Source organism: Chiloscyllium plagiosum, unplaced genomic scaffold, assembly GCF_037043375.1.
Source record: "Chiloscyllium plagiosum isolate Xiang-an unplaced genomic scaffold, Cpla_swu_hap1 HiC_scaffold_4, whole genome shotgun sequence".
NCBI classification, from domain to species: domain Eukaryota; kingdom Metazoa; phylum Chordata; class Chondrichthyes; order Orectolobiformes; family Hemiscylliidae; genus Chiloscyllium; species Chiloscyllium plagiosum.
Window position 1 is genome coordinate 93330174 of NW_028270142.1, and position 288358 is coordinate 93618531.

A 288358-nucleotide genomic window follows, 5' to 3' on the forward strand; every position below is an offset into this window, starting at 1 on the left:
AGTGGTGTGATCTGGTATAAATTACATCGATAACAGACTCAATATATTTGAGGGTCCAGAAGTCTGAAGTATGGCTGATATGCTTCTCAAATCGATTCTCCCAGTTTCTCCCTGTAACCATGGATTCCCTTATCAATCAAGAACCTATCCATCTCTACAGTAAATATATTTAAGACTTGGCGTTTACAGCCTTCTGTGGTAATGAATTCCACAGGTTCACCATCCTCTGACTGAAGAAATTTCTCCTCACCTCAGTCCTAAAGGGTTGTCCGTTCACTCTGGGCTGTGCCCTTGGGTCTTGGTATCTCCCACTAGGGGAAACATCTTCTCCATGTCCACTCCATCCAACCCTTGAGAGAGGGTTGTGCAAGTCCCATGCAGATGACATAGTGAATAGCCAATTGCCTGAATGATAGGAAACAGAGAGTAATGGTCAGTAAATATTTTCAAGGCTGGAGGAAGATTTATAGTGGAATTCCCAGGGACCCTTGGATTCTTGCTTTTCCTAATATGTATTAATTATCTTGATCTTGGTGTTCATACTGTAGTTAGAATTCAGCTGGAGTATTGTGTACAGTTGTGGGTGCCACATGAGAACAAAAGTGGGACTGCATTGGAGAGAGAACAGAAGCAATTTATAAAGATGAGAAACTTCAGGTCTGAGGATAGATTGATGAAGGTGGGACTGTTCTCCTTGGAGAGAAGAAGACTGATAGGAAATTTGATGGAGGTTTTCAAAATCATGAGCAATGAAGCTATTGCTGACAGTAAAAGAGAAAAAACGAGGACGTAAGTTTAAAATGATGTGCAAACAAAGTAAGGGTAATGTGAAAGAAAAATTCACGCAGCGAGTAGTTAGGATATGGAATGCCCTGCCTGAAAATATGATGGAGACAAGTTCAACTGAAGCATTCAAGAGGGATTGGATGGTTATCTGGATAGAAATGTTATGCAAGGGCATGGAGAAAGGCATGAGATGGCACTAAATAATAGAACCAGCTGCAGGCACGATGGGCCATATAGCCTCCTCTGCACTGTATCAATTCTGAGTGTCCCAGGACATTCTCAGTCTGTGATGACACTACATCTCTCTCATCTGGAGGAAATGACATTGAGGACAATAAACTCAGGACCATCTCTGCATCCTGAGGGGACCTTCAGCTGCAATGGACAAGGTTCAGCTGCCACTAGAGGTTGCTGCTGGTTATAGGTTTGCTGACACGCCTGTTCCTCGTTGATTCTGTGCGCCTTCATTGCACTATAGCGACAGCAACTTAAACTGTAAGGGGAATACAAGAATCAGAACAGATCCTCAGTAATGTGAGCAGTACAGGAATTACTATGGTTATGGTGAGGGGGCAGATAAATGGAGATATGTTCATGAAAAGATCAGCCATGGTCTCATTAAATGGTGGAGTAGGCTTGAGAGGTCAGACAGCCTACTCCTGTTCCTATTGCTTGTGCTCCTATGTTCTTATGAGCAGTTGGCATATGCATCAAACACAAATGGCAGTTTAGTGTAATCTTTGATGCAGTGGAACATGAACCATTCTGACAAGGAGGAACTTAGAATGGTTTTACATGGACTTTTGACATAAGACCATAAGACATAGGAGTGGAAGTAAGGCCATTCAGCCCATCGAGTCCACTCCACCATTCAATCATGCCTGATGGGTATTTCAGCCCCACTTACCTGCACTCACCCCATATCCCTTAATTCCTTGTGAGATTAAGAATTTATTAATCTCTGCCTTAAAAACATTTAAAGTTCCGGCCTCCACTATGCTCTGTGGCAATGAATTCCACAAGCCCACCACTCTCTGGCTGAAGAAATGTCTCCTCATTTCTGTCTTAAATTGACCTCCTCTAATTCTAAGGCTGTGGCCATGGTTCCTAGTATCCTCACCTGACGGGAACAAACAAGGACATTATTCCAATAAGTGCAGCAAAAGCCATGTTATGAAAATGTAGTAGGAGATTGTTAGTGCTGTATACCCACCACTCAAACCCCCATATCACTCAAGAAAGCAGCATTGCAATGCAAACATCTTGCTGAATGATTACGCTTTAGAGTGAGAGGAAATCAGCTCTGTGGCCTTTGGCTTTAGAGGGATGACTATCTTCAATCTGCAATGAACAATGATATGGTCAAATTGCATATGAACACAATTTGTAGCCCATCCAGTTGGCACTGCATGCAGTTCAAGAGTAGGGTGCTATGATTAAAGATAGCTTCAGCCTGAACTGTGAGTGTGTCTGATTAATGCAATTGTGCCTCACATTGCTCACAATTATAGTCCATATGCTCAGGCTGAAAAAAAATACATTGTCCACCCAATCCAAGAGTGTAGTTGCAGTCATTAACATTTTCATTGTGCATTTATGATTCGCACAAGTATGGAAGGTAACACTGCGCTTGGCACAGTGAGTCACAAAGTCAGCCTGGTAATCAAAACGCCCCCAACCCACCTGAGTCTCCATGTTCCTTTCTAGCTGGCACTCTATGTTGAACCTATTAGTAACCCATGTCTTCCATTGCATTATTGTCTTTCCACCTCATACGTTGAGTTTCCCCCCCTTCACAATTATTGTCTCCTCTTCATCCCTGCATGCTACCTCTAATCCCCAGAAGGGAGTTCCCCACTTCCTGGATAGATCACCAGAAATAACAATGACAATCACAGCCCTGTCAACCCTGCTAATTATTCATTACTAACATTTCTTTTTGTTGATTCATTTTGTGGGATATGGGCATCACTGGCAGGCCAGCATTTATTGCCTGTCCCTAGGTACCCTTGAGAAGGTGGTGGTGAGCTGCCTTCTTGAACTGCTGCAGTCCACCTGCTGTTTGTTTACCCACAATACCATTGGGGAGGGAATTTCAGGGTTTTCACCCAGCCACAGTGAAGGAACGGCGATATATTTCCAAGTCAGGATGGTGCGTAGCTTGGAGGGCAACTTGTAGGTGGTGGTATTCCCATGCATCTGCTGCCCTTGTCCTTCCAGATGGAAGTGATCATGGATTTGGATGGTGCTGTCTGAGGATCTTTGCTGATTTTTTTTGCTGTGCACCTTGTAGATGGTCACTATCATCAATGTGTGCACTATCAGTGGTGAAGGGAGTGGATGCTCGTGGATGCAGTCCCAATCAAGTGGGCTGATTTGTCCTGGATGGTGTTGGGGCTGCACTCATCCACGCAAGTGGGGAGTATTCCATCACAGTCCTGACTTGATAGTGGACAGCCTTAGGACGTACACAGTATTCTTAGCCTATGACCTGGTCTTGTAGCCACTGTATTTATGTGGTGAGTACAGTTGAGTTTCTGGTCAATGGTAATGCCTAGGATGTTGATAGTGCGGCAGTGATGGCAATGCCATTGAATGTCAAGGGGCAGTGGTTAGATTGTCTCTTATTGGTGATGGTCATAGCCTGGCATTTGTGTGTGGCAAATGTTATTGCTAATTGTCAGCCCATATCTTGTTGCATTTGGACACGGACTGCTTCAGTGTCTGAGGAGTTGCGAATGGTGCAAACATTGTGCAATTATCGGTGAACATCCCGACTTCAACATTATGATAGAGGGAAGGTCATTGATGAAGCAGCTGAAGATGGTTGGGCCTAGGGCACTATCCTGAGGAACTCCTGCAGAGACATCCTGGAGCTGAGATGACTGACCTCAAACAACCACAACCATCTTCCTATGTGTCAGGTATGACTCTAACTGCCGGAGAATTCGCCCCCTGGTACCCATTGATTCCAGTTTTGTGAGGGCTCCTTGATGCCACACTGCAGCTTTGACGTCAAGGACTGTCACTCTCAACTCCCCTTTGGAATTCAGCTTTTTTGTCCATGTTTGAACCAAGGCTGTAATGAGGTCAGGAGCTGAGTAGCCTTAGCAGAATCCAAACTTGGCACCACTGAGCAGGTTATTGTTGAGCAGGTGCTGCTTGATAGCACTGTTGATGACACCTTCCAGCACTTTACTGATGATTGACAGGAGACTGAAGGGGTGGTGATTGGTTGGATTGGCTTTGCCCTGCTTTTTGTGTACTGGACATACTTGGGCAATTTTCTACATTGTCAGGTAGATGCCAATGTTGTAACTGTACTGGAACAGCTTGGCCAGGAGAGCAGCAAGTTCTGGAGCACAAGTCTTCAGTACTATTGTCAGAATGTGGTCAGGGCCCATAGCCTTTGCACTACCCAATGCCTCCAACCTTTTCTTAATATCACGTGGAATGAATTGAATTGGCTGAAGCCTGGTATCTCTAATGCTGTGGACCACTGCAGGAGGCCGAGGTGGTCAACACTTCTGGCTGAAGATTCCTGGAAAAGCTTCAGCCTTATCTTTTGCATTGATGTACTGGGCTCTTCCATCATTGATCTTGGAGATATTTGTGGAGCCTCCTCCTCCAGTGACTTGTTTAATCATTCACCACCATTCAGAATGTTTGTGGCAGGACTGCAGAGTTTAGATCTTGCCGTTGGTTGTGGGATCGCTTAGCCCTGTCAATCATCTTACTGCTTATGCTGTTTGGCACGCAAGTAGTCCTGTTTGATGGCTTCACCTTCAGATCTGCTTGGTACTGCTCCTGGCATGCTTTCCTGCACTCTCCATTGAACTAGGGTTGATCCCCTGTCTTGATGATAATGGTTGAGTGGGGAATATGTCAGGCTCTGGCGTTACAGGTTGTGCTGCAGTACAATTGGAGGCTAGTGCCCAAATTGGGACAGCTATCTGACAAACTAGTCAAGAAATAGCTTGTTATAATCATATTCGCAGAATCATACCTTACAGACAATGTACCAGACAATACCACCATCATTGGATATGTCCTGGTAGGACAGACCCAGCAGCAGTGGCAGAACAATGGTATATGTTTAGGAAGGAGGTGTCCTAGGACCTCTCAGCATGGACTCCAGACACCATGAAGTCTCATAGCATTAAGTTGAACATGGCCAAGGAAATCTCCTTGTTTTTCACGACTGCATCACCCTCATCTGATGAACCAGAGCTCCTCCACGTTAAACACTACTTGAACAGCAGCAGAATTGTATTCCACACCATCTGCAACCTCATGGCCCAGCATATTCCCCCACTGCTAATATCATCAAGCCAGAGGATCAACCATCATTCAATGAAGAATACAAGAGGTCACACCAGGAACAGGTAAATATTTATTTGGGATCTCACCCATCTCCTGTGGTTCCACATATAGACAGCCTCGTTGATCTTTAAGATGTCTTATTCTCTACCTAGTTATTCTTTTGCCCTTAATATATTTGTAGAATCTCTTTGGATTCTCCTTAATCTTATCTGCCAAAGCTATCACATGTTCCCTTTTTGCCCTCCTGATTTCTCTCTAAATCTACTCCTACTTCCCCTCCTTCTTTCTCTGGAATCGAGCCTCAATATCTCTAGTCATCCAGTGTTCCCTACTCCTTTCAGCCTTGCCCTTCCCACTTAAGAGGAACATACTGGCCTGAACATTTATTATCTCACTTTTGAAAGCCTCCTACTTGCCCACTTCCCCACTTGTCCCTTCCTCAGAAGGCAGTAGATGCAGAATATTTAAATATTTTTAAGCCAGAGATTGATAGATTCTTGACCACAAAGAGGATGAAAGATTAATGGGGATATGCAAGAATGTAGAGTGATATTAAAAGCAGAACAATAATAATCTAATTGAATAACAGAACAGGCTCAAAGGCCCAAGAGGCCTACTCTGGATCATACGCGCCAACTACATGTGACTGATGTCTAGAACAAACTGTCCATGTTGTTAGATCCATAGAATTCCTACAGTGCATGAGTACAGAGAGTCTGCAACAACCTTCTGAAGGGCATCACACCCATACCCAGCCCATCTCCACATAGGATTTTTACCATACCCTCTAACCTGCATGCAATGGTGTAATTTTCTTTTAGCATGGCCAATCCACCTAACCTGCACATCTTTGGTCTGTTGGAGGAAACCGGAGCACCTGGAGGAAACTCCACGCAGACACAGGGAGAATGTGCAAACTCCACACAGCCAGTCGCCCAAGGTTGGAATTAGACCTAGGTCCCTGGTGCTGTGAGGCATTAGTGCTAACCACTGTACCACTGTGTCTCACTTCCTCCTGTGTCAGTGCATTTCCAACTCCATTTTTTTATTTAGTTCACTTTCGGGATACAATATCACTGGTGAGTAAAAATTTATTGCCCATCCCTAGATACCCTTGGGAAGGTGGTAGTGAGCTGCTGTCATGAACTGCAGTCCATTTGGTTCAGGTAGACCCATAGTAGCATTAGGGATGGAGCTCCAAGGTTTTGACCCCGCAACAATGAAGGAACAGCGATATATTTCCAAATCTGGATGGGAAACAGTGTGAAGGGTTAAACTAGTTTTTTTTTGGAATTGTAGGCAAAAATTCCAATTTACTTCAGCTGCATTTCAGTTTGAGAACTATTCATCAAATGATCATCAGTATTGCACGCTCACCAAATTACATTTAAAATGCCTTCCAAGCCCAAGTGATACCATAAAAGTTGACTTTTCTGATTAAGGCACTAATTTTCTTTAAAAACTGTGATTGTTGACTGCTTCTGTTAAAATCCATACACCCCATTTTAGAGGAAAGCAGGCCCTGCAGAAAAAGAAATTCAGGCAATCATCTTGACTGGTAATGGCAGCACCTTACTTGCCCTGGAGCATGGCTGCAAACTCTTTGAATCATTTCCTGGGAAAATCAAACTCTTCACAGTCACAGCTTCACTGCCAGGTCTGGAAAATGCCTCTTGAGCCAATAATTGCATCAGTCTTGGCAATGTAAAGTAGATTCCCTCTTCCTTGATGATAAATCATTGCCTTGGCAATTAAAATAACCTCCTGTTCATCCTGCTCCTTTCCTCCAAATAGATCAGAGGAGTCAATCAGCCCCCCAGGGTACACAATGTAAAGGTGGAAATAACACATTCTTTAGGCATTTTGAAGGTTGAATGTAGTCCCAGTTCAACAAAATCAGTAAATATACACAAATACCAAATCAAAGCTTCCTCAAAGTTTTGCAATCTGTTCCTTTCAATGGGACAACAATTGCAGGAACCTTGAGTTTAAATGGGTAAATTGGCCACTGATCTATGCCCTTTGATGACGAAAGGGAGTTGATTGCAGCTATTTGTGCTGGAGCACAGCTGAGTTATCCTTTCAGCAAGCCGAAATACACCCTGACCAAAACTTTAAAGATTGCTGAGGTGTAGCCCAATTGGGCAGAAACTCAACATAATGGATCTCTGCCTGCTTTTCTTTCTGAGAAAAAGGATTGTACAACAGAATAAGGGAGGTAGAGTGTTATGGTGCTTCATATTCAAACTAATGGGAACAGAAGCTTGTCAATGATTGTGCAGAATTAGTTTGAAATGACTAATATACACATTTAAAACAACTGATAGCAAATTAAATCATGGAAGAGAATGTTAATTGAAATTATTCAAATCTACCTATCAAGCAATTAGAAATGAAAAGAAAATGACCTTCAGAAATAATCTGCCTTAGTCCTCAGTTCACTGCGGGCAGAAAATGGAAACCCAAGAGCAGATTTTCTGGATAAACAATCCACTGTGAATGTGGTCGGATATATTCCACGAGATTTCATCAAATGTCAAAAGAATCTTTATTAATGTCAACTCTAGCAAAATACTTTATAACTACTTTAAACAGATGAGAATGTCCAAGGTCTGTGCTACCTTTGCTGCATTAACTCAATTATTCTTGATGTTCCAAGGGAGGAAGAGGGAATAAGAATCAGTTCTGAGCACCATTCAGTGAACTCTGTTAGAAAATGTCTCTATGCAGTCATTGATTGAAGTGACGATCAATTTTAGCTATGATAGCCTACAAGATCAGATATAGTAATCATCAGTATTTAAAATAAACAGGTTCAATTTTTTTAAAATACCAAGCAATGAAATCCCACATAAATACAGTAAATTTGTTGTTAGACGGTACCTATGGGACTAGAAATGTGCTGGTTGATCAAATATTCTGGATAATCAAGAGATATGCATAGCCACAGTAAACCCTGATCAAGTAAGGCCTCAAGACATCAACAACCCTCAAAAATTAATATGAAATCTATATCAATCAATGTAAAAACATACAGTAGGTTATAGAAACCTAATGCAGGGGTATACACATCACTGTTGTACTTACAACATAAATATTTGTTAGGTCATAATCATAGAGTCATAGAGATGTACAGCATGAAAACAGACCCTTTAGCTCAACATGTCCATGCTGACCAGATATCCCAACCTAATCTAGTCCCACCTATCAACACCCAGCCCATATCCCTCCAAACCCTTCCTATTCATTTACCCATCTAGATGCCTTTTAAATGTTGCAATTGTACTAGCCTCCTCCAATTTCTCTGGCAGCTCATTCCATACATGTACCACCCTCTGTGTGAAAAGGTTGGCCCTTAGGTCTCTTTTATATCTTTCCCCTCTCACCCTAAACCTATGCTCTCTAGTTCTGAACTCCTCCACCCCAGGGATAGACATAGTCTATTTATCCTATCCATGCCCTTCATGATTTTATAAATCTCTATGAGGTCACCCCTCAGCCTCCGATGCCCCAGGAAAAAGAACCCCAGCCTGTTCAACCTCTCCCTATAGCTTAAGTCGCAGAGTGTAAGATATATAATTTTTGTCAGTTTATCAAGAGTGCTGGTTGATTAAGGTGCCAGTTAAAATAAAGTTTGTTATATACCATTCACACCGTGTTCAGTTGAGGTAATATCTTCATCATTCATGAATTATTCCAGGTTTTTTTTATCATCTTGGATTTTATTGAAGCTTAATTTGTAGATAATGTCTTTGCACCTTCTTGCAGCCTTTTCATCAGGTTATACTTTACACCACTTGTCCTGCCCAAACCCATCATGGCAGTGATGTTTGAGAAATACCCTAAGATTTGTCTTTAGTATCTTCTCAACTTGAATTCAGTGGTCAGATTAAATTCTGGAAAAGGGAAGTCAAATGTTCATTAATCACTGCTGACTATTTGCATAATAAATACCTGTTGTTACTTGTTTAACTTCTTAAAAGAAAGGTTAATTAATTTACTCAATAACTTGTAAAGACTTTAAAATTCTTTAGATCCAGATTACACTCCCTCAAGGCCAAATATTGAGTGGATCTGGTGTATTACTAATTTACCTGTCCACCATCAGATCTGGCTGGCTATCTGCTTATACCAGGTTGATCCTGTGTTTCATTCTCCATAGCTGGCTGTTTCTTCAAAACTCTCTAAACTCACTCTTCCCCAAGATCAGTTTAACTCATGCACCTCTTTCTTACTAAAATTGTTTTGTTGATATGCTTCTGCTCCACCTTTCCCTTTAAAATAATACCATCATTCTCTAGGTATCCCTCATCCTAGTACAAAATCATTTTATCTCTTTTTCATTTCTCATTAATACCTCATTTCGTGCTCAGTCCAAGGACATCTCATCTGTGAAACCCATTTTCTACTTAATTCACTGCATTCCCCCAACCACTCAACTGCTCTTCCTGACCCCTACATTAGCTTACATTGGATACTCCACTCAACTTGTTCAAAACTGCTAACATTAATCCCATTTGAAAGGTTTTACCTATCTTCCATCTTTGTAAATCATCATTGTCTAACCTCCAATCTTCATTTTCTCTTCAGAGTCCTTGTCTATGATCATGCCTCCCAAATCCATACTTATCTTTTGCACAAATGTTTGTAGTTCTCAATTAGGTTTCCGCTTTGCTGCAACACTGAAGTAGTCCTGACAAAAAAAAATTGCAAGTTACTTCCTACAGAAGAGTTACAATGGTGCATTGGTGCTTTCTTCAAAACTGATTGCAACCTTTAACACAGTCCACTATATGACTCATTGTCATTGTTACAACACGGAGGTTAAATTCCACTGCTAATTAAAATTAAAACACCCAGAAAAGCTCGCCTTGCCTTGTAATGTTAACATGTGAGTGAAAGAAAACCCCTGATTCCACTGTTTGCAGAAAAAAAAACAAAATTATTTTTCTGACAGTGAACACTAAACAAAAATTATTAATTAACCCGAGCCCTCTTTTCTCTTAACTAATCACAATTTGACTCCAACTCTATAAAAATGCTGCTCCAATATCACAATTGTTAAACTTTAAATTAACTTAATCTCTAAAAGTCCATAGTCTCTTATGCTGTCTTCCTTCCAGTCTTCTGAATCTGCTATTTCCTTCTATACTTCTGAATCCCTGGGCCTTAAACTTTTTAGTGTTTTACTGGAAAAAGTACCTTTGATAGATAAGGTCTTCTGAGAGGTTTCTTTGAGAACCCTTTCAGATGACATGTGCTCTCATGTTTGATGGCAGTTGCTCTGATTAATTTTCAAAATGCCCTTCCTTTTTAAATCCCCATTAAATCCTTTTTAAATTGGTTAAATTCAAATCTGGTTGCCTTAACATCAAAACACAACCGCGAGCTGATTGTTACATATTATCAATTTTTAGTATTCTCTGCACCTGTCAGCTAGTCACAGATACAAATGCTGTCAAAATCTCTCAGCTCAGAAAAGGCACCTCTTTCTTAAAGTGACCAAATACTCTTTCGACTTTATAACAGTCATCATCTCTTTTTTCCATAATGAAGCTTAGTAGATCTGCTCCTGTTTAGCTTATTCTCAATCATAACCAAAACATCTCTAGAATGGATTGCCTTTCTGCACCACTTCTTTATCACCTTAGTCCCTCAAGGACATATCTTTTCCCCAATTTTTCTCACCATGTTTTAAAGTCAAGTATTTGCATTTGTAGTAGTTGAAATTATTAGAAAATAATCTGATGCCTATATTGCATTTGCATTTATATTTACCTACAAAGTGTATATTCAAAATAGTGTGAAATGATTATTGTACATATTTTTGTGCAACCACAACACTTACATGGAGAAATTACCATTTTGTTAGAAATGACACTTATATGACAAGTATCATTATTACCACATGATACACAAGCATTCATCATGAATTAGGAGTAGTCCATTTAAGTGAAATATTCTGACAGATATCAAAAACACAACTTTAATCAATTGTCTTTACTGTAATATAGTAAATTAACATTTGATATTGTTGGAGGGAGAGAGATGTCAAAGAGGAGTCTCCAGTCCTGTGCCTAGCTCAGCATGCACAAATCAATCTTTATTCGGAGCTCTTTACCATGCAACATGGGAGAGGTTCCTGGGACAGTGCCCACTGAACACTCCCCCTGCCAGTCAAGTACAGCATTTCTATACATTTTCTGTCATGATAATAACATGCAACATGGATTTTATTGTTCTTATGTCCCCACAATCAATATATCCAATCCTATAAACACACAATCAATGATGGACATCTCTATGGGCAGCCCTAGGTGTTCCCATGATCTTATGATCTTACCATACATCTTTATCACTCATCCTTGGGTTTTACAATGGATGCTGTATTTATCCACATTCCGAAGTACTGATAAACACACTCCTTCTCAGACACTTGCCAGCTGCATCACATTAACTAACGATAAGTTATCATTTGAGATTTTTAAAAAATTATGTTATGCAATTTATTTGTCTTACTGCTCTCATTATAACGTACAAAAGGATGCTAACTTTTGCCAATTATTCTGAAATATGAATTATCAGTTCCAATATAAAGTTTGTTAAATGTGTAAAGTTACATAGTTACACTTAATGTTACAGTACCAAACTGAGGAGATCAAATAAACAGTCTTTCCATTTTGCATCTGTGAGTTGTTTCAAGACAAAAGTTTGATTCTCAGGTGGGCTACCCACCCCAGTTCCCCCCCACACCCACCCCCACCCCCGTTCCCCACCCCACAACCCAATGTCTTTACTTCAAGTTCCTTTCAGTCTAGTTTTCCGACCAGATAGCGCATACTCAAACTCCATTGATAAGGATGAAATTCAATCACTTTCACAGCTTTCTGCATGCTGAGCTGTGAAGCTACAATTGTTTATTTTCTGTGTTTTACAATCTTGTTTGCTCTTTAGAGGTTGTCTGATAACACCATTTATTGCTTCATCTTCCCGGCTAATGATGGGGCCTCTTTTTACTGTCCACTGTTGGCTACTCATAAGAACTCCACTAAGTGCCTGCATGGAAGCTTATAGGTTTATATTTTTAATGTAACAACAATTATCCAAATAGACTAGATTATTGTGAGATCATAATTGTCTTTTAGTTCTTGCTAAACTGCAAACTTTCGACAGATTGTTACTAGACATCTCTTATCTCGGTTTTTCAGGGATGCTTTCTTATCAGGGATGCTTTCTTATCTGAAATGCTTGTGTGTTTAAAGTTGCCTATCCACAGAAATCTAAATTCTTCAATGTCTGATGTATTAAAACCACCACTATCATTGTACAATTACATAATAACATGTATATAGATATGTGTGTGTGTACACTTGTTTATACATTTTACAACTATCTGAAATGTTTTAACTAAGTGGGTCCAGTTTCTCCTTCTATTAGTTGGAACTTTTAGATTAGTTTGCTAAAAACCTTTTCAACTGTGCCTCCCTTATCAGGGATGCCTCACTGACTACACTCACCTGTCTTGTCTCACTGAGACCTTTCATTATCTTATCCAGTGACCCTGCATGGAGGCCATAAGTCTAGCTGTGAGCATCTGCTATATATAAGTGTCAACCTCTTTCGGCCATCTTGCTAAAAAGCCCCAGGTGGCCATCTTGTCAATTTTAGTCAAGGGCAACTGCAACAATATGATAAGATCTTCTGTCAGTAAATTCAACAAATTCTTGCTTCCATCAAGCTGCCTTGCTGACAGAACTGCAGATTGGTGAATTGGGCCTACAATGTTGTAAATGTTTATGACTTTAAAATCATAGTTAATTGATCCCACCCAGACACTTATTTTATGACCATGTTAACTTACATTTAAATTTGTTGGAGGCTAGTGTTAATTTGCATGAAAACAAGTCAAGTGAAGCCTTGCACTTACTAAGCAAATTTGCACAGGGGTTGGTATTTTGGATAATTGTTCAAATAAAATAGCACAAACCTCTCCTATAAATATATAAATTTTGCAATGCTTTCCAATGGCAAGAACACACAGGGGTAAAATATTCATTCACAGCCTTGGATTTCTAATTTTTTAATTAAACATGGGATTAACAAGTGATCAGTGACACACAATTTAATGCCAGAACAATGGGGCTCTAAAAGGATTTAAGGTGTTGATTTACACTGTGATTTAATGGGGTTAGAAAATGGGTAGAATAAGGATTAAGAGATTTTTTGTCTCCACAGATGCTGTCAGACCTGTTGGGTTTCTCCAGCATTTTCTGTGTTTATTGATGACATGTGAAGAAAGATGCTCACACAAAATTTTGAGCATATATAGGCTCAATTCTTATGAACTGTATACGGACTTATTACATGTTACTTAATCGCCAGTTATATTACTTCTGAGATACATGATTGTCTCATCAGGCTCAATCTAAGTGCAATTTAAATAAGTACGACTGAAACATTCTCACACAGCTTTGGTAACAAATAGAGAGCTGGCTGGTTCCTCCTAAGTACAGTCCTTAATACAATGAAGGGCAGTGTTTATCTTGGGATATCTGTTAATGTGATGGTTTATTGTGAGGCAAAGTGAATGCAATGACAGGGATGTTATGCTTCAGTTTTACAGGGCATTTGTGAGACTAGATCTGGAGTACCATGACAGTACCAGTCCTGTGCTTACAGAAAAATGTTAATGCATTGAAATCAGTTCAGAGAGGGTTTACTAGGCTAATACCTGGAATGAGTAGATTGCCTTATGAGTGAGGGCCACACAAGCTCATGGGCGGCATGGTGGCACAGTGGTTAGCATTGCTGCCTCACAGCGCCAGAGACCTGGGTTCAATTCCCATCTCAGGCAACTGACTGTGTGGAGTTTACACATTCTCTCCATGTCTGAGTGGGTTTCCTCCCACAGTCCAAAAATGTACAGGTTAGGTGAATTGGCCATGCCAAATTGCCCATAGCGTTAGGAGAATGGGTCTGGGTGGGTTGTGCTTCGGCGGGTCGGTGTGGACTTGTTGGGCCGAAGGGCCTGTTTCCACACTGTAAAGTAATCTAATCTGTAAGTAGGCTAGACCAGTATCTCTTTTAAAAGTTATCCCCCTCACATTTTGAACCTGTGTCCCCTAGTAATTGACCCCTCTACCCTGGGAAAAAGCCTCAATTTCCATTCCATTCACCATCTTATAAACTTCTACCAGGTCACCCCTCAACCTCCTGCATTCCAGTCAAAACAAACCCAGTCTGTCCAACATTTCCTCAACCTAAAATCCTCCAAATCAGGCAACATCCCTGTAAACCTTTTCTGTAACCTCTCCAAAGCATCCATTTGCTTTCAGTAGTGTAGTAACCAGAACTGTATTCCAAGATTGGCTTAACTGAAGTTCTAGAAAGCTACAGCATAATTTGCCTATCTTTATATTAATGCCGTTTCCAGTGAAGGTAAATATGGCCTAGGCTTTTTTTACTACCTTATCTATCTGCGCTGCCATTTCAGTGATCTGTGGACCTGCACACCCAGATCTCTCCGTATATCAAAAATTCCAAAGGTACTGCCATTCACTGTATAATTTCTACCTGTACGTGACCTTCCAAAATGCATCACTTCACATTTGTCCAGATTAAACCCTAACGCCATTTTTCTCCCCATGCCTCCTACTGATGTGTATCCTGCTGTATCCTCTGACAATCGTCAAGATCCACAATTCCACCAATCTTTATATTGTCTATAAACTTAATAATTAGACTAGCTACATTTCATTTATGTAGATCAAGAACAACAGAAGACCTAGCACTGATTGCTGTGGAACACCATTACTCACAACCCTCCATTCCAAAAAGCATCCTTCCACCACTACCCTCTGTCTCCTCTGACTAGGCCAGTTCTGTATCCATCTTGCCAGCAATGTCCCTACCACCGGCATGAAACTCACAGGCCTGTAATTTCTAGATTATCCCTATTATCCTTCTTAAAAATTGGGACAATATTGGCTATTCTTCGGTCCTCTGGGATCTCATCTGTGGCCAAAGAGAACATAAAGGTGTCTGTCAATGTGCCAGCAATTTGTTCTCTTACCTCCCCCAATATTCTGGGATAGGTCCCATCAGGGCGCGGGGTCTTATCTACCTTAATGCTTTTTAAGAAGCACAACACCTTCGCTTAGAAACTCAACATTTCCTTCCCTGAGATCAACCTCCCGCAATTCATTCTCTTTGGTGAATATCAACACAAAGTATTCATTGAGGACCTCATCTATCTCTTCTGGCTCCACATATACATTCCCTCCTTTGTCCTTGAGTGGGCCAACCCTTTCCCTGGCTACCCTCTTGCTTTTTATGTATGTATAAAACACCTTGGGATTCTCCTTAATTTTGTTTGCTCACTACTTTTCATGACCCTTTTTAGCCTTTCTAATTGCTTGTTTAAGTTTTTACCTACTTAGATACTTCAAGGGCTTCATCAGTTCCCATCTGCTTAGGCCTTAAGTATGCTTCCTTTCTCTTTTTGACCAAGGTCATAAAATCCCTGGTCATCCAAGGTTCACGTACTTTGCCATACTTATCGCACCTGAACTCCTGTCAGCTGCCGTTTGAAAAACTCCCGCATGTCCGATGTAGATTTACCATCAAACAGCTGCCTCCAAACAACATTCTCCAGTTCCTGCCTAACTATTCCTCGCCTTCCCCCAGTTTAACACCTTCACTTGAGGACTGCTGTTACCTTTATCCAGGAGCATCTTAAAACTCATAGTATTAATGGTCAAAATGCTCTCCCACTGAAACTTCACTCACCTAGCCAGGCTAATTTCACAAAACCAGGTCCAGTAGAACCCCATCCCTAGTTGGACTGTTTACATATTATGTCAATAAACCCTTTTGAATGGTTCTTACAAATTCTGTCTCATCTAAGCTTCTGGCATGTAGAGAGTCCCAGTCAATATAGGAGAAGTTAAAATCATTCACCACAATAACCCTGTTTTTACATCTTTCCAAAATCTGTCTCCATATTCTCTCCTCTATCTCCCACTGGCTTTTTGGAGGCCTGTAGTATACCCCCAGCTTTGAGATTTCACCTTTCCTAATTCTTGAGTTCTACCCATGTTGCCTCGCTGAATGAGTCCTCTGTTGTATCCTCCCTAAGTACAACTGTGAGATACTCCTTCACCAGTAATGCTACTCCCCCACTCCTTTTCTATCACACCTGAAATATCTAAATCCTGGGACATTCAGCTTCCAGTCTTGTCCCTCTTTCAGCCAAGTCTCCGTAATCACAATCATGTCATCGTTCCAAGTACTAACCCACCCTCTAAGTTCATCTACCTTGTTTAACAGCAGGTTCTTTCACAATTCCCTTCACACCCATGCTGACTGTGAAGTCCACTCCCAGAATGCAAATCTTCTGATTTGTTATTAGTTTTCATGGAAAATTTTGTTTTTCTTTCAATTTTACTTTTTAGTCAGCCACACATAATGCACCCTTCTCTACGATTTCACATTAGCCAGTTCCAACTTCACAATTAAGTTTAAACTCTATCCTCAGACCAACACTCATCATTATAACCATACCTATCTCACAAGTCCCATTATTTCTTCTTGTAAATGCCATTCTACTGTACAGTTCTGTTATGGGGCCGAGAAACTATTCACAAGTGACTTTTTATCTTTCCTAATTCTTATCTCAACTGAAATTGGTTTTACATCTTGGCCTTTAGAAGTAAGGTTATTTCTCACAACTGCACTAATGTCATCCTTCATTAACAGAGCTACCTCAACATTTTATCCTAGTTTCCTATCCTTGTGAAATGTCTTGAAAATTGAGTCTTTGTCTCTGAAATGACTAACAAATTTCAAGATTATTTCTATCTGACCTAACAACTCATCCCTATAAAATGTGACTAATATAGTTCTTGGTAGGTAACTGAGGGGGTACAGTGCATTGAGCAGTTTGTTAAGCCAATGTGGCAAAGGACAGAAAATAACATTTGTTAATGTGTTTGCTGACACTGATGACTCCTGGGAGAGCATTGACTTTCTTGTGGCACTATATCAGGATCCTTTTGAGTGGATTTCCAGCATTGGCTCAACACCTAACTGACTGCATTGCCTTCTGTGGGTTTACCTGCAGAGCAAATGGTTAGATAGGATATCTCCTTCTCTGCACCTCCTTGACCAAGGATTCCAGCACAGTACTGAAAAATCTTGAAAGCCAATCTTTGCTATGTTGACATCATGCTCCCTGCACTCACATTGAGGTCTTTTCTGATTTTATGGCCTGTGGCTCTTAAACCTTATAGCAGAGATGTAAGTTTAGAACTGTGTGTGACTAAACTTTCAAGAAGAATCATAATATGTAAGCCATTCAAATGTAGCCCTTAGTGTGAGTGAAAATCTTAGAAATAAGAAGTTTGGATTTATCAATGAGTAATCATAGAAACAAAATGCAACTGATACTCATAGAGACTATTATATGTATTTTTCAGGATGCAAAATGAAGCACTCACAAAATATTCTACCATAGGTTCACTGTGTTCCACCATGGGGAACATTAAAAACATTAAAGAGATGATGAATATCGTATATTTGGTAATGACGGTAAATCAGAAAATCCATAGCCGTCTGTAAGGATAAAACTACCCATTCGATACAGGCAATCAAATAATCAATCATAATAATTTCAGAATTTTCATATTAAGCAGAAAAATACTCAACAAGATCAAAATAAATTATTGTCTGGCACAGAGGAGCATTTTTGCCAAAGGGGGCCTAACTTCTGAGTGTTTGATTGCAACACTTTTCTCATAAAGCAGGCAAGGCTCCCCCCGCTCAGAATGAATGCTCAGAAAATTAGTCCTAGCAATTTTTTTTCCACCATATGTCAGTGCGACTTCCAAGCAGTAAATCTGAAAAATGTTTTACATATCGATTCAGTGAAATGTTGTAGCAAAAGCATAATATATTCTCTGCATCACAATGGCTTTCTTGCATCCAAAGATGTGGAAGCAAGTTGTTGATTAACAATTGAATAATGTTCAGTTCAATTAACAACTCTGTACATTATGAACCAGTCCTTGTCAGGGTGCAGCAAGACTTGGACAACATCCATATTTGGACTGACAATTTGCAAATGATTTTGACTGGATTGATGTACAGAGAGGTGGCATGGACTCAGTGACCGTAAGGGCCTCCATTGTGCCAGTATGAGTCTGTTGCATAAATGATAAGCTGTGACTGTCTCCTTCTAGAAAAGGCCCATCACCTCCCTCTCACCTTCACCATACGTTTTGCAGCAAATCATACCATCAATATTTTGAGGGTGACTACAGACCAGCACCTTAATTGAAAGAACGACATTAACAAAATGGACAGAAGGTCAGACCAAAGGCTAGATGCTGTTTGAAGGAATGATTCTTCAAAGTTTCTTCTCCATGTTGAATCCTCAAATCAAAATCATGTTAGAATAATCAGTATTTAGCCGGGCAAGCACAGTTACAATAGAATTCAAGTAGCAATGACACCACCAAACACAAGGCATTCTACTGAACCAGAGGGTGGCATTTTCCCACCTGCAGATGGAGAGTGGAAGTTGGTTAAAAAAGGCAAATACTTTGTTGGGTTGGCACTACAGAAATAGATGTCCCCTTCTAGCCAACTCAGCAATTAAGTTTGGGGTGAAATGTCTTTGACTGATCTTCGTGATCTAGTCAACTAACAACCTCAATCTATCAATAACCTCATTATCTACCTTGCCAGCAACAGAAAAAATGACTGCTCTCCTGATTAAATAAACAGAGTGGCTGCATTAGGAGAGGTCTTCCATTTGCCCCAAATCTGGACCATTTATGAATGGAAGGAAAGGCAGCTGAAAATCACACACCCCTGCCCCTGCCTCTGACCCCTCCAACTCCTCTTTTCCTGTGAGTCCCACACATTATAACTCCCAAAACAATCACTTACCTTTTTGCTGGTTCTGGTCTTCAGTGTTGTTGTGCAGCTAACAGCTTAGGCCTACAATGAGTTGCTGCTGAACACAATGGCTGCCAGCCTTTGATTGGCAAAAGAGTCTATTTGGTCAAGATGCTCGGCAGTATACTTTTAATTGCCCGACTGGCATTTTATCCAGGGAGATTTCCCACTGTTGGGGGCAGGGGACTCATTCCTAAAGTTACCTGCCCCTACATATGGCCTGCAAAATGGAAAATCCTGGTCAGTGGCTCAACTATTGAACTAAATTTCCTTCCCACTTACCACAGGTAATCAGAGCTACAATATGTATCACCTACAGACTATATTGCAACAATACATCAACTGTCCTGTTTGCACCTCAGAGTCCCATAATACTCATGAATGAAAAAGACAAGAGAAAGCAATACTTGCATTACTGCAACACCCTTCACAACCTCTGGATATTCCAATGAAATTTGGAGACAATTAAGTAATTTTGAAGTGTAGGCCACACAAGCAGCAATTTGCTAACAGCAAGGCCACATAAGTATCAATGTAATATAAGCCAGCCAATCTGGTTTTAGTCATGTTGGTTGAAGGATAATGATTAGTTAGATCACTGGGAATGAATCCACTGCTCTTTAAAATAGTCACTAAGTTTAAATTTACATGCATTGAGAGGAAAGTTTCAGGCAAAAGATAATGCAGCTCTCCCTTTATACAGCACTGCAGTTTAAAATAAGTTTTGAGTTCATGTCTCAGATTTTGCAGTCAAATTCATTACCATCTCCCTGACATGGAGTAAAGGGTTAAATATACCTTTGTTCTAAGAATAGCTCCTGAGCATGCACATAAGGAACTATGTCATTGTGATGTCAGACCTCATGGAATTAGAAATAAACACAGAGAGAATGCCAGAGAACCTCAGCAGCTCTGGCAGCATTCAGGGAGACAGAAACAGTTTATGTTTCAAGTCCAATGTGACTGTTTGTTCTGAAAAAGTCATGCCAATCCTGAAACAGTAGCCCTATTTCTCTATCCACAGATACTGCCAGATCTGCTGAGTTTCACAAGATGGACTTTGCTTGTTTCAGATATCCCTCATCCACATTATTTTGTTTTTATTCAGATGAAATCACAACTTGACTAGAATTCCAAAAGACGGTCCTCCCTGAACTTGCCTTGCATCTAATTATGTTCAATAAAGCCTGTTAATGTTTATTCATCTGAATGTAAGCCTGATCTCATGGCATCTTATAGACAAGACTTGTAAGAGAGCCAAAGTGAATACCAGGGCATAAATACCGATTGACTCCAAATCAGAGACCACATTGACAGAAGCATAAAACTTTATTCCTTCATACTAGGTCAAAATCCTGGAATTTCTTACATCACACAATAATTAAGCAGCATTAGCTCAAGAACAACAGCTGTTTAAATGTTACAATACACACAACATTTTTGAAGCCACTGCGGGATAAGAACAAACACATTAATCATGTCCTATGAATAAATAAATTTAATTAATTGGAGATTAGAGGTCAAACCAAGGAATTTGTTGGTCTACTCACCTGAGGCTCTTATTGACTAAACTATGAAGTAATCTGTACCATTTCATTTCAATTTTTCATCCTCAATTTCTTTCAAATTATTTTCACTCAGATTTTTGTAAAATTAACATTCAGTAACATTGCAATACACCATTGCTATAAAGTTGCCCTTTTTTAAGTTGACCAATCAGCAATTCCCCATGCAGGAAATCATATTTAAAACATAGCACAAGGGAGTCACGGGAGACGGACAGCACTTCTGACCGAAGGCCCAAAGCTGCTTGAAGTCATCCAACAAGGTAACATGCAATCTCCTCAACTGAAAGTCAACAGCTTTCCATCAGCCATACTGCAGACACTAATCACCAGAAAAGGTGAAGGCACCCACAAAACAAGTAAAAATGGTGAAATAAAAGCAAAATATTGTGGATACTGGAAATCTGAAACAGGCACAGGGAATGCTGGTGAAACTCAGCAGGTTAAGCAGCATATGTGGAGAAAGAAACAAAGTTAATGTTTTGAGTGTGGTATGACTATTGGCCAGTGCACTGAGTATAGGAGTTGGGAGGTCATGTTGCGGCTATGCAGGACATTGGTTCGGCCACTTTTGGAATATTGCATGCATTCTTGTTCTCCCTCCTATCAGAAGCATGTTGTGAAACTTGAAAGGGTTCAGGAAAGATTTACAAGGATGTCGCCAGGGTTGGAGAGTTTGAGCTATTGGGAGAGACTGAATAGGCTGGAGCTATTTTCCCTGGAGTGTTGGAGGCTGAGGGGTAACCTTATAGAGATTTACAAAATCACGAGGGGCCTGAATAGGGTAAATAGACGAGATCTTTTCCCTGGTGTAGTGGAGTCCAGAACTAGAGGGCATAGGTTTAAGCTTAGAGGGCAATTATTTAAAAGGGGCCTAAGGGTGACTTTTTCACGCAGAGGGTGGTGCGTTATGGCATGAATTGCCAGAGAACGTGATGGAGGCTGGTACAAATACAACATTTAAAAGACATCTGAATGGGTATGTGAATAGGAAGGAGATTGTGAGGACTGCAGATGCTGGAGATCAGAATCAAGAGAACAGAGATAAATTTGTCTCTCTACCCCCTTGGCTCACATTCCTGATGAAGGGCTTATGCCAAAAACGTCGATTCTCCTGCTCCTCAGATGCTGCCTGACCTGCTGTACTTTTCCAGCACCACACTCTTGAATATGAATAGCAAGGGTTTAGAGGGATAGGAGCCAAATGCTGGCAAATATGACTAGATTTATTTAGGAGATCGTGTCAGTATGGATGAGTTGGATTGAAGGGTCTGTTTCCATGCTGTACATCTCTCTGACTCTATGACTCCCCCTCCTCCTGCTCCTCGGATGCTGCCTGACCTGCTGTGCTTTTCCAGCACCACTCTAATCTTGTCTATGATTCCAGTCCCCACCTGGACGAAGCCAGCAGTTGACGGTTGACAGGGTTCTCTTGGTCTTGGTGTGAGGCTCCAGGTTGTAAGAGGTGGCACAGTTCAATGACCCTCTCTGTTTTGAAACTGAGTCAACTGAGGTATTTCACCTAAATAAAGTGAATATAGAATAACTTCTGTCTGAAAAGAAGTCATCCTGCAAGGTAATATGCAGTCTCCTGCATATATAAAAGTCAACAGCTTTCCATTAGCCATACTGCTGACACTAATCACCAGAAAAGGAAAAAGCACCCAGAAAACAAGTAAAACCCATCGTAGGGAAGCTAGAGAAGTGATTGCTGGGCCTCTTGCTGAGATACTTGTATCATCGATAGTCACAGGTGAGGTACCGGAAGACTGGAGGTTGGCTAACGTTGTGCCACTGCTTAAGAAAGGTGGTAAGGACAAGCCAGGGAACTATAGACCAGTGAGCCTGACGTCGGTGGCGGGTAAGTTGTTGGAGGGAATCCTGAAGGACAGGATGTACATGTATTTGGAAAGGCAAAGACTGATTAGGCATAGTCAACATGGCTTTGTGCATGAGAAATCATGTCTCACAAACCTGATTGAGTTTTTTGAGGAAGTAACAAAGAGGATTGATGAGGGCAGAATGGTAGATGTGATCTATATGGACTTCAGTAAGGTGTTTGATAAGGTTCCCCGTGGGAGACTGATTAGCAAGGTTAGATCTCACGGAATACAGGGAGAACTAGTCATTTGGATACAGAACTGGCTCACAGGTAGAAGACAGAGGGTGGTGGTGGAGGGTTGTTTTTCAAATTGGAGGCCTGTGACCAGTGGAGTGCCACAAGGATCGGTGCTTGGTCCTCTATTTTTTGTCATTTACATAAATGATTTGGATCCGAGCCGAAGAGGTACAGTTAGTAAGTTTGCAGATGACACCAAAATTGGAGGTGTAGTGGACAGCGAAGAGGGTTACCTTCGATTACAACAGGATCTTGGCCAGATGAGCCAATGGGCTGAGAAGTGGCAGATGGAGTTTAATTCCGATAAATGTGAGGTGCTGCATTTTGGCAAAACAAATCTTAGCAGGACTTTTACGCTTAATGGTAAGGTCCTAGGGAGTGTTGCTGAACAAAGAGACCTTGGAGTGCAGGTTCATAGCTCCTTGAATGTGGAGACACAGGTAGGTAGGATAGTGAAGAAGGCATTTGGTATGCTTTCCTTTATTGGTCAGAGTATTGAATACAGGAATTGGAAGATCATGTTGCTGCTGTTCAGGACATTGGTTAGGCCACTGTTGGAATATTGTGTGCAATTCTGGTCTCCTTCATATCGGAAAGATGTTGTGAAACATGAAAGGGTTCAGAAAAGATTTACAAGGATGTTGCCAGGGTTGGAGGATTTGAGCTATCAGGAGAGGCTGAACAGGCTGGAGCTGTTTTCCCTGGAGCATTGGAGGCTGACGGGTGACCTTATAGAGGTTTACAAAATTATGAGGGGCATGGATAGGTAAATAGGCAAAGCCTTTTCCCTGGGGTCGGGGGAGTCCAGAAGTAGAGCGCATAGGTTTAGGGTGAGAGGGGAAAGATATAAAAGAGACCTACAGGGCAAGCTTTTCATTCAGAGGGTGGTACGTGTATTGAATGAGCTGCCAGAGGAAGTGGTGAAGGCTGATACAATTGCAACATTTAAGAGGCATTTGGGTGGGTATATGAATAGGAAGGGTTCGGAGGGATATGGGCTGGGTGCTGGCAGGTGGGACTAGATTGGGTTGGAATATCTGGTCGGCATGGATGGGTTGGATCGAAGGGTCTGTTTCTCTGCTGTACATCTCTATGACTCTAGTGAGTTGAACTTTTGTATGGAAAGCCTTCCTTCTCCACTGTCCATCACCTTAAATATTCACTCCATCCACCAAGATGGCTGCAGCACCCACATCTAAATCATCAAAGCTTCTTTGACAGCATATTGAAATTTATTACCTCTGTCACTTTGAAGGGCAAAAACAGAATGCCTATGGGAACACTACTGCCTCCGAGTTCTTCCCTAACCCACATTATCCTGACTTCGAAATATATTGCCCTTTCTCTGTAGATAGTACAAATTTTGGAACTTCCTATCTAATCATATTGCAGGAGTATTTCCACCTGACAGACATCATGAAAGCAGCTCAGCACAACTATTTTAGGGGCAACCAAAGGTGGATAATAAATGCTAACCTTATCAATAATACGCACATTATATGAGTGAATAAATAAAACTATTTTTTCGAAAAGTGCGCAATCAACTTACCTCCTTTTTATTTTGTTAGTTTTAACAGTCAAGGAATACCAACACTTAGATTTAGGATTGAGTTCAGCTAATTTTTAAAAAAAAATCACAATATCTAACGCGGATATTAATTGCTGTGATAATGACCTACCCACCTGCAGTAACTAACATCCCAAATCTGGTGAATTGTATTCACATAAGCATCCAAATATTGCCTGGTTAAATGTAGAAGTGGGTGCTTTGGAACAGAGTTGCAGTTATTCTTGTTAAATCAATTATTTTAATTACCCACCCACCTATCTGTTCTTTGGGATTAAAATTTGCTCCTCTGTGTTTACCATATCAAATCTTTTCTGTAAAAGCATCGATTATATCGACCTCTTGAATTTAAGGAAATACAAAATCAAGTATTTGGAATACTTTAGCATAGGAATCTTGGTATTATTCAGTTGAAAACCTGTGCAGCAAGAACTTTTTTGTATTCCTTGCAATAAATACCAACATCCCATTAGTCGTCTTGATTACTTTTTGAGCTTTTGTACTATCATTGAGTGATTTATGTTGAAGGACAGCTGAGTCCCTTTGATCATCCACCATTCTTAATTACTCATCAAATGTTCTGATTTGTCTTTCTTGGAACCAATGTGAGTGATCTCACAATCGCCCACACTGAACTCCATCTGCCACTGTTTCACCCACTCATTTAATCTGTTTATCTCACTTTGTAAATTCCTGCTTGCATCGACACAACTTACTTTGCCTCCTAACTTTATGTCATCTGCAAACTTAAATATGTAAGTCTCTACTCCTTTATCTGAATCATTAATAAATATAAATCAATAAATGGATTCAAAACTAAAGATGGAAAATTAGCTAAAAAAACACATTCACGAATCTGTGTTTGATTTGCTTTGCACTGTTGCACACAAAAGTCTAGAATTGGAACATTTACAGCACAAAATTAAATTGTCCAAAAAAATCTATCCAGACTAACCCCACTTTCCAGCTTTTGGTCCATAGCCATGTACAATTCACTATTTTGCATATTCCAGTATATCCAATCTTGCCTGCTAGTTAAAATGCTTCATTCCTGACAACATCCCCACACATCCCCTTATAGATCTTATCTACCCATCCTGATACCTTTGAGGATCAGTGGTAATGATCTTCCTGTCCCATCATAGTTCTCGGTATTGTTTCAGTTGCCCTTCCTCTTCACAGTACTCTCAATTCCCAACATTCCTCCAACATCTCACCAAATGCATTACCTCACATTTTTCTGAAACAAATTCAATTCGTCATTTTTCATCCCTCAGTTTATTTGTGAGGAACAACTGGAACACAAATCTTTTCAGGGCATTACCAGTCACGTTCTGTCAAGTTTGAATGCTTAATGACAACTTCCAGAGTCACACCTGCATGAACGTCTTCTTATGTTGCACACTAGCTGTACAGTGACTGAGGCACATTCTCGCTGATGATAATAAACCTTGTTGCTGTGGTGTGGTGCTGTATCCAATTCAATTGTTCCTCGGAGCTAAAATGTAGGACAGAACATGGAAAATGGAGTTATGTACAGCCTGTGACTGCTCAAGTGAAATCAAAATCATTAAGAAGGGAGGCCAGCAGGCACAACAATTGAAATAAACAGGACATCAAAATTGGCCAAAAAGCAAAATATGCCTAAGCCAAGACAGACACAAGAGACAATTCTGATTCGAGGCAAGTCTTTGCAAGATCCAAGTCCAGACAACTGAAACCAAAGAGGCACCAGAAGACATCAGGAAGTGTGAAGAGGACAAACAAACCAACACTGAATGCATGGGGCAGACATGCCTCAGTAAGACAAAGGACCAGGTATATATTCTGGGATAAAACCAAACTTCCAGCTCCCAAGAGCAGACATATCAAAGATGTTGCTGTTAAACAAGCCATCAAAAGCCATTAGCAGCATTTCAAAGTGATAATGTCAATTAATTCAATAACTCTGATTGGTCAAGTCCTTGGAAAGTTCCAAAAGGTAACCAGGAGGATATAAGAACCCAGCTAGCAGGACTCAGGGTACCCACCACTCTACAGCCTACCTGGAGACACATTAGGATACAGCAGTAACCAGAGCAGCTTACCTTCTGACCAGAGGCAGAATCAACCCATGAAGAGAGGAAAAGACCAAACAATTCAAAAGACCAGCAAAAGCTCCAAATATCTGGGAAGTATTTCAAGTTTCTAAAGAATTAGATAGTTAGCAACAGAGTTGTTGAAAGTGTAAAATTTAACTTTTAACCTTTGTTGTCTTCAAATAAAGTTGCAACCTGGTTCACTGACAGACTCGTGCTGTCCTGATACATGTTAAGGTGCCTGAGTAAATTAATACTATGTACAGTTGTTCAGGAGTCTGCAGGGTTATAGAGTCATCCTGTTCCAGACAAAAGTTTATTAATACCAAAAGTATGAAGGGTTTTCGTAAAAGATGGAGTTAGGTCATAGATTAGCCATAGTCTCATTAAATGTCAAAACAGGATCAAGGTGAGTCTACTTTATGGCAATACAACATTGCAGATCCATTGGTTCCAAAAGCAGACTTAAGAATCACTCAAACAACAAAAGGAGTATCCCCTTCAACTTGAAACATGAAATCTGTAAATAACGTCCTCAGTGAAGAATAGGAGAACTGCAATGAGGGCAACATGACCACCAGGTGTAATAGATGGAACAAACTAATGGGATGTTGAAGAGAGTTTGGGTGGGAGGTTAGAAGAGCAGGCAAGGAAATGGAATGCACAATTAATGATGCAATACTGATGATTTTGGAGATTTGTCCACAGATTCCTGAAGGTAAGAGGTGGATATGTTATTTAAAGAAATATGCAGGATATTGTCCTTTCTCAGCCAAGATGTAGAACATTAGATCTACAAATGACCCTACAGCAGGAAGAAATGCATTTGCAGTTGCATTTACAAACTTTATACTAAATTTTGTATAAAGAGAACATTGAATAGCAGAGGAATGAATAATATAAAGGTAAGTTAAAGCCTTGTTTTTTGTAATGATATGCTGGGTTTCCCCATTGTTGAAGATGGGGATATTTGTGGAATCTTTCCTCCTCCAATTCATTGATTAACTGACCACCATCACTCACCGCTGGACATGATCAGACTACAGTCCTTTGACTAAATCCACAGCTAGCGTAACTTTATCTGTCACACGTTGCTTACCTTGATTGGTATGCAATCAATTCTGTTCTGAAGCGTCACAAGCATGATGTCTCATTTTAGTTTTTCCTGGCATGTTCTGCTGCACTCCTGCAGAGAATTTCATCTCCACAGGATCGTGTGGTGGTCAGTCCTTCCAATACTCTCATGGACAGATATATCGGCAACAGGTGGGTTGGTGGTAGTGTTGATGTGGAAGTTTTTCTGTCTTATTGGTTCCCTCAGCACAAACTGCAGGTCAAGTCTAGCTGCTGTATTTGTTAAGATTTGGCCAATTCAGTTAGTTATGGTGCCACTAAAGCAGTGTGAAAGCCATTGATGTCCCTTATCCAGAGTACATTCTGTGCCCTTGGCATCCTCCATGCTTCTTACAATTTATGTTCAAAATGAAAGAGTGCAGATTCATCAGCTCAAACAAACACAGAAAATGTTAGAGTGTATTTGTGGAGAGAGGTTTGAGTCTGAAAATTCTTTGAAATTTTGAAGAGAGTCATAACACATTCAAAACGTTAATTCTGTTTTTCTCTCTCCTCAATAAAAATATAAGAAACAGTAGTAGGGTAGTCATTCAGCCCTTCAAGCCTGCTTCACCATTTAATATAATAATGGCTGGTCATCCAATTCAATGCCCTATTCCCAGTTTGTCCCCATGCCCTTTGATTCCTTTAGCTCTAAAAACTATAGATAACTCCTTCTTGAAAACATTCAGTGTTTGGTTTCAATCTATTTCTGTGGCAAAGAATTCCACAGGTTCATCACTTTCTAAGTGAAGAAATTTCTCCTCCACTCATACCTATCCTTAGACTGTGATCCCCGATTCTGGATGCCATCAGACCAACTAAATTTCTGCAGCATTCTCTGAGATTGTTATATGTTTCCAACATTCTCAATAGTTTGCTTTTTTTTTTGGACTGATTCAACAACTCTTGTTTTAGAATCCCTACAGTGTGTAAGGAGGCCATTCAGCCCATTGAGTTGATTCCGATCTTTCGAAGGGCATTCCACCCAGACCTACCCCCCTATCCTATCCCTGTTACCTGACAAATACCATGGGTAATCCACACAGCCTGCACATCACTGGACACCATGGGACAATTTAGCATGGCCAATCCATCCTGCACATCTTTGGACTATGGGAGGAAACTGAAGCACTCGAAGGAAACCCACACAGACACGGGGAGAACGTGCAAACTCCACACTGACAGTCACCCGAGGGTGGAATCGAACCCAGGTCCCTGGTGCTGTGAGGCAGCAGCGCTAATCAGCAATGCTAGATAATCTAATCTAGTCTAATCTAACCACTGAGCCACCATGCTGCTCGTACCATAGGGGTTGGGGACTGACCAATGTGTGTGAAGTAGGTGGTCATCAACAGAAGGTTTTTTTTGTCCACATTTAACCTAAGGCCATGAGACTTCATGGTATCCAGTGTCCATGTTGTGGCCTGAAACTCCTCCCTGACAGTATACTACTGTGTTCCCACTTTTAGTGGCTCTCTCCTGTTGGTGGGGCAGAATACACTCAAGAATGATGAAAGTGATTTCTAGGACATTGTCTGTAAAGACTAATTGAATACAATTTAGACTATTGCTCGGCTGGTAATTGGAACCACTCTCCTCTTTGTCCCAAGCCCCTGAATGTTAATAAGGATCAAAATGGCCAAGTTTGCTCTTGTCTTTGTTGTCAATGTTGTGTCAGTCCAGTTTCATTCAATCTTCATTTTGTAATGGATTGATTCCAATGGCTTAGTAGGCCAGTTAAGAGAGAAAGTGAGGCCAGTTAAGAGGCAACCACATTGCTGTGGATCTGGATTCACATAAAATCATAGATTCCCTGTGGAAGCAGGCAATTCAGCCCATCAAGTCCACACCAACCCTCCACCTAGACCCATCCCTTACCCTATCCATGTAACCCTGCATATCCCATAGCTAATCCACCTAACCTACACACCCCTGGATGCTATGGCCAATTTAGCATGGTCAATCCACCCAACTGGTCCATATTTGGATTATGGGAGGAAACCGGAACACCCAGAGGAAACCCATGCAGATATTGGAAGAATGTGCAAATTCCACACGCCAGTCACCCAAGGCTGGAATTAAACCTGAGTCCCTGACACTGTGAGGCAGCAATGCTAACCACTGAGATACTATTGCCACCCAATGTAGACCACAGCAGGTAAGGATGGCAGATTACCTTCCCTACTGGACATTAGTGAACAAGCTTAGTTTTTACTACAATTGACAATATTTTAATAATTACTGTTCCTGGAATGAGCTTCTAATTTAGATTTTATTGATTAAATTTAAATTTCATTGGCTCTCATTCTGGGATTGGAACTCTTATCCCCACAGCATCCACCTAGACTTCAGAAGTATAAGTCCAGTGACATTTTCATTATGCTGCCACAGCAGATCATTTCATCAGAGGATCATTTTGACACATTGGGTGCTTTGCAAACGCTTTCTCTCCAGCTTTCATGTCATTGCATCTCTTTTGACTTCATAAAAGGTAGAAGCAAACTACCCACATTCCTACTCTGACATGCTGGGATGTTTTTTGTCCTGTGCACCTGTGGTTTGGAAAACCTGAGAATCCTGTAAAGTTGTTTCACCTGACATTAAGTGAGAGCTAAGGCAGTATATAGAATTTGGTGAGAGTAGGACAATAGGTGGGAAGTTTACACTTCTATGTTACCTTTGGCCATAGATACTCACCACACCAGTCCTATCAGTTTGTTGCAGACCAGCTTGGTGATGATCAGAGACATGTTCCATAGCCATAGTAAGCTGCACTATCCTCTCTAATGCAGCAGAAATGCTAGTAACCAAATACTGCATAGTTTCTAGTGCAGCAGTCAAATGTTGGTGGCTTCTATCTCTGCAATAACAGAGACAGAGACATTGGCCATTAAACACTACATCATTACTGGGTCTGCAGATGTTCTCATGGAGTAGTCTATGACATCTACACAAGTTGAGGTCCAAATTCTATATGAAACTCTGTCAATCTGGAGGCCCTGACAGTGACAAGAGGTTCTAGGCCAGGAGTGATGCACCAAATATTTCTGTGAATAATCCCATCAGCTTTCTTTCTGTTTTTGCCTCATCAGAGAATTACAACCTATCTGCAACTTCGCCATCCATTGAGCAAATGCTACTCTTTTGTGCAAACATATCTGCAGCTAACTAGGGTCCAGTGACACCACTGTCCTACCCTTTAAAGTTCGTGCAGTGCCAGTGTCTGATCTGTCAGATCAAATGGCTTCATTTCTTCATCAAGGGGTCTGCTGTCTCTTTCCAACCCTTAGTCTCAGTTGCCATTGGATGACCAAGTGGCTTGTTGACTACCTGAAAGCATAAAAGCACAAGGGGGGAGGTGGGTAAGGGAAAGTGGGTGATAGTAGATGTAAAATGTAGGGGCATGGTTACAATATCTTCAACTTGTAAATAATGTCAAATTGTGTGGATGAAGATGAAGCAAGATTTTGCAACAATCATTATGCAGGAACGTACTACCATCCTTAATGGCTTCTGTGATGTCACTGGTCACAGCATCAGTGACAGCAAATCCACCTCACCACAGCACTATTTGTCTCATGGGGATCTGTGCTTGATGTCTATGCCTATCCCTCACTAGTTTGCTGCTGCTCTATCCAAACTTCAGGGAAGTGTGTTAGTAAGTATGCTGCATGGTGTATGGGTGATATACCATTCACTGCTGAACAGTTGACAATATATAGAAGCAATAAAATGTAAATATGCAGCTTCCATCAGTGCCAAATGTGTGAGGGTGTGAAGAAACTTATAAAACTGAAAATAGAAATATGACTTTTCCTTGGTAGGCAAGTGAAAAAGGACAGTTATTGAAGCAGTGTGCAAGCAGTGGTGAAGTTGATAGGAATTGGTATATAAAAATGCATTCACTGACATTAACAATCTATATGAGGTCATTGAGCTTCTTGTGGCACTATGCCCATGTCCTTGGCAACAGACTGTTGACATTGGTCACCACAGTCAACTGATCTCATTGCCTTTTGAACACTCAGGATATTGAGTAAATTTAAGGATGACATAGATTCTTGGTATCTGAAAGAAGAGACTTCCTCTTCTCCAACCCTTCAACAACAATGACTTCAGTATAATGTTGGAAAAGCGGAAGATACACTCTCTGCCTGTCCCTGTTGTGCATTTTTGGGTCCTTCCTGAAGATTTTCCGAAGATGTCCAAATAATGTCAGCCCTTGTTTCAACCAGAATTCACACCATCTTAAGGAGGTGCAGCAAGCTTGCTATAATTGGCAATAGCATCTCATGACGTAGTGTCCTCTGCTGAGGCACGGAGTCACTCAGCAGCACATTCAGTACTAGGCTAAAAGCCCCAGTCAGGGAAATGAGCACACAGCACCAGGTTTGTGTACAGCCTCCATCATTTTAATCAGATACAGGGTACTCACATATCACAATCCCCAGGCCTAAAATCAGGATTATCCAATTCAATACCATAAATGTTTAGCTATATTTTGATATTAAATTGATTCCAGAACAAATTAATTGCATCAAAGTACCTTTTAAATTGTAAACAATAAGAATATAAAAGATTAGTAAAGATTGTGTAAAGATGAAATGGATGAACAGTCACAAGTGTAGTTGGTCAAATCATTACATTTGGCCTCCTTGAGTGTACCCAATATTTTATAACATGGTACAAAGGACCGTAAAGATGTGAACATTTTTCTGTCAATGTTATCGAAGCCTTTGACATGATAATTTGGCCCATTATGTTCTTGTGCTAAATTTTATAGAGGTATCTGAATTGTAATTTTCTGAACAGAACTTTTAATTATCCTTTCAGTATAGAATAAAACGATCTTCACCTGCAAATCTAAGAGTAATAAGGGTCTTTGGACTATATATTCTGTCTCAGCTGTATTTAATAAAGCTGCAAGGTGCAATCAAACAAGCTGTCACCATTAAATGTGATTTTTTTTCCAAAACCTTAGCATAAAAGCACAGTTTGAGCATACAGTTGATCAATCATCACTTATCATTTGAATGTCCAATAAATGTTTTTTTCATTAAAAGTAGAAAGCTAATTTTAAGCATTACCTCTCAAATTTCTATACAGTCAGAAATCATTGACAGTCTGTGCCCTTGAGATTTCTTAGAAAGAAATATACAATTGGAGTAGTTTGTTGGAGGAATTTTCATTAAGGGACAGAGTAAAAGGATTTCATCACCCACACTCCTGACATTTCAGATATATTTTTTTCATTTCCCTCCCACTCTTTGAGTTCTCACTTTATTTTTTTTAAACAAAATGCTTCTACTGCCTTCTTCTTTCACGTCTTTATGGCTTTTAAAAAGACAAAATAATGTCTCCCTGGCAATTGTGAAAGGAAAACACTTTATTTTCAAGGTAAATAATTTAAACTATTGTATTAAATTACACTTTTAAAGAGATTGGGTTGTTTTTAACAAGCATTGGTCAATCTGAATGGAGCTAGAGTAATCAGTCACTGGGGATGGTATGTGTGGCTAGTTACTCTGTTTGGTGAAAGTGAGGACTGCAGATGCTGGAGATCAGAGCTGAAAAATGTGTTGCTGGAAAAGCATAGCAGGTCAGGCAGCATCCAAGGAGCAGGAGAATCGAGGTTTCGGGCATAAGCCCTTCTTCAGGAATGAGGAGGGTGTGCCAAGCAGGCTAAGATAAAAGGTAGGGAGGATGGACTTGGGGGAAGAGCGTTGGGAATGCAATAGTTGGAAGGAGGTTAAGGTGAGGGTGATAGGCCGGAGAGGGGGTGGGGGCGGAGAGGTTTTGAAGAAGATTGCAGGTCAAGAAGGCGGTGCTGAGTCCGAGGTTTGGGACGGAGATAAGGTGGGGGGAGGGGAAATGGCGGAGTGGGAGGGGGAGTTAAAGTGTTTAGCCACAGGGCAGTTGGGTTGGTTGGTGGGGGTGTCCCAGAGGTGTTCTCTGAAACATTCCGCAAATAGGCGGCCTGTCTCCCCAATGTAGAGGAGGCCACATCGGGTGCAGCGGATGCAGTAAATGATGTGTGTGGAGGTGCAGGTGAATTTGTGACGGATATGGAAGGATCCCTTGGGGCCTTGGAGGGAAGTGAGGGGGGAGGTGTGGGCGCAAGTTTTACATTTCTTGCGGTTGCAAGGTAAGGTGCCGGGAGTGGAAGTTGGGTTCACCGACCCTGACTTTCAGTTGTTTACTGGTGGACATGGTGGTAGAGAGGAGGACCATCCCCTTTTTTTTATTGACCATCAAAGGAGGCCTTGCCACTAGACTCAGCTAGCCTGGTTTGAGATAGTGGTCCAGGTTAGTGTAGAGGCCCAGATTAAAAGAAATGCCTAGCCATGCAGGATGGTCAATGATCTTCTGCCTCTTGTGAGTGTAAGTGCCACTATTAGAGGTAGAATCACTACAATATGGAAACAGGCCCTTTGGCCCAAGAGGTCCACACTGACCAGTAAACCATCCAGAACCATATCCCTTCATTTATCCCCAACTAATGCACTTAACCTACACATCCCTGAACATTATGGGACAAGCTCCACACAGACAGTCACCCGAGGCTGGAATCAAACCCTCGTCCTTGGTGCTGTGAGGCAGCAGTGCTAACCACTGAGCCACTATGCCGCCCTACTATCTTCTCTCTGCTACTTTACACTCACATATCTAGTTTTCCCTCTACCTCTGCCACTGTGTATGCTTCTCCAAAGACTCATGGAATCCAACTTTCTTTATTGCATCCAGCACTTCCACTTAATGGCTTTCACCAGCCTCATCCTCCCAAACTACTAACTCTCCCTGCACTCTCCCTGCACTTTCTACACATTAATTGAGGACATCTCACCACCTCTCCTGCTTCTGCATCCTCCTAATCATCACCACTGTTCTTCAATCTTGTCTATCACAACCACCCTAATGCAGGCACTAGCAGCATTCAATAAAATAGAGGCCAGCAGCAGAGGCATTCAGCTTCATATCCACTTCTGAGGAGGAAGCTCTCAAACCTCAGGGAATGCAGCAGCAAGACTTTCACCTCCATCTCCACCAGCTCAGAGACTTTCACCTCAGTGGCTTCTCTATGAGATTAGATCTGGGAGCAAAGTCTAAAGGGGATATCACTGATGCGTCTCTCACAGTTGGCCAAGCAAGAAAGGCCAAGGTTTCTGACACTCCGAGGACTGCCGGAGTCCAGACACCTACTCAACTCCAGGCAAAGGTCTCAGCCATTAATAACTTTGTGAAAATGCACAGACAGGCACAAGAACAGCAGGCAGATTTGCAGTCAGTATACTGGATGGAGCAGCTCACCAACATTATTAGTACGATTCTAGTTTCAGCATACATGCTTCTGATAGCCTCCATGAACAGAATGGCTACCGAAATAGAGACCCAGATCCAGGACACTCACTGTTTGTTGGATATACACACAGACCTCCACTCCATAGCCATAGGTGCTCAGCATCAATGGCGAGGCAAGAGAGGAGGGGGCATGAGCGAGAGACCCTGTCCTCTCTTTAGTTGTTCATTCCTATCGAGGAGACAGGGTGCTGTCAGTTGGAACTCAAAGGGGGATGGAGACACAAATGGGACCCCCAGAAGCTTCTGCTCAGGATACTCCAGAGGTGTTGGCCCTTCCATCCCACTCCCATGTCTGTGATATTAAATCTTGCACAAATCCAAGATGATATGGGTGTGTTTGCATTTGGGCAGCACACTCGCAGCAGGTCTGGGCCCTCTAGGTCTAATCAGCTATGTCTTTCAGGCCAACAGCACCAATTATAGAGCAGGTGTCCTCCACCCTATCTATGGACATTGGGACTGTGTCTAGATGTAGCAGGAGGGAAAGAAAGGAATAAAAGAAACCTCATGAAGGCACGTAGTTGGCACAAGTGACGCCACTTCATTGTAAATAATCCTGTACTTCTTTAAATATGTGTTCATCAATATTCTTATGATGTTTGCTCTCGTGTCTGGGTCAGAGCTGATGAAGTCCATTTGACAGATGAGCAATCTCTTCAGACAACCGAAGGATGAAAGAACTTGTAATGGACAAATGTTGCTCATCTCTCAAATGCCACCAACTCATTGACTGCATACAGCTTCAGACGTCAGAGATCCTTCAAAAGGAAAATTGTTGACTGCAGCCAAGGTGCTGCATTTTAATGTGTACCACACTGAGGCTCCAAGCAATTTGCAGGAATTGTGTTTGGGTTTGGCCTGCACAAATTGTTCACCCTTACACCCACCATGGGAGTGAGAGTATGGAATCGGTGATAGTTCCACATTTCTCTGGAGGCAGAGGTTCAATCTAACTACCAGCTTTTGAAGAGAATTTATTCGAGGCTACAATTCACATCAGGCTGCTCATTTCTCAAATAGGTATAATGTCACCAGGTCCAGCACAGGGAATAAAACTGCACAAAGCACTATCTTTCTCAAGTTAAATACTGTTCTACAGAATGTTAAAACATTCAGGGCAGCTTAGCAATCTACACAAATTTGAAGCCCAATTGTTTTTTATTTATTTGTTCACAAACTGAGGTGTTGAAGGTGTGATGATGCTGTCCCTTTAACAAGGTTATGTTGTCCTTGGTTTTTGTCTGGAATTGGTTACTTTGAACAATGGCAGGGGAGTGGCCAGTTCTCCTAGTTCAGGTGTTTTTCTAGTTTGGTTTTGTTTTACAAGCAGTCGAAAACAGCTGGGGACCTAGAGAAGCAGCTACAGTGAAAAGATTCAACAGAGGTCTAGTCTGAACTTTCTCTTTGGAAACTCTCTGCCTGTAAGAACCTGTGTTTGAATTCACCTTTTGCCAAGGGGTGTGTTTATGGGATGTTGCAGGGATTGAAACAGCTCCTTCGTAAGTTGCAATATCATATTGGTTGGGCTTTCAATAAGTTGTTATTTTAAATTCTGTTTCCTTTTATTCATGTTTCATCCGTAATGTTTAAATAAATTCTGTTTTGTTTAAAGCCAAGTGGTTTGACCAGCTGCATAACTCCTACAATATCCACTTCACATCTGCATTTAAAAAATAAAAGTTAGGGTCCGGGCTACCTTCTTAAAATATTTTGAAGGGTTCTGGCCTGGTTTATAACAAAGGCTAGGCCAACATTTATTTCCCAACCCTAATTGCCCAGTGGGTAGCTGAAGAGGCAACCACATTGCTGTCAATTGTAGGCCAGGCCTCATTCCTGATGAAGGGCTTTTGCCTGAAATGTTGACTCTCCTGCTCCTCGGATGTGCCTGACCTGCTGTGCTCTTCCAGCACCACACTCTTGACTCTGATCTCCAGCCCTCACTTTCACCATGGAGAGGATGGAGCTTTCCATCCCTAAAGGACATTAGTGAACCAGATGGGGTTTTCCAACAATCAACAATGGATTCATGGTCATCATTAGACTTTTAATTCCAGATTTTTATTGAAGTTAAATAACTGCCATGGGGGGGAAGATTCATAGAATTACAGAATCCCTACAGTGTGGAAGCAGGCCATTCAGGTCCACACTTACCCCCCCCCCCCCCCCCCCCAAACAACATCCCACCCTATCCCTATAACCTTACATTTCCCATGGCTAATCCACCTGACTTGCACATCATGGACAATTTAGTACAACCAATCCACTTAATCTGCACATCTTTGGACTCTGGGAGGTAACCGGAAAACCCAGAGGCAATGCACGCAGACATGGGATTATGTGCAACCTCCACACAGACAGTTTCCTGAGGGTGGAATCGAACATAGGTTCCTGGTGCTGTGAGGTAGCAGTGCTAACCACTATTCTGCCCCTGAGCCACAGTGCCACCTGATCCAGGTCTCCAGGTCACTACCAATATCTCTGGATTAGGAGTCCAGTGATAATACCACTAGGCCAACACCTCCCCACAAATGATAAAAGCTCCCAAACTGCTGGCTATCCTGAAAGATTTCACTGTACAACACTTTGAAATCAAATGCTGACTGAAGCCTTGAAAGCAACCTAGCCTTTGTGCCATGCCATCTGAGTGACCTGTCTCTGTGACTGCTTTTTCTTAAAGGTCAGGAGGACCTGTAAAGCAAAGATACTTGAAATATAGGACCCCATGAAGATATCAAGTGTACAATCAAATGAACAGTTACTCAGCAACAGAAAAGTTCAAGGTCTGCAAAAATAACCAGGTCAACCTGTAATTTTGACAGTAGAGGCTGATTGCCAAACAACCAACAGAATATTTCATAATGAAAGAAAGCCCAGAACCAGCTCATTCATCCTCAATGCAGGTTTCAATTAAATTTTCTCTGGCTTCTTGCGCCACCTCTCTACCTTACTTTGTTTCTTAAAGAGACACTCCTTAAAAGCAATCCTTAAAATCTTGATTATCTGGGCTAATAGTTCCTTTAATAACTCTGTGTTATACTTTCTTTTATAGTGCTCTTGCTGGCCTCAGGATATTTAATTAGAGGTGCTATATATTTAAAAGTTATTGTTGTTCAGACTCACGTTAAAGCCCAGTTCCTTGGCCATGGTTTGGTCAGTTCTCTTAATATGTCCTTCTTTGATTTGAAAACCTTTTTCATCATTATGATGCCTTTGGGAGGTTTACCTACTTTAAAAGTGCTATATAAATGTGGATTATTGTAGTTAACAGCACTACATATCGATTCTTGCCACTTGAACTAAATATCCTTCAAAGATTCTGGTCATAGTGGATCCTTTTGATATTCTTACCATGTATCTAACAATCTTCTTTAAAATAGAAAACCTAAAAAAAACTTTCACACTTGCTGCAGTTCTTATGACGTAGAAGTAAATTTTAATGCCCTGCAATGTTGTTGAAAATTCATTATTGTATAGTGTGGTTATGCTGCCCTCTTCTGTACAACTGCATGTAGCCGTATAATGGCAAAACCAGATTTCTGACAGAAAGTCTACTTGAATTAGCATGAATGTTGATACTAAAATACCCTTTCCTGTATTTAATTTGTTTTAAGTGTAATTGTAAAAAGCTTTCATAATTTATCATCTTATGGAAACATACAACAAATTCAACACTCACTTCAGGATAAAGTTCCTTCCCAAGGAGTCTTCCTCCCCACGTCTGGCTAGAAACGTTTGTACATTATACACTTCTGTTTGAAATATGTCCACTAATACATTTCTGCAAGACAGTCTAAGCTTAATTGTCTACTCTAAACTGTTTATTTGGACAACCTTTCAATATCCACACATGCACCCCCACCCCCAACAACCCACCCTCCCCTCCTGGCACCTTCCCCTGGCACTGCAGGAATTGCAAAACCTGCGCCCACACTCTCCCCTCACCTCCATCCAAGGCCCCAAAGGAGCCTTCCACATCCATCAAAGTTTCACCTACACTTCCACACATGTCATTTACTGTAGCCGTTGTTTCCGATTAGTCTCCCCCGCATTGGGGAGACAGGATGCCTACTCGCAGAGTGCTCTAGAGAACATCTCTGACAGACTTGCACCAATCAACCCAACCGCCCCGTAGCCAAACACTTCAACTCCCCTCTCACTCCACCGAGAACATGCAGGTCCTGAGCCTCTTCTATCACCACTCCCTTACCACCCGATGCCTGGAGGAAGAACACCTCATCTTCCGCCTCAGGACACTCCAACCCCATGGCATCAACGTGGATTTCACCAGTTTCCTCATTTCCCTTCCCTCACCTTATTCCAGTTCCAAACTTCCAGCTCAGCACCGCCCTCATAATTGTCACACCTGTCCATCCTCCTTCCCACCTGTCCGCTTCACCCTCTCCTCCGACCTATCACCTTTACCCCCACCTCCATCCACCTATTGCACTCTCAGCTACCTTCCCCCCAGCCACAACCCCCTCCCACTTACCTCTCCAACGCCTAGGCTCCCAGCCTCATTCCTGATGACAATCTTTTGTCCGAAACATTGATATTCCTGCTCCTTGGATGCTGCCTGACCTGCTGTGCTTTTCCAGCACCACACTCTCAACCTTTCAATATGCAGATTGGAGAAATGTGTATGTCTATCCTAGGGCTAATTGGTTTCTATATAAACAAATATTAACTCAACATTTTTAGCCTAACCAAGGCCAACAAGTAATTCCATCCAAAGGACATAGAATTCTTTTTTTACACGTGACTAAATTGACAATATTTTACAGAAAGAAGTTCATCAAAGAGAACAAATGCAGATTTTACTCAATGTTGTAATCTCAATGTTCAGGATCATAGTTCATTATTTGTATCCCTTTCTAGAATAACAGATTGAATAGAATGGCATAGTATTTGCATTATAAGCTCAAGTTCCATTCCAGGGCTTGAGATCATAAAAAAACAAGGTTGACACTCCAATGCATTACTGAAGAGGTTCTGCACCGTCAGTGGTGCATCTTCCATATAAACTATTAAACCAAAGATTTATCTGCTTTCTGGGTCAATAGAAAAGATCTCATGTCACTATTTCAGGGGACAGGGAGTTATCCTCGATGAATTGACCAATATCTACCCATCAATCAACATCACAGTAACAGATTATCTGTTTTTTATCATTCCATCAACCAATATCATTAACAAAAAGCAGAAGCAAGCTTTGCATCAAAAAGTTTATGAAAATCTCTCCTCCCAATGTCTTGTTGGCTACTGAATTGGGTAAGAAAATCTCTGGATGTAGGTTTGCTCGCTGAGCTGGAAGGTTTGTTTTCAGACATTTCATCACCATACTAGGCAACCTCATCCGTGATGAAGCCGAATGAAAATCTCTGTAAGTATATTTTAGCAAGTTACAGATTGATTTTATCATTTTTTACCTTCTAGCTGTTAGTAGTATAACTGCTACACTGCAGTTTTTCTGCACCATAAGATCATGAGAAATAAGAACAAGAGTAGGCCATTCATCCTCTTGAGCTTACTCTGCCATTCAGTCGGATCCTGATTGATCCAACATTCCTCACATCCACCTTTCTGCATTTGCCCTGTAATCTTGACTCTCCTATGGATCAAGGATTTATCTATCTCAACCTTTAGTATACACAAGGACTCTGCTCTCTCTGCTATCATTAAATTAAGCTTGTATGTAATGTTTTTGCTTGTGAGGGAGTCTCCAACTTGTGGACATAAATAAAAGACAGCCAAAATCCAACAGGAGTCCTTCAGAAATCTCTGCTCAGAGAGGTTGAAAGATAGAACTTATATTCATTCAGATTGTGGGTGTTCCTGGTAAGACCAATATTAATTGTTAATCTCTAGTTGTCTTTGATGACAAGATATTGAACTGCTGTCTTGAATTATTGCAATTCATCTAATGCCTATTATGCTTTGTTGTAGTGTTTGGTTCAGCTGAGTGGCTTTCTAGGTCATTTCAGAGGATGATTAAGAATCAACTGCATTGCTGAGAGTCGGAAATCAAATACAGGCCAAACTACGTATGGATAGGAGCACTCTAGAAACAGATGGGCTTTAGAATTTTACTGTTTGGAGAGAGGACGTTCAGCCATTATGTAATCCATTTGTTTCATGTACATCATTATTAACTCAAGCCTAGAGAATTATTAACCGGGGTGACGAATAGATTATGACACTCCAATCACAACAATCTCTTGATGTGATTCGTGCAGATGGCATGGTTTGGAAGAATATGGTGATGGGGTGAGGGAGTAATTTGGGAAGTCACTCATGTGGATCATAACTACCAGCAAAGACCTAAAGGACTGTTTCCCTGCCACAAAATTCAATGTAATTCTTTGATATTGTGGCATTTGTCCATCACTCTGGACAAAAGAATACTGTGGGTATTCCATATGCTGTATGGTTAGCTTTCTGCTCAGAGTTCCTATGCAGGGAGTACATTTTGGTACACAGGGTACATGGTCTTCTAATCCAGTTCATAATTCTTCCATGAACACAAGTGTTGAGAAAGCTGAAAAAAAATCATGACACAAGCTATTTCCCATTATGGATCAATATTATCCCAAATCAGTTGAGTTTTTTGAAAACATTGATACAGCAGCCGGAATATGAATTCTGGCCACAAATCTCCCATAAGTGAGAGAGTCAGTTTACTTCAGGGGCCAAATTTTGGTGTCAAAGCCACGGAAATGGTCCTGCATTGGGAAGCGAAGTCGACGCGAGGTCAAGTCCTGTGACATACAAAGTTCGGGTAGGCGAGACAGTCCTGAGCAAACATTTGGATCACCGCAAAGCTGCTACTTTGCAAATGGGACAGGAGCAAAACCCATCTGGTCCCTCATAACAGCCAGAAAGCTGTCAGAAACCATGAGTTCTTCCCCCTCCATCCAGAGTCTGGGATGGATGCAGCCTCAATACCGTTACCGCCTGAAGAAGAGGAGGAAACTCTCCCAAGATGCTCCGAGTGCAAGAGACAGGCTACAGTCTGGTTACACACCATCATTGTCTACGTCAGAGTTGGAAGGACCGGAATTGGGGTGAAAACATCCCAAGAAAAGCGTCAAGTTAAAGAACAGGCCTACATCTCCAGATTTAAGGGGGGCAGGAATAGGGGACATGTAGTGATTGGAATGAGGGCCAAGTGCCATTCAGTCATAACCCCAAATCACATGCTTCCGCCAGTCACATAATCTTGTCAAAAATCCTGATACGGATTCCACTGGTTCTTGAACTGCTGAATAAATTTGATAGTGTCCCAGAATTAGGGGATGCTTGGGGTCGTAATATTCCTTAGCTAAATCTGTCACCTCTTGAAAGGCTTTAGTATACGGTGCCTCAGGGAAAGTTAGGCTCCTAATAACCTAAATACTGCAAGTCCGCAAGCAGTCAGAAAAGTTACTTATTGCTTTTCATCTGTCCCAATGTCATTTATCCAGGAAAAATAATGCATTATTTTTCACACGCTGATCCCAGTCTTGTTGCCACTGAAATAACCACACAGAGGCCAATAAAGGTCACTCTTTATTTATATATGCTCGGTACATGGCTTACCAGCCAGCTCAGAGCCAGTCCCTCGATTGAGGAGACTCGCTGAATCTCCTGTTTATATCTGTCAGCCAAAGTTAACAACGCAAATCAGGCAACTCATGGTCAACAAAATTCACCTGGCCCTCGTTCCAATCACTGTAGTCATTTTGATGTTTTATCATCTTTAATGGGATCACAGCTTAAGTATATTTCAATTCTTGAAAACAAAAAGTTCTGGAGATGCCTGAACTATGTGTAGGACAGCTCTGCACCTAGTCCTGTCGGATAAGGCTTACTTTCAACATTAAACCACCACTATGAAAGTCATCAAATGTTTAATAAAAATATTATTTCAGTAGAACATATCTCTCATTGGAGCTGAACTCATGATTATAAGAGAGCTCCTTACTAGGCCTAGAAGTAGAAGGGGAGACAACAGCAAATGAGTATTAAAACTTCAGGGACTTGTGGTCTTTGTAAGAAGCTAACATCACGAAGAGTTCATGTTGAAGCTCACCACCATTTTCTAGTAAGCAACTAGGGGTGAGCACTAAGTGCTGGCCCAGCCAGCTACATACAAATCCCATGAATAAATGAAAAATAAGTGGAATTGCAGCATTGCAAGATCTATCTCCAACTCACATTCCCTCTGAACACAAATTCCAAGTTGTGAACATGTGTTTCTCTAAATGAGTTGTTGTCACAGAGAAAGATTAATAGGTTCACTAACCAGTGATTTCATTTTTTAAGGGGTGGCATGGTGGCTCACTGCTGTTTCACAATGCCAGGGACCCAGGTTTAATTCCTGCCTCAGGTGACTGTCTGTATGGAGTTTGCAGATTCTCCTCGTGTCTGCATGGGTTTCCTCCGGGTGCTCCGGTTTCCTCCCACGATCCAAAGATGTGCAGGCCAGGTGAATTGGCCATGCTAAATTACACATAGTGTCAGGTGCATCAGTCAGAGGTATATATAATGTAGAGATATGGGTCTGGCTAGGTTATCCTTCAGAGGGTCGGTGTGGACTTGTTAGGCTGAAGGGCCTGTATCCATACTATAGGGAATCTAATCTAAAAGTTGGAAGTAATGAATTTTGGTTGATAATATGTAAAATCATTTTTACGACGTAGTGAAAATGCTTAAAATACTCAAACAAATTATGGGGATGGTATTGGTAAGATAGACATACATAATGAACACAAGTGTAAGTGCAGAAAATAAGGGAAATGATAGGCAAATACAAGGCAAAAGCTGGTCCTCCAAAAATCAACACGACAAAACTGTTCGCCAGATAATGTCCTACCATCTCCACTTCCCACCTACCAACCAAAGATATTATTACAGTATTGATGGATTGACTGTGTAGTTTAATCAGTTTCTGTTTCTATATGTGTTCTAGCATTTGTTGTTTTTTTAAAATTTCATTATCATTGCCAGGAGAGTATTGCAATATGCCTCACAGCTTAACCAGGGTCAATGTCAGTCCAATAAAAGAGGCTGTCAGCCTGTGATTTGTCAATTCCCTGTAGTAACACCTTAACTTCTTTAAAGCATAAATATTTTTCATTTAAATTAGTCATTTGTGATAAATAACAATTCATTTTGGGAGACAATTCAATCATACTTGATGACAAAAGAACTTCTCTTTCTTATTCCCAAACTTTAGACATGACAGTAATTCAGCTCAAAGGGTGAAAATACATCACACTCACAGATTATTGAAGCAGAAAACCATCTTTCAAAGTCACTACTTTATTTTAAATGTAACTACAGGACCCTCAACTATCCGAATGACATGGGCGGAGAGTATTTTGTTCAGATAATCAAATGTTCGGATAATCAAGGTTTCTCTGTATTTAGTTCTATCTTGAAACATAGAGTTTTGCTTTTGTTTCTCAAATACTTCAATGCAATGAACTTTATAGTTGATTAAAATTATTCAAAATAGAATCACTATGAAAAATTGCTTTAATTTGTGGGGGTGAGTAGGTGGACAATGTTTTGTTCGTCAGAGCCAGAAATGTCATTGTTGGAGATTGCAATACTTGCTACTTTTACATTGGTGTCAATATTGAGTATACCCAAGAGTAACAAGTGTATTAGAAACCTGTTTTCAAGATTGGACCTTAATTAAACCAGAGACTTCATATGCACAAAACCAAATAATTAATGCTGTTGAAAAGGAATGTAGTGGCGAAGTAAGCATCCTTTGATTTTACTGGCAAACTGCAAAAAAGTGCATGTCGTTTTTCTTTTCAGAATGCAAAATGCAGAGATTCAAGTCAAGAAGTACTCCCAGGTAAATAATGCAATACATATTGAAAGGAAAGTACTTTATGGTTCATGCCATCTTTTGGTAATGTATGATTCCTAGAAGCTTTCCCATGTACATTTATAGGTACTATGAATATTGTGAAAAAAATGTTCCAAAGCTTTTTGTCTTGCACTCATCTGGATAAAAACAGTAAAATGCCAAATTTCAAATCATAGAATCCCTACAGTGTGAAAGCAGGCCATTTGGCCCATCAAGTCCACGTTGATCCTCCAAACAGCATCCAACTCCCCTATCCTACCCCCATAATCCTGCATTTCCCTAACATACGCATCCCTGGACACTAAGGGCAATTTAACATGGCCAATCCAACCTGCACTCTTTGAACTGTGGGAGGAAACCAGAGCACCCAGAGGAAACCCACGCAGACACGGGGAGAATGTGCAAATTCTACACAGACAGTCGACCAAGGATGGAATCGAACCCAGGTCTTTGACGCTGTGAGGCAGCAGTGCTAACCACTGAGTCACTGTGCAAATTATCAGAACTATTTACATAACTGGAGAAAAGACTTCTATTTGTTTCGTAAGTCAATTCTTATTGATTGAGAGATTGCTATGGAGAAAGCAATGGTAAGTAAAATTAAAGGATGCTTACTTTGCAACCACATTCCTTTTCAACAACAATTAATCATCTGACTTTGTGCATGTGAAGTCACTGGTATAATTAAGATCCAATCTTGAAAACAAGTTTCTAATACAGTTATTATTCTTGGGTATGCCAAATGTAGAAAACAGGTCCATGCATATGAATGTATTATAGTATGAATGAAGTTTAGCAGATTTAAATGATCCAGATTGCAAGCTGGACTGATTATTTTAAATGCTCATTAGTGGACAGGGTGTAAGTGAGGACTGCAGATGCTGGAGATTAGAGTTGAGAGTATGGTGCTGGAAAAGCACAGCAGGTCAGGCAGCATCCGAGGAGCAGAAGAATCGATGTTTCCGGCAAAAACCCTTCATCAGGAATGAGGCTGTGAGCGAAGGGGATGGTGAGATAAATGGAGGGGGGGGGGCTATGGGAAAGGTAGCTGAGAGTGCATAGATGGATGGAGGTGGGGGTAATAGTGATAGGTTGAAGAGGAGGGTGGTGCGGGTAGATGAGAGGAAAATGGAGAGATAGGACGGGTCATGAGGGCAGTGTCAAGCGGAAGGTTGGAACTGGGATAAGGTGGGGGGAGGGGAAATGAGGAAATTGGTGAAATCCACATTGAAGCCGAGGGGTTGGAGGGTCCTGTGGCAGAAGGATGAGGCATTCTTCCTCCAGGCATCAGCTGGTTAGGGAATGGTGATGGAGAAGGCCCAGGACCTGCATGCCCTTAGCGGAGACAGAGGGGGTATTGAAGTGTTCGGCCACTGGGCAGTGGGGTTAGTTGGCGTGGGTGTCCCAGAGATGTTCTCTGAAGCACTCTGCAAGTAGGCATCCAGTCTCCCTAATGTAGAGGAAATCACATTGGGAGCAACAGATACAGCAAATGACATGTGTGGAACTGCAGGTAAAACTCTGATGGATGTGGAAGACTCATTTGGGGCCTTTGAAGGAGGTGAGGCGGGAGGTGTGGGCGCAGCTTTCGCAATTCCTGCAGTGGCAGGGGAAGGTGTCGGAAGTGGGGTGGGGGTGGGGGTTGGTGGGTGGTGGGGGCCATGGACCTGACAAGGGAGTCACAGAGGGAATGGTCTTAGCCGATAGGGGAGGGGAGGGGAGGGAAATATATTTATGGAGGTGGGGTCCGTTCGTAATTGATGGAAATGGTGAAGGATGACAGGGGTTGGTGGGGTGGAAGGTGAGGACTGGGGGATGGGGTTCTGTCGTTTTTATGGTTGAAGGGATGGGGTTCAAGGACGGAGGTGCTGGAGGTGGATGAGATGCTCTGGAGGGCATCATCAACCAGATGGAAGGAGAAATTGTGGTCTTTAAAGAAGGAGGCCATTTGGTGTGTTTTGTGGTGGAACTGATCCTCCTGAGAGCAGATGCGGTGGAGACAGAGGAATTGGGAATAAGGGATGGCATTTTTACAGGAGACAGGGTGGGAGGAGGTGTAATCCAGGTAGCTGTGGGAGCTGGTGGGTTTATCCAAGATGTCAGTGTTGTTTCAGTCACTGCTGATAGAGGTGGAGAGGTCCAGGAAGGGAGGGAGATGTCTGAGATGATCCAGGTGAACTTAAGGTCATGGTGGAATGTGTTGGTGAAGTTGATGAACTGTTAACCTCCTCATGGGAGCACAAAGTGGCAACAATCCTCACCTTTTCCTCCGCTACATTGATGACTGTATCGGTACCACATCGTGCTTCCATGAGAAGATTGAATAGTTCATCAACTCCACCAACACATTCTCCCTTGACCTTAGGTTCGCCTGGACCATCTCAGACACCTCCCTTCCCTTCCTGGACCCTCCATCTCCATCAACAGTGACCGACTCAACACTGACATCTTCTACAAACCCACCCAACTCCCACAGCTACCTGGACTACAACTCCTCCCACCCTGCCTCCTGTAAAAACGCCACCCCTTAGACCCAATTCCTCTGCCTCTGCCACATCTGCTCCCAGGAGGACAAGCTCCACCACAGAACACAGCAGATGGCTTCCTTCTTTAAAGACCACAATTTTCCCTTGCACATGGTTGATAATGCCCTCCAGCACATCTTATCCACTTCCCACACCTCCGCCCTTGAACCCCACCCCTCCAACACGGACAGAACGCTCCGGTCCTCACCTTCCACCCAACCACCGTATACATTGCATCATCCTCCGCCATTTCTGCCACCTACAAACGGACCCCACTACCAGACATATATTTCTCTCCCCACCCCTATCCACTTTCTGTAAAGACCATTCCCTTCCCGACTCCCTCGTCAGGTCCATGCTCCCAACAACCCACACTCCCCTCCCCTCCCAGCACCTTCCTCGCCACTACAGGAACTGCAAAACCTGCACCCACACCTCCCTCCTCACCTCCATCTAAGGCCCCAAAGGAGCCTTCCACATCCATCAGAGTTTTACTTGCACTTCCACACATGTTATTTACAGTATCCGTTGCTCCCAATGTGGTCTCCTTTACATTGGGGAGACAGGACGCCTACTCGCAGAGCGCTTCAGAAAACATTCCAGGACACCCGCATCAACCAACCCCAGCACCCTGTGGTTGAACACTTCAACTCCCCTCTCTCTTCGCCAAGGACATGCACGTCCTGGACCTCCTCCATCGTATTCCCTAACCACCCAACGCCTGGAGGAAGAATGCCTCATCTTCCGCTTTGTGACCCTCTAATCCCACAACATCAATGTGGATTTCACTAGTTTCCTCATTTCCCCTCCCTCCACCTTATCCCAGTTCCAACCGTCCACTTGGCACTGCCCTCATGACCTGTCCATCTTCCTCCCCACTACCCGCTCCACCCTCCTCTCTGACCTATCACCATTACCCCCACATCCATCCGCCTATCACATTCTCAGCTACCTCCCCCCGGCCCCACCCCCCTCCCATTTATCTCACCATCCCTTCGGCTCACACCCTCATTCCTGATGAAAAGCTTTTGCCAGAAACACCGATTCTCCTGCTCCTCAGATGCTGCCTGACCTGCTGTGCTTTACCAGCACCACACTCTCGACTCATTAGTGAACAGGTTTGTTCAGCAGGTACTAACAATTGTGGAATCACATCTAACAATAGATGTTCTGAATTTGATACTGATGTTCCATTCAAAGTTAAAATTGGTAAATACTGTCATATAGAAATGTTAAAGATGGTGTATTAAATAAGAATGGAAGGCTTTAATCCAGACCTTATTTCATTCAAATTTCTCAATACACCAGTGTGATAATTTTATTTCTAAGTAAATATATTTTATTTTAGATAATATTAAATCTGAATCACATAATCTCTATGTTAACATAACAACTTCCAGTATTATATTACATTTGTAATAAAGCCAATGGACAGGATTTCCAAGCAAATTGAAAAATAATATATTGGTGTTTAGGGAGTGGAGAAAGGTCACAGGCATCCTGGTACAACTCAAAACTCCATTGCCTCCGTCTGAAATTGTAGAAGAAAAAGTGTACATATATTTCTTAAATGGTACATTCTAATCTCAGTCATTCTGCCACTGGGAGACACTGATCAGCTGTCACTATTTTGCATAAATCTGTATCATATTGGACAGAACCTATCACCACAACACTCTTGGGCAATGCATTCCAGATCTCTACCACTCAACGCAAGAAAATGTTTCTTCTCATAACATTTTTGCTTCTTTTACTATTTACTTTAACTCTGTGCCTGCTCTTTCTCAATTATTTCACAAGTGAAAACATTTGCTTCCTGTTTCTGCTATCTAGATCTCTCTCAGAACATTTCAATCAGATCTCCTTTGGGACTTCTCCTCTCTAAGCAAAGCAACCTCACTTCTCCCACTTGATTACAGTCACATTTGGTGAGAATCTGACCCTCAATGTGCATGGGGCACCCAGTTGACACCCACAAATAACTTAATTTATATTGATAGATCAAAGGATGTACTTTGTCTTTCTCTGCCCTGGTACTAGTTTGCTGTGTTTTCAGCAAAAAGCAGAATTAGGACTACCATTAGTCTAATATCAGTGACCCTTCAACAATACTCTGCCATATAACTCCATATGTCAGGCTTCTGAAGCATGTTGCACTCCCCCACAGTTCTTTCAGTGAAACCAAAGTTTATGCCAACTCTGCCACATTCTGGAACAAAACTCAAGTGACTGTTGAACCCAGTAACAATATCAATGTCAGTATCACATGTATCCGGTTTTTGTACAAGCAAACAGCAATTTATGACTACATTTCAGCTATAAAAATTTTAAAAGCAGACAGACTGAATTGTCTAAAATAATGTAGCTTTTTCAGTTTCATTCATCTTGTATTAACAACACCTCCATTTCAATTTCTGTTAAAATCTAGATAAGCGTTCATTGCACAATTAGCAGAATTAACTACCAACATAAAAGTAGACTTCACACAGGAAATGTCTGACCAGAGGAAGTTGCAGCTATGACTGGATCAATGTGATATTATTATTCAATTCTGCACCAGTTGACAGTAACATGACAAAATCAGTTTAAAACCTCTTCAGCTGCAACTTCGACTATCACCAACTTCTCATTTTCCTTCACCACTTATCTTGCCACAGCTTCTTTAACACCTGCATGGAGCTTAACCGACTTGCAACCATTAAATACTGTAATAAGCATATTCTTTCTCACCATCATCAGCTTCCCTCAAATTAAAATGACAGAAAAAAGTTAGTAAAATGAGGAAATAAAAGATAGTGTTCATTTCATTAAAAAGATGTGATAACTTCAAATTATACCACATAAAAGTGTCATGATAATCATAAAGTTAATAGCACCCAGTGACAGCAAGACAACTGGCACTCAAGGTGAAGGGCTTGCCTCACCGTACATAGAGATCACAATGATATATAATGTTTGTTCAGGATTAATTGTGAGAAGTTTATAGAATATTGAATGGTTGGGACTGTCTAAGACTGAGTTTGTCTTTATTCATTGAAGGGATGCAGACTTCCTGGCTGGCCAAATGTTTACTACCTATCCTTATTTGTTCAAGAGGTGATGGTGAGCTTCCTTCTTGAACCACTGTAGTCTGTTTGGTGTAGGTACACAAGCAATGCTGCTCGGAAAGGACTTCCAGGACTTTGACTCAACAACAGTAGAGAACTGCAATATAGTTCCAAAACAGAAATAGCTGGAGAAACTCAGCAATTTTGTGTATTTTTCACTGTTTGACATGGGAGTGGTCATGTGTTGTAACTTTACCAGGTTGACACCTCACCTTAAGTATGATTGGTCCTGTTCCAGGCTTGCCCTCCTGCATTCCTCACTGAATGAGGAATCAGTGCACCCTCCAAACTTGGTTCTAACAAAGATAAAAATAGTGTAAGGCATATACATTTTTATTGGTTCCATTACCACACACCATACACCCAAACTAACAGCTACTTATTTGGCAAGCTATGTCAAAAGTTAACTTTGGAAATGTCAACAAGCTATTGAGAATGCACTCAATTTTTAAATTAATCAAAAATCTGTCCTACAATGCTCTTTCATGAAATTTTCCAAAATTATAATAAATGGGCAATGTTTTCAAAGCCACGATAATTTCTACATGTCCTCACTGCACAATTGTTCTTTTTGTTTCTAATCATTTTTCTTTGTTACTAATAATTTCCAGCAATCCCCAGTGACTTCCACCATAGTGTTGTTCACAGATACACAAGTTTTCTGACAACAGCCTGTTGTTTCGCTGAGCAGATACAAGCTAATTCTTGAGCATTTCATACATCTTGGGATTTGCTTCTTTTCCCTCACACAAAGTCTGGTTTTACAGCTGGACTCTCATTATTCATTAGCAGACAAAAACATCTTGTGCCACTCTACTTGTGCACTCAAAGATGCTCAGTAATTGATGTTCCCTCCTATTCACATAATAGTACCTGTTTATGCAGCCATATTTGATCAACACCAGGATGTATAAATAGCTTTATCCACTAAGACCAGATTTTAAGCCTCTTAGCAGAAGGAAAGCCTCACAAGTTCTCTGCTGGTTTACTGGAATTTTTCCTGATCAAATTTGTTTGGCTAGAGTATCTGTAATCCACTTCTCGTTGCCAGATTGTGATATCTGCTGGTCACAGGTGGAGGATAATCCTACCAGAAATCAGCTTAGTATTATTTTCATCAAGATTCTTTTCATTTTACTCTCTGCAAGACAGTGTGTTTTCTCACGCAATCAACCCAAACTGGTCTCATTAACCCTGCACAATGCCCTTAAGCACCACACGTGTCTGATTTTCCAGAGGTGGAAGTTGAGACCTTCTGCCAATCCTGGCATCAGTGCCTTATTTAAAAGACTAGTGTGCGCCCAGTCAAGTGCTGGCAGTCTGGACCAGTATAGAATTTGTGAATATCATTGCCTCAGACATGACTGCTAAAGGGAATTTTGTGCCCCATCTTGTGTACAATGACATGAAGGTCCTGATAGATGGGATGGCATATGAGAGGGCTGCCCTCTTTCCCCACCACCAGCAGAGGAGACTATAACATCAGACTCTGCCAGGCTGGTCTGATGTTGCCTCCCAGATCAATGGGGACCCAGCTGTTACAATAATACCGAGCAGGGTAAGAAGAAGACACTTTTCGCCACTACCTCACACTCCGTCTATTTCTGCTACTGCACCAAGGCTCACAGTCAACCCTCGAGAGTGTAGTGCTGGAAAACAACAACAGGTTAGGCAGCATCTGAGGAGCAGAAGAATCGACATTTCGGTCATAAGCCCTTCACCAGGAACAAGGCTTGTGGGCCGGGGGCTGAGAGATAAATGGGAAGGAGGGTGGGGCTGAACGGAAGGTAGCTGGGAATGCAATAAATAGCTGAAGGTGGAGGAGAAGGTGATAGGTTGGAGAGGATGGATGGGAAAGACGATGGACAGGTCAAGAGGTCAGTGCTGAGTTGGAGATTTGGGACTGGGCTCGCTCCACCTTATCTCCGTCCCAAGTCTCCAACTCAGCATCACCCTCTTGACCTGTCCATTATCTTTCCCATCTATTTGCTCCATCCTACTCTCAGACCTATAACCTATTCCTCCACTTTCCTCTACCTATTGCATTCCCAGCTACCTTCCCCCAAGCCCCATCTCCCTCCCATTAATCTCTCAGCTCCCCCCGGCACACAAGCCTCATTCCTGATGAAAGGTTTATGCCCGAAATGTCAATTATCCTGCTCCTCAGATGCTGCCTGACCTGCTATGCTTTTCCAGCACCACATTCTCGACTCTGATCTCCAGCATCTGCAGTTCCCACTCTCTCCTCACAGTCAACCCTCTCACTATGATAATCAACATACTACTTCACCAAGAAAGAGAATATGGATGCCTCAGTGGACTTTTTTCATTTGTTCAATGGATGTGAACATCGCTGGCAATGCCAACATTTATTGTCCATTCCTAATAATTCAGAGAGCAGTTAGAAGTCAACCACATTCTATGGATTTGGAGTCACATGTTGACCAGAATGGGTGAAGCCAAGATATTTCTTTCCCTAAAGGACATTAATGAACCAGATGGATTCTTATGGCAATCATTGAACGGTTGCCATTGAGCTGGTATTTTATTCTAGGTTTCTCATTAAATTCAAATTTCAGCAGCTGCCATGGTCGAATGGAGCTATGTCCCCAGAATATTAACCTGAGATTCTGGATTACTAGTCCATTGACATTACCGTCTGCCACTGCCTCCTCCAATGCACAAGCAAGGTTGTCTCCTGCATTCCCACCAGATCAGATACTGACACCTCAGTGTCTATGTTAACTAGATTGGTCAGGAGTCTATAGATGTGCATCAGTGCCACATCTCTGCAGTTGGGTAAGGAAGAAATGCTCCAGTTTGATGGCACTCAGAGGCCTGACAGAGATCAGGCACTTACTCAGTCCGGACAGGATAGGACCCCTTAGTTGACAATTCTTTGCTTTATTGACATGCTGAAGTAGGCACAGGAAGAGCAGGCGGGTTTGTCTACAGAGAGCACTGGGCAACCTGACACAAATTTTGCAGCAATGTCTTTGGGACCCTGCTGCTTCTGGCATGCAAGCATCTAGCAGTGTTCACGGAAAGGCTAGTGACTGCCATGGAGAGCCAGTACTGTACTCTCAGAATCTGCTGGGTATGTGCTCCGAATTGGAGAGAAGGTGGGACTGTTAGGCACCCAGCAGGAGGAAGGACCTCTGAGATGTTGATGCAAGTCTGGAAGAACAACAGTAAGCTGGAGTCAACAGACAATGATTCTTTCATTTTGGAATTCTTGATGTCCAGTTTCTACCCAGTAGGTGAGAGAATGGAAAAATGCATATTAATAAGGTGTATTAAGTAATGATGAAATGCTCATGAGCGCTAATACATGCAAAGCCCTCTCACTACTCCCTAGTAAGAATCACATCTCACTAGTGAACTCTTGGTTGGAAAATATGATTTTTTTTTGTTCTTGACATTTCAGATGGTCTATACTGGACATCTCACCCATTTTTTCCAACTTTTTTGCAACAGCTTATATAGTTCAGGAGCTGGGAAGATTCCACCCATGAAATTCCAATACTGGTTTATTCCAGTTTTCTATAAATGGACACAAGAGGGTACTATTACACCAGACCTGGATTTTAGACTGGAGGCAATTTCTGTGCAGTGTCGGTGAAGCAGTGATTGTAGGGTTGGTGCTAATCTGAGACTTTAAGAAATTTAAGAACCAGTGTTGCAAACAATGTTGCAGATTGGCAGGCCTTAGAGGGTGTCTGCTTCACTAGATCGCAGCCTATGAAGGTGCTTTGAGGAAGGGGTAGTGTTGGGCTTAAAAATATCTTCAAATCAAATAATTAAGGCTTAATCATTAAGGGTTAATTGGACATGAGAGTGAGCAATTGAATTAAATTGGAAAAGTACATGAAAAACAGACCTGATGCAAAAACAGGGGAATTGGGGAAAAATACCTGACTTTGAGGGGCAGTGGGAACTGTCCTCTTCTGCAGTCTACTTGAAGCCACCTGGACATGTTTTTCCATTTATTTTTTGAGGGCTGGAAAAAAAGTGAACTTATTATAAAATGTAATCTGAGCATAACCTTAGCATGTAAACTTAGATTCAGAGTAGTATGAATATGAGATTTTGCCCTGCTCATTGGACTTCACACCATTTGGTTGAGTTTGTGCAACCAGTGCCTTGGAATCTGAGATAGAGCTCTGAATGCTGCTAAAGGCGAATAGAAAGGCACTGTGAGACTCACTTGTTCATGTCACTTATTAAACTTATCTATATTATAAAGTTACATAATTATCTAAGTAGTATAAACTAACAATTATTAATTCATATATGTACAGTGTTCAGTTTTTTTAAACCAATAAATGAGCTATATATTGAAGAGCACATGTTTTGGAACCATTTTCATCAAACCTTAAAGAAACCGTTAAGTTTTTTTAATTTCAAAACTTTTACTTTATTCACATAAAATCTCTTTGCATATATACATTATCACTTTTGCACTTCTATTCTGTACAGTAGCATAACAGGGAAAAAATTTCTTTCAGCTTAACAATACAGTAAGTGAAGGCAGTTTTTCCTGCATTGCTTGTTGTACATGGAGAAGGCACTTCTGCATCTTCTGTTCCATAAGTAAAGCTGTAAAGACACCTACCTTTTGAAATCAGTTCTTCTCACATTTCAGCTCTCAAGTCTTTCCAACAGCTACAAATCCAGCCAAAATGAGTTAAAAATAGAATGATTGCCGAAATTAAAGCAGGTAGCCTTGCAATTTTTAAATGACCATGTTCACTTTCCCAAGCAGACTGTTGTTGTCTCTTCATCCTTCCTCTCTCCAAATGAGAGTGTGATGGATTCCTGTATCATATTTGTTACACTTCAACCTTTGAGGTGACCTTCAACCCATACATTTTTGGAATTAAGTTTTAAACCCAAGTCAATCAGTCCGTCTGTCTCCTGGTCAACTACAGAAGCCAGATGAAAGTAATGCATTCTTTATAAAATCTTATCACCAGCAACAGGACCCTAAATGTGTGAGTACAATTCCTTCTACCAAATGTACTTTTCTTGTCTGTGTCAGCTTGACATAATTACTATTATGAAAACACTGATAAATGTACTGAAATAATATAAATTAGATTCATCTGAATTTTTAAGAACAGAAAATGCCATTAAATTTAATAGTTCAGTTTTGAACAAACTTTTTTAAAAAGTTGAAAAAAAATTTAACACCAGTGCTTCACTGTGAACAAGCAGTGGTCCAAAATTTGAACATCTGCAGGAGGCACAATACAATAAAGTCAGTTTATCATTTAAATATATCCAAACTAAACAGTGTATTTAACATCAAGACCTAGATTTCTTATAGTGTACTCCAAATATTAGATTAGATTAGATTACATTAGATTATCTGCAGTTTAATTTCCCCTATTTTTAATGTTTTCTTTTCTGCAGGTGGTGATTTATAATATGTCTTATATTAGATTCCAATGGTGCTGACCATACACTGAGAGCTTATTCATGTATCCATTCTTAATCTGGGAACCTATGGAGTGAGTATTGACATTTTGTTTAAATCTCCAGGCATCTCTATCAATAGTAATATTACTCGCAGCTATTCAGTGGTCACATACCACAAAAGGTAATAGAGAAATTTAGGAGTGGAAATCTGGTTGAATTTTCCTCAATAAAAACTGAAAGAATTGCAGATGTTATAAATCAGAAACCAAAGCAGAAATTGCTGGAAAAGCTCAGCAGATCTGTCAGCATCTCTGGAGAGAAATCAGAGTTAATGTTTCAGGTCAAATGACCCTTCCTCAGAGCTCTGACATCAGAATCCCCTGCTCCCACCACCACCTCGAATCCTGCATCGGGCCCACCGTCATGTTCCAAAGCCATCTGTTAGCACTGGGCCCACACTTGTTGCCTTCAACGATGCTGCAGATCCTGCTGGTGCTGAGCTCATCAAGGGGAAAAGGTAAGATAGGAAAGAAAAGTAGAAAGAAAAGAAGAAAACATAGAAAAGAGAAATGGATGTAAGAAAGCAGGGAGGAGCAGGAGCCTGAATGCTGCTATTCCGACTGACATGAATCCAAATTGACAATGGGCACCAAAGAATGGTTGCATGAAGGTGAATGTTGGAAACTATGTGCTCTTTTCAAGCAATTTGAGTTAATTTTATACAGAATGGCTTAAGTCAAGTAACAAGTATCAGGATGTATTTTCCCCGTTGATGATGTGTGAAGTTGAATGTTATGATCATTAGAAAAATAAAGCAGATATATAGACAGAGCGTACATACATGCCAAACAAAAATGGTCTTGGCACTGTTGCTTCTAACTAGAAGCAGAATCAGTAAAATAATCTCAGAGCCAGAGACTCAAGAGTTGAATACTGAGAAAGATTTGAATAATCTATTCAAATATATTTTTTAAAAAATGATTAAACATGGTGGTAAAAATTTAATATTTTTAGAAAACAAGATAGATACTCTTTAAAAGATTCTAACAATCTAGAAAATTAATAGTCCATGTACAAAATATTGCAGAGATTCAACTTGGAGATGCCTTTAAGTTGTTGAACTGAGCTAAACATGGATAGACCATTTGTATAACCTGCAGTTAAGACTAGCAGAAAGAAACACACTTTGAACAGATGTCAGAATACTTAAAATGTTTTCCTAAAAAAATTTATTCCAGCAGTCTTCAGACTCAAATGCGGTATTCAGCAGGAACACAAAGAATGGTGGATTCAGTGGTAACAGAAATGAGACCATACCATATATGCAGGCTGAAAGCATCAATGAAAAATGAGAATCATAACATAAAGGAGTGAGGAGAGAGATACCTCTGCCTATTGTAGTAGTTGAGTTAGGCAACAATAACAGCACAATGAACTCTAGAATTCCCAGAGAATGGTTAACAGGTATTTTGGATGATATTCCAAATTAATTAGTAATTTGTAATTAAGAGTTCTAAATGAAATTTCTCCACACACCTTGGAAGAACTAGAAGAAGATAAAGATACTGATCAGCAGAGGGAATTAAACTTGTTACAAGAAGCTACAATCTATTAATAAATGTTTTCATTGCAAATTCATTCCATTGTGCTGTGTTGGACAGTGGATGCATATTCAGTATGGGAAGTGGATTGATTAAAATGGTTAGGAAACTGTTGGAAATTTTAGCTTAATTCTGGTCACCACATTACAGGAATGACATAATTGCTCTAGAGAGAGTACAGAGGAGATTTACACGAATGTTGCCAGAACTTGAAAATTGCAGATATGGTGAAAGATTGGAGAAGTTAGGGCATTTTTTAAATTGGTGCACAGGAGGCTGACGGGTGACTTAATGGAAGTTGGACAGGAAAAACCATCCCACTACTAAGGCAACAGATTTAAGGAGATTAGTAGAAGGGCTGGAGAAGACTAGAGGTCACCATTGACCACAAAATGAACTGAGCTTAACATCACACAAATGCTGTGGCTTCAAGAGCTTTTCAAAGGTCTTATCAAAGGAATTCTGCAAGTAACAACACCTGACTGCACAAAGCCTATCCACCATCTATGAGACACCAGGCAGGAGTATCATGGAAATATTCCAACTTTCCTGGATGTATACAACTTCAACAACACTCAAGATGCTTGGCATTATCCAAGTCAAAGGAGTCTGCTTAATTGGTACCATACCTCCACAAACATTTGCTCCCTTCACCACCAATGCTCAATAGCAGCAGTGAGTACCATCCACATTGGTACTCCGCACTGCAGAAATTCAGCAAGGTTCCTTAGACAGCATCTTCCACGACAATAGCAACAGATTTATGAGAACATCAGATTCCTTCCAAGCCACTCACTATCCTCATTTGGAAACATTTTGCCTTTCCTTCAGTATTGCTAGGTCAAAAACCTGGAACTCCGCTCTAACAGCTTTGTCAGTCAACCTGTAGCAAACTGTCAGCACTTAACTATCTTCTTAATGGTGACCGGGGATAGGCAATAAATGCTGGCCCAGTCAATAAAATAATGCCTTTGAATGAATTTTTTAAAAAAGAGGCTAGTGAATATCTGGAATTCGCTGCCTAGTTTAATAGTTGAGGCAGAAACCCTTAGCTCATTTAAATGAAAACTAAACCTGCGCGTGAAATGATATAACCTGCATGACATTGACTAGGTGTTGGAATGTGGAATTGGATTGGGCAGCTAATATATTCAAATGTTGGAAAACAATATGGGTTGAATGGCCTCTTTCTGCGCTGTAACCTTTTTATGATTTGGAGATGCCGGTGTTGGACTGGGGTGTACAAAGTTAAAAATCACACAACACCAGGTTATAGTCCAACAGGTTTAATTGGAAGCATACTAGCTTTTGGAGCGTTGCTCCTTCATCAGGTGGTAGTGGAGGGCTCAATCCTGAAATGAAATCTTGAAATCGAAGGAACAAAGTAAGATTAAGGAATTAGACAGTTCTAAACACTTCAGATTTGGGGATAACATGCTAAAATCACTGACAAGAGGAATGATTTCCTGTAGAATGGTCAGGGTAAACCACTTTGTCAGCACATATGTAGTATCATGTGACATGCTCTTACTCTTGAGCAAGCTGTCTATGACAAAGGTTTAAATGAAATTTGAACAGAGCTTTGCATTTGTTTTTGGAAACACAATGAATTTATAATTCACAGAATCTGGACATTATGTTCCCTTAACAATACTTAACTTCTCAATCATAGAATCATACAGTGCAGAAGATGCCATTTAGTCCATTAAAAGTATCATTATATCTATTACTTCCAGCACTAGGCACATAGCATTGATTGTTATGACACTTCAAGTGTTCATCCAAGTCCTTTTTAAAGGTTGTTATGTTTACCTGCCTCAAATAGCCTTCCAGGCAGTGTATTTCAGGTCCCTACCACCATCTGGTTGAAAACAGTTTTCCTCAAGTCTCATCTAAACCTCCTGCCTTTCACCTTAAGATTACACCCCCTTGTTACTGACCCTTCAACTAAGGGGAACAACTGCTTTCTATCCATCCTGACCATACCCCACATAATCTTAAACACCACTATCAGGTCCATCCTCAACCTTCTCTGCTCCAAAGAAAATAATCTGAGCTATCCAGCTTCTCTTTGTAGTCAAGATGCTCCATCCCAAGCATAATCCTAGTGAATTTCCTCTTCACCCCCTTCAGTGTAATCACATCCTAGCTTCCCAGTAGCCTGCCATACATTGAGTACTCCCCTGCCTTGTTACTTCTTCCAAAGTGCATGACCTTATACTTATGAGGGTTAAATTCCATCTGCCACTGATTTACTGACCTGACCATTCCTTCTATTTCCTCCTGTAACCTAAGACCTTCCACTTCACTGTCAACCATCTGGCTAAACATTATGTCATCTGCAAGCTTACTTATCAGTTCCTCCAATCAAAATATAAAGTTCCAGTTTTTGGCATCAGGAAGCAAAGGGGGGAAAGAAAACTAGTTATCTTAAAATTACACAGCAGTTTGTCATCCATCTTCTCATTGATTAAAATCCTCCTATAGGAGGTAATAACATAGGCCATTGTGTACACCAAAACTATAGAAGACATCAGTAATAGATGTGATATATTTAACAAATATAGGAGGACACCATCAAACCCAATAGTGAGTTAGAGTTCCTAGGTAATGAATTATGTGGAAGAAACCACATAGTAATGGAGGAGATGATTCATAAAATTCTAGCAGACTAATTAAGTAGCTAATTAAGTTTTACCCTTATATAAACAATCTATATACTGAATTCCTTGCCAATGCTGGGGCTATAATAGATTGGGAAAGGACTACAATTAGATCTTTTGTTTTGGCCATGTAATTGCCCCATAGGCAGAATTAATCACATTCATTAAGCACAAGGTTTTACAGAAAGTTTGTTGTGCCTGATGACGTTGTGTAATGTCATACACTATGTCCCCAGATTAAAAGTTTATTACAAAAGTGAAGGGCAGAATAGAGTCATAGAGTCATACAGCATGGAAACAAACCCTTCGGTCCAACTCATCCATACTGACCTGTTTTTTTTTTAAACAGAACTAGTCCCATTTGCCAACATTTGGCACTTATCCCTCTGAACTTTTCCTATTCATATTCCCATCCAGTTGCTTTTTAAATGCTGTAATTGTACCTGCCTTGACCACTTCATCTGGCAGCTCATTCCATACACACACCACCCTTTTTGTGAAAATGTTGCCCCTTGGGTCCTTTTAAACCTTTTCCCTCTAACCTTAAACCTATGCCCTCTAGTTTTGGACTCCGCTACCCTGAGAAAAGGACCTTGATTATTCACCCTATCCATGCCCCCTATGATTTTATAAACCTCTATAAGGTCACCACCACAGCCTCTTACGCTCTAGGGAAAGAAGTCCCAGCCTATCCAGCCTCTCCTTAAATCTCCAGTCTCATTAACATCCAAGAATGAGAGGAAACATCTGGGTAAGGTCATAGTGTCATATCTCGTTGCGGTATCACCCTGGAAATCCAGTGCTGCTTTTCCCAGAATTATCACAAAAGTTAAAGATGTTATCAAAGTCTGCAAAATTCCATAATTAATCTGTCTCTTCAGAACCAGGTCGACAGAAATCACAGACCGGGTTTCTATGCTTAAGAAGAAGTATTATTGATAACAAATAAATAGATTCTAACTACAGGTAAACAACTACATACTGTTGATCTACAACTCTAATGGCTAAAACTCTAATCCCCTTATAAACCTACGCACATATACATATGAGGGAAGCCATGAAAATTATTCAAATTTGGTTTTGGGTTAGATGAAAGCTAACAGGAAAGTTATGGTGTATCTGGATTAGGGCCACCTTGCTGAAAGTAGATTGCATTCAGCTTAAAACAGATCCAGTAACATTGGGTAGAAACTCGCAGAATTCTTTTTTGTGCAGATCAACGGTTATCTGTAGGGAGACTCTGCAGAATTCCAACAATGTGTGATAAATAAAATAAAGTCTTGTCTGCGTGCAAACAGTTTAACTGAACAATTAGACTTCTTAACTGATCTATTTGAATCTTGGATGCAGGATTATTTTCCATGAGAATCTTTAATGAAAAGTTTAAGATTGGCAGTCAAGCGCCTGGGGCCTTTAAATATGTATGGTTAAGTGTATCCTGTGGAACACGTCAGACTGACTCTGGATCAATAATCTTATGTAGAACATATCAATTTCATCCAAGCAAATAGACTCAGATTCTCATCAGCCTGAGATGCCAGGAAAATAAAGTGGTAGTTAAAAATATCTTGGTTGCCGAAACATGAGCAAAAGTAGACGCATTGGATACAGGGTGTACTCACCTAATATAATGAAGCAAAGGACATAGGACAATCTGAGAAAACTTTGTCCATAGAACGTTATACAGATAAACATTCTCTGTGGGACAATGTTCATTCAACAAAGGTGTCACAGTGAAAAGGTTGAGGATTTACCTTACTAGTGAGAAGTATTGGAAAGAAAAGCATTTTCTGAACTAAAAAGGGTTAATGCAGTTCACTAATTATCAGGCTGTTTTACAAAAGGAATTACTATTCCGAAGAAACAAAAACAGAAATTGCTGGAAAAGCTCAGCAGGTTTGGCAGCATCAGTGGAGAAAATTCCAGTGACCCTTCAGAATTGATGGTAGCTTGGAAAAGGTTGGTTTTTATGCAGAAGATAGGTGATAGATGCAGCACAAAAAGAGAGAATAAAGTCGGACAAAGGAGTGATAACAGTCAGCTTAGGAGATTGAATTGCTGCGAATAGGGACTAACAATGAGTTGGACCCAGCTAAGGGCCCTTTCAACTATACATCCTCACACTCTACTGCCTGTGAAGTCTTTATTCCATTCTCCCAGTTCTTCTGTCTCCGTTGCATCTGTTCTGATGTTGCTAACTTCAACAAAAGGACCTCCAAAACGTTCACCATCTTCTTCAACCGAAGATGTGTATTAGCTAGATCTGACTCTTTTCCCATACTTCATCCCTAACTCCCTCTCTTTCCTCCCACAACAGCAATAGGGCCCCACTTGTCTTCATCCACCATTTCTTAAGAATGGTCACAGAGTCCAAAATGTTAACTCTGCTTTCTCTCTACAGATGCTACCAGACCTGCTGAATTTTCCCAGCAAATCGTATTTTTGCACTTAATACATTTTAATTTAGGGGCTGGTAGCTTACTCAATCAATTATTTGTTTGAACCTTCCTAAGGAATGAATAGTGAATTTGTAGGCAAGTCAGGATGTTCACCTCTCTCCTTGTTCATCACTCAGCTTGAGGTCAACTTCTTAATTTACTTTAAGCTGATGGACATTTCCTAGCCTTTTCTACACACACCCATTGATAAGAGGATTCACAGAACATAAAATACTCCCTGATTTCAGTACTAAAATGTAGTGACATCAATATTGGGAACACAGTCTTTGTGACCTGTATCTCCACCTTGTCTTGGTTCATGCTATGTAATTGCTTCTACTTTTCCAATGAGGTAAAATCAATGCTGCACCAGCCAATTCTGCAAGAGATATATATTATCCTAAAACATATTATTTATTAAGGATTCCTTATTTTTTAACAAGGTCCAGGCTTACACTCCTATCAAACTGATGGGCATCCATCTCAGTTTTTTTTAAAGATTATGTATGGGATGTGCATGTCACTGGCTGGCCAGAATTTGTCCAATTGCCTTTGCGATGGAGAACTGCCTCATTAAACCATTGAAATCCGTTTGGTGTAGGTAGATCCATGATACCATTAGGGAGGAAGCTCCATGACTTTGACCCAGCGATAATGAAGGAAAGACAATTTATTTCCAGGTCAGCACGGTTAGTGGTTTTGAGGGGAACTTGAGTGTGGTGATGTTCCCATGTATTTGCTGCCCTTGTCCTTCTAGATGATAAAGCTGTGGATTTGAAAATAACGTCTAATGCATATTTTAGATGGGATGCACTGCTGATAACGAGCATTGGTGGTATTGGGAGTGAATGTCTGTGGATGTGGTACCAATAAAGCAGGACACTTTCTCCTGAATGGTGCCAAATTTCTTGTGTGTTGCTGGAGTTGTACTCAATGAGATGAGTGGAGAGTATTCCACTATATTCCTGACTCGTGTCTTGTAGATGGTGGACAGGCTCTGGTGAGTCAAGAGATGAGTTATTGCAGGATTCATAACATCTGACTTGATCTTGTAGCTACAATATTTATGTGGCTAGTTTAGTTTCTGGTCAATAGTAACCCCAATGATGTTGACAGTGGAAGATTGATGGTTATTTCATTCAATGCCAAGGGGGAACGATGATTTAATTATATTTTGTTGCAGATCGTTATTGCCTGAAACTTTCCTGTTGAATGTTAATTGCCACTTGTCAGCCAAAACCTGGATATTGTCCAGGACTTGCTGTATTTGGACATGACTGCTTCAGTATCTGACAAATCACCAGTGGTGCTCAACATTGTGCAATCATCAGCAAACATCCCATTTCTGTTCTTATGATGGAGGGAAGGTCATTGACAAAACAGCTCAAGATGGTTGGACCGACGATACTTCCCTGAGGAACTTCTGCAGAGGTATCCTGGAGCTGAGATAACTGACCTCCAACAACTACAACCATCTTACTTTGTTCAAGATATGATACCAACCAGTGAGAGTCATAGAAAAATACAGCCCGGAAACAGACCCTTCGGTCCAACTCATCCACGCTGACCAGATATCCTAAATTAATCTAGTCCCATTTGCCAGCTTTCCTTAATCCCATTTACTTAGTTTTGTGAGCATTCCCTGATATCACACTTGGTCAAATGTGGGCTTGATGTCAAAGGCAGTCACTCTCACTTTATCTCTGAATTCAGCTCTTTTGTCCATGTTTGAACTCAGGCTATAATGAGGTCCAGGCGGAATCCAAACTGAGCATCAGTGAACAGGTTACTACTGAGCAGGTGCTGCCTGATAACATTGTGAATAACACCTTCTATCACTTTCACTGATGATCAAGCGTTAGACTGATGGGGTGGTAATTGGTTAGAGTTTATTTGTCCCTAATTTTTGTGTACAGGACATACCTAGGCAATTTTTCACATTATCAGGGAGATGTCAGTGTTGTAGTTGTAGAGGAAAAGATTTGCTAGATGTCAGGCAAGTTATGGAATTTACATCTTCAGAACTATTGCTGGGATTTTGTTAGAATCGTAGCTTTTCTAGCATCCAATGCTTCCAGGTTATTTTTGATATGTGGAGTGAATTGAATTGGCTGAAAACTGGCATCTGTGGTGCTGGGAGACTACGTGGGAAAGAAAAGCACCAGAGATAACCTCATACACATTCATAGAAGTTATTCACAAACAGACACATTACAAACATGCATCACTGCAAATAAATGCTGGTTTCAGTCAGTTTTTTGTTATTGGAGCCCAAGTAAATTCTCAGTTAACGGTCAACATCTGCACACAATTTAATATGATTAGATAAATGTTTAAATTGTTGTCAGTGTAATTCTTAGCACGCTTGTGATTATTTATCAAATGCTGACCAATCACATATATGATTATATGTTTGAGTTTTGCAAACATGTGCTGATTGTTTTGGTCAATACCATGCTTTTTGTGAAGAGCATATGCAGTTTGTTATGATCCACCAATCTTAGAATATATGGCCTGTATACATAGCATCATATTAACATTGAAACACATATACTGCATTACTTAATTGTGTGATAGGCAGAACATGTTTTTGACTTAGCAGCATATTGTTACTGCATAACAACAACATAGAACAGCTAGCTTCATCTGTTGCTCAAAATATTGTGGTATATGAATTTTATCCCAGTATGATGCTAGGTAGGGACATAGGAAGACAGGAACTCAGAAAAACCTCTGAAAAAAACAACTATTAATATACAATTAAAAGACTAGCATTACATAAAAGGCAAGGTCCTTAAACTCCACTCAAGGAAATTTCAAAAGATTGTCTCCTGTTCAAAGTATGGTGAGTTTTGTGAAATTACTATTAGAGAACTGATGCTTACAGTAAGAGATGTGTGCTGATATATGGCAGCAGCACTCTCCTGGGAAAGGGACATTTACTGATCTAAGATCAAACAAACAGACGATGAATGAAGCTTATCTCCATTTGTGATGATGTTCATTTATGTCCTTAGTCTTCAGGAACTAACTAGTGTTAGTGTTAGGCTGAAGCCAGCATAGGTCGCTTTAAAGTATTTGTTTTTTTCTCAAGAGCCTCTTTGTATACCTTATTTCAAGAGGCTGGAGGGAGCTCCATGTCAATTACCTGTTGATGTCATTGTCCAATCATCAAGACGCAGGTAGCGAAGGTAAGACTTCCTCCTGTCTCTCATTTTGTCTCTGGGTCATCTTGCAGGTTATCTCATGCTTGATGCCACTCATTAACTTTTGCCAGATACTTGCCTTGATTTTCTTTGTGTATCTGCAAAACTATGTTGGAAGGGAAAGAAAAAGAGAAAAACAACCTTTTGCATGGGCATCATGACTTCAAACTTCACTGGAAATGAATTCTGATTAGGCAGAAGGGTAAGGGTTTCTCCCCCAACCATGAGTCAGAGTTGGAAAGGCTGGTTTAGACACCAATTTCGGGCACGTGAGTAGGCAATTAACACAGAGAGATTATCAAGGTAATCTTGTCAGCACTGTGTCTGACAGAGACCCAACATCAGAGGTGAGGGAAGGGGTGCACTGAAAACCATCCCTCTTCCTTTCCTTTGAAACTGCTCCTCTATCACACCATCTTACCTTTTTCTGAGGATTTCAACATGAACCCTGGTGAAAGTCCAAATGAATTATCAGCAGCAGCCACTACCTATGTGGCACTGCTGGAAATTGAAAGCTGTCAGTTCTAATTACGATAAAAGATAACAGAAGATTGGGGTGCAGGTTCATAGTTCCTTGAAAGTGGAGTCACAGACAGATAAATAGTGAAGAAGGCATTTAGTATACTTTCCTTTATTGGTCAGAGCATTGAGTATAGGAGTTGGGAGGTCATGTTGTAGCTGTACAGGACATTGGTTAGGGCACTTTTGGAATATTGTGTGCAATTCTGGTCTCCCTCTTATCGGAAGCATGTTGTGAAACTTGAAAGGGTTCAGAAAAGATTTACAAGGATGTTGCCAGGGTTGGAGACTTTGAGCTATAGGGAATGGCTGAACAGTCTGGGGCTGTTTTCCCAGGGGTGTTGGAGGCTGAATGGTAACCTTACAGAGATTTATAAAATCACGAGGGGCATGGATAGGATAAATAAATAAAGTCTTTTCCCTGGGTTGAGTGATTCCAGAACTAGAGGGCATAGGTTGAGGGTGGGAGGGTAAGGATTTAAAAAGGACCTAAGGGGCAACTTTTTCACACAAAGAGTGATGCATGTATGGAATGAGCTGCTAGAGGAGGTGGTGGAGGCTGGTCACAATTACATCATTTAAAAGGCATCTGGATGGGTATGTGAATAGGAAGGCTTTTAGGGATATGGATCAGTGGTGCTGGAAGAGCACAGCAATTCAGGCAGGATATGGGCCAAGTGCTGGCAAATGGGACTAGATTCGTTTAGGATATCTGGTCAGCATAGACAACTTGGACTGAAGGGTCTGTTTCCGTGCTGTACATCTCTATGACTCTATAAGATGGCAGATAAAATGCAGATGGAGACAACCAAAATTAATTTTGTGAAGATGAAGAATGTGTTAACAACTAGAAAAGTCATGCCTGTAACAAGGGGAAAAAAACCTCAAAAGAGGCTACATTCTGTTTACTTTCATGTATGCTTCAAACATATGGGCAATAAGTGAATATTTATAAAATAAAGTAGAAGGCCACAACATTGTAGATTCTAAGATGTCTGCTAAAATCCATATAGGGACCATAAAATAAATGGGGAGTCACTTGAAACTGCAAGAGCAAAATAAACTGTTAAAAGAAAACATTTGGGTCATTTGATTGGAGCTGAAAGGTGACAGAGGTCATCTCAAGAAGGAAAAGTGGAGGGCAGCAGAAAGAGCAGTTGACCTAGGCATAGTTAGTTGATGGATGTCACAAAGTATTTACATGTGAATTACAGTAAACGTGTAAAGATTGTCCAAAACAGGCAAGCATGGCATGCCCCATGTCAGGAATAGATACAAACAGCAACTTTGCAGATACTATACAGACAAGGTGAAACTCTTTTGAATTTTTCTTACTTGTCCTCATTGTTTTTTAGATTAGATTAGTTTACAGTGTGGAAACAGGCCCTTCAGCCCAACAAGTTCATGCTAACCCTCTGAAGAGTACCCCACCCAGACCCATTTCCCTCTGACTAACGCACCTAACACTATGGGCACTTTAAAATGGCCAATTCACCTGACCTGCACATCTTTGGACTGCAGGAGGAAACCCACAGACACTGGGACAATGTGCAAACTCCACAGTCACCCAAGGCTGGAATTGAACCTGGGTCCCCAGCACGGTTTTGCAACAGTGCTAACCACTGAGCCACCATGCTGCCACCGTTTTGGATCTCTAATGAGAATAATACATCCAATGTTGGTGGCTAGAAGTTTAGATGAAACGCACTCAACATTTCACGAGCTTAGGTCTACCGCTGAGCAAGTGGATGCCAGCACTCCCTGCAGGCTGGGGGAGGAATGGGGAGATCATTTTTCCCACTGTGTATGCATATAACGTCTCCCTCACGTTGAACAGTTGTATTGTGGAAAATAGACAAATAAACGCAGCGACTCGCAATGCCACATTGTCCCTCAAGGGCCCAAGGGCCGAGCTGATAGACACGTGAATAATTTCGCACGAGGGTAACTGTAAAACCATCTGGGGACTGAGGGGGTTTAGCGCCAATGCATTCCTCCGCCTGAAGTGTCAGAAAGAGACAGAAGGGTTTCTTCCTGGGGGACACTTGTACAGCTCAGGTGAGACAGTAGCCTCGAGAGTCGAGCTGAAGGGACTGAGTGAACATTAGCGTTCCATCACAGCGGGGGGCGGTCGCCAGGGACAAGGCGGAAGTGACGCGACACTGCCTGCAGTCACATCCGGTCCTGGTTTGTCCGCGCGACCTGCCCCAAAATGGCAGCCGAGCAGAAGCGGCTCCCGCCGGCCGTCACCCCCGACTCCACAGCCGGCGCCAGCGTTAGCGTCGGCGCCGAGAAGGACAGCAACAAAAAGGTGGTTTTTGTCTTCGACCGCCGCCTCGGAGACTCGCTGGAGAAATGTCTGGACCTCAGTAGCTGGAACACGTTTGCCGAGTTCAAGAGCGCCGTGTGTCGGGTGAGCAGCGAGGGGAGGGGAGGGGATGGGAGGTGCACTCCGGAGCCGTGGCCGAGGGAGCGGAGGAGAGATGGGGAAAACAACGTTTGGTGATGGCGAAGAATGAAGGGGCAGAGCGTTCGGTGCGGCAGGAGAAAGGGGGAAGGAGCAGAGAGCTTGGTGGCGGATGGGGAGAAGAGGTTGAGGGGCTGGTGGAGGAGAGGAGAAGGGGCGCAGGAGGTGGATGGGGAGAGGAGGAATGGGGCAAGACAGCAGAGGCAATGGGAGATGTGAGGGTAAGAGAAGGTGCGTGGGGACGCGGGGGTGGTGGCTTTAGTCGACGGATGTTGGTGGGTTGGGAATGTGAGAGAGAGGACTCCATTGCAGAACGGTGGTGATGGGGTTGGGAGGGTGGGGGTGCTGAAAATGGATCAAACCATCAGGAACTGGAGTGGCACGCTGAGCACTGATCCTTGCAGTACCCCCAGCGAAGTGGTGCTATTGTCCAATAAGAGAGCAAGTAATGAACTATTAAACTACTGGGCAGTCAATACAATTTCAGTGGTGGAGAGGTTGTTGAAAATTGAGAGACAGAATGTGCAGTTGGGGAAGTAGGCATTAAGCTGAAACTTTATTGCTGGAACAGCACAGCAGGTCAGGCAGCATCTAGGGAACAGAAGATTCGGCGTTTCGGGCACATGCCCTTCTTCAGGAAATGTCCTTCAGGCATGTGCCCGAAACGTCGAATCTTCTGTTCCCTAGATGCTGCCTGACCTGCTGTGCTGTTCCAGCAATAAAGTTTCAGCTTTGATCTCCAGCGTCTGCAGACCTCACTTTCTCCTCGAAGATTAATCAAGTCAGCATAATTTAATAACCTGAGAACTCTGGAAAGCTAGAGAAGTGATTGCTAGGCCTCTTGCTGAGATATTTGTATCATCGATAGTCACAGGTGAGGTGCTGGAAGACTGGAGGTTGGCAAACGTGGTGCCACTGTTTAAGAAGGGTGGTAAAGACAAGCCAGGGGACTATACACCGGTGAGCCTGACCTTGGTGGTGGGCAAGTTGTTGGAGGAAATCCTGAAGGACAGGAAGTACATGTATTTGGAAAGGCAAGGACTGATTCGGGATAGTCAACATGGCTTTGTGTGTGGGAAATCACGTCTCACAAACTTGATTGAGTTTTTTGAAGATGTAACAAAGAAGATTGATGAGGGTAGAGCAGTAGATGTGATCTATATGGACTTCAATAAGGCGTTCGACAAGGTTCCTCATGGGAGACTGATTAGCAAGGTTAGATCTCATGCAATACAGGGAGAACTAGCCATTTGGATACAGAACTGGCTCAAAGGTAGAAGACAGGGTGTTGGTGGAGGGTTGTTTTTCAGACTGGAGACCTGTGACCAGTGGAGTGCCACAAGGATCGGTGCTGGGCCCTCTACCTTTTGTCATTTACATAAATGATTTGGATGCGAGCATAAGAGGTACAGTTAGTAAATTTGCAGATGACACTAAAAGTGGAGGTGCAGTGGACAGCGAAAAGGGTTACCTCAGATTACAACAGGATCTGGACCAGATGGGCCAATGGGCTGAGAAGTGGCTGATGGAGTTTAATTCAGATAAATGCGAGGTGCTGCGTTTTGGGAAAGCAAATTTTAGCAGGACTTACACACTTAATGGTAAGGTCCTAGGGAGTGTTGCTGAACAAGGAGACCTTGGAGTGCAGGTTCATAGCTCCTTGAAAGTGGAGTCGCAGGTAGATAGGATAGTGAAGAAGGCGTTTGGTATGCTTTCCTTTATTGGTCAGAGTATTGAGTACAGGAGTTGGGAGATCATGTTGCAGCTGTACAGGGCATTGGTTAGGCCACTGTTGAAATATTGTGTGCAATTCTGGTCTCCTTCCTATCGGAAAGATGTTGTGAAACTTGAAAGGGTTCAGAAAAGATTTACAAGGATGTTGCTAGGGTTGGAGGATCTGAGCTACAGGGAGATGCTGTTTTCCCTGGAGCGTCGGAGACTGAGGGGTGACCTTATAGAGCTTTACAAAATTGAGGGACATGGACAGGATAAATAAATAAACCAAGTCTTTTCCCTGGGGTCGGGGAGTCCAGAACTAGAGGGCATAGGTTTAGGGTGAGAGGGGAAAGATATAAAAGAGAGGGTGGTACATGTATGGAATGAGTTGCCAGAGGGTGTGGTGGAGGCTAGTACGATTGCAACGTTTAAAAGGCATTTGGATGGGTAAATGAATAGGAAGGGTTTGGAGGGATATAGGCTGGGTGCTGACAGGTGGGACTAGATTGAGTTGGGATATCTGGTCGGCGTGGACAGGTTGGACCGAAGGGTCTGTTTCCATGCTGTACATCTCTAAGCCTCTATGACTGTAAGTTGAAGGTCATGTCTGATCAACTTCATTGAATTTTTTGTAGAGGTAACCCATTATGCAAATGAAAGCAATGCACTTGACTCATCTGTTGGACTTCAAGGTTTTTGATAAGATCTTGCAGGGACACTAAGTGTAAGAGCCCATGTATTCAAGGAAACTTTGCTAATTGGATCTGAAATTGGCTGAATGGAAGAAAGTAGAGGCTAATGGTCAAGGGGTGTTTTTGTAACCCTCTGTCTAGTGTGGTTCTGCAGGGATAAGTGTTGGGGCACTTGTTTGTGGTATATATAATGCTTTAGACTTGAATGTAGGAGGGTTGATCAATCAGTTTGCTGATGATGAAATTGGTAGGATAGTATATCATGTGGAAGATGGCCTGAGATTACAAGATAATGTAAATGGCTGTTGAGATGGGCTGATCAGTGGCAGATGGAATTCAATTTGGGTATGTGTGAGGTGATGCACTTGGGCAGGGCAAACAAGGCAAGGAAATACATGATGAATGGTAGGGCCGAGGGAAGCATTGAGATCAGAAGGATCTTGGCCTGCATATCCTTAAACGAGTGAGACAGGTACATAAAGTGGTTTAATAGATGCCTCAATGGACAGGTAATACGGTGTAGCTCTGAGAATCATGTGGAAGTGAAATACCCTAGCAGGCATTGCTTGAATCCAGCATTCTGTAAACATTCCATTAGAACACAAAAAATAGAAGCAGGAGTAGGCCATTTGGCCCCTCAAGCCTGACAAGATCGTGGTTGCTCTGTCCCATGCCTCAACTCTTCATTTGTACCATTAACTCCATGATACTTTAAAGATCTATCCACCTCCTTTAACTACTTCTGGGTTAGAAAATTTCAGTCATTCTTCATGCTCTGGGAAAGAAATTTCTTCGCACCTCACTTTTAAGTGAATGTCCCCTAATTCTGTAACTGTACCCTCTACTTTGAGACTTTCACACTGGCAGAGATGTCATCTCAACAGCTACCCTGACAAGTCCCCTCAAGTCCTGTGTGCTTCAATAAAGTCAACCCTCGTTCCTCAAAACTTTAATGAATAAAGGCCAGACCTGTTTAGCTGTTCATATGTCAATCCTAAATCCCAGGAATTAACATAGTTAACCTCTTTTGAACTGCCCTAATGTGAATATATCCTTCCTTGAATATAGGGACCACAACATTCCCCAGATACAGTCTCACCAACACCCTAAACAGTTGTAAAAAGACTTCCCTATATTTAAACTCCAATACCTTAACAGTATAATCTAAAATTTTATTTTCCTGCTTAGTCACTTGCACTAACCACATGGTAATGTTTCATGTTTAATGCACAAGAACATACTGATTGCTCTATGGTGCATTTTTATGAGTTTCTCTATATTTAAATGATCTTTCTTTGTGTAGATCTTCTACCCTTTCATTCCATTGCTTCAATTTATCCTCTTCACTATCCTGTTCCTCTGCTGTCTGACTTGTTTGGGACTTCTCTTCAATGTAACCCTCCCTCCCCACTAAAATTAGTTAAAATTAATACAATCCTAGTTATGTGGTTCAATGTTTTTTAAAATATTCGTTCATGGAATGAGATCATTGCAGGCTAGGCCAGCATTTATTGCCCATCTCTAAAGAGTCAATCACATTGCTATGGGTCTGAAGTCACACAGGCTAGACCAGATAAGGATGGCAGTTTCTTTTCTTAAAGTACATTAGTGAACCAGGTGAGCTTTTTCGGCAGTCAACAATGGACTCACCAAACTCTTAACTTAAGATGCCACCAGCTCCCACGGGACATTCAAATTTAGATCCCCAGAGCATTACCTGGGTCTCTGGGTTTACAGCCCAGCAATAATAACACGAGGCTGTTGCCTACCCTATGAAACCCATGCCTGTGGAACAGCTCTGTCTTTTCTCAGTACTGGTGCCAGTGTGCTGTGAATCGGGACCCATTGCTGTCACACCAGTCTTTGAGCCACACATTTACTTATGCCACTATGCTTTCTTAAAAAAAAAAATTGTGGGATGAGTGTGACCATGCATACGCATGATCAACATACAGCTTTCATTGATCCATCAAGCAAGGTTACGTCTTTGGTGTTTGGAAGGTGTACTTCATTGAATAATAAAGAAGAGGCCTATTGACTCTGCACCAACTAAGTCTACTCTGCATCTGCACTTGGTCCACAGCAACTGAAATATCAACATTCAAGGCTTATCCAGCTACTCTTTAAAGGTTGTGAGGTTTCCCACAAATTTTCATTTGACGACTGAAGGAACTTGGAAGTAAACTGGCTATTTGTGTGCTGAATGCAGCTTTTGTTCTGTTTTTCAGGCTTTTGATATTACTGCAGGAAATAATTTTGTAATTACAACGACAAATAGGAAAGAAATTAAAAGTCAAAACTTTGGTAAGTTTGTTCCAATATCATTTATGTTTTGGTTGGATGCTCTGATCGGACTTTACGTAATATAGCATCTTTCATCTCATTGCCTGGCTGAGTACAACGCATTATCATGTGTGATGACCTTGCTGTATTGAATGCTTTAAAGTCTGATATAACTGACCACAGTGAGAGTATGTAGCAACTATAAGTAACAGATCCTGAAATGATATCTTGTGCTAAACTATATAATACTTGGTTCAAAACTAATGTAGCTTTCTCAAGTAAATATCTAAAGACTGATGAACCTTCATAGTTAATATTTTTTAGAGGACTTAGATTTTGAAAGATTACGGGGAAAGATTTTAGAAAAAGGGTCAATTTCAAGTTTTGTACTGTAAAATAGTTTTTGGACTATTGCCTGAATATGAGGAAAATTACAAGGAAATGTTTGTAACTTCGGGAAAATGTGTGAAGCTAATAAGAGTATGGAAGTTACTGTTTTTTAGGGACATTTAGCCCAGTCAGGATAACATTTATTATGGGTCCAGGAGAACTCAGCATGGCAACAAGCTACTGATTAATCAAGTTGCCGTTTAACATAGGCTCTGAATGGAATGAATAAGACAAAGTGAAGCGAGGAAGCCACATTTTTCCCCATCCCTTTTTGTAAAGTGACTAACTCTGATTTTGTGCTGAAAGTACAGAAAAACCTAAAGGGACAAAAAGGATCATGGGTCCAATCCAGAAACCTGTGAATTACAGACTGATCACTGCTATGCAGATAGCATTAAGGCATCTCTGAAGTTTTGATAATTGTGAAATCAACTCCATCTAGTTCTGTGATTTTTGGTTGGTGATACAACTCTTCTGACTATTGTTTTTTCTTCCATTCATTATATTTATATTTCTTTTTGTCTGGTGGAAGTTTTAAATAGGTTGGAGTTTAAGTTACATAAATTAGAAATCTTTTACCGTTTTGTTAAACTTAAGTGTCACAATAAATAGCTTTCACTTCTTACTGAGGGATCTTAATGTGAGCTTTCTCTACCCTGGAAAGCAGTCATTCAAAGACTAATTAAGATTTTTGGTGGCTTTGTTAAGCCATCATATTTATCATGATGTTGGGCCAGTGATCTCCCTCGTCTGTGTGTGTACTTGGCTGCTCTGAGATTTTACGCACGGCAGTCCGCCTACCCACATAAATTGTGGCATCGACTTCTGGTTCTGAAGTACTTGGGGGTTTGCACTTCTGCTGAATTCAGCATGAAATCTGTTTAATCTTCTGAAATAGTGGTTGAATGGATATTTCAAATTGTATTTTCTAAGCAAGCTCAATTTGCCTTGATCACGTGACTGATGTTGGACTTGTCTGTCCTTTGCCTTATCATTTCTGCCTTTAAGAATAGTTCTAATGGCTAGAATTAGTTTTTTTTTAAAGTGTTGGCTAAAGAACACGTTTTTTGAAGTGTGTCTGTTTTGGGTTATTTAAAGGAATAGGCATTTATCCTTTTGTAATCCTGGCTGTGAGTGTTAACTACTTATTGCATTTTCATTGATTAAGTTTCTTAATAAAAGCAATTATATTAATTTATTTTTAAAAAATGGTTGATGGATCTTTATATTTAAAAGCTGTTTAGGTTTGGTGTTTAATTGACCATTTTGGTGATGGGAAAAGTATTTTCCTTTTTATGTTGCAATTCATGGAGTTGCTGGATGATAATAACAATGTACTTCTCCCGCCTCAGTGGTAGCAAGACCTATTGTCATAAAGATAAAAAAGTAACCAACTGTATTTATTTTAAATGATTTATTTTAAATCAAGTTCTCCAATATAGTTTTGTTTTTAAATGTCATCTTTCTGAAAGCTGTCAACTTCAGAGTGGATCAGATGCAGACCAAACATACTGTGATTAACCTCTTCGAGTAGTTTTACATTATCTTTTGCAAAATACCAATTTAGCAGCATATTGCATATTAAGATAATACTTGAACAAGATGTTTTGCACAGAATTTGTTTTGCTTCATGTTACTGTTTACAATTTCTGCCTTATAGTATTGATTACCTAACAATATTTGAATAAGAAAATATTTGGATTCATTGGAGCAGTGAATTTTTTGGTTTTTTTTTGCTGTACATATAATTTTAAGTTGCTGTATATTTATTGGGAATGTACAGTCATTTGTGCTATAACGTGGTTGAAGAATTTAGACCGTGATTTGCAGACTGTGAATTTTCACGTGGCCTATCATGTTATTATATCAGAACTGACTGTATCAAATTGTTTTATGTTCTTTTCAAACTTAGAGAAAAGTGTCAAAGATGGCATCACCTTATATATACTTAACTCAGTCGACCAAATACTGCCCTCAGCCACAAGGGAGCGAATTGACTTTCTTCCTCACTATGATACGTTGGTTAAAAGTGGAATGTATGAATACTATGCCAGTGAAGGACAGACTCCATTACGTAAGTATATACCTTGCATCATAAAATTTATGTAATAATTCCAAATTGAGAGTGTTCTATCTCGATTAGAACTTGAATTACTCTGATTGGAATGTAGCTTTACTATAGAGGGGCCAAACACAATTAACCATTTATTTTTAATAAACAGCATTTGCCTTCGCTGAATTGATAGATAATTCCTTATCTGCAACAGCCAATAACAAAGGAATTCGCAATATACAGGTCCGACTGGTGAGTAACATAACAAAGTTGTGTACTTCCTGTCAACCTCTTTAATTATAATTTTGTAGGTCGACAATGTGATGGAAACTGCCTGTAATTACTTTTCTTACTGGAGTTGAACACTCCTGCCTATAGAAATAGGAGAGTGGCCCAATAACTGAATGATGAGTTAGTACAGGCAACTTCCAATAAAAATGGATATAGGTATTTATAATGGAAATATAAAAATAAAAGTGAAGAGTATTGTGGAAAAATTTTCAGGATTACATGACAACATCTGGAGACTTATCGCTCTTCAAAAGAACGAGTACACTTCGTGTATTGTAACATTTGATGACAAATCATGCAGGGATTGAACTCTAGTTTGCAATAATTCAGTATCCAGTCCTGTCTCACCTGCAGTTTACTTTTGGTCTTAAACTCTTGGACACAATTCCATCAGAAACTGACTAATACTTTTTGTCTATTTCTAATGCTTTGCAGATTTTTCACAGAATCTAATACTAATGGTCTATTTTTCCTTTTTAGTTGTTTGATGAATCACAAGGTAAATCAGCAGTTGCTGTAATTGACAACGGGAGGGGAATGACATCCAAGCAGCTTAATAACTGGGCTGTCTATCGACTTTCCAAGTTCACCAGAACAGATGATGACATTGAAAGGTTTGTTTCCTGGATACAAACATGCTCATCCAAATCCTCCAATCCTATGAGCCCAAATTATTGGTAATAACCTCTCGTCTGACATTTTCATGAATTTTTTTGCAAATCCAGATATTTTCAGTTTCCTCCTAATAAGCTCTGCGAGTTACAATCTCAAAAACTGATGTCATGCTAACTGAATATAACACTGTTATTCAGCCTTGATCCTTTCGTAAGTAATAAGTTATCTTGCAATCATAAAAACTGTTATACAATCTTTGGAATTCTGGAAGATTAAAATCAATTTGTCGATTATCCTCGTAGCCACTTTTTCTCAATCCCTAAAATATAGGTACTTTGGTCCAGGGGATTTGTAAACTTAGTGTCATTAATTTCTCCAGAGTTTATTTTAAAATGAAGTATTTTTTACTAGGTCCTTAGTTTCCTGCTATGGAATGTTTAATGACAGTAAATATGAAGCACTAGTTTAATATCTTGACCCTTCCTTCATTTCCCACTAATAGTTTTCTTTGCTTCTAAGGGGCACATGCTTATTCTTGCTACTCTGTCTTCCTTCTCACATAGTGGTTCTTGCAAGCTTATTTCTGGTTTATTCATACTGGATACTTTTGACAAACATATTTTTGTTTAAAAATTAAAGACGACTTCATAATTAAACAATGTTTGTTATAGAGTTTTGAGAAGATGTTTAGCTTTATTAAACAAGAATGTTTGTTTTATTATGAAAAATAATAACTATTTAAAATATTTAGGACAGGCTATCAAAACTTCAATTGTATATGTCTTACCTAAAACAGTGAATCATTAGGTAAAGGTAAGTTGCCACTGTCTTTACCAGACAATGGTACTCTCAGTAGAGAGAGATGACTGGTGGTAGTTTAATCTGAGGGTCACCATGCCTGAGGCGAGGGACAATGTTGAAAAGTAGAGTCTTCCTGTAATCTCGTCTTGCGTAGGTTATGTGTATTGACCATGTTAAATGTCCATTACAGACATTAATTAGTGTCATGCATTCAAGCTTGCCTGGACAAATTTAAATTCAATTAGTTGGTGTGATACTAGTAATAATAAATGTGAACTTTAGGATGTTTTAAAAACTCCCATGGGTCATTGCTATCCTTAACTGACCAGTCCTATGCGTGACTCCAGAGCCACTGCAATAGAGCTAACTCGTAAGTGCCGTTTAAAATGGCACAGAAGGCCACTTACTTGTATCGAACTTAGTGAAGTAGCATGTTAGTGGAAAATGGTGAAATTTAAATTATTAATTGAGCTTGTCTTTATTGTTTCCTCAGCGATCATTCAGGATATGTCCGTCCACCCATGGTGCCTCGCAGTCTCAATAGTGACATTTCTTATTTTGGTGTTGGTGGGAAACAAGCAGTTTTCTTCATTGGCCAATCAACTAGAGTAAGTTTCAAAATTTATAGCCCTTGGTATAAATATTTCAATTCAATAAATGTTTATTCAATTTCTGATTATTTTTGCTTTCCATTCTATTAATTCTTAAGTTAATGTACAGTGATTGTAGAAGGTCTTGCCTATAAAGAACAGTCTGTATAATTTGGTTTTGATCAGTAAATCAGTGCATCTTTTAGTTTTTGCAGTTTAGTTAAGTGTTTTTTAAAAATCACTACTGCTGTTATCACAAGCCATTTCTGAATTAAAATTTGGGGCGTCTATTAGTTTAAGGAAATAATTATTTATTTGGTACATTAAATGGTGTAGTATTCCTTTTGTTTCTGTCTGCATGTCCTAACAGAGTAATTTGTTTTTTTTTTGCAGATGATAACCAAACCGGCTGAATCTCAAGATGTGCATGAATTAATGCTTTCTAAAGATGATTTTGAAAAGAAGGAGAAAAATAAAGAAGCGATATATAGTGGATTCATCCGAAACAGAAAGGTAATATTTAGGGTCATTTTTGAGGTCGTCAATTAGAATTAATGAGGTAAATTCTGTTTTGTGTTTGTCACTCAACAACTTCCAATTTACATTTGAAATCTGTTTAAAGTGAATAGATTGAAGTTTTCCCATTGATAAATGTGTGTAACATGAAACCTACGTTTTTTTGAGGAATGAAAGAATTCAATTTCTAATGCAGTTGCATAATTTGGCTAACTCTATGTAACTGTTTAAGTTAAAAGAACTTCGAGGAGCTCTAGAAAGACAACCCGGAAGGTTGAATTTTAATACACTAGAATGGAGATAATAAGGAGTTTTTGTACATGAGACATTGTTTCCAAGTACAGCATATGTACATTTGACTTAGGCAGAAGTACTGGCTGTGTTTTGAGATTATAGTTGTAAAGTATTTCAAATTTACGAAACATTTTTAACAAAATATTGTGCATTTTTTAAAATAGGCAACTGATTCAATGCACATCACCAGTGAAGATGAACGATTCTTGCATAGTCTCATTGTGGAAGAAAAAGACAAGGAAAGTTTTACTGCAGTAATTATCACAGGAGTTCAGCCGACCCATGTGCAGTATCTGAAAAACTACTTCCACCTCTGGACTAGACAGTTGGCGTAAGTGACAATTGTTCATCTGGGAGAAAAAAAACTTTATGAGCATTTCACTCCATGCCTGCATTGATGTGAACTGTAGGTTTTAATAGAACTTTCTGATTCCACTATAAATAAAGGTCGCCTATAGTTGCAATCTATGAATCCTTTTTTTTGGCTAATATTAAATAGACTGAAATATTAGAAACCAGTCATTGTGAAGTAAATTCCAAAAAGGACTCTAGGTTGGAATAGCTGTAGAATGAAACTCAAACTTACGAGTTTGAAATTTAGTTATTTGAGTAATAGGATGTGCCAACATATTTTCTGGATTATTGTGCGTTGGACACTAATTTTCCTATCTTTTCTAACTAAATAGTTCATTTCTATGTGAGCAAATATTTTACAGCTTGACAGAAAAGAACCCAATGAACTCAGGATGCAGGAAATCAGAAACACAAAAAGCAATTTCTGAAAAGAAAACTTAGCAGGGCTGACAGTATCTGTGGGGAGAAAGCAGAGTTCAGGTTTCGGGTCCTGTGACATTTCTTCCGAAATGATTGTAGCTAGGAAATACTGGCATATATACTGAAGATGGAGTGGGGAGAGGAGTAAACAGTAAGTGGAAATTAAACCCAAGGGGAGAGAGCAACAGTTGGGTAGATGAAGGAATAGGTAAAAGTCAGCCTGGGAGAATCAACAGTTGTTAATGGAAACCATCAGTAGCTGACTACGGGTTAGTTGTGGTTGTAGCCCAGGTGAAAGGTCAGGTGTTGGTGAAAGGGACTGCGGTGAGCATATGCGAGAGATGCTCAGGCCCAGAGTTATCGAACTCAATACTCAGTTCTGAAGGCTGCATAGTTTCTGAGCAGAAAATGAGATGCTGTTCTTCTAGTTTACGTTGAGCTTTAGTGAAACACTACAGGAAGCCTGAGACAGAAATGTTGGCCAAGGAAGAAGGTGGTACACAGCAACAGGAAGCTCAACATTTTTGGAGCCAGAATATATCTGTAAAGTGGTTGCCTTGTCTCAATTTCACCTCCCCAGTGTGCCCACATTGTGAGCAACAAATACAGTGGCCTAGATTGAGTAAATTATTTATTAAAGTAAATCACTGCTTCACCTGGAAGGTGGGGGCCTTGGATAAGACAGGAGGAAAAAAGTAAATAGGCATGGATTACACCTGCAGTTGAAGTCATGGTTTAAAGCTCTGGGGAGGCCACATTTGGAGTCACTGATCAGTTCTGGCCACTAAACCTCAGGGAGTGAGATGTTGGCCTTCGGGAGAATGGAATTTGTTTACTAAATAATACTTGGATTTAGGATTAAATTCCAAGGAAAGGCTCTACAAAATAAGTTGATACTTAGATTGGGATGATTGGCTTAAAACATTTCAACATATCAAAACAATGTAGATGGAGAGAAAAGAGTCTAGAAATAGGGCTGGTGTAGGGGGCATATAGCCTAAAAATTGATGTCAAGCCTTTCGAGAAAGGCCTTTCGATACCATGAGGATGGTATCTTTGTTCTCCAAGTGGCAATTGATATTAGATCAATTGTTGCTCTTATCTCTGAGATTGATGTGTTTTTTTATAGTTTAAGATGATAGATTGGGAAAGGGTTACGGATCTTGTAAAAATGTCTGCCCACGATGAATTCATGAGTTGGAGGGAGGAAGTGAATGTATCATGAGTATTTTGCATTAGTGTTTACTGTGGAAAAGAACATGGAAGATAAAGGATGTGGGGAATTAGATGGTGACATCTTGAAAAATGTCCATATTACAGGGGAGTAAGTGCTGGAAGTCTTGAAACACAAAAGTGGATAAATCCCTAGGACCTGATCAGGTGTACCCTAGAACTCTGTGGGAAGCTCGGGAAGTGATTGCTGGGCCCCTTGCTGAGGTATTTGTATCATCAATAGTCACGGGTGAGGTGCCAAAAGACTAGAGGATGGCAAACATGGTGCCACTATTTGAGAAAGGTGGTAAGGACAAGCCAGGGAACTATAGACTGGTGAGCCAGACGTTTGTGGTGGGCAAGTTGTTGGAGGGAATCCTGAGGGATAGGATGTACTTGGAAAGGCAAGAACTGATTAGGGATAGTCAACATGGCTTTGAGTGTGGGAAATCATGTCTCTCAAACTTGATTGAGTTTTTTTTAAAAAAAAGTAACAGAGGAGTGATGAGGGCAGAGCGGTGGATGTGATCTAAATGGACTTCAGTAAGGCATTCGGCTAGGTTCCCCATGGGAGACTGATTAGCAAGTTAGATCTCATGGAATACAAGGAGAACTAGCCATTTGGATACAGAACTGGCTCAAAGGTAGAAGACCGAGGGTGGTGATGGAGGTGGGTTGTTTTTCAGACTGGAGGCCTGTGACCAGTGGAGTGCCACAAGGACTGGTGCTGGGTCCACCACTATTCATCGTTTATATAAATGATTTTGATGTGAATATAGGAGGTATAGTTAGTAAGTTTGCAGATGATACCAAAATTGGAGGTGTACTGGACAGCAAAGGTGGTTATCTCTGATTACAACAGGATCTTGACCAGATGGGCCAATGGGCTGAGAAGTGGCAGTTGGAGTTTAATTTAGATAAATGTGAGGTGTTGCATTTTGGGAAAGCAAATCTTAGCAGGACTTATACACTTAATGGTAAGGTCCTAGAGGGTGTTACTAAACAGAGACCTTGGAATGCAGGTTCATAGTTCCTTGAAAGTGGAGACACAGTTAGATAGGATAGTGAAGAAGGTGTTTGGTATGTTTTCCTTTATTGGTCAGAGTATTGAGTATAGGAGTTGGGAGGTCATGTTGCGGCAGGACATTGGTTAGGCCACTTTTGGTCTATTGCATGCAATTCTGGTCGTCTTCCTAGCGGAAGGATGTTGTGAAACTTGGAAGGGTTCAGAAAAGGTTTACAAGGATGTTGCCAGAGTTGGAGGATTTGAGCTATAGGAAGAGGCTGAACAGCCTGGAGAGTCGGAGATTGAGGGCTGACCTGATAGAGGCTTAAAAAGAATCATGAGGGGCACAGATAGAATAAATAGACAAAGTCTCTTCCCTGGGGTTTTGGAGTCCAGAACTAGAGGTTTAAGGTGAGAGGGGAAAGATATATAGAAGAGACCTAAGGGCCAGCGTTTTCACGCAGAGGGTGGTATGAGTGTGGGATAAGCTGCCAGATGAAGCGGTGGATGCGTAGTAAAATTGCAACATTTAAAAGGTATCTGGATGGGTATATGAATAGGAAGGGTTTGGAGGGACATGGGCCAGGTGGTACTAGATTGGGTTGGGATATCTGGTCGGCATGGACAAGTTTCCGTGCTGTATATCTCCACGACTGTTTGACTAAGTTTGTGTAAAGTTTGACAAGTTATCTATCACGTACTTTGAGAAATATTCTGAGTCAGTGGTCAACATTCTGTGCATTGCCCGATGCAAATTTTCTACCTCGTGGAAATATAGGTGAAGAAAAGATTGCCTGCATCCACCATCTGAATCAGTTTTTAATTGTTGACAATTACTTCACAAAGTATTTTTTAAAGTCAAAGTTTGCATCACAATTCTTTGGTAAAAGAATAGCCAAGGGGCTGAATTCTTGAGCAAACTGAATTCATGGCATGGTAGGCTTGACGGACAGTTTGTTGACCTATTTATTCTGTCTGAATTATGCATTTTATCTTTCCAATTTTAAAATTATTGTTAGTTTCAATTTCATGAAACATTTCAACATGTTTGCTTTATCTTTAGCCACATATACCACTACTACATTCATGGACCTAAAGGAAATGATATGACAGCTACTAAAGAAGTAGGACCCTTTAACAACATTGATATAGAAGTAAGTTTATAACATTAATTTCCATGCTATCTCCTTAAATGCTTAAATTAAAACAAAAGGTAATAGATGTGGGAAATCTGAAATACAAATAGAAAGCACTGGATGTCCTTACAGCCAAGGTCTACATCTGTTTGAGAAACATCTCATCACCATATTCTTCAGAGGAGTTAGGGATGGACTCTAAATGAGGCCTTGTCGGTAGTGCCAATATCCTAACTTTAAAAAAAAAATAAGCAAATTTGGCAGCCTTTGAATGGAGTGAAGCAAAATTAACATGTCTAGTTGAAAAAGATTCTTCAGAACTGAACAAAAGTTCAAATATGTTGAGCATTGTTACTTAAAGTGAAGGAGAGTTAACAAAAAGGTCTGGAATCGGGTGCAATGTTTGAATGGTTACTCGAGAGAAAAGTATTTTATAGTTTCATTGCAAAAACTTCTGTGACTTCACGTTTTATAGTGGAATAACACATTTAAGACCTATTATTCTTGAATGGCAGCATTCTTGACAGCATTTTGCTTGTGTTATTTTTATTTCAAACTAGTAGATGAACTTTTTTTTTAATTAGCCTATTACTTCATATTAAGAACCTCTCTTAAGTCAGTTTCTGTCATGGGAGAATTTCTGAACCTAGAATGTGAAGGACATTAAGTAAAATAAAATCATAGAATGGCTACAGCACAGAAGGAGAAAATATATGTTAGGCTGTCTGCACAAGCAATTCAACTAGTCCATTCTCTAGCTATTAGTTTGTTGCAAGTCTATTATGTAACCTTTTAGCAAAACCTTTGAAGTTCATTTACTCCAAATTAGCTACATTTGTTAAATCATCAAAAAATTCAAACAAATTAGTTAAGCGCAATTTACCTTCAAAAAAACTGTACTGGCTTTCCATAATTACTCCACAATTGAACGAGTGACTTTTTTTCCCCCCCAGGATTATTGTTTCTAAAAGCTTTCCCATCAATAACATCTATTGATGAGCATGTCCTTGTTTGTAAGAGTTTAACGCTGTAATTTTTATAGTACTCCAATTTTGTAGCATCACTACTGTCTCCAAGGAGGACTAGAAGATTATGACCAATATCTCTGCAGTTTCCACCCTTGATTGTATCCAAGAGTGCTGGGACAACGTGTTAGCTCAGGGTGATCAACTTCAAATGGTCATAGAGTCATAGAGCACAGAAACAGACCATTCGGTCCAACCAAACTAAACTAGACCCACCTGTCTGCTTCTGGCCCATTTCCCTCCAAACCTTTCCTATTCGTGTATCTACCCAAATGTCTTTTAAATGTTGTAATTATACACATCCACCACTTTTTCAGGCAGTTCATTCCAAATGTGAGTCACCCTCTGTAAAACATTTTTGCATGTCTTTTCTAAACCTCTCTCCTTAAAAAGTATGGCCCCTACTCTTGAAATTTCCCATCTTAGGGAAAATACAACTGTCTATCCCTCTCATTATTTTATAAACATTTATCAGGTCACTCTCAACCTCATATGCTCCAGTGAAAAATGTCCCAGCCTATCCAGCCTTTCTTTAGAACTCAAAACTTCCATAACCGACAACATCCTGGTAAATCTATTCTGAATCTTCTCCAGCTTAATAATATCCTTCCTATAACTGGGTGAACAGAACTGCACACAGTGTTCCAGAAGAGTCCTCACCGATGTCCTGTTCAACCAGAACATAATGTCCCAACTATTATTGTTTTGTTGGGTTAGCTCTGCTGCCACTTCTGACTGTGACTTTTGTAACGTTTCCTTCTTTGGTAAAGTAAATAAAACTGTAATTTAGTACCTCAGTGTGATGCATTTACCTTCCTCTTTTTGCTACTTCATCAGTTTCAACACTGATCACACCATACTTATACTGTTTATATGATAGAGAGGTCTTATGGAATTCTTTCTTTCTATTGTCAGTTTAGGTCTCTTTCTTTGTTTCTCTTATTTATTTTTTTCTTATTCCACTCTGAACATTGTATATTCAGGCTTGCTCTCATTATTGTTGTCAACTTGATATCTGTGGCATGCACGTTTTTCTGCTTCAGATCTTTCCCTTTTGACATTCTTGGAACTTGGCGTGGTTTTTAGATTAGATTAGATTCCCTACAGTATGGAAACAGGCCCAACAAGTCCACACCGACCCTTCAAAGAGTAACCCACCCAGACCCACTCCCCTGCCCAGTATTTACCCTTGATTAATTGTAACTTTTCTACTTGTCGCAATGTACTTCACTTTTACCTGAGCAATGTTTAAAGGCATGTTATGTTGGAGTTTTCCCTACCAGTCTGTAATTCCTGTTTACCTAGTACAAATCCATTCTCACCGCATAAGTGTCTTTATTTTGGAATGCTTCTTTTCCATGGTGAAACTGAACCTCTTAATTTGAAGATTGCTGTTCCTGAAATGGTCCTCAACTGATTCTGATTCACTTGTCCCACTTCAATCTCCAGTACCAGATCCAACAATGCATCCTTCTTTGCTGGGGTGGCACCCATTGTGATCAAGAAATTATTTTTTCAGCGCATTGCTGCGGGTCTGGCGTCACATTTACCAGACCAAGTAATGACAGCAGGTTTCCTTAATGATGAACTTTTATGACATTCAAATATAGTTTTGCATTCTACATTGCTGAAATGAGCTTTCAATTCTGGATTTATTAATTCAAATTAAATTCCATGGTGGGATTTGAACATTGTCTTCAGAGCATTAACTTGGGCCTCCTAGGTTACTAGGAGAAAGTGGGGACTGCAGATGTTGGAGTTCAGAGTCAAAAGGTGTAGTGCTGGAAAAGCACAGCCGGTCAAGTAGCATCCAAGGAGCAGAAAGTTGACGTTTCAAGCATAAGCTCTTCTTCATTCTTGGTGAGCTTATGCTGCCTTAATTACCTTAACTATCTGCCCTTCATTCAGAATTCTCAGGGCATGCGCACCGAAGTCTCTTAGATCTTAAGTACTTGCCAGGCTCCTCCTATTCACATTGTAGTCCCTTGCCTTGTTTGTTTGTTACTTCTAAAGTGCATTATCTCTGTTTTTTACATTGAATTTCATTTCGCATTGCTGTGCCCAGCCAACGATTCCATTGCAATTAATTATACCAGTGCAACTATTTCCTCTGCATTTAAGTGCAAATCATTAATTAAAATGGATCTCAATTGAATCTTGCAGAATCTGATTGAAAGTAGAATTCCAATCACAGAAGCATTCCTCTACTGTCACTATCTACCTTTTGCTTCTCTGCCAATTTTGGATCCACTGTGCCACTTTGCCTTGGATCCCATGGGTTCTTCCTTTCTTAATCATGAGGGACCTTATCAAAGCCGTGCTAAGTCCAGGTAGACCACATCAGAAGCATAGCTCCCATCACTCCTGGTTACCTGCCCAGCATGTTAAATCAAATTTGCCAAACGTGATCTTCTCTTAAATTTTCCAGCCTTCTTTCTGTCTCATTCTCCTCCTCCCACCTTCCCCCATGTGTGTGCACACACATGCATTATTCTGTTTTATCCACCAATGCCAGTACTCAGGAGCAGATGGCACCAAGGCTGATCTAGGAATGTCTGTTTTTAAGATCTTGCCAATCTTTTTCCAAATTCTCTGAAAGTTTTCTGCAGGAACTCATTACTGTTTATCTCTTTGGTAGTGATTGGGAACACAGATTCTGACCATTCTGCCTCCTCTCAGAATTTGGTTCTGTTCTTTATAATCAGTTAGTATTTCTAAAATAAATCCTGATAATGCACCTTCATCGTTATAATGTTTAGAACCCGCTTTAGTCTGAATGTTAGTTTATTTAAACAATTAAGGAAATCTATTTGCAAAACGAGCAACTTTTACAATATCTCATTTGGAAATGTGTTGCTGGAAAAGCGCAGCAGGTCAGGCAGCATCCAAGGAACAGGAGAATTGACGTTTTGGGCATAAGCTCTTCTTCAGGAATGAGGAAAGTGTGTCCAGCAGGCTAAGATAAAAGGTAGGGGGGAGGGGCATTGGAAATGTGATAGGTGGAAGGAGGTCAAGGTGAGGGTGATAGGCCGGAGTGGGGTGGGTGCGGAGAGGTCAGGAAGAAGATTGCAGGTTAGGAAGGCGGTGCTGAGTTCGAGGGATTTGACTGAGACAAGGTGGAGTGGGAGGGGGAGTTGAAATGTTGAGCCACGGGGTGGTTGGGTTGGTTTGTCCAGGTGTCCCAGAGGTGTTCTCTGAAATGTTCCGCAAGTAGGCGGCCTGTCTCCCCAATATTGAGGAGGCCACATCGGGTGCAGCGGATGCAATAAATGATGTGTGTGGAGGTGCAGGCGATGGAGGAGTCCAAGGACCTGCATGTCCTTGGTGGAGTGGGAGGGGGAGTTGAAGTGTTGAACCATGGGGTGGTCGGGCGATGGAGGAGACCAAGGACCTGCATTCTGGTGATGGAAGAATATCTCAGTTGGGTTTGTCTTGTCTCTTTAAGCAAATGGGGAATACCAATCATTTGTTCCTTTCAAGATATTAAAACTTTGTACTACGGTTTGTAAGTAACCCTGCACCATAATTGTGATCAGAATTGTATTTATTATAGGAAGACCAATAAAAGCAAATGCTCATATCAGCAGTAGGTTGCATCCACACTAACTAACCTCATTTTTTTTCAACACAGTCCTCTCTGTTGGTTACTGGCATTAAGGGAGTGAAATTAACCAATGGGTCATTCAGTCAGTTGCAGCCTCATAGATTTTAAAGGACTTCCTCTTGTTCTCCTGATTTATCCTCTTTCTTGTAATTAAGTATTTTAAAATTAATGAAAGTTATGGAAAAGAAATGTGTCTATTTAATGGGCTTGTTTTGTTATATGCAGATTGGTTTATGCGACTTGTCCCATTATTAGTATGGTTTCATTTTAATGTTTTTTTCATGTCTTTGTGTTAGATCTCAATGTTTGAGAAGGGAAAAGTCCCAAAGATCGTGAATTTAAGGGAAATAAAAGATGACATGCAGACTCTCTTCATCAACACAGCTGCAGACTGCTTTGAATTTAAAGCACACGTAGAAGGAGAAGGTGTTGTTGAAGGAGTAATACGTTATCATCCATTCCTCTATGATAAAGAAACCTATCCAGAAGACGTTAGCTGTACATTCAGTAAGCATGATTCTAACATTCAGCATTTTCTTATTTTCTTTTACCAACTCCAACCATAACCCATCTGAGTTCTGGTCTGAGCATTTAAGGTACAAGTATGCAAGGCTAATTTGATTTTTGTGATATTAATCTCCAGAATCTGAGACCACCAGAACATAGAGTCATAGAGATGTACAGCGTGGAAACAGACCCTTCGGTCCAATCCATCCATGCCGACCATAGTGAACACTTCTTTTACCATTACTGAAATTCACTTACACACTCAAAGTAATGCATACTGAACTTAGACTGTAACCTAAGTTTTATAAGAGTATAAATAGAAGTAGGTAAAGAGAAAGTTCCAGGGGAACATAAGGCCACTTTTTCATTAGTGGGAGGTGACTGGTAGTGAGTTTAAGATGAGGGTCACCCAGCCTCAGGCAAGGGTTGATGTTGAGAAATAGAGCTTCACTGTTGCAAACCAGCTGTCTAGTCAGCTGAGCTAACTGACCCCAGATTGTTCCGTGGAGCCCACTTAACCATTCACAATGATCCTATCCCTGTTTATCTCCACACACTTGATTCCTTTGTTATCAAAAATCTGTTGACAGTTCTTGAGTATACTGAAACGACTGATCAGCCACAAATTTCAAGAGTAGAGAAATTCAAATTAGTGGACAGAACCCATTCTGTCTTTTGCCATGTCATAATATTGGGACTTGTTCATTTTATTTCGTGAATTGCAAAAATGCTTATCTGTCATTTGAGTGTTGAACCTAATTATAAAGTCTTGGATTCATAATTGAATTGTGTGTTTTCTGACTACAAATGTACTTTGCCAAGATTTATTCAACTTGTAAATAACCTTTGTAACAAGTACATTAGAATATTAGTAGCAGCTGGAGAATGACAGAAGGAAGAATTGGAGTTCTGTAACAAGTCTTCTGAATCTTTTAAATATTTTTCATTTTTGTCTATTTTAAGATACTGTTGAGGATGATGAGGAAGACTGTTATTCTGTTGATAAAGGAGCCAGAGGCAAAAGACCAATATTTGAATGCTTTTGGAATGGAAGACTGATTCCCTACACCACAGTGGAAGAGTAATATTAAATGAAATTTTTATCTTGTTATGCAGACTTATATTGTGCCTGTTCTTTCCTTTTCTGAGTTTTTAATGATTTTGCTGAAGTGTGATTGTGCAGCCCTTTTTTGATAATTTGCTCCCTAGTTCCAGGAGAGACTTGAGTGATGTAAAGTTATCACAGCCAGTCCTATTATGCCTTAGGATATGCACATCCTTACTAATATGTTATTTGTTTTACAATATCTTTGTTTTTATGTTGGTGTTTATGATAGGATCTGTATGTCTTCTGTTTCAAAATCTATAGTTTATCTGCACATTCACTAACTGAAGTTTCAATTTGCTAATTAGGGTTCAAGTGCCCTCACAGCATCAAAATACCTTCAATAAACTTTGTCGTGAAATAACAAGTTAATATAATGTTATGAAAAACATTCTGCATGTTACGGTTGTAGAAATGCTAATGTTTATTTTTCCAGTTTTGAGTTTTGTGCACCCCCCAAGAAAAGAGGACTGGTGGCTCTGGAATGTTACAACAGGATCTCGGGGGTGCTTTTTACCAATGATAAGTTTCAGGTCAGCACCAACAAGTTGACATTTATGGATTTAGAACTGAAGTTGAAGGATAAGAACACACTTTTCACACGTGTTGTGAATGGCCAGGTATGGAAATGTAATTTGTGTATAATTGAATGGGAAAACAAAATTATGAACAGTTGAATTGTTTTAACTCTTTATGCAAAGAACAGGCTGTCTGTTGATTAATAATTGCGTTAAGGTCAATTAAATTGATAAGCAATACGTTTTTCAACACATCAAGTGCCCTTTTTTCAAAGACCATGTGCAATTCATTTTATCCAAATTCCACACCTGGCAATGGAATAATGTTCCTTTAGAAAAAGATTTTCAAAATTTATTGATCACAAAATTCCTCTCATCTGGTTTTGCTTTTCTAATGTTCCTTTTCTGGATACTTGGGCAACTATTATGGGGCTAAATGGGGTTTCTACTGCACTTCTGACAAAGTCAACAGGTCTGTCAAATATTTGCACCAACTGACAGAAATCAGTTTCGTATTGGAGATGAAACTGAGAGTCCTCTCCTCTCGGGCTTTGGAATGCAATCCCTGTACAAGGTGACCAATCATATGGTATAAGAAGTGAAATTTATCTACAGTCAGTTTAGTTTGAAGGATAATTGAATGTGTACAAGTTAAAATAGATTGCTTTGTGCAAACGTTTACCATAATAGGAGGTGTAATCTTAGTAAAAGACAATTTCTGGAGAAGTTTAGAACATTGAATAATGACATACCCGATGTCAAGAAAGGCTATTTATTTATTCTCACAACATTTGAAAAAATGTTCCAGGGTTAATGAACACTTTGTACAGTGATGAAATATAAGAAGACACTTCAGAGAGCTCTAAATATTCAACCTTTTAACAGATGTTTACTGTAATTTGTTACCATTTCAACTTATTGCATTGTTTTTCCAACCTCTGCTTTGGAGGCTGATATTTTTCCAACACCTATGTTCCACTATAATGGTATTTTAGAAATGATATTTAAGGTGTATCTTTGCTCCTAAATTCTGCCTTTTGTTCTCCAATGGAGATCTCTACTTCTGTACAGGAATAAGAACACTGCAGAAGTACTTCATCTCATTTCTCCATTATTATTGAACATACAATCCTGGGTTTGTCTCTTATATTTTGATTTCACTAATCAGTGTCAAAAGTTCAATATTTATTGTTCTAATAGCTTTCATACTTGTGAACTGTGTTGTGGAGCCCCTTAATTTTTATTCAAAATAAAAGGCCAGTTTTTGAACCATTTCTTCCTAATAACATTCAAAGTTAGTGATTTTTTTTTCCCTAAGGTTGTACTATCCTGTCTGTACTGGCGGTAATTTCTAATTTACAGATAGTCTTTGAATATTTTGATTCTGATATGAGTAACATTTGTGACATAAAATTCTCCTTCAGGAGCAAAGAATGAAGATAGACAGAGAATTTGCAATGTGGCTTAAAGAATGCCATGAGAAATATGACAAGCAAATAAAGTTCAGCTGTTATAAAGGCACAATCACAAGGAGTGATCTACCATCTAAAAGAATGCAGAGTCCTTGGGCTTTATATGCTGGTATTGAATGGGATGGCAAGACCTTCAAAGCAGGAGACTTGGTAAGTTTCTGCACATAATATTGATACAATAGCTGGAGATTAGCCAGCTAAATGATCTTCCTTTTGCTTCTGGATTGCTGAACCCAAAAGTGTCTTTGATAATGGATGTTTACATAATCCTCAGCACTAAAAATGCTCAATAACGTGTGGCAGGTAGGCTGACCCTTGTGATTGACTCCATATATTTTTATTTAGAGGATCCAGCAGTTGACCAGTTCCAGTCCTGTTTTGATTGATAATTTACATAGCAAGAAGTTGAATTGTGTACACTTGTATCCCGAACTTCGATTGTAGTCACTGCACTTGTGTCGGCTAAATATCAGTGATGAAGCGGAAATTGAGTTGGAGTTGATGCTTACCATAATCTAATGGAGCCCTGTTTGGGTGTATATGCTAGTGAGTGAAGGATGTGGACTTAAAGGAAATTTATATTTAATATCCTGCTTACTCTGGTTGAACATAAAAAGTGCTATGTCAGGTAGGAACCTGTATTTGGAATTGTAATCTCAATAATAAAAAAAGCAACAGCTTTGGGATGGAGGAGGAATTAGGTAAAAGGAAAGTTGAGGCTTGAAGAAAATTGAACTTAAAAAATGTTAGCGACTCACTTTTGAGCTTTTATTTCTAAAATTTCTAAATAACCTAATAAGCCAAGAGCATGTAATGGCTGATACTTGTCAAATTCCAGCAGTAATCTGTAAAACTAGATTAATAGACTGTTTCTCCTTGACGTCCAATGGCATTGCTATTCCTGAATCCCTGATCTTTGCTACAGCCTGACTTATTCAAGTTACTTGTTAATGACTTGGATAATGGAATAGAAAGTCATATATCCAAATCTGCTGATGACACAAAGTTAAGCGCCATTGTAGACAGTGTAGATAGCCTATCAATATCCTTTTGTAATTTTATGCTAAGTGAAAGAATAAAACTGGCAGAGTGCCACGTAAACAAGAATATAGTTGTTGATTTTTGGATGAGTATGGATTAGATTGTATGAAATTTAAATACAGTGCATGTTCAAAGGGTCTTGGGCGTTCAGGTGCATGGATCTTTAAAATGTCATGAACAGGTGCAGAAAACAATCATGTAAACTCATGAAATGCTGTCCTTGATATCGAGAGAACCAGAGTACAAGGATGCTGAAGGTGTTCTGCAGTTACACAAATCCCTGATTAGATCTACTTGGAGTAGTAGATCTAATTCAGGGCATCATGCATTAAGAATATATTGGTGTTGGAAGGAATGCCACATAATTTTACAGAAATGATATCTAACTTTAAGGAGTTAAGAACTTATACAAATTAGGCCTGTTTTCTCTGGAATTTAAAAGCTTAAGGTGCTAATCTGATTGAAGGGTTCAAGCTATTAACAGGAAAAGACAGGCTAGATAAAGGCGTACTATTTGCAATGGTTGCGGATTCCAGAAATAGGGAGCATAATTGGAGAATTAGAACTAGACTGTTCAGGTGAGATATTGGGAGGCATTTCTACACATATGTTTGGAACACTGCCTGCAAACAGCTGTAGAAGCTTGATCAGTTGTTCATTTTAAAATTGAGAAATTTTTGTTTAGTGAAGAGATAAGAGCCAAAGGCAGATACACGAAGTTAGGCTGCAGATCTCATGATTTCCTTGAAAATAAGAGTCACAGGTAGACAGGGTAGCGAAGAAGGCATTTGGTATATTTGCCTTCACTTGTCAGTGCGTTGAGTAGTTAGAAGGTATGGAATATCTGGTTTCTTTGATAGAGAAAGGATGTTGTTAAATTTGAAAGGATTCAGAAAAGATTTATAAGGATGTCACCAGGGTTGGAGATTTTGATCTATAGGGAGAGACTAGGGCTATTTTCTCTGGAGCATCGGAGGCTGAGGATGCTTTATTAACCTTATGGAAGTTTATAAAATATGAGGGGCATGACTAGGTCTTTTCTCCAGGGTAGGGGAGTCCAGAGTTAGAGGTTCTAGGTTTGAGGTGAGAGTGGAAAATTTTAAAAGGCACCTAAGAGGCCACATTTTCATGCAGGCCGTGTTGTATGTATGGAATGTACTGCCATTGGAAGTGGTGGAGACTGATACAATTACAACATTTAAAAGACATCTTGCATGGGTATGAGAAAGAGTTTAGAGGGATATGGGCCAAATGCTGGCAAATGGGGCTAGATTACTTTAGGATATCTGGTTGGCATGGAAAAGTTGGGCAAAAGCGTCTGTTTCTGTGTTGGATATCTCTATGACTCTACCTTATTGGAACAGGCTCCAGTGGCTGAATAGCCAGGGTTGTTCCTGTGTTCCTAAGTAAAATCCTTTGAAGGTAATCCTTATTGAATCAGATCAGTTTTCTCTGGTGTTCTGAGTTTTATTGCTACTGAAAAATCCTCCTGAAGAACTAATTTTACATTTGTGGTAAGTCAGATTTCCTTATTAAGGTAAAAATATATGTTTTGTAGGCTTAATCTTGTGTACGTCCCAACCATTTATTTTTGTTCTTCAATAAACTGCTGGCTCACCCTGCTTGATGACCTCATTATTATTAGGTGTAACTTGATGTCAGGTTCAAGCTGGCCCTGTAGAAGAGGAAAGTTATGGCACAAATATAGCAAGATGTTTCTGGTCCACTTCAATGTGAATACATTTGTTTTGCTGTTAAATGAAATTCATATTATATGCAATCAAATGCTGAAAATATTTTGAGTTTTCAGTTCCGTCTGTAGAATTAATTTGTAAGGCACAAACTGAAAGGATATCTGTGTTTCCAGGTTAAAACTATCAAAACGATGCCAATAATTTATGGACGCATAGTTCGTTTCCTCCTTTATGGTGACCATGAAGGTGATGTGTATTCTACTGGAGGAGAAGTACAAGTAGCTGTGGTAAGTAATGTTATTAATAAAGCCCCATAGTCAAATGTTATGTTAATCATATCCATTTATATTTGTATTTAACCTTTTATTACCTTGCTTAATTATTGAAAATCTGGAATATATTTGCAATATACAGAAATATTTAGGTTTGTTATGTATGAGTGGTAATCAGTCATTGTTATAAGATCTGAGAAGATTTTATTTTGTGAAGACTTTAGTCTCTTGTGCTGCCATTGCATTTGCAATGATAATGGTAGTTCTGACATAGTCATAGTAAACTCTTCCATGTACTGAGTGTGTCATGGCTGGGCCAGCATTTATTATGCATTAATCTCCAAATTGGATTTGTCTGAGCAGTGTTCTTCATTGAAAAACAGAATTTGTTCTGAAGTTGTATTACTCTAAATCAACATAAGGATATTAGGAGCACTCAAAAGGTCAGTCAGCATTGTTATAATCAGACCAGGTGCAAGGTTCTGCAATTTGTGGCTCCAGATAAGGTACACAAAATGGTTCAGTCCCCAGGTGGCTGGCTCTGCATCTGTATTTACTTATGCCCTCGGTAGTTACAATAAGGTTTTCTTAAACGATTCCTTCCCTTGACGATATCTATTTCCCACACTCAAATGAGCTTATGTTTTGAAGGGAGCTAATTTCACCAGGGTTTCTTAAGAAGTGAGTTTATTAATTACGAAGCATAACAATTAGTAATGCAACACACACTGATTAGAAATGAGCCAAGTCCAAAAAGATAAAAGAATTTTAAAATATATACGAGTCAGTTTCTGAATTGTCAGCAAAGAGTTGATATTTGACCAACGTGGCCATTGCTGTTCTAGGGAGAACTATCAAAGAGGCAGTAGAAGTGGCTTCTATTAGGAGCTCTAAATGGGAGAGGCCAGAGAACACTTCGCATCTGGTTTTCACATGTTGATCAGTTGCCATCTTAAACACAGCTTAGATCGGAGGAGAGGTCAATGACACTAACTTTCCCAGCTGAATGCAACATTTTTATACCTTTCGTGTTACAATGCAACATTGATGTCGTTGCTAGCCACGTTCCCCAAACTTTATATCCAATCCAATAAACACAGGATCAGTGGCACACATCTCTATGGACAGCCCTTATCTAGTATCTCTATATCGAGAGCACGAATCTGGCTATGGACATCTCCAAAAATAGCTGCCAATTCCTTTTGCCATCTTGTGTTAGCTAAAAAAAGCTGCAGGCGGCTATCCTGTCAACTTTAGTCATGCACTGTTACAACACTCTGGGTGTTAGAGGTAGCACTGACTTTGGGAGGATAACAGTGACTTCGCAATCAGCTTTTGATAATGATTCAGTTCCAGTATTAAAGGTGGGCGGGGGAGGCCTTTGTTTACTGACTTGCAGCACTCGGCACCTTTGCCAGCAACATGGGTAATTTAGCTGTGTATGTTAAGAGGACTGTTCGGAGGACAGCCTCTCGTTATCTTTGTCATTGCAAGAGATTGCAGTCCAGTCGATTTTTGGAGTTTCCCTGACACCTTTAAATGCTATGTTCCATCAAGTCCCATACAAGTGTTTTTTAAGCCTAATTATTTGCTGTACACAGTTGTCTTTTAAAAATTGCAATTGAAATTAAACATCGTACTTTTGGATTCTCAGTCTTTGCAAATTGAATTTTAATCTGAACAAAAGGGAACTTTATATGAGGAGTGAGTTGAATCTGGCAGACTGGATAACATAAAAGGGCATGACTGTGCTACAGTAGCTAATATTTAAGGAACAAATATATGAATAGAAATAATGATACATTCCTTTGGGTGAATGGGCACAATGGCAAAAATGGCACAACCACGGCTAATAAGAACTTATGGATAGTATTAGAACCAAAGAGGAGATATGTAAAGTAGCTGGAAAAATTAGCAAGTGTGAGGAGTGGGAGCAGTTTAGACTTAAGCAGTGGAGTACCAAAAGGTTGACTGAGAAGGACAAACCAGAGTATGAAAGGAACATGAAAGCGGAGTATTAGAGCTTCAGCAAAGCCCAGAAAAGATGGCACAAATTCAGGAGGACATTAACTAACTAAAGGGTTGTTTTTAAAAAAAACACGATTCAACCCTTTGAAGTCTAAACCAGTGGAATTGTTAACAGAGAACAAACAATGGCAGAGCAATTAAATAACAACTTGTCTTTGTTCAGAAGACACACACAACTTCCCATAATTGCTAGGGTAATGAGTCCTTTGGGCTGGAGGAATTGAAGAAAACTGGTAAATAAACAAAGTGCTTGAGAAATTAATGGGACTGCTGAAAGCTGATAAATCCCAGTGAATGGTAATGTACATCCTGAGATGCTAAAAGAAATGACTGGTTTGCCTGTCATCAACAGTGTGGAAAATGCTGGAGTTGCTTGTTTAGGATATGATAACAGGAAGTGTTTTAGAAGCAACAGGAGTTCTACAGAAACTGGTCGGAAGGGTCTGTTTCCACATTGTAGGGATTCTAATTCTATACACATTTATGAAAGGGGAAATCATGTTTGAAAAACCCACTGGAGTTTTATGAAGGCACAGAATTACTAGAATAGATGAAGGAGAACCAGCGGCTGTTGTGTTTTTAGATTTTTGGAGAACAATGCGAGAGGTTATTGTGCAAAATCAAAGTGGATGAGATTTTTTCACGCAAAGGGTGGTGCGTGTATGGAATGAGCTGCCAGTGGAAGTAGTGAAGGCTAGTACAATTAGAACATTTAAAAGGCACCTGGATGGGTATATGAATAGCAAAGGTTTAGCGGGATATGGGCCAAGTGCATGGCAAATGGGTTTAGATTAATTTAGGATATCTTGTCAGCATGGTTGAGCTGGACAGAAGAGTCTATTTCCATGCTGTACATCTCTATGACTCTTAGTTATGGTAATATATTGGCATGGATTGGGAATAAACTAGCAGACAAAAAGCAGTTGGAATAAATGTGTTGTTTTCTAACATGTACTTGGATGACAGCAAAAGTGCAGCATAAATCAATGCTTTGGCACCAGCTTATCACAATATATATCAACAATTTGGATGAGTGACTCAAATACAGTTGTGGTAACTGCATTAAGTTTTAAGTAATGAATGAAGAGCCTTATGCAGTTGTTTGACTTGGGCAGGAATGCAGCCTGAGAGCTCCAGCTCCTGCTGTCAGGCTCTATTAGTTGGTGCTGCAGTGCTTAGTTCATCTCCTGAACCTGAGCCATCTTTTCTGAGCTTTGTTGATAGGAATGTTGCCATAAGCAAGAAGACTTATGTAGTTAGAATGGTGCAACTTGGCTTATCTCTGCACCCATGTTTACATGCAGTGAGCAGCCTTGTTAAGTCTGATTCAATGTAGGCTTCACCAGTATCTTTCCAATTAATTCCAGTTGTTAACCTCATCCACTAGATTGGTGGCAGTGGGACTGACCGCTGCCTGTTGTTTCCTTCTTGGCTATTGTATTTCTTTATTACGTTGACATGGCTAACCCTTTGCTTTTTACCCCATTCCAGAGTCTCAACCAGATTACTCATTTCCCCATGCTGTTTCACTACTGTATGTAAGGGTTCACCTGTTATTGCTGGCTATATTAACACCCTCTTGGCTGAAAAGTTAGGCTTCTGGCACGGTTGTCTGCTTTGTCTTTCATCACAGTTTGGGAGATTTGCAATTGTTCTAAGGCCAAATCACAGGGCCACTCTTACGTGGTCTAACATAGAGACTTGCTCCTCCTGTTTTATTTTTCACAGAATGATGGCCATCATTTATTGCCCAGAGTCAACCAGATTGCTGAGTCACATGTAGGCCAGGCCAGGTCAGGATGGTCTTTTCCTTCCGTAAAGGACATTAGTGAACCAGTTGGGTTTTTCTGACAATTGACAATGGATTTATGGTCATCATTAAACTCTTAGATCCGGGTTTTTATATTGAATGCTGCCATGGCAGAATTCACACCCAGGTTCCCAGAACATTCACTGGGTTACGGGATTTATAGTTGAACGATGATACCATAAGGTTGTCTCCTATCTTCTTAAACCTCTCCTTGATTAGTTTGAGGCTCTTGTTCTTGATGCCTGTAAACAAAATCAAAGAAATGTAAGCCAGTGGACCTATTGGGTGACACCTTATTGATGAATAGGAGAAAATGTAATCCTTAATCCTAATCATGGGGGATACCAGTATAACGTGGCCTTTGTTTTTAGGGTATGGTGATGCCATTCTAACATCCCTATGACTGGGTGAAGACTTCCACTGAGTCGTACCCATGTACCATGATTGGCTGGAATATTATTAAAACTTAAACCCTGGTCTGACAGGAACTAAATGGACAAACTGTACAGGGTGTAGAATTGAGTCAGTTCACTCACCATGTCTTACCATATATGATTCTCAACGGAACAGTCTCTGGCAAACTGGTAGTAACATCCATGATTGTAAAGATATACAGATAGCCCCCCCCTCCCCCTCCTTGTTTGTTTTTGTGTTGGGATCCCATAGTAATACTTCGCTGAATGATTCCCCAAAAATTGTTACGGTGCAAATCTCTTGTGTATTGGGTATTTTGGACAACCTGGTGGTGTTCTACAAAACCTTACTGCAACCTTGTGGAACTGTGACCAGTTAAAATCTAGTTGATGTGGGCTTCCATTTTGCATATGGGCATAGCCATTTTGTGCAGTAACATTTGTCCACAGAATTATGACAAACCCGTGCCTGGTGGATCACAGTCCACTCCTTTTTTTTTCAGTCTTGTGCGGTGAGGGGGTGGCTTGGTCTCCAATTCTTCATCAGGATCATATTTTTAACATTGTAGCATTCAGGGACAACTTCTGTCTCAGCTTCAGCAGTGCAGCCTGAGTTTGTGTTTCTTTTTAAAAAAAAAAAGGGTCAGCTTGATAGGCTGCTACCAGAAAGGTTCTGCATATTACCCCAAGAGGGTTTCCAGACTCTCAGGAGGTTTCAGAGAGACGGATGGGCCGGCACAGTGGCTCAGTGGTTAGCACTGCTGCCTCACAGCACGAGGGACCCAGGTTCGATTCCAGCCTCGGGCAGCTGTCTGTGTGGAGTTTGCATGTCCTCCCCATGTCTTTGTGGGTTTCCTCCCATAGTCCAAAGATGTGCAGGTTAGCTGAATTGGCCATGCTAAATTGCCTATAGTGTTAGGTGCATTAGTCACGGGTGAATATAGGGTAGGGGAATGGGTCTGGGTAGGTTACTGTTCGGAGGGTCGGTGTGGTCTTGTTGCGCTGAAGAGCCTGTTTCCATGCTGTCGGGAATCTAATCTAATCTAATTGGAGGGTCTTCTGTGTGCAGTGCCACCTCAGTCTGTATTTTTTTTTCTTTTTTTTTCTTCTCTTTTGTGTGTAGGTGGACACTCCTGTTTTTTTTTCTTTTTTTTTAATTAACCCCCACACTACCACCTAAGTGTGGTAGTGCTTATTATCACCTGTATTTTTTTTTTCTTTTTTTCTTTTTTTGCTGTGTGTAGGTATAAGTTTTATAAATTTAACCCCCACACGACCACCTAAGTGCGGTAGTGCTTATTTTTTTCCCCAGCACCCATGGTGTGTGTGTGTGTGCAGGTGTGAGACACAGTGAAAGACACACAGTGCAGGAATCTTTATTCAATTTCCACCACCAGGAAGATATGTAAACACCCGAGTGGCCAGTGACAAACACTGCCCTTCCCATAAAAGGACAATGCTGTGTGATCAAAACAGTGAAGGGGAGGGTAGGGACTAAATCAAAATAGAGTTGGAGGGGGAAATAATGCACTCCACTCCCCGTGGCACCCACCTCTCCCTGAACAACTCCAGGGTGTTGGTGGACACCGCGTGCTCCTTCTCCAAGGACACCCGAACCCTAATGTAACCGCGGAAGAGGGGCAGGCAGTCGGCCCTAATGACCCCCTCCACGCCTCAGTCTGTATTAACTGAGCTTGTATAGCCATAGACCATGTGACCATTGTCAGGGAAAATTGCTGGCACTTTCACCTGTAGCTAATCATTCTCACTGACCTCTGCCACTTCAATCCAATGCTAAGTCACTGTTATAGAGCATGTTGTTACCACTCACAAATGCATTTAGGTATGTCTTCTATAGTCAGTGGTCCTGAAATAAGGTTGGTGCATTTGGAACTCTCCTTCAATACCTTTTACGAGAATCTTGGTGTATTCTGCATTCTCTGGTGGGGAGATTATGCTATTCCTAGTTGTAGAGTTTAGCTGTCCCCAGTGTTCCTATGTATCACTACAGTCCTGCTCACCTTATCCTTGGGGAAATGTGCTACCACTCCTTAAGATGTAAAATCCTAGTCAATCTCAGATGTGCACATTATCTGTGCTCCTCAGCAGAACCTTTACTGGATTTTCAGCTGCAGTCAGATCCAGAGCCCCCTCTGCTGTGCTCTGGCTATGGTTCAGTGTTGATAAGCCCTAATTAAATCCTACTTTTTTTTTCTCTGAGCCTCCTGCAGTTGGCCCAGGCAGGCTACTTTGTCTCATTTTTCAGCTCAGTACTACTACACTTTTTGCCCTAAAGAGGGCTCCTGGCTTTTCTGTCTTTCCCATGGATGTGTTCATGTTCATACACATGAGCCAGTGTGATTTGCAGCTTTGATTCCATCACATACTGCTCCTTGAGGCTTATTCTAATTGGGAGGGGAATTGAATTTTTAATCTTTTTTCATGGAGAATTATTTCAATTTTTCATATGTGGCTTCAGCCTTAAGTGCACCTGGTTAAATGCAACCTATTTAAATCTTTCCGATTCTAGGTATGTCTAGTCAGGCCATTTCATGAGACTATAGGATTTTTGATGGTACCCTTCTAATACTAACAAACCTCCCTGAAGGTAGACTTATTTTCTGCCTCTAATCAGTGGCACTTTCCTGGGTGATGAGGGATAAATTGACACCCTCTGCTTTATTCACTCACCAACTTAGTTGACTTTGAAGTTTAATTTATAAAGGAACCCTTCGCTTGTGGATACTTTCTCTTATTCTATCTCTTGTTTCAAAAGGAGGCAGTTTTACCAGGCTGTCTTGAATTAGAGTCATAGAGATATACAGCATGGAAACAGACCCTTCGGTCTAACCCGTCCATGCCGACCAGATATCCCAACCCAATCTAGACCCACCTGCCAGCACTCGGCCCATATCCCTCCAAACCCTCCCTATTCATATACCCATCCTAATGCCTCTTAAATGTTGCAATTGTACCAGCCTCCACCACTTCCTCTGGCAGCTCATTCCATACATGTACCACCCCCTGTGTGAAAAAGTTGTCCCTTAGGTCTCTTTTATATCTTTCCCCTCTCACCCATAACCTATGCCCTCTAGTTCCGGACTCCCTGACCCCAGGGAAAAGACTTTGTCTATTTACCCTATCCATGCCCCTCATAATTTTGTAAACCTCAGCCTCCAATGCTCCAGTGAAAACAGCCCCAGCCTGTTCAACCTCTCCCTGTAGCTCAAATTCTCCAACCCTGGCAGCACCCTTGTAAATTTTTTCTGAACCCTTTCAAGTTTCACAACATCTTTCTGATATGAAGGAGACCAGAAGTGAGCCTGACCTTGGTGGTGGCCAAGTTGTTGGAGGGAATCCTGAGGGACAGGATGTACATGTATTTTGGCAAGGCAAGGACTGATTAGGATGGCTTTGTGCGTGGAAAATCATGTCTCACAAACTTGATTGAGTTTTTTGAAGAAGTAACAAAGAGGATTGATGAGGGCAGAGCAGTAGATGTGATCTATATGGACTTCAGTAAGGCGTTTGACAAGGTTCCCCATAGGAGACTGATTAGCAAGGTTCGGTCTCATGGAATACAGGGAGAACTAGCCATTTGGATACAGAACTGGCTCAAAGGTAGAAGACAGAGGGTGGTGGTGGGGGGTTGTTTTTCAGACTGGAAGCTTGTGACCAGTGGAGTGCCACAAGGATCGGTGCTGGGTCCTCTACGTTTTGTCATTTACATAAATGATTTGGATTCGAGCATAAGAGGTACAGTTAGTAAGTTTGCAGATGACACCAAAATTGGAGGTATAGTGGACAGCGAAGATGGGTTACATCAGATTGGAACAGGATCTGGACCAGATGGGCCAATGGGCTGAGAAGTGGCAGATGGAGTTTAATTCAGATAAATGCGTGGTGCTGCATTTTGGCAAAGCAATCTTAGCAGGACTTTTATTCACTTAATGGGAAGGTCCAAGGAAGTGTTGCTGAACAAAGAGACCATGGAGTGCAGGTTCATAGCTCCTTGAAAGTAGAGTCGCCAGTGGATAGGATAGTGAAGGTGGCTTTTGGTATGCTTTCCTTTACTGGTCAGAGTATTGAAAACAGGAGTTGGGAGGTCATGTTGTGGTTCTACAGGACATTGGTTAGGCCTCTGTTGGAATATTGCGTAATAGAATGAGTGTATTAATTACTAACTGTGAGATGCATTTGTAACACAACACATTTATAAAGGATATCAGTAGCACTGATGTTCCTAAGTGAGTAGTTGGCCTCGTGATATTAGGTTTGCAGACTGTTTCAGATTGCATAGCTTGACTTTTCAACTGTGATTAAGTTCCAGCTTTTAAGAGGAGAGTTACCTTTGTCTTTTTAGTTGACTGGCAGCACTCAAAATTAGGCAAGATTGGCTACCTGCAACATGGGTACGTAGGGATGAATTTTCAGTGGTGAGTGTCACATCGGGCTAATTCTCAAACCAAGGCTGGACTACATAAGAATGTTCAGTTTACTTGGTGCATTCCAATAGAATTGAAACTTACCCTATGTATTCTTCAAAGGGCAAAGCACAGTATTTCTGAAGTTTGGGACATAATTCACAAAGAATGCTGTATGTTGAACAAGGGGTCATCACCCCCTCATTATCTTTGTAGTCACAAAGGATCACAATCCAATCTTTTTGAAATTTTCTTGATACATTTAGGTGTTACTTCCCATCTGTTGCATGCAAGCTTTATTTTACGCTTAGTTATTGTCTCTGGACAGTTGTCTTTGAAAAAGCACATTTTGAAGTTCAGGGCTAAAAATATCCATATTCTGATTCTGCATATGATAGCATCCGTTGAGGAAAACAAAATGGACATGTCAGAAACTAGATTTTCAAATTGGTTTTCGTATCTCAATATTATTTGAATGGAGAAAGACTGCTGAAAGCTACATACAGAAGGGTTTGTGGGTCCTTGCATGTGCATGACAAAAAGCTAGCATCTGAGCTCAGTCGATAATAGAGAAGTAGAAGTGGAATGTTGGGAATCGTTTCAAAGGAAATGGAGTATGAAATTAGAGAGGTTTTGTTAAAACTGTACAAGGCACTAGCTAGACCCCAGCTGGAATACTGTCAACAATTGTGGTGAAAGATGAATTCCTGCTACTTGAATTGACAGAATTGTTTGAGAAGAAGCTACATTGAATGAGGTGATATCTATCAGTTTCCTTAAACCTGGTAATTAAGCTTCATATAGTTAAAATATTTTAAAATACTTGAAGTATGTTCTCTTCTGAGTTTGAAGATTGGCTTCATTTTCATCCCTGACAGTATGTAGTATTTGAATATTCCCTGCAGCAGTTGTCAGTATATATTATGTGCATCTTGAAAATAAAGGCATCTACAAAGAAAATACAGTTGTGTGGTTCTGTAATTATTAGGTAAATCAAAATTTAAAACTCCATGGGTTAAAGCACTGATGAAATACATTTTTTATGATTATTTTAAATGTTTTTGTCAAAATAAGATGTAAATGCATGGTTACATTGACTTGCTACTACAAGGTCTGAAGACATGGCGAAATAAGCTAATCTACACTAAATTGATGGTTTCAGGTTGGCTGCCCTCTGCATCCCCATGCCAAATAAAGTAGGGTATTAAACTGGTGGCCATCCCTAGCCATTTCTATTAGCTGTTTTGGCTGATATTATCCATGAGTTGATGGAAAATAACTCGCTATAGCTCAGTAATACACTGTATTATTTTTCTTTTCTTCACTTCCTGGATGCTAAGGAGCCCCAAGCTTTGTATGATGAGGTGAAGACCATTCCAATCTCTAAGTTGGATAGAACTGTAGCTGTTTCTGTCATCAAGAAGTATATAGAAGATGAAATGGCAAGGTAGTAGAAGTTCAGATAATACCAATTCTCAATCACTTATTTAAAACAAATGCTTTTTAAAACAAATGCTTTTAAATGTATTTATGTATTTACCATTTGTTTGAAACAGACTCCCTGATAAACTGTCTGTAACCTGGCCAGAAGGAGATGCACTTAGTGCAAATGAAAGCAGACAAGCAGGAATGCCTATAGGTGAGAAGAAAATCTATTCCATTTATTTATTTTATTTCCATTTTATTTCCATTTAAGTTCCATAATGTAACCACTGTTGGCCATTGCACAGGTTGATTTTGGGGCATTGTTATAGCGCATCAGGCTTGAACATGCATCCGATGCCTGTATCACAATTTGTGAACAATGCAGAATTTCAGTGTCCAGATTCCATATTATTTAATTTATTCTTCCTTCCCAATTTTCTTTTATTATTTTGGCCCAACAATTTACCTGCAGCCAGATCGGTAGAAGGGAGATCGTCATTATTGTAGCATCGTGATAGCTTATTTTTGTATACAGTTTTTAAGTCTGCTGTTCAGTACCCACATCAGTGACTGGATCTGGTTACGTCACCAGTGACTTGGGAGATTTATATACATGTTCTTAAATCCTAAACTTTACACTGTGATTTATTTTTTAAAATATGCTTTTGTGCTAGCAGCGGTTGAAAAGACTTCCTTTGTGTCTCTGTCTCTCAAATTACATGAGGTAATTTTGCAAGTTGAAAGCTGATGTTTGGTTAAGACTTTTGGGAAGGATCAATGCACTGTAGCTCAATTACCAAAATTATTTATTAGAGAAAATTCAATTTTGAGAATGAAGATAGAAATAAAGTAAATACACTGAAGGAGGATTTTGATACACTGAGCTGGCACAAAATAAGTTATATTTAAATGAAAAACTATCATAGTTCATGTACCATAAAGTTTGTAGAATTTAAAATTTGAATATATGTAATTCACTATTAAAATTGAAATTTTACATTTAGAGCCATTAATACAATGGAGCAAGCATTTAATTTTCTGAAAAAAATTAACAAGAAAACCAAGCTGTAGCATTGATCTCTCAATTTACTGTCTATTGTATGATTTAAACTTCTCCAAAATATAAGCTGTTTCTCCCCCTTCTCCTGGTGCCCTGCAGAATTGTCCATTCTGTGAAGCAAGGTGATTGAATGCATAGTTCATTTTAACAGCTGTCCACACGGCGGAGCAGGAGGGTTATATCAAATTTTATTTTGTAATTGAATGTTTGTAACTTCTTGAAGAGCTTGAATAAATATATCTTCCTGTCAAGTAAGGTATTGGTTCTGTTTCCAGGTGCTTTAAGAATAGAAATTCTCAATAAAAAAGGCGAAACTATGCAGAAACTTCCAGGAACAAGTCATGGTGGATCAAAAAAACTGTTGGTTGAGCTGAAAGTTATTTGGCATTGTAAGTGCACATAAGGTTATTGATGGCTTGACTTTTTCAATTTCCGAAAATAATTATGAAGCATATTATGTAATTAGTTAAGCTTTTCAACTGCTTTACAGTCAGAAAATACTTGCATTTATACATTGCTTTTCACAATCATTAGATGTTCCAAGGTGCTTTACAACCACTTAAGTACTTTCCAAAATTGTCACTACTGTCATGTAGAAATAATGTAGCCAGTTTGTGTGCAAACAAGCAGTAATGCCAGAAAATCTGTTTTTATAATGTTGGTTGAGGGATAGTCATTGACCAAGATATTGGAGATGGTGCCCTGACCTTGATTGAAATACTAGGATTTTTTTTACATTCTCCTTGTTTTAACCTCTCATCCAAATAATGGCACCCTTGACAGCGTGAAGTAGTATGAGAAGCAGGAGAGTTGGCATTTTGGGAGCAAGCCCTTCATCAGGAATGTGTGGGATGGGGGAGAGGGTGTGGGTGTGGATGTGAGCTAAGTAGGAGGGTGGAGGTAAGGTAGCTGGGAAGGCAATAGGTCGATGCAGGTTGGGGGTGATTGTGTTAAGGTCGGAGGGGGGGGTGGAGTGGATAGATTGGGCAGTTCGGGCAGTTCAAGAGGGCGGTGCCAAGTTGGAGGCTTGGGTCTGGGATGAGGTGGGGGAAGAGGCGATGAGGGCACTGGTGAAGTTGACGTTGATGCTATGCTTGAAGAGTCCCAAAGCGGAAGAGCGGCTTGGATTTGGCAGTGGAGGAAGCCCGGGACTTGCATATCCTTGGTGGGAGGGGTAATTAAGTGGTCGTCCACAGGGCTGTGGGGTTGTTTGGTGCATGTGACCCCAAGATGTTCCCTGAAATGTTCCATGAGTTGGTGTCCTGTCTCCCCAGTTAGAAGAGACCACATTGAAGGCATTGGACACAGTAGATGAAGTGTTTGGATGTGCACAACTTGTGGAACCTCCCCCACTCCTCCCATTCCTGGTGAAGTGCTTATACTTAAACATTGACCCTCCTGCTCTTTGGATGCTACCTGACCTGCTGTGCTTTGCTAGCACCACACTTTTTGACTCTGATCTCCAGCATCTTCTCTAGTTCTTACGTTGTAAAGTAATACCACTTGGTGAGACATTGGAGTGTCAGCCTTGATTTTTGTGTTGAAATATTTAAGTAGATTTTTAACTTTCAACCTTAATCAGCCAAGATTTCTACCAGTTGGCTAGCGGTTAAACATGGTTGTGAGCATTAATAATTTATGTTTAAAATGTATTACCATTGCCCATTTTTAATTTATTACAATTATATTAAATGACACTTTAGAATGTATGGTTGAAGTGAATTTTCCTGTCTATATAACACTGGTTAAGAATAGCATACACTCAGCAGTATTGCAGACAAACTATAATGTCTATTTCACTGCATGCCCTTTTGATGAGGTGTACAGCCAGTGTGCCGTCACGAAAATAGCAAGAGGTTGGGTACAGTTCCTCATGTCTTGTTTGCATTAGACTACTGTCTGCTGTTGGTGCAGGCCCAACTCTGCCCACAGAAGTTCTGGAAATCTAGGTAATTTATTTTCTGAGCTCTTTGCTTGTTGAGATGAATGTTCTGCAGAGGAATGTCATGGAAATGAGTACTGTTGTTGTTGCAGTGTTTGATTGAGATGTGAGTCAGATTTCTGTAACTTATTTGCCTTTTCCATTTAGTGTTTACACTCATTTTTAATTTAAGAATCTTTTGGCTGTTAGCTCAGTAAAGCTAAGGAACTACCTCTTGAAAGTGTTTCACAATATTACACAAATATAGTACCAAGGTGTATACTTAATGGCATCTATTTGAAAGGCTTTGCATGAATTACTGATCACTAGATTGTAACACTACTCAAAAGTACTAAATTAACTGTAAAATAACTGTGTTGAAGTCTTTCATTTCTTGGTACTAACAATATTCTATGGATTACTTCAACAGTTTTCAAACCAGTGACTTATACCTGCATGCAGCAGTACAGATAAATCTAAAGATTGATAATTTTACTTCCATCAGGTTTCCATTGAATTGTGAGCTTCACTAAAATGTAATTCTTCCATAAGATCTGCAAATTTTACCTTGCAAAAAAACAGGCTACTGATAATTCTGTGTAAACTTTCATGCCAAAATAGCTTTAATTTGAGAAATAGCATTAGATCTCATGCTATTTATCCGAAAGAGTTGCCCAAATGTTATCATAGAGATGTACATCACGGAAACAGACCCTTTTGGTCCAACTCACCCATGCCGACCAAATATCCCCAACCCAATCTAGTCCCACCTGCCAGCACCTGGCCCATATCCCTCCAAATCCTTCCTATTCATATACCCATCTAGATTCCTTTTAAATGCTGCAATGTATTAGCCTCCAGCACTTCCTCTGACAGTTTGCTTCATACACATTCCACCCTTTGCTTGAAAAAGTTGCCCCTTAGGTCTCTTTTATATCTTTCCCCTCTCACCCTAAACCTATGCCCTCTAGTTTTGGACTCCCTCATCCCAGGGAAGAGACTTTGTCTATTTACCATATCCAGAAAGTAAGACAGCTTTCATCTACATACAAATCCCGAAATTTCAGTTTATTCATAGTCAAGATCATCCATAAGGGGCTAAGGGAGAAAGTGTCCCTTGTTCAGAAGTGGATTTCACCACTGACTTATCATTTACTCTTTTGTGATGTTATGCTATACAAACCAGTTCTGACGATGTGATTTGGAGCTTTAAATAAATGGCATGATACTTGAGATAACTAACTTGTGAAAAGAAGAGAACTGCACTTTGGAAGCTTCGCATTGTGGAAGCTTACAAAACTTATGGTGGTTTCTCTATCTTAAGTTTAGTTCTCTAACTAAGGTAACCACATTATCAGGCAGTTGCTTACTTGCTGTTGGTGACAGTATTAATTATATTTATGAAAATCATTTGAACCTGATTAAAGAATGCTGAGAGATTTGGTTCTAGTGCTGGACAGTTTGTGGCTTGAGTTTGTGTAACATTAAAATAATGAATATGTAGATTTGACTTTCATATTAAAGGTTGTAAATTGAATGTTTTCATGGACTTCTATCTTATGGCAAGTTGCAAATGGTCTCCAATTTTAATCTTATTGATAGCAAAGTGTTGTTTTCTGTTGTCATCAGTGCTTTCCAGCATTTTTCCATTTTGTTTCCATTCTGAGGTTTGGAAATTGCTATTTCCACTGAATTGTGGAAGAGGAGCTGGAAAATTTACAGGTCAGGATGGCAAGCTTAGTGGGAAAGGGTTTGAAGGATGTTTGGGGAAGGAAGAAGAGTGTTAGAGACCTGTGATTTTCAGTAAAAGTGACCTACATATTTCTGTTCCAAGAATTTAGTTATTCAGGCCTCATTGTTCAACCAAATAGGCAATATCCATCACTAATGCAAAAATTTAAAGCTGCCTGAAAGCTGTTAGCAATTTCCCTGAGGTCCTGAAGTGGAATCACAATTTGAGGAGCCTGGTGGAGAATGCCTGTCCAAAATAACCTGAGGGGAGAAAGTGAGGTCTGCAGATGCTGGAGATCAAAGTTGAAACTTTATTGCTGGAACAGCACAGCAGGTCAGGCAGCATCCAGGGAACAGGAGATTCGACGTTTCGGGCACAGGACCTGAGCGTGCACAGCTCCAGCATTAGTGATCGGTACAATTCTTGCAATTCCTCCTACCCATCCTACCTTCAAAAGTTACAGAGCTGCTAGGAGTGGTTGGATGGTTATTGGAAATCTTCGTTTCCACCAGTGGACATTCTCACATGACAAAAGCAAAACACCAGGAGTGGGGGAATGTAAACAGAGAATGTTGGAAATGATCACATCAGGTATATTTCAGGCTTGCTGATACTTCATTAGAACTGAGGAAATAAAAGGGCTGAAATCCCCTCCTTTCAAGTTCAGGGCACACCACATCTTTCCAAATGAAACAGGTGATTTAATATGTACTTTTTTTTACAAAAATTGAGTATGCCATGCTTCCTATTTATGATGGGGTCTCTATCTTGGGGGATACCAAGTGCAGGCTTGCTGATCACTTCATTCAGTCTGCTTATATAACTTTGAGATTTGAAACATTTCATTCCAATTTTCGATTTTGCACCGATTCTGACTTTCCATTCCCTAGCCTAATGAAGGTCAATGGAAGCTTGAGAACCTCAACTTTTGAGTTAACTTTGTACATTCTTCTAGGCGAAACAGAGGCAGCCACTTGAAGTCAGAAGCATGCCTTTCTCCTGGAGAGAGCTGTTAAGGGCATAGGTTGTAGCAGTAGAAAAGTTTAGATTGCACAACTTCCAGGCAAGTGTTTGGTAAGAAATTTGCAGGTTATTAGAAGCTGATAAAACTGAAGTTCTCAGTTCTGCAAGTACTCATGCAAGATGATTCCACAGTTTACAGGTCAGAAACTGTGTGAATCAGTTAAGTAAACTTAATTTAAAATGGTATAATAATTTCTGTAGATTTGAATTGCTATACAGTGCTGGGTAATAGATCTGGATGTTTTAAGATTTTTGAACTGTGTTCTATATCCAGATAGCTTGGTATATCTTTGTTTTTCCCTTTGTGTAATGAACGTCTGTAGCATGTTGACATGAGGTAATAGAATTTATCTGTCTTTCAGAGGATGATAAACTAAGACAAAGATCCCATGCAGTCAGTTTTCAATCTGCAATCTGGCCTGTCTGTTAATGCTATCAGCTGAAACTAGATTTTAAAAAATTCAGATTTATTTTTCCTGTTTTGTTCCCAACATCCAAATAATTGAATTAGGCCTTACCTCAAATGTGTGAATAAATTACATTTTGTGCACATAAGCATTTAACCCTGAGCACGATTATATTAAAAGAAGATTTATCTTTATTGCGTGAAGTTGTTACTTACTTTTTAAATGGTAGCGGTTGCATTGGTAATGACAAGTTGAGATATGTTTGTTTTATTACAGCTTCTGGTGGTGACAAAGAAATAGTTTCTCATATCAGTCAACATGGTGGCAAGTGGCCCTATTGGTTCAAAAAGATGGGTGAGTCTTTCAAGAAGGAAATAATCTGTCTTGAAATGTTGCCTTTTCACAAAGGACATGGGATAAAAGCTTAAGTCATTGTAGACATATTAATAATATTTTCTTTCAAACACATTTGCACAAGATGCTTAAAATATGCAACAGAATTTTTTTTCAATGACAATACCGTAAATATTTATGGCTAAAGCTAAATGCTTTGGATGCTAGCAATCTCAAATAAAAAAAACAGAAAATGTTGGAAATGCTTAGCAGGGCAGGCAACTTTTATGGAATGAGAAACAGTTGTGTTTCAGGTGTCAGAACAGAAAAGTTGACAATGTAACATGTTTTTTGTATGAGATAGGAAACTTAGATGGGGTGGCACAAAAATCAAAAGATTTTCTGATGACGGTTGGCAGGGGGATTTAAAAGCAAAAGGAATGATGTTAAAAGGCAATGGCATGCAAATGAAATTTAAATAATCAGTCTGAATCTCCTTTACCTTGCCTCATCCCCTTAGTCATTTAATTCTTCCTAATTACCACTTTATTACCTAGACAAATTAAAAATAATGAACCATGGTCACATTGTGTTGGAAAGGTCTTTGATCCCCAACTGTCTCTGAGGATATAATGTTTTTAAAATACCTATTGGATAGTTAGGTTTGTTAGGAGGAACATTACAAGGACTTCTGTTATGGTTAACCAGAGAAGCTGTTGATGGATGATAAACGCGATTTATTTAAAATTGTTACTGGTATAATTACGGATTTGTCTGAGATTTTATTTAGAAAATGTATTCTATATGTTCACCTTTCTGTGAAACAAAACTACTCAGTTTAATATCTTCCTGTGCCTCAGTATGTGCTTCGTTTGCTGTTAGAGAAACTGAGGTCAGTGTTTGAAAGTAAAAAGAGCCTGGCACAGTCCATAATTTCATGGTTCCACAGTATCAATTTGATATATTTGAATTTCACTTTAATCTAGAAAATATTAATAAACTTGGAAACTACACATTAAAACTACAAGTGGTATTGAATGAAAGTAATGCGGACACATATGCAGGGAGGTCTCTTCCGAGCAGAATCTTCAAATTCACTGTTACAGGTAAAGAATCAATAATATGATTATTGTCTTATTTTCCATATTTTTAATGTATGTGCATTCTGCTATAATGCATGTTTCATTAATCCAAATTCACTATAACATGATTGGCAAATTGGGGACACTGTTTCTAAAGTACACAGTTTTAAGCATGTATTGGTTACAATGCAATTCTGACCCAATTGGTTTAAATGGTGCTGCCATTACATGAATTTTTCATAACATGGGATTATACGAGAACAGAGTTACCACATTATAGCAGACCTAATTGTGCCGGGCGAGTGTTCAGTAACTTGTATTTTCTTCTTTTTGTACTTTGTCATTTTCTTTGTAGTTGTGGGAATATTTTTGTTTTAAATAAGCAAAATGTTAGCAATGAAATTACAATATGGCCATTTGAAGGATTCAGCATTAGCTTCAAATGCACTTCATAACATTTACTTTTAATTTTCTATAATCTTTATGATTTGTGCAATTGTTGGTGAAATATTTTAAACCTTTGATTGCTCTGAAGTACTTATTCACCAGTTTTCTAAATGTGAACCAAGTATGGCAGTACGTCATTCAGTCCCTCGTACCTTCTTCATCTAATAGGATCATATCTGATCTGATTGTGACCCAAAATCTGTCTCCTTCTCTACTCCTGAAAACTTTTTCCTTTGCTTACCAAGTGTCTATTCACCTCTATTCAAGACTGAACTTACACTGCCTTTTGAAAGTGTGTTTGAACTACACTTGACCTTCTATGAAGAAACATTTTGACTCATCTGTGTTTTAAATGGGTGCACCTTGATTTTTAATCAGTTGATCACTAGTTCTATATTCTCCCACATGAAGGAACATCCTTCACGTGGAAGAATATAGTACTTGTGATCAAGCCTATTGTATCAAGCCTGTCTAACCTTCCCTCAGGACAGTCCTCCCATTCCAGGTTGTAATCTGGTAAATAAAGGCAAAATTCTCTGATACTGGAAATTTGAAAAAACAAAATGCTGGCTGCAACTCTGGTTTGGCAGCGTCTGAGGAGGTTGCCTCAACACACATGCATCCTTCCTTATACAAATGGATCCATATTGTATACGGTTCTCCAAAAATTGTCTCACCTGTGCCCTATATGACTGATGAATTACCCAACTAATGGTAACATTTTATTAGCTTTCTTAGTTACTTGCTATACCTAAAATACTTTGTAATTCATTCTGTAGGACACCCAGATACCTTTGAATCTCAGCTCTGCAGTCCCTCACCATTTAGATAACATGCTAGACAGTTGAGGTTGCAGCTGTGATATCTGGCGCATGCCACTAATGGTCTTTCCAACTTGTCAAGGACACATTGTGCATTCTGTCTGTTTCTTGTTGATAACCAACATGTTAGCCACAAAAACTTTTATTTTCTGTAAAAACCGTTTTGGCACTGTATCAGATGTTTTTGGGAAATCTAAGCACAGTACGCCAATTGTTTCACCTTTATCCACCTCAAATGTTACTTTCTCAGAGTTCCAGTAGATTGGTTAAACAAGAATTTTGTTTTCAGTAAACATGATGACTTTGCTTGATTATCTGGAACATAGAGCTAGTGCCCCTTTATAACTACTTTAATAATAGCTTCTAACGTTTTCCCTATGTCAGGCTAACTTTCTGGCTTTTTGCCTTTCCCTTTTGAATAAAGGGAGTACACTTAAATATTTTCTAATCTATTAGGACCTTTCCTAAATCTAAGGAGATTTGGGAATGTTACCAAAGCAAAGCAATTCCTGCAGTAGTCTCTTTGTTTGGCCATGCTCCGTTTGTGCTTTGCATTCCACTGAGGATATTCCATTTAGGGATATGTACAAAGCTGTAGAAGTGAGGTATACTGTACTACCTTGCTTAATGTAACAGGACCAGAAATTCTGAGGCATCAATGTATGATTGAGAGGTATTAGTTCAAATCCTGCCAAAGCTGAGGCATTTGAATTTAATTATACCGGAAGTAAAGAGCTAGTATTACTTGTTGTGAAACCATTAGATTATTGGGAAAGATTTATGACTGTCAGGTTGCAATGTTTGCTTTAGATACTGTTTTGGAGGATTTGGTGATCAGCTTCCTAGTTTAGCTTTCCTGTTTCTGGGGAAAATCTTTGTTGGTAGCTTAGTGTGGTACTTGATCATCTGAATTTGATGGAATTTTAATGTTTTTTTATAAATTCTTAGTTCATATTTAATGTCAATCAGCTACTAATTCTATCCGAGAATGCAAAGGTAAGTTGGGTAATAGAAGGGTCTATGATCCACTCCATTTTTATATTAATGGTTGAACTCGGCGCATGCCTAAATGATATATTAAAGAATTTATTAAGCATTGTTTGCATCCTGTTTTAATTATCCATTTCTGAATCTATTGCATAAAGATATATTGAATAGTTTGAAATATTTTTACATTCAGTTTGTAACGTTATTATGCAAAAATGTTTCAAGACAGCACTATATAATTAGTGAAGCAACTCCTCTTGCCCAGGATCTTGGCGTGAGAGCAGTTAACAGTCATATTAGGATGGGTTGGAGTCTCTCGTAAGTCTCACCATGGAACGCCCATAGTTTTGCCTCATGAATTAGTTGGGTTTTTACTGAATTCACTAGTTTCATGATCCTTAATTCCAGATTTTATAGTTAGTTGCCATCAATCATAATTGCATGGGGTTGAACTTCTGTGAATTACTGGTTCAGTCCAATGGATTATTGGTTTAGTAACACAATTGCTACATAACTGTTACATCACTGTACTCTTGCACTTGCATGCTTGTGCTCTTCAGGAATTTCAACATTAATTTTAATTATTCAAATCCTAATCGCTTGAGTTAAAGTTTGGAGACTTGCTTACTTGGAAATTTTCTGTTTTCTACTACAGTTTTTCAAGGCTCATATAGCTTTCAACTAAGATATTAAATTTGAGATTAATCTGTTTTTTCTGTTCAGAGGGAAAACCGTATAAATTTACAGTTGGATTGTTGGATCCTCCATTTCGCATTGCTGTGCCTTTCAACATTCCTCTAGATTTGCAAGATGAATTTGGGCATTCTACACAACCAACCTCTGTTATCAAGCCAATTGTGGAGGCAAGGTATCATGTGTATAACTTTGTAATGTATTATAACTCAATATTTGCTGTTCTTCTTTAAATTCTCTCTCCCATTTCTCCTTTCCTGCTTTCCCTCTCATATCTAAACAGTATAAACAGAGTCTTGATTAAATGGTTGATCCTCATTGTGATGATCAACTTTCATGATTTAAGACAAGTATTGAAGAAATTTGATCACATCGCTAGTCTTAGAGCATCTGTGGAACAATTTAAAATACGATGTTGAAATAAATTAAAATTATGGTCACTAATATACCTGCACAATTTAAAAAAAAAACTTCTCCAGTTAATTTGTTTCAATGTTAAGTCACTTGCACAGTTGAGACCTGAATTATTGTGTGTCAGTTAAGGCAGATTCAGTTGTGGTTTTCAAAAGAAATTAGATGTTTGTCTTAAGGAGAATTTGCAGAGTTATAGAAAAAGGCTGGTTGAGTGGCACTAGATGAATTGCTGTTGGTGAGAGCCAGCATGAATATGATTGATCAGATTATGCTCTCTAGTGCTTTAATTGTATGATCCAATGAGATTTGCCATTTTTGGGTGAGGTTTTCACCTTGCAATCTGATGAATTTCGCTGATAAATTGAACTTTGTTCATGTATATTTGAGAAGAACGATGCAAGTTAAATTTCTAAAGTTGTCATTTCGTACAGATTGAAGGAATTGAGAACTAAAAAGAAAATTGTGCTGAGATATGACGTTCCTGAATTTTGCTGCTATAGAACTCTGGTGAGGTGAAGAAAGTAGATATGTTGAACATTAAAGCATAGTAACATTAGACTGTTTGATCCTTCAAGCCTGTTCCACCATTTAGTAAGACCATTGCTGATCTGATTGTCACTTTCCTCTGCAGTCCCATAACCCTTGATTCCCTTATAGATCAAAATTCTGATTCAGGAGAAAGTGAGGACTGCAGATGCTGGAGATCAGAGCTGAAAAATGTGTTGCTGGAAAAGCGCAGCAGGTCAGGCAGCATCTAAGGAGCAGGAGAATCGGTGTTTCGGGCATAAGCCCTTCTTCCTGAAGAAGGGCTTATGCCCGAAACGTCAATTCTCCTTTTCCAGCAACACATTTTTCTGCAAAATTCTAATTCAGCCTTGAACATGTTTGGCCTCCACTATTGTCTGGGAAAAATAAATACGAGTATTAGGCACCCTCAAAAAGAAGAAACTGCTTCTTACATCTGTCTTACATAGGTGTCTCTTTATTTTAAAACTGTATTCCCTAGTTCTAGGTTCTTCTGCAAGTGGAAACAAAATCTCAGCATCTGCACTGTCAGACTCCCTCGGGAGTTTTGTATGCTTCAGTAAATTCACCTCTCTTTCTTCTAAATTCAATGAATATAGAACCAACCCACTGAATCTTTCCTACTGAGAAAACCTTTTCATCCCAGTAATCATTCTAGTGAACCTTCTTGGCACTACTTCCAGAGAAAGGACACTAAGCGTCCTGAAACGTAGAGACTAAAACTACACAGTACTCCAGGGGTGACCTCAGCGGTGCCCTGTATAGTGTATAATCTAACTCCTTGGAAAAACCTATATCCTCAGGATCAGAAACAATCATAAAACTAAGATGATCAGTAATGAAGCACTGCCTAAGTAGTTCAATTAGAAAACAACTCTGAAAAACCTGTTTGATTGGGGCCTATTGAAAATGACTAAATAACTTGATAAAGAAAGCTCCGAGCTTAAAACTGATAGCCACATCATTGGAATCTCAAAAAAAAATTCTGTTTATTGAATAACTTTACATAGTTGTGTGTGAACCAAACAGGTTTGCACAAAATTAAAACATTTGTATGGAAAAGCAAGAGCATAGGGACAGGTATAAGCCATATAGCCCCTTAAGCATTTCTGCCATTTAGTTGGATCATGGCTGAGCTGTTTGTGAATACCACCTGCTTGCCTTGCTTCCATAACATTTAGCAAACAAAATCTATCACCATTCTCCAGTTTGAAATTTGTTTTTCTAGCCACAACAGCAGCTTGAGAAGAGTTCCAGAGTTCCATTTATGTGGAAAAAAAAGTTTTGACACCTCCCCTAAATAGTAAACTTTATTTTGAATCTCCAACCTCTCAGCTTGAATTCTTGCATCAAATGAGAGAGGTTCCTCTCCCTCTCTTTCTCCCCACAACAAATCCATTCACCATCATAAACACTATTTTGTTTTCTGTATTCAGGGAATGCAAACTTAGGGTTTTCAACCAGTCCTTTAAGTTTAATCTTTTCAGCTCTAGCATCGTTCTGGTGAACCTGTGCTCCACTAAATCCCTTCTAAGATCATGTCAATTTCAGACACATGATACGCAGGCTCAGTGTTGAACTCCAAATAGAGTCAAACCAGAATCAGTACAGGTACAGCTGTAACTTCCATTCTTTGCATTTACCAAAATAACCTTCAGATGTTACATAATGAAAATAGCGCACTTTGTTGAAATTTAGAAGGTTATGGCGTTATTTGATGGAAGTTTACAAAATATTAGGGGGAACCAGTGAATTAGGTAGGCTAGGAATTAGAGACCTAGTCTAAAAGTTAAAACCTTTTTGCAAAAGATTGCAAATACAGAAAATCTGAAATGGAGCAGAAAATGTTGGAAATGCTCAGTAATTCAGATATAATCTGCCGGGAGAAAAAGTGTTAACATTTCAAGTTAGTGATCTTTGTGAACACAGAAATAAAATTAATGTTGAAAATGTTTAAAGCAAGCTTTAAGAGCTAGGAAAGTTTATTTTGATCAACCATGATGTAGAATGGCAGAACTTGTTCAAAGGGCTGAATGGCCTATTCCTGCTCCTAAGTATCTAAATTTATTACTTTTAAAATCTAAGGTGAGTAAATTTTTATTAATCAAGGAATGAAGAGCTATGAGACAAAAACAGTTAATGGGACTAGGTCACAGACTCAGCCATGATTTGATTCAGTGCAAGATCAGGCTAAAGGGGACCCTTCTGTCACAATTGGCCGAGGAATAGAAAAATGGTGAAATCTTTCCAAATTATTGATTTTAATCAGACCCGTGCATCATTGCTGTTGATACTGCGTATGAAAATTTAAATGTTCATTCAATAACTATAAACTAATTTATGTTAATGATATCGTATGGCATATAACTCTTTCTAATTTAAGTGTGCCTTGCAGTGGGTTAGACCTACATTATGAAGCCTTTGTGGCAAAAGGAACAAGTTTCATCATTAAGGGTGTAACAGCTCGGGGCTCTGTGACCACTTGCCAAGGCAAGGTATGTTTAATTATAATAACATCTCTAAATCTTCATTCTAAATTTTAATCCTTTTCATGTTGCGTACTGTTGTACATAATTGTCTTAACATGTAATACTAATTGTATGATGCCAATATCTAGATTTATTCCTGATTTTACTTTTTATTTCTCATTATCGCGTAGTAATTTTGGCACCATGATTAGAATTATCTGCAAGTGAATAAACTTTTGTATTGCTTTTTTAATTTGGAATAGTCTTTTGATTCTGAGGGGGTTTAACAGGATCGATGTTGAGGGGATGGTCCTCTTAAGGGAAGTGGTGGATAGAATATAGACGTAAGGGACGGCATTTTAAAGTAAAATTATTTGATTTAAGTTGGATGTGATAATGAGATTCTTCATCTTTGGCATTATCTACTTGAGAGTGCATTGGAGACTAGGTTAGATAGATTTTTGATCTACAAGTGACAGAAGTATGAGCCAGGCAAGATAATACAGTTAAGGCCATAGTCAGATCAGCCATGAGACTGAATGGCCCTCCAGGCTATAGGGACCAAATAGCTGATTGTGTGTTTTTCTTTATTATTGTATTATTTCTCTGTAGAACTTCACTCTGAAAGTTATCCTCCCTGGATTGAAGGAAGATTCGCAAACATTAAAAATTAGACTGTTGCCTGGTAAGTTTCTAAATTTCTCAGATTGATCAAGGTATATGAATCTTTCATGTCTATGAAATTTCGTTTGTGCATTTACAAGTGATGGCATTTATGTACATTTGTAATTGAATTATTCTGGATTGGTTGGTTGCCATATATGATGTAGTCAAGAAGCTGATTTGCATAGCCTACCAGCCATATTTTAGCATGTCGCTGAAGGAGTCAATGGGACACTCCTCTTTAGCAAGGGCCACAAATTCTCTCAATTCTGTACTACTGTCTGCTGCAATTTACCTTTCCTGATCAGTATTGTTGTTGGCATTCCTACAGTTCCAAATGACATAAGATTGACCTTTCTCTCTGTATATAATACAAACTCATGGAAAACCTTAAGGTGGTCACTCTTGATGCTCAAAAATGCATAATTTACCTTAAAGGTTTGAGAAATAGGTGAAGTCAACTGTTTCACGCTGCTACTCTGTATTAGTAATACAAGTGATGTTTGCTCTGAGCTGGATGCTGCTATCAAGCTAAACCTAGATATGAGTATCTGAATTTCAGTACTAGTGTGATGCCCAATGACCACAATGCATACCAAAAAATTAACCGGTCATATCAAACAGCGTGCTCCTTCAGCTGCTCTCAGCAATTAAGGTACTGGCAATACCCAATCAACCTATGCTTGCAAAACTGACAACACTATGTCTAAAATCAGAAGTGATTCTGCAATTGGATGGTGTTTGTTCGATAATCCTAAATTATGTATGAGAATTATGCTGACATCCAATTTAAGATTAACTCGGGCTCACAAGGTGGCAGATTTGAGTGAACTGGAAGTGACATGTTAATATGCATGGCTCTATTCTTTGCAGATAGTAACATGTATATGCAGTGTGATTGTCTTAATACAACAAAATAGGTAACAACTATTCACTAGTTCACATCTCAGGGTATTGCTGTGACCAATCAGAGTAAATCTACCTGGCTTAAAAGTTTAAAAAGCCCAGCTCCTAATTTTTGGCATTAGTGGGTCCATTCTCCCTGTTGACTCATGTGTCAATCAGAGTCCACTTGCCAATCAACCAGCATTGTCCTGTCATGTAGTACAAATATTGGTTTCCTAACGAATTTGTACTACGCAATATAATGATGAAAGCAGGAGAAAAACTCCAGCAAACTTTATTTTTCAGCAATACTCAATTTAAGAAATATTCTAAAACATTTTGGAACAGTATTAAATGTAGAAGTATGTAATTTATTTACAAACCTGAAAATTCTGGTCAGATAGCTCCCTCCTATGTTTGAATTTTCTGTTTGATATTTCATGCTGAAAGTACTTTTTTTTTTGCTGATCTGTGGGTGAGTGAGTGACCCAATGTAATGATGAGTCGGAGCAACTATTTTGGTTATTCATCTTGCTTGTAAATTAGTTCTGCAAAACGCAACAGTATGTTGCATTGAACCACAGTGCCTTTGGCAAGATAAGATAAACAGTGAAATTTATCACAACTTGCTATTTGATGAGCTTTGCTAAAAATACATTCAAGTAATGTCCGCTACAAAATGCGGCTTAAGTGATTGTTTTGCTAAGTTTGATGAACTGTCAAGATTCTGCTCATATTCAGGTGTGAAGATCCTGGAGAGGTTTTGTTGCCTGTGGTTTACAGCTCAACACTGGAGAACAGGATGGAAGAACATTTAAGGGGATGAAAAAAATGAAAATTCTTGCAATGCAGAACCTCTAATACTGTTTTTATTGTAGGTCCACCTCGTGAGCTGAGAATTAAGCCAGATTCTAATAAAGTGGTTATTGAAAATGGAACCACCTTCCCTTTCCAAGCTGAAGTGCTGGATGAAGCAGGAAATATTACAGCGCAGCCCAAATTGGTGGTACATTGCAAGGTAAGTGAAATCTTCAGTTGAACTCGTGATCTTGATTTTGTTTTGTTTTTAATGTCACCATTACCTATTCGCCTGATCTGTCTTCCTGTCCAGTATTTTGTAATGCAATTGTATCAAGTAATTAGAGTAATAAGAAATCGACATCACAGAAAAATGCCCTTCAGCCCATTGAGGCTGTGCTGGTCAAAATCAACCACCTAACTTTTCTAATCCATTTTCCAGCACTTGTTTATCTCGGCATTGCAAGTGCCCAACTAAATACTACTAAAATGTATTGAGAGTTTCTGCTTCTACCATCTTTTATAAGCAGTGTGTTCCGGATTCTGAGTGAAAAACTTTTCCTCATCTCATCTAAACCTTTTGCCCCTTCCCTTTAAATTGTGCCCTTAGCTTTTCGTCCCTCCATCAAAGGGAAAATTTAGTCCTGTCTATTGTCCTCATAATTTTATACATGTCAACCTTAGGCTCTTACCTTTGTTATCAGTCTCCCATGTGGGACCTTATCAAAAGCCTTGCTGAAGTCCAAATAGACTACATCAAATGCCTGACCCTCATGTGCACACCTGGTTTCCTCCTTGGAAAAATTCAGTCAAGTTGGATAGATGTAAACTCCCCATAAAACTAGGCTGACTGTTGTTGATTAATCCCTGCTTCTCCAAATGTAGATTAATTCTCTTCCTCAGAATTGCTTCTGATAGTTTAACCTCAGTGATGGAGAAACTAACTGGATGTAATTTCCTGGCTCATCTCTTGTTCCCTCTTTGAATGATGGAACAACATTGGCTGTCCTCCAGTGCTCTGGCACCTGTCCTATAGCCTGAGAGGAATTGAAAATTATTTCAGTGCCACTCGTATTTCTTTCTCACACCTTGGAACAGCTTGGTAAACATTTTATCCAGACCTGGAGATTTATCCAGTTTTAAACCTGCCAAACTGCTGTCAACTCAATTCATCCTATCTGTCTGTGTTGATTTCTTCAAGCATATCAGCGTTCTTCTCCTTGATTTCTACATCCACATTGTTGCTCTCATTCATGGACACCGACACACAGTATTCATTCAGAATGCTACATACATCCTCTAGCTCCATTCACAAATTTCCACTGTAATCCTTAATAGGCCCTATTCTTTATCAGATCCAGCCCCTGATACCCTCATCCCGTGCATGAAAAGCTGACAAAAAGCCTTTTGTTTCAGATACTGATTTGAGTCATTTTACTTTAGTACACAACAAAAGATTCCATCATTCTGGACTTTTTTGGAACTAAAGCAAAAAGAGAGATGGTTATAATTACTGTCTCTTCAGTTCTTTGAGTTTACGGAATATACATACTATTTTATCAATTATTTTGATATCTCATCATTATTTGCCTATATTACTATGTGCTTTAATAATTTGTATACTTTCTTTTCAGTTTCTTGGTGCCCCAAATTTACCTGTGTATACAGTGGATTGTAGTAACACTGGTACTGGAATTTTAACTGGCCCTGTGATACAAGTACAGAATATTAAGAAAGACCAAACGCTGAAAGCAAGAATTGAGATATCAGTAAGAATTTATTCTTGATTTAATTTTCTAATCATTAATAAGTCAACAAAGAGCTATTTAAAAGTTTGGTATCTTCTTGGAGCTACTTTGATGAATTATTACATCCACCTGTTGCTATCATGTTACATTTGGGTTATTAGTTTGCACTTACTGGAGAGCGAGGTTTTACAGAGAAACTAATGTGAAAACCAGGGAAGTTTTGAGTTAAACTTTGTGGTCTGTACTGAAGCAAAGTTTGACCTAAATAGAACTGAGTTTCTTCACAAGTTTGTCTTTGATTTTAATTAAGCCTGTGTTGGAAAATAGTTAAATATGTGAAATGAGATAGGTTAAGTATATGATGTGGATTATTTATATAGTATTGAAAATTTCATTTCATGTTTGCACAATAGTCAATTCTACTCACTCAACCTGATGCAAAGTAATAGCCGAAGGCACTGGATATTGCAAAGACTGTATACCCTAACAATATTCCAGCAATAGTGGTAGGTTTGTGCTCCAGGATCATCTTGAACTAAAAAAAGCTGTTCTGGTACAGTTAGGCTATAAGGTCCATTGAGTCTGCTCTTCTGTTTAATGATGGCTGATATGCTTCTCAACCCCATTCTCTTGTCACCTTCCTGTAACGTTTGATCATCTTACTATCAAGAACTTATCTCTGTCTTAAATACTTCGCTTGGCCTCCACATCCTTCAGTTGCAATGAGTTCCACCGTTTCACCACTCTCTGGTGGATTGAAGAAATCCCCCCTCATTTCAGTTGTAAGGGATGTCTCTTCACTCTGAGGCTGTGACTTCTGGTCCTAGAGTCTCATACCATTGGAGCCACCATCTACATATCCTTTCTATCCAGGTGTCTCAGTATTTTGTAAGTTTCAGTGAGATCCCTCCTCATCCATTGAGTACAGATCCAGAGTCCTTCTCCACTTCTCATATGACAAGCCCTTCATTCTTGGGATCATTCTTGGAACCGCCATTGGATACTTTCTAATGCAAACACTTTACAAACTGCAAATAATATTCCACAAAATATCTGACCAGAGCCTTTTGCAACCTCAGCGGTACGTCCATGCTGTTTTATTCTAGCGCTCTTGAATTTGATGTTGCATTTACTTTCCTTAATGCCAACTGAACCAGCATGTTAACCTTAAGGAAATTCTGAAGTACAACCCTCAAGTCCCTTGTACTTCAGATTTCTGAAGCCTTGTTTAGAAAATGGGCTATGCCTCTTCTTCTCACCAAAGTGCATCACTTCACATGTTCCCATGTTGCATTCTGTCTGCCACTTTGCTCACTCTCCTAGCTTATTCAAGTCCTTCTGCAGCCTTCCCACCACCTTGACATAACCTGTTCCTCCATCTATCTTTGTGACATCTGCATACATAGCAACAATACTCTGTTTCTTCATCCAGGTTGTTAATGCATAACATAAATAATTATGGTCCCAACACTGTCTAGTCATCAAATGCCATCCCAAAACATCTCTATGATCACTCTGCCTTCTGCTAGTCAGTCAATCCTCCATTCACGTCAGTCACCTGTCCCTAACACCATTGCATCTTATCCTAGTTAGCAATCTCCAGAACGGCAACTTGTCGAAGGTTTCCAGGAAGTCAAAATAGATTATGCCCATTTGTTCTCCCTCTTCAAACTTCCTTGGTACTTCCTCAAAGAATTTTAACAGATTTGTCAGGCATGACCTCCCCATGTTGCAGTGTTGGAAGCTCAGGTTCTTGGTTCTTCAATTGAGCTGGAGTTCCTTAAGCAACCATGCAATAGATGTGGTCACTATAAACTACATAGGGGTCCACCAGTTCCCACGTCTTGCAGGCCTTTAATATGTATTTTTTAAAACTTACTACTAATCCTTTAGTTTGGAATCTGCAAATATTTCTCCTATTCACTTTCCATCTGAAAACAATCTTTAACTAATAGTCAAGTTAGCAGCCAATACCAACCAGTGAACTTCACGGTTTTCCTGTGATGTCACTGTTTTGTGCTGGATGTCCGATCATGGGCTTCAATTTAGCCTGTAAAAATACCTTACAGCCGAAGAGCCAAAAAAGCAAGCAAAAAACACTTCTTCCTTTCTGTACCAAATTCCCATGCTGCTTCCATAGTTTTTGAACTGTATGCTCTCGTGGTTCATGGGTCCATGTGTCAATCTGGATGTGATCTCTCCTTCCTTACCATGTAAAACTTACTCCAGCTGCAGCTCAGTCACACACAGTTGGTGATACTTCACGTAGGCTTGCACATGGTATGTCCATGACTTCACATTCTGGACGACCAACACTCCACTTGGCCCTTCTGACTTGCCAAAAGGAGTTCCTCAGGCAGTGTGTGATGTCCAAAACTATCTTCAGCTACTTCATCAACAATCTTCCCTCCATCGTAAGATTAAAAGTCTGGATCTATGCAATCCAACAAAATGTTTAGCACCACTCATGTCTCCGGTATTAAAACAGCTCATATTCATATACAACAAGACTTGGAAAGCATCAAAGCATGGGTTGATAAGTGGCAAGTAACATTCATGCCTCTCAGTTGCCAGATATGCTTCCTCATAGGAGACTGGTTAGCAAGGTTAGATCTCATGGAATTCTATAGCCATTTGAATACAGAACTGACTCGAAGGTAGAGGGTGGTGGTGGAGGGTTGCTTTTCAGACTGGAGGCCTCTGACCAATGGTGTGCCACAAGGATCCATGCTGTGTCCACTACTTTTTGTCATTTATATAAATGATTTGGATGTGAATATAGGAGGTATAGTTAGTATGTTTTCAGATGACACCAAAATTGGAGGTGTAGTGGTCAGCGAAGGAGGTTACCTGAGAGAACAATGGGATCTTGATCAGATGGGCTGAAGAGTGACAGATGGGGTTTAATTTAGATAAATGTGATGTGCTGTATTTTAGAAAAGCAGATCAGAGCAGGGATTACACACTTAATGGTAAGGTCCTAGGGAGTGTTGCTGTATAAAGAGACCTTGGAGTTCAGGTTCATAGTTCCTTGAAAGTAGAGTTGGAGGTAGATAGGATAATGAAGAAGGCTTTTGGTATGCTTTCCTTTATTGGTCAGAGCATTGAGTATAGGAGTTGGGAGGTCACGTTGAGGCTGTACAGGAATTGGTTCGGCCACTTTTGGAATATTGCGTGTAGTCCTGGTCTCCTTCCTATTGGAAGGATTTGCCAGGATTGGAGGATTTGAGCTATAGAAGAGGCTGAATAGGCTGCAGCTCTTTTCCCTGGAGGGTTGGAGGTTGAGGGATGACCTTATAGAGGTCAATAAAATGTGGGTGGCACGGTGGCACAGTGGTTAGCACTGCTGCCTCACAGCGCCGGAGACCCGGGTTCAATTCCCGCCTCAGGCGACTGACTGTGTGGAGTTTGCACATTCTCCCCGTGTCTGCGTGGGTTTCCTCCGTGTGCTCCGGTTTCCTCCCACAGTCCAAAGATGTGCAGGGTCAGGTGAATTGGCCATACTAAATTGCCCGTAGTGTTAGGTAAGGGGTAAATGTACGGGCATGGGTGGGTTACGCTTCGGCGGGTCGGTGTGGACTTGTTGGGCCGAAGGGCCTGTTTCCACACTGTAATGTAATCTAATCTAAAAAAAATCATGAGGGACATGGATAGGATAAATAGACAAGGTCTTTGCCCTAGCGTAGGGAAGTCCAGAACTAGAGGGCATAGTTTTAGGGTGAGAGGGGAAACCTATAAAAGAGACCTAAGGGGCAACCTTTTCACACACAGGGTGGTACGTGTATGGAATGACCTGCCAGAGGAAGTGGAGGAGGCTGGTACAATTACAGCATTTAAAAGGCATCTGGATGGGTATATGAATAGGAAGGGTATAGAGGGATATGGACCAAGTGCTGGTAAATGAGATTAGATTAGGTTAGGATATCTGGTCAGCATGGACGAGGTGGACTGAAGGATCTGTTTCCATGCTGTCCACCTCTATGACTCTGACTCCATAAGAGATGGGTATGTTTGATATTGTTTAACAGTCATTGTTTGATACTTCTGTTGCATGAATGTTACTTGTCACTTATTGGCCAAAACCTAGATATTGTTCAGGTCTTGCTACATATCGGTATGAACTGTTGCAGTATCTGAGATCTCATCATTGGTGCTGAACATTTTGCAGACATTGGCGAACATTCCCACTTCTGAATGATGCAAAGTACTCTGCACACATTCCCACGTTTAACTTCCTCATAAAGAGAAGCTCACAGAAGCAGCTGGCGTTGAAAAAGCCATATATTAGCATGATTTTCTACTGTGTCTAATGAAATGCAGATCTTTTGATATTTCTGAAAAAAGTCAGAATAACGAAATAATATTGCCTCTTGCCCTAATTCGAAATTCTGAATGATACCACTATATATTTGCATTCTCTCACCAATCACTCATCAATACACTCCTTGTGTATCAGAACTACCACTGTCTCTTTAAACCTACGTGTTTTGGTTTTGCCAGCTTATCTACAATATATTAAGATTTTTCAGATTTTTTTGGATATCATATGCATATTGTGAAATACAGTACATTTAACTCTGCTTCATTACTTCCATGAATATACTAGCTATACACGTTGCAGTTTAAAAATCTGCTATTATTAATTGTTATTTTATGAAGTGACAATTTTGTCTTGGATTTTGTCTCAAAATTCCCCATTGTTGCTGTTGGAATGTCTGTCACTGAGTTTAATAGTCATTGCTTTTTTTTTTAGAGCAGAGTGTAGCAATTTAAGATAATTGTTGTAAATATTGAGAGCAGTAAAGGAATTGAATCTCATAGAAAAATATAACAATATAATCCTCATTTGGATGGTAATTGAGCACTTATAGAATACGTTCTACCAATTGAACGAAGACATACAAGATTGCCCAAAACTTAGCCTTTGGATATTCATAATGATGGATGTGGATTCTGCTCAAGAAAGGAGCGAAGGATGAACTAGGAAATCAGGCTAACGTCACTAATTGTTAACGTATTTTGTATGAAATTTGAAATTGCATACGTTGTCCTAATTAAGTTTTATTCCACGTATGAAATTTTGTGAATACATATACTTCCATGATCCACGAGGCAATTGTTGGGGATACATCTACTTACATTGTTTCCATTATTTAGCGTTTTACATTCTGAAATCCTTAAATACTATAGCACTCCAAGAAAAATATTAATTATATCAGGATGTTTTATAGCATTTTGCTTTTAAAATGACTACTTCTTTGTCTAAATTTTATTCAACAAAAAATGTTTGATTCTCAATGTACAGAGCTGTAAAGATGTGCCAGCAGTGGAGAAGATAATTAAATTGCTACCGAGCACTCAAGTTACAAAGCTTCAGATCTTCAGCATAGATGGGCAAAAAGCAATTCCTATTAAACATCAGGATGAAATTGACTGGATTGCTGGAGACGTAATTCACCATCTTATCTTTCGGATGTATGATGAAGGCGATCGGCAAATTGTTGTTAATTCATCTCTCGCAGAGAAAATTAAGGTAGACGTAGGATTCTTACTAATCTTTACTAGAAATCTCTTTCAAATATTTGTATTATATTTTTAGTTTAAAATGCTACATTCAATATACAACTGCACAAATATCACTGCAGAAGACGATTTGGTCATCATAGTCAAAAAAGTGTGGCGCTGGAAAAGCACAGCCGGTCAGGCAGTGTCCAAAGAGCAGAAAAGTCAATGTTTCGAGCATAAGCTCTTCATTGGGAATCATTCCTGATGAAGAGCTTAGGCTCGAAACATTGACTGTCCTGCTCCTCAGATGTTGCTTGACCGGCTGTGTATTTCTCGCACCTCACTTTTTGACTCTGATCTCCAGCATCTGCAGTCCTCACTTTCTCCTATTTGGTGGTCATGCCTATGGCATTGGGAGCTCTTAAAGTTGAACATAGTCATCTAAAGGACTTGACAATTCATTTGTGTAATTCCAGCAAATTAATGGGCCATAGCTACCGATCAGAAATATTGTTGTAGATGTTGCTTCTGATTATGGTGATCATTGCATGCATACCTTCCTTCACCCGTCTGGCTGGGGCTTCAGATCCCAGACTGAGGACAGCAATCCACTAGAAAATTAGTGAAGATTTGGGGCTTGGATACCATTTTTTCACCCATCAGCTACCCTATTCATGTAAGTTTCTAAGAGTAGGTGGCTGAATGATAGAGTGGTTGGCAGTATGTGGCTGTCAAATCTTGAGTGGTGGTGCAGGGAACGTTTGGTTATATTGTGTTAATAATCTGTATTATATCAGCAAATTAACAGTATAGGACATTACAGCGCAGTACCGGCCGGTTGGCCCTTAATGTTGCAACGACCTGTGGGACTAATCTGAAGTCCATCTAACTTACACTATTCCATTCTCGTTCCTATGCCTATCCAGTGACGATTTAAGTGCCCTTAAAGTTGGCATTTCTAGTACTGTTGCAGGCAGTGCGCTCCACGCCCCTACTACTGAGTAACGAAACTACCTCTGACATCTGACCTATATCTGTCACCCCTCCATTTAAAGTTATGTCCCTTCATGCTAGCCATCACCAGCTGAGGAAAAAGGCTCTCACTATCCAACCTATCTTATTTGTCACCTCTCAACCACCTTCTTTCTAACGAAAACAGTCTCAAGTCCCTCAGCCTTTCCTCATAAGACTTTCCCTCCATACCAGGCAACATCCCAGTCGATCTCCTGTGAACCCTTTCCAAAACTTCCATATCCATCCTATAATATAGTACCAGAACTGTACGCAATACTCCAAATGTGACCGCACCAGAATTTTGTACAGCTGCAGCATGATCTCAGGGTTCCAAAGCTCAGTTCCTCTACCAATAAAAGCTAGTATGTCGTATGCCTTCTTAACAACCCTATCAACCTGGGTGACAACTTTCAAGGATTTATGTACTTGGACACCGAGATCTCTGTTCATCAACACTACCAAGAATCTTACCATTAGCCCAGTACTCCTTAATCCTGTTGCTCCTTCCAAAGTGAATCACCTCACACCTTTTACATTAAACTCCATTTGCCACGTCTCAGCCCAGCTTTGCAGCTTTTCTAATTCTGTAACCTAAAAAATCCTTTGTCATTATCCACTATTCTACCAACCTTAGTGTCATCCGCAAATTTACTAACCCATCCTTCTATGCCCTATCAAGGTCATTTCTAAAAATGACAAACAACAATCGCCCCAAAACAGATCCTTGAGGTACCCACGAGTAACTGAACTCCAGGATGAACATTTACCATCAACCACTACCCCCTGTCTTCTTTCAGCTAGCCAATTTCTGATCCAAAGCTCTAAATCACCCTCATTCCCATGCCTTCGTATTTTGTGAAATAGCCAACAGTGGGGAAATTTATCAAATGTGTTACTGAAATGCAAATACCCCACATCAACTGCTTTTCCCTCATCCACCTGTTTGGTTACCTTCTCAAAGAATTCAACAAGGTTTGTGAGACATGACCTACCCTTCACAAAACATTGTTGACTATCCCTCATCAACTTATTCCTTTCTAGATGGTTATAAATCCTATTTCTTATAACCCTTTCCAACACTTTACCGACAACCGAAGTAAGACTCTCAGGTCTGTAATTTCCAGGGTTGTCTCTACTCCTCCTCTTGAACAAGCGAACAATGTTTGCGATCCTCCAGTCTTCTGGCACTATTCCTGGAGACAATGACAACATAAAGATCAAAGCCAAAGGCTCTGCAATCCCCCCACTCCACCCCCATCTTCCCAGAGAATCCTAGGATAAATCCCATCCGGCCCAGGCGGCTTATCTATTTTTACACTTTCCAGAATTGCTAACACCTCCTCCTTATGCATCTCAATCCCATCTAGTCCAGTAGCCTGTATCTCAGTATAGCAATTTCTCAGAAAGTAATACTTAGATTTAAAATAGGCAAGTTACTGGATACTGCACAGGCTGTCTGGCCTGGCAACATCCTAGCATTTAGTGCTAAAGACATAACCTGGAGAACCAACCAAATTGTTCTATCACAGTTGCAATATTGTCATGTACACTCAAATATGTAGCCTTTGCTTCTGAAACTTGGTTATTTAGAACTGTTTTCTACCTATTTGCTTGATCAAGCAGATTTAAGCCCATTCTATCATAATATCAAACCTGTTTCGTTACCACCTTTGCAAAATCAGAATCAGAAACACATTGTATAGTTTCTGTAAGTGCTGTCTTCCAACTCATTCCTGTATTTTTTTATATTGTTCCTGCTCAAAAACTTAATTCAATTTCTTCTTTTGTAAAATGTCTTTTTTTTTTCCTTTTGCTGGTTCTATTGCAAAAAAAGTGAAGATTTCAAATTAATATATTTTCAACCAGAAAAACATGGCTAAACTGAAGCTCCAATATATTGCAGAAAATCACAGCAATCTACGTGTTGTAACTTTGCTCAAATGACCTCAATAATTTAATTAAACATCTTAATTGTAGGTCAACTGGACCCCTCGGGTAAATAGAGAACACTTAATTCAAGGATTGTTGCCTGATGTTAAAGTACCATGCTCCATTAAGGATGTGCGTTACTGTCAAGTCTCCTATCAAGATGATCACATTTCATTGGAAAGTGCATTTACGGTCAAGTAAGCTGAAAAACTCTTTATTTTGTATTTTTGTTCAATTTTTAATCAGGTCAGTTAAATGTATAATTAAAACAATGCAAATACTCAGCAGGCTTGGTGGCATGAGTTGGCATTTCTACTTTGTGACAGTTTAACAGTGAAATGTACAGTTCAGTTGTAAGCAGTTGCAAGAATGAATGGAACAGTTATTTTTCACAAACAATTACTTTCTTTCTGTTCCCATGCTGTAATTTGTATTTAACCAGTTAATGAGCTATACAATGTGCACCATGGATTTCCTTGTACAGTGCATAGCATAGATTATATAATAACAGGTAAAATCTGTATTTGTATGACACCCTATCATACCTCAAACATGAACTTCAAAGAAATTTTATTATGAACTGCAGTGGTTATGCAGCTAAACACAGCTACTTTGCTGTTTTTGAGATATTGTGTGCAATGAAATGAATCACAGGTCAATTTATTTTTGAGACTGAGGAGGGAGAAGTGTCAACAAGGGCACGAAGAAGGCTTCTATTTATTGCTATGAAGTGTTTATCAATTTTACATCCATAAACTAGGTAAAGGCTTATCCTGATGTAGTCCATTGTCCGTAGGACAGCAGGGCAGCACTCTGACATTGCATTTCTGTGCTTCATTCATGGAGTCAGCTGGAACCTTCAAACCTTTGAGACAACATTATTGAACCAAACTTGAGAAACTGATTTTCGAGGTCAAAAACTCAGATCTTTTTTAAACTACTGTTGAACTAGGATTTTTAGTTGTATTTTGGCTATCCAGAGCTTGTAAAACAAAATATAGTAGCAAAACTTCCAACTTGAGGTCATGGTGGGTGTTTTTTGGTGCGAAGGAAAGTTGGCTTATGAACCCTATTGTGTGGTGTTTCTTATAAAACTGTCACCTTTGTTTTATGACACATACTGGAGTTGATTTCTGAATATTGTTTATTTCCAGAAGTATAGCAACGTTTTTAATTAACCGGCACCTTTGGAACCAGGAGTGTGCCAGTTGATTAAATATTCCGGTTGATCAAGAGATCCATGTAATAAATGTAAAAGCACACATGAAATAATAAAATGTAATGCAGAAGGTATGCATGTCACTGTTATTTACAGCATAAATCACTTAAATAATAATGCAACTTTGCTTTAAATAAAACTTATTGGCAGAGAACCTTTTTACTCTTGCCCTCAACTGACTGCTTGGATATCGTGGAGATAGTGATATTACAGTAAACGTTTGGTATTTTAGTTATATAATTTTTTGCCGGCTTACTGAGAGTACTGGTTCTGAGGGTGCTGTTTAAAACAAAGTTTGCTGTAGTATGATATAGCAATGTAAAAGGAAAGTTTGAAAGGTATTAAAGAGCAGATCAAATTCTTAAAAACTAGAAATAAGGAAGAGAAATTAGTGATAGTACAACTAACATGGAAATGGAGGCACTGGCATTCTTCAAATACTTTCTGGCCAAGCTCGACTGACGTTTTTATTTTGAATAATTTATTTGGTATCAAACTGATTTAGTTGGACCATATTTACGGGAATTATGAAACTTGTGCTTAAAATAATCTTCAGTGGAAGAATACTGTTGATTTGTTATATTGTGACCTAATATTTGTTGTAACAGGTTAAAAACCTGAATCTTGGCAGAAATGCAGTTAAGGAAAAGTGAACTTTTCAACTAATAGTGTAATTTATAACTTTGTTTAGGCCACAGCCAGATGAACCTAGACTTTTGAAATGTTCATTGAAAGGATTAAGTACTGTTCAGATGGGTGAAGAGCTACAAGGAGAAATACGTAAGTTCTGTATTTTTAATTTTATTTCTCATAATTATACAAAGTATTTTGTTTGCTATTTAATTTTTAAAATTTCTACTTCTGAAACCTTGCGGTTAAAAGCAGCATGATTTCAAGCCCGACTCCTAATATGATAAATTAGACAAGATAGTGTAATATTCAACTTTTTCTGATTGCACCATGGAACTAACTGTTAGTTAAAACAACTAGTAAGCTATTCCATTAAAACTATAACAGATTGTCATAATTGAAGATAGCAAGTGTACAGGCCTAAACACAAACGTTTGAATTCCTGATCAGTATTGAGATCTGCTGGATCTTGTCATCTGTTTAATTTATCTGTGTTCAAGATGTAGAGTTCAGTTATTGTTGAAGATGATGGAATTTCTATGCTTTTAACATGTTTTGCATGCAAAATTATAACTCATCCTCATATGGGGAGGAAATAATGACTAAGCAAAATCAATAGAGGCATTGGTCCTTTTCAAAAATAACTTACTTTGGTTTGGCGATTTCACCCCATTGATGTTTGTGAAGATTTGTTCAAAATCGTACATCGTAGTTTGTTTGTTCATTTGTTACGATAGTAGTTGCACGCAAGCGTCTTCAACTTGCAGTTTGTGTCCTTGCTATGAAGGCTGTCAGTTTTATTTATTTTAACTACTTCTGCCCATGACTAAAACATGATATCTTTTTATTTTGGTGTGAACTGTACCTGTTTGTAGCTTGTTTTTGTTTTTGCAAACTTCCTCATATCTGTAAGAGGATAAAATTCACTTCATATTTTTTATTTGTTTATGTTTAAATTTCTTATAGCTCTTCCTTAGACTTATTCTTTTAAGTGGCCTTATTACATTTTTTAAAAAAATGAAATTTCAGTGCTTTTTTATTTGTTGCTTCGAGCTTCAGTACTGTTTCTTACAGTTAGGTCACTGCATGGTTTAGGTCACATTTATAGCATCCTGGGAAATGTTACATTGCCTGATTTGTAAGGGCGATTGTTGGATTTCCTTATTGAAAATCTCAGCATATGGACAACTTAAAGTCACGGAATGAAAATTAAATTAAAATTAAGTAATTTTTAATGTCTTCCCATTACTTAATTGTCACAACATAAAATAAATTGAATTCTATTACTGTTCTTGGAACAAAAGAACACGTGGAAATGTTTTCAATTTTGGAAAAGATGCTGTGCAACAGAAAACTTGCAAATTTTAATTGTAGTATAATGCCTTACTCAGTGTTTAGATTACATTACAGTGTGGAAACAGGCCCTTCGGCCCAACAAGTCCACACCGCCCCGCCGAAGCGCAACCCACCCATACCCTTACATTTACCCCTTACCGACACTACGGGCAATTTAGCATGGTCAATTCACCTGACCTGCACATCTTTGGACTGTGGGAGGAAACCGGAGCATCCGGAGGAAACCCATGCAGACACGGGGAGAACGTGCAAACTCCACACAGTCAGTCGCCTGAGGCGGGAATTGAACCCGGGTCTCAGGCGCTGTGAGGCAGCAGTGCTAACCACTGTGCCACCGTGCCGCACACTAATTTTGTATTATAACTATGAATCTTTTTTAATGGCTAATTGAGAATGATTTGTTAAAGTTCCTCTTTAATGTAAAATATTTTCACTTCTTAGATGCAACACTTTCTGACCGACATGGCAATCAGATTCAAACCCTGACATCATCTTGTGTAGACTTATTGGGAGTAGCTGGAGAAGGACTGGACAAAAGTAAACTGAAAGTGACTTGGCAGGTATATCAAATAGTCAAATTTCAAGAAACTCAGCATTTTCTTTTGCAAGGAGGTGTTGCTATTCATTTGAATTGAGTTTGGCACTTAGAACGTTGTAAAATTTCTTCTACGGTATAGTTGATACGCCATTATTTTCACAAACCATCCATCGTTCAGTCCAAAGGAAGAAAGGCAAGGTTATTCAACCAGAGTTTGAGGGAGTGGTGAGTGTGCACATTTTACAAGAACCGAGTTTGCCATCATTGTAATATGACCTCCTGTTACATGTAATTAAGTTTGATCTAGCTTTGTTGTTAATATGGCAGTAATTTTCACAGTACTGTCCTTGCGTAAAATGTTATTTCTCACTTGTCTATTTAGAATCCTTGCATTAAGCTCTAGCGGTTTGACTTTATCTATAATTTCTGAGCAAGTACTTGTATACGTTTCATATCCAATATTTTGGCCTGGCCTTTAAAATTTGAAGTGGAATTTCACTGTGGAGCAATTTATTTTCTGAATCAAATTCTTGGGGTAAATCTGGACCACACTTTATTCCAGTAAAGTTTTATTGAGTGTTTTATTCAGTGAGTATTAGAATTAAAGTCGTTTGTCTTGAATATATCCTGATGTATGTGCTTACGCAATGCGACATCATTATGTATCCCTAACCTGTGAGTATTCAACTTCAGAGATAATATTGTGTGATTCTCTTTGTATCTTGTTGTGATTGAGTTTGAGTCTTCTAAGTCCAATAGTGCACCTGCATACTGATAGTCAGTAAAGTCTAACGTACACCATTTTGTTATCAGAGACATCCAGGGCACAAAAGTTTTCACATTTTCCAACTCACATTTGTTAAGTTTTTGCCCATTCATTTAACCTGTTCATATCATTCTGCAGACTCTGTCATCCCCAGCACAAGCCTTCCCATATATTTTTGCAAACCTGGTGACTGTACATTCAAGCCAATACTGACCCTTGTAGCATTCCACCACTTGCAGGATGTGATCACTGAAAATGCCACCCTGAATCAGAACTCTGTCTTGTGTTAGTTAACCAATCTACTATTTCTAACACAGTGGGCTTTAATTAAGTAGCTTCGTGTGTGGTACTTTACCAAATGCCTTCGAGAAATCCATATATTGTGTTCACTGCTTCCCCTTTATGTATCCTGCTTGTTACCACTTCAAAGAATTCTAACACATTTGTCAGGCATGATTTTCCTTTGTGAAGCCACACTGACTGCTTGATTGCATATTTCTGATCTGCTATTACATTCTTTATAATAATATTCTCTCAATAACAGATGTTAAGCTATAGTTACCTGTTTTTGTTGTCCTCCCTTTTTAAATAAGACCATAAGACATAGGAGTGGAAGTAAGGCCATTCGGCCCATCGAGTCCACTCCGCCATTCAATCATGGCTGATGCGCATTTCAGCTCCACTTACCAGCGTTCTCCCCGTAGCCCTTAATTCCTCTAGACAACAAGAATCTATCAATCTCGGCCTTGAAGACATTTAGCGTCCCGGCTTCCACTGCACTCCGTGGCAATGAATTCCACAGGCCCACCACTCTGGCTAAAGGTATCACACTGGCAATTTTGCAATCCTGCTGGGACCTTTTCAGTTTCTTAGACGATTACTACCAGTGCATCCATTATATCTGTAGCTACTACTATTTAATTTTCTCAGATATATCCCATCAGCACCAGGGGACTTGCTGGTCTTTGGCCTTATTCATTGCCCCTGTATCTTTTTTCTAGTGATAGGTTTAGCTTATTTCCTGTCCTCCTTTTGACCCATGATAAGTTAATATTTTTGGATTGCCATTAGTATCTTCTACTGTGAAGGCACACAAAGTATTTATTCAGTTGCTATGCCATTTCTTGGTTTCCAATTATTATTTCTTCAGCCTCTCTCTAAGGGACTCATGTTAACTTTGGTCCTTCCCTCTTTTTATTCACTTAAATAAGTTCTTGTTGTGAGTCTTGATATTATTCACAAGCTTCTTTTTATTATTTTGGTTTTCTTTTTGCTTTTAAAACTTTAGTAATCCTCTGGCTTTGCCACATTATGTGGTTTTAATTTCAATTTTATGTTATTCTTAAGTTCCCTGGTTAACCATGGTTGGCTTATACCCTGTCTAGAATTCTTCTTTATCACTGGAATATATCTTTGTGATCCATGAACTATTTTCTCAAATGTCTGCCAGTGTTTCCCACCATCTTTGCTGTTAAATCCTTTTCCAGTTCACTCCACCTAGGTCTGCCCTCATTCCTTTGTACTTGCTCTTATTTCAGCTTGGCACAGTTTTTAAAAAAATATTGTTCATTTGTGGGATGAGGGTGCTGCTGGTTGGCCAACCAGTATTTATTGCCTGTCTCTAGTTACCATTGAGGTAATAGTGAAATTCTTCTTGAACTGCTGCAGTTCATCTGCTGTGGGAGGCACTTCCAGGATTTTGACTCGGTGACGCTGAAGGGACAGTGATGTGTATTTCCGAGTCAGAGGGATGAGTGGCTTGGAGGGTAACTTGCAGATGGTGATGTTCCCAAGTATCATTGTATCTCCAAATGGAAGTGGTTGTAGGTTTGCAAGATGCTGACTAAGAATCTTTCATAAATTTTCACAGTGCATTTTGTAGATAGTATGCACTGCTACATCAATTATAGAGACACAGAACGGCACCACATCCACAAGTGATCAGAGTAATTGCTTCTTCACTGTTAGAGTTGTACTCATGCAGGCAAGTGACGAATATTCCTACTTGGGCCTTGTAGCGGGTGGACAGGCTTTGGGGAATCAGGTAATGAGTTTCTTGGTGCAAGATTCCTTGCTTCTGACCTGATCTTGTAGCATCTGTAATCTGTTATTTCTAATTGCTTCAAAATTCTCAGCTGAGATCTGTGCTTTAATTCTGATGTATTTCTAATCCTGATTGCTGTGATGTAGGTAGCCATGCTGACAATTGCCAATGCCCACTGTTGTGGCATTCTTTCCCTTCACTTTTCTGTCCCTCCATCGCAATTGCCTCCTTTGAGACTCTATTTAGAATCATCAAGGATTTTGGTAGGTGGTGTAAAATCTCCATTATGGACAGTTCAGTGCTTTATGATGCTTCTGTTATGCACCTTAGATATTTTATTACATTAAAGATGCAATATAAGTATAGTTTGCTTCTCGAGTCTGTCTGGAATACTGTGCCCTCTGAGATGACAAAATAATGAAGACAACTCACCATGACCAGCTGAAGGACAACTAACAAAGGCGATAAATGCTGGCCTAGCCAGCAATGCCCATGTTCTATTAGTAATTTGTTAAAAAGATTGATCGTTATTTTTTCCCGTTTTTGGGTTAGCCATGTTTCTTGTGACGGTATGCAGCAAAGTCTTTGTAAAAAATAATTGAAAGTAAACCACAATAAGTGGTAATCCATTTCTGTCCTATTAATTTTTTTTTTTCTAAGTTAATATTGAATTTAACCGCTACCTCTATCAGACATTACATTCTAACTCATTAAAAATGCTTCTTGTTGCAAAATTCACACTTTTATCCGCATTATATTTCATCTGACATTTGCCTTCCATTTCTCCAGTGGCTGTCCTCATATCCGTCATTATCCTCCTCACTGTTCAGTACATTTTTAAGTTTTCTGTCAGTTGAAATCTTTGAAATTATTCTCTTTATACCTAAGTCCAGGACAATAATGTGCATCAAGAACAGCAGTTGTACTGCTGACTCCCTCTGAGGCACCATTGTATCCTTCCCTCCATTCTTAAAAACATGTCACCATCACACTCTCTGCTTTCTGTCTCTTGGCCCTGGTTTGCATGGACACTGCTGTTTTATTTCAGATTATTCTTCAATTTTGTCAACAAATCTATGTTGTTAAAATTATTTCATGGGTAGGGGAGTTGTAAGGAAGATGCCCACTGCCAATGTGAGCTGTGGTCTGAATTTACCTAGATTAGATTACCAAACCAAATTTCCTTTCCTAAAAGAAATGAGTGAACTAGGTGGGTTTTACAATAATTGATGTTTGAAGGTAACATTGTTGAAACTTGCCTAACTTAATTAGATTTAAAGTTCTCCAGCTGCCTTATCCCTAAGCATTAACTGGATTACAAGACCTCTGACATTATCACCATGTATTATTACCCCTCTGGGGCACTTTATCCAACAACTACATTTGATTCAAATAAAGCATGCTAGTTTTAGTTTTGATTTAAGGTTTGTACAGCTGATCATAATCCAGAGATGTGTTGGTTAGATGCATTAGTCAGGATAATAAAGAATAATAGTCTAATTTTAATATTTAAATCAACGCACATGTTTATCATTATCCATAATTAATAACTCATCAATGATGTGAACTGATTGTGTGCTCGGTTTCTTGACAAGCTTTTGAGAAAGCTCTAGTACCTTTACAAAGTTTGATTCTGATGGGTGTGCATAAAACTAGTTATAAATCATAAATTGAGAGTAGCAAAACTGGAAAAATAATCTTTAAAATGCAAGACTATGGAAATTAAAGATGCTATATGAATAAGTTTTTTCATGTCTTTGCAGGAAAATACTCAGAATATGGTTGTTCGGGGAATAAAGTTTGTACCTGGAGCCACTGGTCAGAAAGAACTTTGTTTTGCTTGGCGTGATTTTGTGGATTATGTAAGAATTCATCTAACTGCAGGACCCCCAACCCAAATTAGCATCCTTGAATGGGGAAATTCAGAAGAGGTAAGATTGAATAGTTAAATGACTTTAATTATCCTAAGTCTTTTTTGAGTGCGAGTAGCAGCTGAGTTTAAACGAACCCGGAAGGCTACAGCTAAGAAAGAGCGGGAGCAGCAGGGGGAAGTGACAACGACCAGAGGGGCAGGCGGAAGCTGTGGTAGCGCGAGCTTACCTGGGTCGGTTTTTTTCCTATAAAAGCGCGCAGGAGAGGAACCCGAGGCACTACAGAGATAGTGCCTCCCACCCTCCCTCCTCCTCTAACCTAATAATAAGACCCATTGTGGTAAGTAGGTAAGTACTGCATTTTGCTTGTTCTATTCTTTAGACCTAGTTTTTTTTTAAAAAGGTTACTTTTAGAGGGATGGCAGTGAAGGCAGTGCAATGTTCCTCATGCAACATGTTTGAGGTGAGGGATGCCATGGTCGTCCCTGCTGATTACACTTGCAGGAAGTGCACCCATCTCCAGCTCGTCCAAGACCGTGTTAGGGAACTGGAGCTGGAGTTGGATGAATTTAGGATTATGCGGGAGGCAGAGGGGGTCATAGATCGGAGCTTTAGGGAAGTAGTAACTCCAAAGATTGCAGACAGATGGGTCACAGTGAGGGGGACTGGGAGGAAGCAGCCAGTGCAGGGACCCCCTGCGGCCGTTCCCCTCAAGAACAAGTATACCGTTTTGGATACTTGGGGTAAGCAATGGGGTTCAGGCCTCTGGCATGGAGCCTGTCCCCGTTGCTCAGAAGGGAAGGGTGGAGAAGAGCAGAGCAATAGTTATTGGGGACTCGATAGTTCGGGGCACAGATAGGCAGTTCTGTGGGGGCGAGAGAGACTCATTATCCATTCATCAGTGTGATGTATTTGGATACCCAGAGAACTTTTAATAACCATATGAGAGGTAGTGTGCAAGGTTGGGGCTTAATGTGCTGGGAGAAAATGAGGACTGCAGATGCTGGAGATCAGAGCGGGAAATGTGTTGCTGGAAAAGCACAGCAGGTCAGGCAACATCCAAGGAGCAGGAGAATCGACGTTTCGGGCATGAGCCCTTCTTCAGGAGAAGGTTACCTGAAGGGCTCATGCCTGAAACGTCGATTCTCCTGCTCCTTGGATGCTTAATGTGCTGGCATGGATTGAGATTTGGTTAGCGTACAGAGTATAAGAATAAGTAGGCTTTCTTGGAGTAGTGTAACTAGATGAGTACCTGGGATTAGTGCTTGGGCCCTAGCTATTTCCTATATAAATACAGTATGTATATTTTATGTACATGTATCCATGATTTAGATGAGAAAATTAAATATAATAAAACTCTCTGATATAGTTAGGAGGAATTGAGAATGATGAGGAAGTACAGAGGCTTGAAGGTGATTCAGAGTAAGTGGCCAAATACAAGACAGATGCAGATGACATTGATAAGTGTGAAGGAAAAAAACAGAATGGTAGAACGCCTTTTAAATAATAGATTGAGAAATGTTGATGTACAGAGGGACCTGGGTATCCTTGTAACAAGAGTCATTGAAAGCAAGTGTGCAGGTGCAACAGGCAGTGAGCAGGGCAAATGGTATGCTGGCTTTCATTGTAAGGGGATTTGACTACAAGAGTAAGGAGTTTTGCTGCAGCTGTTCTGGGCTTTGGTGACACTTGAGTATTGTGTGGAGTTTTGGTCTTCTTGAGTAAGGATATGTATACTTGCTATACAGAGTTCAGTGAAAGTTCACCAAGCTGATGACTGGGGATGTCAGGTTTGTGATAGGAGGTCAGGAAGAAACCATTTGGAACAGAGATGAAAAATTTCTTCACACAGGATGGTGGCCTTGCAAAATTCGTTATGACTTTTTCCAGTGACTGATGCTAGGTTACTTAGCCTATAATTTTCTGCTTCCTGTTTCTTTCCTTCCTGGAGAAGCAGCATCACATTTGTGGTATTTTAATCTGCTGGCTTCTTAGCAAATCTGGTTCCAATCAAAATATCCACCGTAACTGCAACCACTTGTTTTAAGACCAAGGATGCAAGCTATCAGGTACAGAGTACTCTTCAGCCTTTCACCATTTTAGATTAGATTAGATTAGATTTTTTTTAGATTACTTAGTGTGGAAACAGGCCCTTCGGCCCAACAAGTCCACACCGACCTGCCGAAGCGCAACCCACCCATACCCCTACATTTACCCCTTTTTTTACCTAACACTTTGGGCAATTTAGCATAGCCAATTCACCTGACCTGCACATCTTTGAACTGTGGGAGGAAACCCACGCAGACACGGGGAGAATGTGCAAACTCCACACAGCCAGTCGCCTGAGTCGGGAATTGAACCCGGGTCTCTGGCGCTGTGAGGCAGCAGTGCTAGCCACTGTGCGGCCCCACTCCATACTTTTTCTTCAGTGATAATTGTTTAAGGTTCCTTCCTAGTTGTCTCTTGATTTTCTACTACTGATGGGATATTTTTATTGCCTTCTACTATAAAGATAGATTTAAAATATTTGTTTAGTCTTTTGCCAATAATGTATTTGTAGGTGTGTATTTAAGTTCCATACTTGGAAATGATCTCTGTGTGTATATTTGGATGGTGAATCATTAATGTTTTTGGAAATTCAGCTGTGATTAACTGTGGTGTGGGTGATTAATATGACTATCAACTCAATGCAGAATTTAATCAAAAGTTCACATTTAGGAAAGAATACTGTACCTGTGTATTGAACTATATGTACCTTAACTGTGCACTTTTATTATTTTCAGTCCCTCTCGGTTGTCAATGGTAAGACCATTGATAAGCCTTTGGTTGTACAGCTTTGTGATGCTTGGGGAAATCCTTCTCCTGAGCCTATGATTAAAGTTGTTCTACTAAAAGAAAGTGGCCTAAAGGTAAGGAATTTATTAGTAGCACTTTGGCTTGAACATTTAGAATATATAATACTATGATTATGATGCTCACAGGAACGAAAATGTAATAGATTTCTCTGCGAGTACTGATTAAATATTGTTACATGTTTCACAATGCATATGGATAGTACTAAAGTGTGAGGCCTCGTGATGTCCAAGAAATGTAGTCGTAATATTTGCTTGTGTACCTTTGGTTTCTTTTCTTAACCTAGATGTTTGCAAAGGGCCTTGGTGAATAAGTCCAGAATCAGAGCACCAAAACCTAATGGAAATGGAAATTAGCATAAATAAAAGTGCTCCTCAATAGTCTTGATTTATTTTTAAGCTTGTCTTCTGATTTATGAAGAAAGTAATATATAATTAAATTCTTGCAGAATTTTGAGTTGTCTATTCATTGTGTAATGTTGAAGAGCGAATGGTGGACCTTCTTGCTAACTTCACATTATAATCAAAGTGGATTCCCAAATTACTTTTTCTGCCAGATGTTTTTGAGAAATTATTTCTTCAATTAACTAAGCTAAATGCTAAAGTTTATTTGAAAGTAACAAATTATATATGTTGAAAGTCGAGTTATAGAAAATAATCTGAAGTTTCTTAGAGGGAGAGTACTGTTTCTTACTGTACTTTCATCATCCTTTTTGACATAATTCTGCAAAAACTGAACATCAGTTCTGAGGAGATCGAAAAATTAGTTCAGTTTTTTGAAGGTTGTCTTATAATTATAGAGTGTATTGTCCATAAGTCATGATGCTGCATATGGATATTAGCAGTTACTTGGATTTGAGTAATAAACTTAATTTTCTTTTCCTTCAGTTATCTCCAACCCCACAACTGCAGAAAACAGATGAAAATGGAAGGGCAAGTTTTGGTGTGTTTCAAATTTTTGCAGCAAGGTAGAGCTAAGTAAAATCTTTTTAACAGCTTGTATGTTTCCTATTGATGAGAAAGTAAGGACTGCAGATGCTGGAGATCAGAGCTGAAAATGTGTTGCTGGAAAAGCACAGCAGGTCAGGCGGCATCCAAGGAGCAGGAGAATCGACGTTTCGGGCATGAGCCCTTCTTCAGGGATGAGGAAAGTGTGTCCAGCAGGCTAAGATAAAAGGTAGGCCTGCTGGACACACTTTCCTCATTCCTGAAGAAGGGCTCATGCCCGAAATGTCGATTCTCCTGCTCCTTGGATGCTGCCTGACCTGCTGCGCTTTTCCAGCAATACATTTTCAGCTCTGTTTCCTATTGATCTCAATAACGCAGTAACCCTGTTGCTCCCATTATAATCATAATTGATCAGGCAAATTCTGAATTCCTATTTCCATCCTTACTTCCTTATCTTTTCCCAAATCTCTCTCTGCCTTTGGCAAAAATAGATCCTAAGAATTTGTCATTGAAATACACCTCCTGCTCCCTTGATGCATTCTGCCAATTTGCTGACTGCTGAGTTTCTGTTTCTCGCCCCAGCTGATGTCCTAACTATTCCCTCTCCTCATACTGCTCAACCTCCTTCAAATCATTGTCCTTTCTTCAAATGACCAAACCTTGACTGCTGTGTCACTGAGACGCTAGTCTATTTCCAGACTCCTTTTTCTCCCACACCCTTCACAACTTGCCAAATTGGTGCTGATCTTTCCTACAATTATACGTTTGAAACTGTTCCGTCAAGTTTCTGGCTCATCTATAGTGCTGCACACTATATCAAAGCCACTAAATACCTTTGTCGTTATAGCCTATCCCTTCTCATCCTTCTTGACCTATTTGCAGCCTTTCTCCATTGACCACACCATCATCATCATCCAACGCATCATCTCTTTCCAACTAAGTGAAACTGCCCAGCATCATTCATTCTGAGAGAATCATCTGTTGGCTTCTCTCTTACTCCTGCACTATAATCTCTGGGGTCTCCCAGGGATCTCCTTTACTACCTGGTGATATCATCTGAAAGTGTTAGGTTCCACATGAACTCTATGCATATCTGAGTTTATTGTGAAGTAACCATTATTGACACCTTATTGAATTACTTTTGTAAATCCAAATACACATCTATCCACCCTCTTTATTACATCTTGAAAGAGCTCTAATTTGTTAAATTCAATTTTCTTTCATAAACCACGTTAATTCTGCTTGACTTGTACTACGATTATCTTAAATGTCTTTCTGCTTCTCCTTACTGGTGGATTATAATCTTTGTCTGCAACTCTGGATCAACTGCATTCTGTCTGTAGCTGCAGCTTGTCTGGATTCTGCAGCATGTTTATTAGCACAGTCATTTTGGTCAAGGCTTTTGTCAGTTTCCCAGCATGCCTCCTCTATTGTCCATTTTCATAAATCCATATTTTGAGCGGCCCATCTGGTCACACTTTGTATAAATTAGTATGTTATATGTTATGGTTAAAACCTTTTAATAAGGGAATCAAGATTTAGATGAAGAGCGGTGAGGGGAGGCTCACATTAAGCAGAAACATTGGACTATCTGGTTTAAAGGTATTGTTCCAATGCCATGTAACCTATAAACTGTTCGGGGTGGAAGTCGAATATACCTAAAATGATATACAACTGTTTCATATATACGCAAATCCCGTTACATTTTATTGTTGCATATCAACTTGCACCTACTAGCACCAATCTTCTCTATTTACTCCGTAGTTGTCCTGGTGGTATTTTTATCACTAAATCAGCTAACATCTCCAATTCTTACTGACTGTACCTAGTCCGTATAAATAATAGTGCATTTCTTTACCGAATTCTATTTCTGATCAAAATGCAAAGTTCTCTGCAGACCAGGAATCATGTTTGAAGTTGATCAGTAGTTTTTTAAAAAAAACATTTTAAAACGTACTGTTGGGGTTGCTGCTCATCAGTAAGTTTTGTTCAAAAACAAGTGATCCTGAAGTACTTCATGCAATATATAAGGTCCTTTTATTGCTAATTGAGCATTTTCTTTTAAATGGTCTTGTCTGGATTATTTATAGTGCAGTTACATATGTTTTTAGCCTTCTGGATAGAGATAAAACATCAAGGAAGAACCGCTTTTCCCTGCACACTCCACTTCTGTCATAAAAATACAAGGAAGAGCAAGAGTCCTTTCGGACTAAATCACAACGTATCATGATCTTCTACCTTAGCTACATTGACCAATACTATTCAAAGAAATCTGCTGATCTGTCTTGACTATGCATGAGTGAGTAAGCATTCAATCTTTGGAAAAAAAATTCCAACGACTTAAAATGATGAATCCAATCATTCTTGTTTGATTCTCAAGAAATGAAGATATTTTTCTTCGTGTCAGCCCTAAATGGTTGATAGCTTATTTTGAAATATTTGCTTGTTCATATTTAAATTCCCCAATGAGGGGGATTATCCACAAATGTCTTCCTTAATTTTTTTTAATTGTCATTCTTTTAAATAGTAGGGAACACAAACTTGAAATCATTCTGTTCTCATGGCTGAACCCCTCATCCCAGGAGTTAATTTAGGAAATCTGAATTGCTCTTCTCAAAAATAAATGTATACCTGTATACAGACCAGAACTTGATAAAGTACTCCAGGTATTATCTCCCTAGTGCTGTTTTATTTACTGTTATAATTAAGTCCTTTTCGCAAAGGCTATCCCAACGATGACTTCCATTAATTACTTGTTGACTTTCTATGATGCACAAGGATATCCAAGTCTCAAAGGTAGAAGACAGAGGGTGGTGGTGGAGGGTAGTTTTTCAGTATGGAGGCCTGTGACCAGTGGAGTGCCACAAGGAACGGTGCTGGGTCCTCTACTTTTTGTCATTTACATAAATGATTTGGATGCGAGCATAAGTGGTACAGTTAGTAAGTTTGCAGATGATACCAAAATTGGAGGTGTGGTGGACAGCAAAGAGGGACAGATTATAACAGGATATTGATCAGATGGGCCAATGGGCTGAGAAGTGGCAGATGGAGTTTAATTCCGATAAATGCGTGGTACTGCATTTTGGGAAAGCAAATCTTAGCAGGACGTATACACTTAATGGTAAGGCCCGAAGGAGTGTTGCTGAACAAAGGACCTTGGAGTGCAGGTTCATAGCTCCTTGAAAGTGGAGTCGCACGGAGATAGGATAGTGAAGGCGGCTTTTGGTATGCTTTCCTTTATTGGTCAGAGTATTGAGTACATGTTGCGGCTGTACAGGATATTGGTTAGGCCACTGTTAGAATATTGTGTGCAATTCTGGTCTCCTTCCTATCAGAAAGATGTTGTGAAACTTGAAAAAGTTCAGAAAAGATTTACAAGGATGTTGCCAGGGTTGGAGGATTTGAGCTATAGGGAGAGGCTGATCAGGCTGGGACTGTTTTCTCTGGAGCATCGGAGGCTGAGGGGTGACCTTATAGAGGTTTACAAAATTATGAGGGGCATTGATAGGGTAAATAGACACAGTCTTTTCCCTTGGGTTGGGGAGTCCAGAGCGAGAGGCATAGGTTTGGGGTGAGAGGGGAAAGATATTAAAAAGACCTAAGGGGCAACTTTTTCACACACAGGGTGGTATGGGTATGGAATGAGCTGCCAGAGGAAGTGGTGGAGGCTGGTACAATTACAACATTTATGAGGCATTTGGATGGGTGTATAAATAGGAGGGGTTTGGAGGGATATGGGCCGGGTTCTGGCAGGTGGGACTAGATTGGGTTGGAATATCTGGTCGGCATGGATGTTTTGGACCGTAGGGTCTATTTCCATGCTGTACATCTCTGACTCGACTCTAAGTCCATCTGTCAACATTTTCCAGTCTCTCATCTTAACACTGTACTTCAAAAGTTTGAGATTGGCTATAAAGCTTTTGGGTGTCCTGTGAAAGGTGCTATATAAATACAAGCAACCTTATTAAATTTTATTTTTCTATTTTCCTATCCAAGTTCACAATTTAGTTTTTATATTATATCCCACTTGCCATTTTTTTGACCACAGCTTCACAGCTGGTTATCAATCTCAGTTATTGCAACTTTGACAAGCTTGAATACATTACTCCCAATTTCCACATCTATGACGTTGATGTAAATTATAAAGAGCTGGAGCCCAAATATTGATCCTAAGATATGCATTGCCAATCTGAAAATGATCTGTCAGTTCCTGTTTTCTGTTGTCTATCTATTGATCAGTCCATCATAATCCCCAATTTCATGAACCCTAATTTTATATAATATTGTGTGACACCGCACGGAGTGCTTTTTCAAAAAACCTAAATAATACTCTGTCCATTGATTTCCTTCAGATTACACTTTTAGTTCAGTGCTTTTTAAAAAAAAAAGTTCAACAGATTTATGATCAGCCATTATGTTATTGAATGGCAGAACAAATTCAAGGGGCCAAATGACCTCCCTGCTTCTGTTCCTTTTACTTATGGTCTTATTTGCCCAGCATGATTTTTCCTTTCATAAATGGGATTCATATTATAATCTAATTGCCCTGGAACCCTCTGTCTATTAATAGTAGGCAAAACATTAGAATCTGTATGTTAAGAAAGCCTTTACCCTAGTTTCTCCTTCCCTCCTCCTTTGGTTAGCATGCCAGTTGCAGCAACTAGAGTACGTAGAAAAATTAAAACTGATGTGTCTATTATGTCTGTAGCCAGCCCTTTTTAAATCCTTGAGGTAATCCACCAGGTCCATGGGATTGGTCAGCTATTCATTTAATTAATTTCTCCATTACTTTTACTTGAATTTCTGTATGTGCTTACTGGACTCTTGGTTCCAAGAAGACAGTTACAAAGCAAACTTATATTATTTCCACAATTTCCTTATCTCCCCATATATTTTTCTTGAATTTGGCTGTAAGTGATCTGTTTATTTTTGTTAACCTTTTTTCATACCTGTAGAAGGATTTGCAATCTGTTATATATCTTTTGCCCTCATTCTGTAATCTTGGTTATCCTTACTCTCCAGAAGTTTCCTACTGTTTTTGACACCATGGTATTCATCTTTGTTTATTCAGACTGTCTTTAACTGTGGTATTGGTTGAACCACTTTTATTGGTTGCACGATTTCTTATTCCTTAAAGGATTTGTTAAATATTTGACAAGGCTTATCTACTGTGACATTTTAAAACAGTTTTAATTCTACTCCAGCTCTCTGCTCTCCTCACCTCAGCAATATTGTGCAATTTTTGTCTGTCGAAACATTTTCTTGGTCATTTAGGGGGATGTCTGTTGCTTCGTGTGATGGGTGGTGGCTGAACACTGCAGCAAAAGGTTTTGGTTTCTGCAGATAAAACTGTGGTTTCTGCAGATAAAACTGTAATTTCTGACTTAGCTAGATCCATGTCATTTGTGTTCACTCTTGCCTTGAGGTCCTTTTTACTGGAAAGTTATTGATAAACTCAGTCTCATTGAACAGTGCCATAGCCAAATATCCTTTCTGTGCAAGTAATTATGAATTTGATCTGAAAATACTGCCAGAATCTATTGCTATACTATTTCCTTATTCAATCTTCATGAATCTGTCTCTGATAATAGGTACGAGTATACTGAAAAATTGTTTAATTATTTTAAAACATTGTGTTAATGATGTTAACAGCCAAGTGGGTAATTCATTTTACAAAATTATAGTTCTTTAACTAGAACGTTAAGCTCTATATATTAAGTGGAATAAAACACAGATGGGAGAAAACATGCATCTTCGTTTTGTGTGTGTATGCATTGTCAGCTCTGCCCAAAGGCAAGATCTCAAAGGGTGATCCTTTTTCATTTCTCTGTCCCTTCCAAGCTTAATTTTCTAATTTTGTTCCAATTTCAAGCCATTCAGCATCAACTTTCTTTCCCTCTTTCTTCTTTTTCCTTGATTTTTTTTTTACTCATTGATTTCCTAAGATATGTAAATTTTGTTCATTCGCAGTCTAGATCACTTCATTTGTTATGTTTTTGTGCTCCTGATCCACTACATTTTCATCTGAATCCATATGACAAGCTATTATCAGGATTAGTTGGTCTCTTAATACAGCTCCTACATCGACACAAATTGAGACTTCACATCAAGCTGTTTACAAAGTGATTCTTAAATTGGTCTTTCAGTTGGCAACTGTCTCCTTTTGCATATATACAGCCATTTTCATGACTACCCAATTCTTATTTCTGTTGCATGTTCTATCTACACGTGTTATGCTTCTTGCATCTATTCATACTCATGTTCTGTTTAATACATCGTAGAAGGAAAATAAGTGTTGTTGGTAGTTTTGAGTTTTGCATCATTTTACAGCTCCCACAGTTTTTTGTTTCTAGTACAGATTTCTTAAGAATTCTCTGTTACAATCTACTCTGGATACACTTGTGTGTTTGTGGTATTTCCTATTTACTTACGTTTGTCAATTGCATACGTATATGAGTTTACCCTTAAATGTGGAAAATTATGAAAGAATGTTTAAAAATTTTTTTTATAATTGAGCATTTCAAAAGTGGAATTGCAGGTCTGGTTAGAAGGGGCCAATACAATGATATTGTAACTGTAAACTCTTTGAGGCTTGCAACAATATTCAGCGTACAGATAATTCTCTCTGGGTATTGTGGCTAGAATTTATAGAATGAGCATGCTTGTTAAACCATAAATTATGTAACACATTTCTTTTTAATCAAAGTTTTAGCTGTCAGTAAATGAAAGCAATGGCACAGGAGTCTTATGTTGCTGTTGTTCAAAATAGTTTGTTGAGTGACCTTATTTTGATTAAATTTTTGTATAATTTTTGCCTTTTGAAACCGCCGTTGACTTTTCAGATTGTACTCAGTTGACCTTAAGGTCTCAGTGATGTTTGTCACATGTTAAAAAGACTACACTGTACGTTTTGTATTTCAGGGGAGAATATACAATACAAGCTAAAGCTGTCGTTAATAAAAGTGCAGTTGATGGCCCGGTGATCAAACTAAATGTAGTACCAGACCCCGACAAACCAGTTAGCTTGCATGTAGACTACAACAAAAATGCAGCTTTTGTTGCTGGTGGATTTTTAACAGGTATGCATGACTTTTGTTTGCAATAGATATTGACACAAGTTTGGTGATTGGAGCATAGTTATTTGTTAGAATACTTTTGGAAAATCTTTCAGTGTTATATTTAGAATTAAATTTTCTTTTAATCTTTATTATACATTGACTTTGCATAAGTAATACCCAAGTATTTATCTAAATAATCTTCTAATTGCTGCTCAGTCAGTCAAAGCTTCCATAAGCAAAGTATTTATCTCTGTATATCAAGCAGTGTTTAGGTGTAGAATAGCAACTTAATGTTTTTAATCCACATTTCTTGTTTGAAGCTATTATCTTTCCAGCTGAGGGTGCAGTTCCAGCATACTCATATGTAACTGACCTTGCATCTTGAATATCTCAACTAACCTTGAATATTTTCTCTGAAATTAATTTTTGCACTATATAGTTTAGTTCATTTATCAACTTTCCAGCTATGTGTAGCATGACATATTTTATTGTACTCTACTGACTTGAAAACTGTCTTGACCTGGGTATCTTACTCTACCAATATATTCTATTTGCTTAAAGTATACAGTATAATGATGCTAAAACAGCTATTTTAATTGAGTATAAACGTGCATTAATGCTGACAATTTATGACACACAAGTTTTTCAATCATTCACAATAAAAACAATATCATCTCTCCTCTAAATCTAATTTCCTGGAACAATCTTCAGCTCCATCCACTCTGTCCTGCATTAATGTGATAGTTTATCTGTTCCAGTATATAAATTATCAGAAACCATATGATCTTTTGAGAGTGTGCAATAGTAGGAGGTGACCATATTCTAAAGGTTAAGATATGGAAGCAGTTTCAGCAAAGGCTAGCCAATTGTGGTTTTATTTACACACATTCAACAGTCAACCTTGTGTAAGCGTAAAGCTGATCTTTCCTAACTTTTTGCCAAAAATATTTTATTTTTCAAGTATCGCATGTATGTCCCCTGACCTTTGGCCCAGTAATACTTACTTTTTTTTCTATGTCTCATGCTAGTTTGAATGGTTGGCGGGAGCAGTCCAGTGAGTCATTTTCACAATTGCTTTTTTCTCCTTTTAAATTGGCAGACATAAATAGCATGGGACTGCAGTTCCCTGCTGAATTCAGTACCATGGCCAGCAACCGCTGAGACAATGTCATCGGCAGTTTTCAAGAACTGGCATGGATTTCAACCACTAAAACATTACTCGTGTGTAAGTTAACCCCTTACTTTCTGACTAAAAATTTGGTCTCAATACTTACATTTTACACGAGTAAGTGCAGTACTTCAAACTCATCCAACTTCATGTATAAATGAATTTAAATGGTCCTTGTTGTAGTGCTGCTGTAATTGCCCCAACAAATACATCTTTCTCCCTCATTAAGGAATTATAATCACTCATACATCTTTAATTTGATTGGAACAGTTTTTTTTAATTTTTCTGCAATTATAGGAATATAAACTCATGCAATAGACAACAATTTTTGCCAACATATGAGGTAGAGTGGAAAGGAGCAGAAATGCATTTTCCAGTGAACTAAATTGCTCATATTATTACATATGAGTAATGCCACTGGGTTCTTTTACTGGAGTAAAATTTTTAGATAAAATTCAGTTCATTGCCCAGATGTTTCTTGCAGTACAAAAGCCCAATAATGCAGATGCTGAAAATCTGAAATAAGAACAAAAACTGCTGGATGTGTTCAGTTAGATCACCATCTGTAGAGATTGAAACACAGTCAGTGTCCTAGGTCAACGATGGAGGTTGATATGAAGTTGGAAGATTGGAAGGAAGATCTGGGGAAAAAAGTTGACATCTTGGAAATATTTGCCTGATGTTTAGTCGTGGTGCAGTAATGGTCCATATGCTGTAAGGAGGAAGTGTTGGAACACTTTTATTTACCCTCTGCTAGGTCATCAGTTTACCAGATGATAACAGTACTGCCCTGATTGGCAGGTTTGAGGACAACATATGCATTGCAGCACCACAGCTCAGGGAGACAGGCAAGAGTAAGAGAGAGCAGAGAAATTAAGGTGACTGGATTTTCGTAGTTTTCGATAAAATAAATCAACAAAAGGTCAAAGGATAAGGGAAGCAGTCCATGGGGAGGGTGAATCTTGGACATGGATGCAAGAGTCAGCAAGGGAAGGACTCCTGGCCAAAGGGATTGATGGGGGAGGGATGAGGGGGAGAGCAAAGGTAAGAGAAGAAATGCTCAGCACTGTACTGGGATTGAAATTGACGTGAAGTGCATAAAAGAATGAAGCTGTGGCCCTTTTCTGAGAACAGATTGTTCAAGTTTGGAGATGGGAGCTTTGAAGGTTAATGAGAATAAATAGCAAGGCATGAGAACCAAAGAGTTAGTTTTCATTGCCTACAGTTCTTTCATTGTAATTTTATCGGAAATTGACTTCTCAACAAGAACTTTCCAGTGTTGAATCTAAAGTGTTCGATTAATCTTGTATAATCATTGAACTATATAACAGAAATGACTGAAAAACAAATTGTCTGCACATTGCTATGAGGTGTTTTGAGTACATGACTTGCAAAGTAACTAGAAGGTCTTTTCATTAAGTTTTTTTACAACTTATGAAATTGATTTACAGTATTCTATTACTTAATACAAAATGATAAAACTGCTAACCATGTTATGCATGTTCAAGCTATCTTTTGAATATTCTGACCCAGAAATTTATCAGATGTGATGCAGTAATATAATATGGTTTTGACTGCTGAAGCCAAATGTTCCAGTAAAATATACAGATCTAGCTTTTATGTTGAGTGGAACAGTGAATGTAGTCAGATTAAAAAGAAAAGAGACGTCGGAAAAAAAAAAATCCAACAGTCATGATACACAACTAAACTCTATAAACTAAGCAAGTACAAATTACTAATATAGCATATCTTATTGTTGGAATTGAAATCAACCTACTGTGAAATGATCGTTTGCAATAATTTAATCCAGTATGTGAAGAAAATTCTCTAATTAGTGTTCCCGTCTTTATGTCACGTCTAGAATTCGCAGTTAGTGTTGTTTCTGAAGATGGCAGTGCAATGAAGAATATCAAACCAGCAGACCTCACCATGCGAATGTGGAGGGGTCAACGCCCATCATCCAATGTAAGTGAAGTGAATACCTGATGTCAGGTAGAAATAGTTACTGCTGCATTATCATCGGAATTCTTCTAGTATCTACTGCACTCTTTTCAGGACAATACTTTAGCAACTACTTGAATTAGTAGCTCAAAATTCCTGACAGTGCCAAATTGCACGCTTTTCTCCCAGGTGGTTAACTATGCATATATTTCTTGAGAATCTTATTTAGCCAGAGCATTTTTCTAACCACTACAAAGCAACTGGTAACTTACTCACTGTCAAATCATTGCTTATGAAAGTTAAACTTCGAAACTATCGAATCATTGTGTATGAGTATTAAGAAGATGAAATCATGAAAGATTTTCAGATCAGTTTGAGTGAAGAATGCTGAAAGGCTGGTCAGGTAGCACCACCAACCATAACTTAAAATGATGTACAACCTAGTGAAGCTACAGCTGAAGAATAGTTGTATGCCAGGCAGCATCTGATAACCGACTTAAGCAATCCCACAACCAGTGGGTCAACTCTGAAGTGTTATCACATCCAGTCAGGAATAGTGCTTTACAATTAAACAACTCTGCAGGAGGAGGTTGCTCAAAAATCCTCATCCTCAATGGAGTGGCAGCCCAGCACATCAGATGAGGCTGAAAGTTTGCAAATATTTTCAGCCGGAAGTGTTGAGTGGACATCTTTGCTTTCTCCTCAGTTCCCCACTGTCATGAATATCACCTTTTAGTAGGCAGTTGATTTATTCCATGTGATATCAATAAACAATTGAAAGCACTGCATATACTGTACAGGCCATGAACCCTGACTATATTGTGGCAGTAATATTAAAAGTATGCTGAAAAATCAGGTGTGCCGTAGCTAAGCTATTCTACTACAGTTACCACGTTGGCATATATCTGTGAATATGGAAAAAAAATTCACGTGCATGTCCAGTCAAAAAAAATAACGAGATGTCCCTGACTTTACCACCTCAACATGAAGCCTGCTTGAATGGCATTGCACCTTCAATTTTCACACTCTACCACTCATGCATCGTGGTGGCAGTGTGTACTTTTCAAAAGTTGCACTGCAGTCACTCATCAATCTCCCTTGGATAACATCTTCCAGTCCCATGACCTGTACCAGCTAGAAGGATAGGGCAAGCATGTTACACTCACATGCTTCCTGAAAGTTTATTTCCACGTGACATGCCATCCTGATTTGAAATTATATTACCATTCCTTCATTGTCATTGAGTCAAGATCCTGGAACTCCCTTCCTGTCACTGCTGTGGATATTCCTACAAGTCATGAACTGCAACAGTTCAAGGCCTGTTACCCCACCTTAAGGTCAATTTGGGATGGAAAATAAATGATAGCAACCCCAAAGGAATAAAACACTAAGTATTCCAAACCATAAAAAATGAATTCAAAAAAGTATTTCAAGTTTCCAAAGAGTTTTTTGTAAGACCATAGAAATGTCTTTTTAAGCAGAAATTTGCTGTTTATTCAGAACAGAAAAAGTGAAAGCTATGTTTAGTTGCCTTAATGAAATTTTTAATTTATTTTTGTATACTGTGCAAATTTAATTGTGTTAATAAACCTGTTCTTTATTCTAAAAAATGTTCACCAAATTTGCATTTTATTTCTGCAGCCGACAATTCTAAACTGCAATAAAGCACGAGATGGTGACAGAGAAGGATATTTTTATTTCAGGTAATGACAATACCATTCTTTTGTGGTTTAATTGTATATTTAATGTGTTTACACTGATTATAATGTTAGAAAAATCCTCAAGTGTTATGGGTGTTTGTTGGTTGTATGTGCTTGAACTTTTAAAATGTACTCTTTTTCAGTGTCTGGAATCTAAAGCTGATTATTCCATATTTTACCTTAGGAATGTTGTTTGGATTTTCTGACTTTCTGATACTCCAGTTAGGAGTAAGAGTAGACTACTCGTCTCCTCTAGCCTGATCTGTCATGCAATAATATCATGGCTGATTTGATTACTTCACATCTTATCTCCAACCCCAGATCCCATGACCACCCATATTCACTTTCACCCCTTTGCTTTATCAAGAATCTATATAGGTTTGCCTTCAAGATATTCAAATACTCTGCTTCTACTGTTATTTGAGTAGCAGAGTTTCAAAGGCACTTAGAATTTAGTTTGTCTTTCGAGTCTTCTAAATTTCAATGCATGAAAGTCTTGTCTGTCTAAATCTTCCTGATGACAGACCATCCAATTCAGTGCTCCATTTGTTGTCTCACCAATGCCTTGTATAACTGAGAGATGAACTCCTACTTTTGTATTCCACTCACCTTGCAATATATAGTAACATTTTATTAGCTTCATTGCAGTTCTTCCATTCTAATCTTTTGTGATTCATGCAAGAAGACATCCAGCTTCTCTGTACCTGAGCTCTGTAATCTTTCACCACTTAGGTAATAAGCTTCTTTATTCTTCTGCCAAGATGGAATGACAAATTTCACATTTTCCCATACTATACTCTATTTCCTCCATCTTTTCCTACTTAGCCTGACTGTACCCCTCCGCAGTGTCCTCATTTCATCTTCGCAGTTTATTTTTGCCAGCTATCTTTATATCAGCAAATTTGGCGATCATCTCTTTGGTTCCTTTATCCACGTTACTTATATCAATTGTAAATAGGTTTTTAAAATTTGTTCATGGGATGTAAACATCAGCTGTGCCAATGTTAATTGCCTAGAAGACAGTTAAGAGTCAACCACATTGCTATGGGTGTCGAGTTGAATATAGGCTATACTGGTGAAAGATGGCAGATTTCCTTCTGGGCTTTAATGAACCAGATATATATATTTTTTAATTATCTTTTTATTCTAAATTTTAATTAAATTCAGGGTCAGCCATCTGTAATGGTGGGATTCGAACCCATGACCTCAGAATGTTAGCATGTATCTGGATTACTAGTCCAGTGGCATTACCATGATGCCCCTGCCTTGAGATTGAAGCCTCAGCACTGATCCCTATGCACACCTTTCATTACATCCTACCAATCAGTTTGCCATCTGTTTCCTATTAGCTAGCCAATATAATGTCAATATGTTGCACACTACGTAATGAGCTTCCTACCTCAGCTTTTAAGGGCTCTTGTAATACAGTGATGGTGCCCCTACCTCTTAGACAGAACTACTGGGTTGAAGTTCCACCTATTCCAGAGATACGTCATAACATATTTGAACAGGTTCATAAAAATATTTGCACCATGAGCTATTACTTTACACAACTTTTAAGGCACTTTATTACAGGCCTTGTGGAAATCTAAGTACAGTATATCCACTGGCGCTCTCTTATCCACTACATGTTACTTCCTGAAAGGACTTCAATAAATTAATTAAGGACAGTTTTCCATTTTACAATTTGTTGTTGACTGTACCTGATGATCTTGGACTTTTCCAACTACCTTGCTATACTATAGGGAATTTTGTATAATTAGAGCTAATGCACCAAGTATCTCAGCCTTGTTTTTTAAAAGATTTGAAGATAAAATCCATGAGCACATGAGGACCTATGAACCCCAGTTCAAAGTACCACTTTCTGTGTGGTGATAGTTTGTGATATGGTGGTGTTATTTCAAAACTTGGTTCAAAGTAGAGAGAGACCCATGTACAAGTTTTTAAAATTTTTATTTCTATATTGTGATTAAGAAGGATATAGTTTGTGTCATTTTAGATTGGGTCTATGAATGGTATGGGTTTGTCTGGAAATTTTCTTGTTTATATTTAATTAAGGCTTCTTAAAATTAAATACCCTTGAGGTGAATAGTTGAATGCTTTAGAAAACAAGGCTAGAGGAAGCAAAAAAGTCATTTACAAAAGTTTGCATAATTTCGTAGCCCATTGTAATGTTATTAAATTGTTTATTTTTTTTAATTTTGTAATATATACTTTCATTTCAGGGATAAAATGCTTCCAGAGCGGACAGGAGTACATACCATCCAGTTTGCGTATTCACAGGACAAGACCGTGCTCTGTGGTGAACAGGTGTGATATTGTTCCAGCCAAGTTAGGAAGGGTGGACTGACCTCTTTCTTTATCCCACTCTTTCACTGACCACAACAAAGTTTGAATTTAAAAGATAGGTGATATTGCCAATTATATATAAAATTATGTATAGGTCAGTAACAGAAATAAATGAGTCAGGTTTGTTAACAAATAGCCAGTTAATTGCAAAATAAAATGAACTTGCCCAAGTGGAGGTTATTTTAAAACATGCAAATATGCCCAGCTATCCTCCTTGAAAAACAATATACACTATTACCTTGAGGTAAGGGGGAAGGGGTGTTGGTGGGGTGGTGATAGAAAACTCTGTAGTGTGTTAAAAGTACTTTGCCCCTTCGTAGTTGAATTTCAACAAATTAAGGCATTTCCAGATTTTTTTTTTCCAAAGCGGGCCTGCAGCCGAAGGCATTTTCTACGCAAGTTGTCACTGAGGTTTCTTCCTTGACCATTTATGATTGATTGAACTCTTTCTGGAGACAGCATTAAGGGTTTAGACTTCTTTAAGAGCCCTCCATTAGTGATGATGTGTTTTAGGTTTTTTTTGCACAAAAAAAAATAGTGAAGAGTTTTCAGAAAGAAATTTGAGGCAAGTTTTTTTCAGACTGGTCAAGACCAGTACTTTGTTTGACCCACAATGTCATGTGACTTCTGACACTTAAGCTTGTTGACGTTATAAAAGCAACTTGTGTCCTTTATAAATACAGCATTTTTGCTATTGTCACCTGTGCCCTTGGCTTTAGAAATTCCTGATATTCACAATCTGAAAGCAGGTCGAACTCTTCGTCAGAACGGAAGATGAGGAAGATGACAGAGAATTCCAAGATATCTGGTTGTGATGAAAGGACAGCGCTCCAAAAGCGCTCCAGACTATAACCTGGTGGTGTGATTTTTTTTAATTAGGATTATCAGATCAGTCATGATCTCATCAGATGGCAAAACAGACTAAATTTTATGGTCTCATAGTGATCTTAGAGTCCAGAACTCCAGTAAGCAAGGTGGGGTCAGAGGATTAGAGAATTGCAGATGTTTTCCTTTGTTCAAAAAATTGTGTAATGTTATTCTGTCGAATATATAACCAGTCAGTTTAACTTATAAAAACATTAATGCTAAACGCAATTAGTAATTTGGGCAAAGTCAGAAGTTACGTGACACCATGTTACTGTCGAGCAAGTTTATTTGAAATCGCAAGCTCTTGGAGCAATGCTCCTTCGTCACATGAAGTGATTTCAAATAAACTTGTTGGATTATAACCTGGCATCGTGTGACATCTGACTTTGTCCACCCCAGTCCAAAACTGGCACGTCTACGTCATAGTAATTTGAACACATTAGTTAAGGAAAGTCACCATTATTTGTCAATGTAAATTGTGGTTAACTAGCTTTTGTTTTTTTCTTACATATAAGTATGAACTTTTAAAAGACATTTGATAAAATGCAACGTAACAGGTTTGTGAACAAATTTTGAAGCCCAGCTTTTTTAAAAAAATTATATTCATGACCACCAGGCATTACAGTTAATGAAATTGTTTTGAATGATAGTCACTGTTTTTGCAATTTGCTCCCATATCTCTCAAACCTGGTTTGAGAGATAATAACAAGACAATCTGTTTTGTGATGTTGATTGAGTCAATATTGGTCAAGAAATAGGAGCTAACTCTTTGCACCTTTTCAAAATATTGTTATTGGACTTGTGTATTCAAATAAGTACTGAAAATGTGTTGCTGGAAAAGCGCAGCAGGTCAGGCAGCATCCAAGGAGCAGGAGAATCGATGTTTCAGGCATGAACCCTTCTTCAGGAAGCTCTCTTCCAGATTTAACCTATTCAAACAAGTAGGCAGTTAGGTCTTCTGTTTGGCATCTCAATTGAAGGTTGGCACTTTTCCTAGCTCAGCGGTCTGTCAGTCCATCCTTGTATGTCAGTGGACCTTGAACCCAGAACCTTGTGATTCAGAGGCAAGAGGGCTATCAACTGAAAGCCGCTTGACAAAAATAACTTGAAATAGAGACTGTAATATCATGAAAGAGAATTTGGCTGCCTGACAGGAAAAGAAAGTAGTTCTGCGCATTTGTTTCTTTGACTGGGAAATGATATAGACCAAAAGTACAAGAGCAGAGTTAGGTCATTCAGCCCATTGAGTCTGCTCTGCTATTCAATCATGGTTGATATATTCTGCACCTCAATTCTCCTAACTTCTACCCGTAACCGAAAAATGTGTTGCTGGAAAAGCGCAGCAGGTCAGGCAGCATCCAAGGAGCAGGAGAATCAACGTTTCGGGCATAAGCCCTTCAGGAATGAGGAAGGTGTGCCAAGCAGGCTAAGATAAAAGGTAGGGAGGAGGGACTTGGGGGAGGGGCATTGGGAATGCGATAGGTGGAAGGAGGTTAAGGTGAGGGTGATAGGCCGGAGAGGGGGTGGGGCAGAGAGGTCAGGAAGAAGATTGCAGGTCAAGAAGGCGGTGCTGAGTCCGAGGGTTGGGACTGAGATAAGGTGGGGGGAGGGGAAATGAGGAAGCTGGAGAAATCTGAGTTCATCCCTTGTGGTTGGAGGGTTCCTAGGTGGAATATGAGGCGCTCTTCCTCCAGGCGTCGTGTTGCCATGGTCTGGCGATGGAGGAGGCCAAGGACCTGCACATCAGGTGCAGCGGATGCAGTAAATGATGTGTGGAGGTGCAGGTGAATTTGTGACGGATATGGAAGGATCCCTAGGGGCCTAGGGGGGGGGGGTGTGGGCACAAGTTTTGCATTTCTCGCAGTTGCAGGGGAAGGTGCCGGGAGTGGAGGTTGGGTTGGTGGGGGGGTGTGGACCTGACGAGGGAGTCACGGAGGGAGTGGTCTTTCCGGAGCGCTGATAGGGGAGGGGAGGGAAATATATCCTTGGTGGTGGGGTCTGATTGGAGGTGGCGGAAATGGTGAAGGATGATACGATGTATCTAGAGGGTGGGGTGGTAGGTGAGGACCAGTGGGGTTCTGTTCTGGTGGCAATTGGAGGGATGGGGTTCAAGGGCGGGGGAACGGGAAATGGAGGAGTTGCGGTGGAGAGCATCGTCAACCACGTCTGAGGGGAAATTGCGGTCTTTGAAGAAGGAGGCCATCTGGGTTGTTCGATATTGGAATTGGTCCTCCTAGGAGCAGATGCGGCGGAGGCGAAGGAATTGGGAATATGGGATGGCGCTTTTACAGGGGGCAGGGTGGGAGGAGGTGTAATCTAAGTAGCTGTGGGAGTCGGTCGGTTTATAGTAAATGTCCGTGTTGAGTCGGTCACCCGAGATAGAAATGGAGAGGTCTAGGAAGGGGAGGGAGGAGTCTGAGACGGTCCAGGTAAATTTGAGGTCAGGGTGGAAGGTGTTAGTAAAGTGAATGAACTGTTCAACCTCCTCGTGGGAGCACGAGGTAGCGCCGATACAGTCATCGATGTAGCAGAGGAAAAGGTGAGGGGTGGTGCCAGTGTAGTTGCGGAAGATGGACTGTTCCACATATCCGACGATGAGGCAGGCATAGCTGGGGCCCATGCGGGTGCCCATGGCTACTCCTTTGGTTTGGAGGAAGTGGGAGGATTGGAAAGAGAAGTTGTTCAGGGCGAGGACCAGTAAAGTCAGTCGAAGGAGGGCGTCAGTGGAAGGGTACTGGTTGGGTTGGCGGGAAAGGAAGAAGCGGAGGACTTTGAGGCCTTCGTGATGGGGGATAGAGGTGGATGTCCATGGTGAAGATAAGGTGTTGGGGGCCAGGGAAGCGAAAATCTTGGAGGAGGTGGGGGGCGTGGGTGGTATCCCGAACGTAGGTTGGGAGTTCTTGGACTAAGGGGGACAGGACTGTCAAGGTATGCAGAGATGAGTTCGGTGGGGCAGGAGCAGGCTGAGACAATGGGTCGGCTGGGGCAGTCAGGTTTGTGGATTTTGGGCAGGAGGTAGAAATGAGTGGTGTGGGGTTGTGGGACTATGAGGTTGGAGACGGTGGATGGGAGATCCCTGAGGTGATGAGGATGGTCTGGGAGATGATGGTTTGGTAGTGGGAGGTGAGGTCATGGTCAAGGGAGCAGTAGGAGGTGGTGTCCGCGAGCTGGCGTTTAGCCTCAGCAATGTAAAGATCGGTGTGCCAAACTACCACCGTGCCTCCCTTGTCTGCCGGTTTGATAGTGAGGTTGGGGTGGAGGGCTGCATGTTGTGAGGGTGAGAGGTTGGAGTGGGTAAGAGGGGTGGACAGGTTGAGGTGGTCAATGTCGCGGCGGCAGTTGGCTATGAAGAGATCGAGGGCGGGTAAGAGGCCAGCACAGGGTGTCCAGGTGGATGGGGTGTGTTGGAGGCGGGAGAAAGGGTCGTTAGAGGCTGGGCAAGAATCCTGGTTAAAGAAGTAGGCGCGGAGGCGAAGGCGGCGGAAGAATTGTTCGATGTCTCGCCACGTGTTGAACTCGTTAATCCGGAAGCTCTTAAAGGAAGATGAGGTGCTCTTCCTCCAGGTGTCGTGTTGCCATGGTCTGGTGTGGCCTAGGAACCCTCCAACCACAAGGGATGAATGCAGATTTCTCCAGCTTCCTCATTTCCCTCCCCGCCCACCTTATCTCAGTCCCAACCCTTGGACACAGCACCGCCTTCTTGATCTGCAATCTTCTTCCCGATCTCTCCGCCCCCAGCCCCTCTCCGGCCTATCACCCTCACCTTAACCACCTCCCACCTATCGCATTCCCAACGCCCCTCCCCCAAGTCCCTCCTCCCTATCTTTTATCTTAGCCTGCTTGGCACATCTTCCTCATTCCTGAAGAAGGGTTTATGCCCGAAACGTCGATTGTCCTGCTCCATGGATGCTGCCTGACCTGCTGCACTTTTCCAGCAACACATTTTTCAGCTCTGATCTCCAGCATCTGCAGTCCTCACTTTCTTCTACCTGTAACCCTTGAGTTTCTTATTATTAAAGAACCTGTCTATCTCTGTCTTAGATATATTCATTGACTTGGCCTCCAGAGCCTTCTGTGACAATTAATTCCATCGATACACCACCCTCTTCCTCCTCCGTTCTCAAGGTTAATTCCTTCACTCTGAGGCTGTGCCCTTGTATCCTAATCTCTCTTTCAAATGGGAGAACTTTCTCCATGACAGCTGTATCAAGGCCTGTCAGTATTCTGTAGATTTCGGTGAGATCACTACCTTGTACTTCTAAACTCCCAAGTACAGACCCAGAGTGTTCAACTGCTCCTCATATGGTAAGCTATTCATTCCTGGGATCAATCGTGTGAATCTCCTCTGGACCCTCTCCAAATCCAAGGATACGCAAAGTGGAGTTCCCCAATTTTTGGATTTAGGATCACTGCTTTTCTTGAAATGAGCTAATTAATTAGACCTCTGGTGTGCAGGGCACAATTTCAAAATTTTCAGAGTACATAAAACTTTCTGAATTGTAAGGACAATAGTGATTGACTGGAGAAATAGATACATGGCTGAATATAGTCTGGTAGGGTGGGAACTAACTGAATGCTGATAAGTGTGAAGTAATATATCTTGGTAAGAAGAATGAGGAAAAGCAGTAGAAAATAAATGGATGAGGAATGGAGGGTCATCATCCATCACATTGTTGACGTTTGCATGGCAGGTTGCAAAAGCAATTAACAAGGCATATGAGGTCTTGAGCTTTATAATTCAAAGTAAAAACTTTATACCTTTCATTAAGTTCAGACCAAGTCAGCATTTTAATATTATGCCCCATTCTTGGTACCACTTTAGGAAGGATATGACGGAATTCAAGAGGGTGCAGAGAAGGTTTGAGAGATGCCAACTATAGATAGAATTGGCACTGTTGTGGTGCAATGACCCTACCTTTGAGCCAGGGGCCCAAGTTCAAGTCCCACCTGTTCCAGAGATGTGTTATGACATCTTCAGCAGATTGATTGAAAGAAAATTAGAATTGGGTAGTTGGGCTGTTTTCTTCAAAAGAAAAGGTTGAGAGTAGATTTGATAGAGATGCTAAAGATCATGAGCTATGAGACAAATTCTTCCCATCAATTACTTCTGGATCATGAGCAAAAGGATAGAAATTTACTGTGGCAAAAGAATCGGCATGAGCACTATTTTGACAGAATGGGTAGAATCTGTAACACACTGCTGAAAAGTGTGGGAGCAGCACACTCAATTCTGACTTTCAAAAGGAAATTGAAAGCTACTCAGGAGAAAACTACTGGGAAAAAGTGGTGTATAACCAATTGGCACAGTATGCCTAATCAGTGCATCCAGTGCTACAGCCATTCTAATTCTACCTTCTGTGCCATATGCTTCATTCTAGATCACTTTCCATGTGGTACCAGGTGAACCAGTTAAATTAATGCCAGAAGAGCAGCCAGCCACTCCTACTGTTTCAAATGTCCGCGCTGTGACTCATCGTACCTTGGTCAAAAGCTTGTGTCTAAAAGTCATGGTAATAAAATTATTTTGTTCCAGTATTAAGTGCAAATAATCATTCCTTTTCTGTCATATTTCATTGTTCTTTGTATGTCAACAATTCTTTAAATTCTTGGCCATTGCTTGTGAGCCTATGTAGTGATTTTCAATAGATTAATTGCAGAGACTATCACAGCTGAGCCGGGTTCTGTTTCATCCAATGTCCTTGTGACAGTGTCCACATTTTCCTGACAAGGGTCACTAAATTGCTGTCAGGAAGGCAAAACCAGGTAAATTATGCACTACTGGTGGACCACTTCTAAAGTCTGAATGTTTGAATCTGTGCAAATGATTGGTTCTTGCTGTAAAATGTTGTTTGAGTATTTGAAGAAAGAACAATCCAGTGTGAAGAGAGATTTTCTGGCCATAATCAGAGAGCAGAAAGATGGAATTAGACAACAGCAAGGCATTGACAAGGGGTGGTGTATTTAACTATCAAAAGTCTGGCCAATTATCTCACCTGATGAGGGGGTAGTGCTCAGAAAGCTTGTGATTTCAAATAAGCCTGCTGGGCTATAACCTGGTGTCATGCAACTTCTGACTTTGTCCACCCCAGTCCGACAACAGCACCTCCACATCATGGAAAGTCAAGTCTGGTTAATAAGTAGCTATACAATATTATCATTGTGTAGTTTTTCTTTAGCTACGATATCACTTTGAAAAAGTAGTAGAGAGTATCTGGAGTTTGCTGTGTCAGCCAACATTAGAGGGGTTGGGAGAGCAGAAGTGCTAATCTTAGAACGGATGTGAGAGAAATCTGACTGTATACAACATGAGTGCTTAGCAGATATTTGGAAGGTATGGCATGAAGGAGAATGCAGCAGGTGACATAGAGTGCAAAAGTAAGGAAGTAGTGATGAGTCTTTGGAGGATTTTGTCCAATTCTAGGCACTGCTTTTGAGGAAGAAGGTGAAGGTATTAGAGGGTATGCAATACAGAACTGATTTAGAAAATAGTCCCAGAGATAAGGGTCCTCTGATATTTGTGTGGTTTAAAGAAACTAATGCAGTACTCTGAGATGAAAAGGGTAAGAGGAGCTTTTATAAAAGCATTCAATATCATGATGGAGCTCAACAAAGTAGATAGGGAGAAACTGTTCCTGTTGATGGAAGACTTGAGAAGCTGAGAATGATGATTTAAAGTAATTGGTAGAAGAATCAAAGGCAGCACGAGGAAAAACATTCTTCATCTAAGTGAGTTTTTAGGATCTGGAATACACTGCTCAAGACTGGGTGAGGGGAAAATCCCATCATGGCTTTTGAAAGGAAATTAGACAATGGCCTGATGAGAGAGAATTTTCAGATTACAGGGAAAGGGCAGGTAAATGGATGTAACTTAATTACTCTTGCAAACAGCTGACACAAACACATTAGGCTAAATGGCTCCTTGTCTGTATCCAATGTACAGAAATCATGAGCTTGCATATGTTAGAAGGGCAGGGCAAGGACAGCAATTTAAAAAGGTGATTATTTGTAAATTCCAATATTACCTTTACTCTCCATGAAGTAGGTAGTTTTACCAGAGGTAAGCAAGAGATGGCGCTTTGAAGTGCTCCAGCCAGATCTCACCTGTGTGTGGTAATGCCAGTTTGATGCCTGGTTTTACAGCTATACAAAGGTAATGCCTGGGACGGGTACAGTGGAGACTTGGGGACTAAAGTTGAAGCGGGGGAAATAGTTATGCAAATTATAAGGGTAGATAGTTGGGAGTTTGGAAGTGGAGCAGAGATTGATTTTTAGGATATTTTTCTAGTGACAGATGAAAGGAGAAAAGAGCTGAAAGGAAAGGGATTTGTGAATGGTGCACAACGCACAGTAGTTGTCAAAAGTTTTATTATTGTCTGAGATCGTGAAACTGAAGATCATAACTGGTATTGTGATATCCCTTTAAGTAGTATCTGGTGTAGAACATGTGCCTTGTAGCTATTGCCTGTCCAAATTGCATTAAATAATATGAAGGGGTGCAGTTGAGCTTCTGTAACAAACCACCTCATTCAACAATCATGTAATATTTCTTCAGATAAACGGAACTTGTGTCCATTTCTGATGTTACCAGACAGCTGAGTTTCTTTACCACCTCCGATTTTATGTCTGATCTCCAGCATCCACAATATTTTGCTTCCATTGACCAATTTGAGAGATTGATGTTGTTTAAAGAAACACAAAATCACAGCAGCAGGAAATTTGGAGGAGCTATATGACTTGTCAATCAGAAGGCTTGTGGTGAGTGAGGATAGGAGAATAAATTTAGAAGCAGCAAGAGTAGAGCTGTTCGTTGACAGGACTAATTAAAGTCAGATTTTTTCTGAACAAAGTTTGTTTTCCTTGCCCTCATTTTTAAACAAAAGAATCATTTTGCTGGGCAGACATCTACATTCATTTGAATATATAGAGATTATTTGTTTATTAATACATTTACCAATATAGTGCATTGAAATTTTCTTCATTTTGTTCAATTAGGATGAATATAACAATCCAACTGGAGAGGATATTTGTGGCAAGTTGGTGGTTACGATTAGAAGTGCAACTGAAGATGAGAGTGAGATTCCTCAGTTTCAGGGAAAACTCAGCAGTTTGGAGTTTGAGCTCAACCAAGGATCTTCTGTTATTTCTGTAAGTTTAACTTGGTTTGACCAATCTGGTAAAAGACTGCTGACTGGGGTAGTTAATTTGATTATTTCAGGGCTGAAATATTAACCTTATTTCGCTGCTGCCAGATGTCAAGAGCATTTCCAGCATTTTTTTAAATTTTGTTTTCCATATTTTCAAAGTTTATATTACCTCATTCCCATTTTAGCTTCATTTGCCAAAAGCTTTTCTGATTTCCTCTTGATTTTGGCTTCTTTCCATTTCTGCTGAACCCTTACCCAAGAAGTATTTGTGCTTATGAAACATTTATTTGAACCATGTCCCAATGACTGTTGACTATTTTAAGAAAATTAAGTGCCACCTTTTCTCTCTCTTGTCCTCTTCATAACCTCTTCCCCACCCACCAACCCATGCTTTTTTATAAGTTTGTTTCTCATTTTATTTCCTGTTCTTGGTTTTCAATGTTACAGCTTTTAAGTTACTTACAGATTTCCTTAAGCTGTGGGTCTCTTCCTGGCATTTCAAGAAGCAATTAGTATCCCACTACTGCAACTAAATTAATTTGTATGTCTGTGTGCACTGAAGTGACTCTTGCACCCTTTACTGGATGTGTGTATGTCTACTATTGTCCCATTCTGTATCTGTGGAAATGAAAAAGAAATTATACAATTCTACGTTTTCCCATTTGTAGGAAACTGTGCAAAGTTCCTTTTTAATAGGAATTTGGTTATTTTCTGCATGGGAGCATTCTTCAAATGCAGCTCAAGTATAAAATTTGATCTGACAGGTTTTTCTTTTTACAAAATCTGTTCAGTCAATGTTATAAATGCTGGCGAGTGATTTTGCAGTCAGTGTTCAAGAGCAAAGCTTCAGAATCTATAAAATAGACTTGTATGTTATTCATTCATTTAGTCTACGTTGCATTTACTATCCTGATTTTCCATCTTCAGATTATACATTGGAATTCATGAAACTTGAGATGGACAAGAAAGCGTGCAAGGAAGCTTATGATGAGAGTGCCTTACTGTAACTTTGAAGGGAATACTTCAGTCTGTAGTCATTGAAATTAATAGAAATTGAATTACTAATTTTTGAAACCAACTAGTAGTCCTAAACATTGTGTTTTTAATTCCTTTACAATCAAAATTTATTTGGTCAAAATAAATCTGCATCAACATAAAATAATTTTCCACCCTCTCCTGTACCTAATCCTATGATTTCAGTGAACATAAATTGTTTACTAATCTTTGAACTTTAATTTTTTTTTGTTTACTTTTATTCCTCTTTAATAGAACTTGGTGCTGGCAGAAAACTGTCCTGGTAGGGATAGTACTGAATATATGCTGATTTTTGAACCGACTATTTCAAAACCCGTCAAGCGGAAATCTTTACCTCCATACATTTTATCATTTATGTTTTATAATGGTAAGCATAAAGCAGCCTGTATAGTTTGCTTATTTACCAAGAACTTGAAATGTTGTGGCTTATTTAGTTAACATGAAAATGTTCCAGCTAGCTCATTGTTTACCTCATTACAAACATTTGAGGTTGACTCAGGCCTTTTGTCGTATCAGTGAGAAAAATAAACAGTAAGGAGTCATGAATGAAAAGGTTATGCCAGGTTGTGATCTATGGTTCAAATCAATCTGGTTCCAGGATCAGTTTATCTTATTTATTCCAAGCCAGCTGATTTTAGTAGTGGTAGATATAAGGAAAGCTTTTAATTCAAACTTCAGTTTTTTAAGCAATAAAAATCTGTTTTTGGTCATGATTTTGTCAGTGGTAATCTTGTTTTATTATTTGAAAACCAAATAGCCTTTGTCACATAATGCGCCTAGAATGGAAAAGTACAGTATTCTAAGTTTGCAAATTCTTTAGGGAAAGAAAGACTTAATTTGCTTATAGTTAAGCACAGCTCCTGAAGAAAAACAAAATGCAACACATCTGAAATGTAGCATCTTTTTTTAAAAAAGGCATTTACTTGTTGCTTATGATTACCGAAACAAATGGTTAAAAGTATAATTTATCCAAAATTTAACTTTGAGTCATACAGCACGGAAACAGACCCTTTGGTCCAACCAGTCTATGGCAACTATAATCACAAACTAAACTAGTCTTACCTGCCTCTGCTTGGTCAATATCCCTCCAACCATTTCTTATTCATATACTTATCTAAATGTCTTCTAAACATTGTAACTGTACTTGCATTCATTACTTTCTCTGGATGATAAGAGCCTAAACATACTGCTTGAAGAGGAGGTGGAAGCAGACGATATTTAAGAGGTATCTGGATGGTTACATGAATAAGGAGGGAATATAGGCCAAATAAGGGTAGAATTTTATTTTTTTGGTTTAGTTAGGGCATGATAGCACAGGCTTGGAGGGCCAAATAGCCTGTTCCTGTGCTGTACTTCTCTTTTGTTCTTTTATCCAGCCTTTCCTTATAACAAAAACCCTCCATTCCCGGCAACATCCTGGTAAATCTTCTCTGAGCCCTCTCCAGAGTAATGATACCCTTTCTGTAATAGGACAACTAGAACTGCACACTGTACTCTAGAAGAGACCTTACTCACTTCCTGTACAACTTTAAAATAACATTCCAATTCCTATACTCAAAGGTCTGAGCAATAAAGGCAAGTGTGCTAAATGTGTTCTTAACCACCCTACCTATATATAATGCAAACGTCAAGGAGTTATGTATTTGAATCATTAGATCTCTCTGTTCTACTCTACCCAGGGCCCTACTTTTAATTTTTTTAAGTCCTGTTTTTTTTTGTTTTACCAAAATACAATACCTTGCATTTATCCAAATTAAATACCATTTATCACTCTTGAGCTCATTGACCCAACTGATCAAGATCCCTTCATAATCTTAGGTAACCTTCTTCATTGTCCACTTTACCACCAATCTTGCTCATCTGCAAACTAATTTACCATGCCTTCTATATTCTCCTCTAAATCATTTATATAAATGACAAACAAAAGTGGACCCGGCACCTATCCCCGTGGAACACTGCTGGTCACAAGCCTGCAGTCGGAAAAACAACTCTGCACCATCACTCTGTCTCCTGTGGTTAATTCAATTTTGTATCCAATTGGCAAGCTCACCCTGGATCCCATGTGATCTAACTTTACAAATTAGTCTACCAAGCACAACCTCATCAAAGGCTTTACTAAGGTCCAAGTAACAATGTTTACTGCTAAGTAATGGTGTTAGTGGCATTTCTCTGTTCTTGAAATGCATGTCTTCTAATTGGTTGACAGAATCAGCAAAAGGTTGATCCAAAATTGAGAAAAATAATTCTGTTTTTTTAAAAAAAAATGCAATCCACCCTTGAAATGAGATTCAAGTTGGCATATTGAAATAGGTGGCAATATTTTTCTTCACAGATTTTAAGAAACAGCAACAGATGACAACTTTGACGAAAGAGAAGGATCAACTCTCCCTATCCATTATTGCATACAGGAGTTTATTTGACACCACCAATCAACTAATCAGTGAAATGAAGTGTAAGTTACATTATATATAGATTTATATTTGTCATTCATAAATTTGCATATGAAGAAAGTTGATCTGTTTATCTGAAAGATGAGCACTGCAAGTGTCAATCATTGTATATAGAAGTGTACTAGCAACTGGAGGTCAGTTGAATTGCTTCAAAGCAGCAAGATGTAACAACTGAAAATGAGAAATGTTTCCAACAGATCAAATTTAATCCACTTGTAACTGAGACCAATTTCAATGTTATAAATGCAACATACTGTTTCATTGCTTTTTTTATTAAAATGACCTCAACATCTTTTCCTAACAGTGACTGCCTGTATCCTGAAAGTACTCCAAAATGAACATAAAATATTAAATGTGTTGGCTGAATGATATTGCTTCCTATGGAACAATTTGTACTAATATTATCACTTCTTAACTGAAGCTAGGTTATACCTAAAATATTAATCTTTCATTAGAAAGATTGACCTGGATTTTACGGATATTGGAAAAGCCGTAGTACGAGCCACCAATCTCAAAGAAAGTTGCCCACAAAGATGTATGAATCTCTGGTTGTGTATTTCCCCTTTCCTATTGTTGGTTTGAATGTGGTACCTAGGGGAATCTCCAGAAATCTAGTAGGTGATCAAACAGTACAAGCAGCCAATCATATTGTAGTATTCTCAGACAGCAAGGCAAAAGTTTCCTTCACTTGTTAATATCTTACTAAGATGTAAAGTTTGTAACCTACAGATGGGATTCCCATGAACTTAAAGAAATCCCATATTTTCAAAATAATCAATGAAAAATTTGATATTCCACAGGAATGACAAGTTTAAATCTTTCATGAGATTCTTTGAGATTTATACAAGTTGATTTAATTAACGATTTCTACTTGGTTGAAATTCGGACTCATTTAAGCTTTAAATGGGGTTTGTTATTAAAGTGTAGATTGAGAAATAAAGAACATTGAATGGTTTTACTATCATTACCACAGTAAATTGGAGCTGTCTTATCAGTTACTGTTTCGTGCATACCCCATTCCAACATGTGCAAGTTCTGATTTTTTTGTAATTTTTTTTGTATAGTTGTAAAGTTTCCCCTTTGTATATAGATTGACACTAAAAATAAATTTAGGTGTTTCACCAATTTTGGTGCTAAACTGCAGCATAGATCTTCCCAAATCCACAATCGCTAAAGAGCTGAGTATATGATGAGTGTAAAAAGTCAAATGCCATTTCTGTACAGCTATTCTGAAGTTAGCATAATTTCAGAATAGCTGAAAAATACACAACCAGAGATTCATACATCTTTGTGGGCAACTTTCTTTGAGATTGGTGGCCAGTACTACGGCTTTTCCAATATCCGTAAAATCCAGGTCAAACTTTCTAATGAAAGGTTAATATTTTAGGTATAACCTAGCTTCAGTTAAGAAGTGATAATATTAGTACACCCATCTATACCCCTCATAATTCCCCTATGGGCGGCACGGTGGCACAGTGGTTAGCACTGCTGCCTCACAGCGCTAGAGACCCGGGTTCAATTCCCGCCTCAGGCGACTGTGTGGAGTTTGCATGTTCTCCCCGTGTCTGCGTGGGTTTCCTCCAGGTGCTCCGGTTTCCTCCCACAGTCCAAAAGATGTGCACGTCAGGTGAATTGGCCATGCTAAATTGTCCGTAGTGTTAGTTAAGGGGTAAATGTAGGGGTATGGGTGGGTTGCGGGTCAGTGTGGACTTGTTGGGCCGAAGGGCCTGTTTCCACACTGTAATGTAATCTAATCTAAATATAGTACATCAGAATGGAGGAAGCTTTGCCCATATTCTGTTCTTGCATGACTTGGAATGATTTGGTACTGACAACACTTAATGGTGGGAAAATTTATATAGCCAAGTATAATAGATTACTAAAGAAAGCTACACTGTAAACCATTTGTTTTCTTCTTGTTTTGATTATTTGATGCATAAAAGAAGCAAGTCAACAATTGATGTGTAGCACAATATCATAGTCATAGTCTACAGCAAAGAAAAAGGCCTTTTTGCCTATCAAGTCTGTGCTAGTTACAACCAGTACCTACCTATTCAACTGTTATTTTCCAGCACTTAGCCTGTATGTCTTGGTATCATAAGTATTTGTCGAAATACCTCTTCAATGTTATGAAAGTTTCTGCCTCTACCATCCTCACAGACATCGAGTTCCAGATTCCCACCGTCCTCTGGAAGAAAGGTTTTCCCTTATGTAACCTCTAAACCTCCTGCCCTTACCTTAAATCTATGATGATTGGCCACCGATCCCACCACCAAGAGGGGAAGTTCCTTCCACCCATCTATACCCCTCATAATTTTATTCATCTCAATCATATCCCTCTGCTCCATGGCAAACAACCTCAGTCAATCCAACCTTTCCTCATAATCAAAACGCTCTAGTCCAGGCAACGTCCTGGTAAATTTCTGCACCTCTGCAATGCAGTCACATCCCTCTTATATGGATTCCAGAACTGAATGCAATACTCTGGCAAAATCAATTTTTTTAATACAGTTCTAGCGTAACCACCCTGTTCTGAAAATCAAAAGGCAGATATTCCATGTGCTGCCTTAAGCACTTTATCTACCTGCCCTACCTTAAGGGATATTATAAACATGCACATTAAGGTCCGTCTGATTCTTGCTGCTAAACAAAAATTGAATATACGACTTGCAGGTGGATAATTCCTGAGCTCCTAACTGAACCAACCATTAAAGTACCATCTCGGGTGATTGGAAATGGTCTTGAAATAGACCTTTTAACTTGTGTGTTAAATTAGCATCTGATTATTGTTGCTGTTCTTTTTCACTCTTGTACAAATTCTGAACAATTACATTAATTCTAGGCCAGTCTCTTCTTTTAGATCTTGTCATTTTCAAAGGCAATTGAGGATGGGCAATAGCAATGACACATGTTTTAAAAATATATCTGGGCGCTAGTATGCTTCTGAAAACATCATGCATATTTATGAAGTCTGTTAATCTATAGACCACATATTGCAAATTGTCAAGTTTTTGAGATTTAATTTGTGTAAATATCTGCGTTTATTCCAACCATGTTGACTGGCACTAAACGTCATGGAATACCTGACAGTTACATATCCTATCAGGCTGAATATCTGAACGAACTTGAAGAAATATTAATGTTAATTTATGGTTTTGATGACTAGAGCTTACTGAGAACTGGTATGTGATGCAATAAGTAAGCCTAGAGGTTTACTCAAAGTCCTGGCTATTCCCTTCTCTATTTTGAATACAATAAATTCAATTGAACCATTGAGTATTAATTTGACTCCTTCAATAGATCATTATGTAATTTGACTATACTGGACAGAAGACAGACATTCATTGACATCATTCAAATGGTTTACCAATGCAAATAATTTTTTTAAGTGTGATTTGGAGAAGGAACAACTAAAGGTTTACCAGATCAAGTACTGAAATTGCAATTTCAAATATTTAGGTCAGGCACATGAAGCTACAGCAAAAGAAGCTCACCTAAGAAATGAACTTCAAAAGCAGAAGATAAATATCGCAGAAGTTTCGACTGTAAGTTGACTTGCATATTTGTTTTGTGTACATATGGCCAATCTCGAAGCGGTTTGATAATCCTCGATCTGTAAATATTAAAGGAAGTACTAGATTCCACATATAGCTGTTACAAATATAGAGTGCTATTGGAAGTCTGAAGAGCTACAAGCAAAATGCAAATCTGCAAATACTTTATCTAGCCAAAGTTTATTTTTCCTCTTTTGATCTACACAGTTGAAAATACAGTAGCATGATGTGGATGTTCTTAGATCAGTTTTACCTCCTTTTGAAATTCCAAGATAATTTTTTGAGTTGTTAAACTACCTTTTCAACAAAGGAGTTTCCTCCTGAATGTGAAAAGTGTGAACCCAAAACAAATTATCTTTGACTTCTGAAAATTGTTTGGAGATGTACAGCATTACCTTTTCATAGACCCTTGATGTAAGTACTGTATGTAGATCTCTGGATTTTCAGCAAGAAAATAAGTGACAGTTGTGTAGTTTCTGTGTTTTTACACAAATCTAAAGCATCACCTTGCTGTTGCTCTGAAGACTGTTCTTAGTATTAAAACACATATCTACCCATTATAGTTAGTCCAGTATAGAGCAAAACCAGTTGCTAAAATAATAGTTGTCATGTCGTATATGGAGAAAAAGCAAAGGTTGGCACTAGATAATGATACTTGTTTGAAGAGCTGGTGCAAGCATGATGTGCAGAAACAATTGTGATTATCTCCCAAAGACTGGGCTTTTCTGTGAAAGACTGACAAAAAGTATAAAATCAAAAGTATTCACCGTGAAAAGTAAATTTATAACCATTCACTTGCATGTTTTTCAACAACTTGATTGCCTCACCTTTGTAGTCATAAGAGCCACAGCAACAAAATGTAGGTATTCAGTATAACTTACAATTTAAAGAGTATGGGGAATCTGTTTTGCAGATGGAAATTACTGATTAATGAGCTTATAGATGATGCTTATAACATGCTAGTTGTTAGATTTTACTTCATTTGGATCTTATGTTGCTGTATTTTAATAAGGTTTCAAATAATTAAGTGATTTTTTTCCAACTGATATATTTATTGTCTCAACTTTCTGGCATTGCTTTACATTTGGAGAATACTCACATTCTGCACTTTGGTTAAGGGCACCACAGTGGCTCAGTGGTTAGTACTGCTGCACAGTGCTGGGGACCCAGGTTCAATTCCAGCTTTGGGTGACTGTGTGGAGGTTCTCCTCGTGTTTGCGTGAGATTCCACCACTCTGCTCTGGTTCATTTCCACAGTCCAAAGATGTGTAGAATAGGTGTATTGGCAATGCAGAATTGTCCGTAGTGTTTAGGGATGTGCAGGCCAGGTGGATTAGCCATGGTAAATGTGGGGTTACAGTGATAGAGGGTTGCGTGTGTGGGGGATGTTCTTTGGAGGATCAGGGCTGATGAGCTTTCTGCACTGCAGGGATTGTGATTTTAAATTAGCAAAAATACTAATTTTAAAGGTGGTTAACAATTATGATGTATAAACTTATGGACTCTTATGGAGTCATACACAGAAACAAACCCGTCAGTCCAACTCGCCCATGCTGACCAAGTTTCCCAAACTAAATTAGTCGCACTTGCCTATATTTGGCCCATATCCTCGTCAACTTTTCCTATTCATGTACCTATCCAAATGTCTTTTAAATGTTATAACTACTTGCATCTACCACTTCTTCTGGCAGTTCATTCCACATATGAACCATACTCTTATGTGAAAAAGTTGCCCCTCAAGACCCTCTAAATCTATATTTCCCTCGCCTTAAAAGTATGCCCACCTTGTTTTGTTTTTCCCTCCCCTCCCCACCCCCAAACACACAACATAGGGAAAAGACCTTTGCTATTCACCTTTATGTTCCTCGTGATTTTATTAATCCCTCGGGTCACTCCTCAACCTCCTACCCTCAAGTGGAAAAAGGTCCTAGCCTATTCTTATAACTCGAACCCTCCAGTCCCAGCAGCATCCTGGTTAAAATCTTTTCAGAAGTTAGTATTACTCAAGAACTTTTGGAATTAAATATATTATTTACATTTGAATTGTTTCCATTTGTTCTAAGAACATTTTAGGTTGTGTAATGTTCTTTAGGTTTGTAAATAAATTTGTACACTACTTATTTGACAGTAATTTGCTTTTAAATATGTCAATTTTCCTTGCAACTTGATCTCCAACCACAGAAATTCTTTGAATATTACCACTTTTTGTTCTATAATATAGACCCAAGGCATTGATACTGTTCTGAAGCAGATGAAACTCGAAAGAGACAGGATATTAAAACTACCCAGAAGAACATGTTCTCTGTCTAATTACACCAGAAACAGTGCTGACGTTTTAGGAAAGGTATGGTTAATGTAAATAAGTTCATTGGAAGCTAACATGTACTAATAATTGTGTACTGTCATTTTTCTCTACACTATTGAGACTTTGCCCATATCACCAGACCTGAAACATTTCAATTTTAGTATTAATTCAATCTGCTTGATGTATTCTTGTGGAAATGTCATAAGTTCTAAATTGTACTACTTCTCATCTTGTTCCACAGTCTCCCTGCTCATAGCCATTCCATAATCAAGTTGCGACTGTTCCAGTAGTACGTAAAGCTAAAGAAAATTATATTTCTTGTTTTTACTTATAAAACAAAGAACTTTTGGATGCTGGAGTTTTGAAACAAATGAAATACTGCAGAAGGTCAATTGGTCTCGCAACATTTGTGCAGAGAAAGCAGAAATATTTTTTGAGAACGTCTGAAAAGTCACCAGACTAGAAACATTAACTCTGCCTTTCTTCCACAGATGCCACCAGACCTGCAAAGTTTCTCCAATTTCTGATTATTTCTTGTTTATTAAATATTTAATTTGGGGATTATTGACCTACGACATTCAGCATCAAAGTTAAAGCCAGTTTAGAATGATAGAATGCAGATTAGCATGCTGTATTAATCATCCAACTAAAGGGTATAATTTTGGTTACTCATTGTTATTCCAGTTCTTTGCTGTTCTCATTCTTATTTATACTTCTCTCTCAAAAAACTTATTTTTCAATATGATATTTCCTTTTATAACACCCATATTTCTCTCCCGTTATTTGTTTTCTTTCAGTTTGTGATGCAGGAAGTTCTCAGCTCAAAACAAATATTTGTCTTGATTGCAGATTGCACACTTGGCAATGATAGAGGATGATGAGGTGGCCAGGGTAATCTCTTGGCATATGGCTAGCGATATGGACTGCGTGGTTACTTTAACCACTGATGCTGCTCGCCGTATCTTCGATGAAAGTCAGGGGCGCCAACAAGTATTACCGCTAGATTCCATATACAGAAAAAATCTTCCAGATGCTAAAAGGTACAAAACCATTTAAAGTTCCACTCTGACTAAACCTAACTTAATTAAAAGACAGTCACTTGCAAGTACCCAAACTAAAATCAGGACAAATGTCAAGGAGCGACACTTGTAGCAATATTCACTTTGTCTCTTTGAATTTTTTTAAAATTTAGCTTCTTATCACTCCTTTTAGAAACAGTCACAAAAATAAGGAGCTTAAAGCATTGCATGGTACGCTGAATGTCATGCCAATCTATTGAAAGGTCGTCCACCTAAAATGTTAACTGTTCCAACCCACAAACTGTCTGTCTGTCCTTCTGAATATTTCCTAAACCTTTCCAAAATCATTTTGTATTTACAAAATTTTAAAGTTCCGACAGTTGGCTGCAAATCTTAATGAACTGCGAGTAGAACTGCTTATGAATACAATACAGCTTGTCCATAATGTGGTGAAGAACAGTGGAAAGTGGAATCCCACAACTATCAGTGGTCATTTCATTGTTAATGTATTAACAAGATTAGGCTTTGAACAACAGCGCAACCTTTAAGTTTACATATGAGACTAGTTGTTTACTTTATTCATTCCAGGAAAGTAATCATTATTGCCGATACTTAATTTATTGCTTTTGAGAAGTGATGGTGAACTGGTGCAGTTGATGTAGTGTGGTACTGCTTAGAAGGGAGCTGCAGGAGTTTGGCCCAATGCCAGTCAGCAATACAGTTCCAAGTCAGGAATGTGCTCCTTAGAGGGGAACTTGAAGATAGTTCTATTCTCATGCATCTGCTGTATTTGATTGTTTAAGAACTGGACTCTGAGGCTTTAGAAAATGCTGCCGCAGAAGACTTGGCAAGTTGCAGTGTATTTTGTGACTGTTGGGCATTGCTGTTTTCCAGTGGTGGAAAAGATTGAATAGTAGTGGATGGAATGCTAATCAAGAAGGCTTCCTTGTTTGGATGGGGTCAAGTTTATTTTTGTGGAGCTGAATTCATCTAAGCAAATGGTGAATGTTCCATCACAAGCCTGACTTCTACCTTGTAAGTAGTAGAAGGCTTTTGGGAGTCAGAAGGTGAGCTAGTTGGCACAGAATTCTGAGTTTCTGACTTCCTTGTGTAGCCAAGGTATTTCCATTCGTGATGAAGGGCTTTTGCCCAAAACGTCGATTTTCCTGCTCTTCGGATGCTGCCTGACCTGCTGTGCTTTTCCAGCACCACTTTGATCTAAACCAAGGTATTTACCAGCCCTCCCCAGTGATGATTCTTCTCATTGGTGGGAATTCAGCAATGGTAATGCCATTGAATATCACGGGGCAGTGTTCAGATTTCCTCTTAATAGAGACGGTTATGTGCAGCACTTGGCAAACTGCAGATGTTACTTGCCACTTATTAACCCAAGTTTGGGGTAGTTAGTCTGCACTGAGGAGAACTGAAACAAACATCAAAAGAAAGTGAGAACTGTAGTTGCTGGAGATCGGAGTCGAAAGGTGTGGCACTGGAAAAGCATAGAAGGTCAAACAGCATTCACATCCTAAAATGTGAATTCCTGAACTGCACACAATCTGTGGTCTAGCCAATGTAATGTACAGTTCCAGCATAAACACTCTGCCTCAGCTAATAAAAGCAAGTATCCAAATGTCTTTTGAGCCACTTTATCCAACTGTCCCACTACCCTAAGGAACCAGTAGTCATGCATACCAAGGTCCCTATGATCTTTCCTGTTACTCAGTGTCCAGGGATAGGGTTAAGGATAGGGAATGCATTCATCATGTATTCCTTCACTTTGTTTCATTTGCTAAGTCCATCATCTTGTGCTTATCTGGATCTAATTCCATTTGCTACTGATCAGTCCATCTATATCCTACTGTAATCGAAGGTAGTCCTCCTCACTATTTACCACCCCACCAATCTCTCTCATCTATGAACTTACTGACCAACTTTCTGACATTGAAGTTTAAATCGTATATAGGCAACAAAGCTCCCAATACTGATTCCTATGGACCTCCATTGGATACAGGCTTCCAGTCTCACAATCATCCCGTGACCATCATCCGTCCTGCCACTTAGTCAGTTCTGATCAATTAACCGGATTTTCTTGTGTTACCTCGCCTCTCAGTCTCCCGTGTTAGACATTTGCCTTCACCTGGTAACCTCTTTGAAAAATCCAACCAAGTCTGCCAGACATGACCTCCCCTTAACAAAACTATGCTGACTGTTTTTGTTTTTTGCATCCCTGCCTTTTCAAGTGCAAATTAATTACATGCCTCAGAATTGTTGCCAGTAGTTTCTGAATCCTTGAGCATGGACTGAATGACCTGTAGTTTTCTGACTTATCCCTTCCCCTCTACACCTCACCCTTCTCCCATCCCCGTCACACCTCTCTCTCTCTTCTCCTTTCTCTCTATGTCCTCCCAACCTTTTTGAATAATTGTACTACATTGACTGTCTTGGGTACCTCTCCTGTGGCCAGAGAGGAATTAAAAATTGTTGCCATATATATGTACAATAAGTGCAGAGAAATTGAAAAGCAAAACTAGAGCAATAATTGTAAAAGAATCTAAATGCAAAGTTCACAAGAGACCTAGAGAGTGGTGGAAGTGTACAAATAGCTGTCATGAACGAGGTGTTTGAGGTAAATAATATTTACCCTCCCCTCAAACAAGCATGCGGAAAGGGAATAGAGGTTATGTTGATATTTAGGACGCGAAGGACTGAAAGAGAATAAAAGAGGAACACAAATGTCAGCTATGACTGGTTAGGCTGAATGATCTGTTTTTGTACAATGTATTTTCTATGTAATTCAATATGCATACTTTCCAATATGATTGGCAATATTAAAGGAGTTATAAATGCTTGAAGACAAGGTACAGTATTTAAAAATTCTGAGCCAATATAAGCCAGCATTAGCTCCTACCATGAGAAGAAATGTGAAAAGAAACACTGTATGCATCAAGGTTTTTTAAATTGATTTTGAATATGACCTTTGTGAATGTTTTCTAAATTTTGTTTAGAGATCAAGGGGCTCATGATCTGTTTTAAATTATAGGCCTTTACCTCACATGCGAAATGGAAAATGTCATTTCAAGCCTGAGGGGAATCCAATATTTGCCCGGGAACTGCTTATTTTTTCTGAAAATGTGGAGCAGTGTCACACAGGTAAAGTCTTGATCCTAACCATGTCTAAAACGATAAAGAATGTATTTGTTAAAATCGTTTCTTGGTGGTACAGAACTCGAACTTTGTTGAAAAATAGAGAGAATTTTTTATCATTAACTTATCAGGCCAAATTTCTAAACAATAATTCCTACTATATTAAAAAGGGTACTGAATACTTCCAAGTGGAAATTAGGAGCAGTAGTCGGACATTCAGTCACTCAAACCTCCTTTGCTTGTTCAATAAGATAACAGCTGGTCTGACTGGGACTTCATGTGTTCCTGCCTGCCCATGATAACCTTTTCACCTACTTGTTTAACAAGAATCATTCTTCCTCTCCCTGAAAAATATTCCAAGATTTTACTGCAACATTCTACTCAGTGACACTTCTGTGATGATTCTGATTTCTCCAAGTACCTCCCTCCTTTGCATTTCCTGATTTATTCCTGCTTCTGGGATGTTACTTTTCTCTCTTGTAATGAAAGCTGGTCAGTGCATCAGTTTCCCTATTTTCTGTTATTGTCTAGTCTGATTTCCTTTAAATATTTCTAGAAACTCTGGCAGGTGGGACTAGATTGGGTTGGGATATCTGGTTGGGTTGGACCAAAGGGTCTGTTTCCATGCTGTACATCTCTATGACTCTCTATTTGTTTTTTATATTTCTGGCTAACCATTTCTTGCTCTCTAAATTTAAGGTCTTTATTTTTTGGTAATTCTTCCTTGCTTTTTTTAAATTTTCTACCTAGTCTTCTAACCTTACAACTGTCTTTTCACAATTCTGTTTTTCTTTTAGTTTGATGTTATCTTTAACCTTTCTGGTTAAATATGGATCGTGGGAATCTATCTATGATTATGATGTGGTAGGCATCACAGAGACGTGGTTACAGAGGGGTCAGGACTGGCAGTTAAACATCCAAGGGTTTTCAACTTATCGAAAAGACAGGGAGGTGGGCAGAGGGGGCGGGGTTGCCTTGTTAGTTCAGAACAAAATTAAATCTATGGTGCTGAATGACATAGCGTTGGATGATGTGGAGTCTGTGTGGGTGGAATTGAGGAACCACAGGGGCGCAACATGTACCGGGAAATAGAGAAGGCATGTCAGAAAGGCAAGGTCACAATGATCATGGGAGACTTCAATATGCAGGTGGACTGGTTAAATAATGTTGCCAGTGGATCCAAAGAAAGGGAATTCTTGGAATGCTTACAGGATGGCATTTTTGAACAGCTTGTCATGGAGCCCACAAGGGAGCAGGCAATTCTGGACCTAGTGCTATGTAATGAACCAGACTTTATAAAAAATCTTAAAGTAAGGGAACACTTAGGAAGCAGCGATCATAATATGGTAGAGTTCAGTCTGCAGTTTGAAAGAGAGGAGGCAAAATCGGATGTAATGGTGTTACAGTTAAATAAAGGAAATTGAGGGCATGAGAGAGGAACTGACGAAAATAGACTGGAAGCAGAGGCTAGCAGGGAAGACAGTAGAGCAAAAATAGCAGGAGTTTGTGGGTAAAATTGAGGACACTGTACAGAGGTTCATCCCCAAGAAGAGAGAGATTATCCGGGGAGGGATTAGACAGCCATGGCTGACAAAAGAAGTCAGGAAATCTATCAAAGAAAAAGAGAGATCCTATAAAGTGGCCAAGAGCACTGGGAAATCAGAAGATTGGGAAGGCTGCAAAAACAAACAGAGGATAACAAAGAGAGAAATAAGCAAGGAGAGGATCAAATATGAAGGTAGGCTAGCCAGTAATATTAGAAATGTAGTAAATGTTTCTTTCAATACATAAGAAACAAACGACAGGCAAGAGTAGACATTGGGCCACTTCAAACTGATGCTGGAAGCCTAGTGATGGGAGATGAGGAAATAGCAGGAGAACTTAATAAGTACTTTGCGTCAGTCTTCACGGTGGAAGACATGAGTAATATCCCAACAATTAAAGGGAGTCAGGGGGCTGAGTTGAGTATGGTTGCCATTACAAAAGAGAAAGTGCTAGAAAAGCTGAAAGGTCTTAAAATTGATAAATCTCCTGGCCCTGATGGGTTACATCCTAGAGTTCTGAGGGAGGTGGCTGAGGAAATAGCGGAGGCGTTGGTTGAGATCTTTCAAAAGTCACTGGAGTCAGGGAAAGTCCCGGATGATTGGAAGATCGCTGTTGTAACCCCCTTGTTCAAGAAAGGATCAAGGCAGAAGATGGAAAATTACAGGCCAATTCGCCTAACCTCGGTTGTTGGTAAAATTCTAGAATCCATCATTAAGGATGAGGTTTCTAAATTCTTGGAAGAGCAGGGTCGGATTAGAACAAGTCAACATGGATTTAGTATGGGGAGGTCGTGCCTGACAAACCTGTTGGAGTTCTTTGAAGAGGTGACAAGTAGGTTAGACCGGGGAAACCCAGTGGATGTGGTCTACCTAGACTTCCAAAAGGCCTTTGATAAGGTGCTACACAGGAGGCTGCTGAGCAAGGTGAGGGCCCATGGTGTTCGAGGTGAGCTACTGGTATGGATTGAGGATTAGCTGTCTGACAGAAGGCAGAGAGTTGGGATAAAAGGTTCTTTTTCGGAATGGCAGCCGGTGACAAGCGGTGTCCCGCAGGGTTCAGTGTTGGGGCCGCAGCTGTTCGCATTATATATTAATGATCTGGATGAAGGGACTGGGGGCATTCTAGCGAAGTTTGCCGATGATACAAAGTTAGGTGGACAGGCAGATAGTACTGAGGAAGTGGGGAGGCTGCAGAAGGATCTAGACAGTTTGGAGGAGTTGTCCAGGAAATGGCTGATGGAATTCAATGTGAGCAAATGCGAGGTCTTGCACTTTGGAAAAAAGAATAGAAGCATGGATTACTTTCTAAACGGTGAGAAAATTCGTAAGGCCAAAGTACAGAGGGATCTGGGAGTGCTAGTTGAGGATTCTCTAAAGGTAAACATGCAGGTTGAGTCCGTAATTAAGAAAGCGAATGCAATGTTGTCAATTATCTCAAGAGTGTTGGAATATAAAAGCACTGTTGTGCTACTGAGACTTTATAAAGCTCTGGTTAGGCCCCATTTGGAGTACTGTGTCCAGTTTTGGTCCCCACACCTCAGGAAGGAATACTGGCACTGGAGCATGTCCAGCGGAGATTCACACGGATGATCCCTGGAATGGTAGGCTGAGGATCCTGGGATTGTATTCATTGGAGTTTAGAAGATTAAGGGGAGATCTAATAGAAACTTACAAGATAACGCATGGCTTGGAGAGGGTGGACGCTAGGAAATTGTTTCCGTTAGGCGAGGAGACTAGGACCCATGGATCAGCCTTAGAATTAGAGCGGGTAAATTCAGAACAGAAATGCGGAGACATTTCTTCAGCCAGAGAGTGGTGGGCCTGTGGAATTCATTGCCACAGAGTGCAGTGGAGGCTGGGATGCTAAATGTCTTCAAGGCAGAAATTGATAAATTCTTGATGTCACAAGGAATTAAGGGCTACGGGGAGAATGCGGGTAAGTGGAGTTGAAATGCCCATCAGCCATGATTGAATGGCGGAGTGGACTCGATGGGCCGAATGGCCTTCCGCTCCTATGTCTTATGGTCTTATCTCTGTATTCTGAAATGCATCCTTAACTGTCTGCCATTACATCTCTATTGACCTATTCCTTAAACTAAATGGCTAATTCACTCCCTACTACTATAGTTACTGTCCAGTTCTGAGCAGATGTCCTGAACCCTGACAGATGGACTTGTGCTCTTTGCTGCGAATGTCGATCCCCATGCTGTGCTGTCCACCTCTACAACTGTATTCCTTCTCAACTCCACTTGAATGGCCTCTTGTACCATGATGCCATGGTAACTAAGTTCATCCACCCTGCAGCACCGTCATCTATCTACCCTGTTGTCCTCAGCCCTACAGTTCCCCCTGCCTATTCACCCTACACTCTTCAGGCTCCCTGGATATGAACATCTGTGGCTTTTAGCAAGTGTAAATGAGCTGTGTTGCAATCTTTCTAATGTCCTTTAATATTATTTATAAAGGTGATAATTAGTAATCTGTTTTAGTGTATTGTACATTGTTTCTGACAGATCATTAGAACTAGTTTTTCTCAACCTCCTTTCATTACATCTGAATGTTATATTTGGTAAACCTCAGAGTGCACAGATCTTTGTCACCATATGTAGACGCACATGGAATTTTGCAAGTAGAAATTTGTGTCCTGTATATAAGATAATCAAATCTGGTTATAATAAACTGCATTTTCCAAGATTGATTTTCAGACTGAGAAATTGAGTAGACTCTTGAGGACTTAATTTAAGAGACAAATGTTTCTGAGCTAATGTTACTTTTGAACAAGAAGCTACTAACAACTTTCTTACTGTGGAGGATGTTAGTCAACATATAATGAGATTTTATAAGAGGATCAGGTTTTGAAAAGTTGTTGCAATGCATTTTTTAATAGTGATCATACCAAAGGAAAACCCAGCTTTCCAGTTTAACCTGTAAATTTGTTATATTGAATTGTGTAGTGTGTAAGCTTTTTAATTTGTGGGCAAGAGTATTTTCTTAGAATGGAATTTTTATATTTCAGTGTTTGGAATGCTTCTTGGAGATACAATTATTCTAGATGACTTAAATGCTGCCAATCAGTATAGAAAAGAGGTACATTCTTGTTTTTTGATTATTCTCTATTTTTATAATTCTAGTTTAAAGAAAAAGACTATCAATGTCCATCTTCTGATTATTATACCTGAGACCTTTCATGGAAAAGATAAATAGTTTTAAAAAGGACAAATATTAAACAAAATTTTGCTATGATCACCTGCCCAAGATCGAGGCAAGTCTAGGGAGCCCATACAGAATACACAACTGGCTATATCAAAATTAACGTTTTTATCAAGAGTCACTGAAACTTGTTGACACATCAGGAAACTACGATCCTTGTCTCCTATTAATTCACACTTGTGTGATAACTTCATATATTGAGAGATGAAAGGTTGCCTACAACTAAGCAATTTGGAATTGAGCAATGATATTGGCATTAGAATCTGCAAAGAAACTGTAACAATAGCTGCCTTTGAGCAGCAGAAAGCAAAACTGGCGGATAACAGCAAGGATATTGATAGTTCTTCTCTGCATCCCTCTCCTTAAAAGTTAGTGATTGGTGCAAAAGCAGTTTGGAACAACCACTGTTTGTTGAGACCTCGCAAGATCTGTAACATTGTCATGTCAAGTAAAAGCAGCTGACCAGTTAGGACTTGAGTTATTCCTGCAATTTGAGGTCTCTCGGAGCTATAAATGGCAATTGCCTTTTCATTTTTTTGTTCTTCTTCGTTCTGAACAGACCTCCCCCACCATATTTTTGCTTTATTTCCTATGCTTTTTTGTATACATACAAACATATATGAATTGGAAGCGAATGTAGGCCATTCAGCCCCTCAAAACCCCTCTGCCATTTAAGTAGGGTAATGACTGATTTGTTTGAGTTGTGAACTCCACATTCCCATCTATCTCTGAACTTGGAGTCCCTTGCCTAACAAAAACCTAACTACCTTCATCCTAAAAATATCCAGTGATCCGAGCTTCAAAGCCTTGTGAAGTATAGAGTTCTAAAGTCCTGAAAGGCAACTGCCACTTTTTAAATGGCTTCTCCCAATTCTGGATTTAACCAAAAAAAGAAATATTCTTTCCACAACCACCTTGTTAATACTGTTCAGGATATTATATAATTCAATCAAGTGACCCCTCTTTTCTCTTAACTTCAGTGGAAGTAAATCAGTCTGCCCAACCTATTTTTATAAGACAACTTGATCAGTCCAGGATGTTCTTCGATACATATTATGAATTGCCTTCAGTGCATTTTTCTTTAATGTGGAGAACAAAATTACACACAATATATGGGATGTGGTCTCACCACGTGCCCTGTATAAATGACGCATAGCATCCTTGTTTTTATATTAAATTAGTCTTGCAATGCAGATAACATTTCATTCGACCACCTTAATCACTTGGTGTAATTGCATACTAATTTTAATTCACTGTATAATACCTAGGTGCCTCTGCACCTTGGAGTTTGTCAACTTGTCTGAAATTATATTCACTTTTGCATTCCTCCTTCCAAAGTGAACCATTTCACATAATACAGAGGATCCTCGATTATCCAAAGGACACAGGCGGGAAGTAGTTAGTTTGGTTAATCAAATTCCGGATAATATAGTTTAGCCAAGCACTGGGCCCTTGCAATCTTGCTGGATATTTCAACGTTTGGATTATCGAATGCTGGATAATTGAGGTTCCTCTGTATTTCATATGCCAGATTTTTTGCCCCAAAGTTTGAGAGAAGATTTGTAGCCTGGGTGCTCGTTGTGGTTCTGTTCGCCGAGCTGGGAATTTGTGTTGCAGACGTTTCGTCCCCTGTCTAGGTGACATCTTCAGTGCTTGGGAGCCTCCTGTGAAGCGCTTCTGTGATCTTTCCTCCGGCATTTGTAGTGGTTTGAATCTGCCGCTTCCGGTTGTCAGTTCCAGCTGTCTGTTGCAGTGGTCGGTATATTGGGTCCAGGTCGATGTGCTTATTGATTGAATCTGAATCTGTGCATGAGTGCCATGCCTCTAGGAGTTCCCTGGCTGTCAAATTCGACCTGGACAACACTACTATTATAGGACAAGCCAAACAGAGAACAGCCAGGGAATTCCTAGAGGCATGGCACTCATCCACAGATTCAATCAATAAGCACATCGACCTGGACCGACCACTGCAGCGGACAGCTGGAACTGACAACCGGTAGCGGCAGATTCAAACCACTACAAATGCCAGAGGAACGATCACAGAAGCGCTTCACAGGAGGCTCCCAAGCACTGAGGATGTCACCCAGACAGGGGACGAAACGTCTGCAACACAAATTCCCAGCTCGGCGAACAGAACCACAACAGTCTACGTATATGTCTGGAATCTTCTTATTTCCTGTTTACGCCATATTTTTCTACCTATCTTTGAAGCAACTGCAAAATTGGCTATCATGCCTTCACTCCTCTCATTGAAGTTATTGTTATAAATTGAAAAGGGCCCCAAATCTTGTCACTATAGCACTCCATTTGACACATCCTTATAATTGGAGAAAAACCAATTTGTGATTTTAATTTCTGATCATGTTTATGCTGTTTTTTACAGCCAGCCAATTTTCTATCTTCTAATATGTTAGCCCTGCATTATTGTCTCCTTTTTTGCACAATGAACTTTTATTTCACAAAATTTCATAGAATCCCTACAGTGTGGAAACAGGCCATTTGGCCCAACAAGTCCACTCCAGCTCTCCGAAGAGTATCTCACCCAGACCCATTCCCCTACCCTATTGCTCTACATTTCCCTTGGCTAATGCACCTAGCCTACTCATCCCTGAACACTATGGGCAATTTAGCATGGCCAATTCACCTAAACTGCACATCTGTGGACAGTGGGAGGAAACTGGAGCACCCAGAGGAAATCCATGCAGATAGTGGGAGAACTTGCAAACTCCACACAGATAGTTTTCCGAGGCTGGAATTGAACACAAGTCTGTGAGGCAACCACTGAGCCCCTGTGCCACCCCAGCGTCACACGTTATCAAACATCTCCATTATATAATGCAGAAAAGGCCCATTGGCTCTGCACCAATCTGTCTACACTCATTCTCACTTTCTAGCGCTTTGCCTATAACCTTGGATGTTATGACATTTTAAGTACTCATCCATGTACTTTTTTAAAAGTTGAGGTTTCCCATTTCTACCACCCCATAAAAAGTGTACCCTATGGAAAAACATCTTTCCTCAAATCCCCTCTGAACCTCCTGCCCTTCACCTTAGATTTGTACTTGCCTTTTTAATTGGTCCTTGAGCTAAGGGGAACGGCTATTTCCTGTGCATTCTATCCATGCCTCTCTTAATCTTATGCACCTCAGTTCAGCCTCAGCCTTTTCTTCTCTGAAGAAAGCAACCTGACACTATACAGCCTCTCTTCATAGCTAAAATATTTCAATCTTGGCAGCAGCCTGGTTAATTTCCTCTTTGCCCCCTCTAGTGAAACTATGTGCTTCCTATATTGTGGCAACCAGAACTGTGGACTGTTCAACTGTGTCCTATCCAAAGTCCTGCAAAGTCGAAATCAAGTGTCCCGTATGCCACCTTAACTACCTTTATTAACCAGTGTCTTTTTGGTTTCAGGGATCTGTGGATAAGCAACCCCCTCCCCTTCCACATTCTCATCTAATCATGGAAGTCTGTAGCCCTTCATTGGACATTGGCTTCTGATCTCTCAAATAGCCTTCTGCCACCACTCTGTCTCCTGCCACTAAGTCAGTTTTGGATTCATCTTGCCAAGTTGTTCTGAATTCTGTATGTTTTTACCTTCTTTGTCAGTCTCCAAAGTGGGACCTTGTCAGAAAAACACAGTCTATCAAATGCACTGCCCTCATCTACACACACCTCAAAAAAAATCCATCAAATTTGTTAGGCAAGGAGTCCCTCTTCAAAGCCTTGCTGACTATCACTGATCAAACCGTGCAGATTTGGAATTTTCTCCAGTAGTTTCCCTCCCACTGTTGTGTGGCTCACTGGTCTATAATTCTCTGTTTATCCCTGTCACCCCTCTTTAAGTATAAAACTATATTAGCTATACTGCAGTCCTCTGGTATCTCCCCCGTGGCCAAAGAGGAATTAAAAATTTGGGTGAAAACCCCCAGTTTCTTCCTTTTGGGGTCCCCCCCCCATAGCAGATTGGAATCTAACTCATCTGGAATTGGGGATTCCACTTTTAAGCCTGTTAAAATGCTGCCTTACTCCCTATGTCAATATAATCAAGAACCTCTGTCCCAGTCTTCAAATTCTGTACCTACATCATCATCATCATTCTCCTCCTGAATGAAGATTGAAGTGAAGTTCACACTTTACCCCCTCCTTCCCCACACACAATGCTCCCTTTGTAATGAATTGTATTAGTTCCCTGGTTATACTCTTTCCCTTTAATGTATTTACAGGATGTCTTGGGATTCTCCCTGATTTTGTCACCAGTGTTTATTCATACCTCTTCGATCTCCTCATGGCTTTAAGTTTCTTCCTGCACTTTATCTACTCAAGCCTCTATTGATTTGCTTCCTTTGCAGCTACTAAAGGTCTCTCTCTCTTTCACACTCTCTCTCTCCTTCCTTTCCCTCTCCCTTCCTTTCCCTCGCTTTCTTTCTCTCCCCGCCCCCCGTGAAGTCCTGAATATTCCTAGACATCCGGGTTCTCTGAGCTTGTTGCTCCTATATGACACCCTAATTGAACATGTTGGGCATGTGCTTTCCCCATTTCCTTTTTGAACACTCCTACCCCCCTGCCTACTCTTTTGTTGTTCATTTACCTCGAAGTAGCTGTTCCCAGTCGTTTTTGGCCAGATCCTGCCTTTTCCCAATTGAAAACCCTGATTTTTACAGAGCATCATTTTCCTTTCCCATAATAAAATTGGTTGTACTGTGTGTGGTTGTTATCACTAAAATGCTGCCTTACTACCACCTCAAACACCTTGTGTTTGTTCCCCAAAATTAGGTCCAGCATTGCACAATTCCTAATATTCTAATCTCATACCTCAGCCAGTTATCTATCTCTGCAGCTCTTACCTGTTGATTGTTTGGGGATCTGTAATACTTTCCCAGCAATGTGACTGACCTCTTATTTTCAAACCCAAAACAAAGTTTCATTGGAGACCCTTCCAAGATATCATCTCTCCTTACTGCAGTAATTGACTCCTTAATTAATAATGCAAAACCACCACCTATCTTACACAGATGCTTAACTGTCTTGAAGATCCTATACCTTAATGTTGAGTTGCCAGTCCTGCCTCTCCCTCAACTACAACCATATGTGATGATAACCATATCACATTCCATGTGTTATTCCACATTCTTAACTCATCTGTTTTACTTATAAATACGATGAGGATTAGAAGCAATCAAGGCTTGCTTTACTGTTTTTGGTTCCTTTACTATATAATGTGTAGCCTCCCCACCCGCTGTTGGACTAGTTTAAACTTCTTTCCCAACAGCACTAGCAAACCAGCTGCAAAAGAAGTCCTAGTACAGTACATCTGTTTCATTTTTATTCCAAGCGTGTGTTATTCCTTCAAAATATTTATTGCGTTTGTTGCATTTTTGTTTCTTTTCAGGGTAGCAAGTAATAGAACTCCTCTTCCTTTCACTTAAGAACAAATGTAATGAATTTGCTCCTTGATTTTTGATCTACTTAATCATGTGTTAATTGAATTACAGTAGTTGCATGCTTAAAAAAAAATCAAAAAAATTTGTTGTAATCGACCAAGGGACAGTGAAAGAGTGGAGCTGATCAACTCCAGCACCTAGTCATAATGTGCATGAGACCTAGTTATTACCTTTGCATGGCATGTGAAAATGTGCTGTGTAATACAGTAGGCTATGTCATGCAATCGATCATTGCTTAAGAATTAAGTTGTAGATATAATTCAATGAAGTTTGCTAGAAATACTATTCTACATTTTTAAGTGAGCTGTGATTCTGAAATTTTGCTTAATTTCACTTTAATATATCATTTTTAGGTTGTGAAAATCACCCATTGCCCTACCTTGCTGACCAGAGATGGGGACAGAATTCGAAGCAATGGGAAGTTTGGAGGCCTTCAAAACAAAGCTCCACAAATTGATAAACTTCGAGGACTGGTGTTTGGAGCTCCTCTACCAAAAGCTTATCATACACTGAATTCTCAAATTGGTATGTTTCAGATTGCATTGAATATTATTCTCATAAATAAGTCAGGATTTTCACTTGAGTAATTCTGGGAAATGAATGGATAACTGTGAAAAGCAATATAATGCAGATGCTGGAAATCTAAAACAAAAACAACATGTTGGAGATGCTCAACAGGTCTAGACAGTGTCCAGAGAGGGAAACAAGGTTAACGTTTCTTGGAGATTGTATTTTACAAGCGGAAGATATTATGGTTGAGTGTGGTGCAGGAAAAGCACAGCAGGTTAAGCAGCATCCGCGGAGCAGGAGAGTCGATGTTTTGGGCAAAAGCCCTTCATCAGGAATGAGGCTTGTGAGCCAAGGGGCTGGAGAGATAAATGGGGGGGGGGAAGGTGCCAACTGCACTCTCAGCTACCACCTTCCCCACCAGCCCCACCCCCCCTCCCATTTTTCTCTCCACCCCCTTGACTCTCAAGCCTTGTTCCTGATGAAGGCTTTTGTCAATTCTCCTGTTCCTCGGATGCTGCCTGACCTGCTGTACTTTTCCAACACCACACTCTTGACTCTGATCTCCAGCATCTGCAGTACTCATTTTCTCCTGGAAGATATTGGGATTCACTTCAACTTTAAATGCAGAACCTGATTCAGTTACAATTGTGGTCCAAGTTTGAGAGAACCATTCTTAAAGTTTACTGATCCTAAGTAGTAAAAAGAGCCATTCTATGTAAAAGAAAAAGTTTTCAGTACTTCACAGAATTTATTATATTTAGAACAAGTGCAAAAGGATAATGCTCAAAAACAGTATTTTTCATTTGAACTAATTTGAGACACTAGTTTATGATCCTGGTTGACTGGGCACAGGTGTCTTATTCTGTTCTATTGGTTGAAGATAATCTTTCTTTGGTCATCTTTCTTGTGCTTCAAATCCCCAAGAAACGTAATTGATCCTTGGTAGCTGTGTGCCCTCTGACATCTCAGTTTTATCTCTGAACGTTCTCAACAAAGTCTTCAGATTTATTCAGTGCCTACCTGAAAAAACCTCCTCCACTTTGTTCCACAAACCAGGAGTGCCATGAGTTGAGTGCGGATGTTTGATCTCTTGGAAACTTTGATGACATTCTGAAGTTGTTCTGTTGACCTCTTTGGAATCCTGTGTGATGATGACTGCTCGAGGTAGAGCTGTTATTTTGGGTGGTTGGACTTTAGACCAACAAACATGTGTAGCCCAACAGAAGTGGTTTTGGGTGAATAATGCTTTGATGCTGGGCATATTGGTGGCTGTTCGACTGTCTTTCATCCCACTAAATTTAGAGGATCTTGCAAAGGTACTTTGCCTGCTATAGATTGTTCACCTCTCCATAGCATATTGGAATATAAGGGTCACTGACACCTAGAGCTGAAAATGTGTTGCTGGAAAAGCGCAGCAGGTCAGGCAGCACCCAAGGAGCAGGAGAATCGACGCTTCGGGCATGCTTTCTCACTGATAACCAATAAGCTATCCCCTCTGTCTTGGGTTTTGAGATCCTTTATCCTAAATTTCACTTCCTTAGTCTGCTGAAGGGTAGGTCAGTACATTTTAGATGAAGTTCTTCATCCCTGACTGCCTTTGTCAGGAGTACACTTGTCAAGATACAGGGAAATATCCATATTTCCTGGATCTCACTGTCACACTGGATGTGATGTTTGTTGTGGGAATCAATTGGAAGAGAACTTTAGTTTTCCTGGTGCTATTAAAAGGCAGCTTTTTTCACATGAAAGAGAACTCTATGATAGTGACAACAGTAACCTGGAGCACAATTTGGGTGAGTGCAGGCAAGTAACTTCTGCTTACTGAAGCGCTGACTAAAGTTGGGATGATTTTTGCTTTGGATTGAAGGCAGCTTGTGTTGAGTGATTTATCATCCTGTAGATTTTCTACTAGCATGTAGATAATTTGCTGGAGTGAGAAAAATGAAGAAGCGTATTGGTGCAATGACACAGCCTTGTTTGATTCTATTCTTCACAAGTTTAATGGTGGTTCTATTAATGTGTGACTAGCATGTCATCCTGGAGTAAAACAGAATGGTGACAAATTGAGGGCGAGTTTGAAGAAGATTTTTCTTAAGCCTTTTTGTTTGACTGTTACAGGCTTTTGTGAGGCTGAAAAGGCTATGTACAAGACTTTGAGCCTTTCCTGAGCTTTTGACTTTGCCAGCCAATGAAGACCATATCTGCTGTCTCTTGATGAAACAGATCTGCAACTCTGGAAGGATCACTTCACCTTCTGAGTTTGAGATTGAAGAGGATATTGCAATGTTTGTTTTCCCCAGGCAGACAGTAGGAAGACTGGTGTGTAGCTACTGCACATGGATTGCTCTCTTCTTGAATAAAATCACAACTAGCATCCCTGCGATCCCCTGGCATATATTTCCTCTCCTAGGTGAGAGCTATGAGGTTGTATAGCCATTGCTGGAGTACATTTCTACTGTGTTTCAGAATTAGGGCTAGGATTCATCTGTTCCAGAGGCAGTGTGATTTTCAGAGGTTTAATGTTTTTACCACCCTCATTACAAACTGGGACAACACTGAATCTGAGCTTGGTGGCATATGAAGGAATGGAATTGGAAGACATCCAAGCTGAGGATAGTTTCAGTTGAGGATTATTTCAAAGTATTTTCTGTAGTGAGCCCTGATGTCTCCCTTTGTTTGAACTGTCTTCCATGTTTGGATCTTGGCAGAATAGGTCCCTCAGCTGCTTGAACTATAGCTCATTTTGACTATATTGAAGAAGCAATGCACAATTGTTCATTTCTAAATGTTGTTGATCTCTCAAGCACTTTCTACCCACCATATCTTCTTTGTTGTGTTTTTATGCTAGGTTTATGCTTTACTCTTGAGACTTGAAACTTCTAGTTTGTGAAAGCTTTATGCTTGTGGTCAGTTGTATCCTGCATCTCTGTCATTTTTGCCAAACTGTCACAATGCTCCCTGGTAGAGAAACCAAAGACCTTTTCTTCAGCTACTTATGAGTTGACAAAGTACAAATGGTGCACTAGCTCTTGGTGGCTGGAGGGTGAGAGGTTGGCATTGAAGTTATGACTGAGAAGGGTCACCTTGGTGATGTCTTCATTTTCCTTGTGACATTGCTTCTACTTTCTCTGTTGTTTGGGGACCTGGCTGATGGCAATGGTAGAATGAATAAGGCAGTGATTGTTTCAGCGGTTATTGATAAATGTGGGTGATGTATACATCTCTGCAGTTCATTTTTTGAGCAATTATGCTGTTTAGTGCCTGTGTTTGCGTAACAGCTGGTGTCATGAGGTGTTGTCTTTGGCTGGCAGAATAGGAAGTTGGCCGTGACAGGGTTATACTCTAGACATTTCAACAGGAAAAGGACTCTGTAGGAGTTTAAGCTTCCTACTTCTATTGTATCTATCATGCCATTCCAGAGATTTGCATCTTGCATTAGAACCCCTCCTTGGCTGCATCTGTTGCCTCAAGTTCAGGTTTAGTTGATAATACTGGCTTCCTGATTTCATTTAGGATAAGTTGGCTCGCTTTAGTGAGGACTAGGATGCAGTGAAGATATTAATTAGCCAGGGCATTTTGCTGCTGATGTTTGTGGTTACAACATTCCTGGACAAGTAACATTCATTCATCTATCAGTTTTGAGCTGATTCCCAAAATCCAAATAGCCAGCGTTGATTGAACGTTTGGAGATAAAGATGTTAGAGGCAGCTCATAGTTGATAAATAGAGTTTTCAAACAAATGACTTTTTATTATGTAATGTAGTGCACATATAGATTTTACAAAGACATTTGATGTTGTGTCATTGGAGAATTGTTACAGATGCTCAAGGAGGAAATCTGTTAAAATCAATATTTTCTCAGATATTTTAATGATCTCATCACCACTCTGGATTGTGATATTAATAATAGCAATCAAACCAATCACCTTTCTGGCCTGTAACGTTTCTCTTTTACTGTATAATCTCTTTACATTGGGTAAAGTAATAATTGGCCACGTTACACAAATTAACCATGCAGAATGTGATTTACTTAGTTCCTGTTGCAAAAATATATGTATCTAAAAGAATATGTTATGCACCAGCAGGGGTCAGTGGTGATCTTGTCTAATTTTCACCCATCCAAACCTAAGGGTGCTTAAGTCAAGTTCTCATGTTTGCAGTCTGGACGATATTTAGCAACAGTCTTATCAATCAGACCTGCCACCTGTTCACTACACAGGAGAAAGTGAGGGCCATTCCTGATGAAGGGCTTATGCCCGAAATATCAACTCTCCTCTGTGGATGCTGCCTTACCTGCGCTTTTCCAGCGTCACGCTTGTCGACTCCCACTATTCACCATATGAACCGTCCCAGTAGTATGATGGACATTTTCATAAACATAAAATACCTCTGTCTTTTGATCTGTTTCTACTGAGAGCATTTTGTTGATTTGAACAATATCTGATTAATTTTCATTTCCTTTTTAGTCCGATTCAACATTTCTCCAGACTTTGAACACAGGAATTTTGATTCTTTGAAATATTTAAAAACTAGTCAGGGCAATGAAATAATTAACTGCTGGCACTTTAACTTCAAAGTTTTACTTTGGATATCACATTAATATGGTGATTATTCTCTATTTGAAAATAAATCCTGCCAAATATTACAGGTGATTTTATCTTCTCCCTTAAAAGAGATGTGTTACAATGATAGAGAATCGTTCTAATCCATAGACAACCCCTCAAACCAGAATAAACATGTGTCCAGTTTTTACACTTTGGCCATGTGCCACTTTGCCTACTGAGAGACTGGTCTGTATTTACTGGTCTTCTGCTTTGTTAATTTTTATAAGTAAATACTTGGGTGCCTGGTGGTCCAGCCATGATCAGAAACTCAGCATGTGTCCAAATAAAAGTAAGGCAAAAATATATTTTGCTGAAAGATACTCTAAAACTTCAAACTTGGAAGCTTTTTTTCCACTGCAGTTTGATTGATTGATTTTGTTAATTTACCTAACAGAAATGTACTGGATCTTTTCTTTTTAAATGGTGCTTTGTATATTGCATATTTTTAGGAGCTTTATTTCTTTTGTAGATCTTATCCAGCAATATCGCTCTGCTCTGATCAAGCTTAATAACGTCAATCAGGAACTGGATCTGCAGCTGAAATATCTTGGTTCTCCAGAAATGACCCTGAAGCACAAAGAGCTTAATGAACAAGAGAACCAACTCAAGCAAATAGAGCAACAGCTAGGCAAGTTATCAGTGCCCTAAATACACGATAATGCAAACCTTCATGGAAAAATAACTGTGAACGCTCAATGCACACCGTGTCCAAATTGATCAGCATGCTCAGAGGAAGATGATCTGCCATGAGTTTCAAATTTCTGGAGATTGTTGGCTGATTTACATCACTCTGAAACTTTTTTTAAACAAACTACATCAACCCTTTGCTTTCCAGTAACTTTTCAGGAATGAGCTAGATGTGTGTGCATTAATTGTCTAGCAAAAGTGCTGTAGAAATATGGAGTTCATAGTAAAGCTTTTAAACAGGATGTACTTGATTATTGCAAAACCAATCAATTTGTGCGCCTGAGGAAAGGAACTCTAAGTTAATGGATATGATTCTTGCATGTGGTAAGATGTTTGCCACATTTCAGACTTTTAGATTTGACCTTTGAGTGTTTTTTTTTTCTGGCTCAGTTTAGTATTTCTATTAGTTTTTGTTGCTGTTTTTGACTATAATTTTCCCACTTCCATCCAACCTCTTGCATCAGTCCTCTTCCTTTCTGAATCCATAAATTTTATTTAAAGAGATAGATTATTGATCCCATTGTTCATCCAATTGTCATTTTTGCCAGCAGTACAGAACACCTTACACCTTCAGTGGATTACAACATAAAGTATATTTGAGCTGAAAGAAAATGTCTTGATTCACATGCAAGATGCCCCACAGCTTTATGGTTTTACCCAATATTATGTTGCTTGAAGATTGAGATTTTATTGAAATTTCATCATTGTTTAATTATTCCCTGGCTAAGTCTGCCAAACAATAAATTATAACCAGATTTGAAATGTTCTTGCAAACTAAAAATACTATTTCCATATATTTTAGATTATGTTTAAGTGCTAGCAAGGAATAATATGTTGGAAGTCCATTATACAGGTGATAGCTTCGTAGTGTTATCACTAGACTATTAATTCAAAGACCCAGGTAATCTTCTATGGACCTGGGTTTAAATCCTGCCATTGCAAATGATGGAAGTTGAATTAGTTGAAATCTGGAATTGAGAGTTTAATGATCATTAAACCATTGTTGATTGTCTTAAAAAATGACATCTAGTTCACTAATGTCCTTTAAGAAGGAAACTGCCATTCTTCCCTTGTCTCTCTGACTCCAGACCCACAAAAACGTCATTGACTCTTAACTGCCATCTGGGCAAATTGAGGTGGGCAATAAATGCCAGCCTAGCCAGCGATGCCCACATTCCATGAATGAATGTTTTTTAAAAAGAATGAAACTGACCCTCTGGTCGTTTTTGTTTTTTCAGTACAGTACAAAAGAACATGTAATTCTGTAACTAGTTTAGATTACCCAATACAAAGTTAGTATTATTCTTCAGGTTTTAAAAAAATCACAATTATACTAATTGCTATGTTTTACCTGTTTACAGGAATGACTCCAACAAGAGCAACTTCTGACAGCAGTCCCAAAGCATTTGCGTTAGATTTATCTGATGGACAGGCTCCAAGCAAAAAAATGAGAAGAGAGAGTGCGAAGAAAACATATAGGTATGTTATCAAAGCTATTTTCTGACAGAAATGCTAGCTATTTATTGCTTTTAGGGATGTGTAAATCTTTGGTAGTTTCATTTTCTAATGAAATAGCAATAGAGTAATGAAACTATTATCTTTTCTTTGTAACAGTACAGAAGAGTGGGTTTCAATACCTTTGAAAAAATCACAGCAGCCACCTTCAGGATCTGGAATGGACACAAATGGAAGTACTTTGTCACGGAAAAGAAAGGCTTAGAACAAATGGAAGTTCTTTGTCATTGGACAGAAGAGTTAGAACAAATGTAGATGTTTTGTGGGTATATTTTCCTCTGTGAAATTTGGTTGCTAAACTCTTGTTTTACAAAAAGAATTTTCTTAAGCTTCACATAGGGTAATATATCTCCATAGATGAGAATCTGAAGAACTAGAATTACTGTTAAGCAGAAATGTATATAGTCTCAGAGAAAAATTGAACTGTGTAAGAATGTGCTACAGAGATATCTATTCAACAGTCACAAATATATAAAAACTGTTGGTAGATAATATGTTCATTTGTAGTTATTTAAATTGAGAAGCTTAATTTTATACATTCAACTTTGTACTTTTTATTTTTAAAAGCTTTTTGAAAGGTTTACTGAACTTGTTGGTCACGGAGCAAGAAATAAAAAAAACTATAATGAAATGTTATTTTCCTTAAAATTATTCTTAACCAAATGGCACCGGTATTTTATGAAGCACTAATTTCCTGAAATAAGTGTCATTACTTTGCTAATCATTTGGCTGAATAGTTCATTTCCTCAAGGTTAATGCAATGTGTCCATCCTTTTTGTTTAATTTTCATCTATATATTTGGCATTTCGAATTGTAATTAGAGGAGAGGCTGTAAGGGTTGAAAATGAAGTTATTAAGGTAAATGAAAAGAAAAAGTGAAAGGGGGCTATGTGGGAGGGAAATATCTAAATCAGGCAGTTGATAAGCAGACAGTGGATACCCTGAAAACTTGGAGACTGACTTTGACCTCAACAGCTTGGAAGAGGAAGTGGATTGTCCACAACAGAACCTGTTTCACAACTTGCCCTTGAGTTAACACAGATGGGGAGGCAATGGACTAGTGGTGTTATCACTGAACTGTTAACCCAGAAGCCCAGGTAATGTTCTGGGGACATGGGTTCAAATCTCACCACAGCAGGTGGTGGAATTTGAATTCAATGAATATCTGGAATTGAGAGTCTAACCATTGCCGATTTTTGGAAAAACCCATCTGATTCACTAACGTCGTTAAGGGAAGGAATCTGCCATCCCTACCTGGTGTGGCCTTCATGTGACTCCAGACCCACAGCAATATTCTTGATTCTTAACTGCCCTCTGGACAATTGGGTATGGGCAATAAATTCTGGCCTAGCCAGTGATGCCCTCACCCCATGAATGAACAACCAAAGGATGGCAATGGCAACTTATGTGAGAGCAAGAAGAAAGCATGCAACATCCCATCAACCTTGGATTGACCAACTGACTGCCGAAATATTTTTGTCCTCATTTTTGTAACTGTGTACTGATTGTTGTCCTGGATTAATTGTTAATTTTGTCCAAATCATGTTCCATTGGTCGTCTTCTTGATTTTATCAGCTTAGAGGTCATGCTTATCTGTTGTAACATATTTCAAGAGCTGCCCTTGCATGGATTGTCGGCATAAATGTATTTTAAGATTGAAAGCTACAAGATGTACCCCCTCTGGAATCAAGATCATATTATGGTTCAAGAATCAGGCCTTACTAATGGGGAAACACTTGTCTCTGCTAAATTATTGAGGAGAAAGTGAGGTCTGCAGATGCTGGAGATCAAAGTTGAAACTTTATTGCTGGAACAGCACAGCAGGTCAGGCAGCATCCAGGGAACAGGAGATTCGACGTTTCGGGCACAGGCCCTTCTTCAGGAATGAGCAGAGAGTGTTCAGCAGGAGAAGATAAAAGGTAGGGAGGAGGGACTTGGAGGAGGGGAGTTGGAAATGTGATAGGTGGAAAGAGGTCAAGGTGAGGGTGATAGGTCGGAGTAGGGTGGAGGCGGAGAGGTCAAGAAGAAGACTGCAGGTCAGGAAGGCGGTGCCGGGCTGGAAGGATCGGGCTGAGACAAGGTGGGGGGAGGGGGAATGAAGAAACTGGTGAAGTCCAAGTTCATCCCCTGCGGTTGGAGGGTTCCCAGTCGGTAGATAAGACGCTCCTCCTCCGACCGTCGGGTTGTTGTGGTTTGGCGGTGGATGATGGAGCCTCATCCACCGCCAAACCACAACAACCCGACGGTCGGAGGAGGAGCGTCTTATCTTCCGACTGGGAACCCTCCAACCGCAGGGGATGAACTTGGACTTCACCAGTTTCTTCATCCCCCCTCCCCCCACCTTGTCTCAGCCCGATCCTTCCAGCCCGGCACCGCCTTCCTGACCTGCAGTCTTCTTCTTGACCTCTCCGCCTCCACCCTACTCCGACCTATCACCCTCACCTTGACCTCTTTCCACCTATCACATTTCCAACTCCCCTCCTCCAAGTCCCTCCTCCCTACCTTTTATCTTCTCCTGCTGAACACTCTCTGCTCATTCCTGAAGAAGGGCCTGTGCCCGAAACGTCGAATCTCCTGTTCCCTGGATGCTGCCTGACCTGCTGTGCTGTTCCAGCAATAAAGTTTCAACTCTGCTAAATTATTTCCCATATTCATCATTTGTTTATAGTATGAGAGCATTATTGACAAAACATGCATATGTTATCATCTCTGACCACCCTTGAGGTGGTGGTAGGGAGCAACTTGTAGAGATAATTTTGTTCGCCCCTGTTGTCAGCATTTGTTATTATGTCTAGTTGGTTGAGCAACTGCCTGATACCTTGTAACTGAATGTGTAACACAAATATTCAGAACAATGGTTAGTTGTGAGATACTCAGTCTCAAAACAGTCTGCAATGCCTTAATACTTGTAAATTCTAAAATAATTTGTAATCTTGCATTCCAGTTTCTTGATATTAACCCACTTAGAGTCGTAGAGATGTACAGCATGGAAACAATGCTGTACATCCAACGGATCCTACGGTCCAACCCGTCCATGCCGACCAGATATCCCAACCCAATCTAGTCCCACCTGCCAGCACCTGGTCCATATCCCTCCAAACCCTTCCTATTCATATACCCATCCAAATGCCTCTTAAATGTTGCAATTATACCACCCTCCACCACTTCCTCTGGCAGCTCATTCCATACCTGTACCACCCTTTGTGAGAAAAAGTTGCCCTGTAGGTCTCATTAATATCTTTCCCCTCTCGCCCTAAACATATGCCCTCTAGTTCTGGACTCCCCGACCCCAGGGAAAAGACTATTTACCCTCTCCATGACCCTCATAATTTTGTAAACCTCTATAAGATCACCCCTCAGTCTCCGACGCTCCAGGGAAAACAGCCCCAGCCTGTTCAGCCTCTCCCAATAGCTCAAATCCTCCAACACTGGCAACATCCTTGTAAATCTTTTCTGAACCCTTTCAAGTTTCACAACATCTTTCCGATAGGAAGGAGACCAGAATTGCACGCAATATTCCAACAGTGGCCTAACCAATGTCCTGTACAGCTGCAACATAACCTCCCAACTCCTGTACAGCCGCAACATGATCTCCCAACTCCTGTACTCAATAGTCTGACCAATAAAAGAAAGCATACCAAACGCCGCCTTCACTATCCTATCCACCTGCGACTTCACTTTCAAGGAGCTATGAACCTGCACTCGAAGGTCTCTTTGTTCAGAACACTCCCTAGGAACTTACCATTAAGTGTAAAAGTCCTGCTAAGATTTACTTTCCCAAAATGCAGTACCTCTCATTTATCTGAATTAAACTCCATCTGCCACTTCTCAGTCCATTGGCCCATCTGGTCCAGATCCTGTTGTAATCTGAGGTAACCCTCTTCGCTGTCCACTTCATCTCCAATTTTGGTGTCATCTGCAAACTTACTAACTGTAGCTCTTATGCTCATATCTAAATCATTCATGTAAATGACAAAAAGTAGAGGACCCAGCACTGATCCTTGTGGCACTCCACTGGTTGCAGTCCTCCAGTCTGAAAAACAACCTTCCACCACCACCCTCTGTCTTTTACCTTTGAGCCAGTTCTGTATCCAAATGGCTAGTTCTCCCTGTATTCCATGAGATCTAACCTTGCTAATCAGTCTCCCATGGGGAACCTTGTCGAATGACTTAACTGAAGTCCACGTAGATCACATCTACCACTCTGCCCTTATCAATCCACTTTGTTACTTCTTCAAAAAAACTCAAATCAAGTTTGTAAGATTTGGGATTAATGACCAGATCCAGGATTTATTAACAATTCTTTTGAGGTGTCTACCATATCATGATCCTCTGTTGTCCCTTTTGCAACCTATTCGTTCTTAAACATTCTACACACAACTTATCGTCTATAGTTGTCTTGTGGACAGATGGGAGGTGATGCACTTTGGAAGGTCAAGTCCAGGTGAAAATTATAGAGTGAAAGGCAGAACTCGTTAGGAGCATTGATATGTAGAGGGATCGAGGTGTGCAGTTCATAGTCATATAAATATACAGCACAGAAATAGACCCTTCGGTCCAACCTGTCCATGCCGACCAGATATCCCAACACAATCTAGTCCCACCTGCCAGCACCAAGCCCATATCCCTCTAAACCCTTCCTATTCATATAGCCATCCAGATGCCATTTAAATATTGCAATTTTACTAGCCTCCACCACTTCCTCTAACAGCCCATTCCATACATGCACCACCCTCTGCATGAAAACATTGCCCCTTGGGTCTCTTTTATATCTTTTTCCTCTCACCGTAAACCTATGCTCTCTAGTTCTGGACACCCCCACTCAGGGAAAACAGCCCTAGCCTATTCAACCACTCCCTGTAACTCAAATCCTCCAACCCTGGCAACATCCTTGTAAATTTTTTCTGAACCCTTTCAAGTTTCACAACACCCTTCCAATAGGAAGGAGACCAAAATTGCATGCAATATTCTAAAAGTGACCTAACCAATGTCCTGTACAGCCGCAACCTGACCTCCAACTCCTGTACTCAATACTCTGGCCAATAAAGGAGAGCATACGCCGCCTTCACTATCCTATCTACCTGCAACTGTACTTCCAAGGTCTCTGTTCAGCAACACCCTCTAGGACCATTAAGTGTATAAGTCCTGCTAAGGCTTGCTTTCCCAAAATGCAGCACTTCGCATTTATCTAAATTAAACTTTATCTGCCACTCCTCATCTGATCAAGAACCCATTGTAGTCTGAGGGAACCTTCGCTGTCCACTACACCTCCAATTTTAGTGTTATCTGCAAACTTCCTGACTTATACCTCTTATGCTCATATCCAAATCATTTATTTAACTACCCACAGACCACTGAAGATGGCGGTGCAGGTAATAAGGTAATTTAAGAAAGAGCCTATGGCATGCTTGCCTTCATTGGAAGGGGCATTGAATATAAAGATAGACAAGTTATATTGCATCTCTACAGAACTTTAGTTAGGCCAGGAATATTGCATATAGTTCTGATCATCACACTACCAGAAGGATGTGGTTGCTTTGAAGAGGGTACAGATCAGACATAAGTGGGCGGCACGGTGGCACAGTGGTTAGCACTGCTGCCTCACAGCGCCAGAGACCCGGGTTCAATTCCCGACTCAGGCGACTGACTGTGTGGAGTTTGCGCGTTCTCCCCGTGTCTGCGTGGGTTTCCTCCGGGTGCTCCGGTTTCCTCCCACAGTCCAAAGATGTGCAGGGTCAGGTGAATTGGCCATGCTAAATTGCCCGTACTGTTAGGTAAGGGGTAAATGTAGGGGTATGGGTGGGTTGCGCTTCGGCGGGTCAGTGTGGACTTGTTGGGCCGAAGGGCCTGTTTCCACACTGTAAATAATCTAATCTAATCTAATCTAAAAGATTTACCAGGATGTTGCCTGATATGGGAGATTTTAACTATAAAGAAAGTTTGGAAAGACTGTTTGTTTTTACTGGAATGCAGAAGGTTAAGGGGCAACTTGATAGAACTTTATAAGATTATGGATGGCATAGAATGTAAAGTATAAGGCTTTTTCCCAAGCTGGGAGGCGGCAATACCCAGGGACACAGGTTCAAGGTGCAAGGGGAGAAATTTAAAAGAGATGCGCTCAGTATGTTTTTCTCACACAGGGTCGTGAGTGCCTGAAACATGCTGCCAGAGGTGGTGGTGGAAGCAGACACTAGCAACATTCAAGAAACACCTGAACAAATAAATGAATAGGAAGGGAATAAAGAGACATGGATCCTGTAAGTGAAGACAGTTTTAAAATGGAAGGGCAAAATGTGTCAGTGTAGAGTTGGAGGTCTGAAGGGCATGTTCCCGTGCTGTATTGTTCTTTGTTCATGCTCTTGAATATTTTAGTTCCCCTCAATTGACTGTTTTTAGTTATTTAAGTTGTATTTTTCAAATATTCACAACTTATATAGCCTTGTGCCACCTCCTTCCCACATACCAACCACACAAATGCACCACCAATTTCCCCTTCCACTTTAGCTACTTATTTAAAAAAGTGAAGTGCACAGAATCAACCAAACAACAAGGCAATTCTAACAAAGGCAATACAGTAAGGATGGAGACTTCATTGACTGGAGGCATTAATTCAGCAAGAGTTTGGAAGAGAACTTTATAGAATGCATTCTTCTTGGTTTCAGTTGAATTGTTGGATTCCTCAACAAATCCCCCATCCCTGCCAAAATAAAACCCTTGGGCCTTTATGTATGCTGCTGTGGTTCTGTTCACTGAGCTGGAAGTTTTTGTTGCAAACGTTTCGTCCCCTGTCTAGGTGACATCCTCAGTGCTTGGGAGCCTCCTGTGAAGCGCTTCACAGGAGACTCCCAAGCACTGAAGATGTCACCTAGACAGGGGACGAAACATTTGCAACAAAAACTTCCAGCTCGGCGAACAGAACCACAGCAACGAGCACCCGAGCTACAAATCTTCTCACAAACTTTGAACTTTATGTATGCTTGCAAACTCATACTCAATTTGTGTTCTTCCCTCCCCCATGTCAACTGATATCCGTCACCAACCTGCCAAGTCCTTTATACCTAATTGTTACACCCCCATATCCCTGTGACCGTTCTTATCAACTCACCCAGTATATGCCCTGTGTGGACCTTGGGAGTCAGGTGGAATTGAAATGAAATGAAAGCAGCCCTAAATGTCTAAGCTTTTCACTCTATAGATCTGATATATAATCAACTTCTGTTTTCAGTGTTCAATTTCTTACAAAAACATTTCTGTTCATCCTCCACAGTAAAAGACAGACATTCCTTCCATAGGTTCTTTTCCCTGTCAATAAAGCACTCAGCAGAATTCAGAATTCTTCCCTCCTGTCATCCCCTCCAGTAGAATATCTGCTTTGGAAATAAGTCAAACATTCATAAGAGAATCCTCAGGAAAATGTCAACAAACAGATACAACAGAAATTGTTCTGGCTGTCAAAGTACTACAGAAAGTTTTTTTTAAAGCCCTTACTAACACTGAATAACACTGACTAAGTCTGGATTCATTTGTCCCATTTTCTAAAGGGCTGGGAATTTAAATAACTCCAGATTGTGACAGTTAACCAGACCTTATTTGCCCTTCATGAGCATTCTTAAAAATGTCTGTGGTCTTTTTGAACTCAGTACAGAGTTCAAATGATGTTGCTGACATTGGGTTTCCTTCATGTTATCTCCCTCCTGGCAGAAATTTGATCTGTTGGATGTGCTTAGCTCAAACATCTGGATTATGTGCCTCTTCCTTCTCCTTAACAAATCCACTGACACAGAGCAGTCCTGGAAACCACCAGTTACCCAGTCTACAATCTCCTGTTGCCACCACTTCACTTGATAGGTTTCAACCAGTTGGCTCTGCATCAGAGGTAAAATTGAATTCCATAGAGCATCTGCCCAAACCACAGCTTAAATTTACCTTCCAGTGATTCAACCAAGTATATTAATTCCATGTGCTAAATTTAAACAATGCTGTGTATTGTGAATGGTGACAAAGCTAACAAATACAAATATAGAGAATATTTATTAACATCAAATGAAGGATTGTTTAATGGTTTGGAAAAAAATGTTCAAAATAAATGTTGCCAAATTGAAGTATGGGATGATCAATGGGATCTATGGAATAAACTACAAAAACTGAAGGATAATATCTAGGCCCTGAGACTGGCTTGGTGTTATCTCCAGCAGCAGCAGTACGTATGTCCAACAGTTGAGGCCACTGTTAGAGAGCACAAGGTAAGTTGTCCTCCTCCACCCACCATCCACACCAGCTCTGAGCAGGATTATTAGGAGGTCATTGAAGCTATTAAATTCTTCAATATGGAAGACCTGTTCCCAATCAAATGTGGTAAAATGCATCTACTTCTGGGGGGTGCCTCTCTTGTGGTGCAGTGGTTTATCCCTAGCCCTGAACTGAGAGGAGAAAGTGAGGACTGCAGATGCTGGAGATCCAAGTCGAGAGTGTAGTGCAGGAAAAGCACAGAGGGTCAGGCAGCATCAGAGGAGCAGGAGAATCGACGTTTCGGGCATAAGCCCTTCATCAGGAATCATTCCTAATGATGGGCTTATGCCCGAAACGTCGATTCTCCTGCTTCTAGGATGCTGCCTGACCTGTGCTTTTCCAGCACTACACACTCGACCCTGAACTGAGGCACCCAGGTTCAAGTCGTACCTGCTCCAGAGGTGTGTAATAACATCTCTGAACAGGTTGAGAAAAAGTTGCATCAACTTCTGGTTTAAATGGGTTATTTGGAGAGGGAAATATCGAACAATGTATTCTTGAACTAAACACAAAGGATGCCAGAAAAACTGGCAGTCTGTGGAAAAGGAATTAGTGTGTTAACATTTCAAGTCTGGTATGGCTCTGGAAAGGTGAATGAAGAATTTTAACTTGATCATAACACTTCTGCCTAAAATTTTAGAAGCAAGGTGAACGTCCAATGCCTGGAGACTGGACTTTACAGGGTCAGGAAAGCTGGCAGCTAATGGAAGATAAAAATGTCCAGAATGGATATATTTTAGTTACATAGTTTTGCTGGATTTTCCTTGGACCAAAGAAGATTGAGGGATGGTTTGATAGAGGTGTACAAGCCTATGACATGTCACAAAGTATACAAGGACAAGTTGTTCCTGTTAATCAATGGTGCAAGTACTATGGGGCACAGATTTAAAGTTTTGGACAAATGATACAGGGGCAATGTGAGGAAGAACTGTTTTACACAACAAGTGGAGCTTGCTGACTGCAAGGATTGTATAAGCAAAGACAATGAATTCTTTCAAAACAAAATTAGATAAGCACTAAGTGAAACAAACTGACAGGATACACTGAGGTGGAACTAATTGGTTGAGTGCTGTGTAGAGAGCCAGAGTACTGGCAGCATCCTGTGTTAAAATGACAAGTTTTTTTTGTCAAAAAAGATTTTAAATGAGTTTGGGAATGAGATAGCAAGAGGCATTAGCACACGTTTAATTTGTCAGAAAGGAAAGTTGTACCAGAAGATTAGTGGGTATCTAATGTAATCATTAGGCTTAAGAATGTCAGCATATGCTCAGAATTATTGACCAGTCATTTTAACGTGGTCGGTAGGATTAAAAGACAAATTAGTATGGTCAGAGTGCAGAAAAAAGGGACAGTTGACTGAATGAATTGCTAGTCAAGATTAGAGTGGTGCTGGAAAAGCACAGCAGGTCGGGCAGCATCAGAGGAGCAGGAAAAATGTATGTTTCGGGATTCCTGATGAAGGGCTTTTGCCTGAAACGTCGATGTTTTCTGCTCCTCGGATGCTGCCTGACCTGCTGTGCTTTTCCAACATCACTCTAATCTTGACTCTAATCTCCAGCATCTGCAGTACACAATTCTGTGAGTTAACCAAGGCAAAAAATCCATGAGTGGAAGTAAAGGGTTGTTATTCAGAGTGGAAGAAGGTAAGAAGTGGTATGTTTACAAGTACTGGTGCTGGGATCGCAGCATCTTGCAGTTAACAACTTTAGAGTGAAAACGTGATCTCTAAGTTTGAGGATAATACTGATTTGGGATAATCAACACTGAAGTGAACTGTACCAAATTATATGAGGACATGAATAAGTTTGCAGAATGTGCAAATAATTGGCAAATGACCTTCAGTGCAGAAAAATGAGGCAATACATTTTGGTAGAAGATCATCTTGCAGCTGTAAGTTTAGATGAGAAGAACAAAGGAGACTTTATGTTCAAATGTATCAATCGCCATAAGATGTCCTACAGGTCAGTGAAGCCCTTTCAAAAAAAACCAAGTTTTAATTTTAGAAGGTTAGAGTTGAAAAGTAGAGAAGTTATGCTTGTTTTGTATCAATCTTAGGTTTGCTTGATAGGACAGTGAAGAAGGCGGTTGGTATGCTTTCCTTTATTGGTCAGAGTATTGAGTATAGAAGTTGGGAGGTCATGTTGTGGCTGTACATGACATTAGTTAGGCCACTTTTGGAATATTGTATGCAATTCTGGTCCCTCTCCTATAGGAAGGATGTCGCGAAACTTGAAAAGGTTTAGAAATGAATTACAAGAATGTTGCCAGGGTTGTAGGGTTTGAGTTAAAGGGAGACGCTGAATAGGCTGGGGCTGTTTTCCCTGGAGTGTCGGAGGCTGAGAGATGACCTTTATACAAGTTTATAAAATCGTGAGGGGCATGGATAGAATAAATAGACAAAGTCTTTTCCCTGGGATGGGGGAGTGCAGAACTAGAGGGCATATGTTTAGGGCAACAGGGGAAAGATATAAAAGGGACCTAAAGGACAACTTTTTCACACAGAGGGTGGTACGAGTATGGAATGAGCTGTGCGAGAAAGTGGCGGAGGCTTGTATAATTACAGCATTTAAAAGGCATCTGGATGGGTATATGAATAGGAAAGGTTTAGAGGGATATGTGCCAAGTGCTAGCAAATGGGACTAGATTAGGTTTAGATATCTTGTTGGTATGGACGAGTTGGACCAAAGGGTCAGTTTCCGTGCTGTACATCTCTATAACTCTATGAATCTATATAGTATGGTATGCAGTTCTTGTCACCATAATTTAAAATTTATTAGGTATGGTGGTTGCGTGCCAAGGCAGACTAATTAGAAGGCCCTCCATGGTTTGCCCATTTTTATTCATTCATGGGATATGGGCACCTCTTGCTAGGCCAGCATTTAATGCCAATACCTAATTGCCGAGAGGACAGTTAATAATCACGTTGTTGTGGGTCTGGAGTCACATGTAGGCCAGACTGAGTAACAATGGTATATTTCCCTCCTAAAGGACGTTAGTGAACCAAATTCTAGGGGCAGGAGTTAAATCTGCTAAGTGGGTGTTGTACTAAAAGATATTTAGAAATCATGCATTAACTTATCATTTTGGGATTAATTGTTGATGGTTGTAGGTTAGGTTGGAGAAACTGAGCTTGTTTCCACTGAAATAAAAACAGAAAATGCTGCAGAAACATAGCAGCAGAGATGGTAGCATCTATGGGAAGAAAACATAGTTAATGTTTTGAGTCCAGTGACTCTCTATCAGAATTGCGTGCTATATTCTAACTGTAATAACCAAGCTTGACACAGAAGAAGCATAACTTTCCTACTTTTCATCTCAAATTTTCTAAGTGCTTGGTTTGTTTTTTTTTCAGAAAAGACCTTTCCTAACCTGTAAGACAGCTTTGTGATTGATGAAGAGTCACCAAACTCTAAATGTTAACATTGTTTTCTCTTCCTAGATGCTGCCAGACCTACTGAGTTTCACCAGCAATTTCTGTTTTTGTGTCAGATCCCCAGCAGCCACATTTTGTTATTTCCATTGAAGATCGAAGAGAGAGATGTAATTTAATTGAAGTGTTGACCAAGTGGATGAGGAAAGAATGTTTTCTCTTTCCTGGTACCAAGGATGTTTCAAAGCAGCTGCAGCATGTTGTCAAAGGGGGGAGTGAGAAGCCTGAAGTTGTACACGTTGGTAAGAATGACATAGTTAGAGAAAAATGTTGAACCGTTGCAGAGTGAATCTAGGAAGTTACATAGGAGGTTAAAACACAGAACTTGAAAGTTAGTCATCTCTGGATTATTCCTGATGCCACATGCTAATGAGGGCAAGGATTCAAATTTTTGGATCATTGGGTCTCTTCTGGGGCAGAAAAAACCTATTCAAAAGAGGAAGGTTTCACATGAACTGGAAAGGGACACAAATAGCTAGGGCTATTTAGAAGCCATTAAATTAGTAGGGAGGGAGAAAGGGGTGGGAGTATCTAAGTAGTAGTAAGGTTAGACAGATGAGGATGGTTTGGAAGTGAAAGAGAGCAAGTTAAATAGACAAGAGCATGTCAGAGAATGAGTTAACTCTGAAGAATTAAACTGCATCTTTTTCAGTTTAATTCTTCAGCGTTACCTCAAATTTATTTCAATGGAAAGGGTTTGCCAGGTTAGGTGGATAAACGTATGAGAACATGGAACTGGAACATCATAGCTATTATAGAAACATGGCTGAGAGAGGGACAGGACAAAGTGGGGACTGCAGATGCTGGAGATCAGAGTCAAAGAGTGTGGTGCTGGAAAAACACAGCCAGTCAGGCAGCATCCAAGGAGCAGGAGAGTCGACATTTCGGGCATAAGCCCTTCAGGCAGAGAGGGTCAGGACTGGCAACTTAATGTTCTGGGGTTTAGATGTTATAGGAAGGATTAGAAAGCGAGGCAAGAGCGGAGGATACCAGTTTTGATTAGGGAAAACATTACTGCTGTACTTAGGATATTCCTAAGTGGAATGGGTGGAACTCAGAAATAAAAAGAGGATGATAACCTTGATTGTAATATAGGCCCCCCAATAGGCAACGAGAAACCGGGGAGCAAATATGCAGAGATCTCAGTTATGTGTACAAATAATAGGGTTGTAATGGTAAAGGATTTTAACTTTCCAAACATAGACTGAGATTGCCACAGGGTTAAGGGCTTGCATGGGAAGGAATTTGTTCAATGTGTTCAAGAAAACTTTCTTTATCAATATGTCGATGTACCTACTAGAGAAGGATAACTTTACCATCTTTTTGTGAAATAAGGCAAGCCAATTGACTGAAGTATTAGTGGAGGAGCTCTTTGGGACCAGTGACCATAATTCTATTAGTTTTAAAATCGTAATGGAAAAGGATAGGCCTTGTATTAAAGTTAAAATTCTTAATTGGAATAAGGCCAATTTTAACAGTATGAGAAAGGAACTTTCAAAAGTTGATTGGAATAGACCGCAGGTAAGAGATGAATGGAAAGTGGGAAGCTTTCAAAATTGAGATAACGAGAGTTCAGAAGCAGTATGTTCATGTTAGATTGAAGGGCAAGGTGGGAAGGAGTAGGGAACAATCAATGAATAAAGATGTTGAGGCTCTGGTCAAGAATAAGAAGGATGCATATGTTAGATATGGACAACTGGAATCAAGTAAATCTCTTGAAGAGTATAAAGGGTGTAGAGGCATTCTTAAGTGGGCAATCAGGAGGCAAAAAGGGGTTACAAGATAGCCTTGGCAGATAAAATTAAGGATAATCCAAGAAATTCTACAAGTACAAAAGCAAAAGAGCAACTAGGGAGAGAATAGAGCCCTTTAAAGATCTACAAGGTCATCCATGTGCAGAACTACAGGAGATGGGAAAGATACTAAATGAATAATTCATGTTAGTATTTACTGGGGAAAAAGACAGGGACCTCTTAGAAATAAATATTGATGTCTTGAAAACAGGTGACATTACAAAAGAGGAGGTGCTGGAGGTCTTAAAAAGCATAAATCTGGAACCAAATCAAGTGTATCCCAGAGCATTGTGGGAAGCTAGAAAAGAAATTGCAGGACCACAAGAAAAGATATGTATATCATTTACAGCTACAAGCGAGGTACCAGAGGACTGAAGGGTGGCTAATTTTGTTCCTCTACTTAAGAAAGACTTCAAGGAAAAGCCTTAAAACTATAGACTGGTGAGTCTAAAATCGGTGGTGGGTAAGTTGATGGAAGGGATTCTGAGAGATAAGATTTACATGCATTTAGAGAGTCAAGGACCGATTAAGGATCAGCATAGCTATGTGCGTGGGAAATTGTCTCACCAACTTGATTGAGTTTTTTGAAGACATGACCAAAAAAATAGATGATGGCAAAGCAGTAAACATTGCCTACATGGACTTTAGTAAAGCCTTTGACAAGGTTCCAAACAGTAGACTGGTTAGTAAAGTTAGATCACATGGGATTCAGGAAGACCTTGCTAATTAGATAAATTGGCTTGATGGCAGGAAAAAGAGGGTGGTGGTGGTGGGTTATTTTTCGCACTGGAGGCCTGTGACCAGTGGTGTGCTGCAGGCGTCAGTGCTGGGTTCACTTGTCATTTGTAGAAATGCTTTGGATAAGAAAATAAGCATGGTTAGTAATCCTGCAGATGACACAAAAATTGGTGGGATAGTGATGCAGACAGCTACCCCAGAGAGGCAGGACTAGTGGTAAATGGACACTGGTAACCTCATAAACTATTAAAATGGTGATAAAAATCGCGAGAATTAATGTGTGTAGCATTAAATCCGCTATGCGATGTGTTTCTACGTTGGCCTTCCTCACCAACATTAAAGCCGATGTCCTATTTCTGCAGGAGTGCCTCAGCAGTTACAGGAGATGGTCGAGCTTGTGGGCCTATGGGCCGTCAGTTTGGTCGGGGGCAATGATAACTCCTCAAGCCTGGATATCCTGCTGCGAGGAGGCAACTTCACCATCTCCAAGGTTAAGGAGTTGGTGGGCGGGCGCCTCCTCACCACTGACGTCATGTACAGAAACGCTCCCCTGAGACTGATTAATATGAATGCGCAGTGGATAAGAGTAAATGGTTGGCCGTCCTGCAGCAGCTTCCACTTTGCTGGCTATGTCCAGGGTAGTCATTCTGGCCAGAGACTTCAACTGTATAATTGATACAGATGTACGATCTGGCGGGGGGTACAGTAAACTGGACGCAATGTCCAGAGTCCTGATGGAAACGGTCAAAGATGCCAAGCTGCACACCATCTTCAGCACCCCTGCAGACGGAGCGCAGCATAGATACACCTGGTCACGGGCAGACGGGTCTACCCGCTCAAGGATGGATTGCCTGTTTGTGTCCCGAATGTTCTCGGTCAGATCCACCGATGTCAAGCCGGTGTTCTTCTCTGACCGCTGCCTCCTGCTGGCTGACTGTCACCTACGTGGAAGATGAACATAAAGCTGTTGGCCCCAGGAAACATTGAGGAGCCCAAGGGATTATGCAGGTTGGAGAACCGTGAAGTCCTTCTTCGAGTCTCCAGTGGACTGGTGGGAAACAGTAAAAGGGAACATCAGGAGGTTCTTCATCCTCAAAGGTGTTCAGGAGGCAAGAGGCGGGGAAAACTGTCCCAACTCCAGGAAAGTATGCAGAACCTGCTCCTGCTGCAGACGATGGGGGTCGATGTCACGGAGAAGCTCAAGGAGGTGAAAGGCCAGCAAGCCTCGCTCTTTGCCTCAGAGGCCTCCAAGATAATCTTCCGGTCCAGGGTCCACTCCATGGAGCAAGACAAGACGTGCTCACGTTCCTTCTTCCAGAAGGTGCACAAAGAGAGCTCTGTGCTCAGCAGCCTGAAAGAAGAAGATGGCTCGGTAACGTCATCTCAGGCTGACATCATGAGGATAAGCAAATCCTTCTATGCCAGTCTGTATGACTCAAAGCCAACTGACAGAGGACAGGAACAACTGGGAGGCCGCACTATCACGGAGGTCTTAGATGACAGAACACAGGAGAGTCTGGACCACCCGCTATCTCTGGATGAGCTGACCAAGGCCATTGAGTCCTTCGAAAAGAATAAAACTCCCGGAAGCGACGGCTTACCGGTCGAGCTCTATTCTGATCTTTGGGACTTGATTGGCCAGGACCTGCTGGAGATGTATGTCAGTATGCTTCAGGCAGGTACCATGAGCGAATCCATGAGGAAAGGCATCATCACCCTCATCTAAAAGCAGAAGGGTGAGAGGGATGAAATTAGAAATTGGAGACCAATCTCACTATTAAACGTAGATTACAAAACCTTGTCAAATGTCATTGGCAACCGGATCATGTCTGCTCTGGAATCGGTGATTCACCCTGACCAGACCTGCGCTGTACCGGATAGGAAGATCGCTGAGAGTCTCGCACACCTCAGGGATACGATCGCTTATGTGGAGGACAGAGGGTTGGACACCTGCCTCATCAGCCTGGACCAGGAGAAAGCCTTTGACAGGATATTACATACATATATACGATATGTTCTCTCCAAAATGGGCTTTGGGGAGGGAATCTGCAATTGGATCCAACTGCTCTACACCAACATTGTCAGTGCAGTCTCAATCAATGGGTGGGAATTAGACAGCTTCCCAGTCAGATCTGGAGTCAGGCAGGGATGCTCTCTCTCTCCTGCCTTGTTTGTATGCTGCCTAGAGCCATTTGCCGAGTCCATCAGGAAGGATACGAGCCTGAGAGGGGTGACTAGTTCTGCCAGCGGGGGCCTACAGGTTAAGGCCTCCCTGTACATGGATGACGTCGCCATTTTCTGCTCTGATCTGCTGTCCGTGCACAGACTCATGTTCATATGTGACCAGTTCGAACGGGCCTCAGGGGCCAAGGTAAACCGAGGCAAGAGCGAGGCCATGCTCTTCGGGAACTGGGCCGACCAATCCTCCATCCCCTTCACCATCAGGACTGACCACCTGAAGGTGCTGGGTATTTGGTTCGGAGAGACTGGGGCATGCGCCAAGTCTCGGGAGGAGCGTATCAGTAAACAGAGGCAGAAACTAGGCAGATGGGAGCAACGGACGCTCTCCATTGCGGGAAAAAATCTGGTCATCAGGTGTGAGGTGCTCCCATTGTTGTTATATGTGGCACAGGTCTGGCCTATTCCCAGAACCTGTGCTGCTGCAGTCACCCAGGCCATCTTCCACTTCATGTGGCGATCAAAGATGGACCGGGTTCAAAGGGACACCATGTATAAAGATCTGGGCAACGAGGGAAAAAACACACCCAATGCCACCCTCACCCTGATGGCCACCTTTGTGTGTGGCTGCATCAAGCTGTGCGTGGATCCCCGGTACGCAAACACCAAGTGTCACTACGTGCTGAGGTTCTACCTGTCCCCGGTGTTGCGAAGGATGGGCCTGGCCTCGCTGCCATGGAACGCTCCAAGTAGTTGGACTGTTCCCTATCACCTGTCCTTCGTGGAGAAGTTTATGAATAAAAAATCTTTGACCACAAGTCCATCAGGAAGTGGTCAGCACGTGGTGTCCTTAAGTCCCTTCGGGAAAAGGAGATGGCGGATCCTGTCGAGCGGTTCCCTGAGCAGACTGTCAAAGTCATTTGGCAGAATGCCTCATCGCCAGAACTTTCAAACAAGCACCAAGACATGGCTTGGCTGGTGGTGAGAAGGGCTCTGCCTGTGAGATCCTTTATGCGCGCCCGGACTCTCTGCCCACCGCACGCTGCCCTCGAAGCAGCTGTGGAGGGGACGAGACTGTCACACACCTCCTTCTAGAATGTGCCTATGCAAAGGAAGTCTGGAGAGGAATTCAGTGGCATTTGTCGCGGTTTGTCCCGAGCAGCTCCGTGACGCAGGACTCCACGCTCTACGGTCTGTTCCCCGGGACGCACACAGAGACGAATATCAACTGTGCCTGGAGGATCATCAACCCGGTGAAATACACTCTTCGGTCTGCCCGAAACCTGTTGATCTTCCAGTTGAAGGAGCTGACCCCGACTGAGTGTTGGAGACTGGCACATTCCAAGGTCGAGGACTACATGCTGAGGGATACACTGAAGCTTGGGGTAGCTGCCGCCAAGGCGCGGTGGGGAAAGACCACTGTGTAGGATCTGCCTGCCTAAGAAGAACAGGGGGCCTGCTGACGCCTCAGCTAAATATCTGGATGGTCAATGTACAGACTTGTACAGATGACTGATTAATTCCAATCTCTTTATGTAAAGAAATGGAATGTATACATATGTATGGCATCACCAATTGTATAGATATCAAAATAATTTTATGAATAAAGTATATTTTTGAAATATCCCTCTAAACCCTTCCTATTCATATACCCATCCAGATGCCTTTAAAATGCTGTAATTGTGCCAGCCACTACCACTTCCTCTGGCAGCTCGTTCCATACATGCACCACTCTCTGTGTGAAAACGTTGCCCCTTAGATCCCTCTATATCTTTCCCCTCTCACCCTAAATCTATGCCTTCTAGTTCTGGACTCTTCCACCCCAAGGGAAAGACTTTGTCTATTTACTCTATCCTTGCCCCTCATGATTTTATAAACCTCTATAAGGTGACCCCTCAGCCTCCGACGCTCCAGGGAAAACAGCCCCAGCCTATTCAATCTCTCCCTGTAGCTCAAATCCTTCAACCCTAGCAACATCTTGTAATTTTTTTCTGAGCCCATTCAAGTTTTGCAACATCCTTCCAGTGGTAATAAAATCAGAATTGCACACAATATTCTAAAAGTGGTCTAAACAATTTCCTGTAAAGCCACAATATGACCTCCCAACTCCTATATTTAATGCTCTGACCAATAAAGGAAAGCATACCAAATGCCTTCTTCACTATCCTATTTACCTGTGACTCTATTTTCAAGGAGCTATGAACCTGCACTCCAAAGTCTCTTTGTTCAGCAACACTCCCTAGGATCTTACCATTAAGTGTATAAGTCCTGCTAAGATTTACTTTTCCAAAATGCAGCACCTCACATTTAGCTAAATTAAACTCCATATGCCACTCCTCACCTTTTGGCCCATATGATCAAAATCCCTTTGTAATCTGAGGTAGCCTTCTTCACTGTCCATCCACTACACCTCCAATTTTGGTATCATCTGCAAACTTACTAACCATACCTCTTATGCTCACATCCAAATCATTTATATGTGGACCCAGCACTGATCCTTGTGGCACTTCACTGGTCACAGACCTCCAGTCTGAAAAGCAACCCTCCACCAACCCCCTCCGTCTTCTACCTTTGAGCCTTTGTTTGGATAAATGTGACATATTGTATTTTGGTAAGACAAACAAGGGTAGACATCTCCAATTAATGGTAGAGCCCTGGGCAGAGACACACCTTGGGATTCAGGTACGCAGTTCTTTGAAAGTTGTCACAGTTGGGTGTATAAGGCATTTAGCGTGCTCATCTTCATTGCTCAGACTATTGAGTATTGGAGTTGAAATATCATGTTACAGTTGTATAGGATGTTGGTGAGGCCACTTTTGGAATACTGTGTACATTTCTGGTCACCCTGTGATAGGAAGGATATTACTAAACTGGAGAGGGTTCAGAAAAGATTTACAAGGATGTTACTGGGACTGGAGGGTTTGAGTTACAAAAATGGGTTGGATAGGCTGGGACATTTTTCTCAAGAGCTGAGGAGGTTGCGATGATCTTATGAAGGTTTATAAAACCATGAAGAACATAGATAAGCTTAATAGCTGAGGTTTATTACATAGGATGGGGGAGTTCAAAACGAGATGGCATATTTTTATGGTGAGATGAGAAAGGTTCAAAAGGTACTTGAAGGGCAACTTTTTCATAGAGAGTCGTGCGTGTATTGAATGAACTGCCAGAGGATGTGGTCGATGCAGTTAGTTACAACATTTAAAAGACATTTGGACAGGTATGTGAATAGGAAACATTTAGAGCGATATGGGCCAAACGCAGGCAAGTGGGGCTAGTTTAGTTTGGGAAACTTGGTCGGATTGGACGAATTGGGCTGAAGGGTCTATTTTTGTGCTGTCTGACTCACTGTATTGTAGGACAAACCTCAGGAGAATTACTTTAAAATTAGGAGCTTCTCTTTTAGGGCAGAGAAGAGAATTTGTTTCTCTGAATATTGTGCAACTTTGGAACACACTGCTTCAGAAGACAGTAGAGACAGAGGCAGATAAATTATTGTTAGGCAAGGGAATCAAAGGTTATTGGCAGTATTTGAGCATTTGGAATCCAAAACATACACACACTAGCCATGATCTTATTGAGTAGCAGAGCAGGTTTGAGAGGTTGAATGGTCTACTTCTGCTCTATTTGATATCTTTATATGTATAATTCACTAACTGAGCTACCTTTGAGTTTAGCAATCAGTGCAGATTAGCAGTGTTTTTATTAAAAAGAAATGTGTGTAGCCTCAGTGCACCCATTTTTACTGAAGGTGTGTTGCACCCAACTTACATCAGGGTGGCTCAGAGACCAGGATATAGGGTTTGCAGGTTCTCTGATAGCACTCTCTCAGTGTAGGGGAGAATATAATTGACGTGAATTGCCCCGTATTCGGATGAAGAATGCTGCAAAAGCATTAATACTGTTGATGTAGAAGGAAATTAATGAGGAGACCACAGCCAGGAGTATTGTTTTCATGATAGAAGTAGAATACCATTATTGATTAATGCATTCAACACGTCTCAAACTTCTCAATAACTACATTACCACCTCAAAACCATCAACTGCCATCATAACTTCAACTTCATCCACCATCTAACATGAATTACAAAAAGTTGGTTTGCAGGCACAGCAGGTAATGAAGGCAAATGGAATATTATCTTTCATCACCAGAGGATGGAGTTTTAAAAATAGGGAGGTCATGCTGCAGCTATACAGAGTGCTGGTGAGGCCATACCTGGAGTACTGTGTACAATTTTGGTCTCCTTACTTGAGAAAAATGTCCTGTCACTGGAGGAGGTTCACAAGATTGCTTCCAGAATTGAGAAGGTTGGCTTATGAGGAGAGATTGAATAGACTGGGACTCATTGGAATTTAGAAGACTGAGAGGGAATCTTATAGAACCATATAAAATTATGAAGCACATAGATAAGATAGAAGCAGCGAATTTGTTTCTACTGAAGGGTGAAAGTAGAACAAGGGGGCATAATCTCAAAATAAATGGTAGCAGGTTTAGGACTGAATTGAGAAAGAACTTCTTCCCCCAAACAGTTGTGGATCTGTGGAATTCCCTGCCCAGTGAAAAAATTGAGGCTACCTCGTTGAATGTTTTTAAGATTAAGATAGATTTTGAGCAGTAAAGGAATTAAGGATTTGGTAATGGAACTGAGTCACGAAAAGGTCAGCCATGATCTTATTGAATGGTAGAGCACGCTTGACGGGCCAGATGGCCTCCCTCTGCTCCTATTTCTTACGTTCATACTAAGTTCGCACTGGTAGTCTCAAAGTTCCCAGGAGTACATTCTTCATAAGCATTCCCCACCTCAGTCACATTGCACATCAGCTCAAGTACATGTAAATGTGCCTGTCGAGAGTGTCATTGACAATCCCCACTCTTTTTCTTCTCTGCCAAGATAAAGCACATTTCAGGAGTCAACAGAACTGAGGGAGGTAAAATCCAATTCCATGAAATTGCTCTGAGGAGATTGTTCATGGGGTAAGTGACAGACAATACAGCTGGAGGCATGCAAGGGATACATCTCCTAAGGTATATGATCATACCAGCTTTGTTCCTTATATACAATTATCCTTGATCTCTAATGTCCCAAGCCTATTCTCACTATCTTTATGGTCTCAATGTACTCATCCTTGCAAAGTGGCCATATGCACTGCATGCTAATCCCTCAACAGTATCACAACAGATTCCAGCAACCTCACCCCAGAGGAAATCCAAGAGGCAAAACATCTCTCTTACCCTATATCCACAGAAAGTGAGTGGCACTGAAAGCATTGCTTCAACTGCTACCAATAGCTAATATTTGTAAAGCACCTTTTTATATAATGAAAGTTCTAAGACACTTTGCAGGAGTATATAATGACAATATGACACTGAATCACATGTTTGGTCATCTGACCTAATGACACCACAAGAATTAGATTAGATTCTCTACAGTGTGGAAACAGGCCCTTCGGCCCAACAAGTCCACACCGACCCTCTGAAGAGTAACTCACCTAGTCCCACTTCCCTCTGACTAATGCACCTAACACCAGGGGGAATTTAGCACAGCCAATTCACCTAACCTGCACATCTTTGGACTGTGGGAGGAAACCCACACAGACACGGGGAGAACATGCAAACTCCACACAGACAGTTGCCCGAGACTGGAATTGAACCTGGGGTCCTGGTGCTGTGAGGCAGCAGTGCTAACCACTGAACAACCATGCCATTTTTTAAAGAGTATCTTAAAGGAGAAATGTGAGATAGAACAACGGAGAGAGTATTTTAAAGCTTTGATAACTTAGCAACTAAAAGGAAGGTCGCTAATGTTGGAGTGATTAAAATTGAGGACACTACAGTTAGAATTAGAGTACAATTAACTTCCATATAGAGACAGAGAGGGTGATATCGCGGTGGATTTCAAACAAGGATGAGAATCTTAAATCAGGACAATGACTCTTCATCAAATAATGTAGCCCAGCAACCACAGGGGTGATAGGGGAACAGACTTGTTGCCAGAAAAGAACAGGGGAATTTTGGATGACCTCAACTTTAGCGAGGTTGGAATGAGACTCATAGGGAAATTGTGAGAACTCAAGCCCACAGATAGGAGGAAAGCAAGGGAGAGAGTGAAATAACTCAGACTTGAGGCACTGGTTCACAGCAGGCTGCATTTCTGCTGATTGTATTCTGAAAAGCCATTCATTCCTGAGCCAACACAGACAGATCATCAAGTTAGAGTCAAGCCTGACTCTGCCTTCATTTGATGTACTATGTGTGGTTTTCAACTGGAATGAAAATCCTCTCCCTGTCCTTGAGGTCCTGAAGGCCATATGTTATACTAAATGACCCCACAACACAACCAATTTTGGATATGGGACCCCAATCCAGCATAAAAGAATAAATCCATATTAGTGGGAGATTGAAGGGGTACAGAGAAGATTTTGTGGTGTGGTCTGACTGAATTGGCTGTTGTATTCCACGTAGATAAATTACAGTTACAGGTTTAATCATTTTGTCTTGATTGAAGTAAATGGTGTATTTATTTCATTTCAACTCTGTTATTAAAAATACATATTTTCAGCTCATGACAGATATCCAACATGATGGCAATTCATATTAAATACATGCTTATACAGTGGGCTCCTGAAATAATCACAAGAATAAGAAAGCTACTGTCTCCGAGAAAGGTAGGTTTTAAAAAATATCTTAAAGGAGAAACATGAGGTAGAACAGAGGAGAGAATATTCTAAAGCTTTGTTACCTTAGCAACAGAAAGCAAGGTCACTAATGGTGGAATGATTAAAATCAAGAATACTAAGATCAGAATGAGAGTACAGATAACTCCCAGGGCAGCCTACAGAGACACAGAGGATGATACCATGGTGGGAATTTTCATGATAACTTACTGCTTCAGTTTTTATTTTTTTAAGCTGTTGAATCTTGTAGACACATGAGGCTGTGGATATCAACAATTCTTCAATGCCTCATCCAGATATCCAGGACTAATGCATGACTCCAAAAGGCGATGTCAGTAAACTATTCCTTTGCAGGAGGTAGCTCAGAAAAGGCAGAGCTTGTCCTTACACAATTTGCATACATTTGTCTGTTATTCTTTCTATAGGAAATACCGGGAAGCATCAGTACAAGTGACAGTCAGGAAATTTGAGACTTGGCTATTCAACATTTTCAATAATAAAGATTTTCTGACACCTTTAATTCATATTTATTCTAAATAATTTAAAGGACCAGAACTGCATGAGTTTACATAAACCTACACACATATTTGATCATATTAAATAGGATAATTTATTTAGTTAATCTCATATCATTCAACAACAGCTTCAAATTGATTTAAAAAGATTTTTTTTTAAAACTGGAAAACTACGGATACTGGAAATCAAAAACAAAAACAGAAGTTGCTGGAAAACCTCAGCAGTTCTGGCAGCATCTCTGGAGAAAAATCAGAATTAAAGTTTCGGCTCCAGTAGGCCTTCTTCAGAACTTGGGTGATGATGGAGAACTGGGTGTGGAAACTACATTCCTTTGGCAGCATGAATAGGATGTTAAGGGTACAAGATTAGACCTGTTGACAATACACGTGACAATGCAGCTTTAGGAAAAATTGTTGTTACAGACGATTATCAAGCAATTATTGGATGCTTTAAGAATAAAACCAATAGAATTCAGAACTACCCAACTCTGGTGATAGAGAGATGTTGATCGACTGTGTCAAAGGTAGGGAATGAGTAAGAGAAATAAATCACTGAGGATGTCACCTAGACAAGGGACGAAACATCTGCAACACAAATTGCCAGCTCGGCGAACGGAACCACATAAATTAGCTTTATTTCAGTAATATAGGATTTGTGAATTTGATGAGAGTTATTTCTGCTCCTCTGCAGCAGGAGTGGATACCTGAGTGGAGGGAGGCCAGAGTCAAACAGAAACCCATTCATGGGAATAATGGCCTGGAATCTTAAGTGTCCAAACTACACCTTGGAGACCAGTGGCTCCCAGCCAAACTCCATGTAGGATCTGCCGTTCAAAAACTAAGAGGTGGGCAAGGCTTGAGAACAACCTTGTGTTAACAATGACACAATCTGCCTGGGACAAAAAAGGCCTAAATTGCCTTAAAAAAATTCTCAAGGCTCATCCACCATTTTCCGAATGAAATTTAATTGAAAGTTGCAAAGTATGGTGCTGGAAAAACGTAGCCAGTCAGGCAGCATCTGAGGAGCAGGAGAGTTGACATTTCGAGCATAAGCTCTTCATCAGGAATATGGGGGGGAGCCCAAGGGAGCTAAGAGATAAATAGGAGGGGGGTTGGGACTGGGGGGAAGCTAGCTGGGAATGGATAGGTAGACGAAGGTGGGCAGTAATGGTGATAGGTCAGAGAGGAAGGTGGAGTGGATAGGTAGGGCAGTTCAAGAAGATGGTGCTGAGTTAGAGGGTTGGATTTGGGATAAGGTGGGAGCAAGGGAAATGAAGAAACTGGTGGAATCAACATTGATCTCGTGTGGTTGGAGGGTCCCAAATGGAAGATGAGGCGTTCTTCCACCAGGTGTCAGATGGCTAGAGTTTGGCGGTGGAGGAGGCCAAAGACCTGCACCTCCAACTCTCTTACTGGACAGGACGCCAACTTGAGGAATGTTTCAGAGAACATCTCTGGGACACATGCACCAAACAACCCCACTGCCCCGTGGCCGAACACTTCAATTCCTCCTATTCCGCCAAACTCTAGCTACCCAATTCCTGGAGGAAGAATGCCTCATCTTCCACCTTGGGACCCTTCAACCCCATGGGATCAATGTTGATTTCACCAGTTTTGTCATTTCCTCTCTCCCCCCCACCCACCTTATCCTAGATTCAACCCTCCTATTCGACACCGCCCTCTTGAATTGTCTTACCTGCCCATCTCCCATTCCCACCTACCCTCCATCTGACCTATCACCTTTACCCCCACCTTCATCTACCTATTGCATTTTCAGCTACCTTCCCTCCAGCCCCACCATCCTCCCATTCATCTCTCAGCCTCCTTGGGCCCCCTCCTCTCATTCCTGATGAAGGGCTTATGCCCGAAACTCGATTCTCCTGCTCCTCGGATGCTGCCTGACCGGCTGTGTTTTTCCAGCAGCACACTTTTCCACTCTGATCTCCAGCATCTGCATTCCTCACTTTCTTCCACCACAAATTGAAATTTGAGTTGGAAGTTTAACTATCAAAATTAGCTCCTTAAAATATCATGCCTATCCAAATTGTATCTCTCTCAACATAACCTATTCTATTTCAACAAATAGGCCAATGGTCAATCCCTGTTAGATATGCAAATTGTGCCAAGAGAACAGTGAGTAATTAAAGCAGTCCTTTGAGACTGCTCTGCCAGTCAACATGATTATAGCTGATCTTTATCCATAATTCCACTTTCTCACCTGGTGCCCATTGCTTATGATTCCACCTGATCCCTGTATCTCATGATTCCCTTAGAGTCCAAAATCTATTGTTCCCAGCCATAAAAAATAGAATCATACAGTCACAGCATTACTGCAGCAGAGAAAGAAGCCATTCAAACCATTATTTCCATTGGATTCCCCTGACTTTCCACATATCACTGCATTTCTTATTTCCACTTCAAATAATTATCCAATTTCCTCTTGAATCTGCCTCCACCAACTTCTCAGACAGGTTCTGCAATCACTGTATGAAAACGTTTCTCCTCATAACACATCTGGTTCTTTTGCGAATTACCTTAAATCCATGACTTTTGGTTCTTGAACCTTTTACCTGTGTTTTTCCCTACCTAATCTATCAAGACCCAAAGTGGTTTTCAAAATCTCTCTCAAATAAAAAAAACTGTGCATTTGCGTGGGGCTTTTCATAACTTCTGGAAATCTTGAGGCACAGAGCAGATAATGAAATAAGTTTGAATTGTAGTTCCTATTGTAAGAAAAACATCAACCAATTTGTATACAGTAACGTGATAATGAGTGGATCACCCATTGTTGCTGAAATAATTGCTGGGACACCAAGGCTAACTCCTATGCTGTTTAACATAGTGCCATTGAATCTTTCACAGGCCAACAGAAGCTTTGCTTCTAAGCATTTTATCCAAAGTACAGATTGATTTTTGTACTTGAGCCTGGACCCAGATCTTGTGAATTAGAATTAAGAGTGTTACCAATTGAACCACTGCTTATACTGACCATCCCCAGTAAATATTTCTTTCTCTGAAGAGAACAGCCCCACTTCCATCCAAATAAAACAAAGAACTATAGATGCTCTAGATCTGAAAGACACAATGGAAATTGCTGGAGAAACTCAGCAGGTTTGGCAGCATCTGTGGAAGAAAATACAGTTAATGCTTTAATGTAGTGAGCCTTCTTCAGAATCCTTCTTGAGTTGTGCCCTTATTGAAGAAGGGCTTTAAAGAAAAACCTGTGAATGGAACCATCAACCAGTAAGCCTAACATCTGTGGTAGGTAAGTTACTTGAGAAGATTCTGAAATAAGATTTACATGCATTTAGAAAGACATGTTTGATTAGGAATAGTCAGCATGGCTTTGTGCATGGGAGATCATGCCTCACAAATTTGTGTGAGCTCTTTGATGAAGTGACTAGGAAGGTTGACGAGGGCATGGTAGTAAACATAGTCTATATGGATTTCAGTAAGATCTTTGATGAGGTTCCACATGGTACACTGTTCAGGAAGGTTAGACTGCATGGAATCAAGGAGGAGCTGGCAAATTGGAAACACAATTGGCTTATTGGTAGAAACAGAAGGTAATAGTGAAAGGATGCTTATCGGAGTGGAGGCCTGTGACTAGTGGAGTACTTCGGGGTCGATGCTGGGCCCATTGCTGTTTGTTATCTATATCAATAATTTGGATGAGAATGTACAAGTCATGATTAGTAAGTTGCAAATGACACTAAAATAGGAGGTATCATGGACAGTGAAGAAAGTTAACAGAAATTACAGCAGGACCTTGTTCAGCCGGGGAAGTGGGTCGAGAAAAGGCAAATGGAGTTTAATATAGATAAGTGTGAAGTCTTCCATTTTGGAAAGTTAAATCAAGGTAAGAGTTCCACAATAAATTGTAGGGTCTTAAGGAGTGTAGTGGAACAGAGGGACCTAGGAGTTTAGGTGCATAGTTCTCTGAAAGTGGAGTCACAGGTAGACAGGGCAATGAAGAAGGCTTTTGGCACACTGGCCTTCATCAGTCAGGGCATTAAGTATAGAAGTTGGGGAGTTATGTTGCAGTTGTACGGGACGTTGGTGAGGCCGCACTGGACTATTGTGTTCAGTTTTGGTCACGTTGCTTTTGGAAGAATGTTATTAAACTGGAAAAAAAAGAAGAAATTTACAAGGATGTTGCCAGGACTCAACAGTCTGAATTATATGGTGTGGTTGGACAAGCTAAGACTTTTTTTTAGAGCATAGGAGACTGAGGAGGGATCTAACAGAAGTGTATAAGATCATGAGAGGCATGGATAGAATGAATGCACTCAGTCTTTTTCCGAGGGTTGGGGAATCGAGAACTAGAGGGCATCAATTTAAGATTAGAGGGGAAAGAATAAAAGGGAACCTGAGGGGCAATGTTTTTTTTACTCAGAAGGTGGTACGCATATAGAATGAGCTACCAGCAGAAGTAGTTGAGGTGGGTACATTAACAACATTTAAAAGATATGTTTGGACAAATGCATGGATAAGAAATGTTTAGGAGGATATGTGCCAAGTGCAGGGAAATGGGGTTAGCGTTGATGGACATTTTGGTCAGCATGGACCAGTTTGGGCCAAAGGGTCTGTCTCTGTGCTGTAAGAGTCTATAAGTTGACTTTGAATACCCCCATGGTCTGCAAAGATTGAAGAATGCTGTTTAGGAGGGAATTCCAGGAATTTGATTCAGTGATGCTGATAGAATGGTGATATACTTCCAAGTCAGAATGGTTCATGATTTGAAGGGAAACCCACAGCTGGTGGTGCTCCCATGTTTCTGAAGCCATTGCCCTCCTGGATGGCAGTGGTCATCAGTTTGGAGGGTGCTGTCTGAGGACGTTGGTGAATTTCTGCAGTGCCTCTTGTAGATAGTACACACTGCTGCTATTGTGTGTTAGTGGTAAAGGGAGTGAACATTTGTGGATGTGGTGACAATCAAGTGACTGCTTTGTCCTGGATGGGGTCAAATTTCAGTGTTGTTGGAACTGGAATCATTGCAGGCAAGTGGCAGGAATTCCATCACACTCCTTACTTGTGCATTGTAATTGATGGACAGGCAATAGAGTCAGGAAGTGAGTTACTCATGTCTAGGTTAACCTGTTTAGCATGCAACTACACCTGTGTTGTAATTTCACCCAGTTAACTTCTCAGTTTTAGCTATATCTGATGCTGTTCATGGCATGCTGTCCTGCACTCTTCCTTGCATTGCAACAGGGTTGATGGTAGACCGGGGATATGCTGGACCATGAGGTTTGCAGATTGTGTCCAGTTCAATTCTGTTGCTGCTGCAACATTAGGAAGCTGCACAATACCAACGTGATCCAAAGCAAACACATCTGTAGTGAGGCTTTGTAGCTTGAGGAACTCAGGGTCCTAATTCAGGAGCTAGAATCCGGGCTGCAGACATTACACCACACCAAGGAAGGGGTAAATTATCTGGAAACCTTAAACCAGGGGGTGGTTATTCCTCTTAGACAAAGTAACTTAAAGTTGACCTGTGGTCAGGAGATGATAGGTGTGATTGCATTGAGGCCAGGGTGTTGCAATTGAGGAGCCTTTGCCACTGTAACTGTTCAACAATTATGAAGTTTGTGCAGGAAGTGCAGACAATAAAGGGGACAACAGGAAGGATGTGCAAACTGAGCACAGCACCTTGGTATGGAGAGCTGCTCAAGCAGGGTTAGAAAGGAGGAATGTATATTTGGGAAGGGACAGTATAATTAGGGGCATAGCTACAATTTGCCATAGCTATGAGTGAGAGTCCCAAAGGCTGGGTTGTCTGTCTAGTATCAGAGTTAAGGACATCCTCTCAAGGCTGGAGGAGAACTTGGAGCAGGAGGGGTGCGATCCAGATATTATCCAACAACATTGGTAGGACTGGAAAGGTGGTTTTGCTGAAAGATTTTGAATAGTTAGGAACTAAATTACAAAGCAGAACCACCAAGGTAACATAATATGACCTGAATCAGGGCAAAGGGTAAATAAAGTCAAGGAGCTAAGTATAAAGCTCAAAGGGTTGGGTTTTAGGTTGTGGAACATTAGCATCAGTATTGGGGTAGAAGAGACCTCTTCTGATGGAATGGGTTTCACTTGAACCCATGGTGCTTCATGTCCTGGTGAATCAAACAAGTAAGGCTGCAGAGAGGGTTTTTAAAATAAATTGGGCGGGCAGGAATGTAGGATTACAGTGCAGGAGGATATGGCCACATTAAAAAACAACTATTTGACAACCATACCCAGAGTGAGACAGGAAAAGACAGAGTATACAAACATAGGAAAACAGCAGGAAATTGGATCATAGGGGTAAAAAGTGGCAAAAAGACAACATTTACAATCTTTACATGAATGCTCATAGTATTTGGAACAAAATAAATGGAGCAACAGCACGAATACATGTCAATAGATATGATCTTGTAAATACGTTTCTCTGTAATGGATATAAGGAGATCAAAGCTGGTAAGTGAACTTTGAGGGGTATGTAACTTTTCAGAAGGACTGACAGGAAAGATTGGCAGATAGAACATAGAACAGTCCAGCACAGCACAGAACAGGCCCTTCAGCCCACAATGTTGTGCCGACCATTGATCCCCATGTATGCACCCTCAAATTTCTGTGACTATGCATGTCCAGCAGTCTCTTTGATTAGATTACTTACAGTGTGGAAACAGGCCCTTCGGCCCAACAAGTTCACACCGCCCCACCGAAGCGCAACCCACCCATACCCCTACATCTACTCCTTACCTAACACTACGGGCAATTTAGCATGGCCAATTCACCTGACCTGCACATCTTTGGACTGTGGGAGGAAACTGGAGCACCCGGAGGAAACCCACGCAGACACGGGGAGAATGTGCAAACTCCACACAGTCAGTCGCCTGAGGCGGGAATTGAACCCGGGTCTCTGGCGCTGTGAGGCAGCAGTGCTAACCACTGTGCCACCGTGCTGCCAAGAGTCCTATCCTTAATCCTGTACTCAGCTTTCAAATTTGACCTTCCAAAATGCGTCACCTCGCATTTATCCAGGTTGAACTCCATCTGCCACCTCTCAGCCCATCTCTGCAACCTGTCAATGTCCCGCTGCAGCCCACAACAGCCCTCTATACTGTCAACGACACCTCCAACCTTTGTGTCATCTACAAACTTGCTGACCCATCCTTCAATCCCCTCATCCAAGTCATTAATAAAGATTACAAACAGTAGAGGCCCAAGGACAGAACCCTGTGGAACACCACTCACCACTGACTTCCAAGCAGAATATTTTCCTTCTACTACCACTCGCTGTCTTCTGTTGGCCAGCCAATTCTGTATCCTGACAGCTAAGTTCCCCTGTATCCCATTCCTCCTGACCTTCTGAATGAGCCTACCATGGGATCCTTATCAAATGCCTTGCTGAAGTCCATATACACCACATCCACAGCTCGACCCTCATCAACTTTTCTAGTCACGTCCTCAGAGAACTTGATAAGGTTTGTGAGGCATGACCTGTCCCTCACAAACCTGAAGAAGGGCTAATGCCCGAAACGTCGATTCTCCTGTTCCCTAGATGCTGCCTGACCTGCTGCGCTTCTCCAGCAACACATTTCCATCTCTGATCTCCAGCATCTGCAGACCTCATTTTCTCTTCACTGTCCCTCACAAAGCCATGTTGACTGCATTTAATCAAGCCATGCTGTTCCAGATGGTCATAAATCCTATCCCTCAGAATCCTTTCTAACACCTTGCAGACGACAGACGTGAGACTTACTGGTCTGTAATTGCCAGGGATTTCCCTATTTCCTTTCTTGAAAAGAGGAATTACATTTGCCTCTCTCCAGTAATCAGGTATGATTCCAGTGGAGAGCGAGGATGCAAAGATCTTCGCAAGTGGTGAAGCAATCGCATTTCTCGTTTCCCAAACCATCCGAGGACAAATCTGGTTCGGGCCTGGCGACTTGTCAATCTTAATGTTTGACAAAATTTTCAGCACATCAGCTTCCTCTATCTCTATCCATTCCAGCATGCACACTTGCTCTTCGAAGGTTTCATTCACTACAAAGTTTGTTGCTTTCGTAAAGACAGAGGCAAAAAACTCATTTAGGGCTTCCCCTACCTCCTCAGACTCCACACACAAGTTCCCTATGCTATCCCTGATCGGCCCTACTCTTTCTTTGACCATTCTCTTATTCCTCACATAAGTGTAAAATGCCTTTGTGTTCTCCCTAATCCGTTCTGCCAAGCCTTTCTCGTTCCCCCTCCTGGCTCTCCTCAGACCATTTTTGAGTTCCTTCCTCGCCTGCCTGTAATCCTCTCGAGCTGAGCTTGACCCTAGCTTCCTCTACCTTATGTAAACTACCTTCTTCCTTTTGACGAGAAGCTCCACTGCTCTCGTCATCCAAGGTTCCTTTATCTTACCCCTTATTGCCTGTCTCAGAGGGACATATTTATTCATCACTCGCAACAACTGTTCCTTAAACAGTCTCCACATGTCTATAGTGCCTTTACCATGGAACAATTGTTCCCAGTTCATGCTTCCTAACTCACGCCTAATCGCATCATAGTTTCCTCTTCCCCAATTAAATATCCTCCCATTTTGCCTAATCCTCTCCTTCTCTGTAGCTATGTGGAATGTGAGGCAGTTGTGGTCACTATCACCAAAATGCTCTCCCACCACAAGATCTGATAACTCCCTGGCTCGTTTCCGAGCACCAAGTCTAGAATGGCCTCTCCCTTGGTCGGCCTGTCAACGTACTGAGTTAGGAAACCCTCCTGAATACACCTTACAAAAACAGCTCCATTCAAATCTTCTGCTCGAAGGAGGTTCCCATCAATATTGGGAAAGTTAAAGTCACCCATTACAACAACCCTCCTCCGTCCACACTTTTCGAAAATCTGCTGACCTATGCTTTCTTCAATCTCCCTGCTGCTATTGGTGTAGAGGAAGAATTCATAGAATGGATTCAGAACACTTTCTTACATCAATATGTTGTAAATCCAACAGGGATCAGGCTATTTTGGATTTGGTGATATGAGAAAGTAACAAGCAGGATAGATAAAGGAGAAGTGGTAGATGTAACATATATGAATTTCCAGAAGACATTTGGTAACATACCGCACATTAGACTACTTGATAAGAGCCAAGATGTTAGAGGTAGTATATTAGCACAGATAGTGTATTTGTTGACTAATAGAAGACAGAGTTGAGATAAGACACCATTTTCAGGATGGAGACCATAACTAGTAGAAGGTTACAAGGATCAGTGCTGAAGCCAAGATTATGGTGATGGCTAGCACGAGGGAACATAGCTTTAAATTTAAGGGCATTAGATGTCGGAAAGATGTCAGAGGTAGTTTCTTTACTCAGAGAGTAATAGGGGCGTGGAATGCACTGCCTGAAACAGTAGTAAACTCACCAACTTTAAGGGCATTCAAATGGTCAAGGATGAAAATGGAATTGTCTAGGATAGATAGGCTTCAGATTGGTTCCGCAGGTCGGCACAACATTGAGGTCCGAAGAGCCTGTACTGCACTGTAATATTCTATATTCTATTTACAATATCTGTTAATGACTTAATAAGGCAAATCAAAGTACTATAGCGAAGATTGCAGCTGACACAAAAGTAGGTGGAAGGGCAAGTGATGAGGTCATCACATAGAATCTGCAGAGGGCTATAGATAGGTTAACCGAGTGAGCAAAAACATGGCAGATGGAATATAAGTTGGGAAAATGTGAGGTTATGTACCTTGGCTGGAAAAGAGGAGGAGCTTAATAGAAGAAATCAGCCATGATCTTATTGAGTGGTGGAGAAAACTACAGCAGCAATGGTTCTGTGTTCAGAATTGAGTGGTAATTTCTTGTCAAAGTCAGATCTTCACATAGTACAACAATTTTTCAGAGATAGGGAAGGTTTTTGATTTTTGGTTCTGTATGAGACCTTTAGACGCTCAGTTCCTTTAAGCAAGCTGCTAGTTGCTTTGTGATGACTGTCCCCTTTGCTTTGTCTTGCTTTCTTCTGCTTGACAGTTATGTCGGCTGTTTTCATGTTCCTTGGTCAATGTCCCACCTCCAGGGATTTGAATTGGAGTTTTAGAATTAGAATCCCTACAGGATGGAAACAGGCCCTTTGCCCCCAACAAGTCCACACCGACCCTCCGAAGAGTAACCCACCCAGACCCATTCCCCTACACTATATTTACCCCTGACTAATGCACCTAACCTACACATCCATGAACACTATGGGCAATTTAGCATGGCCAATTCACCTAACATGGAGATCTTTGGATTGTGGGAGGAAATGGGAGGGCCCGGAGGAAACCCATGCAGACACGGGGAGAATGTGCAAACTCCACACAGACAGTCACCCGTGGCTGGAATTGAACCCTGTCCCTAGCACTGTGAGGCAGCGGTGCTAACCATTGAGCCACCGTGCCGCCCCTGACTAATGTTTTGTACACTGGCTGTTCTTAGCCAGGATTCTTATATCATTTAAAAACTCAAAATGGTAGTCTGTTACTTTAGAGAGAAAAAGATTCCACAAAGTAATTAAGTCAATGATGCTGTGTCCTTTTGAACTTGTTCTTCTCAAGCTACACTTTCTCTGTGATGTTGAAGATCTCACACCTCTTTTGTCTCTTTGCAAGTTCCTAGCATCTTGAGAGTCTTTACGTATCTGGGTATGACTGTCCACAATCCACTGAGAACATCCAGCTGTACAGTTAGAGGATTTATGGAACCATTTTTCTTTTGGCTAATGTCAGATTAGTTTTTTTTTAAACAAAATGCAGTAGCCTTGAATGTTCTTTTCTTCAACGTTACAGGACAGAGGCTGTACAATCTTGGCAAGTGACTGAATAACAAGAATGAAATTGATACAAAGGAACTGAATTTTCAGGAGGTGTTTGATAATGCAGTTTTGGCAAAAGATGCAAGAGACAATGTTGCAGGCAAAACTTTGGTTATTAGGCGGTTATGTTCAAAAAAATAATTATTGCTTATATTATAGAAACCTCATACATTGGTGAGATTTTATTAACGATTTAGGCTTGGGCATGGGGTGCACAGTTTAAACATTTTACTAATGTCACAAAAGCAGATGGTTTGACAGTGAGGAATAAGATTTTAAAATAAACTTCAGGAAAGTTGGCCAAATAGCAGCCAAAGCAACTGACTATAGATGGTATAAATAGATCCATTTTTGGAGGTAGATTCAGGAATGGGCGTGTTCAGTCAATGATAAACATGTGATAAACAAAAAAATGAATAGGGATTCAATTTATGGCAATGCAGATAAATAAGACATAAAGGTCAAAGTGCTTTGGATGTCAAAAAAAGGGGCAGAGAGTACAATGATTAATGAAAGGTTCATCCAGAAACATTGTCTTAATTGGCAAACCACATTTAGAATACAATGTGCAATTCTGATTTGGAGATGCCGGTGTTGGACTGGGGTGCACAAAGTTAAAAATCACACAACACCAGGTTATAGTCCAACAAATTTAATTGGAAGCACTAGCTTTCGGAGTGCTGTTCCTTCATCAGGAGCGGCGCTCCGAAAGCTAGTGCTTCCAATTAAACCTGTTGGACTATAACTTAGTATTGTGTGATTCCTGTTGGACTATAACCTAGTATTGTGTGATTTTTAACTGTGTGCAATCTGTTGGTCATTGTAAAAGCAACATTAAAGTCATGTACAACACAAATTCATTTGATGATATAAGAGGTGGGAAACTATAATTATGAAGAATGATTGGATAATATAAAGAAGCAAAGAAGGTCAAGAGATAGTTTGATAAGTTTCCAAACGATAATAGATTTTGACAGTAGGAAAATCTCTTCTTTTCTGTTACAGGTGCAACTTCTGAAAAGGTTATTAGTTTGAAGGTCCTCACTTTAAGGATGAGTAATTTCTTTCCATAGAGAATTGTTGGAGCATGGAATGTGTTGAGGCAGAGATTCCTTGTATTTTTTCAGGAAAGAATGGATAATTACTTGAAGGGAATTATCAGATCCTGGTGAGAAAGTGGGATTAATTTTGGAATTGTTCTGACAAAGAACCAGCCAGTGAGTTCCTTGCATGCTATTAACAGCAGTTTTAATCCCAGGATGAGGTTCTGCTTAATTGTGATCGATTTCCAATGGAACAGTACCTTCAATGCTTGATAGATTTCTACATATATCTCTCTAAACCTCTACCATGTTTGTTTCAACAAAAACCACAACACAGAAAGCCTGAGAGTGATACCTGAGCCACTTAATGACTGAAGGTATTCTGTTCATATAATTTTCATTCTTCCTTTCCAACGAGAAAGAATGAAGAAAATTGTGGTAAAAGAGACCACCCGCAGCAACACGTACAAAAGTTAGCTCAGGATCAAGCTTTCAAGCATACATCAAACTTATTACACTCAATATCTGATCTGCAATACCATCACTCCCTGAGGAATGGATGCTGGAGAGGCCTTAAAGTACACTGACTGAATAAAGGAATTAAAAACAGGGAACTACAGCAATTTGGCAATGCTCCAGATGCTCATGGTGATGGTGGGAGGTCTCAGAATTCATGTAGATCTGGAATTGGTCTGTAAGCCTACCTATAAGAAAACCATAATATTGCAGGATAAGATTCAATGCCAGCTGAATGACTATGCACCACCCACAACAAAAACATTGTGGTACATGTGCCAGTCATAAAGGGTTATAAAGGCTTGTTACCCAGAAGGCAGTAAATGCAAATCTGGAATCTATTCTGGAAACCAAAATGATCTATAGAAACCAGACCACACTCTCAAGAAAGTTAAAGTGAGGCTGCAAACAAACATATTCTAGTGTGCCAGAAAAGTCAAATCCCAAATAAGACTGTTAATGATCCTGTCAGTCAGTCAAATGGCAGGCATCATCATAAATTATTGTGACCACCCCCCCCTTCCCCATCCACCTCAAAGAGCACACTGTGCCTAACAGTTTCACAATATATTGTTTTACTTTGAGATAAACATTGTGTAAAATCATGAATGGACTTTATAACATATATGTAGACATATTTTTCATACAGAATAGTAAAATAAAACGTGCCCTTTGACCTAAAACAGAAATATACATTTTCACAATTTGTAAGTGGATGGAAATGATGATTGATTACGAGCATTTCTAGCAACTCACACCAACATGTCTTCCATGTAAAGGACTGTTTTGTCACTAGTTGCATCACTGTTGGGTACTATTAAAGGATTTTGACCTAGGGAGCTGAAGTCAAGTGAATGCACTTCACTGAGCTTAGCCCAAGAACCTTTAGACTTGCCCAGCTCCATATGACACCACACTGTAATACTCAGCTACATGGAGCAGGAAACTAAGCACTGCCCCTTTACATTGCAAAGAACAACTGTAATAACAAACATTCCGGTTTAATTTGAATCGGCATGTTTTATTAAAGTCAAAACATATTCACTTTAACATCAGATGAATAACAAAGCTGCTGAAATGTGAACAAAATTATAAGATTCTATTTGTATTTACCAAACCCACCACTGCCATTCTCTGCACATCACCAGAATGAACTAATCTGGTCTTTAGCTGGCTGAGTGGTTTCTTCATTCTGTTTATGTCCTTACAAGGAGTCAGAATGTAGCATACGGTAGTTGTACTCATTGGTGCTTTGACTTTAAATGGGCCATAATTTAGCTGAATGTGCAACTGTACCTAAATATCAGTCTGCTGGACAGTCTTAGAATACTCAACTTTTTTACAAAAATATGACATTGGATAGATAGAAAGCGGGCCTAATAAAGTCTGTGTTTGCAGTGCTGAGTTAGTGTCTCATTCCAGAGGATAGTTGTCTCTAAGAATTCAATGTGAAGTCATGCCCTGGTTTCTGACTCATGTTGGCATCAGGTTTAGAAGTGGGATTAAGAGCTGGAAACATTTATTCAAGGAGCTCTAAGGCTCCACACAGACTGGTCCAGCTCACAATTTGGATTTCATGAAACTTAACAGTTAGAAACATACCTTAAACTAAGTCTGAAAGAATCCATCTGTGGATATAATTTATTTTCAAAACAAAAGGAAAACTGTTAGTCTAAATAATATAACTTAAACTGAATGACTTTTTTTAAACCTTAAGGCGATCTTAACTATTGCTGCATTATTCCGAGTTATATTCTGTATCTTTATAAAACAATGTTTTCAGGACATCCTTACAACGTTTGTTCCAAAGAGGCAATATTTGGAAGATGGTGAACTAATTCTAGGCAGGTTATTGAAGCATTATCATGAGTGCTTCTTTTGTGACCAATAAGCCTTGATGTGAGAATTGAACCCAGAACTTATGGCTCAGTGGTAAGGCACTATGATTGCACGACAAGAGCTCATTTGTAAAACAAGTAAAAGTGTGTGACTAATTTTAGGAATGTAATGAGCAACCTTTCACTCATTGTCCTGTATTCTGATAGGGCCATGAACAGAGGATTACTAAAAAAGGCAATTTTATTGTGCCAAGTCCATTTAGATTTTACACTCACCTTTTCCAGAATTATTTGGCACAGTAATTCAAACTGCTAAGTTTTGATATCAATCTTTCTAATGTGCTCATTGCACCTCCCGTAACCGCATCCACTCGGATTTGAATCCTCCTTGCCTGAAGGTGCTAGCTCTTGCTGAAGAACTGTCATACAAATGTTTTCATCCCTTACTGCGCCTCATCAAAGTGATTAATTCTTCATGTGATTTTTGATAATAATTACTAGCAGGTTATTCAGTCATAAGGCCCATCCAAGTTGCATGTAAGCCTGTCTTCCTCTGACATCTACAGTTTCCAACATCCCACTATTTCTGGCAGGGTAACAAGCAGCAATAGGAACCTCAGTTAAAAGGAGGTTGGAGGGGATTGTAGTGCCCTAATATCTCATAAGCTGAAATCAGCTAACTGGAGCTGATAAACTTTCTTATTCAGTACCAGAGCCAATACTGCAATTATCCACAACGGCTTATATCTTGTTTGGAAATAGTCTAGTTCTCTGGTCTCTTTCACTTACCCATGACATTGTGGAGTTGTCATTAAAAATAAGGTTGTAACAATTATATGCCCTGTCCTTTGTTATTATTTAAAACTTTTTCAAGCATCCTGGTGAATAGTAAACCACATTGTAAAAGAACATTTTTTAAATCAAGTTTAACCCAAAATATATTTATGGTTTCAAAGGTTTTGTTTTCTCCACCATCTCTCAAAGACACTCTTTTTAACTTGTGTAACCACACAGATTTTAGCAGAGAAGTAAAACGCGTTTCCCACAGTTACATTTTTTCTAAAATATTTCTCTCCAAATAGTATTCCACAGACTCAGAGTCATAAACATGTACAGCACAGAAAAAAAGCTCATTGCGTCCATGCTGGTCAGAAACAACCACATAACTATTCTAATCCATTTGCCAGCACTTGACGCATATCCTTGTATGCTCTGGCATTCTAAGTGTACATCTAAACAACTCTTAAATATTATTAGTTTCTGTCTCTGCCACCCTTACAGGCAGAGAGCTACAGATTCCAACCACCCTCTGGGTGAAAAAGATTTTCTTCACATCTCCTCTAGACCTTCTGCCCCTTCTCTTCAATCCATGGCCCTGGTCATTGATCCTTGCACCAAAAGGAAAAGTTCCTTTCTGCCTATCCTCTCTATGCACCTTATATTTTTATACATATCAAGCATGTCCTCTGTCAGTCTACTCTGCTCCAATGAAAACAACCCTAGTCTGTCTGATCTCCTTTCATAACTGAAACTCTCTGGCCCACACTACATCCTGGTAAATCTGCACGGCACCCTCTCCAGTGCCATCACACTCCCTCCTAAAATGTGGATTCCAGAACTGCACACAATTCTCTAGATGTGAACTGACCAACATCTTAGAATATAGAACATAGAACAGTACAGCACAATCCAGGCCCTTTGATGTTGTGCCAGCCTTTTATCCTACTCTAAGATCAGACTAACCTACATTCCCTTCATTGTACTAACTTCCATGTGCCTATCCAAGAGTCACTTAAAAGTTCCTCATCTATCTGATTCTGTGTATTCCATGCACCTACCCCTCTCTATGTAAAGAACCTACCTCTGACATCTCCCCTAAACCTTCCTCCAATTACCTTCACATTATGCCCCCTCATGATAGACATTTTTGCCATGGGAAAAGGTCACTGGCTTTCCATTCTATCTATGCCTCTCAATATCTTTATCAAGTCACCTTTCATTCTTCTTCGCTCTAATGAGAAAAGCCCTAGCTCCCTCAACCTTGCTTCCTAAGGCATGCCCTCCAGTCCAGGCAGCATCCTGGTAAATTTCCTCTGCATCCTCTCCACAGCTTCCTCATCCTTCCTATAATGAGGCAACCAGAACTGAACACAATCTTCCAAGTGTGGTCTAACCAGGACTCTATAGAGCTGCAGCACAACCTCACGGCTCTTAAACTCAATGCCCCTGCTAATAAAAGCCAAAACGTCATATGCCTTCTTAAGAACCCTCTCAACTTGGGTGGCAATTTTGAGGGATCTGTCGACATGGATCCCAAGATCCCTCTGTTCCTCCATACTGTCAAGAATCTTGCCTTTAACCCTTTATTCTACATTAAAATTTGACCTTCCAAAGTGAATGACTTCACATTTTTCCAGGTTGAAATCCATCTGCCACTTACCAGCCCAATTCTGCATCCTGTCAATGCCCTGTTGCAACCTACAACACCCCTCCACACTAACCACAACTCCACCAACCTTCGAGTCATTGGCAAAATTACTTACCCACCCTTCCACTTCCTCTTCCAATTCATTTATAAAAATCACAAAGACCAGAGGTCCCAGAACCAATCCCTGTGGAACACCACTGGTCACTGAGTTCCAGACTGAATTCTTTCCATCTACTACCACCTTCTGTCTTCTATGGGCCAGCCAATTCTGTATCCAGACACGAAGATTTCCCTGTATCCCATGCCTCCTTACTTTCTGAATGAGCCTACCATGGGACCCTTATCAAACGCCTTGCTAAAATCCATATCCACCATATCCATTGATCTATCTTCATCAGTGTGCTTTGTTACATCCTCAAATAATTCAATAACGTTTGTGAGGCATGACCTGTTCTTCACAAAGCCATGCTGACTATCTCCAATCAAACAGTGGTTTTCCAAGTAATCATAAATCCAGTCTCTCAGAATTCTCTCCAATACTTTGCCCACCACTGACTTAAGACTGACTGGTCTATAATTCCCAGGATTATCCCTATTCCCTTTCTTCATCAAGGGAATATCATTTGCCAACCTCCAGTCATCTGTAGTACTCCAGTCGACAGTGAGGATGCAAAGATCATCGTCAAAGGCACAGCAATCTCTTCCCTTACTTCCTGTGGTAACCTCGGGTATATTACATCTGGGAGAAAGTGAGGACTGCAGATGCTGGAGAAGGAGTTGAGAATGTGTTGCTGCAAAAGCACAACAGGGTCAGGCAGCACTGGGGGCCCCAGTGGCCTATTGGATAAGCCAGTGGCCCCTAAGCCAGGGATTGTGGGTTCAAGTCCCATCTGGGTTGGCCTGAGATTTGTCTTAATACTCCTGCTGTGATTCTCCTACTCCTCAGCTGCTGCCTGACCTGCTGTGCTTTTCTAGCACCACATTCTTGACTCTATATCCCATTTAACCCAAGGGATTTATCTATCCTTACGTTTTTCAAAATTTTCAGCACATCTTCCTTCCTAACATCAATCTGTTCTAGCATATCAGTTTGTTTCACACTGACCTCAGAAACGTTAAGGTCCCTCTCAGTAATGAATACTGAAGCAAAGTATTCATTAAGGACCTCCGACTCCAGACACAAGTTCCCTCCACTACCCTGATCGGCTCTACCTTCACTCTGGCCATCCTCTTGCTCCTCACATAAGTGTAGAATGCCTTAGGGTTTTCCTTAGTCCTACCCATTAAAGCTTTTTCTTGCCCCCTTCAAGCTCTCCTAAGTACATTCTTCAGTTCCTTTCTGGCCACCTTGTAACCCTCTAAAACCCTGTCTGATTCTTGCCTCCTCAACCTTAAGTAAGCTTCCTTCTTCCTCTTGACTAGATGTTCCACATTCCTGTCACCCAGGGTTCTTTCAACCTACCATCCCTTCCTTGCCTCATTGGGACAAACCTGTCCAGCATTATCAGCAGGTGCTTCCTAAACAATCTCCACATTTCTGTTGTGCATTTCCCTGTGAACATCTGTTCCCAATTTAGGTGCCACAGTTCCTGTCTTACAGCATTGTAATTCCCTCTCCCTCAATTAAATAACTTTGCATACCAAGTGCTCCAATCCCTCTTCCTGTGTATAGTGAAGGTCATGAAGGTCATGTGATCATTATCACCGAAATGCTTTCCCACTGAGAGATCTGACACCTGGCCTGGTTCATTGCTAAGCAGCAAATCCAATATGGCTTCCCCTCTAGTCGGCCAATCTACATATTGCAGCAGGAACTCTTCCTGGACACACCTAATAAAAACTGTTCCATCCAAATTATTTGAACTAAGTAGGTTCCAATTAATATTAGGGAAGTTAAAGTCACCCATGACAACAACTCTGGTACTTCTGCACATTTCCGAAATCTGCATCCCAATCTGCATCTCCGTGTTTCTGTTGCTATTGGGGGGCCTGCAGAAAACTCCCAACAAAGTGACTGCTCCTTTCCTGTTTCTGACTTCCACCCATATTGACTCTGTAGACAAACCCTCCTCGATGACCTCCCTTTCTGCAGTTGTGATACTATCTCTGATTAGCAATACCACTCTGCCACCTCTTTTACCTTTCCCCCTATTCCTTTTGAAATATCTAAACTCTGGAACATTCAATAAACATTCCAGCCCATATGATATCCTAGTCTCCGTAATGGCCACAATATCATAGTTCCAAGTACTGATCCATGCTCTGAGTTTGTCACCCTGATACTTCTTGCATTAAAACAGACATACTTCAACCCATCACATAGACTGCACCCTGCCCAATCAAATGCCTAGCCCTTCTCAAGATGCTCTGCAAGTAGGTAGTGGCTGTTCACTACCTACTCCATCATCTGATCCATAGCTCAGGTTCCCTCCTCCCTGCCAAGCTAGTTTAGATCCTCCCGAAGAGCTCTAGCAAACTTCCTGCCCAGGATATTGGTGCCTCTCCAGTTCAGGCACTTCTTGGACAGGTCCTATCTTCCCCAGGGGGTCTTATACAGTTCCAGCAAAACTTGCCAGCTCTTAAGCCCTATGCCTCAGCTAATAAAAACAATTATACTTTCTTAAGGTATATGCTGTTATGACATGGGGTGAACCCCTCTGCTAATTTAAACCAGCCACACAGAAAAGTTCACCTCATGCTGTAATCTGTTAAACTTCGAGAGGCAAAAAACTATCCTAGAGGTCACTATTTAATTAAAACTTTTATTCTTTAAGTCCAACAGAGAATATTAAAACCAACAATGATTTACAACTCCTTTCTCTTAAACCTATCTTTTACCTCCCACTCTACAATACTGGCCTGATAAAGATCCTGATTAAGACTTACAAAAAAATTCAACTTTTAAAGCCAGCGAGCTGTCAAATCTTCTCTTTGTATCCTCGTCTGCAGATTTTCTTCTGTCATCTTTCCTTCAGTATTCTGCTTCAAAGGTCTTTTATATGAATGGGTACCGTTCAGACAGCTATTCAGTGAGCAGTCCATACTTGTTGATGCTTGGTAGTTCTTCTTCTAATTGTTCAAAATGTCCAGTTTTATACCCCAAAACATCGGATTGTTCCGTTGGTTTTAATATTATCAAAATACTAAATTCAAATTTGATTGGATTTTGGTATCTTGGGGCATAATTTAAACTGTGTTTGTTTCATGGTAACTCATCTGCAGCTATTTGTTGCCCAAATGTTACATTCTTATTTTGTTCAGGACTCTCTGTGCTTTGCCAGTCCTTGCTAGCTTTTCAACTCTCTTAAAGGTACAGTACACCTCAACATCTTCATAACAATGCCTATTTAATCATTTTATCCACCTATGCCGATACCTCGAGGGACCGGTGTACATACACACTAAGGTAACTCTGATCTTTGGGGCTTCCTAGGAACCTAACGTTCATCATATATTCCCTTGTCTTTTTTGTCCTGTCTTTCCTTATATTAATCTGTGTTACATAAACAATTATTTACTTCAATGGTGTTGTTATGTAGGCAAACATGTCAGTCATTGATACAGTTCAAAATGCCATAAACAATGATGAATGACCAATTACTCATTTTTATGCTAGTGGTTTAAAGAAGTGTTGACCACTTTTATATTTTGATATTTTCACTTATTCTAAATGTAGTAAATATATTTTTAAGAACAGATAAATAGTTTCTCAAATAACAGCTATCTCAGCATCAGGAAAGAGAAAAGGCAGAGTGTGACTGCCAAATGTTAATCTGTCTCATGCAGATAAATGGTGTTGAAGTGAAGTTCAGCTGTGATTCAGTTGAGGGCAAAATCTTTAAGGGCTGAAGGCGTACTCTTAGTCCTAATTCTATCTTACTATGTCCCAACCATTTGAGTTTGTTTCCTATTTCAGCAGTCAAGTCTCTTGACAGAAATACATATCAGAAAGAGACAGATTATGAAATCATATTGAAAAGCTTTTTTGGAAAGAAAGCTTTTGAAAAGGTTTTCGGAGGCAGAGAGTCAAAAATGGTTGTAAACTTTGTGATTGAAAGGAGTAGAAATGGCTGAGGTCAGAAGAGTCAGAGGAATGGAGTGGTCAATGAGTAATTTAGGCTTACAGGAAAATGTAGAGAGAGAGGAGGAAGTGAATCTTCAGGGAGATCCAAAGTTGAGAACAAATCTAAATTTGACAGTTGTATAAATGAGGCAGTACTAGTTAAGCAACTGCTTGACTCAGGGAAGTTGAAATTTAGCAGATTCAACTACTAAAACACAGGCAGCTGTGTGAGTGTGACATCACCCTTGGTGATGAAGAAATACCCCTCAAACCTGGATTTTTGAAATGGCAGTGTAGGGGACATGTATTCAATATACCATTTGACATTGGCACTAAAAGATGTCTGATATTGTCCACGCCATTTCAAAATGTTCCTGCATCATTGCAGGGCTTAGACTGAGTAAATTTATTTTATTCTTTTATTCTCCCAGCCTTGCTGCCCATATCTAAACGCATTTGTAGTGCTGTTGAGCCATCTTTTAAAACTGCTGCAGTCACTGTGGCCTAATTGCACTCTCAGTGCTTTTACATTGGGAGTTGTTCAATGATACTTCATGTGATCAAATCAGATTGAGCAACAAATAACTAGGCTCTGGAAAGGGGAAGTGAAATTTCTGGCAAGATGATTTTGTAAGTCTCATGTTGCTTAAGGTTTTGTTAATGAATATGAAGGAAAAGATATGACAGTCTCCCACTTTGAAAAATTAAATTACATGACACACTAGTGAACCTACTCATTGGTGTATGGTCAAGTTTGGAGTAGCCATGCATTTTGGCTTCAGTTCCAGTTTAGCTAATCTTTGTTATATGAGTGCATTCAGTATTACTGTTGATAGGATTTACTTGAGACTAAACTCTAGTCACCACAAATATTATCTGGGATTTTGAATGATTTCCTACACTGCGATGACTTACAATTGAATCAGCAAACTGTTCTAAAGCCTTGATGATACAAGCAGATGGAGTACGTGATTTTTAGAACTTGATTTTTTAATTTCAAATTTCAGCCTTTTGCTATGTAACAAGAGCAAATCTTTCGTTCCCACATGATGTATTCCCAAATTCGTATTTCAAAATCAGCAAATGCTTCCTGGCAATTAATTGGATGCTAGAATGCATAGCTTTGTTTTATTACCTTTAAGTGAGATGGATGATGTGAAATTACCATTATTGTGTGTAAATCATTGTTGACCAGCTCTCTGCCAGTGAGCCTAAAAAAATTCAACAAATAAACTTCAACTCAAAACAAGTGTTCGATTTTCTGTGTTTTTGTTCATTTTAATTTTGATTGACTGACACTTCAATTTCTAAATGCAGAAAATAAATTTGAAGTCTTTGAAAACACGATTGAAGGTGGACACTTCAAATTCTGGTAAACGTTAATATGAAAAGATCATGAACAAAGTTTAGACAACCTTTATTGTAGTGGGTGTTGCAATTTATATGGTAGAGAAGTTTTAGTTTTCTGATAACATTAGATTGAATTACAAAAGTCAGCTAAGATATTTCTGAAACAGGATTCCAAAAAGTGCAGAAGCAACATGTTTCAGAATCTATTGTCTATTAAGTTTTATTTTATTCCCCAGATTGTTGATTAATTGCTGTGAAAAATATTAAATTGTGGACTTTCTATTCAGGAACTGATATGTCAGTGATCCAGTGATTGATTGCAATCCAAGTACTTTGGGAACTGTCTTCCTCATTTCTCAGTAACTTGTGATCATGTGTGCAGATGTTTCTATCTGTAATATGTGATGCATGAGGAATGGGAAAGTCTGGGTAACTTTGACTACACTATGGTTCTGAGTGATATGGGATAAATTTGTTAGATAGAGGCTTAACAAATCTTGGAATTTTGCCCAAATCAGTGTGTACAATTTAATCAGAAACAAATGTAACCTTATGACCATTGCCGAGTCAACCCACTCACATTCTTGTATAAATTACTGGTTCATTTTCTCATCAAAACCAAATGAGACATTTCTTCTTGTTTCAGAGCCTGTTTCTTGTTTTAATCAAGTAATAATTATAAAGGGCCTATCAAATAAAGTCATTTTAACAGCCTATTTTGAAATGCACTTATTATTTTATATCCAATTATTCTAAAAGATACAAATATTTCATTCTGCTGAAGTTTGTCAATTGTTGTCCATAACTTATAGTGCTTCAGGAACTTAATACTTTGACTTTTAAACTAAGGGATTTTTTTAGATTAAATTAGATTCCCTACAGGGTGGAAACAGGTCTTTCGGCCCAACCAGTCCACACCGGCCCTCCGAAGAGCAACCCACCCAGACCCACCTCCCACCGACCAACGCACCTAACACTATGGGTAATTTAGCATGGCCAATTCACCCGACCTGCACATCTTTGGACTGTGGGAGGAAACCGGAGCGCCCGGAGAAAACCCACGCAGACACAGGGTGAATGTGCAAACTCCACACTGACAGTCGCCCGAGGCTGGAATTGAACCTGTGAGGCAGCAATGCTAACCATTGAGCCACCATGCTGCCCACAATTACCCTGAGTCATTGCAGATTTTAAAGGTATCCAGCAAAAAAAAATGAAATATAACTTATTATTGGCAGAACATAATTAAAATACACTTATAAAGCTAATACATTGACTTAGTTCCAAGTTAGTCTCCCTCATAGGTCTTTTAGAACATAAATATTAAATAAATTAAATTTCTGTAATATACACAAAAGATAATGTGGCAAAGAAGGATTGCATCAACTAATGTAAATCTACCAGCTATATAAGCATTGCATATTCTTTACTTTTGGATTGGTGTAATGACAATAATATAAATGTATGTTTTATTCACTCATCTTGTCATGTAAATGATGCAAGGCTCACTGGACTCTTTTCTCCCAACATCACTGTCACCAAATATGCTCAAATAGACGTGCACCAACTGTTCTTCCATGATAATAGTTCAACTTTCAAAGGTGCTGTTTTCAAAAGAATACTCTTGAAAATAAATCAAAAGCATCCTTGCAAACAGTCCTGGTCAATATAGATATTAGATAAATGCAATTAGTGTAGTTGACGGTTTATATGTTGGCATGGTCATGGTGGGCCTGTTTCTATGCTCTATGATTATATGACTATAAAATCAGTGGCCTTCTTGCAAATAATAGTCAAGCTATGAGCATACTGAGATTATGCTTCATAGAAACAGCTTGTGCATTGCAAAGATTTAGGAATTTATTCTGTCGACACAATGTGTGCACTGGGAGAACATTGTGAACATGTTAATGTGGAGGTCAGTGTATTCCCACAGGATTTCCATACATTAAAACTAATATCTGATACATGTTTCAGCAACATATAGCTTAGTGTCAGGACTACAGATTTTCACAGCAAATCCTCGTTTTTCTTTTGTTTATAAGACTGGGGAGCAGCAGTTATAGTGTGATGTCAAGTTTAGTAATCCATTCAGTAGTTTTCTGCTGATGCAGTGTGAGTGGTCGTGATGCACCAGGAATGGGAAGAAGTTCCATAAGTATATGATGATCTGATTAGTATGGCCACAACCACAGTTTGAGTTTTTCTCCATGATCCACTGGTGGAGCCAGCCCCAACCTTACTTGGCCTGTCCTTAAGTAGTTAAGTGTTTTCCATTAGAGGATAAAAGCTAGAACTTCAATGATATTTGCCACCAACAAGAAAATGCACCATCGAGAAATAGCCCTTTCATTGTTTTGTATAGTGTGTTCCAATTAGGGACTTTTTAGGAGTTTAGATGAGTATGTGGGCTAATTTGAGGTGTTAATGGAAGCATTTTGTTAGCTGTTAGCCTGTGATGGTCTTTAAGGAGGATGTTTTCCTTGTGAACATCAGAAGGTATAATGTGTATTATCATAGGAAATCATGTAAATTGTGTGAATCACAATGTTCCAGAAATAACTTCGAGAAATCCACTTCCTGGAAATGGATATTTACCATGGTTCCTGGGTCAGGTTAAATGTAGTCCTCTGCTGTTGGATGGCCAGAATAAATGCAACAGTGCACAGTGTTTTGGCTCTGCTGCCCAGTAGTACCTGTCAATTTCCTCATAAGAATCAATCTTCCTTTGACTTTGGCTCCAGTGTCCTGGAGCTCTGCTATTATGTACTTTCAAGAATAATGTCAAGGTATATTAGCATTGGGTCATGGGTGAGTGGTCAACCATAGAACTGACCTTCAAATTATTCACATCTGAAGAGACAGCTTTGGTACTGAATGGTTGAAATCTCCATTTTCTGAAGTAGGGTTCCATAGATGTTTGGTGAGTGCTTTCTCAATTACCTGGAGTAACTTTGCCTGGAAAGCTAGGGTCAAGGCATCAGCAAATATGAAGAACCATGACTTTAAGGGACAGAGGTCACAGGTATGTACTTTGAAGAGAACTAGTGCAAGGATAGATCCTTGTAGGATTCCCATGTTGGATGTGGTTAGCATGGGCAGCTGATTTGATCTCCAAAGTGCATAAGGAACTTTCATGTTGCTGTTCATGAAGTTCATTACTTACAGTGTTTTCACAAAGTAGATGATTTTGGAGAGTTTCACCACACGCCTGTGTGCTACACTGCATGATAAGTCAACAAAGATAGTTTATGTTGTCAGGCCTTCTCAGAAACTAGCCTCATTGTGTGAGATAAGTGTCAGGTCCTGCTTGGAGTAGATGTGGCCTGCCTGGTTTGGGAGACATCGCTGCTTCCAGGGGGAGGCATTCTAATACGATATTGAGAGTAGGGTGAAGGGGGGTTAACTGCATGGACTGTCAAGCGATTTCCCTTTCTTGGTGTTTGGAATGTACTTATTCTGTGGTAAACTGTTTTGCCAGTCATTTCCTTCCATGTGATCCTATATTTTAAATTCTGGAAAAACCCCAATAACTTATGCTGCTTTGTCTGACTTGGTTGTGTTGGAACATTGTCTAAAATGTCTTGAGTGTAAAGACTTAAGACATCTGTCTGCTTTGAAAGACTGTATCAGAATTGTTTTTACCATTAGCTTACCTCCCCTGTTAGCCCATACCTTTGAATTTATTATGAGCCAAGAACTGACAACATCAGTGTTAATTCTGGGTTCCTGCTGTGACTGTTACTCAGTTGCCTCCAGGTGGTGTAGAAGTTGCCAAGCCTTTCAAACTGCACTCCTGCTTCTTAACATGTTACGTGGTGACCTTCATCGAGTGCTGTTCCTGTATAAAAATCTTTATTTTCCCTGCATTCTCCCTGGAGAATACTTTGTGGGATCGGCAAGGGTTGAAAGTTTTTTCCAAAGCCTTTGGCCTGCCAACTTGAGTAAAGTGGTTGCAACTCTCAGACAACGGTAAGATCTGGTTCATGGTGGTTCTTAAGTATCTGCTGGTTGACCTGCCATAGATTCCGGCAAGGTTTCGGCTTTGAGTTTATGGATAGTAGTGAAGGAAGATGGGAGCCCTTTTCAGGAGCTCATCAGCGTTCAGCCATTGCTGCAGTAGACCAAGAAGGAATGATCTGTTAATCCTTCCTTCTTACAGTGGAAGAAATGTGACTTGTTGCTTTGCATTGTATACAAATTTTAGGGTGGTTCACAGAGGTCCCATCTAGCAGTTGTTCTTCCAGCTGGTGATGTTGTTCAGGTATCCCCACATGATCAGCTGGCTGTCGAAGTCACCAGAGTAGATGTTTGCGGTGTGCTACAGACTATTTTATGATATCAGGCCATATATCATTTGGTGTCTTTGAGATCGTTACATTAAGCAACTTGCCTACTTTGACAGAGATGCCGTAAAGGTCATCTGTATTTATGCCTTCAGCAGGTTGGTAAGGCTTTCCTTAAAGCAAGTGTCTTGGCTGTATGGTTTTTTTTAACCCTGTTTATGCTGGGTTGTTACCTGGGAATGTAATCTCAAGATTGGAGTAGTCTGTGGAGTGCATTCCTTCCATGTGGCTATGTCCACTTTCCTGCCAAAGAGTTATTTTACTTTGTGCTCATCATAGAGTCATAGAGGTATACAGCATGGAAACAGATCCTTCGGTCCAACCCGTGCATGCTGACCAGATATCCCAACCAAATCTAGTCCCACCTGCCAGGACTTGGCCCATATCCCTCCAAACCCTTCCTATTCATATACCCATCCAAATGCCTCTTAAATGTTGCAATTGTACCAACCTCCATCACTTCCTCTGGCAGCTGATTCCATACACGTACCACCCTCTGCGTGATCAGGCTGCCCCTTAGGTCTCTTTTATATCTTTCCCCTCTCACCTTAAACCTACGCCCTTTAGTTCTGAACTCTCTGACCCCTGGGAAAAGACTTTGCCTATTTATCCTATCCATGCCCTTCATAATTTTGTAAACCTCTATAAGGTCACCCCTCAGCCTCCAACGCTCCAGGGAAAAATGCCCCAGCCTGTTCAGCCTCTCCCTACAGATCAAATCCTCCAACCCTGGCAACATCCTTGTAAGTCTTTTCTTAACCCTTTCAAGTTTCACACCATCTTGCTGATAGGAAGGAGACCAGAATTGCACACAATAGTCCAACAGTGGCCTAACCAATGTCCTGTACAGCCGCAACATGACCTCCCAACTCAATACTCTGAGCAATAAAGGAAAGCATACCAAACGCCTTCTTCACTAACTACTTGCGACTCCACTTTCAAGAAGCTATGAACCTGCACTCCAAGGTCTCTTTGTTCAGCAACACTCCCTAAGACCTTACCATGAAGTTTATAAGTTCTGCTAAGATTTGCTTTCACAAAATGCAGCACCTCGCATTTATCTGAATTAAACTCTATCTGCCACTTCTCAGCCCATTGATCCACCTGGTCAAGATCCTGTTGTAATCTGAGGTAACCCTCTTCCCTATCCACTACACCTCCAATTTTGGTGTCATCTGCAAACTTACTAACTGTACCTCTTATGCTCGCATCCAAATCGTTTATGTAACTGACAAATCCTTGTGGCACTCCACTGGTCACAGGCCTCCAGTCTGAAAAACAACCCTCCACCACCACCCTCTGTCTTCTACCTTTGAGCCAGTTCTGTATCCAAATGGCTAGTTCTCCCTGTATTCCATGAGATCTAACCTTGCTAATCAGTCTCCCATGGGGAACCTTGTCGAGTGCCTTACTGAAGTCCACATAGATCACATCTACCGCTCTGCCCACATCAGTCCTCTTTGTTACTTCCTCAAAAAACTCAATCAAGTTTGTGAGACATGAGTTCCCATGCACAAAACCATGTTGACTATCCCTAATCAGTCTTTGCCTTTCCAAATACATGTACATCCTGTCCCTCAGGATACCCTCCAACAACTTGCCCACCACCGATGTCAAGCTCACTGGTCTATAGTTCCCTGGCTTGTCCTTACCACCCTTCTTAAACAGTGGCACCAAGTTAGCCAACCTCCAGTCTTCCGGCACATCACCTGTGACTATCAATGATACAACTATCTTAGCAAGAGGCCCAGCAATCACTTCTCTAGCTTCCCACAGAGTTCTAGGGTACACCTGATCAGGTCCTGGGGATTTATCCACTTTTATGCCTGTCAAGACATCCAGCACTTCCTCCTCTGTAATATGGACATTTTTCAAGATGTCAGCATCTATTTCCCTACAGTCTGTATCTTCCATATCCTTTTCCACAGTAAATACTGATGCAAAATACTCATATAGTATCTCCCCCATTTTCTGTAGCTCCACACAAAGGCCGCCTTGCTGATCTTTGAGGGGCCCTATTCTCTCCCTAGTTACCCTTTTGACCTTAATGTATTTGTAAAAACTCTTTGGATTCTCCTTAATTCTATTTGCCAAAGCTATCTCATGTCCCCTTTTTGCCCTCCTGATTTCCCTCTTAAGTATCTTGCTACTTCCTTTATACTCATCTAAGGATTCACTCGATCTATCCTGTCTATACCTTACTTATGCTTCCTTCTTTTTCTTAACCAAACCCTCAATTTCTTTAGTCATCCAGCATTCCCTGTACCTACCAGCCTTTCCTTTCACACTAACAGGAATATACTTTCTCTGGATTCTCGTTATCTCATTTCTGAAGGCTTCCCATTTTCCAGTCGTCCCTTTACCTGTGAACATCTGCCCCCAATCAGCTTTCGAAAGTTCTTGCCCAATACCGAAAAAAATTGGCCTTTCTCCAATTTAAAACTTCAACTTTTAGGTCTGGTCTATCCTTTTCCATCATTATTTTAAATCTAATAGAATTATGGTCGATGGCCCCAAAGTGGTCCCCCACTGACGCCTCAGTCACCTGAGGTTCAGATTTGAGTTAGTATATTCTTAAAGTTCATTCTCCTTCTTGGCTTTGATGCGCTTAAGAGAATGCAGTGACAGTAATACACGATCTTAAATATTCTGATAAAATTATACCCCATTGTAGAATCATGAGGTTCAGTTATAGGATCTTGGCAGCAGCAGTTGGACATTTAGTCTCTCAAAATTGTTTTGCCAATCAGTGAGCTCATGCTGATCTGTGACCCAATCCCAGTCTTTTTCCATATTTTTTAATACCTGTAGCTAACAAAAATCTATCCATCTCACTTTCAAAATTAACAATTCACCTACCATCAGCTGGTGGTTGCGGAATTCCAAACTTCCAATACCTTTGTGTGAAGAAGTGTTTCCTCATTTCACTCCTGAAAGGTCTAACTTTAAATCTGAAACAGTATCCAAGCTCTAGACCTGTTCTCCCAATCTGTCCCCTTAATATTGCATCTTGAAAGCTTCAAAAAGTCACCCATAAACCTTCTAAATTTCAGACAACAAACCTGTTGTTTAATCTCCTGCAGTTTTACCTTCGGAGACAACGCATCGATCAATCCCAAAAGGGTCAAAATATCCTGCCAAAGGGGTGGGGTCCAGAACTGTTTGCAGTGCTTAGAAGTTTGCATTTTATTCCTCTGGATATAATGATCTGTATTCCAAAGCTTTTCTGGACCTAATCATCAAACTTAATGATCTGTCCCATGTTTCTGTCGTTTTCAGCTCCAAAGTGGATGAGCTCATAATTTCCAAAAGTGAATTATTTTGCCAAAGTTTTTTTCTTATTCATTTAATCTAGCAATATCTCCCTGTAATTTTACAGTCCTGTCAATATTGCTTATAGTATCATCCTGCCTTTGTCTTGGCAAATTTATACTTTGGTGTGATTTTTCTTTAAATCCAAGTCACTAATGAGTACAGTGATCATTTTGATCTTTATGAGATACCATTTGCTTTATCCTGTCAACTTGAGTAACAGCTGATTATCCCTACTGTCTCCTGCTACTCAGCTAACTTCTTAGCCAAGTCACTAACTTGCCACCAATTCTATGAGTTTTGACTTATTGATGAACTTTATCAAATGCCATTGAAAATTCCATATTAATAATAGTCAATGTAGGTTTGTGAGCATGGGGACTGAGTGTCAGTAATAAAATAGACAAGAAAAATTTGGATGGGTGTTTGTGGATGGAGAGTGGAAAGTAGGAGACCAGCATGAAGAGTTTTTGAACAGTCAATTCCGATAGTGACAAGGGTACGGATGAGGTTCTTGGGGCACGGTGGCACAGTGGTTAGCACTGCTGCCTCACAGCGCCTGAGACCCGGGTTCAATTCCCGCCTCAGGCGACTGACTGTGTGGAGTTTGCACGTTCTCCCCGTGTCTGCGTGGGTTTCCTCCGGGTGCTCCGGTTTCCTCCCACAGTCACAAAGATGTGCAGGGCCAGGTGAATTGACCATACTAAATTGCCCGTAGTGTTAGGTAAGGGGTCAATGTAGGGGTATGGGTGGGTTGCGCTTCGGCGGGTCGGTGTGGACTTGTTGGGCCGAAGGGCCTGTTTCCACACTGTAATCTAATCTAATCTAATCTAATCTAATTGAGATGGGTTTAAAGGGAGGGACAAGGATCATCAATATTATTGAGCTCATATTCTTTGTGATGAAGAGGAAAAGGTATCAGATGTTTAGCTCAGAGTCAAATTGGACGTCATCCTGGATTCGGTATTGCTGGCTCAACATCCTGGAACTCACTGTCCAACAGCATTATGAGTGTGCCTACACGAAACGGTCTGCAGTGGTTCAAAATGGCAGGTTACCACAATCTTCTTGAGAGCAATTAGTGATGGGCAGCAAATGCTGATCCTACCATTGAAGCCCATATCCTCTAAATGAATAACATCAAAGGTAGAAAAGATTGTGAACAGGGAGAAAGTGAGGACTGCAGATGTTGGAGATCAGGGTCAAGAGAGTGGAAGAGCACAGCAAGTCAGGCAGCATCTGACGGGCGGGAGAATCAATATTTCAGGCATAAGCCCTTCACCAGAATTGAGGCTTGTGAGCCAAGGGGGTAGAGATAAATGGTAGGGGGGGGGGAAGGCTGGGGAAGGTAGCTGAAAGCACGATAGGTAGCTAAAGGGGTGAGTAATGGTGATAGGTCAGAGAGAAAGGTGGAGCGGATAGGTGGGAAGGAAGATGGACAGGTAGGACAGGTCATGAAGGCGGTGCTGAGCTGGAAGGTTGAATCTGGGATAAGGTGGGGGAGGGGAAATGAGGAAACTGGTGAAGTCCATATTAATCCCATATGGTTGGAGGATTGTGAACAGCCTGATTTAACCTAAATACATGGCTAGGGACATACATGAAAACAATGAGCAAGAAAGGGAGATTGTGGGGTGACAAAGACATGCTTCAGTCTTGCCAAGGTTGAATTTGAAGAAATTTAATCTCATTCAGGGCTGAACATTGGCAAAGGAGTTTACCAACATAGACCTGGGTAGAACTGGATGTCATCAGCATCCAAGTGTTACCTGGCATTGTGTTTTCAAGTAGTGTCACCATGCGGCAGCATGTGGATGAAAATCATAGAGCACAGAATTGTGATGGCACAGAAGGAGGTCATTTGGCCTTTCGGGTCTGTGCTGGGTCTTTAACTGAGCGTACTGCCAATCTCCTTTTTCCTTATACCCTTGTGCATTATTTCCATCCAAATAATCATCCAATATCCCCTTGAATTCGACAATTGAACCTGCCTCACTACTTGAAAAGGAGTGGGCAAGTATAGATCATCAGTAGGGGAAGGACTCTAGCAGTAATGGTAAGAGGTGGGAAGAAAGTAATTTCAGAAGTTTCTCTGGTGGTCGCTGGTTTCTCTGGTGATAAATAAGAATGGAACCTTCCATAGGTGGGCGGCACGGTGGCACAGTGGTTAGCACTGCTGCCTCACAGCGCCAGAGACCCGGGTTCAATTCCCGCCTCAGGTGACTGACTGTGTGGAGTTTGCACGTTCTCCCCGTGTCTGCGTGGGTTTCCTCCGGGTGCTCCGGTTTCCTCCCACAGTCCAAAGATGTGCAGGTCAGGTGAATTGGCCATGCTAAATTGCCCATAGTGTTAGGTAAGGGGTAAATGTAGGGGTATGGGTGAGTTGCGCTTCGGCGGGTCGGTGTGGACTTGTTGGGCCGAAGCGGTGTGGACTTGTTGGTTTCCACACCGTAAGTAATCTAATCTAATCATAGAAAGTTTCCTTAGCTGTCATGTAAGGTTTTGTCCCATTCTGTCTGCTGATAACATACTATTGTGTAAGAGGTTTATTTTCAACTTTTGAATGCCACTTAAAATGTTGCTGTTAAGAGAAGACAATGAGAGTGTCATAGTAAAAATATTCAATATTACTTTTTGAAAATTTCAAGGTGGTCTTTCAAAAGAAAACATTCCTTACACTTGGCGGCACTTATACTAAACTGCTGTGGGGTACAAACCACTTCTGGAAGTGATTTCTTGCCTTAAAAGTTTTTGCATGAATACTGGGTTCATTTAGAATGGTGACATCACATTAGGTCTCTTCACGATTTTAGCAAAATGAGGGGAGTCAGCACAAGGGTATCATTCATTTAAACTGAATTGAATAGGCTGCAGTTTTTAAAAGACATAAATGTAGAGCTAATGGACTGCCACGGGACAGCAGTATTTGTTTCAGATTTCCAGCCTCTGCAGCATTTTGATTTTGTACATCATGCTTTTCCTATTGTGTAAAGTTGCTTGCACAGATACATAACTGGCAGATCCCTGTTGAACCATATTTCCTTATATAGAGTTCCTGACTATTCTTGATATCAGCAGAGCTTTGCTGCCCAAAGTCATTTTGTTTTTTTTTGATTAGCATCCGTTAAATCTCGATAAATGCCATATAATGTTAGCCTTGGAAGGTTCACTATTATGTCAAATATCATATTTAAATACAATTACCAAATAAATGAGCTGTTCTGCCAAGATTCCAAATGTGCTATTTTTGATCTGCAATTTACAGCGATCTGGTTCCAAACTGAAAGTTTCTTGGCAACTCGTTCTGGGTTTATAGGAAAGTTACTTTCATAACCGACGTGGTGCGACGTGAAGCACAGGAGAAAGTGAACTAGCATCCCATCCACATTCCCTCCACCTGACGGCTTGTGTCTCTTTATACCTCGTTTCCCTGCTCCAGATTTCAACAGCATTGTCTATGCTGATGTAGCGAGGTTACCAGGCAGCCTCCCAACAAGAGTTTGGGATGAGGCTTAAGCCAAGTTTTTTTTCTCTTTTTAAAAAAAACGAGCAGAGTTCCTAGTGGTGTGTCTGAAGCTCCAGTGTAGAAAGATTAACGTCATTGTATAAAAAAAAATCTGCTCAGGGCTACAGGAAAAACCCGCATTTCTCCACGCCGGAGGCGTCCCCTCAAACAGGGCAAGTCCACTCCCAGTCTGACCGCCAGAGCCTGCTCCCTTCAGCAGTTCCCCACAGCAGCTTCGGCGGTGGTCTCTGCTTAAAGCGATCGCGAATTCTACCGAAGAGAGTGGATGTTGGAAAACTGTCCCGTTACAATGACCGGAAGACGAGTTGAGAGGGAGGCGGTTTGGCTGAGCTTCTCTGTGATTCTGATCAGTTTTTTACTGTCCCATGTACAAGCTACACCTCCATCTTCCAGATACCATCTGTACTCGGCCAGGTCCCCACCCCGGCAAGCTGCCAACAGACTCACAGGACGCAACAAGTAAGTCCAGTTTCTTTTTAAATGTCAAAAATGTTCCTTATTCATTTAAGAAACACTTTGGTACACGTACGTAGTCACTAGAGCAATTCGATTCTGAACAGTCTCCACATATTGGAGATCTAACATTTATTACTCATAAGACTATACATACATTTGAGGCACCGGGAGACTCCAATACTGTCTCCCATTATATTTGGCAGAAAGAGCTCAGGCGGTGGAAATAAGTCCAGCACTTTGGCCAGACCACTCTGGAGGGTGTGACTTTTTTAAACCAACGATCACAAAGAGTGTTCACTCTTCTTCATTTCAACATCTTCTGATTTAATCTAACCTTTCTGGCAAAATAAACCGTGGGATTTATTTATATAAATATTTACTTTAAAATGGGGAGCAACTTGATTTAAATTGATGCTAAGTGGAATATTTAACTTCTGCCTCACCTTTGTTTCCTTGGCCCAAGGTTGACTGGCGAGTGGAGCCAGTTTCAAAGTGTATCTCACACACACACACACACACACTCCAGTCGTTCCCTCACAATGAGTATCCTTGCTCTCTGCCGTGTGGGGAGCTGGTTTACTGTCGCGCCAGTAGCTTTACCCGCGCCTCTGTTATCTACAGACCATTCTGGCTCTCATGTGTCTGTGTGTGTGTGTGTGTTGTCTCCTCGCTCCTGCAGAAACTGGTGTGCTTACATAGTGAAGAAGAACGTGACATGTTCGGTGCTGGACAGTGCAGCAAGTTACATCAAGCCGGAATACCAGCCCTGCCCCTGGGGTCAGCTCAATTGCCCTCCTACTGTGCGGTAAGTAAGAAGCGACCCGCTCCGGTTGATGGAGGCTGAGGGAGGGAACACGAAGATTTGGCCTGGAATAGCGCACATTACAGGGCACAGGACAAATTCAGTCTCTCCTCAAAATATAACATGCATCACACCCAGACTATACTCTCCTTTTTAATACATTCCTTAATTCACCGAGTCACCAACCGACTGAAATCCAACAATAAAACGATGTACCATCCCACTTGATAAATCGTTATTATAACCCGATATGTTTATAGTTAAACATCTGGACTAAGTTTTCTTGGCTCCACTACTGTAAACATAGGACTGCAAACCCATTTGTTGCTGTATCTTCTCTATTTCAAACCCCAAGCACCGAGAGGAAAAATCGTAAACAATGCTGTTTTTGTCAAATTAAATACGATTACGGATTGCCCTTGGTTTGGCTCTGTTAACACCGAGATCCACGGTGTGTGGTCCCGCTGCGAAATTCTGATATCCGAGTGGCGATATTAACCCATAAATTGAATTCGTCCACTGCCGCCTGCAGCCCGTTTAGCTCAGTGTAAATGCCAGCGGAATTGAAGAGGCTTTCTCCTCCTCTAAATCCAGATATCATCTCCGTTTCAGTGCTCATGAAAATATTTCGATTCGCTCCCGCCCTTCCAAACATAACCCACTCCACCTTGCCTGACTGCAAAGGCCTTTGGCGCCAGTGTCAAATGCAGATTGGTCGGGGAGTGTTAAATGCCTTCAAGCAAAGGTATCATCCCTTTTCAGCCTTTTAACTACTTTTACGTCAGTTTAGGGATGTGTCATTCCAAGTTTATCAGATTGCTAACACTGCCCCTCTTATCCCAGGGAGACCCGCAGAAATGCTACTGACATGAGAAACGTTTTACCAATATAAACATGCATGAGTATAACCCTTCCACAAGCTGAACTATTGAAACTTTAGATATGAAACACCTTCAAAGGATTATGTGTACAATAGACATTTTAGAGCATTAAATATACTCACTCAGTTGTGCTTATCTCTGATCTTCTATGTGTAGTCCACATTAGAAGATCAAAAGGCAGCCTTATTGAAATATATGAACTAGTATTGGAGGCAGGCCAGAGAACGTTCACTTGTATGATCCTGGGAATGAAGGGATTATGTAAGAAGAGGGATTGGTTAGGTTGGGCTTGTAATCTTTGGAGTTTGACGAATGAATGGTGGTCTTATAAAACATAAGATTCTTAGAGGGCTTGACGGGGTAATTGTGGAAAAATTGTTTCCCTTATGGGAAAGTCAAGGACCAGAGGGTATAAACCCAATGTGAAGGGTCACCCTCTTACGACAAAAAGAAGGAGGAATTTCTTCTCTGAGAGTTGTTGATCTGTGGAATTCTTTACCACAGAGGGCTGACGAGACTAAGTCATTAAGTGCTAAAATAGAGAAATTCCTAAACCTTAAGGAAATCAAGGATTATGGCAAAAATGCAGGAAAGTGGAGTTGATGATTATCTGATTAATCTCATTGATGTCACTGAATGGTCGAGCAGAATCGATAGGCTGAATGCTTACTTCTGCACCTATGTCTTCTGCTCCTTAAATAGTGACAGGACATCTTCTCAGTTGTGCTTATCTCTGATCTTCTATGTGTAGTCCACATTAGCATATATTGAAGTATTAAGTTACAGAGGAAACCAGAATATCCATATGGGTGGTTCACTATGCTCAATCCCATTCACCAAATTCTGTGTAATAGCAAGAGTCTGTTTACCCAAGATCAGATTCTTGTCAGTCATTAATTTTTGTGGGCATCGTGAATTGAGGCTACAACACAGATTAGTGACTGCAGATACAGAACACTGTTTATGTTGTCAGATAAATGACTCACAGTTTGGTGCTTTAAGGACAGAGCTCAGTTATTTCTTGGGGCCAGTGTGTGTCTGTAATCCAGATCATCATCACTTTTTGTGGTCCATTGTCACTAGCTGATTACACAGATTATTAATCTGGCCTGAGAATCTGTGTGGATTTGGTGCCACATTCAAGATTTGGAGTTGCAAGTCAAAACTTTCCAAAAAGATTGCTCTTGGTTCTGGAGATATTTAAATCATAGGGCAGAATACTATGGGCCGCTGCTGGTGGATTTGCTTATAAGAGTTTGTGGTAGGGGCCATGAAATTCCCAACATCGCCCTGATCCCACTCTACTCCTGTCAGCCATTTACAGGGGTGGAGGTGTGCATGAGAAACCTAGGTCGGGATGTCCATCTTTCCTACCCTACTAGCTGCCCTTATAGACATTGGACATCCAGCCTCAATGAGCAGGGGAGGTTGGGGTGCTGTGGTAGTGGGTTTGGGGGGGGGGGGGGGGGTTTAATATCTGTGCAGATTGCCCTATTTGGACTCTGGTTGGGGGACAAAAAGAGAGTGGGGAAACTCCATTACTGTCCCTATTTCCTGATCAAGGTCCATCCTAAGTGTTACCTGACTTCACCTTGTAGAGTTACAGAATCTCTATATTACAGGCAGAGGTCATTTGGCCTATCAAGTCTTCAGTGATCCTCTGAAGAGCATTCCAAGCAGACCCACATCCTCATAACTTCACATTTACCTCAGCTAATCCACCTAGCCTGCACATCCCTGGACACTACAAGGCAATTTAGTATGGCCAATCCACCTAACCTGCACGTCTTTGGAGTGTGGGAGGAAACCAGAGCACCAAGAGAAAATCCGCACAGACACAGGGAGAACATGCAAACTCCACACAGATAGTCACCCAAGGTTAGAATTGAACCTGGGTCCCTGGGGCTGTGAGGTAGCAGTGCTAACCACTGAGCCATTGTGCGTTCTTGGGATGTCTTTAACCCTTGCCTTCCCCATCAAGACCCCCAGATCATTCTTTCTATCCCCAAAACCTCTCCTGTCTTCTCTGTGACAATCTGAATGGCCTCCTCCTGCTCTAATCTTCTATCTTCAATGTTACCTCTATCTTGGCTTAGGTTAGGCAGATTGCCTGCATTCACACTAGTGGCCACTACTCCTGTTGGCATAGCTGTGACTACATTGGCGCTGCCATCTGATCTATTGGGAGCTGTCTGAAAAAGAACTTTTCCAAAGTGAGGAACAGAAACCTTGCCACCTGTCAATCAATGCAAATGCCTCCTGTGCTGCTGACATCCCTTAACAACTCTCGCCTTGGAGGAGGGGAAAGCCCATCACCTATTATTCTTTAAATATTCCTTCTTAATATTGAGACCATCTTTCCTTCCACATACAGGACAGAGTTAGGTGCCTTAACAGTTAGTCTCAGCAACGTTCACTTAGAAATGGAAAATTATTCAGCGTTTCCACTCCTGATTGCTATTCAGGCAGTCTCCAGGAAAACGCAAGTGTGTGAAGGTTAAGTAAGGATCACACTAGCTGAGATGTTCACAACTGTTGTCGCATGCTAACATTCATTGACTAGACTCACGTGAATTATCGACAGATGAGCAGATGTTTTATAGGTGTGTACAGCCTCTCTAGAAGCCTGTTCCTTCAGGAAAAAAAGGGTAAAAATTGGAAAGAAAATGTAGACTTTAGTAATTTGTTCTAAAACCCACGACGTTTCTTTGAAGTAATAGTATGAGAATTTATTCGGTTAAAATGCTTCAGAGGATGGCGTGGTTTAAAAATGGCTGCCTCCTCTGTAAAGTTGCCAGAGAAACTTTATCATCATAAAACTTAATAATTTCCTCCATGTTGCAATAACATCACAACACTGAAACATTGTGGTGTTGCTGAAACCTTCCATGTTTTTTTAAAACCATAAAAATGACAAAGTTTTTCCTTTCTAATTAATTTGCATGTAACTTCAAAAGTACCTCCTTGGCTGTGAAGTACCTTGGGAGGCTGTGAGATCCTAAAGTACTGCCCATGAATGTTATTAGTGTTGGCACTATAAACTCTGACATTGTCATTCAATTACTAACAAAAACATGTAACGCAAGTGTTACCTTATTCAGGCCTCTATGTAAGTTAGGAACAGGATGGGTTGAGTACAGCTGTCTGTTTCTATCCAACTGCATCTTGACCCCATCCCTGTGTGACAATGAGCAAATAAAAGTCACATCTTTTATTTCTGGCTTGCCTTCAGGAATAGGGCACTAGAGGAGTACGATTGTGAATCATTATAACATTTGAATCACATTTGAGATCTGAATTTTTTTTAAAATCAAAAACTGTAAAGTCAGTTTCAAAAGGAGCTATGCTGCTTTAAAATAATCCCCTTCTGCTTGGTATCTCTTGAGTGCAAAAGTTCCATGTCTGTGTTGATATAAACGTTCCTCCCTGAATGGAAAAGATTTGATCAGATAGGGAGACTTTCCAAGGGAAATCCTTTCAAATTCTCCAGAGCATTTCTGTGGTTTAACCCTGTAATTAAAACTGATAAGAAGCCAGTTGGAACGGGCAGCTGAAGGAATTGCTATAAATTGAAATACCTTTTAATCATTTGTGGCCCCATACCCTTCAGCTAATTACAAGAAACATCAGCTGCAGGGAAATAATTAAAACGTTATACATAAATACTTGCAGATTAGGCATGGTTAACCACTCAAGTCCTGAAATTTAAGTGAAGCAGCTCCGCTTGGTAGTTAGAAATTTAAGTTCTTGAAACAGCTCAACTTGGTAGATAGATTTACCTACTATTGTGCTTCAGAGACTTTTGATTATAGGCAACAAGTATTTAGATCAATTAGATTAATCTTATAAGATATAAATTACTGCTACAGTACAATGAGAAAGAAGACATATAAACCTTGCACAACTTCACTGTACAGACTAACGGTATTTCAGAGGTGTTCACATAATACAATTTGCAACATTGCATTATTTTGTTTGAGTGTATCTTGTATATCCTGAAGAGTATAGACATTCAATCAAAGTAACTATGTCTAAACAATGCAATGCAATAATCAAAAGGTATAGTAAACAGGCTGGAATTTGTTTCATGCCTTTCCTATTTATTCATGGTTACTCAGTAATGATCTTCATTAATGTGTTGATCCTGCATGCATTTGTTTCTATGAAACATGGTAAAAGTGTGAGAAAGATAAATAATTCAGCAACAAATGTGCCATGTTAGAGGTTACCTCAATGTGTTGCTGAGGTTGCATTTCCAATTGCCATCATGTTGAAAGTTAAACTGTGTTCAGTACAAAACAAATATTAACAAGATTGATTAAAACATAATGTTTGTATGTGTATCTGTATAAAATACATGACGATAAAATGGAACAAAAGAGAAAATAATATATTATAAATACATATTGAAGATAGAACCACAGAAAAGTTACAGCACATAAAGAGACTATACTGGCTAAATAAACTACCTGTCCATTATAATCCCATTTACCAGTACCTGGTCTATTGCAGCATTTTGGATGCAGATATAGGTTCCTCTTAAATGAATTGAAGGTTTACACCTCAAACACTAAACTGGGCAGTGAATTCCAAATACCCAGCATTCTCTGGTGAAAAGGTTTTCCCCCATGTTTCCTTGAATTCTTTTACCAATCACCTTAAATCTGTGCCCCCTGGTAATTAATCATGAGGAGAAGCAGGTCTTCCCTGTCTGCTCTATCCAAACCCCTAATTATTTTTACATCTCAATCAAGTCATCTCTCAGCATCCTCTGTTTGAAGATAAACAACCTTAGGGTATCCAGTCTTTCCTCATACTTGCAATTTCCAAGTCCTGGCAACATTCTTGTAAATCTCTGGTGATCAAAACCATACACAAAACCCCAGCTGTGACCTAACTTGTGTCTTAAATAATTCAAACATCATGTTCCTGCTTTTGTATTTAATGCCTCATCCATTGAAGCAAAGTGTTTCATATGTCTTCTTTGCCACCTTAGCTATCTGTCCTATCACCTTCAGGAACTTGTGGACATGCACCTCAAGGTCACCCACTTCCTCTATCCCTCTCAACATCCTTTCATTTATTGTGTATTCTCTTGCTTTATTTTGCTGCCCCAAATGCATAACCTCACACTTCTCTGGATTGAATTTCAGTGGCTGCTTTTCTATCCATTTAAACAAACCATTGATATCTTCCTGGAGTCATGAGCCTACCTCTTCACTAGCAACTATCCAGCTAATTTTTGTGTCATCTGTAAATTTCCCAATCATACCATTTAAGTCTAAATAATCAATATATACCACAAACAGCAAGGGAACCAACACTGAGCCCTATGGAACACTACTGGAAATTGCTTTTCATTCAGGGGTAGAAGACAGCCATTGCTGATTACCCCAATACCCTTTTTTGTTCCTGTACTGAGGCAGTTTTGGATCGAGCTCACCACATAGGCTTTAATTTTTCTTGACAGTCTGCCATGTGGGACCTTATGAAAATCTATGTCGACAGTATCCACTCTCACCAATCATTGTTACTTCCTCAACAGATTAAATTAAGTCGCAAAAAATAAATCATAACTCCCCTCAAAAAACAGGCTGATTAATCTGTGGATCCCTTCAAGTAACAGTTAATTCTGTCACTCTGTATTGACTCCAGTAACTTGCCCACCACTGAGGTCAGATTTACCAGCCTATAATTATCTCTTGCATCCTTTTTAAATGATAGTACAACACTTGCAGGCCTCCAATCCTATGGTACCTCACCAATACCTAGCAACAATTGGAAAATGATCCTCAGGTTGTCTGCTCTTTCCTCACCAGCTTCCTTTAGCAGCCTGGAATACAATTCCTCCAGTCCTGGAAATTTAGCTGCTTTCAATTAGGTCTGTCCCTCCAGTACTTTCCTTCTCATTATGCTAATTTAAAAACAAATTCACATTCTTCCTTTTTAAATAAAACATTTGCCTAATTACTTTGTGAAGACTGAGACAAAATACTCATTTAGAACCCTGCCCACATCCATGTAGAAGCTATCGTGTGCATCTCTGATGGTCCCTACCAGTTCCTTAGTCATCATCTGGTACTTAATGGACTTGTCAAACAACTTTGGATTTTTCTGAATTTTATTGGTCAGTTTTCTTGATATCCTCTTTGATTTCCTAATTTCCTTCTTCACTTTATCCTATACTTCCTATACTGCTCTAAGCTTCCTAAAATTTTAGGTTTCAAAATATTGTCATGCATTCTATATGTCTACTTTATCCTGCCTGTATGCTTTTGAATAATCAAGGGACTCCAGATTTGGTAGGACCATTCTGTTTCTTTGTTTGGCAACTGTGGTTTTGAATACCTCGCACTGATTTGCCACTGACTTTCTTTCAAGTAGATGTGATTAGTCCTCTTTTGCCAGAACATCTGTCAAATTTCTAAAATTTGCCTTTCCCCAGTATAGAACTTTTCCTCCTGCTTTATCTTTGTCCTTTTCCATAATGATGCAAAATCTTATTGTATTATGATCACTATCTCCAGAATAGTCACCCGCTGCAACTTCATCCAGTCTTAATTTCCTATGATTAAATAGAGACTTGTGCCTTTTTTTGTTGAATGAAATTATGTTTATCAGCAACATTAATGCTTGTTTGAATTACATTTAACCCATGCACTTGCTCCTCAGATGATCACAGTGTGCCCTAATGAAATATGTTTAAGCATAGATAATATTGACTGGGATTAACTTTTGCTTTCCAGTTGGATTAATTATTTAAACACAGAAATAAGAAATGTTATTAAAGTTTGCTGATACTATATTTGGAGGCATGGTAGATTTGAGCAAAATTGCAGGAGCATGTAGATGTTTAGTTAAATGAGTATTGTTGGTGGCAAATACAGTTCATACATAGAAATATTTGGTGCTACATTTTTGGAAAAAGAGACGGCAAATGATGCTTGAATTTTGCACTCCAATCAAAGCAACAACAATTGCCACTAATCTACAAAAAAAGACCCATAATAATTTAGTGATGTCTGGCACAAGGATTTTATCTTTCTTGATGTATATTTATCTGGCATCAAGTCAAGGTGAGTCCCAGGAGTCTAGGAGCAACTAGGTTAAGCAGCCAAATCATATCATGTCTGCTCCTCCCAAAGGCAGATCCTTGAATTAATGTCTGCTGATGTTGCTTCATTCTGAGCTGTTTGCTTGGCAGTTTTGTCAGTGGTGGTTTGCCATTGCTTTCCATCCTCTGGATCAGGGCTAGGAGGTGCATGCCAAGCAGCCATGTTACATTGAAAAACTCTCACAGGCAGCAAATGCTGAAAGTTAAAAACACTTTCTCTGTCTCTTTTTAATATCGTTTTAGACATATTGAAATAAAAACTAGAACATACAAAGGTTTTTTGGAAACCGGAATGTCAATCAACTTAAAAGTATTGATTATTTTATTGAAAAGTCAAATTTTATCCAGCATAAGAGAAATTTGATATTACATGAACATAGAATTCATTTCTGCAATATTAGACAAATTGTTCAGCAATAATTATGAACTTAGTATGCTGTTAAAATCCTAATTACACTTCATTTAACAAGATACAACTTTCTTGGAGTTTTTTGCAGCCAGACTAATAGTGAGAAAATGGAAGTTCTCATCAGTTTTATGATTTCTAATTGATTGCAGTCTGTGGAGACTTCAACTAGGCATTCTGTGGACAAGTATGGAATCACTGACAAAAACTTGTAGATTTTCACATTCACCTGTGCATATCTTGGCAAAAGTTGCTGTCAATCATGATTGGGGAACACTGACAATTCTACCATTGTTGGAGCTATACACTCTGGGCCATACTTTAAGTGATAAGATACTAAATAGAATGAAGGAACAAAGTAGCTAAGGAAACTTTAAAGGAAAGGATGGTAGATTTAAAAAGGAAAAAGAAAACTACTTTGCAATTTATACATAATCCATTAAAAGTAAGCACTGGAAATATGCTAAACCTGTAAATTGGCTGTACAACTGAAGAATAAAACATATAATTCTGATTTTAAAACATGGTGAAACCATAGAAAGGAATTAATGAAGATTCATTAAAACCTTATCAGAAATCTTTTACTTCAGGCCTGACCCACAATACCACAATCTCACCAAGTGTAGGGAAAAGAGATAGGCCCGTCCTCCTCAGCCAAAGCATGGATTGAACCCCAGCTAATCCAATGTGATCAAGTTGCTGCGGAAACATACAGCTTTATGTACGTAAAGTAGTCCAGAGCTAAGAACAGTGATGGCAGAGGCTTCAATTTTCTTTCCATTATGTGACTGACCAGCAGTCTTTTTCAGTCTTATTCCTTGCTAAAAACAATTTAGAGATTGATGCTCAGCCTGTTTGACCATATTGTGCATGCACTTTCAGTCTGAAGTGGGATGCAAAAGCAATGACTCAGACTATCACTCCACCATATAGAGGAATTGGATGTCCTAATTCTGAAAAAGGGTCTGAACAATCGGTGTTTTCTTAATCGAACATATTGGAGTAAGTAAAAGATGTTTAAGTTGCTATATACATTTCCATGTGTACAATTTTCTTCATATGTTTTTTGAATTAGATATCGCACACATTTCCGTCCTCTATATAAGGTTGCATACAAGGTGGTGACTCAACTAGAGTGGAGGTGTTGCCCTGGATATAAGGGTGAAGATTGCAAGAATGGCTGGTCACAACAGACTGCAAATTTTCCACTGCCATCTTCTGCCCCAAGACAAAGGAATCTTAGTAAGATTATGATTTGTACCTGATTATTATTTTAAATGATTACAAAAGAAGATAATACTAAATTAGGGACAATTTTGCAAAACTGTAGATTAATTATTGGTAAGTTGTTCCTTATAAATCCTTCCTTGTTGCTTATCTAGATCACCAATGTATCATAATCATCATTATACACTGAGATAGAGAGTTTTCACTGCGATCTGGAATTGGCATCTGCTTTGTCTGTTTGAGTCATTCCTTGGTTGCTGGAGTGGAATTTACATAAATAATTAAGTGCTTAAAAATGAATAAACTACCTTGTATATGGTACTGTAAGTTAAGTCTAGTCAGTGACTTGCTTAGTTTATTTATTGGTTTTGTTTGATGTGGTAACTCGCCAAGGAACACATGTCCATCATTTGAACTAAAATCCTCTCAGAATACCAAAGCTAATATAAAATTCAGAACAATTAGTGTTTGCACAGAGGAAGTTTTACCCAGTTGAAAGAATTTAACTCATTTCTGACAATCTGCCAATATTTAACTGAAAGCTCCAATTTCAACCACTCCTTTAGTTCTTCAGCGCTGGAGATAAATGACTGCATGTGCTCTTTTTTCTGGCTGCATGTTTTCTGCTTCATGATAAAAGTGATTAATGTTCAGTGTAAGGAACAATTTTGGGCAAAACTTGACATTGAATTTGAACATTTTGTAGACAGGTTAAACTTTCCCATATAAAGTCATAGAGTCATAGAGATGTACAGCACGGAATCAGACCCTTTGGTCCAACCCGTTCATGCCGACCAGATATCCCAACCCAATCTAGTCCCACCTGCCAGCACTTGGCCCATATCCTTCTAAGCCCTTCTTATTCATATACCCATCCAAATGCCTTTTAAATTGTACCATCCTCCACCACATCCTCTGGCAGCTCATTGCATACACGTACCACCCTCTGTGTGACAAAGTTGCCCCTTAGGTCTCATTTATATCTTTCCCCTCTCACCCTAAACCTATGCTGTCTAGTTCTGGACTCTCCTACCCCAGGGAAAAGACTTTGTTTATTTATCCTATCCATGCCCCTCATAATTTTGTAAACCTCTATAAGGTCACCCCTCAGCCTCCGATGCTCCAGGGAAAACAGCCCCAGCCTGTTCAGCCTGTCCCTATAGCCCAAATCCTCCAACCCCGGCAACATCCTTGTAAATCTTTTCTGAACCCTTTCAAGTTTCACAACATCTTTCCGATAGGAAGGAGACTAGAATTGCACACAATATTCCAATAGTGGTCTAACCAATGTCTTGTACAGCCACAACATGATCTCCAAACTCCTGTACTCAATACTCTGACCAATAAAGGAAAGCATACCAAACACCACTTTCACTATTCTATCTACCTGCGACTCCACTTTCAAGGAGCTATGAACCTGCACTCCAAAGTCTCTGTTCAGCAACACTCCCTAGGACCTTACCATTACGTGTATAAGTCCTGCTAAGATTTGCTTTCCAAAAATGCAGCACATCGCATTTATCTGGATTAAACTCCGTCTGCCACTTCTCAGCCCATTGGCCCATCTGGTCAAGATCCTGTTGTAATCTGAGGTAATATTCTTCGCCGTCCTCTACATCTCCAATTTTGGTGTCATCTGCAAACTTACTAACTATACCTCTTATACTCACATCCAAATCGTTTATATAAATGACAAAAAAATAGTGGATCAAGCACCGATCCTTGTGGCATTCCACTGGTCACAGGCCTCCAGTCTGAAAAAACAACCCTCCACCACCACTATCTCTTCTACCTTTGAACCAGTTCTGTATCCAGATGGCTAGTTCTCCCTTATTCTGTGAGATCTAACCTTGCTAACCAGTCTCCCATGGGGAACCTTGTTGAACGGCTTGCTGAAGTCCATATAGATCACATCTACCGCTCTGCCCTCATCAATCCTGTTTGTTATAATCTACAAGACAGTTTTCTTCCTCCCAATTGCTTAATGAAGAGTTATCATATAGTCAGGGTTGTTTCTTCTTGAAATCTCTGCTCGAAGGCAGTTTCTTACCGATAGTGCGATGACCCCTTAACATAGCTGGGGTAAGGAAGCAGGTTTCAAATCCACCCCAGTCATGCTGTTGACAATAATTTTATGCACGCTGGCTGTTGTCGTCGAGAAAATGTAGAGAATCATCAGGAGACACGGAGAGTTCTTCAGGAGTAGGTCTTTTATTTGCAAACAAAAGCCGTGACACTCAGAAAGCAAATTCGTGAATGCCCCCAACCTCAAGATCCGTGGCTCTTTGTACCTGTTTTATCATGTTTTTGTTAGCTTATCAGCATGTCCAACTGTGTTAATCAGAATTACCTCACTCCAACTATACAATAAACCAATGATGTTAGTTCCCATTATCTCTATAGTTCTGCCACTATGTGTTTTCCTACATTCTACTTAATATTATTCTAATGTCACGATTAGACATTTTACTGTCACCTCTGCAACAATGGTCTTCCATCCCAGACCCTACTTAATATTATTTTAATGTCATGATTAGATATTTTACTGTCAAGGGTCTCAAGCAGACTGACTCTACTAACTACTGATTAGATATTTATTGTCTAGGGTCTCAAGCAGGCTGATTGTACTAACTATTAATTAAATATTTAATGTCTTGTCCTAAATATTTATTGTCACAACCTGTCCCAACCTGCCATGATGATATTTAGCAGGTGAGGCTAACTTTACTAACTGTCGTTGGCTCAGCCTGCCATAGTGACCTTTCAGCCCCAACCTTACCCTGCTAATTGGTGTAGGAGCATTCCACTATTCTTATCCCATCCTGCCACAGTGACCTTTTGACTAGTGTAACATTCCACAGACCCCTTGCAACAGATCGCCAATGGTCTTCATGTTTTAACCCTACCCATGCTTTCATGCTCTATATTTTCCATACTGTCTAGCCTCTGAGAGTTGCCTCAGAATATGATTAGAGTGGAAGGACACACTATCAGATCAGGCAAAAACATCATGGGGGTCTGCAGAAAAAATTCCTTGGTTTTAGAGTGGGATTGGGGGATGATAGGAGGTTGAGGAGATAGGTTGCGCCTGGAAGTTAGGTTGAGACCAAGTTTGATTTTAAGACCAGCTTTGTTTATCATTCTGTGATGATAGCTTTGGGTTTTGCAGAGGAAATTGTCCACTGTGCTGACTGTCTTGGGTACAAGGCGTCTGATAAGGTACCACAGATTAGGCTACTTAATAAGAAAGAGACTATGGTCTTGGAACTAGTGTATTAGCATGGATAGAGGATTGACAGAGAAGACAGAGTGTTTGGGGAAAGGTAGCATGTCAGGATGGCAACCTGTAACTAGTGGAGTACCACAAGGATCAGTGCTGGGGCCTTAGTTATTTACAATATATATTAATTGCTTGAATGAGGAAAGTGAATGTACTGAAGCCAAGTTTGTGAATGACAATAACAAAAGGTGGAGAAAGTGAGGTCTGCAGATGCTGGAGATCAGAGCCGGAGATGTGTTGCTGGAAAAGCGCAGCAGGTCAGGCAGCATCCAGGGAACAGGAGAATCGACGTTTCGGGCATAAGCCCTTCTTCAGGAATGAGGAAAGTTTGTCCAGCAGGCTAAGATAAAAGGTAGGGAGGAGGGACTTGGGGGAGGGGCGTCGGAAATGTGATAGGTGGAAAGAGGTCAAGGTGAGGGTGATAGGTCAGACTGGGGTGGGGGCGGAGAGGTCGGGAAGAAGATCTCAGGTTAGGAAGGCGGTGCTGAATTTGATGGATTTGACTGAGACAGGGTGGGGGGAGGGGAAATGAGGAAACTGGTGAAATCCGAGTTCATCCCTTGTGGTTTGAGGGTTCCTAGCCGGAAGATGAGGCGTTCTTCCTCCAACCGTCGTTTTGTTGTGGTCTGACGATGGAGGAGTCCAAAGACCTGCATATCCTTGGTGGAGTGGGAGGGGGAATTGAAATGTTGAGCTACAGGGTGGTTGGGTTGGTTGGTCCGGGTGTCCCAGAGGTGTTCTCTGAAACGCTCCGCAAGTAGCCGGCCTGTCTCCCCAATATAGAGGAGGCCACATCGGGTGCAGAGGATGCAATAGATGATGTGTGTGGAGGTGCAGGTGAATCTGTGGCGGATATGGAAGTTTCCTTTGGGGCCTTGGAGGGAGATGAGGGGGGAGGTGTGGGCGCAAGTCTTGCACCTCCTGCGGTTGCAGGGGAAGGTGCCGGGAGTGGAGGTTGGGTTGGTGGGGGGTGTGGATCTGACGAGGGAGTCACGGAGGGAGTGGTCTTTACGGAATGCTGATAGGGGAGGGGAGGGAAATATATCCTTGGTGGTGGGGCCCGTTTGGAGGTAGCGGAAATGACGGCGGATGATGCGCTGTACATGGAGATTGGTGGGGTGGTAGGTGAGGACCAGTGGGGTTCTGTCCTGGTGGCGGTTGGAGGGGCGGGGTTCAAGGGCGGAGGAGCGGGAAGTGGAAGAGATGCGGTGGAGGGCATCGTCGACCACGTCGGGGGGGAAATTGCGGTCCTTGAAGAAGGAGGCCATCTGGGTTGTGCGTTTTTGGAACTGGTCCTCCTGGGAGCAGATGCGGCGGAGTCGAAGGAATTGGGAGAATGGGATGGCGTTTTTACAGGGGGCAGGATGGGAGGAGGTGTAGTCCAGGTAGCTGTGGGAGTCGGTCGGTTTGTAGTAGATGTCCGTGTTGATTCGGTCGCCTGAGATAGAAATAGAAAGGTCGAGGAAGGGGAGGGAGGAATCTGAGACTGTCCAGGTGAATTTGAGGTCGGGGTGGAAGGTGTTGGTGAAGTGGATGAACTGTTCAACTTCCTCGTGGGAGCACGAGGCGGCGCCGATACAGTCATCGATGTAGCGGAGGAAAAGGTGGGGGGTAGGGCCAGTGTAGTTGCGGAAGATGGATTGTTCCACATATCCTACGAAGAGGCAGGCATAGCTGGGGCCCATGCGGGTGCCCAGGGCTACTCCTTTCATTTGGAGGAAGTGGGAGGATTGGAAAGAGATGTTGTTCAGGGTGAGGACCAATAACAAAAGGTGGGAAGGCAAGTGCTGAGGGTGTTACAAAGAGTCTGCAGAGAGATATAGATGGATTGAGCAAGTGAGCAAAAGCTTGGCAAATGGAATATAATGTAGGGTGGCGTGAGGTTATGCACTTTGGCAAGAAGAATAGATTACCAGAAGAATATTATTTAAATGGAGGAAGACTGCAGAAAGCAATAGAACAGAGAAATTTAGGAGTCCTCAACCATGAAGCACAAAAAGCTGGCTTCCAAGTTCAGCAGGTAATAGAGAAGGCTAACGGAATGTTGGCCTTTATTTCAAAGGGAGTGGATTATAAACGTTAGGGAGATTTTGCTAAAGTTATACAAGATACTAGTCAGACCATAGCTGGAATACTTTGAAGAGTTTTGGGCCTCTTATCTAAGAAAAAATATACTGGAATTGGGAGCAGTCCAAGGAAGATACTTGAGGCTGATACCAGGCCTGGAGGGACTGTCTTATGAGGGGAGGTTGAGTAGGTTGGGCATGTACTCCTTGGAGATTAGAAGAATGAAAGGGTGACCATATTGAAACATGCAGGACTGTTGCGGGACCTGACGGCTAGGTTTGGAAAGGTTGTTTCCCCTTATGGGGCAGTCTAAGATCGGAGACCATAACTTCAGAATGAGGCATTGCATGTTCAACAGAGGTGAGGGGAAATTTTCTTTCTCAAAGGGTAGTGAATCTGGATTTCTTTACCACTAAGGGCTGTTGAGACAGGGACATTAAGTATATTCAGGGCTGAGGTAGACAGATTTTTCATCAGTAAGGAAATCAAGAGTAATACAGATAATGCAGGAAAATAGAGTTGATGATTATCAGATCAGCCACGATCTCCTTGAAAAGAGAGCAGACATGATGAGCTGAATAGCCTGCTTCTGTTCCTACATCCTGTGGTCTTAACATGATTAATGTTGAAGCACTAACATCAAACTAGTATTGGTACAGGCATGATGACCTAATCTTTCATATTCAAAATTTCTGTACTGTAGAAATCATTATTGGATTTTACCTATTGATATTGACTATATTATCCCATGTGTTTCAACAACATTGATAATTGTTTCCTTTCTTGATTTCACACACTAGATTATTGGTTCTCAAACATTTTTTGATTAAGGATCCCTTTCTAAATGTATTAGTCACAGATTTTTGATTTAAGTTATAGTGCAATAGATATCTTGCAGATTTATGTTTTGGAACATGAAAGCCACCAGTGTTCTATTAAACGAACTGTGTGAAATTCTACTGGGGATATCTGATTCATGTACGTTGATATAATTGGTGATGTGAAAACTTTATACCCCTCTCTTGCTGAAACCTGCAATAAAATGCCCAGATAATACATAATGACACCCCATATCTTCCTGGAGTTTGAAGCAGCTTGAAAGTGCCTGTAGGGTACACTAACACTGTTTCATTTGTAACCTGTCACTTCTCACTTACTCACTGCACAATTCTGAGTATTTCAGACTTCTCTTTACCCATTGCGGTTCGCCATCCTTTCTGAATTAGAATATTGCAGACACACTGCATACACTGAGACTTTTCTGCCATTGGGTCATCACTATTAATTGTGATGGTCAACAAAATGTAACAGGCGTTTACCTATGTCATCACAGCAATTGGATGCATTTATATTATTTCACCGACCCCCGGAAAGTCTTTACAAACAATGGAGGTCTGCGGACTCCAGCCTGATAACTAAAGAAGTAAATAAACTCACATTCTCAAAGGGAACAACAAAATCAAACCCTGCTAAGGCATAATGCTTCACAGAGTTGCTTTTAACACATTGGAATATCTTCAAATAAATCCAACACCAATTTCAGACATCAAATGTAAAGAGAAGGGAGACTTCTTCAATTCAGACGACAGCTATTTATCATGTCTGAGCATAAACTTGCTTGAAATTATAAGCTCTGCATAATGCACAGTTACTGCTACTTGAATGAAGTATCATTTTCCTTATATGTACCAAATATTACAGGGTAGCAGTGATGATTGTGGTTTCACAGCAGGATGCAGTACTCATGGCTGAAAGAGGGGTCATGCCTAGATTAAAGAGGTATCTTGGAAAATGGATATCTTGGCCCAATAGACAACTTTAGAGTATTCTATAACTGTGGTAAATGATCTTTCCTCAGCTCTTTCCTGGTGACCTCTTCCTCTCTGTCAGAGAATTTATCAACTGCACACAATGAATAGGTTACAATAGGAAAAATGTCATCACCAGGAAAGGAGTGGGCAGGAAACTGGTGTTGAGGCTGAAGTGAAAACAGGTTTGTTTTAGCCGAGCAGTCTCAAAGGGCTGAATTGCCCGTTCCTGCTCCTGGTTCGTGTGTTCTTCTATTCAAGGAATATCTGAGGCTCCTCAGCTTGCTGAAAATGTATAGATTAAATCTAAACCAAATTACCCAAACAAAAGTCAATCACATTGTCCTATCTTAAATTAATAAACACATAACTAGGGATAAAGTGGCGTTAGGCCTGTGGACAAGTAGAAAATTATAAACACAGATAACAACATTGCTATTAGCAACACAAGACCAAATCAGTATTAATGATTTGTTAAGTATTGCACATGTCTTATTTGGACATCACCATTCTGCTGCATAATTATAGAAACAAGGAGCAGGAGAAGACTACTCGGCCCTTCTAGCCTGCTGCACCATTCCTAATGATCATGGCTGGTCCCCTATCTTAATGCTATATTCCTACTTCCTCCCCATAATACTTGATGTCCTTAAAATCCAAACTTTATCTCTTTCTTGAATATATTCAGTGACCTGGCCTCCACAGTCTTCTGTTGTCAAGAATTCCTCAGGTTCAGTACTGTTTGAGTAAAGAATATTTTTCCCCATCTCAATCGTAAATGGCCTATGCTGTATCCTGAGACTGTGACCCCGGTTCTCGACTTGTCTAGACTTTTCCCTGCATCTAATTTGTCCAGCCTTGTCAGAATGTTAGACATTTCAGTCAGATTCCCTCTCATTCCTTTGAAACTCTAGTGAATTGTCACCAATACATAGAAACAAACAAATAGGCAATTTGGTCCTTCCAAGCCTGCTGCGGTATTCATTATGTTTGTGGCTGATCATTCAACTCAATAGCCTCTTCCTGTTTTTCCCACTTATTCTTTTAATACACTGTGGGTAAAATTGGTTTGTTGCATCTTTGCCAGAAAGATGCACTAACATTATGTTTGAGCATACTCTTCACCATCCAAATAATTCATGAAATTGAGGGATATGAAAAGTGAGGTCGAACTGGATTAACAATGAAAAATCTTTTAGTACAGTAAGTTGTTAGGACCTGACTGCATTTACCTGGAAGAGTGGTGGAGGCAGTCAGAATCAGGGCTTTCAAAAGGATAAGGATTTGAACAGAAAATAATTGGAGAGCTGTGGGAAAGGAGATGGGAGTTGAGGGGAGTGGGCTAGTCGAGTCGCTGTTACAGAGATCCAGTACTGTCGATAGACCAAATGTCCTGTAATCATTCTATATAGAGATATAACATGTAATGCTATTTTTTACAGGTCACTTGTGAAACCCCATTTTTTGGAACAGCTTGTGAAAAGGACATTGTACAATGTAGATTTCTTGTAGATATATTTTAATACATTAGTCCAATTTAATTAAATTTCTCTTAACAATATTCTTTCAACCTTCTTAACATTTCTGAACTACCAAGGCTAGATTGCAGAAAAAGGAATCATTGTAATCACTTGAATATTGGCAGTATTGATCAAGGGTATACATGGGAATTGTAGATAATCAAATGTTTAAGATTCACTCTAGAAAATGGAGAAGTGAGAAGAAATTGAATCGTGATTAAATGTAAAATTGCAGCATTGACATTTAATTGTATTTGATGATTGTATTTGGAAGTTGAAACACTTTCATAGTGTCCTTATTGTGGACAAGATTTTTTGGATGGCTATTTGGTATTGGTCGTAAGAGAGGTCACATTATAATTCTGCTACAATTGTAATTAGCAGACTAAAAATGAGATTTATTATGTATTATATATGATTTTATATATTTAAAAATCAAATTTGAAAATATTTTCTTTGACTATTTTTGAGTCTGTACAGATAAGAGTACAGTAGATAGCATAATGTTAACTAATGTTGCTTTTTTAAGTCCCCAAATCTACAGATAGCCAAGTTCATAAACTGCCATCGACTGATGCCCAAGGCCAAAAAATTCAACAGTTGGAATATGAGGTACAGCGCCTTAACCAGGTTCTGGAAAAAATGCAGACCTCAGTAATAGGGTTGAGTGACAATCTGAGGCATAGTGTCCAGGAAGATACCAGTAAAATGGTTGCAACATTATTGAGCAACCTGAGACTGCCGAGCAGTGCTGTTGGCTTTGAAACTTCCCACATTCCGGTCGTCCACGAGAATGGAGACACACTGTATCAATCAGCAATGGGTGAGGTGATGTCTGAACTCACAGAGGTGAAGGATACATTGAAGGCCAAGGGTGATATGCTCGATGAGCTCCACGGAATGGTTACTGGACATAATGGACAGTTGAAGAAGCTCATGGAAGCTGTCCAAGCACCTGTTTCTACTTATTCTCCATTTTCCAATGGAGACTTTTATCAGTCTTACATTGATAGTAAAATTGAAACTCTCAAGAAAGAATTAATGATAGGTATTGATGAGAAATTTGCAGATCTGAAAAATTCCTGTGAGTATAAGTTAATGTCACTAAAAGAGCAATGTGAAGAAAATGAATCAAACTATGAACATGTAGAAGAATTGCTCCATGATAAAGAAGCTGGACTGAGAGAGGAGATCAGTAACCTACGAAATCATCTTCTACAATCACCTGGGTACTTCAACTGCTGTTCTCACATAGCCACTTTAAGACAGCAACTCAACAACATGGATCGAAAGGTGTACAGAATTGCTGATGCTAACAGGCTTTTGAATGCCAGATTGGATAATGAATTAGAACATTTCACTACTCTTAATCTGGAAGATATTTTTAGTGAGAGGTTAGAGGAAATTGAATCTAGAATAAATGTTACAGAGAAAAATGCTGAAGAGCATTGCTTTTATATCGAATATACTCTTAGAGAACTCATTGAAAATGAAGTTGATGGTGTCAAAGAACTTGTAAAAGAGAGAGTACAAGTCTTAGAAACAAAACATAACAATGATTTTGCATTATTTAGCAACATAACTTTAACTGGTGCAAGAGACAGTGAACAGGAATCAATACAGCGAAGTGATCTGAATTTCAGTACTGATCGCATCAATAATGTGATGGATTATGTTGAGGTTAGGTTGCATAATTTAGAATATTTATGCCGTACTGATTGTGCCTCTGTAACAAAAGAGATGAAAGACATCAAAGTGGATTTAGAAACATGCAAACATGACAACAAACAATTATTGCGAAAAACTGAACAAAACTTAATTGTCCTTAATGCTCTGAATGATACAGTTCGCGAAGGTCTCAAGATGATGGAAGAAAATGAAGACTTAGAGATGATACAAGGAGAAATCATCTCATTAAAAGTCAATGTAAATGCTATTGGAGAATCTGTTCAAGCACAGTGGGAAGGTCTGACAAGGAATAATGAAACACTCTTAACAGTTGAGTCCACCTTAACAAAGAAACAGGAAGAACTCCTGGATATGATTTACAAACTCCATGAAACAGATAAAAGTCTAAAATCCCAACTCCAGAAAAACAATAGCAGTCAGTTAAATGAAATGAAGAAACAACTGGACCAATTAACAAGGCAGGTTACTCATGACATTGATAAATGTAAAGATCATGCTCAGGGGATCCAGAAAGAAGTCCACTATGTTGACAGCAGAGTGGCCCACATTGAAAATGTTTGCAGTAAACTAGACAATATTTCCACCAGTCTACAGAGAATTAAAGATGGTCTGAACAAACATGTCAGCAGTCTCTGGAACTGTGCCCATCAGATGAATGAAACTGTGAAATCACATTCCAATGAAATTGATTTGTTGAAAAGTGCTGTTCACCGATTTTCAAACCAAGGTCCAAAAATTGTTCAGAAGACAGACGTTTTGCTTCCTGTTCAGCCTGTTCCAGGTAAGATTCATTTACTTGACTATTTACTATTTCTCATCACATTGCTTGAATTTCCCAGTATTTTGTCCTTTGTGAAGAATATATGAGGTATTGAGTTGCATTAGATGTTCTTCCATATACTCACCTACCATATATACAGTTGAAATATTGATCATTAATATGGTTTGATATTAATAAACTATGAGAAACACTGTACTATGGGTAATATGCTTTAAACCTTTATGCTATAATTGATGTGTGACCATCTATCATTATACCTACCAGGAACCACAAAATGTGCAAGTACCAGTTTCTAACCTTAGTATTGATTAAAAAAAACTACATTGTGTTAATGTCCAACCCAAATTAGGAAAGATAAAATCTTTGATTATAGTGCATTTACACAGTCAAGCAGAAATATTCATTGTCCCACTGAGATCGAGCCCTGACAGTAGCTTCAATCTACATTTATTTATAGAAGTACTCACCACTGCTTTCCCAGCATCTATATTTTACAGTGATGTTCAAGGAAGAAATGTATCTTAGTCAACTCTTAATTTTTTTAATGAAAACTTTTAAATATACGAGTCATGTCCAAGACTGACAGTAGTGGCCAAGTTAGTTACTTCTGAAAAAGAATGTAAACACTTGAACTTTTTTTCCTCGGCAATGTTTTGGGGTAGCTTCCTGTATCAAAAATGTGAAGTACAATTATAATTCTGCTGCTCATTGGGAACCAGCTAGTTAAAATCAGCTATAAATTTTAGCAGCCAAAGTGTTGCACCGACTCTGTCACTTATGATTGTAGGCATTTTCTAATCAACCTGTTCAGAGATGTTATTAAACACGTCTGGAGCAAATGGGACTTGAACCTGGGCCGCCTCGTGGCTCAGATGGAGTGCTACCATTACACCGCACAATCCCTTTAGTTTATGATTATAACCTGCTGGTGTGAAGAGGCAACAGGAACAACTTCAGAAGGTTAGCAGGGGTCCCCTTTTAAATTTGCAGATTTGTTCTGATTAAGGCCCGCCAACTATTTTAACTCTGGGTTTAAGTAGGGAAGGGATTGTGAATCTCTGGAAAATCTACTTCCAGGAAGAAAACTCAAAGTTAGAAGAGGCCCAAACCTTTTACGATTTTAATTTTCGTTGTGGAGCCATGGAGTGCCTTATTCAAGTTCCACAATGAAGTTTAGGCCTTTGCTCCAAGTTCCTCTCTCTTCCTGAGTGCTCAAAATTGTTCCTTTGGCACTGGAGGCACCAATTCATCCGCCATTGTCCACCTAATGTTAACACCATGTCAATTTTAAGAGTGTTATTATGATTTCAAAAGTAAATTCTGGCTAAAACAGTCAACATGGTTAACACTGGGAAAGTTAATATGCCTGATCTGAGGCTTTGGAATAATTGGGTTTTTTGGGCAAGTTTGAAAAGCTGTTTGACTCCATGGAGCAGATGAAAACACAAAAAAAAATTTAGGTGATGAAATCTGCAGGAGTACTGATTTTTGACATAAATATGGCAATAAATGCTGACAAGCCAACGCCACACACATCTCCCGAGTGAATAAAAAATGTATTAAGAGTCTGCAAAGAGATGAAGACAATATAAGTGACCAAAAGTTTGAAAAACTAAATTGCTGTTTGGAAACCTATCAGTGTAAGGGTGGATTGACCCGAACATGAAGTGCACAGACTTATGTTCCTTGACCAACTGTCTAAACCATCTCATGGAATTGTAACATGGTACGGCACAGAAGGAGGACATTTGGCCTATCAAGTCTGTGCTGATTCTTTTAAGATAATCAAACAATTCTTCACTCTTTCCCTACATTCTTTTCTTAACCAATATTTATTGTATTAACTTTTACAGCAATTGAATTTGTAATCGCAATCAGGCGAGTTTTCCAATTTGAAGCCCACGTTGCTAAAAATATTTTCCTTGAAGTTTGGGTGAAGATTTGTAGCTCGGGTGCTCGTTGTTGTGGTTCTGTTCGCCGAGCTGGAAATTTTTGTTGCAAACATTTCGTCCCCTGTCTAGGTGACATCCTCAGTGCTTGGGAGCCTCCTGTGAAGTGCTTCTGTGGTGTTTCCTCCGGCATTTATAGTGGCCTGTCCCTGCCGCTTCCAGTTGTCAGTTTCAGCTGTCCGCTGTAGTGGCCGGTATATTGGTCCAGGTCGGTGTGTTTGTTGATGGAGTTTGTGGATGAGTGCCATGCTTCTAGGAATTCCCTGGCTGTTCTTTGTTTGGCTTGCCCTATAATGGTAGTATTGTCCCAGTCGAATTCATGTTGCTTGTCGTCTGAGTGTGTGGCTACTAAGGATAGCTGGTCGTGGCGTTTCGTGGCTAGTTGATGTCAACGTAATCATCTTATGACAACAATTGCATGAAAAGTCAGGACAGCAAACCCGTGAAGAAATCAATTTGGAGGTTGATAGCAGGTGCTGTTGTAAAACCTGGCACTAAAGTCAATGGGAACTTTGGGAGTGGTGAGGTACAGAATTCATGCGATTATAATGCATGGAGTTCATTACTTACATCATCCAAACATCTGTTGGAATGAATAAATCGTGACCATTTTGTAGCCTGCTGCAGTACAAAGCTTGCTTCCCAACCAGATGGTTGTTGGATAATGTCTCAATGGTGCTCGGATAATGTGGAACAAGTTTTTTTTCCAGATCTTTTTAGGTTACAAGTGAACACCCCATGATGTAAGACCTACATTTAGCCAGTAATATAATGATCTAATTCTACATGAGTACACTTAGCTCAAACTTTGACACTTCGAATAATTTTGACTTGTCCCTGAAATGGAGAAGAAAACAAAATAAAAAGTAGAAAGCGTGAAGTACCAAAATGCATTTTATAAACTTTATTAGCAAATGCATAAGAATTCTGTTCATAGTCCCTTAAACAATCTTGTTATGTGTGCAGTGCTGTGGCTAGTATTCAATTCCAATATTGACACCAGTATTTTATATATGTCTGTATCTTACTTATGATACCATTAACCCAGGGCATGTTACTCTCAAACATCTGATACTAATTACCTCAGAATCTCTTGTTATACTTCTTACAAGTTCCTTAAGATTAGCTTTCTTTTAACAAGATCTGAGCCACAGCTGTCTGAATAATGCATACTGCCGAGAAAGGCAATGTTTAGTGCTAACTCGACAGTGCACAAAACGTTGCTGTACAACATACACATGTTATAACAAGCCAAACCTAATTTGCAACAGCTGCTTAAGATAGTAATAATGGGTTTCAATGTTTGAGTCTTTGCTTCAGTATTTGCATCACAAGGTAAAGAAGGTTCAGCTTAAAATTGTCCCAATACAGCTTTTATATTGTCATATAAAACAGAAAGTGTTCAAATGATGAAATATAGGAAACACAAAAGTGCAAAGAGAACAAAAACATTCATACACAATATAATAAACAATAAGAAAAGAGAAGTCTGAGGCTGGTACAGTTGAGAAGAGGAGCAAGTCAAATAGTGAAGGCAGGCAAGAGCAAGACAAAGAACAAGATAAGACTGATAAATTAAACAACCTTTATTTCAATGCAAGAGGCTGACAGGTAATGCAGACGAACTCAGGACATGGTTGTGAACATGGGACTGGGATATCATACGTTTAATAGAAATTGGCTCAGTGAAGGGCAGGACTGGCAGCTTAGTGTTCCAGGATATAGCTGCTATCGGAAAGATAGCAAGGGTGGCAAGAGGAGGGTGAGGTGGGGCGAGGGGGGAGGTGGAGTTGCATTTTTGGTTGGGGATGGCATTTTGGCTGTACTCAAGCAGAATATTCCTGAGTCTATGTACTGTGAAGTTATTTGGGTGGAACTGAGAAATAAGAAAGGGATGATCACCTTATTGGGACTGTACTATAGACCCCTAATAACCAGCGAGAAATTGAGAAGCAAATTTGTGAGGAGATCTCAGATATCTGCAAGATACAGTTGTAATGGTGGTGGATTTTTAACTTTCCAAACATAGACTGGGATTACCATAGTGTTAAGGGTCTGGATGGAGAGAAATTTAAGTGTGTACACAAAAGTTTTCTGATTTGGATACCTACTAGAGAAAGAGCAAAACCTGACCTTCTCTTGCGAAATAAGACAGGGCAGGTGACTGAGGAGTCAATAGGGGAGCAATTTGGGGCCAGTGATCATAATTCTGTTAGTTTTAAAATAGCTATGGAAAAAGATAGCCCTGATCTAAAAATTAAAGTTCTAACTTGGAGTAAGGCCACTTTAGGCAACAACTTTCAACAGTTGATTAGGAGAGGCTATTCGCAGGTAAAAGGGTGTTTGGAAAGTGGGAGGCCTTCTAAAGTGAGATAGCAAGAGTCCAGTGGCAGTATGTTAGTATGAGGGCAAGGTTAGTATTAACATCATAGATATCATTGGATCCCTACACCGTGGAAGCAGGCCATTTGGCCCATCAAGTCCACACCATTTGCAAAGAGCATCACACCCAGACTCACCCCCCTACTATGTCCCTGAAACCCTGCATTTGCCATGGCTAATGCACCTAACCTACACATACTTGGACCTTTGGGAAATTTAGCACGGCCAATCCACCTAATCTGCACAAGTTTGGAGTGTAGGAGGAAACTGGACACCCAGAGGAAACCTACGCAGACACAGGAGAATGAGCAAATTCCACCCAAGGCTGGAATCAAACCCAAGTGGCTGGTGCTGTGAGGCAGCAGTGCTAACCACTGAGACACCATGCAACATGTGAGGTTTATGGATACTGGATGACGAGAGAAATTGAGGTTCTGTCCAAAAAAAAAGGAGGAATGTGGTAGGTACAGACAGCTGGGATTGAGTGAATCCCTAGAAGAGTATAGGATTATATTCAAGAGGGATATTAGGAGGGGAAAAAGGGGACATGAGATAGCTTTGGTAAATAGGGTTAAGGAGAATCCACAGAAATTCTATAAATACATTAAGAGCAAAAGAGTAACTAGGGATAGAGTAAGTCCCCTTAAAGATCAACAGGACCATCATATGGGGAACTGGAGGAGATGAGTAGATATAAATTAATGTTTTGTGTTAGTGTATCCTTTAGAAAAGGATATGGAAGCTAGAGAACTTGAAGCAATAAGATATCTTGAAAAGTGTCCATATTTCAGAGGAATAGGGGCTGGACGTTTTAAAACGCATAAAGGTGGATAAATCCCCAGAACCAAATCAGGTGTACCCTATAGTTTGTGGGAAGTGAGGGAAGAGATTGCTGGGCCCCTTAAGGAATATTTGTATCATTAATTTCCACAGATGAGGTGCCGGAACGCTGGAGCTTTACTAACTTTGGTATTATTTAAGGAAGGTGGTAAGGAAAAGCCTGGTGAGCCTGATGTCAGTGGTGGATAAGTTGTTGGAAGGAATTCTGAGGGACAGGATTTACATGTATTTGGAAAGGCAAGGGATAGTCAACATGGTTTTGTGCATGGGAAATCATGTCTCACTAACTTGATTGAGTTTTTTGAATAACTAACAAAGAAGACTGATGAAAGCAGTGAGATGGTCATTCTCTTCAGCAAGGCGTTTGACAAGGTTCCGCATAGTCGACTGATTAGCAAAGCTAGATCACGTGGAATTCAGGGAGACTAGCCATTTGGATTCAAATTGGCTCTAAAGTAGAAGACAAAGGTTAGTCATGGAGGGTTATTTTTCAGCTTGGAAGCCTATGACCAGTGGTGTGTCATTGGGATCAGTGCTGGATCCACTGCTTTTTGTCATATATAATGAGTGATTTGGATGTGAATAGAGAAGGAATAGTTAGTGAGTTTGCAGACAACACCAAAATTGGTGGTGTAGTGGAGAGTGAAGAGGGTTACCTCAGAGTACAACAGGACCATGATCACATGGGCCAATGGATCGAGGACAGGCAAATGGAATTTAATTTAGATAAATGTGAGGTCATGCATTTTTGAAAAGCAAATCAGGACAGGACTTATACACTTGATGGTACGGTCCTGGGGAGTGTTACTGAGCAAAGAAACCTTGGGATGCAGGTTCATTGTTCCTTGAAGAGGTAGAGGTAGGCAAGATAGTGAAGAAGGTGTTTGGTATGCTTGCCTTTATTGGTCAGTGCATTGAGTATAGGAATTGGGCTGTACAGGTCATTGGTTAGGCCACTTCTGGAATACCGTGTTCAATTCCAGTCTCCCTACAATAGGAAAGATGTTGTTACACCTGAAAGGGTGTAGAGACGATTTACAAGGGTATTGCCGGGGTTGGATGGTTTGTGCTATAGGGAGAGGTTGAATAGACTCGGACTTTCTTCCTTGGAGAGTCAGAGGCTGAGGGGTGACCTTAGAGAGGTTTATAAAGTTATGAGGGACATGGATAGTTTGAATAGTCAAGATCTTTTTCGCAGTGTAGGACAGTCCAAAACTAGAGGACATAGGTTTAAGGTGAGAGGAGAAAGGGCCAACTTTTTCACGCAGTGGATGGTACTCATATGGAATGAGCTGAGAGTGTGGTGCTGGAAAAGTACAGCAGGTCAGGCAGCATCCAAGGAGCAGGAGAATCGACGTTTCAGACAATAGTCCTTCATCAGGAATGAACTGCCAGAGGTGCAATACCAACATATAAAAGGCATTTGGATGGGTACATGAATAGGAAGATTTAGAGGGATATGGGCCAAATGTTGATAATTGGCACTGAATTAATTTAGGATATATGGTCAGCATGGATGAGTTGGACCGAAGGGTCTGTTTCCATGCAGTACATCTCTATGACTCTGTACTAATCTGTTTTTGGTATGGCGGAAACAGTACTGGAAGACAGTCAGGAAAAGGGAATGGGGAATATAATAATATGCTTAATTTTTCAGTTTTAAAGAGGTCCTTATCCAAAACATGAACTTGTTGTTTTCTACACAGGTTGACCTTCTGCATGTTTCTAGCCTGTTTGGCATCAGTATTTGGCTCTAAATTTACTGCTTGAATTTACTTGTGACTTATATGGAACTGGGATCTATGTTTGCTGCTGGTTCTCAGATGATAGGAACTGGGTCAAACAAAGGAAAGGCTTCAATTCCCAACCACCAAATGTTTTGGAGCACTTTTAAAGCCAATGAAATACATTTTGAAGTGTAATTACTGCTGTAATGTACAAAGCTCTGCAGCCAACATGCAGACAGTAAACTCCCAAAAACAGCAATGTAAGAATGACAAAGTGATTTTTTTTTAAACTGTTGCTCACAGAATAAATACTGGCCAGGTTACTGGCTGTAACTGCATCGGTATTCCTAGAAATAGATATACAGTCAGAGTAGTAGAATCATTTCTGGCACGTAAGGAGTTTATCAAGTTCATGCTAGCTCTTTGTAGAGAAACCGAGCAAGTCCCATTTTCCTAATCTCCCAAATAATTAGAGTGCTGTAAAGACTCAGCGTTGCTTCCGTGCTTTTGTATTCAATGCTTCTATATACGAAACTGAAGATACTGTAGGCTTTCCCTGATGAAGGGCTTTTGCCCAAAACGTTGATTTTCCTGTTCCTCGGAAGCTGCGTGACCTGCTGTGCTTTTCCAGCACCACACTAACTAGACTCTGATCTCCAGCATCTGCAGTCCTCACTTTCGCCATACTATAGGCTTTGCTAACCAATATGTCTGGTCATGTTCAAAAGTCCTCTGTTCCTGCACACTCTTGAGTGTATTAAATCTACATTGCCTAAAAACTCTGTGAAAAAAGGTTGCCTCACATTTCTCTGTATTAAATCTATCCCTTCTGGGGGGATCTAAGATGGCGGCGATCTGAGAAGATCACACTGCAGAGCTTCACATCGCAGCAGGAGCAGGACGGTCCTTTAACCTGCCCAACCCAAGTCATCAGGATTTCTTGGGGCTTTGGAAAGATTGTGGAGCCCCAAGAAACATTTAAAAATTGACTTACCTGTATTTTCAGCTGTCCAGAAATGCCTAAAAAGGGAGGAAGAGCATCTGAGGCCAGGCCTGCAGCTTAGCCTGCAGCAGCCTCGGAGCCAATTACTCTCCAGGACCTGGTGAACCAGCTCTTGAAATCTCGCAAGATGTTGGGGAAACAGATTGAAGAGAAGCTGGCTCCAGTCTCTCTCATGCTGCAGAAGCATGAGCAGCAGCTGGGAGACCTGGAGAAGAGGACGGATGAGGTGGAGCACAGGGTCACAGTTGTGGAAGCTGATGTGAGTTCATTCAAGGATGAGATCCAAGCCCTGAAGATGCAGGTTCATAATTTGCATGACCAAATGGATGATCTCGAAAACAGGGGCAGGAGAAAAAACATTTGGATCATCGGTCTGCGTGAGGGTAAGGAAGGTGAGCGGCCTGCAGAACTTGTTGGAAGATTGGCTTCCGAAATTCCTTGACTTGGAGATTGGCATGAGAGGATTGAAGATAGAGAGGGCTCACGGGGTCGCAGCGTGGAGGTCGGGTCTGGATCAACGTCCTCGTCCTTTCCTGGTGCGCTTCCATCATTACCGGGATAAGGAGAGAGTCATGGAGGCTTCCAGACTCCAGGGGAAGGATCCAAAGGCCCTAATGTACGAGGGGTCTAAGATCATGTTTTTTCAGGACTTTTCAGCGGCGGTGATCCAGAAACGAAAATCGTATGATGGTGTCAAGAGAAGACTGAAGGAGCTTGGGATTCAGTACTCCCTGAGATATCCGGCAGTGCTTCAGATCACCTTAGATGGATCCATGCATCTCTTTGACACATCGGAGAAGGCAAGAGACTTTGTGGACAAACTAACCTAAGTTAAACAATTGTAGTATGTATAAATATTGTTGCTTGGGTATGCGTTTATCATTCTATAAAAGAACTGGAGGAAATCCGGTTGGAGCTTTATTTCTCCCCCTTTTTTTCCTCTATTGATAATAATTTGCTTCAAACTATGTCTGGCAGTGGTTAAGATGTACATTTTAAATTTCTAAGTTAGGACATACCAAAGGATGGATGGGGTATTTATTCCTTTTTTTTTATAAAAGAATGTTTTTTTATTCATATTGATATTCTATGGGGTGTTTATTCTTTTTAGCTTGTGCTTGCAATGCGGTTCTAGCTGGGAGAAGTGAAGGTGGTTGAGATGGTTAGATGCCTATTTATGGGCAGTTCGGGAGGGGTAGTTGCCCCCTCCGGGCAGGGGGTGAGTTCCCCTACTCAGCGCTATTGGCGCTTTATATGTTGGTTTGTTTTCTGGTTTTTGTTGTTTTTTATTTTTAATAATTTTGAATGTTTGTTAAATGTAGTAGTTTTAGTTTATGTAGTTTTTATGTTTGGTGGACCACGCGACACTAAGGCTCAGCAATTTGTGGTTCAGGTTCCTCCTCTCTAGAATTTAAATGTAATTGCAGAAGATTATGGCTAATGATTTGATTAAATGTTGTACCTGGAATATCAAGGGAAGTCACTCACCAATTAAGAGGAAGAAGGTACTCTTGAGTCTTAGAAAGGAGAAGGTGGATATTGTTTTGTTGCAGGAGATACATTTGGATGACAAGGAGCATCTGAAATAACAGCAGAATGGCTTTGACCAAGTTTATTTTTCATCATTTAATACCAGAAGTAGGGGAGTGGCTATATTGGTTAGGAAAAATCTCTCATTTAAATTGTTGGAATGTGTTAAAGACACATACGGGAGGTTTGTAATTCTTAAAGCCTGGATAAATGGGGAAGAATATGGTATTTTAAATGTTTATTGTCCCCCAGCTCATCCTCTTAAATTCTTGGTAGATGCTTTTTCTAAACTGATAAGTGTCAAGTCTCGGCACATCATTATAGGGGGAGATTTTAACTGTTTCATGGACCCCATAGTAGACAGGTTGCCTAAAGGTCCCTTGATACCCTCTGCACAAACTAAACAGTTATTGAGTTTGTGTGGGGAATTAGGGTTGGTGGACGTCTGGAGGTGTCTCCACCCTTCAGGTAGGGATTTCACGTTTTTCTCCAATCCGCATAGATGTCACATGAGGATTGATGTTTTTCTGACCCCCTGCGGTAACCCTGGATCTGGTGGCATCCTGTACGATTGGTAATATTGCCATCTCTGATCATGCTCCAGTGTACCTCATGGTTAAGATTAAGGATGTTACAGTGGATTCAAGGTACTGGCGAATGGATCCCTTTATTCTCATGGACAGTAAGTTTGTGGAGTATTTCTCTAGGGAATTTCGGGCATTCCTAGACATCAACATAGGCTCGGTTGATAGCTCATCTGTTCTCTGGGAAACTGCCAAAGCTTATGCCAGAGGGTTAGTTATTTCATATTCCACCAGTAGGAAGCGGCAGAAGGGTGAGCAGCAACGTCTCCTTGAAGCACGGTTGAAGGCAGCCGCGAAGGCCTATTTTGACAGATCCTCATTGGTCAAACTACAGAGGATTACGGCACTGCGGTCTACACTAAATTCCGTGCTTACGCCGATGACAAAGAAGGAGCTGGCTTTTGCAAAGCAAAGGTTATACAAGCATGGTGACTTAGCATACCTTGCCAGAAAGAGAAATGCCCCACAAACCATTACAGCGATTAGGAAAGGGTCTGGGAACCTAACATGTGATTCTAAAAAGATTAATGTGGTGTTCCAGAGATTCTACTCAGTTATATTAGTCTGAGAATTGTGAGGAGGGGCAGGCCACAATGGAATCCTTTTTTAGAGATCTGAAGATCCCAGGTGTGACTCCCGAACAACAGTCCTTTCTCAATGCCCCATTATCAGAGCAAGAAGTGCCGGAAGCTGTGAGGCAGCTTCAGAGTGGAAAGGTACCCGGTCCTGACGTACTTCCCAGTAAATTCTATAAGGAATTTATAAGTATACTGTCAGGCCCGATGCTAAATATGTTTAATGATTCATACAGTCATGATTGTCTCCCACCATCTCTGAGAGAGGCCAATATTTCACTTATCCTTAAAAAAGGGAAGGATCCGGAAGACTGTGCTTCATACAGGCCCATCTCGCTCTTAAATGTGGACTTTAAGATCCTCTCTAAGGCTCTCGCATTAAGGCTGGAGACTGTGTTACCCTCTATTATTAAAGAGGATCAAACGGACTTCATAAAGGGTCACAGATCCTCCAATAATGTTATTCAAGCATGCCAACAGCAGTCAATACAGGGATTGGTGATTTTTTTAGTTGCAGAGAAGGCATTTGACCGAGTTGAATGACCGTTCCTTTTCTATACTCTCGACCGGTTTCGTCTGGGCGAAGTTTTCAGAAGATGAGTAAAGGTTATCTACAGTGTACCTCTCGCGGCGGTCATTACCAACGGGGTACGATCAAGCAATTTAATGTTTCTAGGGGCAGCCGGCAGGGCTGTCCCCTTTCACCATTACATTTTACGTTGGTGATTGAACCGTTGGCAGAGGCCATTCGTGGGGATCTCAATATATCAGCTCCAGAAGTGGGGTCAAAATTACATAAGATCTCACTGTATGCAGATGATGTTTTAATTTTCTTGATAAATCCAGCAGTCTCAGTGCCTTGCCTGATACAATGTATTCACGCGTTTGGCGCTTTTTCAGGGTATAAGATTAATTTTGCTAAATCAGAGGCTATGCCTATGGGTGGTCTTACGAAAGAGTTGGCTCTTGAGAGTGATTATAGATTCCCATTTAGGTGGTCACAGTGGGGTTTTGTGTATTTGGGCATATGCATTACTCCAGTTCTGGATTGGCTGTTCAAAGCCAATTTTACTCAATTATTTGAAAAAATTAAACAAGGTCTCCAAAGATGGGAGGCATTTCCAGTCTCGTGGTTGGGTCGGATAGTGCTTACGAAGATGAATATTCTCCCTCGTTTGCTATACCCTATACAGACGCTCCCCCTGATTTTCAATAAACAAACACTCATGAGACTGAATGGCTGGTTCAGCTCCTTTACCTGGCACCGTAAACGGCCCCTCATTTAATTAGCCAAACTGCAGTTGCCTCACAAATTGGGGAGGGGGGGGGTAAACCTTCCGGACATTAAAAATTACCAATTAAGCTCACTTTTGGCCTACCTGAGTCATTGGGTTTGTGGGGACCCTCTTTCAATATGGCTAGTTATCAAAACCTCCCAGGCAAGGTGCCCCCTTACCAGTTTGCTGTTTTTGGACAAGGTGAGGACAGTTAGGGAATATTGCCATTCCCCAATAGTCATCAATACTGTTAAAGCATGGAGGGCTATTCGGCAGAGGGAAGGTAATA

At 40.2% G+C, this 288358-nt stretch overlaps 2 protein-coding genes and 1 long non-coding RNA gene across 4 annotated transcripts in view; 2 read left to right on the forward strand and 1 right to left on the reverse strand.

Moving 5' to 3' along the window:
* Positions 1–25781: 25781 nt before the first annotated feature.
* Positions 25782–54368, reverse strand: LOC148150185 (uncharacterized). The gene is made up of 3 exons (XR_015756849.1): positions 54281–54368; positions 50579–50662; positions 25782–25817 (listed from the first exon to the last, which is right to left on the reverse strand). It is a non-coding gene; the product is annotated as an uncharacterized LOC148150185 (long non-coding RNA).
* Positions 54369–68411: 14043 nt separating this feature from the next.
* Positions 68412–197942, forward strand: smchd1 (structural maintenance of chromosomes flexible hinge domain containing 1). 2 transcript variants are annotated; one of them, XM_043688217.2, is made up of 48 exons: positions 68412–68627; positions 73318–73393; positions 75675–75836; positions 75985–76067; positions 76587–76720; positions 78016–78130; positions 78506–78625; positions 79087–79253; positions 82978–83068; positions 87976–88186; positions 89150–89267; positions 89728–89911; positions 91234–91431; positions 94190–94303; positions 104304–104410; positions 104520–104602; positions 105724–105837; positions 110808–110885; positions 111851–111970; positions 114925–115069; positions 118217–118328; positions 118914–118986; positions 120728–120867; positions 122282–122416; positions 127701–127928; positions 130892–131040; positions 132754–132842; positions 134490–134608; positions 139160–139327; positions 142051–142176; positions 143008–143087; positions 149989–150146; positions 153155–153258; positions 154876–154937; positions 157160–157244; positions 163529–163660; positions 166143–166295; positions 167564–167696; positions 169662–169781; positions 173239–173324; positions 175555–175677; positions 176488–176678; positions 179698–179807; positions 184362–184432; positions 190350–190521; positions 195579–195737; positions 197158–197275; positions 197411–197942. In XM_043688217.2, the coding sequence occupies exons 1-48, from the start codon at positions 68427–68429 to the stop codon at positions 197514–197516; spliced, it is 6123 nt and encodes a 2040-aa protein (XP_043544152.2). In that variant the 5' UTR covers positions 68412–68426; the 3' UTR covers positions 197517–197942. The 2 variants fall into 2 exon arrangements, with proteins under 2 accessions (XP_043544152.2, XP_043544153.2); XM_043688218.2 differs by having other exon boundaries at positions 118229–118328.
* A 56085-nt stretch (positions 197943–254027) lies between these two features.
* Positions 254028–288358, forward strand: part of LOC122549042 (EMILIN-2-like) — an 87257-nt gene continuing 52926 nt past the window's right edge. The window contains exons 1-4 of the mRNA XM_043688216.2: positions 254028–254630; positions 255307–255432; positions 264906–265072; positions 274262–276202. Of these exons, the coding sequence (XP_043544151.2) occupies positions 254437–254630; positions 255307–255432; positions 264906–265072; positions 274262–276202 (2428 nt within the window). The 5' untranslated portion in view covers positions 254028–254436. The remainder of the gene's footprint in view (positions 254631–255306; positions 255433–264905; positions 265073–274261; positions 276203–288358) is intronic.

What these genes read in the sequence shown, in the direction of transcription:
- smchd1 (XM_043688217.2), top strand. Translation starts at nt 68,427, where the DNA reads ATGGCAGCCGAGCAGAAGCGGCTCCCGCCGGCCGTCACCCCCGACTCC. An exon ending in AGAGCTACAAGGAGAAATAC is followed by an intron (nt 132,843 to 134,489) that starts GTAAGTTCTGTA and finishes TTCACTTCTTAG; the next exon opens with ATGCAACACTTTCTGACCGA. An exon ending in ATATCGCAGAAGTTTCGACT is followed by an intron (nt 173,325 to 175,554) that starts GTAAGTTGACTT and finishes TCTATAATATAG; the next exon opens with ACCCAAGGCATTGATACTGT.